The following is a 288,358-nucleotide window of genomic DNA, read 5'->3' as shown; positions in this document are numbered from 1 at the left end:
TCCGGCACCCCGACCGGGACTAGAACCCGGTGTGCCGGTGCCGCAAGGTGGAGGATTAGCCTAGTGAGCTGCGGCACCGGCAAGTATCAAGTTAATTTAAAATAGATCTTTGTAAAAGATAAGAGAATAGGAGAAGTAGTAGAAAGAAGGTTGGGAGTGAGGGCAGGAGAGAGGGTAGGGTGGGAAAAATCACAATATTCCTAAATTTGTATATATGAAACACATGGAGTTTATATACCTTAAATAAAATGTTTCCAGGTTAAAAAAATATAGTTTACAGAAACAATTCTTTTTTAAAGATTTATTTTATTATTTATTTGAAAGATAGAATTACAGAGAAAGATAGAGAAAGAGAGAGAGGTCTTCCATCTGCTGGTTCACTCCCTAGATGGCTGCAACGGCTGGAGCCATGCTGATCTGAAGCCAGGAGCCAGGAGCTTCTTCTGGGTCTCCCATGCTGGTGCAGGGGCCCAAGGACTTGGGCCATCTTCCACTGCTGTCCCAGGCCATAGCAGAGAGCTGGACTGGAAGAGGAGCAGCGGGGACTAGAACCATTGCCCATATGGGATACCAGCGCTTCAGGCCAGAGCTTTAACCCACTGCGCCACAGCGCCAGCCCCAAAACAATTTTAAGAATATGATATTTCATTCTTCCCTCCCTTCCATCCTCTCCCTTTTCTCTCTCTCTCTCTCTCTCTGAGTTTTTGATATGGCATATTTTTAATTTACATTATAGTCAAGGACTTAATGCTCCAGCAAATAAGGCTGGTCAGCAAATACAAAGAAAAAGACCCAAGGTCAGTGGAAACAAAGGGAAGGTGTACAAACAGTCATCAAGGGAAAGATGACCATTTCATCCATTACATAATAACTACTAAAGAAGTCACAGATCGGCAGAAGCTGCGCCGCAGAGTCTGCGCGCCAGCGCTGGAAGGGGAGGTGAGATAAAAACCTCGGTAACCCAAGACATTGGCGGCGAAAGGCAGAAAGAGCCTAGAGGGAACGAAAACCCCACTGGGGAAAGTTCACCAGGCGGACTGGAGGAGAGAAAAAACCAACAAATAAAGGGAACCAGCACGGACATTAGCCTCTCTCTCCACTCACCTTACAAAGCCAAGCAAGACAAAGAGCAGGCACCATTTTACGTATGTAAAGAGGCACCGGCCATTAGCCAAGCAGAAAAACCTGACTCTGGTGGGGAGAAATAACAGGAGGTTAAGACTTAGTTAGTGAAAGTGAGGAGCTAAGGAACTGAGACTGTGAAAATCTGAGGGGAGGGCGAGAGAACTCACCGAGTACACAAACTCGGTAACTTGGGCAAACTGGTGAGAGACTGTTGAGAAATTTGAGACCACACTGAGGGCTCCATAAACTCTTTGTGTAGTCCCAGGGGTAACCAGACAAATACCCACAGGGGCCATATTTCATACATCAGCTACCCTCAATTCCACTCAGCTGTGTGGTTACTGCCCAACTGAGTCAGAAAAAAAAAAAAAAAGAGAGAGAGAGAGAATCAATATCATCAAAATGTCCATTCTCCCAAAAGCAATTAATACATTCAATGCAATCCCAATCAAGATACCGAAGACCTTCTTCTCAGATCTGGAAAAAATGAAGCTGAAATTCATATGGAGACACAGGAGACCTCGAATAGCTAAAGCAATCTTGTACAACAAAAACAAAGCTGGAAGCATCACAATACCAGATTTCAGGACATACTACAGGGCAGTTGTTATCAAAACAGCATGGTACTGGTACAGAAACAGATGGATAGACCAATGGAACAGAATAGAAACACCAGAAATCAATCCAAACATCTACAGCCAACTCATATTTGATCACGGATCCAAAACCAATCCCTGGAGTAAGGACAGTCTATTCAATAAATGGTGCTGGGAAAATTGGATTTCCACATGCAGAATCATGAAGCAAGAGCCCTACCTTTCACCTTACACAAAAATCCACTCAACATGGATTAAAGACTTAAATCTACAACCTGATGCCATCAAATTATTAGAGAGCATTGGAGAAACCCTGCAAGACATAGGTACTGGCAAAGACTTCTTGGAAAATAACCCAGAAGCACAGGCAGTCAAAGCCAAAATTAACATTTGGGATTGCATCAAACTTAGAAGTTTCTGTACTTCAAAAGAAACAGTCAGGAAAGTGAAGAGGCAACCGACAGAATGGAAAAAAATATTTGCAAACTATGCAACAGATAATGGGTTGATAACCAGAATCTACAATGAGATCAAGAAACTCCACAACATCAAAACAAACAACCCACTTAAGAGATGGGCCAAGGACCTCAATAGACATTTTTCAAAAGAGGAAATCCAAATGGCCAACAGGCACATGAAAAAATGTTCAAGATCACTAGCAATCAGGGAAATGCAAATCAAAACCACAATGAGGTTTCACCTCACCCCGGTTAGAATGGCTCACATTCAGAAATCTACCAACAACAGATGCTGGACAAGATGTGGGGAAAAAGGGACACTAACCCACTGTTGGTGGGAATGCAAACTGGTTAAGCCACTATGGAAGTCAGTCTGGAGATTCCTCAGAAACCTGAAGATAACCCTACCATTCAACCCAGCCATCCCACTTCTTGGAATTTACCCAAAGGAAATGAAATTGGCAAACAAAAAAGCTGTCTGTACATTAATGTTTATTGCAGCTCAATTCACAATAGCTAAGACCTGGAACCAACCCAAATACCCATCAACAGTAGACTGGATAAAGAAATTATGGGACATGCACTCTATAATACTATATAGCAGTCAAAAACAACGAAATCCAGTCATTTTCAACAAGATGGAGGAGTCTGGAAAACATCATGCTGAGTGAACTAAGCCAGTCCCAAAGGGACAAATATCATATGTTCTCCCTGATTAGCGACAACTAACTGAGCACCAAAGGGGAAACCTGTTAAAGTGAAATGGACACTATGAGAAACAGTGACTTGATCAGCTCTTGTCCTGACTGTTGATGTACACTGTAATACTTTATCCATGTTAGTATTTTTTTTGTTCTAGTACTATTGGTTGAACTCTGTAATTAACACACAATTATTCTTAGGTGTTTAAATTTTAACTGAAAAGTGATCCCTGTTAGGAATTTGGAAAACATTATGCTGAGTGAAATAAGCCAGTCCCAAAGGGCAAATATCATATGTTCTCCCTGATCAGTGACAACTAACCAAGCACCAAAAAGGAAACCTGTTAAAGTGAAATGAATACTATGAGAAACGGTGACTTGACCAGCCCTTGCCCTGACTGTTGATGAACAACTTAATACGTTATCCCTCTTAGTATTTTTTATATTTGTTCTACTTAATACTTTTGGTTGAATATTGTAATCAATACACAGTTATTCTTAAGTGTTGAAAATTAACTGAAAAGTGATGCTGGTAAATATAAGAGTGGGAATAAGAGAGGGAAGAGATGTGCAATTCGGGACATGCTCAAGCTGACTTACCTCAAATGGTAGAGTTAGAAACACACCAGGGGATTCCAATTTAATCCCATCAAGGTGGCATGTACCATTGCCATCTCACTAGTCCCAGTGATGAATTTCAATTCACAATTGATCATAATGATAGGACTAAGAGCCAATGGGATCACATAAACAAGACTAGTGTCTGCAAATATTAACTGATAGAATAGAAAAGGTAGAGAATGATCCAACATGGGAAGCGAGATACTCAGCAGACTCATAGAATGGTGGATGTCCTAAACAGCACTCTGGCCTCAGAATCAGCCCTTAAGGCATGTGGATCTGGCTGAAAAGCCCATGAGAGTATTTCAGGCATGGAAAGCCGAGACACTCTGGCAAAAAAAAGAATGACCTAAATGAAAGATCTCTGTGAGTGAGATCCCAGTGGAAAGAACAGGTCATCAAACAAGGAGGTACCTTTCTCTGAAGGGAGGAGAGAACTTCCATTCTGACTATGACCTTGCCTAAATATGATCAGAGTTGGTGAACTTAAAAGGCTTCCATTGCCTTGGCAGCTCATGAGCCTAGGGTGATTACTGATGTCATAAACAAGAGTGTCAATTTGTTAAGTCAAAAACTGGAGTCACTGTGCTCTTACTCCTCATGTAGGATCCCTGTCCTTAATGTGCTGTACAGTGTGATTTAATGCTATAACTAGTACTCAAACAGTATTTTTTACTTTGTGTTTCTATGTTGTGGAAACTGTTGAAATCTTTACCTAATATATGCTAAACTGATCTTCTGTATATAAAGAGAATCGAAAATGAATCTTGATCTCAATGGAAGGGGAGAGGGAGCTGGAAAGGGGAGGGTTGCGGGTGGGAGGGAAGTTATGGTGGGAAAGCCATTGTACTCCATAAGCTGTACTTCGGAAATTTATATTCATTAAATAAAAGTTAAAAAAAGTCACAGATCATTAAAACTATAATAGTATAACACTCTTTTTTTTTTTTTTTTTTTTTGACAGGCAGAATGGACAGTGAGAGAGAGAGACAGAGAGAAGGGTCTTCCTTTGCCGTTGGTTTACCCCCCAATGGCCACTGCTGCTGGCTTGCTGTGGCCGGCACACTGTGCTGATCCGATGGCAGGACCCAGGTACTTATCCTGGTCTCCCACAGGGTGCAGGGCCCAAGGACTTGGGCCATCCTCCACTGCACTCCCTGCCCCCTGGAAGAGGGGCAACCGGGACAGAATCCAGCGCCCCAACCAGGACTAGAAACCCAGTGTGCCGGCACTGCAAGGCAGAGGATTAGCCTAGTGAGCCATGGCGCCTGCGCGTATAACACTCTTAACTGTTGGTTTGACAAAGATATAAAACAAAGTTTGACAAACCTACATTTGTAGCAAGGCTGATACACATGGGCATTCTTTCAAATTTTTTAAAAAAATTAATTTTACCCACCACTTACAAGGGATAAGATTCAGTATTTGTCTTGCTGTGTCCAGCTTATTTCAACCAACATAATGTCCTCCAGTTGCAAGATTTTGCTGCAACTGGGATAGTTTGATTCTTCTGTAATTGTGGACAGTGCTGCTATAAACATAGCAGGTATCTTTGGTACAATATGTTCATTTCTTTTGGTTGTATACCCAGTAGTGGGATTTCTGTATCATATGGCAGGTTTATTTCAATTTTTTAAAGATTTATTTATTTATTTGAAAGAGTTACAGGGAGAGTGGGACACACACACACACACAGAGTCTCTTCCATCTACTGGTTCACTCCTCAAATGGCTGTAACAGCCAGAGCTGGGTCAGGCCAAGGCAGGAGCCAGAGCTTCTTCTGGGTCTCCCATATGGAGGCAGGGGCCCAAACACTTGGGCCATCTTCAGCCGCTTTTCCTAGGCCATTGACAGGGAGCTAGATTGGAAGCAGAGCAGCCAGGAATCAAACTGGCACCCACATGGGATGCCAGCATCACAGGTGGTGGCTGTAGCTTCAGTTATAAGCTGACCTCTCTCTGTGGCTTACGTAAAAGGCCAAAAATAAAAAGCAAAGCAAAGCTGAGGAAAGACAACAATTTCAGTATATGAACAAATTTACTTCTTAAAAATTATACAGGAAGTTACTTTCTCAGTCATCATGTTCGAGGAACAATGTAGCTTGGCAATTCTGTTAGATTTTTAAAAAGGAACAAGTTATTTTTATTTGCATAGTTAGCATAGTGATAGAAATCAACTGTTATCATTCCACAGAAGGGAAACCAAAATACAAAAGTTTAAGTATTTGTTAAATGCTAGAGCAAGCCAGAGCAAGCCAGGACTGATGCCCGGTTTTGTGATCCTGGTCTGCTGGTCCTCTGACTACATATACTCAAAGCAGGAGAACGCCTGCTTCCTCCTGTCTTCTGGAAGAGGGAAAGTCGAAGCATTTTTTTCAGCCTCCTTAGAGCCAGGTTATGAATAGCCAGGCAGAAAACTAAGTATTTTTCTTTGAAACCTCACCTAAGGTTTGTGTAATTATTTCTTAGTGTAAACTAATTATCTGTTGGATTGAAGAGTCACTGTGTTGTCTCCAAGACAGCCCAGGGTAGAAATGCCTCATTTGATAAACATTTCGTTGCTCTACTGTGGGCAGCCTGCCAGAGTGGGGTTAGGTTGGGTGTGCAGACTTCATATCATCAAACAGACATTAGGAGCACGCTCACATCCAGCCCTCACAGTCGAGACAGACTGTGTATCATCCAGGGACATCAGTGCTTGCCAAAAACAGCCTCACTACAGAAAATGATCCGATTGGAATCAACTAGAAAAGCATAAAGAATTCTGGTGTTTCTTATCCAACATCCTCCAGAAGGGGAAACTTTAGTTCTGATTACAACTGCTTTGAGCCAGGGTATTTCTGTAAGTCATTAGTTATCTTTGAATGAAAAAGTAAAAAATAACTTTATGTCAAAAATGACATGTGTTTTGTCATGTCAAAGAATGTCTCACAGTTCAAAATTCTTACACAAATCAAATAGTAATCACTTCATTAAAAGTTACTTTACTGAGCAATGAGAGTTCACCTTTACTTCATTTCTATCATATAAATGTAATTCTATTCTATGTATGCTGTTTCCATTAATTTTGCATAAAACATCATTATCTTCCTCTTCAATTTGATCAGACTCACTGCAAATACACAGCTAGCTGAGCAGCACTACTTTAAATACTTTACAGGGATTAACTCATAAGATGCCATTTTTTGAAAAATGTTTGATCTTATTTTGGATTTTTGAATTTTAGTATAAAAACTCATTATGAGACAAAACTGATTATATTATTTGCACATTTTTCTGGTAAGAGTAATGGAAAACATAATCAGATGCTATTATTCTACCCATTTTGTAAATGAGAGAAAGTAAATATACTGTTCCCAAATTAACATGTTTCAATTTCAGGCAATCTAATTCCAGCTACATTTCCTTTAGCAATCCTGTGAATTCATGGCAGTGTATGCTACATCTCTATAAACACAGAGGGCAAGAGATTTTATGGCTTTCTGCAGACCTTCAAAACAGTTTAAAAAACTTTTCTTAGACTGATGATTTATCTAATAAATTCTGTATCTACAATGTTAGTAGATACAGGTGGCACAATGAAGGCAGGTTTATTTCAAATTTTAATTGAAATTTTAATTTTTTTAATTTTTAAAAAATTTCTTATAATTTTTATTCTTTAGTTTTTTCTAATGAAGATGCTATTTTTCCAGTTAACCTTAGACAAGAATTCTAAATATCTCTCCTTCTACCTCTCTCTCTCTCTCTTTCTCCCTCCCCCTCCCTCCTTCCCTGGCTCCCTCTCTCTCTCTCCATCCCCCACTCTCCAATAAAAATAAATAGAACTTAAATAAAAAGAGGCTCTTATAAACAACCTCCATCAAAACAGCTCATGAAGGTCCAGCGCTGTGGCTCACTAGGCTAACCCTCTGCCTGTGGCGCCAGCACACTGGGTTCTAGTACTGGTCGGGGTGCCGGATTCTATCCCGGTTGCCCCTCTTCCAGGCCAGCTCTCTGCTATGGCCTGGGAGTGCAGTGGAGGATGGCCCAGGTCCTCGGGCCCTGTACCTGCATGGGTGACCAGGAGGAAGCGCCTGGCTCCTGGTTTTGGATCGGTGCAGCGCGCCAGCTGTTGTAGCCACTTGGGGGGTGAACCAACGGAAAAAGGAAGACCTCTCTCTCTGTCTCTCTCTCTCCCTCTCACTGTCTAACTCTGCCTATACAAAAAAGAAGGCAAAACAGTTCATGAAAATACTGAAGCTATGCTTTGTGTCATGTTGATATGTGTGGTATCAATTAGGTTCGAGTACTCCTGCAGACACCTGTGTCATTCTTGTTCCAATGGATGAATTATGGGCTTATCTGGAACACACTTATTCCTGCAACTGTTTTAGTCAACTATTCATGAGTATAAAAACAAAGTAACCTAAGAGCACTGTTTTATGAAACAGCATTGAGATTGGCAAGGTTAAGAATACAATTAATGATTTTACCAAATATTAATTAGAAATGTACACTCAATTGGGCTCACTAATATTTTCTGTTCCACTTTAGACAATTTCAAAAAAGTCATCAGTAACATGGCTTTATACTAGGAGTATATTAGCTCTAACCTGAGAATTCATACTGTAATCATTTTAATTTTAAAAAGACTTTGGTTTTATCATGAAAAGATTGGTGAGGGGCTGGCCCTGTGACTTGGTGAGCTAAGCCTCCGCTTGCAGACCCAGAATCCCATGTGGGCATAGGTTTATATCATAGCTGCTCCTCTTCCTATCCATCTCTCTGCTGTGGCCTGGGAAAGCAGTAGAGGATGGCCCAAGTGCTTGGGCCCTGCACCCCATGGGAGACCCGGAAGAAGCTCCTGGCTCCTGGCTTCAGATCAGCTCAGCTCTGGCAATTGTGGCCATATGGGGAGTGAACAAGTGGATGGAAGACCTCTCTCTCTCTCTCTCTCTCTCTGTCTGCAACTTTAACTCTCAAATAAATAAGTAAAATCTTAAAAAAAAATGGTAAATGAATGCATATCTATTTTTACAGCTAAACATATACATCATTTCAAAGCAAACTTTCTGAACTTTCTTTTATTTGACAGAGTTAGACGGTGTGAGAGAGAGAGAGAAAGGTCTTCCCTTCTTGGTTCACCCCTCAAATGGCCGCCATGGCCGGTGCCACGCCAATGCGAAGCCAGGAGCCAGGAGCTTCTTCCTGGTCTCCCACGCTGGTGCAGGGGCCCAAGCACTTGGGCCATCCTCCACTGCCCTCCCGGGCCACAGCAGAGAGCTGGACTGGAAGAGGAGCAACCGGGACTAGAACCTGGCGCCCATATGGGATGCCAGCGCCGCAGACGGAGGATTAACCAAGTGAGCCATGGCGCCGGCCCCAACTTTCTGAACTGAACAAACACTGTGATACTGAGAAATATGAAAGTGTTTGAACTGTAAAAATTTATTGTTTTTTCAGTTCCTTTAATATCAATAAAAGAAAGGTCTGAAAACAGATGGTCCACTCATTCAAAATAAAAACCACATGAAAAGTTTGTTCACTAGAGGAGATGAGTGAAATCTGTGACTTGAAATTGGCAAGACCCTAGTAATGACTGTGTGAAAACAGTCAAGAGGATTCTAAACAAGCTAAACCTTAGAATAATAAGAGAAGCTACACATAGAAGGTCCACATTGTTACCACATGTTCACGCTGGCTAACTGGGACTCCCCAACAACTTGCGTGACATCTTTTAACCTTAGTTATTTCATCTCTAAAAGAAGAGAAGTGGAGATTACTTTTAAATCAGTGACCAAATCTAATTAGAAAATTATATTATTTTCTGGGTGGGAGATTGGTATCCTGGCTAAGCTGCAGCTTGGGATGCCGCAATCCACAATGAGTTCCAGTCCTGACACCTCAGTTCCTGACCCAGCTTCCTACTAATACACACCTTGGGAGGCCGAAGGTGATAGCTCAAGTACATGGGTCCCTGCTACCCATGCAGGAAACCCGAATTGAGATCTAGGCTCGTTTCCTGGCCTCAGGCTGGCCCCGCCCAGCTACTGCAGGCATTTGAGGAATGAACCAGCTGATGGAAGAGAGAGATTCATTCTCTCTCTCTCTCTCCCTCCTTCACTCATTCCTCCCTTCCCTCTTCCTCTCTCCCTTTCTGGCTTTCAAATAACAAAAGTTATAAATAATTACTTTTAAGTGTTACGGTTTTCACATAGATTAGAATGTTCAATTCATGAAAATTACTAGGTGAGTCCTTCAGAGTGTATTTTCATTTACCTAAGTTCTGTCTTCTTTATTGTATACTAAACTATGATTTCCATGCATGTAGAGAGACGGCCACTAAAACTCTGCAGAATATAGTCAGCAGCTTTTCATTGAGGCTTAAGAATTTCAAATATGAAATCAACAGTATAACATAATGCAAGTAAGAAATCCTACTCTAAAATATCCAGTATTAAAATATTCCCAGAAATATTATGAACTAAAAGAAGGGCAAACAACTAAATAAATAACTACATTAAAAAATCTATTCTCTTCTTAAAAGCAGTGGATCAGATTAACACTGTCAACTGCATGCAAAAGCCTCATTAACAAAGAAAGCACTTATATTTAGCAAAGAAATGTGTATACTCATGATCAATGAAATGGATACATTCAGGTTCCATTCAAAATATTTAAAGAGATATAACATTCTGCATAACTTAACATCTTAGGACATTGACAAAAAATGCTTTACCTTTACCATTTGTTCTTACTTTTAGATAGACAGATGGATAGGTAGATGAAAAGAATTTTGTCAATCACACATCTCTTTCTCTTTTTCTTTTGGTGGACTTCTTGGAAAACATCAGAACAGTGACAAAGGCAAGACTCAAATAGACTTAAGATCCTTTATCTCCTATAGTCTCCCTAACACGTTTCATTCTTATTCACCGAGGTTTATTTTACAGACTTCCGTTCTGGCCAGTTTGGTGACATTAATCACATCTACTAGTTATCTAGAAAAGAGATCACACCAGGAATGGTCCTTCTTAACAAGTTAACGAAAGGGTTCAAAATTTTTAGTACATTGCTCAGACTCTCTTCATAGAGAGACCCTATACATAGGGTTCAAAGGAGGTCACGGATCTTGTAGACTACAAGAGTCACCAATGAGATCTGCTGGGTTGTGACTCACAAACTGCTGTCCCAACCTTGTCACAACTTATTTCTAACTCAAAAATGTGGGAGCTGTAACTGCAGAATACAGATACTTATACAAATACAACTGAAGAAAAAAAATATTCCTCTTTTTTAGGGCCAAGCAATATTAAAATTTCCAAATTTTCCTCAGTGGGACTCCCTATGTGGACCCAATTTGATAAGGTGCATAACACTGGTATGCTGCAGGCTAAGAGAGGTGGAGACAACAATGAAAATGTGGGTCATTTCTGTCTACATTTACTCCAGCAAGCAGTATGGCACCTCCTATCCCCATAATCATGTTTCTTACATAGTCATCTAATAGAAATAAGGAAAGGAAAAACAAAAACTTGCTATAAATCACTTTGAAAGTATATAGCAGCTGGCGCCGCGGCTCACTAGGCTAATCCTCCACCTTGCAGCGCCGGCACACCGGGTTCTGGTCCCTGTCGGGGCGCCAGATTCTGTCCCGGTTGCCCCTCTTCCAGGCCAGCTCTCTGCTGTGGCCCGGGAGTGCAGTGGAGGATGGCCCAGGTACTTGGGCCCCGCACCCCATGGGAGACCAGAAGGAGCACCTGGCTCCTGCCATCGGATCAGCGCGGTGCACCGGCCGCAGCGCGCCGGCTGCGGCAGCCATTGGAGGGTGAATCAATAGCAAAGGAAGACCTTTCTTTCTGTCTCTCTCTCTCACTGTCCACTTTGCCTGTCAAAAAAAAAAAAAGTATATAGCTTATACAATATGCCAAAGCATTGGTTTTTAAGTGAGCTCCCATTAGTATGTTACATTTTAAATTAATTGTATGTTTTTCTGACTAGATTTTAAAATTATCATTGGTTGATATTGTATTTTATCTATTTTTGTTTCTCATAATGCCTGTCTCTATCTTACACAGAGAGAATGATAAATATATGAGTAAACTTCAAATGAGTTGTAGAAAAGTAGCATTAAAATATGTCTATTTCAGTGCAAAAAATGAAATTGATATTTTATTCATAAAACATATTTCCCATGAATTTTAATGTTTTAATTTATTTTTATTTATTTGAAAGGGAGAGGGAAACAGAGAGAAAGAGACAGAGAGATCTTCAGTCTGCTGGTTCTTATGGTTCACTCCCCAAATGACTGCAACAGCTGATGCTGGGCCAGAAAAAAATGGGAGTTGGAAACACAATTGATGTCACCTACACAGGTGGCAGGGACCCACGTCACTACTACCTCTCAGGATGTAGGAAGCTGGAAACCAGAGCAGAAATGGGACTCAAATCCAGGTACCCCATATGAGATGAATGTGTCTCAAGCAGTTTCTTTACTGCTAAGCCAAATAACCTTGACAAACCAAGAACTTTTTGAAAACTATTCATATGGATGGATTCCAACATTCCTTGAAACAAAATAAGCCTTTTTTAATGCTGTGTAGTATTCCACATATATATAATTCTTTCTTTAAACTTTTATTTAATAAATATAAATTTCCAAAGTACAACTTTTGGATTATAGCGTTTTTTCCCCCCATAACCTCCCTCCTACCCACAACCATCACATCTCCCACTCCCTCTCCCATCCCATTCTTCATCAAGATTCATTTTCTTTTCTTTGTTTTTTTTTTGTTGTTGTTGTTGTTGTTGTTTTTTCCACAGGCAGAGTTAGACAGTGAGTGAGAGAGAGAGAGAGAGAGAGAGAGTGAAAGGTCTTTCTTTTTTCCGTTGGTTCACCCCCCAAAGTGGCTGCCGCGGCCGGCACACCACGCTGATCCAAAGCCAGGAGCCAGGCGCCTCCTCCTGGTCTCCCATGGGGGTGCAGAGCCCAAGCACTTGGGCCATCCTCCACTGCACTCCTGGGCCACAGCAGAGAGCTGGACTGAAAGAGGAGCAACCGGGACTAGAACCCAGTGCCCCAAGCAGGACTACAACCCAGTGTGCTGGCGCCGCAGACAGAAGATTAGCCTAGTGAGCCACGGTGCCGGCCACTAGTGTCTTAATAAGCCTATCTTTTAACTCTATTTCTGAAACCTTCTTGTAATGTCCAGTTATGTGTTGAGTGACTGTTAGTGCTGAAAGAAGTCTCTTTGAACTCCAGGTGTAGTGTCACTGGGATAGGCCAGGGAGTCTGAGTGGAGCATAGGAAATCTCATGTGAGATTTAGAAGACTGTCCCTGCTATTTATAGCAGCGTTTGGGTTATTTATTTAAAACTTTGTGCTTCGATTGACACAAAATTAGTGGCTTTTCCTCTGCTTTCAAATAGATGCTACTTCACAGCAATTCCACCCTGAATTTCATGTTTCCATACCTCAGCAAAAACCAGAACATATGAAAATTTGTAAAACATTCATCTTTTTCTAAAATAAGTGAAAAATCATAAGAAAATTCTCAAAGTGTAGTATAAACTTTTCAGTTCTGGCTTCTGTGTCATTCATTTTCATCTAAGGACACTCAAATAATCTTTCATGAATGGTTGAAGATGAAACACCATGTCTGAGAGAAAAGAAGAAAAAGAAAAGACAAAAGCAGATACTTCTATTTTGTGTACTTTCACCTCAAATTTAATTATTTGTTTTTTTGGTGAGACGGACAGCTTCGTGTGAAAGGCAGAGTTCACAGAATTCAAAACTTCACAATTTCCCCTGAAATAGTCTATGGATAAGACAGAGCCTGTTACTAAAGTTAATAATTAGTTTTAAGTATAGCATTTATAAGGGCTGGCATTGTGGCACAGCAGGTTAAGCCATGGCCTATGATGCCAACGTCTCATATGAGTGCCAGTTTGAGTCCAGGCTATGCCCCTTCCAATCCACCTCCCTGATAATGCACCTGGGCAATTGGCAGAAGATGACCCAAAGTACTTGGGTTCCTGCTACCAACATGGGAGACCTGGGTGGAGTTCCTGGCTCCTGGCTCCTGGCTCCTGATTTCAACCTGGCCCACCATGGCCACTGGGACCACTTAGGGAGTGAACTAGAGGATGGATGACCTCTGTCTCCTTCTCTCAACCTCTCTCTGTAACTCTGCCTCAAATAAATAAATAGATGAGTACTGTAAATAGAAACACAAGTCTTCAGTATTCCAATATTCACCCTCTCCAATGGAAATTAGCCTGTGCTCAAATACTGCACACAAAATCAGTAGGCTTTAATTTGAAAAAAGAGAGAGAAATATTATATTCTTTCACATACAACTCATGCTATAAAAATCAAAGAGTTGTTTTATATAGATATAGGTAGAAACAGATATAGATATAGAGAATATGCATTTGTGTGTGTGAGAGAGAAATTAAAGCTATACAAATGTAATTTTGCAATAGACTGTAGTTACTGAGTCACTTTGAAGCCATGAGTCCCAAGTGAGTAATTCTATTCTAGCGAGAGCATGTATCCACATTTCTAATGTTTGTTTAATGACCCAATAGAACCCGGATAATGAGACAATTGAGGGTTGAGAAGGGCACACCATCCATCATGGTGAGCCTAATGCTAGTGACATGCTGTTTATTTACAGTGCAATATAGGAAGACATATGGCTTACACAGCCTGCACAAACACAACAATAAAAAGTACCTAAAGTCATTTATACTCATTTTAGAATAAAGCCTGTGGGGTGATGTCAAGATTTCTACTCTTTCTGACAAAGACACAGCATTCATCAACAGCTCAATGCCTTGTTCTTCAAACCATGCATAGAGGACACTGGGGTTTCTATGATTCTAGTTTCACTCACCCTGAATCAATGCAATTGGAAAAGGAAAAGTGTTAATAGGCCGCCTATTTTAGCTTCACAGTTATGTCTATTAGACACACTGCCTCATTTTTCCCAGGTGTATTTTTGATGATTTTCAACAACAATCTCACTATTTTTCTTCACAGTATAATGCAATTTAGTTGTCACTAGAGTCATTTTTAAGATTATCCCATTATTCTTAATGGATTAGGTAAAGCAAGATTCTGTAGAACGAAATATTTTGATTATCTTCTTTGGCATGAAATAGTTTCGTTATTTGTGAAAAGTGATGTTTATATTTAATCTTGATGGACTAAGCTTTCCACATAGTCCCATCATTTATCACCTCTTCATTCTTGCTATTTTCCCCCTGGCTTGAACTGCCACTTTGCCACTGACTTACACATTCAAAAAGAGAAGTTATAAAATCAGGAGGATAACTTTATGTGACCTATAAGATTTAAAAAAGAGGGACCGCATATGTTAGGAACATGTGTCCAGAAGCATAAAATTATACCCACCAATAAGGTGAGTCAGAGTGAGAAGGGATTGGAGTTTCTGATTTCAGTCCTCCAATGTGGGGAGAAGTTTAACCACACAGAGGAGAAGAAAATTTCATTGTATCTTTAGAACCAACAGATTGGCTCCTCATCCAGCTCATCCATTTATCCTAAGTACTAAGCATGGTCTGGCATGTGGTTAGCAATCCTTAGTAGAAAATCTTAGAAAAACTTTGTTAATATTGAATCACCAAGTGCTAGTGGTAATAGAAATATTTCTAATGATTTTGTTCCCTCACTATTAAGACTCAGCCTATCATAATCTATTTATATTATTCTTTAGTAGCATTTTGAATGATACTTCCAAAATAATGGAAAAGACTCAGAAAAAATGTAGTGTTTTTCTTTGACTAATATGTAAAATCTAACTTCATAGGTTCAGTCTTCCCTTACACTACATATCTAATAAGCCTGGTCTTTGATTTTTCTCTAATATTACTCATATGCAGACCAATTTGAAGAAAATTTAATAATGAAATAATAATAAAAATATTCATCAATCTTTGCCATAGACATATTTATAAGTTCTTGCTGTAAATTTTTGCTAGTGTAATATATATCCTGACTTTTTCAAATCATATCTCCAATATTTTATCAGTATATATACTTTCACCTCACAATACTTTTTTTACAAAGAGAAATTTAATATTTCTTCCTTCCTTTCTTCCTTTTAAAAATGAACTTATTAACACATTAGATTATTCAGGGAGACAGCAAATACATGATAATCACCACAACACAATTCTCATTGATTCTCATGTTAATGTGATATTAACACAAAGAGAACAGAAACAATGTTGTTCATAGATAAAATTCCAAGAATATAATGATACTTCCCCATCAGTCTCTCTTTATTTCCTTTTATTTATTTATATATTTTTTAGTTTTTGAGATGAACATCTTTTCAATTTATATTATAGTCAACATCTTAATGTATCACTAAAGCATTCAGCAAGTAAAAGGACCTCAGTTCAGCAGGAATATAGGAAAGATCTATAAATAGAAAAGATGACCATTTCACTCACATAAATAGATTTTAATTTAAATTTTTATTTATATAAGATGAACAAATTTCATGTATTTCATACATATTTAAGAGCATAAAGATACCTCTTCCTCTCTCCTGCCCATGTTCCCACCTTCCCTTCACCTTCCTTTTTTAATTTTTACAATGACATACTATCAGTTTATTTTACACTGACAAGCTTAACCCTCTATTAAATAAATAATTCAGTAAACAGTAAGTAGAAAAGCCACTATTTCCTCAACAGTACAGAAAAGGGGTGTAAACAATAATCAAATCTTAAAATGTCAACTCCACAGACATTTTTTGTTCTCTCTCTGTATATTACTACAAATCAGGGAAAATACATGGTATCTGTCTTTTGGAGACTAATTTATTTCACTAACCATAATGGTTTCCAGTTACATATATTTTGTTTCATCCTTTTTTATGGCTGAGTAGAATTCTATAGTGTATAAGGAATTTTCAGGTCATCATTGATGGACATCTGAGTTGATACTGCTTCTTAGCTATTCCAAGTTGAGCTACAATAAACATGGAGGTACAGATAACTCTTTCACATGCTGATTTCATTTTGTTTGGGTAAATTGCCAGTAGTGGGATGCTGTGTCATATGGCAGATTTACAGATTTCTGAGAAATCTCCATACGTGTTTGCATCTAGGTCCATCAGTGATATTGGTCTACAGTTCTCTGTGTTGTATCTTTTTCTGGTGCTATAATTAAGGTGATGCTGGCCTCATCCAAGAGTTTGGGAGGATTCCTTTTCTTTCAATTGTTTTTGAATAGTTTGTGAAGAATTGTAATTCGTACTTCTTTAAAAGTCTGGTAGAATTCAACAGTAAAGGTACCCAGTTCTGGGCTTTACTTTGTTGAGAAGGTCTTTATTCATTCCATCTCTGTCTCGGTTATTTGTCTGTTTAGGTTTTCTCTTTCTTAATGACTCAATTTTTTCCATAAATATTCCTCTTGTTTACTTTGGATTTCTTTTGTACTTTTACTAGGAGATTTTCTGCCTTTACATTCTTTTATGATGATGACTATCTGTCGCTCCCCCATTCGCGGAGGAACGACACAGGACCCTGCGCTGTTCTTTCGTCTGCTCGGCCCTTCCCGGGTTTGCTGCTGGTCCTTCCCGGGTTGGCTGCTGACCACTCCACCTCTGTCGAGGGGCAGTTCCCCCTGCCACTTTCCCCACTTCTGTGGGGGAGCGGCACACCACCGGCCGGCTCTCTCGGGGGCTGCTCAGATGTTCTTTCAGATGTTCCTGGTGCATGTTGTCTCTCTCCTCCTTTATAGTCCTCTTCCACCAATCCCAACTCTGCTACCCACACGCTGAGCATGCTGCTCTCCTCCAATCAGGAGCAAGATCAGCTCCTGCAGCTCATCAGTCAAATTGGCAAGAGGCAGCTGTGTAGAAGTTGTTTACTCCTCTCCCAGCGCCATATTGTGGGAGAGCAGATGGATAGAATAAGTCTTAATTCCAGTAACTTAGTCTAGTCCGAGTTGCTCCCCACAACTATCTTTCTGTGTTTTGGTGTGTAACACATGCTTAAGAACCATTTGTAGGCCGGTGCTGTGGCTCACTAGGCTAATCCTCCGCCTTGCGTTGCCGGCACACCGGGTTCTAGTCCCGGTTGGGGCGCAGGATTCTGTCCCGGTTGCCCCTCTTCCAGGCCAGCTCTCTGCTGTGGCCAGGGAGTGCAGTGGAGGACGGCCTAAGTGCTTGGGCCCTGCACCCCATGGGAGACCAGGAGAAGTACCTGGCTCCTGCCATCGGATCAGCGTGGTGCGCCAGCCGCAGCTCGCTGGCCGCGGTGGCCATTGGAGGGTGAACCAACGGCCAAGGAAGACCTTTCTCTCTGTCTCTCTCTCACTGTCCACGCTGCCTGTCACACACACACACACACACACACACACACACACAGAACCATTTGTAAGGCTGGACGAATGGTAACAAATTCAATCTGTTTGTTGTGGGGGTTTTATTTCACCTTCATTCATAAATGAGAACAATGAAGGGTACAGTATTCTGTGGTGATAGCTTTTTTTTTTTTTTTTTTAAGACTTGGGCTATGTCTCTCCATTCTCTCCTAGCCTGTAGGATTTCTGACAAGAAATCAGTTATAAGTCTAACAGGAGATCCTCCTAAAGTGAACCTGGCATTTATCCTGTGCACATTTTAGAAAAGTTGCTTTATGATTTCCTGTTGAAAGCTTGGCTATAAAGCGTCATGATAAAGATCTCTTCAGGTAATGTCTGTTAGGAGTCTTGAATGTCCTTTTCTTCCTTCAAATTAGCGAACATTTGTGCTATTCTTCCATTCTCTCCTTCCACACATTCAGGAACTGTTAAGACCCATATGTTAGGTCATTTGATAGTAACCCACAAATGTCAAATGCTGTTTTCAGTTTTTCTAATTGTTTCTTCTTTTATTTGGTCTATTTCCAAAGATTTGTGTTCTAGCTCAGATATTCTTCTGCCTCACCAAGTCTGTTGTTAAGCCTTTCAACTATTTTTTATTTGAAATATTGTCTTCATTTCTAATACGTCAGATTTATTTCTCTTCAATATCTCTATCTCAGCAAAATTTTTCATCCATGTCATGTTTGGATTTCTTTAACTCACAAATTTGCTTTTCATTATTTTTGAGTAATCTTATGATCAACCTGTCTTCTTTCCAGGAATTTCATCAATCTCTTCACATTTTTTTAAATTTTTTTATTTATTTATTGGAAAGGCAGAGTTACAGAGAGGCAGATGCAGAGAGAGAGAGAGAGAGAGAGAGAGAGAGAGAGGGAGAGTTCTATGTATTGGTTTACTCTCCAAATAGCTGCAATGGCTGGAGCTGGGGTGATCCAAAGCCAGGGGCCAGGAGCTTCTACAGGGTCTCCCATGTGGTGCAGGGCCCAAGCACTTGGGCCATTTTCTGCTGCTTCCCCAGGAACACTAGCAGGGAGCTGGATCAGAAGTGGAGCAGCTGAGACTCAAACTGGTGCCCACATGGGATGCTGGCACTGCAGGCAGTAGCTTTAACCCTCTATGCCACAGCACTGGCCCCTCATTCTAATATTGAAATGTTATTACCATGGCAGGCGCTGAGGCTCACTTGGTCAATCCTCTGCCTACAGCACCAGCATCCCATATCGGCGCTGGGTTCTAGTCTCGGTTGCTCCTCTTCAGTCCTGCTCTCTGCTGTGGCCCGGGAAGTCAGTGGAGGATGGCCCAAGTCCTTGGGCCCTGCACCTGCATGGAGACTGGGAGGAAGCACCTACCTCCTGGTTTCGGATTGGTGCAGCGCGCCAGCCGTGGCAGCCATTTGGGGGGTGAACCAACGGAAGAAAGACCTTTATCTCTGTCTCTCTCACTGTCTAACTCTGCCTGTCAAAATAAAAAAAAATTAAAAAAGAGAAATGTTAGTTACTGTGTTGCTGTGTTCCTTTGAGGGAGTCACTCTGTCTTCCTTGTTCATGTTTCTCATATTTCTGCATTCATTTTTAGGCATTTGTGGAACCACTTGTTGGTTTTCTTCTCTGATGGCATTTACTTTTTTTTTTTTTTTTTTTTTTTTTTTTGACAGGCAGAGTTAGACAGTGAAAGAGACAGAGAGAAAGGTTTTCCTTTTGCAGTTGGTTCAGCCCCCAAGTGGCCGCTGCAGCTGGCGCGTTGCGGCTGGCGAGCTGCGCTGATCCGAAGCCAGGAGCCAGGTCTTTCCTCCTGGTCTCCCATGTGGGTGCAGGGCCTAAGGACCTGGACCATCCTTCACTGCCTTCCCGGGCCACAGCAGAGAGCTGGACTGGAAAAGGAGCAACTTGGACAGAATCCGGCGCCCCGAAGGGGGCTAGAACCCGGGGTGCTGGCGCCGCAGGCGGAGGATTAGCCTAGTAAGCTGTGGCACCGGCCCTCTGATGGCATTTATCTTTGTGGTCATCTAACCCCGTGAACAGAGAGCACATTGCCTGCTTCCCATCTGCCCACAAGGGCTCCCAGTGACAATCAGGGAGCACGTGTCACCTTGGTAAGCGTATAGGCAGCTGCAGTTTGTGCATGTGCAAGTAGGGGATTTTTCTAAGGGATAAATCCACCATCCTTACAGACTTTGAGTCTGACCTGGAGGGCTGGCAGGGGGCAAGCATCCCATTTAAGTCTGTGAGGTGCTCCCTCTCCCAAGTCTATCACCATCCACCATAATCACAGTGCCAATGCGGAATGCTGAAGGACAGCAGACTCCGGGAAAGCCTCAGCTCGCTCTCTGCGGACAGAGCAGGCTCACAGGTTAAGAGTGGATACCCTGTTCCCTATGACTGTGCAACCCTGCACCCTATAATGGTGGGCATTCGGTGCCTGCACCACAGGGCATGAGAGTAGTTGGGTCTCTGGGCAATCGCTGTATCTGGCTTCAGAGGTTCCGAGTTCCTGGAGTACTTGGGGTGGGTCATTGCAGAGCGTCCTATGCCCATACTGAGGACTGCACAGATCTTTCATGTGGTTCATGTACCTGCATGGGTGGGGTATGTAGTCACTGTGGACTTGCCCTGTGAGTTGATTACCTTGGCAGAGAGGTGAGATAGTGAACACACCAGCTGATGTGAGCATACCCTCCCTTCTGCAGACATTAGAGGAGATCTACCACGCCCAACTTTGGTGTCACCCTGGACCTTGCACCACTCCAGAGCACTGAGTAGACCTTCCTGTCCCCACCCAGAACACACCTCTGAACATCTACTAAAGGAACAGATACTCCGCTAAGTCACAGACACATTTTACAAAGTAAATTTTAAAATAATCACATATCACTAAAACTATAGTAGTATATCTTTCTTAACCATTGGTAAGACAATATGCCAAATAAAGTTTAACAAAACTGTATTTGCAGCAATGTTGATACACATAAGCATTTCTTTTTCTTTGTTTATCTTTTCGTTTTTCTTTTATAATTTTAGCTCCCACATATCATAAGGGAGAACATGTTGTATATGTCTCTCTGTGTCTGACTTTTTTTTTTTTATTTATGTGAAAGTCAGAGTTACACAGAGAAAGGAGAGGCAGAGAGAGAAAGAGGTCTTCCATCTGCTGGTTCACTCCCCAAGTGGCCGCAAAGGTTGGAGCTGAGCCCATTCGAAGCCAGGAGCCATGAGCTTCTTTCTGGTCTCCCACGTGGGTGCAGGGGCCCAAGGCCTTGGGCCATCTTCTACTGCTTTCCCAGGCCATAGCAGAGACTGGATCGGAAGTGGAACAGCTGGGTCCAGAATGGGTGCACATATGGGATGCCAGCACTGCGGGCAGCAGCTTTACCCACTAAACCATAGCGCTGGCCCCTATCTGTGTCTGACTTATTCCACTAAACATGATGTCCTCAAGTTGCATTTATTTTGATTCAAATAGTACTTAATTTTTTCATAGTTGAATAATTTTCCATTGTGTGGAATATCATATATATATATATAATGGAATATTACTCAACTATATTACTCAACTAATATATGTATTACAATTTCTCTATTGATTCATATGATGATGGATACCTTGGTTGAATTCATATTTCAACTGTTTTGAAAAGTATTGCTATAAACATGATGGTTATGCACAACCTGCTCATGTTTTTTGTGTATAAACACAGTAGTGGGATTGCTGAATCATATGGAAGTCATTTCTAGTTTTTAAAGAAATTTTCATACTATTAAAAATTTTCTGCATTAATATCAAAATTTCACTTCCAATTTTTCCCAATTTTGCTTTACATTATCCAACTTTTCAAACATCTGTCAAATATTTTCTGTATAGGTGCAGTAATCAGCAAAACTCAAATACAAAAGTCAAGGGGCCAACTCTGTGGTGGAGTGGACTGGGCCTCCATCTGTGGTGCCAGCATCCCATATGTATGCCTGTCTGTTTCCCGGCTGCTCCTCTTCTGATCCACCTCTTGGCTTGTAGCCTGGGAAGGCAGTAGAAAAGGGTCCAATTGCTTAAGAACCTGCACTCATGTGGGAGACTCAGAAGAAGCTCCTGGCTCCTAGCTTTGGATCGGCCCAGCTCTGGCCTTTTGGCCATTTGGGGTGTCAACCAGCAGACGGAAGAGCTTTCTCTTTGTATCTCCCCCTCTGTAACTCTGCTTCTCAAATAAATAAATAACATGTATTAAAAAGTCAAATAATAATATGACTGGGTCTTATTGGTATGCATGCTCTGAAGCTTTACATTTATACTTAGGATTAGCTACGTAATTATAGAAATGACCCTCATTGTTTAGGAATATGTCCGTATGTTTGCAATAAATTTTAAAGACTTGTCTAACACAGTGATCTTCTTGAAAAAAGTAAGTCCTAGAGTCCTTTCTGGGAGCTCTTTTTCTAATTCATGCATCATTGTTTTACTCATCAGTCATCATGTATGTGCTGAGCTCCTACTATGCGCCTCAATATGGTCTAATACTGGATTCAAACTTAAAGAAAGAAACCATCTCTGAATTCTTGGAGTTAGAATCTACAGTGGTCTTACATGTCTTTGTATATTCATTATAGACTTATAATTAAATGCTTTGTATTACCTAATTTGCTAATAATGACTCATTTTTTTTCTACTGGAAAGCATGATAAAATGCTGTTGTAAATGTTTTCCAGACTTTTTAGCTTACATTGCATTATCTGAAAAATGTGAATTTGGTTTTCCATGTAAGTAACACCTACAAGTTGAGAAATACTTACACAACTAAAAATAGACAATTTTATGGGAAGATTTCAAACAGAACCTTCAGGAAAATCCAGGTCCAGCACAATAATGTGGAGAAAGAACAAATGTTCAAGCTAAATCCATGAGAAGCTGTGACAGAGACAACGGTACTATGCTCCCACCAAATCCATACCCTCTTCTTCCTTGGCACACAGAGTGCATTTTCCTTCCTCTGCTACAAACAGGTCAGACATATGCCTGCCAGTTTACAAAGGGATGTGAAGAACTGAAGTGAAATGTGCTGCTTCCAGCCCCACCGTCAAAGGTCTCCCAGGGTGTCCCAATGTTCTTCATCAGGACAGATGAGAATGGAGAAAGACATGTGCTCTTGAAATCCACTGTTTGAAAATGGCAGCAGTGAGCCACTAAGAAACATGTAGGATGCTAAAATGCAAAAAACAAAGAACAAACAAACAAACAAAAACCCTCTTATTACCGTTTTTGTCAAGTGTTTAAAGTGTTGCTTATGAAAATGTTGAAGAAGGACCAAGGGTCTACCCAACTGTGGCTCAGGGAAAGAGACTGGAAAAGAGCCAGAATTCACTTGTACTGGTTGCTAGTTTATGTATTTGACCAGCTACCATGAGAAATAAATGAGCTCAGGAACAACTGGCTGACTTCCAGTCAGACATTCAGGGCCTTGCAGTGTTAGAGAAGCCAGCTTCTTCAAAATCCCTAAAAAAGGGAGAAAGAACTGAAAAACGCTTTGAGCACAAAGTCACAATAATTTTTCTCAGTTACACAAGGAACACAGCCCTGCAGCTAAAAATTAAATTGAGGCTGCTGCCTTCCTACCAAAAGCTATTTTTCACAAGGCATGGAGTACTTTGTTGAAAGAAACAGCCATGGAAGTAAAGAAGCAAGACACATACAAAAAGCTTAGGAAGTTTGAATGAACTATACAAATAGTTGAATGACTATACAAATAGGCTATGAACACTTACTACCACTAAACTGGAAACAAATAGATTAGAATCATAACATGTTAGTCCTCCTCAGAAGTTAAAATTAAAAAGACTGAACATAAAACAACCCTTGGGCTCCTGACTGCAATTAATCAAGAATCGGGCTTTGGTTTTTTGAGGAATCTTCCCATACTGTTTTCCTTCTTACCTATATAATTTTATACTCCCATCAAAGAAATAATTGCCAGGACCAATATCCAGAAGGTTTTCCCCAAATTTTTTCCAAGAATTTTACACTCTTGGGTCTTACAGTTAAGTCAATAATCCTGAGTTGATTTTTTAGGTGGTGTTTAGAGATTCATTTTTTTACATGACATTGTCTAGTTTTCCCAACATCTTTGTTGAAGAACTTCTCCTTTCCTGACTTTATGGGCTTGGTAATTTTGTTAAAGATCAGTTTAGTGTATATGCACAGTTTTATTTCTGAATAAATATTTATATTCTGTTCCATTGATCTATATGTCTGGCATATAATCCAGCAATCCTACTGTAATTATATGTTCCAAAGGACTCAAATTAAGATCCCAAGGATATTTCTTTTATTTTTTTTTTTTTGACAGGCAGAGTGAGACAGTGAGAGAGAGAGAGGGAGAGAGAGAGAGAGAGAGAGAGAAAGGTCTTCCTTTTCCATTGGTTCACCCTCCAAATGGCCACCACGGCTGGTGCGCTGCGGCCGGCGCACTGCGCCAATCCGAAGCCAGGAGCCAGGTGCTCCCCCCTGGTCTCCAAGGATATTTCTGTACTCCTACTCTCATGGCTACATTATTCACAATAAATAAGATATGAAAACAACCCAACTATCCATCAAAACATGGAGATACACACACACACACACAAACATCTGACTGCTGTGATATTATGCATTTATGCATATATCCAAACTGACCAAATGATATATATTAAATATGTGCAGTTAGGGCGCTGGTTCATATCCCAGCTGTTCCACTTCTGATCCAGCACTCTGCTAATGGTCTGGGGAAAGCAGTAGAAGATGGCCCAAGTGCTTGGGCTCCTGCCACCTAAGTGGGAGACCTGGATGAACCTCCTGGTTTTGATTTGCCTCAGCCCTGGCCTTTGCAGCCACTTGGGAAGTGAACCAGCAGATAGCAGATCTCTCTCTCCCTGTCTCTCTGTAACTCTTTCACATAAATGAATGAATCTTTAAAAGTAATTTTTAAAAATATGTGCAGTTAACTAAATTTGTAATAATTAATTCAATGCAATCATTCTGCAATAAACACACATTTCAAAACATCATATACAGAAATATATATATAATTTTATTTTTAATATAATCTTTTAAAAAACTTATTTATTTATTTGAGAGGTAGAGTTACACAGAGAGAGGGAGATACATTGAAAGAGATCATCCATCATTAGTTCTCTTCCTAAATGGCTACAGTAGCCAGGAACGGGCCAGGCCAAAGGCAGGAGCCAGGAACTCAATGCCAGATGGTCGGCAGGGGCTCAAGTACTTGGGTCATCTTCTGCTGTTTTTCCAGGTGCATTAGCAGGGAGCTGGATTGGAAGCATAACTGTCAGGACTCAAATCAGCACTCGGATATGGGATACCAGTGTTGCAATCAGTGGCTTAACGTGGTAAAACACAATGCCAGCCCCCCCTTCACCCATTTTCGATTAGTGTATATTACGGTTAGCTTCACTAGGGAAGGCTGACTTTCAGCTCATCGAAACTAAGAGAGAAGAACACTTAACTGGTCCCGATTAACAGGACTGAGATAATTTTCTGGGACTTCGAAATGCAAGCAATAGTGGGAATCTCTTCAGAGCACCCATCAACCTGAGTCCCTGTGTGATGTCATGGAGGAGAGCTACTGCTGCCATCATATTGTTCATGGGGTTTTCATGGGAGCTAGCACCATCCTAAAGCAAAAGATCAATTTTCAGTACAAGTATGCATTTATTGATATTCAGTACTTTACAGTCCTTCTCTAACACTTATGACACATAAGACAACAAAACCTACTTACTTCTACTTTATGGAACTTTTAAAACTTTGCAGTTAGCTGTTTCATTTTCAGATCTTTTGTTCACAGATTATACAGAACCCATTAAATAGTACATGGGAGCTTTTAAATCGTGTATCAGGTACAATTTCCTTAGTGTGTGTGTGTGTGTGTGTGTGTATATATATATATATATTTGGAAATTGAGGCACAAATAGGGGAAATGAAAATCCTTCTATAAGTCATATTTTGGAAGGTTGTAGTCCAGATTTAGGCCACAGCAATCAGAAGACAGAAGTTAAACTCAGCCACTGCACTGGGCCGTGGGTACTGGAAATGTGAATCTGCTGTGTCAACCACAGGCTTCAACATGGCTGCCAAATAGCTTTGTTTGTTGTGCCTCCCAGCACTGATACCCAGAATTGTTGTAATTTGACAAATAAAGATAAGATTCAGGCAACTTTATATTATAGAAGTATTATTTAGTTTAGAAAAGAATCCAGAGAATCTCTATCAAAAACAGACCTCTCAGTGCTGTTAAACAGAGTTTAATTCATAGAAATATGAAGATTCACAATGTTACAGACATTCATTTAGTAGATAAAAGTTACGGGTAGTGTGCTCGCCTCAGCAGCAGCACATATACTAAAAAGTTAAGGGTAGTACTTAATCTTCTCTTTCCCAAATATATGATCTGCGGGGAGGCTTGCAAAATCTAAAAATGTTTCCATGGAATTAAAACAGTATTTCCTTTACCTAAAGAAAACTACTTCCACAGCTCATAAAATAAAGCACAATTCTGACCCTGAGCTTTCAAATAAAATATCTTATACTTGTGCCATATGTTGGTTTAAGTTTCGTTTTATCAGGATTCTATAATAACATGGTTTGTAGACTTTCTACTTGGTTTTAATGCAAAAACAATTTTCTATTCCCATATCACGGTGGGTTCCATTTTCATATATCTGCCCTTTTTCATTTAATTACTTATTAATTTTATCATTCATCTACTCAAGAAATGTTTATTATGTCTATGAATCAATGACTGTGGTAGCTATAAATGACTTAGATCTACCATCAGCACTCAGACCAATGCCTGGTACCTAATCAATGCCCAGAGCACTAAAGGATATTTATAATGAATAAGTGAATGGATCAACCAATGTTCTTAGCTCAGCATCTTCAATAAACTTAAGCTTAATCATAAAGGAAACACAGTAAATACTTCAATCCATCTACACTGATACTTGAGTGTAAGCTATATTGTTTGGAAAGGAGTCATATGTGAAGTAGTATGTTGAGACTGCAAGATTGGCAAGATGAGTTTTAGAAGATCCAAAACAAGAGATGAACAATGAGAAAACTATAAATGTATGAATATACATGGTGTGCCTAGGTTCAATAACAAAAAAAGCAGTCTGATTATACAGGTTGTTTTTCTTATCATAGCCACACACCTCTGTGCCCTAAAATGCTTCAACAATTAGGCCTCCCAATTCCTAAACTAATCTGGTGCTCTCTTACTGCCTATTAAAAGTTATGAGTCCAGGGGCTGGCGCCGTGGCGCAGTAGGTTAATACTCCACCGGCAGCGCTGGCATCCCATATGGACACCGGTTCTAGTCCCGCCTGCTTCTCTTCCAATCCAGCTCTCTGCAATGGCCTGGGAAAACAGTAGAAGATGGCCTAACTCCTGTGCCCCTGCGCCCACATGGGATTCTGGGAAGAAGTGCCTGGCTCCTGGCTTCAGATCTGTGTAGCTCCAGCCGTTGCAGCCACTGGGGAATGAACCAACGGAAAGAAGACCTTTCTCTCTGTCTCTCCCTCTTACTGTCTGTAACTCTACCTCTCAAATAAATAAATAAAACATTTTTAAAAAGTCATGAGTCCAGCCCTATGCACTGAATGGATTTCTTAAATCACCTCCTGGCAGGAAGCGAGTGATAGGATAACTAGCTTACCTGAGCTTGAGGGAAATCAACTGCCACTTAAATATGAATTACAAAAAACTGAAGGAGGAAACCACCAGTGTTAAATATAACATGGTCTGAGAGAACTATTTGTCCTTAGAGTCACATGTCATTTTTTTTTTTCAGAAAGTAATTGATTCCAGTCTTAGTTTATAAGTGGAAGGCATTTCTTGGCTCTTTTTCTGATAAACACAGAACTGCAGAGTGAAAGTATCCACTTATATAAATCACTTACATGATATTAAAGTAACAAATTATCTTTAAAGTACGTTTACAGTAAGTTTTTCTGGCATAAGACAGCCTTGAAATTTCTTTAATTCAACCTATAGAAATCTTTCCTCAGTTTTTTTGTACTGTCCACAAGGAATTCTACATTCTCTTCCTCTCTTTGCTGTATTTCTATCACAGCTCCTGTGGTCATGTTTTTGAAACTCCAGGTTATCACTAACATCACAGAAAGGTCAAGGTCTGGTGAGTAAAGAAAAGAAAACTGGCTTCTAGGTTCAAGTATCACTATCCATCACTCCTGTGATATCAACTGTACAGTAGGGTTGGGTACACTTCAGGACTCCCCTGTTTAAAGCTCTATAATTAAAATATTCAGAATTCCTTCATAGGCTTTCAAGAAAATCCAAAATAATTTAATTGAAAATGAGAGACCTTGTTTTAGGACATGATCTTTTTGGCTCCGTTGCACTTAACCACGTGATTGAAAAGCAATAGCTGCTGCTGCTTCCTCTTCTTTGCATATTATTATTGTTATTATTATTATTATTATTAATGTGAAATCTCTTCTCTGTACACAGCAATTGCTGCTGGCCCTATAAATGTCTACTAGACCACTGTCATTTCAAGGATGAGCAGTGAGTCAGATTGGCCACGGTTCTTCCCGGATACGCTGCCAATTTGCGCTGGAGTCCTGAAGCTGAAAAGAGCCGAGCTTATTGTTTCACTAGGGGGCCACACGACAAAGCTCCTCGAAGAACATAACACTAACACAGCAAGGGCTATGAGAACTAGGCTCTCTACTTAAGGCCCTGAGACTTCAAATTTGTGAGCCAAATTCCCATTTTCTCCAAGTTGAATTAGAGTTTTACCATGAACAGCTATGTGAATCCTAACTAATAAAAGTGCCATGGTGTTGTACAATTAAATTAGTTGGTTTGTACTTATTTTCTTGGTTGAATTTTTTCTTTTTTATTGAACATCAGTGTATTTATTCAAATATATTTCTTATTCTAATAAAACTCATTCTTTCAAAGAACTTGGCTTATTGTCTGCTTACTGGCTTATTTTTCATGTCAAGACATTCTTATAACACAATATATGCTAAGTGTTGCATATATTTTTGTTTGTGTTGTTTTTAGCCAACTGAAATCAATAGTGCTTTGAAAGCCATTTTCAGGTGTTTGTACACAAAAATTTGTGTCATAATTTTGTTTCTGCTTAAAATACTTGACTAATAGCTTATTTATCATCACAGCTATAATCATGGTTGAACATTGTAAAGCCCAAAAGTTTGAAAATAGTTCATAGCATATATTGTATGAAACAATATAATTGAAAAACTACTGAATTCTATATTTTTTCATTTAATTTTGTCTTCTCTACCATTAGAAAATGAATGTTTTATTTGATTAAAACATTTTGTAAGTTATTGAACACTATTGCTAAAGAAAGTGTAGCTATTCAGTACTGATAAGTTATATAATCAAAATCTACCCAAAATCTTAATTATGTCATATGTATAGTACAAGTATAATTCTACACTATGGTTTAAATTAGGGCATGTTCCCCAATCTAATGAAATGTATTACATAATGAGTGACAAGTAAAATTTCACAGACCATAATAAATAACAGAACTTACTTTACACAGAAGTTGTACACTTAGTTACAGGTTATTATGGGTCAGTTATTTTTATATTTTAGCTATTTATTTATTTGAAAATCATATTTCTACATTTAAACTTTTATTCATGCTTAACATCATCAAAACTGAGACCACATAGGGAAGTCTGATTGTTTTCTTTGGAATGCATTACTAATATTATTAATATTTATTAATTACTTATTAGCAACTAAAAGAGTTTCAAACACATTCTCAGGCTTTGTTATTCATTTTGCCCATCTCTCTTTTAAGATGAAACATGCATGTATAACTGACATTGACAGGATGAGTCAATATCATATAATCTTATTAGAACTAGTCAAAAAAGTAGACCCAGGTAGATGCCATCTTTTAAATAAACTCATATTGTAATCCTACAAAATATATATGTTGGATACAATTTGGTGTATTCCTGGTAGGAATTTATTAAAGCATGCCACATGGAAGCAGCCTTTGCAAGTGAGGGTCCCTGAAGTTAAAGCTTCAGTAACACAACATCACTGGTGTTTTTCTACAGTAGTCATGAACATTCATACAATTTTTCAAACATTCTTGATTCCCTAAAGTAGTATCTAGACAGTTCTCTGAGATGACCTTAAAGGGAGGTAGTCCTATAAGAATCCATAGAGGTTATTTAATATTCTTGGATATGGAGTGCAGAAATTTCATTTAGGAATGGATATTAAGATGCCCTAGCTGTTAAGATGCTACTTGGGAATCTGTATCCTTTGCCTGAGTTTGAGTCCTGTACACTTACATCTTGCTCTAGCACACACTCTCGGAGGCAGCAGGGATGGCTCAAGTAGCTGAGTGCCTACCACAGGTGGGAGACCTAGATTAAATGCCTGGCTCCCAGCTTCAACAGCCCTTATGGGCATTTGAGGAATGACAGCAGATGTGATTCTCTCTCTCTCTCTCTCTCTGGAAGGGAAGAGGGAAGAGAAGTCAAGGGGAGGGGAGGGAAGGGGAGGAGAGGGAGGGGAAGAACAAGGAAGGAAGGAAGCAAGCCAAGGCGGAAGACAGGGATCACATTTGCTCATGTTTTAAGAAAGTGCTACAATTTTGAATTATTGCCCCTTTACATTTTATTGCAATATTTTAAACAAAATAAAGTAGGAGGAGAAGACGACAATTTGGAAAAATAGTAGGCTTAGTCATGATTATTTTATAAAGGCAGATTTTTATAGAAAATGCTGTAATCAACCACAAATATACAGACTTCTGCAATACATGTAGTCTTAATCACAGTCATCGAAGTTTGGAATGACAGCTTTAGAAAGAACTCTAGAGTTCATTTTGTTTTCCAAATAGTTAATTCATGATACTTCATCTCAGCATGACTTAACATTTAATAATTTCTACGTGTGTTATCTTTTCCATCTCAGAGAATGCCATGGAATATTATACTTTCATTTTAAAATCTGTATTAATATTGAATGTTTTGGAAAAGTATGGGTAAACATGCATAAATTTGTTTCCCTCTTAATGACAGTAAAACTGAACAAAGCATTATGGAAAGGTTTTTAGAATGTACAATAGTTGAGTTTGATCTCAAGTTCTGCTATGACTTTCCATGTGTGAACCTCGTTTTCTCTCTGAACCTCTTTCTTTATCTCTAAAATTAAGATAAAATTAGCTATATTATAAAGAATGCATAAAGGAGCCAGAAAATAATAAAGTGATAAAGAGTTAAAAGGATTAAATAAATTCATAAAACAAGAAAAGAGTTTTAAAGACCAAGAAGAGTAACATGCACTGACTACGATGAATTCAAGTATCTACATCCAAGATGAAGTAAGTGAAAAATATAGACATAAAAATTCAAAATAAGATAATAACTTCCGGGAATATGTTTTTTTTTTAGTGAAAATACTAAATGTATCTCAGACTAGTATTTAAGCCACTATGTGGTTTAAAAAAACAGACATTTGGGGTTGGTGTTGTGCCACAGAGATAAAGCCATGACCTGCAATGCCAGCATCCCATAAGGGCACTGGTTTGTGTCCTGGTGCTTCCACTTCCAACCCAGATTCCTGCTAATGGCCTGGCAAAAGCCGTGGAAGATGGCCCAAGTGCTTGGGTCCTTGTCACCCACATGGGAGATCCAAATGAAGCTCCTGGCTCCTGGCTTTGGTCTTGCTCAGCTCTGGTTATTATAGCCACATAGGGAGTGAACCAGTGGATTAAAAACTTCATTCTGTCTCTCCCTCTCTCTCTCTCTCTCTGACTCTTTCTAATAAATAAATAAATCTTAAAAATAAAAAAGACCATGAATCCTATCATAAAGGTTTCATCCTCATGTGCTAATCTAAATCCAACTACCTCTAACCATTCCTACAAATATCATCACATAGGGGGTTAGAGCCTTAACAAATGAATTTGGGGAGAATATTATATTCACCTGTATTTTTATGATTCTGTTCTCTGGAAACCATCCAGCCTACTAATAGGCTATCCTGGGATCCTACCTGACTATCAGTCAGTCTTTGGAGCACAATAAGAAGGAAACCCTAATAAGGCAGAATACTACCCCTGAGGAGCAAGCAGAAGACTAGAGGGGTAAAAAGGAGCAGCATAGTATTTGACACACGTAGGAAGAATGTGAAGAAAATATCTCAGGTTCCATATTCTGTGATTGTGGGTTCATGAAAATCCATGCTTCGGTTTATTCCACAAGCCACAGTGAACCCTACTCTCCTGGAATTACTTCTGAAACCATTGACAAAGAGATAGAGATGCACACGGTCTAATTAATGAATCATTTTCTACCCCCATTATGGAACCAGTGTCACAGGTATCAGTTTCACTTGTTAATTCAAGAATCCAATTTTGTTTAATTTGTCACACTCCTTAATACCTTTTATATTATCTTCCTCATTTTTCATTTTCTGAGAATGCTAATTAGGCTTATTATCAATTAGAACCCCAGATGGAAATAATGACACACTAAAAGTAGTATAATTCAAAATAGATTTAATAAACTGACTAACTGCAAAGATGTACAAACTACAAAGGATAGCATAGTGCCCTGGGGCAGTCAGAGCAAACTGTTACAATCACTAGGCCCAAAGGGATGAAAAAGGGAATAAATTATAATAATGTAAAAGTGTTGAGTATATCGAGTCATCCTGAGAAGAACACATTGATCTGAGGAATGTAGTTATCCTTTCACACCTTGTTGGAAGGAGCCGGATGACCTCACTCTCCTCCCTCCCTTCAACATCATCACTGCCTACACTGGCCATTCAGATCAGCCTCTAGCAGAGAGCTACAAGAAAACATTCAGACAGAGATCTGGGTAGACAAGCAGAAGGTATCCAGATTAGCTGATAAAATTCGGTCTAAGAGATGCAGATTTTCTTAGAGTATGTCATGTGCCAAATCAATACAAGTACATGGCTGAACACTCAAATTTTGTAATATAATGGAGCTTATAATAAAAAGAAACAGTCCTTTTGTCCAGTCTTCCAACTTTAAGTCTGGTCACTGAAGACATCATTTTAAACCACTTTAGCCTTTGGGCTCTTCTAAATTTGGACAAGATAAATATTACATTTTTATAATTCTATTTCTTGATTTATCAAATATAAAAATTGTCTACTGGCTATAGAGGACAGAAATTAATCTCACTTAAGCCAAAAATCTTCCCTTTGCTCCTGCCTATTGTTATTTTTCGTTCTAAAAGTTAACAGTGTATATTTAAGCAGAAAACTGGTTTTGTTCAAGATGCCATTGTTTTTATTTAAAAGAAAGTTTATTTGATTTGGTGAGATACTTAATTAAGAAAATGAATTTTCTAGGGACAAAACTTATAAAACTCACAAATGATCAAATTTGGCTTATTACAAGTGGGTTCACTAAGCATATTTTATATACAATAAAATTAACACAGCTTTGGTTTGTAGGTCTGTGAGTTCTGAAAAATGCATTCAAGTGAAGATAGAAAATTTCTTCTACCTCAGAAAGTTTCCTTGTGCCTCATTATAGACAACTCCTTTCCCCAAACCTCAACCCATGGCAACCATTAAGCTTTTATCTTGCCCGATAGCTTTGCTTTTTCTAGAATAGCATATAAACAAAATCATATAATATGCAATTACTTTGGTGTCAAGCTTCTTCACGTAGCATAATGCTTTTAAGAGTCCTCATGATGCCAAATATATCACCAGTACTTTACCTTCGGTTACTATCGTGTTGCACCACAATTTACTTTCCCATTCCGCAGTTGAATATGCTAAGATTTTTACTCTTAAGAGACTAAGAAAGCTGTTCCTGGGTCTGGTGCTGTGGCGCAACGGACTTGATGCCCTGGCCTGAAAGCATCGGCATCCCTCGTGGCCGCAGGTTCAAGACCCGGCTGCTCCACCTGCAATCCAGCTCTGGGCTGTGGCCTGGGGAGGCAGTGGAGGATGGCCCGGGTCCTTGGGCCTCTGTGCTTGCATGGGGGTACCCAGGGGAGGCTCCTGGCTCCTGGCTTCGGACAGGTGCAGCTCTGGCCGTTGCGGCCCACTGGGGAGTGGGCCATCAGATGGAAGACCTCTCACTCTCTCTCTGTATAGCTCTGACTTTCAAGAAAATAAATAAGTCTAAAAAAAAAAAAAAAAAAAGAAAGTTGTTCCTGATGTAAAGGTATAATATAATATGTAGTTCTGATTAGTAGTTATTTTCCCTTCTGGACAATTTATCTTAATTTTCAAAAAATCTTCATATATATATGATTTTATGTACATATATGTATATATATATAAAATCAGGTCACTGTCATCATTTTTTTGAAGGAAGAGGTCACATTTTTAAAATTTCCATGAACAGAAAAATTCACAGAATCCCAACACAATTTTGCTCTGTCCCTCCTCTAAAATCCATAAAATGAAAACATTAATTCTAAAAGTTTTAAAAATGTAATAAAGAAAAATGTTGTAAGAATGTCACAAAAGTCACAGAATGAAAATGTATTCAACTACAGCTAAAATTACTGAAGAAACAGAACTGATGTCTAACTTCATATGTAGATTTATATACAATATACAAAGAATATTTCTTCACAAAACATTTCTTCTAGCCAGAATGACAGGCGTCAATATGTTGTTTTAGTTGTCAGAAAAGGTTTTCATTTTTATGTTTTAATTTATCAATCATGTAATGAAAACAGAGCTCTAATTTTCATCAGTACTCTCTAGAAAGCTAAACTTTAGCCTTCTCTGGCAGAAAGAAAAAGATAACATCTGAAAGCAATTTTAGGAAAATGACATGATGGGCTACAGAGAGAATGAATTTCTTAAATATCTCCTAAATATAAGAAGTGGAGAATCTTTTCATCAGATATTATCCAAAAATATGAGAATAAAGAGGAAAGGGGCCGGCACTGTGGCACAGTAGGTGAATCCTTTGTCTGCGGCGCCAGCATCCGATATGGGTGCAAGGTCCAGTCCCGGCTGCTCCTCTTCCAATCCAGCTCTCTGCTGTGGCCTGGGAAAGCAGTAGAAGATGGCCTAGGTCCTTGGGCCCCTGCACCTACAGGCGAGACCGGGAAGAAGCACCTGGCTCCTAGCTACTGATGGGTAAAGTTCCGGCTGTTGCGGCCATTTGGGAAGTGAACCAGTGGACAGAAGACCTTTCTCTCTGTCCCTCTCACTGTCTATAACTCCACTTCTCAAATAAATAAATAAAATATTTAAAAAAATAAAGAGGAAAAGCATCTTTACAAATAGGGAGACGAGATATCAAAATATAATCGCGAGCGCATTCAAAGCCCGATGAGTAAAAAGAGATTCTGGATATTTATAAATTACTGCGAGGAGGAGGATAAGAAAATATAAAGGGAAATGTCATTTCTGCTCCAAGTCTGTACGTGGAAACTGTGGAGTGGGATTGAAAGGGTGAAAAGTACTGTGGTTGTTTAATTCAGTAGTTTTCAGTATAATTGTAATGAAATCATACTGTCATCCCTCCTTTATTGGATCAGATTATGTTCCCAAGAGAAATTTTCTTTCTTGCCACAGTCTGTACCTTTTGACCATAATCTTCCAGAAAAAAAAAAAAAAAAAAAAACCACTCCTTTGTTGTTGTGCATGGGCTAATGGACAACAGTTCCAACAGGAGATTACACAATATCCAGGTCACAAAAGATTAAACATTGTTTCTTAAGCAATAACCTAAACAGGCAGACAGGATTTTGCTAAGAATCCATCTGGAGGGCACAGACACATCGCAGATTCATCACTGGGTCGGTCCCTATTGTTTCTGCAGAAAAACATTTTCAGAGCCACCAGCGAAGGCCCACGGATATGGTTTCTGTCACTCCCCAGAGAGCTTCTGACATCTTCCAAACTAGGATGGCCTGGGTGTATCCATTCACACAAAACTCTTCATATGATGCACAGAGCAAGAAGTTGGGGCTACAACAGTAAAGAGAACAAATTCCATTCCCTCTTGGATTTCACACACACACACACACACACACACACACACACACAAATGTCCAAAATGATAAACGCCAAGAAGGAAAGGACAGAATGTCACAACGAGTGTCCTATCCTCACAGAGGAAGCAGAACTACTAAGAGTAGCCAAAGAAGGTGCACTATTTGACTGGAACCTAAACAATGAATGAGAAAGTGTCAGCCCTGAGCACGGAGAGAGAGATTCCAAGCAGATGAAAGAGCAAGTGCATCCTCAGGGTATTCCTTAACCTCTTAGGACCTCATTTCTTAGTCTGTGGAAGAGAAAATGCCTGTCTTGCAGCTATGTTTATTATTATTTTTTAAATCAAGACAGAGACAATGAGGAAGCCATTGAGGATGTAAAGAGGTCTTTGTATCTCCTGGGTTGCCAGCTCATTCCTTCCACTGAGAAAAGTCCTCTCTGCCTAAAATTCACAGGCAGAGTCATTAACACATATTTTAACAGCAGCGTGTGGGTGTTACCAATCTTGTTTAAGGACAAGTAAAAATTTAAGGGAAAACAAATTAGGAAAATTATGTACACATTCCAGGTATTTTATGTAGGTGTTACGCATTTTAAAATAAAACAAAACAACGGTATTGCTCCTATAGAGGTAGGGCTTGCTGAAGGAGCTTCTCAGAGTTCCTGAGCACAGGCTCTCAGGAGAGGGGGGTATGGATTTTATTTATGTCTTTGCTTGCAGAACATCACCTTCCTGAAGACAAATCCCTATTCTCTTCTAGCTCAGGGAGCTCAAAAACGATCAACACACAACTTTATGAAGAAAAAAAGGATAGATTGTTCTTCCTATTTTTTTTCCTTCTCAATAACATGGGCATTTTTCCCCATATGGGAGCTCCCCATCTTCCTTTCAAAATGGCATGCCAAAAAGAGACAAGACAGGTCAGGAGAACGAAGAAGGAAAAAAGATCACACTAGGGAAGGAAAACAGTCATTTCCTCCCAATTTTTTTTTTTTTTTTTTACTTCCTATTTCTCTTTGCATCCTGCCACAAAGAGTCTGGAATACAGGGAACTGCTGAGATCCCAATAGTCACTGTCACTCATCAACACACAAGCAGAGGAGTTGACTGACTCGCCCAGGCGGCAAGCAAGTTAAAGAGGCACCACAGGGAGGAAAGAACAGGTAAGGAAGTGAACCGTTTGGATTCAGACTGTATGCAGCAAAGAACTTGCTATAGTAGGAAGCAAGGAAAACTTTTAACCAATTATCAAGAAAATTGCCAAAGATAGGTATCTTTTTTACATTTAAGAAGTAAGGGGCCGGCGCCGCAGCTCAACAGGCTAATCCTCCGCCTTGCGGCGCCGGCACACCGGGTTCTAGTCCCATTTGGGGCACCGGATTCTGTCCCGGTTGCCCCCCTTCCAGTCCAGCTCTCTGCTGTGGCCAGGGAGTGCAGTGGAGGATGGCCCAGGTGCTTGGGCCCTGCACCCCATGGGAGACCAGGAGAAGTGCCTGGCTCCTGCCTTCGGATCAGTGCAGTGCGCCAGCCGCGGCAGCCATTGGAGGGTGAACCAACGGCAAAAGGAAGACCTTTCTCTCTGTCTCTCTCTCTCTCTCACTGTCCACTCTGCCTGTCACCAAAACAAAAACAAAAACAAAAACAAAACAAAACAAAAAAAAACAAAAAAAACAGTAAGGTTGCTAAGGTGAATGAGGTGAATGGGTGAATGTTTGGGCTTTTTAATAGACTCTGGAACTAATTCCCTTAAAATAGCAATGAGCAAAATATGCATTACTTATATCCTCCTAACTGAACCTCTTCTTTGAAAGTGGTAGAAATATCAAGAAAGTCTGAGGAGATTTTTTTTTTCAGTAAGACTCATGTACACTCTTTCAAAAGAAAGACAAGTACATAATAATCCTATAAAGCATTAAGTAATTGCCCTTCGTTTGAAAGACATGTTTATTACATTCCAGTTGGCCTTCTTCTGGTTTACTCACTTGTTGATTTCCAAGAAAAGTCAACTTGTGACATTAACAAGAGACAGGCCTCTGTTGCCCAACAACTGTTGGGCAACATCACTGACTCGTTTTTTTGGAGTAAACAAAAGGATTAAAAAAGAAAAACCGTTTCACAACTACAAATGTGCACTAAAGTTACAGAGCTCTTTCCCATGGAAGCCAATAAAGAAAACTGTTTAAAAAAAAGGAAAAGAAAAAGAAAATGGCTTTGGCAGAAAACAGAGAAAAGCAGTCAAATATAATGGAGCAACTTTGAGATTGATAGAAGTTTCCTTTCAAACAAAGTCAGGAGTCTGCAGAAACTATTGTTTCTCTCTGTCTTTTTCCCTCTAGCAATGTGGCCTCTTGCTCTGAGTGTCACACATTCTCAAGTAGTTTCACCTGCTTTGATTTAGCCAAAGTACTGCAACTCAAAACACTCAAGTCTCCATGAAACATAAAATGCTCTTTTTCTATCTCTTAGGTTTACCTCTGCATCAAAAATTACTCCACAGACTTTGAGTACAATGCATTTGAACTGAGAGGCACAAAGTTAAGGTTTCACTCATCTGACAGAGTCATAAGTTTTAGACAAAAAAAATCTTATTTTAAAATATCTTTTTAATAATTTTAAACATTTATACAAAGGGAACAAACTGCATGTACATTATATATAATTTTAAGAGTATACTAATACTTCCCACCCTTTGCTCCCATCCTTCCTCTTCTTTCCTTATTTTTATTTGAATTTTTACAATGACATACTTTCAATTTATGTTTTAATCACAAGATTAACCCTACACTAAGTAAATAGCTCAACAAGTAGTTAGCAGGAAAACCACTGTTCCTTGAGAGCACAGACAAGTGCTATCTTTTAATGATATGTCTATAGCCTCTTGTTCTCTGTATACTTTCTCTCCCAGAGCACCCTATTCCATCTACACACTCCATTGTGTGCTACAAAACCAAGGTTTGTCTATGGCTTACCACCAAGCACCCTTGCCATTCAGTAAAGAAATACTAACACCACCACTCTCCAAATCAGAGATCACGTTTCTGAGCAATATCTCTTTATGCGTCCAGGATGCCACTCAAGCTGCCGTGTCTCATTAGACTCCTTCAAGTCATCAGTCCCTCCCGCTTCTTGTGTTCCTCACACCTCGAAGAGTGCAGGCCTGCATGCTGCAGAAACTGTTAACAGGCATCCGTCAGATGTATGCACTTGGCCAGGTTCTGCTATACATCTTTGGCACTATCTCAGGGGGCACCCTATGATACTATCCCACTAATGATGTGTTAAAACTGATCACTTGGTAAAGTTGGCATCTATCAGATTTCTCCATTGTAAACCGCTTGGGGACCAGTAGCTACAAAAGAAAGTACAAAGAGATGTTGTTGGGGTAATTGGTGAATTTAAGTGGAGTCGGAGAGTTGCCATCCTCTGCGAAGTTTCCTCCCCCTGATTTGGTTACTTTCTCATGGGGGAGGTCTTCCTCAAGGCTGCGGGTCTTAATAGAGACAACCTGAATCCAAGGGCTGGTCAATGAAGCATTGTAATGGTCCAGCCCCCTCTCTCAAAACTGAGGATGGACAACTCTAGAGGGACCTGTCTGTGCAACCAGCTGAGTCCTTACTGTGACTGTTTAGGTCCTTACTGTGACTGTTTAGGTTCTGCCTTTATCTGATCCCTCTGCCTTCATCTTACCACAGCTCCTAATGCTGACAGCACTCCCTAAGAAATGTCCTGATCTGCAGGACCCATTCCCAGAGGAATCCAACACGAAGCAGTTAGTTAATGAACAAGCTAGCAACTGGCAACCCTCCCCACTGCTTCCCAAGGATCTGGTCCTTTACCTTGTCCCATGAAGGGTTTTGTTGCTGGGATAGAAGCAGGAACCATGTAGTCACTTCCCTCCATGGCTTTAGCTTCCGATATTCTTATTTCCTGGAGTGGATTGCACTACTTGCAAAATGGATGGGCAGAAGCAAAGATGAAGAGAAACAAAATCCTGAGAGTAAGACTGTGAGAGATTTTTGTAGTTTTTCAACACAGTGGAGATCCTGTGTTCACCTCCATGTGCAATCTAAGGAGGGAGATGGCAAGGGCAGTGCTGGTGCATAAATGTCAAGTTACCAGATGAGATGGCCCTGACTTTTAGCAGGATATTTTTAGAAAAATGGACTGAGTTGTATGCTAAGCATATGAATTCCCAGTCACCAAATATTTCATGGAAAATGAAAATAATTGATAGGTTTGTTTTAGTGCAAAAAAAATTTTGAAATAATTTTTTCATAGTACATAAATCCCATAAACTTTTTGAAGACACCTCATATAGTTAATGCTGCAAATAAATGGAAAAAAGAAAAAGAAAGATGTATGAAATCACAGGTCTCTGAGTGTCCTGCTAGTCAGTGCCAAGGACAGGAGAGCAGATGAAGGAAGCTGCTTAGTTGATGCATTTGAGCTATGCAAGGAAGCCTCAATAATGAGTGATATGATTTTCTACTGGCCATGAGAAAGGATGTTTGGCTCATATTTAATGTGACTTTAAATAAATAAGTGACATTTCTCCCTATTTTCTTCACTCTCAGCCAGTCACATAAAGGTATCAAAGCGGGAAAGCTGCAATGATAGTCTAATAATTCTTGTTCACCAGTAGTGATATCATTAACATCAAATGTATAATTCTTTAAATTTTCTTGAGATTCATACGTAATACATTAATGTACACAATCACTATTTTGTAGAGAAAACAGCCATTGGTTTCATACCAGTGATTAATATTGCAGAATCTGCAAGGCATGCCAAAAGAATAAAAACAGGGGTCAGCATTGTAGTACAGTGGGTTAAGCTGCTGTAGGAGATGCCCACATCCCAGATCACAGTGTTGGTTCAAGTTCTGGGTGCTCTGTTTATGATCCAGTGCCCTAATAATGAGCCTGAGAAAGCAGAGGATGATAGTCCAAGTGTTTGAGTCTCTGCCACCCATGTGGAAATCCTGGATGAAAGTCCTGGTTCCTGGCTTTGGGCCCAGCCCAGCCCCAGCTGTTCCAGTCATTTGGAGAGTGAACCAGTGAATAGAAGGTGTCTCTCTCTTTCTCTCCCTCCCTCCGTGTGTGTGTGTGTGTGTGTGTGTGTGTGTTCCTCTTTGTTATTCTGCCTTTCAAATAACCATTCCTGTTTTAAGAACAGGAACAAAAAGTGTACAGGCAATTGACAACATAGAGTTTTCTTAGAAGATGCATAGACCACCCAGGTGACCAGGTAGATGGGACACACCTCAGCATTCTTGCTTAAGGAGTTAGAAATCTAGAGTACTCATCTATCAACTCTTACCCTTCATAGAAGTTGTTTGAGGCAGGAAGGGAACTCTATGAGTACAGTGGGCATCTAGCAGAGCTATAGTAGTGTCGAGGGCAAAGAGTGCTTGAGCTGAGAGCAGAATATCTGCTGAGGCCTATTACTTCCAATTGTAAATTTTAAGATGACTCACTCAAGAAGTTTTTTTTTTTTATCACAATTTATGTCTTCCCAAAACAACTGAGAAATTCACTGTGTCCTCTGGTGAAATCAGCAGCTGTTGTATAAATTGTTCAGTAATCTTGATTTGGTAACTGAAAGGTCCGTGCCAGTGATACCAGAGGAAAATGAGCACCTTACTGTGTACAACAGATTGGAATGCTTAGATATATAAATCAAGAATTGAAATATGGAAGTCTATTAATAAACTAACATGCTTTTGTTCTCATGATATTCAGTTCATTAAAGCTGGCACAGGTCTAAATGTGAGATCATTTCATGTTGAGGAAAACAATACTCAGTAAAGGAATACTTTCAAGTCTTTGTGCCCAGTGGCCTGTTCAAATGTGATTGATCTAGTAAACAGACTTTAATGGTTATAATAGAAATTTTATAGTTAAAAAGCTTATGGTTTTTTTTTTTTTTTTTTTTTTTTTTTTTCAGGCAGAGTGGATAGTGAGAGAGAGAGAGAGAGAGACAGAGAGAAAGGTCTTCCTTGGCCGTTGGTTCACCATCCAATGGCCGCCACGGCCAGAACGCTGCGGCCGGTGCACCGCGCTGATCCAATGGCAGGAGCCAGGTACTTAGCCTGGTCTCCCATGGGGTGCAGGACCCAAGGACTTGGGCCATCCTCCACTGAACTCCCTGGCCACAGCAGAGAGCTGGCCTGGAAGAGGGGCAACCGGGAAAGAATCCAGCGCCCCGACCAGGACTAGAACCCAGTGTGCCTGCGCTGCAAGGCGGAGGATTAGCCTAGTGAGCCGCGGCGCCGGCCAAAGCTTATGATTTAAAATGACATTTATTTATAGAATTAGGCATCTTCTTCTAGTTACAATTTAAAAGTATTATTATTTATATACATTAAAATTTACCATTTTTGGAATACAGTACCAAGAGCTTTGACAGATATGTAAACTCTTAGCATCAAGATAAAAATAATTTCAACTCATAAACATTTTTATAATTATTTAAAAATAAATTTGAACTGTACAAATTAACATATTAATAAATATTTGATAAATACAATTATAATTAAGAAAAAGAATTCTCTTGACAATTATACTAATCTTAGTCACTTTTGCTTTCTACAAGGAAATACCATACTCAGTTTCGGACAGATCCTTCAAGAAATCTTTTTATTCTTATGCAAATATTTTGGTCCTTATCAGTGAACCACTACATTTATGTACAAATAAAAAGACTAGCTCGGTAACCATGGAAATCTTGTATGTTGAATCTCTGTTTTCATGCTTTAATGCTACTTTGGATGCATTTTCCTACATTTTGATAGTATTTCCTTATTTTTCAAATATAAATGTTATGTTTGGGGCATTGTATTGAAGTTTATGCTTGGATATTTCATTTTTATTTCTTTTCTGCCTATTACTAATATACTAGGTAATTTTATGAAGTATTTTAAATAAAAACTCAGCAATATATCATATCTAACAGAATTGTCATTCTTGAAATTTATAATTTCAATTTAGAATAATTTCAAAATTTATGACACTTGAAATCATTAGATTTATTGTATCTGATTATAAAAGATATGCTTGTTACAAAAACTTCAAAAATAATGAAGAAACATCATAATACTCTTACAGAGAGATTTACAGAGATATGCAAGAAATTAAAAACTCAAATAGAAGTCCTTCAACTGAAAAGTACACTAACAGAATTTTTAAAAAGATTTATGTGTTTGAAAGGCAGAGTGAAAAAGTTAACAGGTGACTGAATGAGAGATTGAGAGAACCCGGAACCAGTGATTCACTCCCCAAATGACCACAACAGCTAGAGGTCGGCCAGGCTACCTGGATCTCCCAGGTAGGTGACAGAGTGGAAGTACTGTTATTATCTGCTTTTCCCAAGTGCTTTAGCAGGAAGCTAGACTAGAAATGGAAGAGCTAGGACTTGAACCAGTGACTCCAGTGTGGAATGAGGGCATATCAAGTAGCAGCTTAATCTGCTGTGCAACAAAGCTCACCCTTAAGCAAAATTTTTAAAGTGGCAGGAGGCATCAATAACAGAACAGATCAAACAGGAGAAAGAATTGGGGAGTTCAAACATAGGCTACTTGAAAATATACAGTCAGAAGGAAAAATCCAAACAGGAATCAACGACAAAGAAGACTGCTGATGGAAACTTTGAGAAATCATGAAAAGAGACAGTATCAGAGAGACTGACATGGAAGTGTTCCAGGAGCAGGAAACATAGGAAGAAGGTAACAGAAAACTTCCCAAATTAGAGAAAGACACAACTATCAAGGAACAGAAAGGTCAGAGGTCACCTGAGTCAACTAAGTCCATATCTCAAAACATGTTACATTACAGCTCCAGAGACTTCCAAAATTGCAAGAGAAAAACAAATAATGTACAAGGAGGTCCTGATTTCACCTGACTGCAGACTCTCAACAGAAACCTTACAAACCAAGAGGTTGCAGGATGACCCACTGACATTCCAGAGCACTGCACCCAGCAATGTACCTTTAATATATGGGGGAGAGATAAAGACATTTCCAAACAAAAGCTGAAAGAATTTATCTCCATCAGACTTATCTTTAAAGTAATACCAAAGAGAGATCTTCATATTGAAAGAAAGAGCTGCTAATGAATAAAAAGAAAACATCAGAAGGTAGAAAACTCAATGATATGAGTCACTATACAGAGAAATTAAGGTTTGATACTGTATATATGGTGTGTAATTCACTCATATATCTACTACAATAACTAGAAAACAGAACAATTAAAAATAATAACAAACACATTAAATGTTAAGCAACTAGCAATATAGAAAGAGGCAATTTAGGACATTAAAATTCAAACTATGGGGAGGCTAAGAATGCAAATGTAGAGCTTTTTACTTATCTATCACATTTTTGTTTCTGTTTCTACCTTTATAATTAATGTGCAATTGCATTCACTTTAAAATGGTTCTTTATAACCAAAAGATTTGAATCATAAGCTTCATGGTAACCTCAAAGCAAAAATCTATAACAGAGCCACCAAAAATAATAAGCAACGAGTTGAAACACACTAAGAGAAAAAAATTATGCACCCACAAATAAAGACCATAAGAGGAGAAAAAGTACAATAAAAATGTAAATAAAATATCAAAATGGCAGCAATAAGACCTTACCTATCCATACATATCTTAAATATGAATGGACTAAATTCTACAACTAAAAGACACAGGGTGATTTAATGGATTGAAAATTGTTGAAGGCTTAACTATATACTGCTTACAAGAATCTCATTTCCCCTCTAAGGAAACACAGACTGAAAGTGAAACAATGGAATAAATTCCATTTAAATGGAATCCAAAAGAAAGCAAGAGTAGACATACCTCTACCAAATATAATAATTTTAAACCAAAACCAGTGAAAAGAATCAAAGGTCATTATATAATGAAAAAGGGTTCAATCTAGAAAGAGAAAATAACAACTGCTAATATATATGCCCCCAATAATGGAAGACTCCAATGCATAAAGTATCAATAGGCCTAAATGGAGAGACTGAGATCAATACAATAATAGGAGTGCACTTTAACACTCCACTTTCAGAAGTGGATTCATCATTCAGACAGAAAAATTCAGAGAAATGGCAGTGCTAAGTTGCACCCTAGGCCTTGAGGACCTAACAGACATCGACAGAGCCTTCATCAGCTGCAGAACACACACTCCTCTCAACAGCACACAGAATCTTCTCCAGAATAGATGGTGCAGAAGATCACAAAGTGTGAATGATTTTTTAAAAATGCAAATCATATTTAGTATCTTTTCTGATCACAATGCAATAAGCTAGAAATAAATTATAAGAAAAACTCTGGAAATCACATAAATACATGGAAATGAAGCAACTTAACACCCAAACACCAGCAGACTGGAGGAAGAAACTAAGAAGCAACTTTTCAAAAATATCATTATGCTCTTGAAATGATATATATGAAATACATGAAATTTGCTCACTTTACATGAATAAAAATATTTTAAAATCATGAAATGAATTCAAGTAGAAAAACAACATGCAAAAACCTACAGGTTACAGCAAAAGCAGTATTAAGAAGGAAGTTTATGGCCAAAAAGTTTGTAGCATTTCAAAAAAGAAGAAATATCTCTGAAATTAGTGTTTTTATAGTTCATTAAGTTCTTCTTTCCTTTGGTTAAGATAATGTGCATTAAGGGTAAGCCTGTCATTCTTGCAAATGGATAGATAATTGTACCAATTCAGTTATCTGAAAATAATTATTTGTCCAAATTCTATAAAATATTTATATCTCATTTTGTTTCTACAAACAGTAAGATCATGACTCTGAGGTTAATAAGGATACAATGTAACAAGCAAACATTTTAAAGTTTTAACACCTTTAAAATATGTGTCCTTTAAGCAAGTAATTTGACCTAAATCAGTTTCTAGAGCCTTAAAACACAGACAATATGTTCTTCCTAAGATTGTCTTAAAAATTCAATGATGTAACAAAATTAAATTGCCTTACATACACTTAGAATTCAAATTAATGTGGATCCTTCCCCCATCTCCTTTTATCCAGTCTTACAAACACCTTTTATGAGATTTTCCCAACTAATATTCACTAAACTATTCTAGTAGAAAAATGAGCTGAAAGTAACAGATACAGAGTTTTAGCAATTAAAATGTTTAGGAATGAATGTAAAGGACTCACAAATTAATTTTTCTTTGTAGTTAGACCTCTGCACTGAGTCAATATTTGAGTGCCTTGCTTCTGGGTTCTCAGAGAAGCAAGCTGTGGCAGGGTGAGTGGTGACTTTCAGCCCACTGTGCCTGCCTGTCATTGCGTTTCACAGGAACACTTCTTTCCAAAACTAGAGATGAAAAAATACGTGATTTCTGCTAAAGAGGCAAGCTTCTGTCAGGCCATCCTGTACAAAGCAGAAAGAGACACAGAATCTCAACACTCAGGAAGATGGAACAGACGGGAAGGAAACTGTCAGAGAAGTCCACGATGACAGGGTACGGCACTGCACAACACTGACAGCGCTCAGAGCCGTGGGAAGTCCCTTCTGGCAGCAGCAGCAGCAAAGGGCCAATTTAATGTTATTGCCCACACTTTCAAAAGTGGATGAAGCGGCTTGAAGTATTAAGATACATATAAACCATGATTTTGCATATTAATCAGAGCTATTAAAACAGATGGAAAGGGCCGGCGCTGTGGTGCTGCAGGTTAAAGTCCTGGCCTGAAGTGCCAGCATCCCATACCGGCGGCGTTTCTAGTCCCGGCTGCTCCTCTTCCGATCCAGCTCTCTGCTAGGCCTGGGAAAGTGGTGGAAGATGGCCCAGGTCCTTGGGCCCCTGCACCTGTGTCGGAGACCTGGAAGAAGCTCCTGGCTCCTGGCTCCTGGCTCCTGGCTTTAGATCGGTGCAGCTCTGGCCGTTGCAGCCATCTAGGGAGTGAACCAGTGGATGGAAGACTTTTCTTTCTGTCTCTACCTCTCTGTAACTCTGTCTTTCAAATAAATAAAATAAATCTTTAAAAAAAAAACAGATGGAAAGCCAACAGTAGGCAACTTGGTTCCGCAGTTTAAAGGCAAGAAATTAAAGTCTACATATTTCATAAAGTATTGCCAAGACCCAGCCAGGTACTAGATGTTAGGGACTCCTATAACTATGCTTTTAACTGATTTTCCATAAACATCACAGCTATCATAAAATAATTTCATATTTCAAGGCTTGGCAAACATTCCCTGAAAATCAAAATATACATGATACAACTTACAGAATAATGATACTGAGAAAAGTTTAAGTGTGATTATGACATCGTAATTACACGCTTTTTAAAGATTTAATTATTTGAAAGACAGAGTTACAGAGAGGCAGAGGCAGAGAGAGAGAAAGAGAGAGAGGTCTTCCATCTGCTGGTTCACCTCCCAAATGACCACAATGGGTGGAGCTGGGCAGATCCGAAGCCAGGACCCAGAAGCCAGGAGCTTCTTCTGAGTCTCCCACGCAGGTGCAGGGGTCCAAGGACTTGGGCCATCCTCCACAGTTTTCCCAGGCCATAGCAGAGAGCTGGATGGTAAGTGGAGCAGCCGAATCCTGAACCGGATCCCGATGCCAGCTCTGCTGGTGGTATTTTTACCTGCTACACCACAGCACCAGCCCAGATTACACACTTTGAAGGAATATGGCTGAACAAAACTGAGCATAAGTGGATTATCACAAAAAATGGCATGATAGGTACACAGCATTTCCTTCTACTTTTATACATATTTGTAAATTCCTATAATAAAAATATTTAAATGACATGTGTTATCAAATAAATTCTCAAGTATTGATGGGCTGACCTTTTGTTATATACCACAAGCAGAAGTAATCTCCTTTATCTCATTGTATGAATCCACTCCAATACAACTTGCTTAAGTTCAAATTTCAAACATTCTCACTTAGTAGCTGTGTTTTAGAGTGAGGGCAATTAACCACTTTTTGCTTTGATTTTCTCATCTGTAAAAATCATCACAAAGCTGTTATGAAGATTAACTAGGTTCACCACATTTGAATGCACAGAATGGTACTTGTTACATTTTAAATACTCAATAATCATTTGCCCTTTTTGTTGTCTGGTCTCAGGCACATTGCTCAGACAAGAAATTTACCTATTACCTGTATTATTAGATTTCCAACACCAGCAACTAGTTTCCTTAGCAATCTCAACTTGTTTTCTCAGTGTCTTTTTCTAATTAACAGTAAAATGTTAAATATTCACAAATATTTATTTATTTAAAGATTGAGTTATTTACTAGAAAGGCAATGTTAGAGAGAGGGAGAGGCAGAGACAGAGAAAGAGGAATCTTCCATCTGCTGGTTTACTCCCCAAACGGCTACAATGGCCAGGACAGAGCCAGGTGCTTCATCCAGGTCTCTCACATCGGTGTAGGGGTTCAAATACTTGAACCATCCACTGCTGCTTTCCCAGGCATACTGGCAGGAGCTGGATTGGAAGTCAAACAGCTGTGACTCGAACCAGTGCCCATATAGGAGGCTGGCATTTCATGAGGCGACTTAACATTCTGAGCCACAATACCTGCCTCCACAAATATTTATTTTAAAATTATAAAGCTCAATACTTGAAATATTGACAAAAGGGTAAAAGTACTTTAGACAGCTTGAGAAAAGTGAATGCACTAATTCAAACATATATCAACTAATATATTTACTAAATAAATGTAGAAGGTAAATTAATAAATTATATATATGCGCATAAACAAACAAAATTTATTTATTTATTCATTTGAAAGGCAGAGTTAGAGAAAGAGAGAGGCAGAGGCAGAGAGAGAGAGAGGTCTTCCATCTGCTGGTTCACTCTTCAGATGGCCATAACAGCCGGAGCTGAGCGGATCTGAAGGCAGGAGCCAGGAGTTTCATCTAGGTCTCTGACACAAGTGGGCCACCTTCTACTGCTTTCCCAGGTCATAGCAGAGAGCTGGATCGGAGGTGGAGCAGCTGAGACTTTAACCGGTGCCCATATGGCATGCCGGCACTGCAGATGATGGCTTTATCCATTACGCCATAGTGCTGGCCCCAAGATCATCTTATTAACAGTTAAGGAACACTTTAGTTATAAATTCAAGTGCTTCAAATCAGTGTGGTCAGTATAGTAACATCAATACTTGAAATAGATAATATATCAGAAAGCGGTAAGGACTGTAGCACACTGGATCTAAACACACCTGCTGAATACAACACATTGAAATTCAGTTATTTTAATCACAAAATAAGAAACACACATTTAGACCCAACATGGCTTATAAGTCACCACCACATTGTAATGTCTGTTTTAAACCATCAGACTGATACAAAATCAGTCTGAGTTTCATTAGTCAGTGTCGCTCCCCCTCTTCGTGGAGGAACGACACTGAACCCTGCGCTGTTCTTTCGTCTGCTCGGCCCTCCCCGGGTTTGCTGTTGGTTCTTCCTGGGTTGGCTACTGTCCCTTCCACCTCCGTGGAAGGGCGGTTCCCCCTGGCCACATTCCCCACTTCCGCAGGGGAGCGGCACACCGCCGGCCGGCTCTCTCGGGGGCTGCACAGGTGTTCCTTCAGATAGATGTTCCCCTTAGATGTTCCTCGTAGATGTTCCTGGTGAATGCCGTCTCTCTCCTCCTTTATAGTCCTCCTCTGCCAATCCCAACTTGGCTGCCCACACGCCGAGTACGCTGCTCTCCTCCAATCAGGAGCAGGATCAGCTCCTGGAGGTCATCACTCAAGTTGGCAAGAGGCAGCTGCGTAGAAGCTGTTTTCTCCTCTCCCAGCGCCATATTGTGGGAGAGCAGATGCATAGAATAAGTCTTAATTCCAGTAACTTAGTCTAGTCCGAGTTGCTCCCAGTTGCTCCCCACAGTCAGTTCTATCAGCTTTTTGGTGGAGTGGTTAGGTTTTTCCATGCACAGCATCATGTCATCTACAAACATGGATTTTTTACTTCCTCCTTTTCAATTCTGATGCCCTTTATTCCCTTCTTTGTAACTTATCTTGCTAATACTGCTGGTACTAAAATGAATATGAGGTGAAAGTGGACATCCTGATGGGAAACACTCAGCTTTTCCCCATTCAAAATGATGTTGACTACTGGTTTGCCATACACAGCCTTTATAATTTTTAGATATATTTCTTCTATACCTAATTTTGTGGAGGTTTTCTTTTTTTTAACCATGAAGGGATGCTCTATTTTATCAAATGCTTTATCCACATCTATTGGGAAGACCATATGATTTTTGTTCATTCCTCTGGTGTGATTTCTGATGTTTACTGATTTGCAAATGTTGAATCACCTTGCATCTCTGGGATAAGTCCCATTTGATCATTAGGTATGATCTACCTGATGTGGTGCTGGATTTGGTTTGCTAGTACTTTGTTGAGAAATTCTGCATATATCTTCATCAAGGATGTACTTCTGAAGTTTTCTTTGTGTGCAGTGTCTTCATTTAGTTTTGGTATTAGATTGATGCTGGCCTTGCAAAAAAGTGTTTGGCAGAATTCTATCCTGTTCAATCTTTGGAATAGTTTGAAAAGTATTGTAGTTAGTGCCTCTTTAAATGTTTTGTAGAACTCGGTAATAAGGCCATCAGGTCCTGGACTTTTCTTTGACAGCAGATTTTTAACTACTGCTTCAATCTCAATGCTTGTCATGGGTCTGTTTATATATTCTGTATCTGCTTGATTTAATTGTTTTAGGTTTATACATATTTGTTTTTCAGGAATTTATCCATTTCTTCCAGGTTTTCAAATTTGTTGGCATGTAGGTCCATAGTAGTTTCTTTTTTAAAAAATATTTATTTGAAAGTCAGAGTTACACAGAGAGAGAAGGAGAGGCAGAGAGAGGTCTTCCATCCGCTGGTTCACTCCCCATGTGTCCACAACGTTTGGAGTTGCACCAATCCGCAGCCAGGAGCCAGAAGCTTCTTCTCTGACACAGGTGCAGGGACCCAAGGACTTGGGCCACCTTCTACTGCTTTCCCAGGCCATAGCAGAGAGCTGGATTGGAAGTGGAGCAGCCGGGTCTCAAGTGGGTGCACACAGGGGATGTCAGCACTGCATGCAGCAGCTTTACCTGCTACGCCACAGCGCTGGCTCCCATAGTAGTTTCTTACAATCCTTTGTATTTCAGTGGAGTCCGTTGGAACGTTTCGAGTTCAAAATTTTTTTCAAAGGATAAAATATCTGCATTTTCCCCCACAGATCCTGAATTCACTCCCATGAACTATTCCGTTGGTATTTCTTGTTTTGAATATTTTAGTGGCTTTCCAATTAGTTTCTCTTTTTACTGTTTCATATGCTTCCAATCTCCTCCAACACAGCCCCAACAGGCTTTTTTTGGAACCCTCATCTGCTCATATCAATTTGCTTTAAACCCTGAGCACAACTTAAACTCGTAGAATCCTTCAAAAGCACCCTTAAAACCCTAAACAGCATTCCAGTTACTGTTCTAGCATTTCCCACGCCTGTTCCTTTCCTGGCAGGACTGCTAAACGATGACTTTTGCAACTTCCTAAGGTGGCAGGCTAATTTATAACTTGGTGCTTTGTATACTACTTCCTGTCCCTCACTACTTGGTCATTTCTTCCATGATAAAATCTACTAATTAAGAGATTCTTTTAATTTCCAAAAATTAATGGCATTTTGCCATCTCATGGGTGTCTTAGTAACATTTGTCTTCCCAATAATCCTTGAACTTGAAGTTATTATATTTTCAAAGATTTTCCCCGTAGTACTTTATAATCACCTTTCCAATCTAATATGATGAACTCAAACTCAGATGTTTTAATTCCACAGAAGATAAGAAAAAAGCTGTTTAATTAAACTGTTCATTGCCACTCAGGTTGAATTAAGAAGCACCTCAAACATACTTAGGATCAAGAAGGGTACCAAATTGTCTGTGCTCATGAACGCCAGTGGCCTCGGGGCCACCTCTGTGGAGCTCACCTTCCTATCTCCATGGAAACATTTTTTTTCTCCATTCTAAAAAATGAATTATAAGAACATTTTTGCGTTCCCATGGAGATCTGGAAACCCATATTAAGCTTCTCCTTTGAGTAGTATTCAGATAGTGATGTGCCCTCCCTTTTTAAAAGGAAAGTGAGTATCCATATATATTACAGAAATATAAAATAATTTTGAACTGTGAAATTAAAAATAATTAACAAATGCAACATTTATAGATGGTGTATGCTAGACAAATTTCACCTATACTGCAAATTTTTTATTTAAATTTTTATTTTACTTATTTTTTCTATTTGAAGTGCAGAGCATGAGACAGAGAGAGAAAGGGAGAGATATTGTCGGATAGATGGATATACACATAAAGGTCTTTCATCAGCTGGTTCAGTCCTCTAAAGTCCTGCAACAAGCTAGGAATGGGAAAGGCTGAAGCCAGGAGCCCATATGTCCATGTGGGTGGCAGGGGATCAACTACTTGAGCCATCATCTGCTGCATTCCAGAATATACCATCAGGAAGCTGGATCAGAAACAGAGGAACCAGGATTTAAGTCTGCACTCCAATATGGGATGCAAGAAATCCAAGTGCCAGCTTAACCTGCTGTATTGCAGTGCCTGCCCTAGTGGGTTTCTTTTTGAATAAAAACAACGAATAGTCAGTTAAAGAGTCTATGAAAACAATCTGGTTTAAAAATCAGTACATAGATCATCAAGTTGATACTGACAGACCAATGATAGAGAAATTACCATGTAAACAGGAATGAATAAGTTTTAGTCAATATTCCCTTGAACAATCAGATGATACTTAGTGATTCTTCATGAGATTAGTTCCAGAAAACAAATATTCCTTTAGGGAATAAGGGAGAAAATAGTTCGTTTACTATGGTATACACTTACATACTTCATTTTTTACACTCTGAAAATATTATACTAAATATTACTCTACACGAGAGACATTGAGAAACTGGCAAGTTAGCAAGTTACTTGCTTCAAAGAGTCTCATATTATGCTGCTCCATTTCCAGTCCAGCTCCCTGGTAAAAGCAGCAGAATTTGGCCCAAGTGCTTGGGACCCTGCCTGCACGTGGGAGACCTGGAAAAAGCTCTTGGCTACTGGCTTCAGCCTAGCCCAGCCCCGGCCATTGCAGTCATCTGAAAAGTAAAGCAGTGGATGGAAGATCTCTTTGTTTCTCCATCTCTCCCTCTCTCTCCCCATATCTCTTCCAAATAAATAAATAAATCTTAAAAAAAAAACTTTTTGGACACTAACTGATAGGTAGTCAATTACACATCTTTACCATGTTGACTCATCTGAATTTTAACATATCAACAACTTGCTATTCTCTACTCAGTGGCTGTGAGTAAACTGTACAAATATTTCATCTAACACAATAGTTGAAAGTGTGATTAAATTCAATTAAAGATTATTTTTATAAAGTTCTGGCAGTGTATCCAAAAATAATAGAAATATTTTTGAGCCACTGGAAAATGTTCTTTCTTACAGAAATCTACATTAATTTCTGCCATGAAAACTAGAGACAGACAACAGACAGCAATCACAAATTATGAGTATTGAAGCTAGTCCTTGGTTTTGTGGGGCCCAGCCTGACTGTTGCAGCCATCTGGGGACTGAACCTGTGGACAGAACTTGCTCTCTCACTTCCGCTTCACTGCAACAGCCAGAGCTGGGTTGTTCCGAAGCCAGGAGCCAGGAGTTTATTCCAGGTTTCCCACATGGGTTCAAGGATCCAAGCACTTGGACCATCCTCCACTGCTTTCCCAGGCCATTAGCAGGGTGCCAGATCAAACTGAACCAGCCAGGACTCGAGCCAGTGCCCATATGGGATGCAGGCACCACAGACAATGGTTTTACTCGCTATGCCATGGTGCCTGACCTGTAAGTTGTGTTTAAATTGAAGTTCCTCTCATCCAAATAAATGAACTACAATTCTTTCATGATTCTTATCCTAAGCTGTCAATGGTTTACCAAAGTAAAAAGTCAAATACAACCTAAATACAGACTTTATTTTATCCATGAGCCTCCCTGGCCCCACCACCAGCTTCCTATGGCACCTGCTGTTCTCATTTGTGCTCCTCAAGCTCCTAACAGCCATTTCTTCCTCAAGGTTTAATTCTGAAGAGCAGCTTCACTTCCTAATACAGACTGGTTATCAATTTTTAAGAAAATAAACTCTTTAATAATACGGTACTTTTGTACAGGTAGCTTACCCTAATGTTGCCATAAATTCAAATGCCTTCAGAGGCCTGACAAGTGTCACAAACACAGGACATATGGTCCAGCACTTGCTGTAGAGATCAGTGTTATGCAGACATCCCACATCAGATGCCTGGGTTTCAGTCCTTGCTCTGCTGTTGATTTCACCTTCTGCTAATGCAGACCATAGGAGGCAGTGGTGATGGCTCAGGGAGTGGGGACAATGCCACCCACGTGGGAGACCCAGATGGAGTTCATGGTTCCTGGATTCAGCCTAGCCAAGCCACAGTTCTTAAGTCATTTGTGGAATGAACCAGTGAATAAAAGATTCTCTCTCTCTGTCTTAATCTCTTTCTCACACTTTTTGCCTATCAAAAAAAAATTTAAAAAAAAAATGTACAAAGTAGCATAGCTTAAGTTTGACATACAAGAGCCGAAATTCAAAATTATTTTTATGACATTAAAACATATTATTGTATCCAAGCAAAACTGCTGCAGTTTCCAGAGCCCACATTAATATATATTAATCATGAATTTTTCATATTTAGTAATTTTTCAGTAATTGTATAGACTGGTCAATGAGTCAAGGAATGCAGGGATGGCAGAACAAATGAATAGATAAGTCTTTTGATCATAAAACTTGTTTTTGACTGAGTGTAGCCCTGAAACCATAGGTAAATAATAATAATAATGATAATAATAATTGCTTTGCTTTTGAGTGAGAATAACTTGAGTCAAAACTTTTGTCATGCAAAGACTGTTAATGGCAAAATATGCATTTCACGGAAAGGCCAAGGAAAATTAAGAAGTGTTAATTCCCAGTACTACTGCCTGAGAAAAACTGTGACAGCATTTCAAGACACCTCAGGTATTTCCATTCAGACTGAGGAATACATGAAAATACAGAGCTGGAAGAACTCAATGAGATTGTCAGGTTCAATGTCTAACTATAGAAAAGAAAACCAAGGCTGAGAAGAGGAATGCTTTTCCATAAACCACATAAATTCACAAGAATTACTGCTAGAATTCTCTGGAATTCTTTCTAGGGCACCATTGTCTTTATGAAAGGGCAAAGGTAGTTTTTTTTTGTTTGTTTTTGTTTTTTTTTAATTGGGATTCAATATTTTATTTCCATGAGAAGTGTATGTCCTCAAATGTTGTAACACATAGTGTTCTAGTTAGTACAATGAATTAAAGTGCTGCCTTTGGACCCTTAGATATAACTGGAATTAAAATATCAGCAATTTGAGAGCTACTGAATTATATCACAGGTGGTATTTCCAATGGTGCATCAAAAAGTTTGTGGAAATGGAATTTTTTTAAAGATTTATTTATTTACTTTATAAGCAGAGTTACAGAAAGAGAGGGACACACACCAACACACACATACACACACACACAAAGAGAGAAAGGTTTTTCATCTGCTGGTTCACCCTCCAAATGGCTGCCATGGCTAGGCCTGTGCTGGGCCAATGCCAGGAGCCAGGAGCTTCTTCCAAGTCTCCCATGTGGATGCAGAGACCCAGACAGTTGGGTCATATTCTTTTGCTTTCCAGGCACGTTAGAAGGGAGCTGGACTGGAAATGGAGAAGCGGTGATTCAACCGGCGCCCATATGGGATGTCAGCACTGCAGGCCGCAGCTTTAACCCACTATGCCACAGCAACAACCCCGGAAATGGAATCAAAAGATATATTTTGGCGCAAAAGAAAAAAAAAAACTGAAATTGGTGCATTTCAGGGGTCATCAAAAAGTTCACAGAAAATACATATTATACAAAATCTATGTATGGATTTCAAAACAATTAAACATATCTTTAATTTCATCTTTCCATGAATATTTAGAACTATTCTTATATGAAAATCATTAAATTTCACACAATTTAATTGTCCTCTCAGCCACTGTGGCCCTTAATGAACATACTTCCTAGTATCCATGCCCTTGTAAGTCACTCTAGACAAGGCTCGACCAGGTAACTTGCACTGCCCACTGGTACAATAACAAGCAGGAGGCAGGCAGAGGGCTGGTAATCACTTACTCACTGAGGCATGTTCTCTTGGAATTCCCTCTATCTGAGCTCAGCCATACTTGAAGGAAGGCCAGGCTGGACTAGGGTAGACAGCAAGAGCCCATGAACACAGCACTAAAACACCAGGCAGGTGAATGACCCCAGCTCCCCCAATTCCCAGCTAAGCCCTGTTCAATTACATGATGTGCAACATGGGCGACTATGACTGTTGCAATTTTAACCCACTAAGTTCTTAAGTGATTTATTATACATCAATAGATCTAAAACTAGTAGGAGCTGTGTAAAGGTCCTAATGAGAGGAAATGCATGAGAGGAAAGAGTAGGTGAGGGGTTGCCACAAACATGTGCACGTTCAGAAGAATCCATACCACCCAGCTACCGAGAATACAGCAACAGGCACAGAGTATCACACAGAGCTCGGAAAGAACTGTAGCAGCCTTAAATTAGAGACTGTTAAGTGATTTCACATTATATGTAAGAAAGGTTAAACAGAACATCTTCCAATAGCCTTAAGCTATAATAGCTTCTTATTATCCTCTATTGTGTACGTGAGAAAAGGGAGAGAAGTAAAGGAATTAAACAATTAGCCTCTGGTCTCTCAGGTGTTAGCGCCAGAGACTTGGAGGTAACAGCTGATTGTACAAAGCCCAGAGAGACTTATTAACACCTACCAGATAGACACTGAGCCACATCCTCTAAATTAGTATTCCCTTTAGGAAGTGCTATTGTTCTTTTGTGAAAGGGTCAATAAGCCACCTGAAAGAAATATTAGGTTTGCAGGAACACATCACTTCTTGATGCTATTGTGTTACTTCACATTGGTAAGCATCATTCCTTTTCTCTTTTAGAAAAGTTAATTAACATTATCTTTCCTTTTATGTTTTAACCTCAGTTTCAATTTGTAGCTTCCTCCTTTTCACTCAAGTTCTGACTCTAATGATTTGAAAACTAATGGGAAAAAAACAAGGAACACAAAAAATTATTTCAGCCAAACATACTTTTTATTATGATAGTCAAAAAAGAAAAAAAAAACAACTTTGGAGAATCAAAAGCAAATAAAATGTAACAGATTCAAAATTTGTGTTCCATTTATTTACTTTTGATTGTAGGTTGGGCCTTTGCAAAACTCCCACAGATAAAACAAGTCAGAAGCACAGTATCACAATGGCAAGAGAAACAACCTGTGGTTTTCACTCGCATGACCTGACAGTGTTAGTATTCAAACCTCGCACAGAAGGGTGTGGCCACCCGACAGCTAACCGGAAACAGGGACGTAAGCAGCTCATAGCAGAAAATGAGAACTTTTATTCCACAAAAGAGATCATTTACCAGTCAGTAGAGTTATTTGGATGCCCTCAATGCTGTCATTCCATGTTTCAGATTTATGTACACACAATCAGTTGTAAACATAAAAAAGAAGATGAACTGGCCCAGGAGATATTAGAGCTAAACCTCAGGGCCTCCTAAACACTTAAACTCATCTGCCATTTTATTCAAAAAATTATTTTTGTTTATGAGGCAACAGCAATCTAGGAGCATGCAATCAAAATAAAACGGATAAGAAAAAAAGCATTTATAAGAAACACTAGTTATAAATACTTCTACTTCCTACCATGATGGGATACCTGGTAAAGAAGCAGGCTACCTACACTAAATTCATGTCAAACAGGGCAAACTATGTGCCAACAGGTAGTACAGAATGAGACCAATGAGAGAAGCATGAGCTCCATGATGTCCTTGGTTTTGCCTGCAGACACTCTCCAGCATGCTGGGAGCGACATGCTAGGCAGAACACATGCCATCACTGAACTGCACAGCCAGACTGGCTGGTGCCCTGGAGTGATGACCAGCAAAGGTGACGAGAAGAAGGGACTTAGGTAGCTCCAGGTTCCTTAAATCTGCATGAGTCTGCACATTAAGCTATACTTCTGCAGGACAAGACTTTCAAGTGGTCAAACATAGAACAAATACTGGAAAAAGAACAACTACTTGAGTACCCAAAGGACTTTGAGTAACTACTAGAACATGAAAGCAAAAGGTTAAGACACATACATTTGAATACCCAGGAGATTTAGGAACTATCCCATAAGGTTCACATGTTATGAAAATCTAACATACTCCAAAATTAACAGCTATTTTAAATCTCCCACTTAGAAGCTTTAAATCATCCTTAGAAGCAACAATTGGTATGCAAGTAAACTAACTGCTAGCATAAACAATACCCAAATATCACTAGTGAAACACAACAACAAAATTTATATGTTCAACAATATTCAAATTGTGGCATAATATAAAAATCACTGCAACATCAAAGAATCTGAAAAATGATGTCCTGAACCAGGAGGTAAATCCAACAATAGAAATAGACTTGGAAATCACAGACATGCTGAAATCTCCTGGTAGCCCCTCCCATGAGTTGTGCACATATATATATATATATATATACACACACACACATGTATATATATACATATATATACACATACACACACTTATATAGTTTTATTAAATATTTATTTACATATTTGAAAGTCAGAGCTACAGAGGAGAGGCAGAGAGAGAGAGAGAGAGGTCTTCCATCCACTGGTTCACTCCCCAATTGGCCTCAATGGCTGGAGCTACGTCAGTCCGGAACCAGGAGCCAGGAGCTTTTTCCAGGTCTCCCACATGGGTACAGGGGCTCAAGGACTTGGGACATCTTCTACTGTTTTCCCAGGCCATAGCAGAGAGCTGGATCAGAAGTAGAGCAGCCAGGATTCAAACCAGTGCCCATGTGGGATGCTGGCACTGCAGGTGGCAGCTTTACCTGCTTCACCACAGCATATATATATATATATATATATATGACTTCTTAGCTACATTTTAGTTGTAACATTTTCATTATATTATTTTTCAAAGTTTAACTGCCTGGCAAAATTGCCTAACCTGTCTTTAATTCCCTATTTTAATCATAATTATTTTGGCATTTCACTTGATAATTTATTTGGATTTCCTGTGGTTATATTTTATTGTCACTTTTTTCTTCTGGTTCTTGGTCATCTAATTTTCTAAGCTCCTTGTTATTTTTATAGTCCTAGTAGTGTATCTAAAAATAATACAGGTATTTTTGAGCCATTGAAAATGTTCTTTCTTACAGAAATCCACATTAATTTCTGCCATGAAGACTAGAGATAGACAACAGACAGCAATCGCAAATTATGAGTATTGAAGCTTGTCCTTGGTTTTGTGCTGGCCCAGCCCTGACTGTTGCAGCCATTTGGGGACTGAACCTGTGGACAGAACTTGCTCTCTTGTTCTCTTCACTTTCTCTCTCTCTCTCTCCCCTTCTTTCTCTGTAATTGTGACTTTCAAAAACAAATAACTAAATCTTTTAAAAAAGAAGAAAAAGAAGAGATATTTTCTAGATGAAGAGGGGAGAGTCCCGCTGGACCAGGTGGGTAGGATAAAGACATCCCAGGAAGTCTCCCTCTGTGTCGCTGAAATTCAGGTATCAGAGCCTGCCTGTCTTCTCAGACAGTCCAGCCATCTCCACTTGGTAACCCGGCTGGAGGGGAAGGGAATTCATTAAGTCATGGATTCCCAGACTGAGATTTTAGCTTCCTGGTACTAAGAACATAGTCCTCAATTTTAAGTGGCGACAACTATCGACTCTGGGCAGCAGTAACCCCTAGCTGTTGTCTAGGGAGCAGATCCTGGGAGTGGAGGGGTAGGGGGTGGCAGAAGATGCCCCAGACTGGTCTGCTTCAGGCCATATGTGGTCCAGATGAGACAGACAGGAAGCCAGGTATGTCCTGTAGGTATACTTTGTCAACCACTGCCCTGCCTCAAGTGAACAGGTGGTACTGATGTCAGACTCTCCATTTTGTTTCCATTTGTTAAGATATTGATCTAGAAAATTCTCCATGTCTAGATTATTTTCTGCCTTTTCAAATATATTTTCGAATGTTTGTGCAGCATTTCTAGTTTCTTTGGTGGATTTTTTAGCCTAGCACAGTGTTGCAACTTTGGCACCACTGACATTTTGGACCAGGTGATCTTTTGCCCTGGGGGCTGCTCTATGGGTGGCAGTGTGCCTGATGGCTACTTATTCCATGCCGGTGTCACTACCTCGCTGGGGACAACCACAGTTGTTTCTAGATATTGCCAAATGCCTCCCGAGGAGGGTGGGGAGAAACATTACCCCATTTGACAAGCACTGGCCTAAAACAATTATCTCATTATTACTGAAATAGAAAACAACATATTTTTAAATACCTTGACTTTGGGTTTTCAGCCAAAAGTAACGATATGTAAACATTTAACAATTTACATAACATAAAATCATTAGCATAGAGCCTATATATAAGAAGCTATGTTGGAAAGCTAGAAATATTCCTAAAACTATCCGAGAATATAAAAATATCTAATTATATATTTAGGCTATGTCAAAAGAATGAGTCATTAAAATTTGAATATAAATAAACTGTCCATGCTTGTTCATAATAATTTCAAATATTACATGTTTTTGAAGTTAAGGGCAGATTTCTAAACTTGTTTTAAATTTATTATCATATTTTATCTTCAGAAAAATCAAAGGAGATAAGGCACATTATTATTCCCATCTTAAGTACGCAGGAGATGAGGTGCAGAGAGTGTAAGTAACTGCCAAGGTCCCAGTGGCTAAGTCAGGAAGAATGGCTTCAAACTCAAATGGCCAGGCTTTGCAGTCAGAGCTTTCATCAGCTGCTATTTTTTAGGCATTAATTTAATAATAAAAATGGGCTTTGAATTTCTAACCAAGAGGATTTCTAAACAAGATAGATATTATTGAATCAGTCATTGTGTTTCCCTTCAGGGTTATTCTATTGCTTGTTAGTATCTGCTCTAAAAAGGATGAAAACAGAGTTCACCTTAAGGCTACTTCATTCAGTACTTAGATAAGATGAAAAATGCCCACAATAAGGAATCCTGGATTATATATTCATATATTTAATGTAGCCTAGCAGAAATTTAGGTTATAATTCATAATATACTTCCTGACAACAACAGTACTCAGTTATCATGTTGCCCAAAAGTAGAATTCTAAAAAATAGAAAACCAATAAAACAGACAATATGCTGGTTATAATTTACCATCATAATTTCCCAGGAGGATTTATGTGATAAAACATAATTCCTAAGTGAAAAGTCACTGTCCAAAGTTGTTGAAAGCAGAGGGGTAATTACTAGGTGATGCAGGGTAGACATAAACAACAGCTATTTCAAATTAATATTTTCTGCCTATATACCTACTTTGTTATGACTTATAAATTAACATATTTTGAAAATATTAGGCTACAAAATGTAGAGCTCATAAATTCAAATATGTGCTTATACACCTGAGTTGACATAAGTAAGGTATAATACAAAAAGGAGAGATACCTTACTGGGCAGTGGGGTGAGAGAGATCATGAATATAGTTAAATTTGCTAGGCAGAAACAGAAACAAAAATTTTTACTGGTATTTATACAAATAAATACATGTGTCCTGGTACACATGGGCATGCATTTACATATATGTTTCAGTGCATTTTTTGTCTGGCTAGCTTGACTACCACCTTGGGACTGGTCCAACCCCGAAAAAGTGATCTTCTTAAATAAAGCAGTATATTGGTCTCAACATAATCTGTTCTCAGAGATTAGTATTCATGGTCTCAGCATAATCTGTTCTCAGAGATTATACACTAACCCTTTTAGTTTCATAGCAGAAACAGTGATTATCAAGGTGCCAGATGTGAATTGTTCAGGCTTAATGTTGAAAAGTCTTATTTCTTATTCAAATAGCATGAGACACTCTTGGATCATTTTGTCTTTACCAGATTATCATTTACTTCATTTGCAAAACACATAGAGGAGAATAACTAAGGGGAAGAGTCTGGGTTCTGAAACACAGTTGAGTGTTCTCAAAGCTTTGTAGTTTCTGTGGGATTACTAAAATTAAAACTTGACAAGGTCCTAGCCATAGAGGTGCAACTGGCACTAGCTTAGGTCTCCAAGGTTTAAATAGAAAAACAAGCGAAGCAACTGTCTCACAGGGACAAAGGGACATAGGGATTAATATCTTTGGGAGGCTGAGAACACCTGGAGTGAGTCACACAGTAACCCTGACTTCTGACTGAGATGCTTTTCAGAACACAAGAAGAGAGGCCACAAAGAGTCCTAGTCTTGTCAAACCGAGGACACAGCACGGGGATGTGGGTCACTGAGTTCCATGAGGGCCGCAGAGTGGTACACCAATTGGAAGGGAGTTGAATAGACCAGGAGTTCCAGACGTCTGCACAGGGGTCCCCTTATTTCTCTGGCCAAATTCTAAGCTGTGTCCTGTTCTAAGACTGCCGGGTGTGAAGAGGGACTACTGCAGTGGAGCTGTGAGCTGCAAGGAGTCTGAGGGCCCATGCAGTGCTCAGACACACGAGAATGACCGGCAGAAATGCCCTTGCTGAGCGACCTCAGGACTCCGCTGATAGCTCCGTAACAAGTAAAGACTCATCCTCACAAAGCTTGGAGAAGTCTCAAACGTCAAGCTTTACATCAGTAATTAATGCCTAAAATTCAGTGCTGCAAAGAATGGCAACAGAAACTGACCACAAGCAAGTCCAGATTCTGGAATCTGTGGAGAAGGTGCAAAAATGAGTATATTTATACATATTTGGGCTTAAAATATATTATTTTAATAAATGAACAGATGGGCATGAAACAGAATATGTGAAAGAAAAAGAAAGTGACCGGGATTAAACACTGTTTGGAAACAACAGAAGAAAAAAGAATTAAAAAAAAAACATTTAAAGGAGAAAGATTAAAAAAAAACTTATCAGAGGCTCAGAGATCCACGAAATAACGGTAAAGTGTCTAACAAAAGTATACAGGATGTCCCAGATGTAGAAGGAAGGATGAGTATGGAACAGAAAATGTATCTGAACAACTGATTCCTCCAACTGACCAACATCTGGTGACAAACAGAAACTTCCAGACCCTAGCATACTGGCAAATCCCAAGAATAACTATAAAGTATGTCTAGATGAACCATATGCTCAACAGCTGAGACGCATGAATCAAGGCAAAATAGTGAAAGCAGCAAGAAAAGTAACACATTCCTAATAGCAATGAAATAAATGACCTCGGAATCAGAGGTAACAGGCAGACATTCGGCCTGCAGCTGAGATGTCTGCTGGGACGCCTGCATGCCACTGCTTGTTGGGTTCCAGTCCTGGCTGTGCTCCTGCCCTGGGAGGCAGCTGTGATGGCTCAAGTGGTTTTGTCCCTGACACCAACCTGGGGGCCTGAATTGGATTCCTGGTGCCCAGCGTTGGCCTGGTCCACCCTGGTCATTGCCAACATTTAGAGAGTGAGCCAGCGACAGAAGCTGTCTCTGTCTTTCTCTCCCTGCCCTCCACTGCCCCTGTCAGGCTTTGCCTCCCAAGTACATAAAAGATAAAGAAGGAAACAATGTAGACGAGAAGACAAAAGAACATAATTTTGGAAGTGCTGAGATTAAAAACTGTCAACCTACAATTATACTTTGAGTAAAAATATCTCAAATATATATGTGAAATAAAGATATTTTTAGGCTAAAGGGGAAAAAAAATCAGTCAATTCATGTTCTTCAGACTGAAGAAAACTGACTCCAGCTAGAATTTCAATCTTCAGGAAAGATAAAAGAGCACTAGAAATTATAAATACATAGATAATATAAACAATGATATTTCTTCTCTTCAATTCTTTAAAATATATGTGACTATATAAAGCAAAAATTATTACATTTCATTATGAAGCTTTTAATACAGGTATAGAATTCACATGACAATGAGAGCACAAACTCAGAGGGAAAGAAATGAAACTAAAATGTTGCAAGGGTCATATACTTTATGTGAAATGGCACAATAACTTTCCAAGAGGAATTACTGAACAATAACACACACACGAATATAGATTAAAGAGTCAAAAGAAGAATTAAGAAAGAATACTATAACATATTTCACTATAACTCAAAATAAGTCGTAACGATTGAATAATGGATTTCAAAAATATTGGCCAAATTAAACAAAACTAATAACTCAATAGTAGATAAATTATATCAATGATTCTGTTAAATATAATGGGCTGACTATGAAGACAGTATGGAGATAACTCAAAATCTGAACATAGACCTACCATATGACCCAGCCATCTCATCCCACTCCCAGGAATTTACCTAATGGAAATGCAATCATTAAACAAAAGAGCTATCTGCACCTGCATGGCTTAATGCAGCTCAATTCACAATAGCTAAGACATGGAATCAACCTAAATGCCCATCAACCAAAAACTGAAAAAAAAAACAACAAATTATGGGATACGTATACTATGGAATTCTACACAGCACTAAAACAAAATGAAATACAGTCATTTGCAACAAAATGGCTCAATCTGGAAAACTTCATACTTAGTGAAATAAGCCAGTCCCAAAGGGGCAAATACCATATGTTCTCCCTGATCTGTGAGAATTAATAGCACACCTAAAACAAAAGCTGTGGAAGTGAAATTGACACTTTGAGAATGACTTAAACAGCCCTCGTCTTGATTGTCAAGGAAGAGTTTTTTACTTTTATCTCTCCTCCCCTCCCCTCCCCTCCTCTCCTCTTCTCTTCTTCATACTATATGTTGAACTCTTTACTTAACATGGAGTTAATCATATGTATATAAAGTCAATTGAAAATAGATCCCAGTAAAAAATAAGAGGGGGAATAAGAGAGGGAAGAGGAAGTTTATAACTGTGAACCTGTATAGTTCTGCATACAGTCCTACAGACTTACTTCTAAGGGTACAGTTTAAAAACTTGTCCTGGGACTCCAATCCCATTAAATTTGGTGGTAGAAATGCCATATTAATTGTGAAAGGGATAATAATAAGTGTTAAAGTGAACATATAGATAGGATTAAGTATTAAAGAGATCATATAAATAACATCAAGTGCCTGGTAATAATAAGGAATTAAAAAGGAGAAAATGTCCAACATGGGAAGAAGTCCGCATAGCAGACTCCTAGAATGACAATCACTGTAAATAACACTCTGACCTCAGAATCAACCCTTGAGGTTTCCTGGTCTAGCTGAAAGGCCTGTGAGAGCATTTCAGATATGGAAAGCTAAGACAGTGGGACAAAAAATATCCTATATGAAGGACCTCTGTGAGTGAGACCCCAGTGGAAAGAAGGGACCATCAAAGAAGGATGTACTTTTCTCTGAAGGGAAGAGAGAACTTCTATTTTGCTTATGGCCTAGTCCAAATACTGATGGTGTCTGTGGTCACAAAAGGCTTCCATAGCCTTGGCAGCTCATGACAAGAGCTTTGGGTGATCACTGATGTCATAAATAAGAGTGTCAATTGTTAAATGAACAACAGAAGCCACTGTGCACCTACTCCCCATGTAGGACCTCTGTCCTTAGTGAGTCATACTATGAGAATTAACTGCTAAAGTTCTTCTCAAACTGTACTTTATACATTGTGGGGGGGGGTGCAACTGTTGAAATCTTAGCACAGAGTAGGTCCTCTGTTTATAAAGTTAAACTAAAAATGAAACTTAATGAAGAATGGGATGGGAGAGGGAGTAGGAGGACAAGAGTGATGGTGGGAAGGCAGGTATGGGGGAAAGAACCACTGTATTCCTAAAGTTGTACCTATGAAATTTGCATTCATTAAATAAAAGCTTTAATAGAAAAGAAAATGATTTGGAACTTATAAAATATATAATGGGCTGATCACTTCAAATAAAAAGCAGACTTGAAAATAGTTCAAAAAATGATAAACAAATGGCTAGTAAGCAAATGAAAAGTACCAAATTAATCATCAAAGAAAGTCCAACAAAAGCTATAATGAGACACCAATGCATACCCACCAAAATGCCTAAAGTTAAAAACGTTCAGTGACACAAAATGTTGGCAAAGATGTGGCTCAAGCAGAAATCACATACATGAATGATGGATATACAAAATTATACCACCACATGGGATAAGCAATTTCTTACGCCAACATATGTTTGTCATTTGACCCAAAAATTTCTCTACTAGTTATTTACCCAAAAGAAAGAAAATATATGCTCACAAAAATGTACACAGAAATTTACAAGCTATTTATTTATAATAGTCATACACAGTAATTGATACAAATGTTCAACAGGAAAAATAAACCAACTGTGGTATATTAATACAATAGAATTTTAATCAGCAATGAAAAGGAATGAATTTTTGATACATGCACTAACATAGATTAATCAGGAAGCTGGTCATAAAGTATTTTATTATACAATTTATATGAAATTCTGAAAGAGCCAAAATTACCCTATTGTGAAAAAAAGATCACAATTTACCCTCTGATAGGAGTAGAAGTGATGCTGTCTGGAAAACAAGAAAAATTCAGGAATGAAACATATCTTCAGAGAGGGGCTGATGTGGCACAGCAGGCTAAGCTTTCTTGCAGTGCCAGCATCCCATATCAGAGCACCAGTTCAGATTCAAGTCCCAGCTGCTGTGCTTCCAATTGGGCTTCGTGTTCATGTGCCTGGGAAGGTGGGAGTCATACATGTGGGAGGCCTGGATTGTGTTCCTGGCTCCTGGCTTCAGCTTAGTCGAGTCCAGGCAGTTGCACTCATTTTAGGTTGAGAATAGTAGACATCTCTGTCTCTGCCTTTCAAATAAATGAGTAAATATTTTAAATAGAGGTAACTTCTTGGGGCCAGTGCTGTGGCCTAGCGGGTAAAGCCACTGCCTGCAGTGCTGGTATCCCATATGAGTCCCGGCTGCTCCACTTCCAAACCAGCTCTCTGCTATGGCCTGAGAAGGCACTGGAAAATGACCCAAGTCCGTGGGCCCCTGCACCCACGTGGGAGACCTGGAAGAAGCTCTTGGCTCCTGGCTTCGGATCCACACAGCTCCAGCTGTTGTGGCCATTTGGGGAATGAACCAGTGAATGGAAGACATTTCTCTCTCTCTCTCTCTCTCTCTCTCTCTCTCACTGCCTCTCCTTCTCTCTCTGTGTAACTCTTTCAAATAAATAAATAAATCTTAAAAAAAAAAAAGATGTAACTTTAGACGGCTATAGTTACTTGGTGCAACATTTGTCAGAAGTCATGTTTCATTTGAAGTGTGTGCATTTCACTGTATATTAATTTGACCTTAAAAACCTGTGCAATACATTCCTATAACTAATCTCATACTCTACAGTGAAAGGTCAGGAACAAAGCAAGACCATCTGCTTTTTCTTCTTCTATTCAACAAAGAACTGAAAGGACTAGTCAGAAAAATTAACCAAGTAAAAAAGACGAAAACATTCAAATTGGCAACGTAGAAGTAAAAATATTTCTGTTCACGGAAAATATAAAGAAAACTCTAAAAATCCTCCACACAAACAGATCCAATAAACAATCTAATCTTTAGGAGAGTAAAACAACATGCTAAACCCAGTAGCATGTTCATACACTAACAATGAATAATCCTAAAAGAAAGTAACAGAACAATTCCACTTAAAAAGTACCTGGGTGGATGTGTGCAGTAGCTGCTAAAACACCATTCAGGATTCCCACATGCCTTAGTGGAGTATTTGGGTCTGAGACCTGAGTCTACTCCTGATTCCAGCTTCCTGCTAACGCTAACCCTGGGAGAAAGCAGGTGACAGCTCAAGTAACTGACCCCAGGCTGTCACACATGGGAGATCCTCACTGAGTTCCCAGCTCCTGGTTTCTCCTTGGCCCAGTCCTGGCTGCTGTGGGTATTTCAGGGGTAAATCTACAAATGAAAGAACCCTCTCCCTCTCAATACTTAGGAAAAAATTAACCAAGGAGACAAAAGAGTTGTACCCTGAAGCATTACTGAATGAAATTAAACATATAATAAATGGAAAAATGCACCATTACTTATATTGGGAAGTTAATATTATCAGGATATAAATATCATCAAGATGAACGTATTCGACAAATTCAACGCAATCCTTAACAAGATTCGAAAGATAGCTTTTCATAGACAGAAAATTCTATCTTCATTCATACGGAAGTTTAATAGACCTTTCATAACCAAAACAGTCTTGAAAAAGATGAACAACATTGGAGGTCTCACGTTACTTGACATCAAAACTTACTATAATGTTATAATAATCAAAAAAGTGGGCTACTGATATAAGGTCAGACACAAATCAATAATTCTACAAATAAGCCCTAATGATCTTGGCAAATTACTTTTAAACAAGGGTGCCAAAGTCAATCAATGGCAAAAGCTTAGTCTTTTTAACAAATGGTGCTTAGAAAATGGAGTATTCACATGCAAAAAAATTTAAAAACTGAGATTGAATTCTGCTATGGTCTGTCTGTTGGTATCCTACAGTAATTTTTTTCTTTTTTTGACAGGCAGAGTGGGCAGTGAGAGAGAGAGAGAGAGAGAGAGAGAGAGAGAAAGATCTTCCTTTTTCCATTGGTTCACCCTCCAATGGCTGCAGCGGCCGGCACACTGCGCTGATCCGAAGCCAGGAGCCAGGTGTTTCCCCTGGTCTCCCATGCGGGTACAGGGCCCAAGCACTTGGGCCATCCTCCACTGCACTCCCGGGCCACAGCAGAGAGCTGGCCTGGAAGAGGAGCAACCGGGACAGAATCCGGTGCCCCGACCGGGACTAGAACTCGGTGTGCTGGCTCCGCAGGCGGAGGATTAGCCTATTGAGCCGCGGTGCCGGCCAGTAATTTTTTTTTTTGGTTTTCCAAAAATATGTTGGAACTTATTCCCCAATCTGATAGTATGAAGAAACAGAGCCTTTAGAAGGAAAAGAGGTCATAGGGTTCTTCCCTCATGAGTGGGATGAGTGCTCCTATAAGTGACTGGGGGTACCTCTTGCCCGTTCTACCATGTGAGGGAACACAACCAGATGCCACCTCTGAAGCAGAGAGTAAGGTCCACAGGGTCACCAACCATGCTGGCATTTTGATCCTGATCTTCCCAGCATCCAGAACTGTGAGAAATAAACCTCTCCTCTTTATAAATTACCCAATCTAAGGTATTTCATTGGCAGAAGATGTGAACTAAGAAGGGTCCTTACTTTACACAATATACAAAAGTCCAATAAAAATGGATCAAAAATCTAAATATAAGAGCTTAAGCTATAATCTCTTTGAAAAAAATGAGTAGACATTTCATTATTATTTCTTGAATATGAGACCAAAAGCATAGAAAATTATAAAAGATAGGCTGGACTTTCTCAAAACCTAAAACATTTGCATAACAGAAGGTACTAACAACAGAAGGAAAAGGCAACCCACTGAAGGGTAAAAATGCTTATAAATGATTTATTTGATAATGGATCAATATACAAAATACTGTATATAAAGAATTCCTACAACTCAAGAACACTACCACCATCAACAAAAACATGTCAGTTTAAGACTGGGCAGGGGTGGGTATTTGGAATAGTGGTTAATATACTGCTTGGGATGCCCACATCCCATATCTGAGCTCCTGGTTCATGTTCCAGCTCCTGCACTTTGGATATAGTTTCCGGTTAGTACACACCCTGAGAGGCAGCAGATGATGGCTCATTTACTTGGGTCCCTGCTACTCACATGGGAGACCTGACTGATTTCCAAGCTCCTGGTATTGGCTTGATGCAAGCCAGGCTGTTACAGTCATCTGAGAAGTGAACCAGAAGATAGAAGGTACATATTTATCTTTCAAATAAAATGAAAATAAATAGAAAAATGATTTGAACAGACATTACTTCAAAAAAGACATACAAATAGTGTATATATACATGAAAGCATGATCAATATGATGCATCATCAGAGAAACACATATCAAACCAAAATAAGATTCCACTTCAGACCCATTAGGATGGCTAGTATTTTTATCAAAATAAAGGGGGAATACACAGAAAATAACAAATGTTGGAAAGGATGTGGAGAATTTAGAACACTTGTATACTGCTGTTGGGAATGCAAAACAATACAATCACTGTAGAAAATTATATGATGTATTCCCAAATTTAAACAAAATTACAACATGATCTAAAAATTCCGCTTCTGGCCATATAACTAGAAGAATTGAAAAAATGACTCAAACTAATATTCGTTCACTTGTGTTCATAGAAGCGTTATTTATTACAGCTAAAAGGGAGAAGCAACTGTGGCCAGAGATAGATGAGTAGATAAACAAAATGTAGTATATACATGCAACAGAATTTTAGTCAGCTTTAATGGGATGAATTTTTTAATTTGTTCTATAAGAATCTTGCAAATATTATACTAAATGAAGTCAGTCAGTCAAAAAAGGGCAGATATCCTATGATTCTATTTATATGAGGTACCCAGTGAAGTCAAACTCATAGAGACAGAAAGGAAAATGGTGGTTGTCAAGACTTGAGGGGCAGGGAAATAGAGTGTTAATGGTGAATGGTTATAAAGTTCTAGTTGAGGGAGGTGAAAAGGTTCTGTTGATAGATACTGCTGATGTTTGCACAACAAGGTAATGTATATAATACTAATGAACTATATTCCTGAAACAGTTAACTGTATGTATTTTTTGCACCACAATTTAAAAATAATTTTAAAGTAACAAATAAATGGATATATTTGCTGCTGTTGTACAAGTTTTTGTCAAGGGAATTTATATTGTAGAGATGGCTTTGCTAAGTTGGCAGAAATGATCATTCTTACATCGTAAGAACAAAGAAACAGACACAGTTCCTCAAGGAGAGGTGTCAAAATTTCACATTGTAAGTAAAAATGGTTACTTGTTTGAACTAAAAAAAGAAAAGAAATATATATATTTCTTTTTTTTTTTTTAGCAAGAAAAGCTATGAGGAATACCAACAGACTTTTAACACATGTAATACTCCACTTGGGATGATCACATCCCATAACAGGTCTGAGTCTTGACTTTGCTTCTGATTCGAGATTCTGCTTATCCAGTGTCCTCCCTGGCAGACAGGTTAAGGTAGTTGAGTCCCCTGCCACCTATCTGGGAGACCTGCATCGGTCTCCAGGTTCCTGGTTTCAGCTGGGACCAAACCCTGTGCTGTGGTCATCTGGGAAGAGACCTATGGTTAAAAATCTCTTTCTATCTCTGCCTTTCACAATGAATGAGTGAATGAATGAATGAATGAATAGCAAATAAAGTAAAACCTCTCTTCAGCATACCACACTGTAAAAGTGGAATTCTAGAAGTGATTTTAAGATAAAGTCTTTTTTTTTTTTTTTTTTTTTTTTTTTACAGACAGAGTAGACAGTGAGAGAGAGAGAGAGAGAGAGAGAGAGAGAGAGAAAGGTCTTCCTTTGCCGTTGGTTCACCCTCCAATGGCCACCGAGGCCGGCGTGCTGCGGCTGGCGCACCGCGCTGATCCAAAGGCAGAAGCCAGGTGCTTATCCTTATCCTGGTCTCCCATGGGGTGTAGTATCCAAGCACTTGGGCCCTCATCCACTGCACTCCTGGGCCACAGCAGAGAGCTGGCCTGGAAGAGGGGCAACCGGGACAGAATCCGGTGTGCCAGTGCTGCTAGGTGGAGGATTAGCCTATTGAGCCGTGGCGCCGGCCAAGATAAAGTCTTAAAGCTTAGATTTAAATCACTCTTTTTTGAACAAGTATGCCCATTTTGTGTCAGGCATCATTTTAGGGTTAGGAACACAGGAATGGTAATATAAACAAGGAGGTAGTATAGAGGAAGGGAAGGAGATGGGGGACAAGGACTACAATATCTGGTATAAGGTACTACAGAGACAGGTAGCAAACCACAGAGAATGCTCACAGTTGTATAGTTATCATTGTAGATGGACAGCCCTCTCTGGGATGGTGATACCTGAGTGAAGACCTGAATGTTGATGGAAGAAGTTGCGTGAATAACTGAGGGGGCCATATTTCAGGTAGAGGGGAAAACAATGTAAAATATTGTTAGATCGAAGTTTCTTTAATGTGTTCTGCAAACAGCAGACATGTCAGAACATTTCAAGAGAAACTGCAAGAGGCAAAAGCTTAGAGATGAAACTGGCTAGACAGCTGGGAAGTCAGGCATTGTGCCTATGGAAAGGCTTTGACTGCCCAACATTTGGGGTTGGATGAGTTTGGGATAAAGGTAAGAATTTAGGAGGTTGCATACAAAATTCCCAGAACAACTACTAGACATGTTCATTGTGGATTTTGGTCTAACATGAACTGATTCATGTTTTTTTGTTTGTTTGTTTTTAATTACACTTAACTATTACCTCAAGAAGAGAATATGAGAGAGAAAGCTCATAGTGGAGAGTACTTAAGAGACTATTACGCTAATCAAGGGGAATGACAGTGATGATCTGGATGATGTAGACAGAAGTAGACATAGTAAGTGGTGATTAAATTTAGGATGTATCTTACAAGCAGGGACAGTAGGATATACAAATGTTTTCCTGTGGGATATGTGGGGAAAAGAGTCACAGAAAATTAACGTTTTAATCTGTGCAACTGGGAGATACACTGAGAAATGAGCTGCAGAATATGTTAAAGAAGCAGGTTTGGAGAGATTATTTTGGGAACATTTAGGGCATATAAATGTTATATACAGAATAAATAGCTTAAACCATGCATCTTGAAGTCATGAGAGGGGCCTAAACTGAAGATATAATTGTGGGACTCAGCATATAAATGATGCTCTGAGCTGAAAGACTGTATGAGACTGTATTGTATGAGACTGCATTGTAGGGTCATTATAAGCAATCTCCATAGAAGGAAATAGAGAAAATGGGTAGGGGAGGGAGACAGAATGAAAAAGGAAACAAAACAAAATGTTAAAAACTGAGCAGTGAAGCAGTTTAAAGTTGCACAGCTTTCACAAGAAAGAGGAAATTATTAGTTTTTCATAGATCAAAAATATAATTCAGGGTAAATCATGGCTAAGGAGGGAGGGAGTTACACATTCAATTCCCTAAACAGCCATGAAGTGCAGCTATGTAACAACAAAGAATTGCACTTTGAGAATATAATGGTATGAGACAAATCAAAGTCTTAGAAAATTTCAAATTGGCTGTCATCCCAAGATACAGAGCATTTCAGAATTTCTATCAACCCAGCAGATATTTATGGAGCATCTACTAAATAAGGGGCAGAGACATTTCTTGAATTAAATGCCAGTTTTACAGACCCTATACATAGGAAGCTTACACACCGGCAAAGGAAGCAAGACACACACACTCAATTCAGTCTGCAAAACAACTAACAAATTCTGCATTAGAGGTAGGTGGAATCCCTTTTAATTCAATATGATTTAAGTCTAACTTGAAAAAACATATGGACTCAACTGTAAAAGATGGCATGGCAACCACTGACTTCAGACTCAAGCATTATTGTCAGAATCTGGTTTCTATCATACTGTTACTCTCTCTATTTAGGTTTTGCTAAATCAGGGTAGAATGTTTACTTGTGGTGGATCTCAGAAGGTAGGTGAGCATGAAGTGTGTACATTGGCTTAACTAAATGTCAGCAGGACATAAGCTAATAGTAATGGAGAAATGGCTTCAAAATAATGCCAATTACTGTACATAGAAAAAAGGAAAATAAATAATAAACATAGAATTATGCATGTATATGATAAAGAGAATATAGATGTATATATACAAAAATGTATGGGGTGGAGAAAAATTAAAGAATGCATCTGGGAAGGTATAGACAATGAGAATGGACTTTCAGAATTTAGTTAAATCAAGGCACCAAAAAGTAGGTCTTCTAGGTTGAACAAATTATAAATCACAAAGATAGAACAAAGATTGAATGGGAAGGTGTTCAAAAGGGAAGAAAGGAGGCAGGGAAGGAAGTATTAATTTTTAGAATTATACCTATGAAATACATAAAATCTGTTCTCCTTATGTTAATAAAAATATAAAAAGCAAAAAGAAATTAACATAAAACACCAAAAACATGATCAAGAGGCACATTTAATGATGGGATTAATACGTATATTGAGAATTCAAATGAAGCACACAAAAGTCTTGGCATCCAGGGTAGAAGTTAACACTTCACTTATTAATGAGAGTCCCTTGATATTTTAGGGAAAGTAAGATGATGTGTTATTTATTTATTTATTTATTTTTGACAGGCAGAGTGGACAGTGAGAGAGAGAGACAGAGAGAAAGGTCTTCCTTTTGCCGTTGGTTCACCCTCCAATGGCCGCTGTGGCCAGCGCGCTGTGGCCGGCGCACTGCACTGATCCGAAGGCAGGAGCCAGGTACTTATCCTGGTCTCCCATGGGGTGCAGGGCCCAAGTACTTGGGCCATCTTCCGCTGCACTCCCTGGCCACAGCAGAGAGCTGGCCTGGAAGAGGGGCAACCGGGACAGAATCCGGTGCCCTGACCGGGACTAGAACCCGGCGCCACAAGGCAGAGGATTAGCCTAGTGAGCCGCGGTGCCGGCCAATGATGTATTATTTAGAACACATTTGCAATCAATCACAAAATACCCAATTATAACATCTTATGTCATGGCGCATTTATTGTTTACTTAGGAAATCCAGAGCTGTGGCCAGCACTGTGTTGTAGTGGGTAAAGTCACTGCCTACATTACCAGCATTCTGTATGAGCTCCAGTTCCTAACCTGGCTGCTCTACTTCCGATATAGCTCTCTGCTGTGGCCAGGGAGTGCAGCGGAAGATAGCCCAAGTACTTGGGCCTCTGTACCCACATTTAAGACCCAGAAGAAGCTCCTGGCTCCCAGCATTGGATCAGCCTAGCTATAGCCACTGCAGTCAGTTGAGGAGTGAACCAGTAGATGGAAGACATCTCTCTCCCTCTCTCTTGATCTCGCTCTCTTTCTCTCTCCCTTTGCCTCTTTGTAACTCTACCTTTCAAATATATAAATAAATATATAAATAAATCTTAAAATAAATGCAGAGCTAGCATTTCCAAGTCTAAAGTTCTTTTGTTTTTTGGACAGGCAGAGTTAGACAGTGAGAGAGACAGAGAGAAACGTCTTCCTTCTATTGGTTCACCCTCCCAAATGTCTGTTACAGCTGGCGTGCTGCGCTAATCCGAAGCCAGGAGCCAGGTGCTTCCTCCTGGTCTCCCACACTGGTGCAGGGCCCAAGCACTTGGGCCATCCTCCACTGCTTTTCTGGGCCACAGCAGAGCTGGACTGGAAGGGGAGCAACTGGGACAGAATCCGGCACCCCAACCAGGACTAGAACCCGGGGTGCCGGCACCGCAGGTGGAGGATTAGCCTATTGAGCCAAGCCGTGGCGCCGGCCAAGTGTAAAGCTCTTAGCATCATTCCACTCCAGGATCCTTAATGTGCTGCCATTTGTCCTATGCCCTCATATCCTCGTGCATCAGCACAATAAATTCCTCTTTATGCAACTTTCTCAGGGAGAAAAAGCAGTCATGCAGCCATGATGGATTCATTTTAAGACATCCCCCATACCAAAATCCCAGGATGAACAAAGCCCTTATATAAAATGCCATGGTATTTGCATAAAACCAATGCAAAATTGCTCATATATTGTAGATCACTTATAATACTTAATACTACTTAATAAATATAATTACTGTATCAAAAGTTGTTATACTGTATTGTTTAGGGAATAATGACAAGGAAATAAAATGTATACATGCTCAATATAGATAAAATTAATTGTTTTTAAATAGTTTGCTCTTATGATTTGTTGGACACACAGGTGTGGAATACATAAATATGAAGGACTCACAGTTATTACAAAAATTCTCAGCATAAATTTTACTAACCTCACTGCTCATAACAGGGACTCACATGGCAAGGAAGGATAGTTTACCATGTGAGGCTCAGTTATGCACTGGGCATTTTGCAGCTCCATGTCAGTCAAGGTATGAGCAAATAAGAAGAAGTAATGACTACTGGATAGACAACCAGTAAAACTCATCACATGTTCAGAAAGGCAATATTGATCTGAGAGTTCTGTGCAGAATGCAGAATGAGATGCTTTACACAGAGAAGAGATGGAGAACATAAAGAATCAGTGCATCAACTACAACATTGACGGGGGAAGCTGCCTAGTATTTGTGTAAGTGTAATCTAGGAGGACATGAATCGCCATTCAACGTGAAGTTATAAAAAAGGGGAGAGAAAGGAAAAGAGAGCCTACTTAGTTTAGGTCTGCACCATCAGATTGTTTAAATGCTTTAATTTCCTCATATCCTCAGGAGACCACTTACAGTTATCTATGTGCTTTCCAATATCTAGTTTAGTTTTGAATACTTTGAAAGCTCCCTATTCTCTTCTTACACTCCTTTGTAAACTCTCTGGTTTGTCAAAGGCAGCAAACAAAAGCAGTCTTATTGCCATCTTTTACTTATTAAAATTTTTTCACTCCTACTAACTTAATCCAACATTCAGCATTTGGCATTTTACTCCTCTGCTTATTCATTTCTACTTGAGTTTTCAATTTTTATTTTAAAATAAATTAATACCAACTGGGTAACATGCAGATTCAAGGCAACTTGACAAGGGCAAAAGCACTGTTATATTAATATCTCTACGTGGGTACGAATAGCCAGTGAAGGAAGACACAAAGAGAACAAAGCCACTGGCCCATTCTGCTTCTTGTTGGCACATAAGAAAAGAAAAACAGAACTGTGATCCTGGCTGGGCCCAGATCCCACCTCTATAATCAATCCATAGAGGAGCAGAACATATGCACCCCTCAAATATTAGGATGAGATTTTCTAACCAAATGGGAATAAGGCCTCTGGAACCATTGCTTATTTCTTACCCCAATAATCTGGTTCACAAGTTTCCAATGCATCAAATAAACCTGTTTAATTTACAGACAGTTCTACATCTGCTCAAACACAGTTTCTAAAGACAAAACATCTTCAACCAAAAAGTTTTCAGAGAAATAATCAGATGTTACCATTTAGTTTATCAAACAAAGATTATGAATACAAACCAAAGTCAACAATTTAAGGTACAGCAAAATGGTTTTAAATGGTCAAAGACTAATGGTCAAAGGCTAAAACATGCAATGGTACCAGTGCTATAACTATAAATGATATATATTTTTCAGTTGAAAAAATTAAAAATATGTGTTCACATACTCCCTTAATATGATAGCTGCTATTCCTTTTATTTATTTGAAGAGTTTCTTCTTAATTTCTTGACAAATGAGGCCTATCAAAAGTCATCTAACTACTCTGGGATGTAAACTTCAAAGAAATACAATAAATTATCAGTAAGGAATTCTCAGCTCATCAGCTTCCTTATGTTTTATGCATAAAGAAGTAATGCATAAAAAAATCAACTTGGGTTCATGTTAAAGTATCTCTCTTTTATTGAAAAAATATTGGTCTCTTTTGTTTTCTTCTTTTCTGAAAAAGGAAAATAAGTGCTGAAAAATTTTATAATTTCTAACACATAATACAATCATTTTACTATATGACTATATATAAATATAAATCATCATAAACAACTTTAATATATTTTATTTAATATTTTCCTTATAAGAAATGAAAAGATACTATGTCCCATGTTTCTTTCCAAAAAAAAAAAAAAAAAACTGAAAAAGAAAATGCAAAGTAAATGGTCCTTAATGTGAGATACTTCCAGTTATATCTTGGGTTGAAACATTTGTCTTGTTTTTTGAAACCAATATGAATGCGTATTATACTATGTGGTTATAATTTAGTACACTGCTATTAACTGATTGGCAAACCAAATATTTAGACAAATTATTGCTTCCCAACTCTAATTAAAATATAAAAATTAAAATCTTTTGGGGGGCAAAAAGGAACAGCCTATGTGTAAGTCCAGGTTCTGAGACTAAATATCTGACATTTACTAAGTTTTCCCCATGTTGACAAAGTACTCAATATACTCTCTTATATCATGAAAACAGTCAAGCAGAAATTCATCAGAAAAACGAAATACTCACCAAGCCAAACTAATTACATAAACAATTATATTGATTCTTCCAGTACACTGTCCCTAAACAGCAAAACATTATTGAAGTTCTATATAGCGTTCATGTTCAAACAAAGTTACTCACTAGTCTCAACTATTTCCCCTCTGATTTCACAAACCATTTCACTGCAGCAATTACAAAGTAAAATGGAAGTGCAATTAAAGGCATTAGCCATATTAATCTTCCAAGAGTCACAGGAAAAGATGAACTCTGACTGCTGGGCATAAAAGTCAAAAAGAAAGTGAAATTTTATCAATACTACATGCAATGTGAAAAGAAAGCATGTTCATCCTATACAAAATTGTCTTTCTTAGTTTAAAACAACCAATTCCATCTGGCAAAAATGAATAAAATGAAAAATAAACAAAAAGGCAATCTTAATTGAAACAAAGTCCCATTGGCAGTAGGGTACTACCAGTGTCTAATTCACCAGTTAAAAAAAAAAAACGGATCTTTTTCATTTTCATAATGTTGGCTTTTTTCCTACCCTTTTGCTGTAGCACAATGTGATGGACATGGATGGCCAGATCATACCTATCATGATTTCTATTCAAAGGAAAAAAACTCAAATATAGCCAAAATACTGAAGTGGAAAATATATGAGGAATTCAACAGACTTGAGAAAAGAAGATAATTAGAAGATAAAAAAATAAAAATTAAACTTTATTTCTCAGCACAAGTTCCATTTAATCCATGCCTACCGACTGAGAACCTTGGGTGCTTAATGGTGTTGATTTAGCCTCTGTTCCATTATTAAATGAAGAAACATTGGTGCCATTTAAAGACTTTTTAAGACTATGAAACAAACACATGTCAGAAGGAGCCAAATCCAAACTGGAAGGTGGACGCCCAACGACTTCCCACTCAAAGTCCAACGGTGTTGCCCATTTCTTTTGATAAGAAGAATAAGCAGGAGCATTAGTGTGGTGGAGAAGGACTCTCTGGTGAATGATTTTCCTGGACATCGTTTCTGCAAAAGCTTTGGCTAACTTTCTTAAAACCCTCTGACAACAAACGATGTCACCTACTACTGCTTTGCCTGGACCCTTTTCAACTCCTGGTAGCCATTGCTGTAACTGTGCTTCTTCTTCAGGATCACACTTAGCAAAGGCACATTTCATATCTTGTTACAATTCTTCCAGGAAATCCTTCAGGATGCTGATCCTGCTTGCTTATGATTTCCTTTAGAAGCTCTGCTCTTAACTGTCATTGATCTAGGCGTTAATACTTTCAGCACCCTCTGAATAATAAGTTTGCCCTACTTTAATTTTTCAGTTAAATTAGGTAATATGCACCAAAAGAGATGTCTATGGTATTGGATATTATTTCTGTCAATTGTCAGTCTCCTTAAATTAGGGCATGAACAAGATGATTTTTTTTCCTTGCAAATTGATGTGGATGGTATGTTTCTGACACTTTATATTCCATAGTGTCTTGGCCCTTCTTAAATAAGTTATCAGATATTAAATTCTTAGAATTTATCTATGAACTATATTGACTCTGTTAAAACTAAGTGAAAATTTTTTAAAAAATGCGTTATCCATTTGTATACTGCTGATTCTATTGGAATTACTCCCCCTCACAAACACACACTTTTGACAAAGCATCAATTACTTCACCATTCGCCTTGCAAGCTTCACTATCATTTTGATTTTCTTTGCTTCAGTTTTAACAGACTACATGTTGCTGTGATAGGAGCTCTTTTCAACCTGACATCCTAATCTTAGTGCCTTAAACTAGATCCATGCTATTCCCAAGTTAGTATGATTTACTTCGGGGCAAACAATTTTTGAAATCTTTGTAGAATGTTTTCATAATGTGTATTTCCATGATTTTTTTAGAAAGTCAACCTATAAAGTATATTAAATCACCCCAAAAAGTCTCAGGACTTATAATAGGTAATGCATCAAGGAATACCCTTTTGTCTACATAGTTTATTTTATCAATAGATATTTATTGTACAATAAATATATAAAACTGTGGATATCTAAATTAACACATTGATGAATAAGCTTGATAACTGCTCTGAAAAAATTTATAATCTTATCCTCACTTATATATAGGCCCTTTTCACATATTTTAAAGTTCAGTGCAGTTCAACCTTGATGCAATAGTCAAAAACTATTTATTAGGATAAAAGCAATGGTTCTGGTAATTAAAAATAGCAATAATCATTTTCTGAAAGTCATCTGTGCCCCTTCAGATGGCCAAAGACTAAGAAATCAATGACGCTATGTCCAACAGGTTATGTCCACTTGTGCTTCCCTGAATCCCCCAGAATCATCCTCCCAGGTCCTATTTGATTTGTGCTACTTCTTTTTAATCCCCTACCTCAGCTTCTCTATGCCAAGTCTACACCTTAAATGTTGCTATCTCAATTATTCAAGATTGATTTTTATGTACTTTTTCTTTGAGTAAGTTCTTGCAATTCAAAGGACTGAAAATATTGAGACAAATTACTATCCTAGTACCTGTGTAATTAATTTCTAGGAACCTAGTAGTGCCTGTCACTTTCAAAATATTCTGACATTTATTTATCCGAAGACCTGCATTCCTCAATTTGAAATATGTTAATATGTTCACTAAATGGCATTCCTTAGACATCTAAATACCAGATAAGTGATCCTATTTATGTAGAAAAGAAAAGTATTGCAGTAGAATGCAAATCTGCCCAGAAAATAAGCAAACACAAAGCTCTTAAGTGAGTGAGGTTTCTCTGCTAAACAAACATTAAATTGTGCAGAATTATTCTGAGTTGGCTTTGGAACATATGAAAAATCATGAAATATGCAAGTCCTGAGCTAGTCCAGCTGCTTAATTTCCCAGGATTATTTATAAACCACTTTTGTTCAACACGAAAAATTACCTTCTCTGCTAAATTTGAATTACCAGACACTTTCAAAATATTTCTGTAACTAACAACTGTTTTCTCATTTGCTACTTGGCGTATCTTCAAAAACTTATTTAACACTTGTAGCAGTGTCTCAGAGATTTGATCAAGCGTGTTTTAGTGGTTTGTTTTCCCACTGTAGCAGCCAGCATTCTGCAAAGCGATTAAATCACTTCTTTACAGAGAAAGGTGCACAAACCCAAGGGGCATAAAACAGTTAAACAGCAAAGAACTAAACAGCAGCAACCAATACTAACACATGATATGGTAGGAGAAATAACCACAGAAACCTGTCTGTGATCAAAAGGCAGAGAGATACTGAAGTAGTCCTTTTTCTTCCAAAAGCCACTGTGGTCTAACACTGGTGGTCAAATCTAAATGATCCTCAGAATCATCTGGGCAGGTTTGTTAGTACAGCCACTCCTACGCTGTCTGCCCTGCAATCCTGCTCAGCAGCCCTGAGAACCAGAAATGTGTGCTTTTAATGAACTGCCCCACTTAGGAAAGTTTCTCCAATCTCCTGCTGAGGTAGAATTAGAATAACTGATAGAACCACTATAACAGTTCTATATAAATACTAATTATGGCTAGAATATTTACTTTAACATGCAAAATAGCCTCAAAAAGTTCATTGAAACACATATTATGAAAAAACTATGTTTAGGTTTTGACATTGCTGTACACAAAATTTACTTATCCTTTAATTCCATTTTATATGAACCTTTTGAAAAAGTTCTCCTATGTATCAGTTTGGCGAACTTCAATGGGGATTACTAAATTAGAAGTAATTTTTTAAACTCACACTTTGGTTGTCTTTACAATATCCATATAAAGACACAATTCTGATATTCTTACACAGAAATATCTACATCAAATGGACTCAATTGAACAAGAGTCTGGCTCCAGAGTAAGTGGATCATGCAGTCAAACTAAACTAGCCAACAGCCCTAACAGTAGAAACAAAGTCTATTTGGATTTTCATTTTTTAAGTTGAAATGTGATGCTATCATAATCTAAAATGAGACAATATGGAAGCCACTGATCTATAACTTGTCTCCTTCTTCTACCCCTTACCACTCCTGCTCAGAAAAACAACTGCATTCCTTGCAATTCAAGTCGTTTTGCACAGAAGACAGAGCCAGAGGTCTCATCTTCCACATCCATATAGGTAAGTGCCACAGAACCCAGGAGCAGGAAGAGTCAGTATCAGCGCACATTTAGGAGGTAAGAACGTAAGTCTCAGAGCAGTGTGGAGGGTGGGCAGGAACCCAGGTACCGAGATCCAATCTGACAATATCACTTGTTAAATGGAATTGTGCTTTTTTTTCTTATAATTCATTCACTTCTATTACATTTAAAGAGCAGAAAGAGAGGTAGACAGATATCTTCAATCCACTGCTTCGCTCCCCCAAAGCCTGCAGTAGCCAGGGCCAGTCAATAACCCAGAGCCCAACCCATACCTCCCACATCCTTGGCAAGAACTGAAGTGCTTTGAGCTGTCATCTGCTGTCTCCAGGGTGTGAATTACTAGGTAGCTGGAATTGGAATCGGAACTGGGACTTGAACCCAAGAACTCTGACTTGGGATACAGGCATTCCAAATAGTATCCCAACTACTATGTCAAAAGCCCATCCACTTTGGGCTATTTTTTCAATTCTCTTTGCTTCAGATTACATAGCTATGAAAATGGGGTTAATTTGTATTAATGCCTCACTCATTAGGTGAACATGAGCATTCTAGAATTCTCACTCATTACTAATGAGTGGTCAGTGGGCCAGCACCATTGGAACTACCTGCATAGCTTATTAGAAAGGGAAAATGTCAAACTCCATGTCAGGGTTTGCATTTCTAACAGAATTTTCACATGATCCATACTCTTGCGACAGTTTGAAAAGCACTGATTTAAGATGTAGGAAGGGCTTAGAGTGGTAAATATTTCACAAAGTTGCTACTGTTCCTATTATTTGCTTAAGTTGAAACACTGAGCAATTCCCACCAAAGGGTAGAAGTCCTGAGAGTAAATATAAAGTCCTGCCACAAGCTGCGTCCTGTGGAAACCAGGGAGAACAAGTCAGGATGAGACGGAAGCCACCTTAGACCAGATGAGAACGTGCCTGACTGATTGTAAAATGAGGAAATGAAGAAAATGTAGGAAGAAACACAACACTGGCAGTTTTCCTCACTGATTCGTACCACGAAAAGCCAATACACAATCAGACTGTGATTATCATGTGAGTATGATACTGTATCATAAATTTTTAGAATTTCCTATTTTCCTAAGGCCTCAACACTCCCAAAGACAGACTGTGTCCAGATGAATAGGTGCATCCATTTGATAGGCTGGCCCCGCCCCAAGTTCTCCCTTCTTACTGTCCCCTATGACCTAAAGACAGTCAAATACACCATGGGAAAATCCCCATGCCGTTTGCCTGATCTCCTCCCAGACACCCAACAAAGGCACTTGCTGGGGTTCCTGGACCTCTGTCCTCGCTGCCCACAGCTTGGATCAGTGAGCTTCCTCGAGTCTCCTGTGTGGCCCACTGCACGCGTGGCATGCCCCCCTGGATCTCCATTCACAATCAATCTCTTGACTTCATGTGCCTCTCCAGATGTAATGTTCACTGCCAAGTTGGAGTGATCCTTAAAGCCCTTCCAGTTTGGACTCATTCCCCATTACTGCTCACTTCAGTAAAGGTTTACTGACAGATGCACACAGAACATTAGGGCAGCAGTCAGGCAGGGGACTCTGCTGGCAGAGGTCAGGGAATGCTCCTCACAGAGCCTACACCTGAAGTGGGTATCTGAGATGACTCTGGGCAAAGCATAGGGCATTATGAGCCTAGTGCATAGCCTGATTATGTAAGGTTTTATATTCCTTTCTGAGAACTGCGAACTGTGTTGTGGAGCAAAGCGGCTGCCTCTGAAAGTGTTAACTTGGGGGTGGAATGATCAATGTTGTATTTTAAGCACGTAATGCAGCAGAAAACGTAGTAAATACATGTGATGAATTTAACTGTAGAGAGACAGTTGAGGTTATTGCCCTGGAACCTTGCTCCACATCTAACACACAACTCTATGCAAGTTTCTGTAATCGCCATATCTAAAATGGGACACTTGTAAAGATTGGAAAGCTTTTGGAAAATTGCTTACCATGCAGTAAGTATGTAGGAACAATAAATGCTTACCATCATCACCATCATAGTCAGTGTGCTACATCAGACTTCACCCAGTAAAGCTCCAGTAACAATACTTTAAATTTTACGAGTCATAAGAATATGTTTTAAAAATCTGTTAATAATCTATGCCTCATGCACATTCATGAGGTTCATATTTATGTCAAAATCTCTCATCACATTTTAATAAAGTGAAAATACTTCTATGAGGTCATAAAGCTTTGCATTGTGAATTAGCAACAGTATTTCAAAAGTCCTTGGAAAATGGCATTAACATTTAAGTTCATTTTTATCTAAAAAAATTGAAATTTACCAATAGTTTTTTTTCATAATACCTATTTTCCATGAAGTTTTTGAAGCCCTCTCATAATAGGGTAATGGTTCAAGGATGTAACATATAATCAGAGGATGATGCTTGGGTTCTATAAGGCAGCATATTTGTTAGATATTTTGGGGATAAATGTATTCTTATTCAAACCACAGTAATTCCAAAAGAGCACAAATTCCTTTCCTTAGACCAAGAAATGAGCAGAGAGAGTTTAAAGCATTTCAGTAGAATTACCTCTGCACACAGAATTCAACCTTTCTCCTTTCCAAAAGTAATCTAATACAAGGATATGTTAGACAAATTCTGGCTTATTGAAATAACAGATGTATTATTTAGGAATTCATGGTTTGTTTGTACATTCATTCTTTTTGGCATCTGGCACTTGACACAACACTGTGAAACAACATGTTGAGCCCAGCAGGTTTTAAGTATTTGACTGATAGGTACACTCACTCTTTGGATGTCAGCACCATGAAACATCTTGACCACTGATGACTGACACCCTATCAAGAATATACTGAACTAATCTATTTCCCAATCATTACATATCTCAAAGTAAAACACATTAAAGATTGATATACTTTTCTCTTGACAGCTCTCCAACTGGATCAAAAGATTCATCTAACAAAACAGGAATAGCTAGAACCATGAAAATACAAACATATCAACTGAAAATAGTTTTTGAAAAATTATTTATTTGAAATGCAGAGTTAGAGTTTTTTTTATCTGCTCTGATTTACTCTCCAAATGGGTGCAATGGCCAGGTCTGTGCCAGAGCCAGGAGCCTGGAACTCCATCTGGGTCTCCCACATGGGTGTCAGGGGTCCAAGCACTTTCCCAGGCAGTTAGCAGGGAGCTGGATCAGAAATGGTGCAGATGGTGCTCATATGCCAAGGCAGCATTACAAGGTGGTGACTTAACCTGCTGAACCAAGACATCTGCCCCAGGAGCTCACCTCACCCTAATGAAAGAAATAACATCCTAAATTTACTGCCTATTCTGAAGCTTTAACAAGCATTTAGTATATGTACCCCAATTGTAGCTGGTATTGCAGTAACCAGAAACATCAAAAACAACAAGCACACATTGGTGGCTGCTGCACACACTGAAGATTCATGTTTTTTAGGTTTTATTCGGTGTTGATGGTAACCATGGAGTTGCAATATATTCCTTTAAAGCTAGAATTTTACAACAGTACCTAAATCTATTTAATACAAAATTGCCTATTCTATTGTGCATTTTTAAAAAAAAATATGTATTTTATTTGAAAGGCAGAGTTACAGAGAGCTAGGAAGAGACAGAGAGAGCTTTTCCAACAGCTGGTTTACTCCCTAAATGGCCGCAGCAACTGGGGCTGACCAGGCCAAAGCTGAGAGCCAGGAGTTTCATTCAGGTCTTTTATTTGGCTGCAGGGGTCCAAGCACTCGGGCCAAGGTGCAGTAGTAAGGAGCTGGATCAGAAGTAAAGCAGCTGGGACTCAAACCGCTACCCATATTGGGGGCTGACATCGTGGCTTAACCTGTGATGCCAGCTTGTAGTATACCCCGCTCCCTTACTCTCTATGCCCTTTCACATGCTGTGACCCCTACAGCCTCTCCCCTCTCTGCAAAGCAGATCAATCACACCCTTCAGAGCTCAGCGCTAGGTGAGCCTTGTCTGATCTCCAAATCTGCCTTTATGTAGACTCTCCTCACATAAAGAACCTCTCCTTTGCAGCATTTGTCACACTTGTCATTGTAGTGTGCGGGTGTGTATGGTAGACTGAGAGAGAGGGAGGGATACAGAGAGTGTGCACTGTCTCTCTTAGTTCTATGAAGGTAGACACTGGAATAGCCAGCACCAATCTCAGGGCTTATCATATACAAGACTAGGAAATACTAGTTGATTTAAAAAATGCCTTTTTAATGTAATTATTGCCAAGACTCTAATTCACAGTGAAGTTCAAAATGCCAAGAAGTACAATGAAGCCAAATGTCTACAACCTTAGCAACCGTATCCTACCCACTTCAGGCCAGTATCACCCCAGCCTCCCACACTCTCTACTCACCTACTCATCCTCTTTATAATTTTTATCCTAACATTTATATGAGCATATCCTGTTGCAAGCATTGTGCAGATGTTTTATATTCACCATTTCATTTAATCCTGACTATAGCCCTTGAAGGTAATGGAAATAGTATCCCCATTTCACAGGTACGAAACTGAGGCTCCAGGAGGCTAAACAACTTGCTCTATAGAAGTTCTGTACTTTCTCACCTGTTGTTTCTATATTTGCACCATGCTACTAGGCTAGGAGATTTCAAACTATTTTTATGGTTTTTTTTAGGTTCTGTCAGAATTAGTCCTTGTCGCTCCCCGTCTTCGTGGAGGAACGACACAGGACCCTGCGTTGTTCTTTTGTCTGCTCGGCCCTCCCCGGGTTTGCTGCTGGTTCTTCCCCGATTGGCTACCGTCCCTTCCACCTCCGTGGAAGGGCGGTTCCCCCTGCCACTTTCCCCACTTCCGCGGGGGAGCGGCATACCGCCGGCCGGCTCTCTCGGGGGCTGCACAGGTGTTCCTTCAGATAGATGTTCCCCTTTAGATGTTCCTGGTGCATGTTGTCTCTCTCCTCCTTTATAGTCCTCCTCTGCCAATCCCAACTTGGCTGCCCACACGCCGAGTACGCTGCTCTCCTCCAATCAGGAGCAGGATCAGCTCCTGGAGGTCATCACTCAAGTTGGCAAGAGGCAGCTGCGTAGAAGCTGTTTTCTCCTCTCCCAGCGCCATATTGTGGGAGAGCAGATGCATAGAATAAGTCTTAATTCCAGTAACTCAGTCCAGTCCGAGTTGCTCCCAGTTGCTCCCCACAGTCCTAAAAATTAATTTTTTATAAACTCAATCATGGAAAAGAACATAACATCATGTGTTATGGTGGGGGATTGTCTTTGCTTTTATCAATAACATCATTTTGAAGTATCAAAACATAAATGCAGAAACATATCTACTTATGTGCATTCGTCTTTATTAAGATCTGTCTATGCAAATGTCCTATCAAGTTCCTAATTCAATGTAAAATTAAATAGGTGTGCACAGAGAATTCAAATTAACAACATCTACCCAGTGGTTGACTTGGATTAATTATGCCAAAGTCATTTGGAGCTTCTGACACTGTTCTGATTTCAGGAAGCAGAATTTGGCATATAATCTTGCCAAAAATGAGTTATTAACATAGAAGTCCAAAAAAAAAATGCACTGCTATATGGGACAGGCTTTTAGCCTAGTGGGTAAGTTGCTGGTTTAGATGCCTGCATTCCATGTTAGAGTGCCTGTGTTTAAAATCCAGCCCTGGCTCCTGACTCCAGCTTCCTGCTAAAGCAGAAACTGTAAGGCTGCAGCAGTGGCTCAAGTGAGTAGGTTCCAGGTTCCAGCCACCCACATCAAGATCAGATTACATTCCTGGCCCCTGCCTTTAGCCCAGCCCTGGCCATTGTGGGCATCTAAGAAGAATCCAGTATATGGAAGTGTGTCTGTCTCTGTCTCTGTCTCCCTCCTCTCCTTCCCTCCCTCAATATCTCAAATAATAAATAAAACACCCATGGAAAATGGGGAAAATGTATTTTATCTTTAAAGTAATTGTGTTGCCATGAATATAAACAGATATAGCAAAAGCTGCATTCCATGACATACATGTTGGCTTCATACAACTCAAATTCATTTATCTGAAAATAAGTAATGTAGCACTGAAATATCAAAATCCTGATTATATGAATTGTTTTTGAAAATAAGAGATTTAACATTTAGAGACTGATTATTGCAAAGAAAGTACCACGTAAGTAACCTAATCCTATTTCCAGAGAAATTAAATTATTACATGCTTACATTAAAATTAAATTGACCAGTCTTTATATATGATTAACCAAGCAACACTGAAGCACGGGTATCCTCTGGAGCCTGACATATGACTGATGCTCTCAAATAGATACTAGTTTATACTTTGAAAAGCAGTAGTAGTGAAGATATCCCTTAAACATTTCTACATTTGTTGAACAAAGTATGTAAGTGTACACTCTCTCCTGGATACTCAGCCTACTGGAAGAACAATCTCTTATATCACACCAAAACTTTCTTCCCCTCTTTAGATTTTTTTTCCAAAGCTAATATGACAATGGTAAATTGTGGGTGATTTATCCAGGTAGCATCTCATTTCCATTTCATTGTTGTATCATATGATAAATTGCACAAAGGAAGCCACCTATCATTTCAAACATTATTTATCTTTGGAAATAGAAGAAGTAATTTCATAGCATTCACAAGGACATTACTAACGTTGTTTGTTCTGGTTTGCCTTTTGTAAAAGTTAATTCAATTTGGTTTTCAGCTTAAGGTCTCACTTGTAATCATTCTTAATTTCTATTGTCCAATATTCTATAACTGAACCTTTGACCTCACCAAGCTCTTAGAAGAGGGATAGCAATATATTTCAATAGCATCTTCTCTATACAGCTCCTTAAAGGAAAAAGTAGCAAGAATCTTATCTTTATAAACCAGACAATAAACTGATTCAGTTGAATCCCTGTTATCACATAAATGTGCACATGCACACATACATAATCAAACATAATCACAAAATCACACAGGAAGTAGTTATCAACTTAATCAAAATCCTTCATTGTGTATCTCTGACTACAAATAGGGGAAAATAAATTTCAGCAGGGTGAAAACTCTCTGTTGTGTTTGGAACCATCCATATTCCAGGATACAAATGATCACATTTTTCACTTTTTTCAATCTGGAAATAATGCAATAAATCAAGATATGGACAAAATTCATTTGCAATATTAAAGCCACATGTGTGTTTTTAATCAAGTATCACATAAAAAATTGTGGGTTTTGTAGATCACTTTAGTTGCATAATTTAAATGAAATATTATCAAGTTCATTTCCAAGATGGCCAAGTTTGAACTGCAACACATGGCACACTTGAAGTGCAAAAATAACCTTCTGTTTTAAGTGAACAGAGTTAAGCTGCATCCATGGACAGGGATATAAATGCTGTGGTTCCTGCCACATGACAAAAAGTAACATTGTCTGTTTCAAGCACATGTCTAGGATTATTTGAATGGAACTAAACTTTTGAATTGCTGGAGTTCTTTTTTCTCTGACATTTCCTTATTTCTTTATATAAGCTGATTTTAGTCCTCAGAAACAGCAGAAACTAAGCATGACAAACTAAGCATTTCCACCATGTTGAGAGTACACTTCACTCCTCCCTCTTGCCTCGCTCTGTAAGCAAATTTTTCCAATTGCCTTTGGAGATGAGGTCCCTTATCCCAATATCTGAAAGAATGTTAAGAGCAAAATGTTACTTACCAGGGGATTCCAATTCAATCCCATCAAGGTGGCATGTGCCAATGCCATCTCACTAGTCCATTTGATCAATTTCTGTTCACAATTGATCATAATGATAGGTCTAAGAATCAAAGGGATCACATAAACAAGAATAGTGTCTGCAAATACTAACCGATAGAACAAAAAAGGGAGAAAACGATCCAACAAGGGAAGTGGGATACACAGCAGACTCATAGAATGGCGGATGTCCTAAACAGCACTCTGGCCTTAGAATCAGCCCTTAAGGCATTTGGATCCGGCTGAGAGTTTTTCAGGCATGGAAAGCCAAGACACTCTGTAATAAAACAAAAATGACCTAAATGAAAGATCTCTGTGAGTGAGATCCCAGTGGAAAGAACAGGTCATCAAAGAAGGAGGTACCTTTCTCTGAAGGGAGGGGAGAACTTCCACTCTGACTATGACCTTGTCTAAATATGATCAGAGTCAGTGAACTCAAAAGGCTTCCATAGCTATGGCAACTCATGACAAGAGCCTACGGTGATTACTGACACCATAAACAAGAGTGTCAATTTGTTAAGTCAACAACAGGAGTCACTGTGCACTTACTCCTCACGTAGGATCTCTGTCCTTAATGTGCTGTACATTGTGGTTTAATGCTATAACTAGTACTCACACAGTATTTTTCACTTTGTGTCGCTATATGGGTGTAAACTGTTGAAATCTTTACTTAATATATACTAAACTGATCTTCTGTATATAAAGAGAATTGAAAGGGGAGGGTTGCGGGTGGGAGGGAAGTTATGGGGGGGGGGGAGCCATTGTAATCCATAAGCTGTACTTTGGAAATTTCTATTCATTAAATAAAAGTTAAAAAAAAGAGTAAAATGTTCTCATGCATTTGAACTGTAAATGCAGTTTCTTAAGATATTCACTGTGAAAGAACTATATGCAGTCATAGTACCACCTCTAATATTTTTATATTTCTCTGTCATCTAAATATGTAATGAATTTAGAATAAACTCTTCCTCCCTTCCACAACCACCCCACTGAGCTTTATTGTCACAGATGGGATGTCAACGTATCCCAAAGGTTTAGACTCTGCTGCATTAGTTTCACATCATTTGTTTTTTGAAAGGCAGAGCGGCCGGTGCCGCAGCTCACTAGGCTAATCCTCCGCCTTGCGGCGCCGGCACACTGGGTTCTAGTCCCGGTCGGGGCGCTGGATTCTGTCCCGGTTGCCCCTCTTCCAGGCCAGCTCTCTGCTGTGGCCCGGGAGTGCAGTGGAGGATGGCCCAAGTCCTTGGGCCCTGTACCCCATGGGAGACCAGAATAAGTACCTGGCTCCTGCCATCGGATCAGCGTGGTGCGCCGGCTGCAGCGCGCCAGCCGCAGCAGCCATTGGAGGGTGAACCAACAGCAAAGGAAGACCTTTCTCTCTGTCTCTCTCTCTCACTGTCCACTCTGCCTGTCAAAAAAAATTTTAATTAAAAAAAAAAAAGAGAGAGAGAGAGAGAGGCAGAGAGACAGTTCCCATCCACTGGTTCACTCTCCAAATTCCTGCAGTAGCCAGAGCTGTGCCAGACTACAGCCAGGTGCCAAAACACAACTCAAGGTTCCTATGTGGGTGTCAGGAACTCAACTGCTGGAGTCATTAGCACTGACATAGCAGGAAGCTGGTGCCAAGAACTGGACCCAGAAATCAAACCCATGTACTCTGATGTGAGACACTGATATCTTAACTACTATGTCAAATACCTGCTCCACAAGCCTTTTTTTTTTTTTTCTTAAAGTTAGCTTCTTGAATAGGAGCTTCCCAAATAAGGCCACAAATGGCTGAGCTCATTTCTGAATCCAATATTTAGCTCAGTTAAGTTTTGTTTGCTTGTATTTCATGAGCATAGAAATCACACTTCCAAAAGGAAGATTGTTTTCATAATATAACAATCTTTGTACACGAGTGGCTATAATTTCCCTTTCATGGTTTTCTTCTTTATATCCTCCTATAGATTATTAAATCAATTTTTTAAAAAAGTTAATTCTAATCCTCGCCTTAGAGAACAGAGCCATAATGTTCTTTTCTAAACAGTGACAGAGAAGGGTACTGCTCTAGTTCAAGCAGCTGAAGCCCACACAAACACCTGGTGCCATGGACCTGCACTAGCTATGGACCAGCTCAGACTCTGAGTCAGCATGGAATGATCCACTGTGGAGCCAAGATCCCAGGCCAGATACAAACTCATCCCAGGGTTAACCTAGGCTTTATTGTAGAAAGACACAGACATGAAGCATCTTCATTAAACCTGAGTTGTACTTGTCTGTGGTTCACACCCTCACCAAAAATGAGCATTTCAGAGAAAATATTCCTTAATAGTTCCACATCCTTAAAGTGATGCTGGATGATTTGAAAACACACACTCTGTCAAAGAACATGGTTCACTTTTAGCTTACAGGACTCAGGTGAGCGGGTAGAGAATGAGAGTAAAGTCCCAAGAGTGTGGTTCCACCTTAGGCAGAGGGCTCCAGGAGTGACAAGTACTCAGAGATCTCAGTAGATTTTTATTTCTCTATTTAAATAGAAACATGGTTGTCTTTAGCTTCAATTATGAAAAAGAAACAGGAACCCATATACAGTCTGATCACAACACCAACAGTGTACTTCCTGAGTTACCTGCTTTATAGATATATTAAGAGTTTTTAAAGCACAGCTCCATTAGAAAATGAAAGCACTCTTTGAATTTGTCTGAATTCTTCAGAAACAGAGCTGATAGAGAGTGTGATTGATTGATTTACTATCAGGCATTGGCTCAAACAATTATGGAGACCAAAAAGTATAAGATCTAAAGTTGGCAAGTGGAAGGCCCAGGAGAGGCAATTCCAATCTGAATCCAATGACCTAACAATCAAGAAAGCCACTGCTGTTAGCTTCTATCCAAGACCACGTAAAAAGGACCAATACTCTGGCCCAAAGACAGGTAAACAGAATTGTTCTTTACCTAGTCTTTTATTCCATTCATATCTTCAAAGAATTAAATAAGGTTCATCTTCATTTCAGATGGAAAGATGTTTTATTCAATCTACAATTCAAATGTTAATCTCATCCAGAGAAAGCTTTCACATGCACACCCATAAATAATGTTTAACCAAATATTTGGGTACTCTACGGCACAGTCAGGTTGGCACATAAAATTAACTATCATACTCTTCAAATGAATACTTTCAGATTAATATTCCAAAATTAAATTTGGAAAAATAACCATGTAATATTAAAATGTATGGATAATAGCATTTTTTATTTATATAAAGCCCCTTTTCATATATACAGTTTGTTTTTTTAACTTTTATTTAATAAATATAAATTTCCAAAGTACAGCTTTTGGAGTACAGTGGCTTCCCCCCCCCATAACTTCACTCCCACCCGCAACTCTCACATCTTCCACTCCCTCTCCCATCCCATTCTTCATCAAGATTCATTTTCAATTATCTTTATATACAGAAGATCAATTTAGTATATATTAAGTAAAGATGTCAACAGTTTGCACCCACAGAAACACAAAGTGTAACGTACTGTTTGATTATTAGTTATACCATTGATTCACATAGTACAACACATTAAGGACAGAGATCCTACATGGGGAGTAAGTGCACTGTGACTCCTGTTGTTGATTTAACAACTGACACTCTTGTTTATGGCGTCAGTAATCACCCTAGGCTCTTGTCATGAGTTGCCAAGGCTATGGAAGCCTTTTGAGTTTGCCAACTCTGATCTTATTTATATAGTTTGAAGAACACAATGATACTACCCACCCATCCCTCATTTGCTCTCATCCATCCTCCTCCTTTGTTTCTTATTTTTATTTTTTTGCATTGAGATAATTTTACTTTATATTGCAAGCTAAACCCTCCACTAAACAAAGAATTCAACAAGTAGTAAGAAGAAAAACTACTGTTCCTCAGGAGTTTAGACAAGGACAATAAACAATAATCAAATTTCAAAATGTCAATTTCACTCATAAACATTACATTTTTTGTACTCTGCATATTAGTGACTCAAATCAGGGAAATATATGACAAAGCTTTTTAAAAATTATAATGCTTACACAAAATGTGGCTTGCTGGCTTAAAAATGTATTGGATTCCACTTTCTTTTAATATTTATTTTATTTAATTGAAAGACGCAGTGAAAAGGGGGAGAGATCTTCCACCTGCTGGTTCACTCCATTAGCCTCCTTAATATGAAGATGAGTCCAGAGGAAAAAAATGCCCTGGGATTCTGAGGTTCATAGAAGGCCTAATCTAAGAAAAATGAATTTCCATCATTCTAAAAATAATTAATTTTGTTCTTCAATGTTTCAACTACTATCCAAATTACACACTACATGGAACTCAGATGGATGTGCTAAGAGGCCAATATTTTGGGGCAGATCCAGGACACTGGAGTCCTACTTTACGTCATCAATAAATAATGACTATATGGGCAAAGGCCTTCATATGTGTTAGGACCACAGGTCAACATGGAAAGTTGAGGAGGTTTTGGAGAAGGAGACCAAAAGGTCAGAGTTGACAGTCCCCAGCAAATTTCCTACAACCTGGTCTTCTGCAAGATTCCATGGAAATGAGTCACTATCAAATGTTTGAGGAAATCAATTCCAATATATGTAGAAATAGGAACTCAGACCACCAATCTGATAAAGCTACAACCACAAGTCTTTTTTTTTTTTTTTTTTTTGACAGGCAGAGTGGAGAGTGAGAGAGAGAGACAGAGAGAAAGGTCTTCCTTTGCCGTTGGTTCACCCTCCAGTGGCCAGTGTGCTGCGGCCGGCGCACCGCGCTGATCTGATGGCAGGAGCCAGGTGCTTCTCCTGCTCTCCCATGGGGTGCAGGGCCCAAGCACCTGGGCCATCCTCCACTGCACTCCCTGGCCACAGCAGAGAGCTGGCCTGGAAGAGGGGCAACCGGGACAGAATCCGGTGCCCCGACCAGGACTAGAACCCGGTGTGCCAGCGCCACTAGGTGGAGGATTAGCCTAGTGAGCCGCGGCGCCGGCAACCACAAGTCTCAAACTCCATTCCCTTAATCATGCAAGTGGATAGTCCCCAATCAATAAATGCTGAGGTATCAGAAAAAGAATAGAGACCAACCTGTGGCATATCACATTGCTGTTATGACACATAGCTTAGATCCAATGTCTTCAATTAGGCTAGGGAAGGGCTTAAATTTTGTTGCTTTAAGATCCCATGGTTTAAAGCCCAACAATCCTATAATCTGACGGTCAGTCTTGCTAGGTCTTTGTCCCAGATTTTGATAGGCAATCATACCTAAAGCCCCAGTGACTTTGAGAAGATCTTGTCTTGCCATGTAGCCATTTTCTCCTTTGTGTTAACATAGATGCATTTTATAATTTATAGAAACAAGTTGATATAAATTAAACAATCTTTATTTAATTTGTCTTTGTTCATCACTTATATTATTGACTCAGAATTTCAACTTACAGAAATTTACCATATATACATATATGCACACATATGTAAAGATTCTACATAAATATGTGTATACATATATATATATATATATAAAGACTCTAAAGAATCTAAATGATATGCATCAAAAGCGACTGGTTAAATATTTTGTATCCATTCAATGGAATTCTTTGCAGCTATAAAAAGAATAAGAAAGCTCTTTAGATAATGGTATAAAAATATCTCAAGACACATTTTAAGGGCTATATTTGGTAGAAGATAGACTGCTATTTTGTTTTTAATATCTGAATCATATTCTAAGTGAATTCAGGGGTATAACAACTGAAGTGATCTTGGGTAAAACACTAAGGCCAAACAGTCATTATGTAATTAACCACTAATTGGGCAATAAAACTCAGTTTTATGTGGTACTTTCCAAAATGAGGATAAAGTTGTGCCTTATGTCACTTATGAGGAGAGTTTAAATTAGCCCCACTATGGAAGTACTCAGTTTATGAAAGAGGGAAATGACATACGGAAGATGAATCCACAGAATGCTTCCCATAAACTTTTCAGATTGTACCACAGGGTGATTCATGGTTAGTTTACTTGCTAAACTTTTAACGTCATAAAACATTATCTAAAGTCATAAAATGGAAACTAATGCTCAGAAACATTTCTCTTGTGATGCTGAAGCAAAACCAACACTCTTCAACTAGAAAGTATTTAGTTTAAATCAATGTTCTGATTTTTTACTAATATTTTGATTCTTGTTTCCTAGTAAGCCATGAAATAAAATTTGGCATTATCACCAACATGACATCTAGCTTTAATATTTTCTAATTCTATTCTCTATTAACACAATATGGTGAAAACTCTACAAGGTTTCAAAAATGTGTTAATGAATCATAATATAAATTTTTTAGTGAAATAAAAAGTAAAGAAGAAGATACAGACAAATAGTTTGTGAAGGTTTCAATTGTGCCGTCTTAATGACAACTTGACTAGTCAGAGGTCTACACACGAAGAACCTACTAGGAAACCAAGCTTGCTATTTTCCCAAAGCTGAGAAAGCTGTACACTATTACACTTGTGCAGCCAGACCTATTGTCTCAGTACATGTCATTACACTGACAATTTGGGATGAAGTATAGAAGTCCCAAAGTGTTTCGGTTTACAAGATAAAACATCAGTCAGGTAGATACCCAGCTGCCTGATATTTATCTATGACACATGAGAAATCAAATCTTTGAGGGTGAAAAAATAAAGAGGAAACTCAACATCATTTTCTTAGGTGGCCCAAAATTTTACAAGTCTATCTTTGTCAAATAAGAATGCAATAAAGTCCCTTCAAACTAAACAATAACAACAAAAACAAAGAAACAAACAAAACTCACAAAGGAAAAGTAAACTCACACTTGAATGGAAAACAAATGGGTGGCTTTAAGGACATCTGTCAATATCAGAACATGGAAGACTGGGGCCCTGTGAAGCCAAGGAGCGGAGTTCTTGTCTATCCTTAAGCCACAAACACTTGAGGGGGATAACCTGAAAACTTACATTAGATGAACATAACTCTGAAAAGACCTATGTAACCAAGAATGGTTCAAAGTGGGGAAAAAATCTTAACTAATTTTAAAATATTTCCATAAAAATATCAGTTTGGGATGGTTTACTATTAAATGATACTATTTAGTCAGTGAATAAATGATCTCAATCTTTAATAAACTCTTCCAAATAAATCTGTAACAGAAAGACAGACAACAATGGGTTCATTTGACCCACATTTTCTCTAGTGTATGAGAAATGTTTTGGGTCTTAGGGTGTATAAATACCTTATGATGTAAAATAATGCTAAACCATTTTTGAAAATCCTTATATTTATTTATGTCCCACCTACTAATATAATAAGTCTCAGATGTGTTATATTCTTGGAAACACTTGATGTCATCAGATATCTTAATTTTGCCATTCTAGTGCATATACTTTGTTGTCAACTTTCTTGTCTTTGGTTTCCCAAGCCCAACTTTAGTGTTTTGGGAAATCTTTTTTTGTTTAACCCACTACTGCCTTCACTCCCATCAGCTCCTCCTCGACTGTTTCCTTATTTCTCCTTTTTTACAACAACTTACTACTCTTACAGATAATATCTGGAAAATTTATTATCATCAGAACCTGGAAGTTTAATGTTACTGGTAATTAAGAAATGTGTTTGCATCATATAGATGAGGTAGTTCACCAATATATCCATTAAAGACAACACACAAGCAATGAAATGATATAATTGCACAATTCTACCATGATGCTTTTTATAAAAATGTAAGTATCTCCCAACATGATTAATGTGTTAAAGTCTGATCATAATACAAATTTTGGTTTTGTTTTTGTGCAAATTCATCTGTGAAAAACACTACATGAACTGAAAAAGTACACTGAGATGAACATAGCCAGGTAGGAATATTTACACATCCATTTTAAGCCCCAAATTTCAAGTCAGTGTTACCTCCTGCACAGCCCCTTTAACATTCAAATCACACTGCTATACTAGTGATCACTAGCCCTGTGTGGTCATAAAACTCACAATCTGATGCAAAAACTCTATTAAAGAGTAATACTTATTGAATTATAATCTATTAGGTACTATAAAAATACATGATGAGGAGGCAACAGAATGGTTTAAGGGTAATCAGACAAAGTTATCTTGAGGAATCGGTTCTTCATGTTAAAACGGCAGGGATGAGAGGAATGGTGTATGCAAAACTTCCAAGAAGAAAGATAGGTCCTTCTGCAGAGCAGTGGGAGGCTAACCTGGCAGAAGTTCTGCATTAAATCACTATGCTCTAAGAAACTATAGAGGGTCGAATGGTAGCTCCCCCAAAAGATGTGTCCACTTAGAACTCAGAATATGATCGTATTTGAGAAAAGAATCTTAACAGATAAAATGGAAGTAAAGATCTTGAAATGAGATCAGCCTGCGTTAACCAAGTTAGCCTAAATCCCAACAACACATGACAGAAAGACCAAGGGACATGCAGAAGAGAAGGTGATATGAAGATGAAGGGGGGACTGAGAGACACACCTACAAGTCAGAGCATGCCCAGGGTTTCTGGCAGCCAACAGAAGGTGCCACGAAATATGGAACACATTTTCCCTCAGAAGCTTCAAAACAGTCAGCATTGTAGACACTTCAATTTCAGAGTTCCGGCCTTCAGTGCCGTGAGAGAATCAATGTCTGTTGTTTGGGATACTAAAAATAATCTATTACTGCAGCCCTAGGTAACTAAACTATTTCCAGTGAACATAAGCCCCCAGTTACCCTTGGCTCTACCTATCCACCCACGTATAATATGCTGCCCCTAAGTATACACTGAAATTGGGTATATATGTGAATATATTTGATCTTTTATCTTAAGTTTTACATTATTTTATTCCCTGGATTTGTAAGTGTTTAGCACGTAATAAATCCCAATAAGTGTTTAGGGATTTACTAATTAAATCATGTTGGTCCAAAGGCCCAGTGTGTTATAGATTTGAGCTAGAGAAAGGGCCACTAAAGTTGCAGCATTTAAGGGAAAGGAAAAGAAAACATACAAAAAAGAAGAAAAAGCTGCTCCAATTCCCAGTGCTGTGATCTAGTTGTCAACCCTGAACAACAGAAACAAGCACAGGTGGTTGTGTACTGCCCTGGCAAGAAAGGTCCACAGGACATCATGAGGACCCACCAAATACTGGCGAGGGTGTGGAGAAAAGGGAATTGTTAGACACTATTGGTGGGAATGTAAATTATTGTAGCCACTGTGAAAGACAGTATGGAAATTTTTTAAATAATTAGAAATAGCTTGCCATATGATCCAGTAATCCCACAACTGGATATACACAGCCAAAAGCCATGAACACATTATATCAAAGAGATGCCTATACCACCATGTTTATAGCAGCACTACTCACAGCAGCAAAAGTAAGGAATCAATCAGGTTGTCCATCATCAAAAGAATGGATAAAGTTAAGTTCATATGTATATATATGTATACACACATACAATAAAACATCAATCAGCTATAAAGAAGAATGAGCCGGCGCCGTGGCTCACTAGGCTAATCCTCCGCCTTGCAGCGCCGGCACACCGGGTTCTAGTCCCGGTCGGGGTGCCGGATTCTGTCCTGGTTGCCCCTCTTCCAGGCCAGCTCTCTGCTGTGGCCCGGGAGTGCAGTGGAAGATGGCCCAAGTGCTTGGCCCTGCACCCCATGGGAGACCAGGAGAAGTACCTGGCTCCTGCCATCGGATCAGCGTGGTGCGCCAGCTGCAGTGCTCCGGCCACGGCGGCCATTGGAGGGTGAACCAACGGCAAAGGAAGACCTTTCTCTCTGTCTCTCTCTCTCTCTCTCTCTCTCACTGTCCACTCTGCCTGTCAAAAAATAAAAAATAAAGAAAGAAAGAATGAAATTCTATCACTTACATCAAAATCAGTGCAACCAGAGGACACCAAGTTGAGTGAAATAAGCAGAAAACAGAAAGACAAATACCTCATTTTCTTCCTTATATGTGAAAGCTAAAACTTAAGAAAAAAAGTAAAGAACAAAAAAAGAAAGAAATGCCTGTCTGCATCAGTATCACTGTGAATAATTTAGTCGCATTTTGTTTTACATCTTTGTCAAACCAATGGCTAGGAATGATATACTATTGATTTAATAATCTGTGGTTATTTTAATGGGTATCTTTTCATTTGAATATTGTTTGAAGTCCTTGCCTACAATCCCACTGAATTATGGTCATTTTACTTTTAGTTTTTGAATTTTTTTATAGTTCAAACCTTTGACTATATATTAAAAATATGTAGTCTCAAAATTAAAAACAAAAGAGAGGAGAGAAAGACAGGAAAGAAGGAAGGAAGGAAGGAGGGGAAGAGAGAGAGAGAGAGAGAAAGGTAGGTAGGAAGGTAAGTAGATATGTAGGTAGATAGGTAGATGAGGGGACACTGTGGCATGGTAGGCTAAGCTGGCATCCCATCCAGCTCTCTGTTTATGTCCTGGGAAAGCAGTAGAAGGTGGTCCAAGTGCTTGGGTCACTGCACCCACGTGGGAGACCCAGAAGCTCCTGGCTCCAGGCCCCAGCTCTGGCTACTGCAGCTATCAAGGGAGTAAACCAGCATTTCAAATACCTTTCCCTCTCTATCTTTCCCTCTCTCTCTCTGTAATACTGCCTCTCAAATAAATAAAATCTTTAATAAAAATAGAGTGAAGGAAGTTCAGTATACTCTAAGTTTGTATCTATGAACTACATTAAATCTGTTCTCTTTAATATCATATTAACATGAGAGTTGATGAGAATCTTATTGTGGTAATTATGCATTTGCTTCAACCTTGAGAATCTAATGTATTAATGAATCCCTTAAAAAATAAAACATTTCCAGGGCTCGTGCTGTGGCGTAGTGCGTAAAGTCACCGCCTACAGTGCTGGCATCCCATTTGGGCGCCAGTTCGATTCCTGGCTGCTCCACTTCCAATCCAGCTTTCTGCTATGGCCTGGGAAATCAGTAGAGGAAATCAGTCCTTAGGCCCCTGCACCAATGTGGAAGACCTCAAAGAAGCTCCTGGCTCCTGGCTTTGGATTGGTGCAGCTCTGCCTGTTACGCCAACTGAGGAGTGAACCAGCGGATGGAATACCTCTCGCTCTCTCTGCCTCTCCTTCTCTCTGTGTAATCTCACGTTCAAATAAATAAATAAATCTTAAAAAATAAATAAATAAATGAAACATTTCCAGAAAAAAAGACTACCAAATCTACCAGCCTACCTGAGTCAGCACTCAACTCCTCGCTTTCCATTTCCAGTGCAGGCCAGTTTCTCCACACACGTTCAGCTATCATACGCGACTTCTCAGAAACCCCAGATTATGGTTTATTCCCCTTCTGTCCTGAATCCTGAACCTTTGCATCTGCATTGGCTCCTTCCTATCAGCATTTTAAAGTACTTGGCTCTTTGTCATGAACACAACCACAGCAGAACAGTAACAAAGGTGAACTCTGAAATTCCATTCTGACTATTCAAAGGATCAGCCCTTCCTAGGACCACCAAATTCTCCTGAGTTTTCTGAACTCAGTGTTTCTGATTACTCAATTCTCATTCCCTCCTTCTTTTAACCCCAGTAGTGGACTTACCATTATTCTTTGGTCTCCCATGTGACCTAAAGTAATAAATCCCATGCAGTCCGCATCTCACTTAACCTTCCAAAAGCCTCTGACACACAAACATGCACTTTTCTACTTATTTCTACTGTCTGCCTTTACATAGTGAGAAGGAATACCAGCTCTCCTCAATCAAAACACAAAATAACAACACTGTACACTGCCATGCAAAAAGACGGCAGAGAAAACCAAAGTTTGTGCTTCTATTTTTACACACAAAAAAACTGAATTTTAGATAGTTTAAATCACTTTCCCATTATTGCAAAATGTGTGAATAGGTGAGATTCAAGCTCTTTGGACATTTAAGTCCAACTTGGACAACATTTATAAATTCTTCAGCATGATGTGATTTTGTCAGGAGTGTAGTGTACTTTTACTCAGCATCGACAGAATCAGATCTCCTACCCTAATCAGCAGGCTGACCACCACCTTGTGTAAGTTACTAAACGAGTAAGTGAGTAAATAACTGAACTTTCAACATCCTGTTCTCACAGTTAGCCTCAGCAGCACCAACACTAAGAATGGCAAGCCCTTCTTGTAAAAGAAGGTTAAACCATTTATAGATGTGCCTGGAATAAAAGCTAATAATTCAGATAAACACATATTGTTACTATGTTACACACCACCCGCTATGAAATGGGAAGCTAACTGTTGCACGGCATTGAGCTACTTTACCAAATAGCAAGGTAAGGCTCCAGATACAACTCTCCACTAGAAATATAATGTCTGTGTTAGATCGCGGACGTTTTTGACAGATTGATAATATGCGATCCTGGCTTAGGTTTTTGATGCCCAGCCATTAAATATGCTTATAGGGATTACACAGAGGCCTCAAGGGCCTGTAACATCTGTCACAGCCATCAGTAGCAAAAGGGAATTCCCTGCGGCTCATAACACTGTACAGAACATACCAGCTGCATGTGATCTCAGTGGGCAAGAGGGAAGTGCCCACAGCTGGTGCTGCGTGGCAGTGAGCTCCAGTCTAGGGTGGTCATGCAGCTGGAAACCTACTAGAGCCTGGAGCAGCTGCTGGGCTTCCCCACTAGAAAACACTGCTTACAATTCTACCTTTCCTTTAACATGGGGCGTTATCTGGATGCATTTTCCTTGAAACAGTTATTAAAGAGAAGTTAAGCATACAGAAAGTTAAGGAATATATATTTTCAGAACTAAATCAGGTCCAAACTAACTGAGAAAGGCATATTAAATGGAGTCAAGGGGCCACTGTGATACAGAAGGCTAAGGCGCCACCTTCAATGCCAGCATCCTATATGGGCACCAGTTTAAATGCCCACTGCTCCACTTCTGATCCAACTTGCCACTAATGTGCCTGGGACTTGGGCTTCTGCTACCCACATGGGATACCTGGATGGAGTTCCACCCTCCTGGCTTCAGCCTTGCCTAGCCCTCCCTGGCCCTTGCTCTTTAGGGAGTGAACCAGCAGATGGATGATGGACCTCCCCCTCCCCCTGTCCCTCTTACCCTCTGTAACTCTGCCTTTCAAATAAATAAATCAGGAGATTCCAAGATGGTGGACTAGGTAATGACATACTGCGCTAAGGCTTGGGATAAATATTATAAAAAAAGTATAGTATGTGCACTCTCAGGGGAGAACTGGAGAGCAAACTACATGGTAAATCCTACAAGAGGAAGAGGAATGTGGTGGATCAGTGTGAAGGATGTGGACATGCAGCAGGAACATGAACAAAACACACAGGACTGCAGCAGCAGAGAGCTGGAGAGTGAGGAGGCCTGGTGGTGGCTTGGAGACAGAGGTGAGACTAGACTGCAGCAAACAGTGGTGATACAACCAGAGAGAGAATGTGGCATGAATCCAGAATGGAGCCCTGGGGGCCCACGGTTGCTAGCAATTGCCCGCAGACCCACTGGAAGTAGAGGGGGCACATTTATCTCTCCCCAACTTCCCCACAGCAGTGCCCACTGACCTGTATGAGAAAGGGCAGGGGCTATTTTGGGTTTAGGCGGCAGCTTTGGAAGCCTTTGTGTGTGCATACAAGAACTGGCTGAGACAGGAAGCCTTCTCAGCAGTACCTGCAGTAGTGGCTGGGGGAGAATAACAATCGTCCAGTGTATGCATCTGATCCAGAGATTTTAGTGGAGAAAAAAATAGTCCCCATTGACTTTGAGCCTGCTTGGGAGGTGGCTGGGCGCCCACATAGGACTGTAAGGTATGCCCAGCCTCCCAGGATCAAGACACTTAGGCTAAGCCGGCGCCGTGGCTCAATAGGCTAATCCTCCACCTTGCGGCGCCGGCACACCGGGTTCTAGTCCCGGTTGGGGCGCCGGACTCTGTCCCGGTTGCCCCTCTTCCAGGCCAGCTCTCTGCTATGGCCAGGGAGTGCAGTGGAGGACGGCCCAGGTGCTTGGGCCCTGCACCCCATGGGAGACCAGGAAAAAGCACCTGGATCCTGGCTCCTGCCATCAGATCAGCGCGGTGCGCCGGCTGCAGCGGCGGCCATTGGAGGGTGAACCAACGGCAAGGGAAGACCTTTCTCTCTCTGTCTCTCTCTCTCACTGTCCATTCTGCCTATCAAAAAAAAAAAAAAAAAAAAGACACTTAGGCAAAGCTGGCTCAGGGAACATCTGCCTCTCCGTTGACTTGAAAGACTGGCAGAGCAGAGCCAAAGCTCTACACTCAGAAACTGTGGGGGTCTCGTGTGCTGAGACCAAGGGGACTCCGGTTATATGAGAAGGTGTGGGGTGTAGCCGGGTCGCTGAGCAATCACACTTGGAGCTCACTGAGTGCCTCAGGCAGCTCATTGCTGCAGAAACTGTGCTCACAGTGAGGACTGTGCAGATCATTTGTGTAGTTCATATGGTAGTGCAGATGGCTGTTGAACACACTGAGGGCTAACACCCGGGCACTGCTCAACTTTGAGAACAAGAAGTGAGGGCGGATCACACCAACAGAGGTGACCTACCATACTCAACGTGGGTGTTACCCTAGATACCTGCCCCACCCTGGAGCACTGACCAGAGCTCCCTGGCTACACCCACCACATACCTCTTAGTATTCATTAAAAGTATACACTGAAAGTGTAAGTCACAGAAGTAAAGCTCAAAGACAAAAGCCATCACAGGAAAAAAAATCAACTCCACAAATGCCTAAAAATAAACTCAGGAATTCAGGAAACAGGAATAAGGAAGACACTATGACCCCCTCAAAGGAACACAACAACATTTCAATATTAGAATGTGAAGATGAAGAGATGAAGGAAATGCCAGAAATGGAATTGAAAAAAAAGTTATAGGATTACTCCAAAGGAATCAGAAGCAAATCCACAAATTAAAGAAACTCATATATGACATGAATGAAAATTTTCCCATGAAATTAAGATTTTCAAGAGAAACCAAAATGAAATATTAGAAATGAAGAATTAAATAGGCCAAGTAAAGCATGCAGTGGAAAGCCTTAACAGCAGACTTGGCAAGGCAGAAGAAAGAATATCTGAGCTAGAAGACAAATCTTTGGAAATCTTTAAGTCAGACAAAAAAAAATGTGTACTTAAAGTGTAATGTTTAGGAATGAAATGGACATTTTTAGAATCAATGATTTTTTCAGAAAACTTTTATTTAATCAATATAAATTTCAAAAGTACAACTTCCCCCCATAACTACCCTCCCACCTGCAAACCATTCCATCTCCTACTCCTTCTCCCATCCCATTCTTCATTAACATTCATATTTAATTATCTTTATATACAGAAGATCAACTTTATACTAAGTAAAGATTTCAACACAGACACACAAAGTATAAAGTACTGCTTGAAGACTAGTTTTACCGTTAATTCTCATAGTACAACACATTAAGGACAGAAACCCTACATGGGGAGCAAGTGCATAGTGACTCCTGCTGTTGATTTAACAACTGACACTCTTATTTATGACATCACCTGAGGCTCTTGTCATCAGCTGCCAAGGCTATGGAAGCCTCTTGAGTTCACAAACTCTGAGCTTATTTAGACAAGGCTATAATCAAAGTGGAAGTTCTCTCTTCCCTTCAGAGAAAGGTACCTCCTTTGATGGCCTGTTCTTTCCACTGGGATCTCGCTCACAGAGATCTTTCATTTAGGTCATTTTTTGCCAAAGTGTCTTGGCTTTCCATGCCTGAGATACACTCATGAGCTTTTTAGCCAGATCCGAATGCCTTAAGGGTTCAGAGAATCAATGATTGTTTACCGCCCTTGTCTCTTCTGTTTAGGAACAGGGTTTTTTTGTTTTTGTTTTTGTTTTTTTTTCCCTTCATACTATTTGTTGAACTCTTTTACTTAGTGCAGGATGAACTATATAATCATTAAGTAAACTGAAAACAGTTCTTAAGTAAAAATTAAGAGTGGGAATGTGAGAAGGGCTGGAGCTTGGGTCAGGGGGAGGGTATGTGGGGAAGTATCACCATGTTCCTAAATCTGAAACATGAAACATGAAACGTGTATAACTTAGATAAAACTAAAAATACAAAAGTCAAAAAATTTAAAAAATATTTTTTAAGTAAAGGAAGTTAAAATATTTTCTTCTAATGAAGACCAGTTTGGAGAGGAGACAGTGACGTAGTATTTGGAGAAAGGGGTGTTCCGAGGCTGAGCTTCTGAAGTGAACATTCACTGGCCAAACCCTGGAAAGGGAAAAACCAACCTAGAATGCAGTTTGTCAACTACATGCCATGAACAGAGTGCTGCTTTACAAATCTAGTGAGATCTCTGCTTATTTTCCTAACAACATGTACCAGAGAGAGAAAAGGAGTGACTAGGATCAGAGGCAGAGCAGTGCCTTCCTAATACAACTGTCACAATCCTAGGCAGCCCTGCAGGACCCTGACTGACATGGCTTCCACTCACTTGATTTACAGTGGGGCCTATGGCCGTTAACTCAGACAGGTGCCCATCCCTCACACGAGTGTTAGCTCTTCCTGCAATCTGACATATTTTAATGAGGCACAGAATTTTGTTTTGGAAATAAATGAGAGAGAGAAGCAGTGACTTCAAGCTTTTTTAACCAGAAAAAACTGTCTGACTCTCTCTCTCTCATTTAACTTCCCATCACCCAAGGAGACTGAAGGTCAAACTTTGATCTGGATTAGGGATTTCCCATATGGCAAGGCAATGTTTCTTTCTAAAGCAAGCCAAGTGTAAATAAAGCTTCTAACAGATTTTCTGAATGCCATAAACATCCCAACATTTTTTTTTAAATATAAGCAGATTATTTTTAAATCTATGTTATCTCACTTCTGGAACATTTTTATGATTTGTGGCAAGAAACTTTGATACACACTGTGAATAATTTATATAACCTTGGTTCCACACATCTGTAAATAACAATGGCCACAGATGTACTCTGCCTGGCACAGAGTCAGAGACCCCAGCATCTGGTGACAGAGGTCACAGTGTGCAGTTACTGCTTCTACATCTCATCCCCTAGCTTCTAGAATCCTAAAGACCCTTTTCTGGGGCTGGCACCGTGACTCACTTGGTAAATCCTCTGCCTTTGGCACCAGCACCCCATATGGGCGCTGGTTCTAGTCCCAGTTGCTCCTCTTCCAGTCCAGCTCTCTGCTGTGGCCCGGGAGGGCAGTGGAGGATGGCTCAAGTGCTTGGGCCCCCACACCCCATACCCACACTGGAGACCAGGAAGAAGCACATGGCTCCTGGCTTTGGATTGGCACAGCACCAGCCGTAGCGGCCATTTGGGGAGTGAACCAATGGAAGGAAGACCTTTCTCTCTGTCTTTCTCTCTGTCTATAACTACCTGTCAAATAAAAGAAAAAGAAGACTCCTTTCTAAGGGAACCTCTTTTTGCACATCTATATCCTTGTCTTTCCTTCTACAATTAACTTTTTTTAAATTTTAAAGGAACTGAAGAATGTTTTATTCCTAGATGAATTACCAAATATTATTTCTTTATGCCCTGCCTCATCCCAAAATGGCTCTTAGGGAAATGATTACAAACAGCATAGCTACCTTAAGTATAATAAGACAAATCTTAAAAATAGGACCAGGGACTGAAAGCAAAATGAAACCACCTGGGCCAAACCATTTATCTATCACTACTGTACTGACATTACATTTGGCTCTACAACTCCTAGCCAGATGGGACAAAAATGGGGACATGGTGAATGGGCTTCTGTTGTTAGAATGGAGGATACAACTTGGTTCTATGCAGTTGTTCTGCTGTCTTCTATTGAATTAACTTAGATGATCAAAACTCTAGCTTTATTTTATCCCATGACAGAATCGCCCTCATTAAAATGTTCTTTAAGGCTAAGCACTTATTTTTCACCAAATGCAATAACAAAAAATACAACTATCAAAAATTATTTTTTGTTTAAGAGATTATTCTATTTTAATATTTACTAGGTCAATAAATGTCTTATATTCAATGGTAAATATAAAAATTTCTTACAGATTTAGGTAACAAGAAAGGCTTCTTCTTATTTGAGAATGGAATTGGAAAATTAACATGGGTCCCAGAGTTTGGATATGAGATGACAGGATGAGCTAGTATCCCGCTATCTATGCTGCATAACATTTCACACTCATATGCACATCTCATTTATATTTCACAGCTGTATTGAAATGCAACTAGATTATTTTGGAATTGGTCAAAGGAAGTAAAGAGACTTCACTTCCAACAATTAGTTAGCAACACTGTGTTAGAGTTTCATAATAGAGAAAAAAATTCAATGCACTGAAGTAAACATTGTATAGAGGAAAAGGAGAAATAATTTCCAAAGGAATATTTTCTAATAAGTGACAGTATAGAATGTTGCTATCTATCTTGAAATTTCCAGCCTGAGAGAATACACTTGGAGAAAGTTCTTTCTACATTCCACCATTCTCCTGTTTCACACTCAGCACCAGCCACACATACAAACAAGCATGAAAACTCTTATTAATCATTTACCTTTTCATAGAAATAGAAAGTATTCTATTTTTAATGTTAAAGTTTTAAATTTTGCTTTAAAAATAAATCTTTGGAACTCATAGAAGAGTTTGGTAAAATAGCAGGATATAAAAATAAATGCACAAAAATCAACAGCCTTTTTATACATAGACAATGCCATGGCTGAAAAAGAACTTCTAAGATCAATCCCATTCACAATAGCTACAAAAAAAAACCAAATACCTTGGAATAAAATTAACCAAGAATGTCAAAGATCTCTATGATGAGAATTACAAAACATTAAAGAAAAAACTGAAGAAGATATAAAAAAAGGAAAAATCTTCCCTGTTCATTGATTGGAAGAATCAATGTCATCAAAATGTCTATTCTTCTGAAATCAGTTTATAGATTGAATGTGATACCAATCAAAATACCAAAGACATTCTTGTCAGAACTAGAAAAAATAATGCTGAAATTCATATGGAAACACAGGAGACCTCAGATAGCTAAAGCAATCTTATACAACAAAAACAAAGCCAGAGTCATCACAATACCAGATTTCAAGGCATACAACAATGCAGTTATAATCAAAATAGCCTGGTACTGGTACAAAAACAGATAGATAGACCAATGGAACAGAATAGAAACATCAGAAACCAATCCAAGCATCTACAACCAACTTCTATTTGACCAACGAGCTAAAACCATTCCCTAGAGCAAGGACAGTCTCTTCAACAAAAGGTGCTGGGACAACTGGATTTCCATATGCAGGAGTATGAAGTAGGATTCCTATCTTACACCTTACAGGAAAATCCATTCAAAATGGATTAAAGACTTAAACCTATGATGTGATACCATCAAATTATTAAAGAACATTAGGGAAACCCTGCAAAACATTGGCACAGGCAAGGACTTCTTGGAAAAGACCCAGAGCCACAGGCAATCAAAGACAAAATCAATAAATGGGATTGCATCAAATTGAGAAGCTTCTGTACTGCAATGAAACACTCAGGAAAGTGAAGAGGCAACTGACAGAATGGGAGAAATTATTTGCAAACTATGCAACTGATAAAGGTTTAATAACCAGAATATATAAAGAGATCAAGAAACTCCACAACAACGAAACAAACAACCCACTTAAGAGATGGGCAAAGGACTCAGACATTTTTCAAAAGACGAAATCCAAATAGCCAAAGGACACATGAAAAAATGCTCAGGATCACTAGCCTTCAGGGAAATGCAAATCAAAACCAAAATGAGGTTTCACCTCACCCCAGTTAGAATGGCTTTCATACAGAAATCAACAAACAACTAGTGTTGGCAAGGATGTGGGGAAATAAGTACACTAATTCACTGTTGATGGGAATGTAAACCGGTAAAATCACTATGGAAGTCAGTTTGGAGGTACCTCAGAAATCTGAATATAGATCTATCATATGACCCAGATATCACACTCCTGGGAATTTACCCAAGAGAAATGGAATCAACAAATAAAAGAGCTGTCTGCACCTCAATGTTTAATGCAGCTCAATTCACAATAGGTAAGACATGGAATTAACTTAAAGGCCCATCAACTGAAAACTGAATAAAGAAATTATGCAATATGTACTCTATGGAATTTTACTACACAGTAGTAAAAAAAATGAAATCCAGTCTTTTGCAACAAAATGGATGAATCTGGAAAACATCATACTTGGTGAAATAAACCAGTCCCAAAGGGACAAACACAGTATGTTCTCCCTAGAGCACCTAAAAGGAAATCTGTAGAAGTGAAATTGACACTTTGAGAAGCACTGGCTTAAATAGTGCTTGTCTTAACTGTGGAGGAAGTTGTGTGTGTGTGTGTGTGTGTGTGTGTTTTCCTTAATGGAGAATGGGACTGGGAATGGGAAAAGGAGAAGGAGGTGGAATAGGAGTGTGGGTGGGACGGCCGATACGGTGAAAAGAATCACTATATTCTTAAAGTAGTACTTATGAAATTTGTACTCATTAAGTAAAAGGTTTCTTTGGGAAAAATAAAATGATAAATAGTAAATAAATAAATACATACATCCTAGCATAGATTTTAATTTTTTAAGTCCCACAGCTGGAAATTTTACTAGTAAAAAAATTTGGTTTTCGGTTTAGGTTTTCTTTGGTTGGTTGTTTGGTTGGTTGGTTTTCTACATTTTAAATAGTTTAAAGGATTTTTTTTAGTGACAGTAGCTTTGATAGATTTTGTAATGATTTTGTTTACATTTCATAACACATGCACTTCTCAGGTCAATGAAAGTTAAGAATTCATTATCGATTGCAATCTCTTGGGCCAGAAAGGACTAGTGTATTAATTTATAGCTATCCCTTCTATACCATTCAAAAGTCACTTTTTATTTTAGATTGCCTATAACACAGATGTGCTTAATTGAATGAAATGGCAAATATTCGTCATAATTTCATAAAAAGTCTTTTTTTTAATTTACAATTTTTAAGCAAGCTATCTGCATATTTAATTTTCCATAATCTACTGGGAGAACCACAAGTTCACATCTGTCAGTATTTTAATTTCTCAGACGTGTGTGTGTCTGTTTTCTAATCTCCATGTTTTCAATAAGCCACATATAAAGATGTAAACGGGAGTTTTCAGTGTTAACAGAACCTTACGCATGAAAACCCTTCTTGCTCAGGAGCATACTTTTCTCTGTTTTTCCATTTCCTTCCTTTTTTCCTTGACTGAGTCTGTGTCTCCAGATGAATGTCCTGGCAGCTCTCTAATTATAAGGAACACTACAGTTGTTTCTTTGCTTCATATTTAGAAACTATTTTTAGACACTGGCTTTCACATACATGTCTTTCTTTTTCTGAGTGGTTTGTTCATCCAAAAACAGAGCTAAAATTTCAAGTTAATGTCACCTAGCTAAAAATAAATGGGAACGAAGCACTTCATATTTGCACCTTATGAAGCAGCAGGAAACAACTTACTGGTTAGAAAATGGCCAGGAACCAACTTAGAAAGTCAAAACAGAAAATATTTCAGATTTTCCATGTGCATATTATGTTTGGGTACACTGACTTTTTTTCCTAGAGGAAGGGAGGTTAAATTCTAGATATAAAAAAAGCATATTTTGAAATTTAAAGTGCCTCTAAACAAAGATAAATTTCACATTTTTGTATTCAGAAATTCATTTCTGGATTCTGAATATTCACTTCTCTGATTTGCAAAGAGTTCACCTAAATCATTGTCTAGCAAGGCTGAGGAGAACTGACAGTGTGGCGGATTCAGCAATCGGTCAGAGCAGAAGTTCTGTGCATGGATGTTCAAGTAAGGGAAAGAAGATGAGCACTGTCTGCTTGCAGTTAAAAATAATTTCAATCTAACTAAAGTCCTTTTTCATGCAAAAGTTAGACTGCTTTCTAGTTCACAGCTGCATTGTAGCTGCTTGACATCTTTCCATGCAATGTATAGCTTACCTGAGTTGCTCAACAGCTTCAACAAAGAAATGAAAGCAGGGCATGAACATTGTCTACATGTAGTCCTTCCAGTTCAGTTTACTGGATGAAATTTGCAATAGCAATTGAGTTCAATTGCACCACAATCTAAGAATGTTTAACAAGTTCTCCAAGTTCAATATGCAATCTAAGCTTCAAACCAAAACATAAATTAAATTAATAGTATTCTTTTCTCATTGCATTAGTTTGATTTAAGCAGGAACTAGAATATAGTTTCTTATAGCAGATAATTCTAGTTCATCCTCTAACGGAGCACACAGAATCAAGTTATTTTGTCAACCCATACCAGGTGACACATTTATGGTCATCGTACACTATCCATCTCATATTTCTTTGTTCACATATTAAATCATTCCTTATTATCTAATCTAAATTAGATACTGAGTCTACTTTGATTGTATAATGGCAAATAATAATAAAAGCAAGTTGAGATATCAACTCTGCTGACAGATATCAATTCCAAACAAAAGCAGAATTTCTGTCAAAACATATTTCAAATTTGTTTTTATCAGTATTTGAAAGCACGATCTCTTTGAATGAAGGCAATTATTTCAATGATAATTTGTCAGCTTTCTTCTCCTATGGAAAGTCCAGTGACATTTGCTGGGCCTGAACACTGTCCTGTTTCTTCCAAAATATGTATCTCTGACCTCATTCTGTCCTGCCAAGGGCCTTCATTGGCTGCACAGCAGGGCATGAGAAACGAAGAGAAATGAAAATGTAGAGTTGACAGACGCATACATGAACTCTAAAGAACAAAATTCAACAATTTTTTCCTAAAAAGTTATCCTACCATTTTGTCTCTCACTAATTTTAGGCTTATTAGAAAAGGCTAACCACAGTCTACCCAATGACATTACTTAATGTTGAAATGAAAAGTCATAGAATGTACTCCTTCCTATAAAGAAAAAGAGTATCATGATAAAACCAGATACATAATTGGTATAATACAACAAAGACATATATACAAACCAGGCTCCTCAGTGTTCAAGACATTCTTTAGTCCAAAATGTAATGGATTGTGGAACAATGTCTAAGTGTCTAATGACATCAGCTTTATCCTAATAGGAGTGCACACACACACACATAAAAACACACATGGCATATTCCAAAATCATGATAGATTTCCTTCAGCTTTTGACTCTTGTTACTTTCATCATAGTTCTATAAATACAAAAAGTATAGTTTTAAACTAAATATATCTTTTCTAAGTATGCAGTTTACATGAATAAGCTCGGAGGAAAAAATACCGGGGCCAGTGCTGTGTTGTAACAGGTAAAGTCACCGTCTACAGTGCTGGCATCCCATATGGGAGCTGATTTGAGTCCCGGCTGCTCCTCTTCCCATCCAGTTCTCTGCTGTAGCCTGGGAAAGAAGTAGAAGATGGCCCAAGTCCTTAGGCCCCTGCACCAATGTGGGAGATCCAGAAGAAGCTCCTGGCTCCTGGCTTCAGATCAGCCCAGCTGCAGCAGTTGCAGCCATCTGGGGAGTGAACCATCTGAGGAGTGTTGTATGCAGGACTTTTTTAAATACTTTTTAAACGTCTATAAGGATGAACAAATTTCATGCATTCCATATTAACAGATTTAGGAGCACAGTGATACTTCCCACCCTACCCTCCTTCCAGCCTGTGCTCCCACCCTTCCTCTTCATTCCTTTTTCTTTCTATTAGTTTTTACAATGACATACTTCCGGTTTCTTTTATATTCATAAGCTTAACCCTTAAAAAGTGAAGAATTCAACAAATAGTAAGAAGAACAAAAAACACTATTCCTCAAAAGTAGAGCAAGGGCTATAAAAATACATCTCAAAATTTCAATTTTTCTCACATATATTACACTGTTTGTACCCTGTTAGTTACCAAAGATCAGGGAAAACATGTTATTTGTCTTTTGGGAACTCACTTATTTCACTAAGCATAATGGTTTTCAGTTGCATCTATTTGGTTGCAAAAGACAGGATTTGATGCTTCTTCACAGCTGTGTAGTGTTCCTTAGTGTACATATACAACATTTTCTTTTTCCAGTGATGAGCTGATGAACATATCAGTTGATTTCATATCTTAGCTATCATTAATTGAGCTGCAATATACAATGGGATACAGATAACACTTTCATACACTGATTTAATTTCTTTTGGATAAATACTCAGGACTGGAATGGCAGGGTCATATAGTAGACCTATTTTCCGATTTCTGAAGAATCTCCATACTGTTTTCCATAACGATTGTAATGGTTTATATTTCCATCAATAGTGATTTAAGGTACCTTTTCTACAACATCCTCACCAGTATTTTTTTAGATGTCTGCATGAGAGCCATTCTAACAAGGGTGAGATGACACCTCACTGTGGTGTTTACATTTCCCTAATGGCTAGAGATCCTGAGCATCTTTTCATGTGTCTGCTTGTCTTCTGAATTTCATCATTTGAAAAGTGCTTGTTCATGTCCTTCACCCATTTCTTACCTGGATTTTTCGTTTTGTTTTTGTTGAGTTTCTTGAGCTCTTGATAGACCCTGGATATTAATCCTTTATCAGCTAGATAGTTTGCAAACATTTTCTCCCATTCTGTGGACTGCAGCATAACTTTCTTGATGGTTTCCTTTGAAATGCAGAAGCTTCTCAGCTTGATATAATCCCATTGGTCAACTGTGGCTATGATTGCCTGTGCTCCTGAAGCCTTTTACAGGAAGTCTTTGCGTATGTCAGTGTTTTGTAGTTTCCTCAGTCTTCTCCTCTAGTAATTTGATGGTATCAGGTCGTAGATGAAGATACTTGATCCATTTGGAGTTTATTTTTGTATAAGGTATAAGGTAAGGGACTTGTTTCATACAGAGATCCAATTTTTCCAGCACCATTTGTTGAAGAGTGTGTCCTTTCTCCAGGGATTGATTTCAGGTCCTTTGTCAAAGATTAGTTCTGTACAGATGCATGGATTGACTTCTGGAGTTTCTTATCTGTTCCATTGGTTTGCATTTCTAATTTTGTGCCAGGACCAGGCTGTTTTTATTAAAACTGCCCTATAGTATGTCTTGAAGTCTGACATTGTGATGCCTCTGGCTTCATTTTTGTTGTTTAAAATTGCTTTAGATATTCAGGTTTTCTTGTTTCCATATGAAATTTAGCATCCTTCCTTCTAGATTTGAGGTATTTTAACTGAAATCACATAGAATCTAAGTTCTTTTGAGTGTTATGGACATTTTTATAATATTAATTCTTTCAAACTACAAACATGGGAGCATCTTCCATTTTTTGTGTATCTTCTTCTATTTCTTTTTTTTTAACTTTTATTTAATGAATATAAATTTCCAAAGTACAGCTTACTCTTTCACCTGTTTGGTCAAATTTATTCCAAGGTATTTAATTTTTTTGTGCTTATTGTGGATGGTACTGATCTTACAAGTTCTTTCTCAGCCATGGCATTACCTTTATATACAAAGGATATTGATTTTTTTTTCTGTGTTGATTTTATAACCTGAAACTTTACCAAAATCCCTTAGGAGCTTCTATAATATCTGAGTGCAATCTGTTGATTCCCCTCCCTATATATAGTATCATGCCATCTGCAAATAGAGATAATTTGACTTCCTCCTTTTCAATTTATATGTCTTTTTCTTCCCTAATGGCTCTGGCTAAAACTTCCAGAACTATACTGAATTGCAATGTTGAAAGTGGGCATCCTTGTGTGGTTCTGGGTGTTTGTGGAAATGCTTCCAATTTTCCCTCCATTCAATATTATGCTGGCAGTGGGTTTGTCATATATATTTCTTTCATTTTGTTAAATGTTCCTTCTGTACCCAATCTGGTTAAGGTTTTTACCATAAAAGGATGTTGTATTTTACCAAAACCTTTCTCTGCACCTATTGAAATAATCACATGACTTCTATTCTTCAGCTTGTTAATGTGATGTAGCATATTTATGGATTTTTCAAATATTGAACCATCCCTGCATACCAGGGGTAAATGCTAGTTGGTCCAGGTGATTGATCTTTCTGATGTGTTGCTGAATTCGATTAGCTATTATTTTGTTGAGGATGTCTGCATCCATTCATCAGGGATATTGGTCTATAGTTCTATTTCTATATTATATATTTTTCTGGTTTTGAAATTTAAGTGACATTGGCCTTACAGAAAGAGTTGAGAGGATCCCCACCCTTTCAATTCTTTTGAATAGTTTGAGAAGAATTAGAAGCAGTTGTTCTTTAAAAGTTTGGAAGAATTCAGCATTAAAGCCATCTGGTCCTGGGATTTTCTTTGTTGGGACGGTCTTTATTACTGATTCAATCTCTATCTTGGCTATTGGCCTATTTAGGTTTTCTATATCTTCAATGCTCAATTTTTGTAGATTGTATGTCTCTAGAAATCTGTCCATTTGTTCTTGATTTTCCAATATGTTGGCATATAGCTGCTTGTAATAATTTGTGATGATTCTTTATATTTCATGGTATCTATTTTAAGTTCCCATTTTTCATCTCCGATTTTATGCATTTAGATCTTCTCTCTCTCCCTCTCCTTCTCTCTCTCTCTTGTTAGTTGGGCCAATGGTGTATCAATTTTGCTTATTTTTTTAAAAAACAAGGTTCTTCATTACACTAATCTTTTGTATTATTTTTGGTCTCAATTTTGCTTATTTCTTCTCTAATATTAATAATTTCCTTCCTCCTACTAATTTGGATTTAATTCATATTTTTCTAGGGAATTGAGATGCATTGTTGGATCATTTATTTGATGTGTTTACAGTTTCTAGATATAGGCAATGATTACTATAAACTGCCCTCTTAACACTGCTTTTGCTGTATCCAATAGGTTTTGGTATGTTGTATTATCATCTTCATTTGTTTACAGGGATTTTTTTATTTCCCTTTTGATTTCTTCTATGACACTCCATTCACTCAGGAGTGTGTTGTATAGTCTCCATATGTTTGCATATTTTCTGGAGTTTCTTTAAGTAGTTAATTTCCAGTTTCATTCCATAGTCAGAACAGATACCTGGTATGATTTCAATTTTTTTGAATTTGTTAAGAGTTGCTTTATTGCCTTGTGTATGGTCTATCCTAGAGAATGTTCCATGCACTGATGAAAAGAATATGTATTCTGCAGCTGTGGGATAAAATGTTCTGTAGATATCAATTAGGTCCAATTGGCTTATAATGTAGATTAGCTCTGCTGTTTGTTGATTTTTTTTTGTCTAGTTGATCTGTCACTTGATGAAAGCAGAGTGTTGAAATCCCCATTTTTTAAAAAAGATTTATTTATTTTACTTGAAAGTCAGAGTGCCAGAGATACACAGAGAGAGAAGGAGATGCAGAGAGAGAGAGAGGTCTTCCATTCACTGGTCCACTCCCCAATTGGCCCCAATGGCTGGAGCTTCACTGATCCAAACCTAGGAGCCAGGAACTTCTTCTGGGTCTCCCAGGCAGATGCAGGGGCCCAAGGACTTGGGCCATCTTCTACTGTTTTTCCAGGCCATAGCAGAGAGCTGGATAGGAGGTGGAGCAGCTGGGATCCGAACCGGCTCCCATATGGGATGCCGGCACTGCAGGCGGCGGCTTTATCTGCTATGCCACAGCGCCAGGCCCTGAAATCCCCATTATTACTGTATTGAAGTCTATGTGTCCCTTTAGATCAGTTAACATTGCTTTTAAACAGCCAGATACCCTGATATTGGTTGCATATACATTTGCTGTAGTCATTTCTTACCATTGAATTGATCCATTAATCATTACCTAAAGCTCTTCTTTGTCTCTTTTAACAGTTTTTGTGTTAAAAATCTATTTTGTCTGATATCAGAGTAGCTACTCCTGCTCTTTTATGTTTTACAGTAGCATAGAATATCTGTTTACATCCTTTCATTTTCTGTCTTTGTGTATCTTTGTTGCTGAGGTACATTTCTAGCAAGTAGCAATCAGATGGATCTTATTTTTTAATCCATCCAGTCAGTTTCTCTCTTTTAATTAGAGAATTTAGGCCATTCACATCCAAGGTTATTATTGATAAGTAATGACTTAGCCCTGCCATTTTTCATAAAAATTCCAATTGTTTGCTTTAGATTTCCTTTGCACTTTTACTAGATTTTCTATGTTCACATTTTTTCATAATGATGACTTTCTGTGTTTTTATCTATATTACATCCTTAAGCATCTTGTTATGGAAGGTCTTTATTATACCTTCAGTCATAAATAAGAATTTTGCAGGGTACAGTATTCTAGGTTGACAGGTTTGTTTGTTTTAAGACTTGGACTATTTCTTTCCATTCTCTCCTAGCCTATAGAGTTTCTGATGAGAAGTCAGCTGTCAGTCTAATTGGAGAATCATTTTTTTCAAATAGGCAATTTCCTTACTGCTAGATTTCTTTTGCTGTATTCTGCATTTTTAAGACTCCCAACAGACCACAGAATCAGGAGTACTAAAACATGTACAGGTGTGACTTAGGTAGAATATGTATGTTCATTATTGGCTTGCATCTTACTTATTAAGAAACTTCATTAGACTTCTTATATTAAATTTTTCCTTTCCCATATCCATTATGTTACTTTAGGACAACTACAGATGCAGAGTTTTTATATTGATAGTGTCTCCTCTCTTCTTTTCAGTTCATTAACTTTTTTCTCTGAGAGCATCTACTCCTAAGATAGCCTGCCTTCTCCAGATCCTACCTGAACTCCATTATATCTTATCCTACTAAATATTACAAAAAAAACATGAAGATATATATTTGATTGATTTCAAGTTGTTCTCTCTTCCCTTTCTCCATCACTTAGAGGCTTACCTAGGACCTCCTTCTCCACTTGGCAAGCCCCAGGTTATCCCTATCAAGACTCAGGAAAACTGTTCCTAACTGTACTCAGGGCTACCCAACAGATTTCTGCAGCAGCTAAAAATATCGCCTGTAATTCTGAAAAGAAGTTCTGATAACCTGGGTCCCTGCTTTAATACAATTGAATCTAGACATAAAATAAAGCCAGGGATGCCAAGGGGGTAGGTGGTGGATCCTTTCAGGGTTGGGACCTAGAGAAAGTTCATTAAGCCATTGGGGGGCTGCTGGCATTCTAGTTCTCATGGGACTAGAGACAACAGTTTATTATAGCAAGCTTAACAACTCTCCAGAATCTGTCCTCCACATGCACTTCTACACTCTCATGTTTTCTGCTATGTGATGCCAGCTAGTGTGTTGAGCCAGATGGCCCTCACCAGGGAAGAGAAAGATGTGTTCATGAAATCTTGGTCTTTCAGGATCCAAAACTGTGAGCTGAATAAACATCTTTTCTTCATAAAGTATCCAGTCTCAAGACATTCTGTTGACACACAATGTTCTAAAACATGATGAAACTTGAGAAGGTTTCAGAAGACATCTTCAACCAAGATAGCTCTATTCAGTCTGAGGACAGCTAGCCAGTTAACTCTCTTGAAGGCAGGAGGAAACTGCACATGGAGAAAGCTTGGCACTGAAGTTGGCTCTGATTGGGTCTGAACACTAGCTGCGTTGCTTCATAGTTTTACACAATTTTGGACATATTACTAAGCTTTTGTGCCTAATTTCTTTTTAAAAAACTGGAGGTTGCAATTCTTAACTTGAAAATGTTGAGCTAATATATGAAATGTATAAAACTGTAAGAAATACATGAGTATAGTTCTCGTTGAATTGAACTTATTTTTAAATTATTTACTTTACTTATTTGAAAAGTAGAGAGAGAGACAAAGATATCCACTCCCACTGCTGATTCACTCCACAAATGCACAAATGCTTGCAACACCCAGGACTGGGTAAGACAGAAGCCAGGAGCCTGGAGCTCCTTCTAGGTCTCCCACCCAAGCGGCAGAGACTCAAATTCTTGACCTGCTGCCTTCCAGGGTTCATGTTAGCAGGAAGCTGGAATCCAGGCAAACCTGATAGAGAATCCAGGCACTCTGATATGGGATATAGTGTCCCAAGCTGCATTTTAACCACTATGCCAAATTGCTGACCCTCTCATTAATCTAAGTTATTAATCTAGCCCCTTAACAAGAATCATGCATGATACCACTATACCAGCAACACTGTTAGCACCTTAATGAAAATTACTTGGAAAGATTTCTATTTTTGCATCCTCATTGGATTTGGAGCAACAAATGACTGCTTCACATACAGCAGTGGAAGCAAAGTGAGTGGAAGTAAAAAAGGGGAAACACAATAGCTCAAGAAGAATCTGGAGAGAAATACCAAAGACTATAGATGATGCCATAGTGGTCTTACAACCAGAATCAGAAAGAAAATACTTTTTACATTCCCAATACAAGCTAAATTTGTTTCTAGGAATTTTTCTTATATCAAAATAATTGAATATATTGATTAATAGAATATCTTCCTAATTACATAAGGTTTATGATATTCATTGTAGAAATTAAAAAATTGGATCTCTGAAAATTTACAAAGATTTACAAGTGTATACCACTGCCAAAAGTTAAGGCCAGTCTAGTATGACTCTAAGTCTCATTTTTTTCCTACTCTTTTAGGAACCTTCTGTCAGTTACCTTCCTAAGTCCTGCTTGAACTTAGATATGACATTTATAATGAGCTTTTCTCTTCTTCAAAATGCCTAAAATATCTGTTTACTTCAGAGAGTAAGAATAAAATTAAATATAGTACAAGAAAGTACAAGTTATTATTATAAACAATATTAATATCATTATCACAAAAACTAAGTTGTCATATACATCAGACCCACGGGTTTCCCTCACGTTCTCTTTCATATGATGAGTTCCTCTCTCATATCATTTTAATAAGTTAACTTATTCCTTTACAAAATTCACTTTAACCACTTACTACTCTCTGGGGAATCCTTTCAATGCCAAAGATTGATCTTCAGGAATTCAAACGCATGAATAGAAAGACAGAATTAAGAACTACAGCTTAAAATATCAAGAGATGTGAAGAGGCCAGAGTCAGGCTATGTGGGAAACAACAGAGATACAATGAGGAAAATGGAGGAGCTCCACGGAGCAGAGACATGGAAACTGCCATGAGGGAACCTGTAAATATCTGCAACATGAACAAGAAATGGATATTTCTGAGTTAAAGCTGAAAAATCCCTCCTTGCCCTGGCAAGGAACTCTGTGGCACATATCACAATTAGTAGGAGAAAATGATTAATTTTATAAAGGCCTAAAAACTGGAATTTAAGTACGTGGATTCTAAATGAGTGGTTTTAGGTGTGTATCACCAGAAGCTATATATTTGAGTGTAAAGAGTGGACTAAGAGAGGTATCTTTGAGATGTGTTAGTGAAGCCTGAGTTGGCTTCTTGGCAGAGGCAGAATTTCTGAAGAGATCCCACAAAAATGTCCCACCTTAACCCTTGAATCCGGGCAAAAGTGGACTTTAAGACAGGGGTTTTCTGTGTGGGTTCAATGTATATCACAGAAGCCTTGAAGCTCATGGGATCCTTGGTGGGTGGCAGAGAAAATCTGGGGGTTCATTTCATAGGCAGGACATGGTGTCCTGGTGCTGCTAACTGAAAGATGGCAGGTGCGGGAGACGATGCATGGCTTCTAAGAGCAGAAAACACCCACCAGCAAGCACCCAGACTCTAGGCACACTCAAGGACCCAGATTCTCCCAATATATTTTTTAGAGATTTATTTATTTATTTGAAAGACATAAGTTATTATATCTAGACAGAGAAAGAGAAAAATGTTCCACCTGCCAGTTCACTCCCCTAATGGAGTGAGCTGGGCTGGTCAGAAGTCAGGAGCCAGGAGCTTATTCTGGGTCTCCCAGGTGGATGCTGGGGCCCAAGTACTTAGGCTACCTTCTGTTTATTTCTCAGGCCATCAGCAGGGAGCTGGATCAAAAGTGGAACCACTAGGACTCAAACCAGCACCCATATGGGTTGCTGGCATTGGAGGTGGTAGCTTAATCTGCTATGCCACAGCACAGGCCCACCTACCAACATCTTGTATGATCTTGGAGTCAGGCTCTGTACCTAGGCCTGGAGAGAAAAGCAGAGCCAACTAACACCTTGATTTTAGTCTCATGAGACTCTGAGCAGAGAATCCAGCCAGTCCTATTCAAATGCCCAACTGTGAGATAATAATGGCTGTTGTTCTAAATCATCAAGTCTGTGATAACTTTATACACAGAAAAAGGAAGGAAGGAAGGAAGGAAGGAAGGAAGGAAGGAAGGAAGGAAGGAAGGAAGGAAGGAAGGAAGGAAAGAAGGAAAACTGGATATACTTAACATTTCCAAAACCCTATGGAAAGGAAGGATTTAACATTTCAAGTGTTTTGAGTGATAGATTTAAAAAAATCAGAAAGTGGGAAAATAAATAGATGGGAAGTGGTCAGGCAAGGGTTCACAATGTGTACCTGACAATCAGGAAGGGTCTATACACACCCCATAGAAGTCACTGTGCTGAGCCAAGGCAAGTCTTTGATGCAAATCTGGACTTTAATCTTGAGTCTCTCAAGTTCAGCCAGTGGCGCCTGTACTCTTCCAAGCCAAAAGCCCAAGATTTAGAGTCCAACATCACCAGAATATCTGGTGTTATCACCACTTGCTGCCTTGAAAACAGGAGGTTAAAGTAGATTGAAAATAATGGTAGCAGTGTGTGTGGCAATGTTTTCTTCCTGTAGAAACCATGAGGCCACAATGACTTGGCATGAAGGAAAAGAATCCAAAATTTCAACATGGGGTAAATTGTGTCCAGATTCATCCTTGGAAGAAGGAAGAGGATTTCAAGTAAAGACAAAATAAGCAAAGCATGGGGATGACTAAAGAACCATATTCTTCATTGAATTATAAGAGACTGGAATGGAAGTTTGGTCAGAGAAATAGCCAGAGAATCACATCACATAGGACCTAAAAAGTAAGCAGAGTAGAAGCACCTGATTTTGTTTAAAGGTGACATTCCGGGCTAAAGTACAACAAAAAAAGATGGTTGAGGGACAAGAATGGAAGCTAGATAAACAGGAGTGCAATCACAGCAGTCCAGATGGAAGAGGATGCCAGCTTAGCCTAGGGGTTTGCTGTGGTCAAAGAGGTCAAATCCATTATCCGTCCTGAAAGGAAATCTAAAAGTGTTTTGTCATCATCAGTTCTATTCTTTCTTCCTCTCCAGCATTCTCGTTGAGGGCATAATGCAAAGGAGAGAGACTGGGGACAGCGACGCCAGCCTCACGGGGCACTGCTGCTTTCTAAACTAGAGATAATGAGAACTAGAACTAACATGATTTAAGGTCCCTCTTTTCAAACCTTCCTGACTCTTTCCCTACCTTGACTAAGTAAACAGCTAATATGTGTTGTCACCTCCATCTCTTCTATGAGTTAATTAATGAAGCCTTGCCCATATACGTCATTGGTAATTTGTTTTTCAGTGACAAGGTGACAGTTTTGGTTCATTTAACAAGCAACCAAGTTCTAACCATTGAAAAACTATCTGGGAATGTGGTTCTCCTGAGATAAGAATGTTGTTACATAATTGGTCTCTTTTACAGAAAATATGTTGCTTCTTTGGACACACTGCTCATGTCTGTCTTGTGGCTGGAAGAATTCGGCATGTTGGCCTCCCCAGTGCTCAGAATGGCCACCTATGGCATAAGTGACACTGAACAGAAGGCTGTTGTCAGACATTCAAAATGGTCACTGAATTCATTAGCTTTTAGCATGTTTCACAAGGAAGCGCTTAAACACACATAATTGCAACTGTGCAAAAAGTTTTGATAACTAAATCCTTTGTGTCATGAAGCATTATTCTTTATTTTGATTGTGTTTAGATGTGATATTTATTCAAAGTAATTTCAAGACTATTTAAGGCTCAATACTTACATTTAAATTTCACGTGGACTTTTAGTATTTTAACTGCATTAATAAGATAAAGACCCTACTCTAATTAGAATATATTGCCAAAAGAGGTTTGTATTTGGAATTAGAATGTCTGCCTTATGTTGACATTACTGCTCTCTATGTCATAAGACTTGGAGCTATTTCAAACCTCAACGGTGGATGGAAAAGGGAAAGAGAGAGCCAGGAACAGAGATTACAATCACGAATGCTGTTCAAGTATAGTCCCTGATGTGAGCCTTCATCCCTCCAGCTGACTCTCAAAAAACTCTTCCATTTGCTGCTCCTACTTGTATAGCCCCAATGTCTCCCATTTCTGGGATTCTCTCATTACCACCTCAAGCATTTTTGGGGAGATATATGTTGAGACACTTGAAGCAAGTTAGCTTCTAGCATTTTCTTCTGCTTGTAGGAAACTCACATCTTCCCACACTGAGTGGTAGCCTGGGCGGCTAGGGCTGTTCTACTACCACCCTCTCTGCCCTGTGCTTTCAGGACGCTCCAGACAAGAAGCAGTCTTTTGTGTCTGTGCATGTTCCGCATCCTTCAGCGACACATGGAGACTGGTTTCCTGAACTTTCTCACCAAACTTAATTTCAGCCTAACTGTAGAACCAGGTCCACCCAGCAAACACCCAGCAAAGGAATCAAATGATAATTTGCCCTCTTACAGATCCTGCCCAACAGCAAACACAAGGCTTAACCTGAGCAGAGTGGTGTCCTTCCCTACTCCAAAAAGGGGACACAGCAGAGACATGTCACTCTCACTAGACCCAGCTCTCTCAGCTGGCTGTCCTGAAGACTTTCTTTTGTGCATTTATGTATGTGTGTAAAGGCAAAAATAAAATATTTTGGAGAGAGGAACATGAGTCTAGGGTGAAGATGAATCAGAATATTTTTCATTGTAAGTACTTTTATCCTGTTCTGTTCTGTAATGAAATGTAGGTATTAATTTCTTAATTTAAAAACCCAGGGGTTTTTTTTAATGAAGAAAATAAAAGGAACTAGAATTTCACTGGAACTACTTTCCACTGTGTTGTGAGGAATATTCTTGGCTGTTTATATCCAAAGTTAAGCATTTAAAAACCACTGCTGCCTCCAAGGATTTACTTAATGACAAATTTTTCACCTTAGCTGAGTCTGAAACTGTGGTGGTCTCTGCAGAATTCCAGACCTATCTTATAAAACTGTGGAAAACAAGAGAAGTCCCGGGGACTGTGTCCTCCAGAACCTGCTGAGTGCATTCTCCTCCCTCACCACAGCAGCACAGTTTCTGAAGACACTGGCACTGCCACGCCCTCTAGCAGTGGGTGCAGGCGGAACAACCGCCGAGGAAGTGGTGCTAACAAGGCTCAGGAAACTCCCTGCAGTTCTTTATCTGGTCCTGACCGGAGAGAGCTGAGGCTGCACTGTAAGCTGTCAACAACTTTGAGCCATCCATTTGCTTAACTTCCCCAGCTTGACATTATCCTATCATTTACTCTGGAATTTGGAACATATTAGTTTTCATTACAGAATAAGATTTTTTCATCAACTCTATGAAGACAATCAAATATTTCCTGCTCTCTTATAATGCTACACTATTATACTCTAACCTAAACCAAATTATTATCAATCTAAACCATACCGTTTTACAAATTATTACATAATATGTTAATACTTACTAGTTAGTATCTAATATTAAACCATAATATTGGATAAGAATATGGAGCTATACATATAGTAATGAATAAATACACACATCTATCATAGCAATTGAGCTCTGTGGTAGAACTTTCACTTCCTAATATTGGGAAATATGAGTAGTCCCCAAAATAACAAGTCTGACTTAAAGTTTTGCAACTTCACAGCAATAGGAAAAGCATCCACCAGAAGCCACAGCTCACATTCTGAGTTCTGACCCTTTCCCAGGTGAGCAGCATGTGGGACTATCACCTCATGATACTGAGCAGCAGCAGTGAGCCGCAACTCCCAGACAGCCACGCAGCCGTGAGGGCAAATAACATCACCAGTGTACTGGGCTGCCCGAGTATCTTGGATACAAGTGTATCCTCTTCCATCAGAAGCTTTAGGCTTTAATTTACAACATGTATTGTCTTCTGGCTACTTTAGAGTAACCCATGCTCATTACTTCTACTTTCACTGGATTTTAGTTTTCCACTTTCATTCTGTGCTGTGGCTATGAGATGTTAATTACTGTGGAAAAGAAGAAATGAGAGAATTAAAGAAGAGAAATGAAAGAAGGGAAGATGAGAAGAATGAAATCCAGAGTAATAATGCAGTCATGGGGTATAAGCTACATTTTGTGTTACTAATATTTAGTAATTGTGCCATACTCCAACAGAATTAGTTAGAAAACACAACTCAGCTCACTGCCCTCAGCTCCTGGGCCTTCTTCCTCACTGGGTAATAAGAGGAGCAGACAATCAGGGATCAGGGAGAAATATTAGGTCATCATGAAGGTAAACAGTCCGTAAAAGATGCAGAGAACAATATATGCTAAAAGTTACATTTAATAAAAATCTTACACGAAAAACAAAATAGGACAACAAGGAGAAAATTAAATTCCATCAGGTAAACACTAAATAAAATGTTTAAGTAAGCTAGTGATAATTTTTATTATGAGAACTAGCAAAATCCAAAATGTATTTATACTTTTGATAGTGTTGATTAGGAAATAATTTAGATATGCATTTACTCCAAAAAAGTTCTGGTCCTTGAAAATCTAGAACTCCTACCTTTCATAAATTTTTGTACACTTGTTCAATTGTAATAATTGATTTGCACCTAGTTTAAAAATTATAATGGTATTTTTTTCTAAGTACATTTTATAGTACTTTTTCTTCTTTTTTTTCCTTAAGAAAGTGTACCAAGCTGACCCAGTGGCCAACAAACCATGAGGTAGGTAGTTAGTTCATGTGACTTGCACAAAAACTGTATGAAGCACATTTCTTCTGGATGAAGCACATTTCTGCTGTCTTGGTGCTGAAATTTAAATTACTATATTTAAGTAATATGTCAATAATTTAGATAAATGCTATGGACTGAAAGTATGTGTTCCTTGAAATTCATATGTTGAATTCCTAATCCCAAATGAGATGGTACTATGAAGGCAGCTGTCTATGGAAGGTAACTAAGTCTTGAGAATGTAGCACTCAAGAACAGAATTAGGTTTATAACCAGGAACCCCAGAAAACTCCTTTGCTTTCTTTCATCCACCAGAGGGACCAGTAAGAAGGTGGTCACCTGCAACTTGGAAAGGGGTCTCAGCAGAACCTGAATGGATCTGTTGTATCAGCGTCCTAGTCTCAGACTTCCAGTCTTCAGAACCATCAAAAGTAGATTTCTGTTGTTTTATAAGCCACCCAGTCTATGGTACATCATTGCTGCAGCTTGAGCTAAGGTAACAATGTTCATGGGTAATGAGTCTTAGAGAAGGTCAATGAACCATTCAAAATATTATGCAAATTGGTTTGGTGTAGTGAGAGGCTTCAAATTACTACATGTAAAATGCAACAAATGATAATAAACCACCTTAATTCTAAAAGAATTTATTTCAAATCTGTCATTTGTTGAAAGAATTGTATTTGTCTTTAAAGAGAAAATAAATGAGAAAAAGTTAATAAGCGTAAATGAAAGTATGGGGTGAGCATTTTACAAATTATTCTGATTAAAATGTTTTTGTATTTATTAAGAAAAAAGGTCAGTTTTATCCTTTATAAATTATTTTTTTAAATTTTTTTTTGACAGGCAGAGTGGACAGTGAGAGAGAGACAGAGAGAAAGGTCTTCCTTTGCCGTTGGTTCACCCTCCAATGGCTGCCGCGGCCAGCGTGCTGCGGCCGGCGCACCGCGCTGATGTGATGGCAGGAGCCAGGTGCTTCTCCTGGTCTCCAATAGGGTGCAGGGCCCAAGCACCTGGGCCATCCTCCACTGCACTCCCTGGCCACAGCAGAGAGCTGGCCTGGAAGAGGGGCAACCGGGACAGAATCCGGTGCCCCAACCGGGACTAGAACCTGCTGTGCCGGCGCCGCAAGGCGGAGGATTAGCCTAGTGAGCCGCGGCGCCGGCCCTATAAATTACTCTTACATAACTTTTCCTATGTAGCTCTCATGACATTTTTAACTATGTCATTTTTCCTACTTTATAAATGAGGAGAGTCAGTGACAATCTGCACAGATCACCATCCTGCAAAAGACTAATGATATTTCCCAGGCTATATAACATTATTCACACTCATTGCCCTGGTCTCCAAAGTGCTACTGTTTTTGAGACAGTACAATAGATATTCTTACGAAGGTATGTGTTACCAAGCATTCTGCTGTATTTATGGCATGTTAGCTTTATCAGTATGTAAGCCCTGGAAAACAAACTCTTCTATTTTCTCTTCACCGTCCCAGATCTTCTATAGTTAAGAGGCAGAACCCAGGCCCATTCATGGACTTGTGACCTGTGCAGACAGGCCCTGTGCTTGCTTTAATGCTCTGCTTATGCCAACATGAAATGCTTAAACTAAATAACCTACATTTTCATTTTTCACTGGCCCCACAAAATATGGAGCCAGTCCTGGGCACAATGACAATATTTGTGTGTAAACATTTGTACTTGTACCAGGGATGGGGAACATCTAGCCTGCAGGTTGTATAAAGCACAAAAATGACTGAGTCTGGCCGTGCCAAGGCAACTTCAGGTGGTGCTCAAAATCCAATAAACCTATGGGAGGATAATTTCTAAGTTGATAGTTTTGTATGACCCATGAATGATGCTTTATATACATATATATGTATGCAAATGTATGTTTAATCACTCTACATGTATATTTAATCACTGACTTTAATCTTTGTGTACTGTGGGTGATCCCGTGCCTGGCTGGGAAACTGCATATATATATATATATATATATATATATATATATATATATAGAAATGAGACTATTATCTTCCTTCCTAAAAATGGTCACATTATTCTTGTACCAAAATATGTATTGATCTGTTAACAGAATGTAATACAACTTAAGGCAATATGATCAGTATGATTTTTCAATATACCATAGTAAATATCCATGCAATTTTATAGAATATTAGGTTCACTACATATGAAAGACTTTACAGATTTACACGGCAATTAAAAACTTGATATTTAACAGAGCTTTCTTGTTTCAAACCTTTTTGCTTATTGAAAAAAATTATCCTTATTAGGAACATTGGGCTCAGAAACTCCTTACGAATATTATAAAATTCATAGATGAAATACGAGGCCAAAACAGATTTAAAATAGTATCACAATAGTATCACAGATTTAACTACAACTAACACACAGCAGTTTACAGCAAGATATATTTTACTAATTTTTTAGACAATAAGCCAATATAAGTAGAAGAAGGAGTGATAACAAATATTTATGCAGATAAGTATCGGGGTACCTTAATCAAAATTTTCTAGTCACTACAATAAGATTCAATTCAACAATTCTGAAATTTAGATTAAGTTGATAAAAGGCATTATCCTATTGTGTGAGTACTACTCATCAAATTCTGATTTTATTGGTCTGGAATGCAGCTTGGGGTTAATATATTTAAAACCTCCTCTAAATAACTAGACCTGAGGAAGTTTACTTTAAGTGCAAGGGTGAATAAAAGAGTTATAGATGCCACTGTGGTTTTCATAAAACTACAGTTAACAGTGGAACTGCTAAAATGAGAACTGTTAACACTTTGTGGTTGAGTCCAGAATTGACAAATTTTCAACAACAGCAGTCACACATATTTCTGGAATATACTCAACTATACATCAAATCAATGACAAGTCTTTAAATGCATTCTAATACCTCTAAATGTGTATTTAATCACTGACTTTAATCTTGGTGTACTGTGGGTGATTCTGTGCCTGGCTGGGAGCCTGCCTGCCTAGCCCATGCAGGAAGTTAAGAGCGCATGGCACACCGTGCCCCCTGGGGAAAACCCTGGTCCAGGGCTCAGCACACTGAGACCTCCACATACAGCCTGACTGCTGGCAGGTGGCAGGGGACCCAGGAACATTGACCTCACCCCACTTCCTGTTGAGGGGCTTTGTAATTGTCAACTAGGTAAACAACTCCCAATATGGCCCAGACCCATAAGACCACCTGGAAGGCTATTAGGCTACGTGACCTTCAAGCTGAGTGGAAAAGCACAGAGGTGCCAGTATCTGCTTGATCCTATATAATTAGTGTTGCCACCCTGAGCTAGCCACACCCCTTCACCAGTCCTATAAAAGCTTGTGCCCCACTGTTAATAAAGGGACATGTTCGCCCAAACTGTCTCAGGTACTTCTTGTCGAAGAACACAGTCACCCTACCGTCGTGACAGTGTGGGCCTCTCAGGACGAGCACACAGTGTACATTTTGTAAATTCTTTCAACTTTGCTTTTCAATATATGGTTGATCGATTGCCCATAAGAATGTAAACCAAATTTACTTGACTATTAATTTTGAGCAGCTAAAGCAAATTGGGAAACACAACTAAAAACTACCTTTTCATTCTCCTTCACCAACAGGTTATTTTGCATCATTTTAAAGTAAGGATAACAGTAAAGATATGCTTATTGCCATATTCAGGGCAACTCCTTTGACTACATGCTAGGAACAGAAGCTCATATTTCATTGTCCCAAATGACCTTCTGGGTGGCTCAAAATATTTTTACTACTGCTCTTGGGCCTGCTATAAGAACATTTCCTTTGTTCTTGTATTACTCTGAGATTAATTTTGGTAGTGCAAAGACCTACTCATTGAAATCTATTAAAAATACCATTAATAGAAAACATATGACTCTTAATTTGATAATGTTGCTTTAACATAAGTAACTTGAAGTTGTAATTCACTTCTACAGAATTTGAAGTATGAGCTTTTACAAATGTTATCAAATAAGTTGCATCGGAAAAAAGTCTCAAAAAATGTGTATCTTATATAACTATTTTTACTAACCTTGAATATCTTTCAGGAATTGAATGGTTTCATACTTCTGTGCTCCTATCTTGATTTAAATTAGCTCTGACAAGTGTTCACTACATTGAAGACATAACACAGTGTGAAAACAGGGAGCCTCTTCTGCTCGTTCAGAAAGGATTTTCTGATAAGGATTATAACTTATGCAGCATCCCAAATTTTAACAGCTTTTTTTTTTTTATAATGGAGAGGTAAAAAACATTCACTGTCAATTAAAGAGACTATGCCTGGCATATTTCCATTGCTTGCTAGCTATGGAGACATGTAAACATCACCTGTGCTCTAGAATAAGATTCCCCGCTGTTGAGTGCCACCAACCTAAATTACAAGCTTCAATCTACGCCTCCAGAAATTTAAGAGTAGTAGAAGCAATCAGTGTGGCCCTGAAAACGCTGATATTTCTGCCATGTGGAGATGGGTGCCTACCATAAAATTATGATTTGGATACCAGGGGAAAATCCCTCAAACTCAGTTTTCCTGGTGGAAAACAAGTCGCAGTTCCCATAAATGACATTTTTAAGCATCACGAAGAAGTGTTTGTTCCTGAATGAAGTCAGGTGATACTTAACAAAAGATGTGCAGTGCTGCCTCTCATAAATCAGAAAATCATCAGAGCAAAAAAAAAGCTCAAAGATCCAAAAGCTTGTGATAGAGAAGAGGAAGTTTTTACAGAATGACAGCTTGTGATGGTGCACTATGGAGAACTGCCACACACAACTATCAAATGACAATTTCTCATCAGAAGGTTCTGCTTAAAGAAATAGCAAGAATGAGCTGGCACACAGCAAGAAAAGGAATGACATGTAACAGGCCTGTCAACATAACCCCGGAGTCAGAGTAAGACATAATACCACACACATAAAAAAAATCCGTTTCAAAGTGGTTTTACAAACAAGTTTAATGCCTGGGGGGATCTCTGTAAGGAAAGGGAAACTGATGACATATTTCTCTGCAATTATAAAAGTTTTCATTGACTGACTCCCAAGCAAAAATCACTATTATTTCAAGCGCTCCCACCTGGGAAAGCAAAATTTCATTAATATTATAGTATGAATTTCAAATAATTTTCTAAAGTGACATTGATATTACAGTTTAAAAATACACTTCATTTTAACAGTGTATCAGATATATTAAATTAGTGCTAGGCCGGCGCCGCGGCTCACTAGGCTAATCCTCCACCTTGCGGCGCCAGCACACCGGGTTCTAGTCCCGGTCGGGGCGCCGGATTCTGTCCTGGTTGCCCCTCTTCCAGGCCAGCTCTCTGCTGTGGCCAGGGAGTGCAGTGGAGGATGGCCCAAGTGCTTGGGCCCTGCACCCCATGGGAAACCAGGAGAAGTACCTGGCTCCCACCATCGGATCAGCGCGGTGCACTGGCCGCGGCGGCCATTGGAGAGTGAACCAACGGCAAAAGGAAGACCTTTCTCTCTGTCTCTCTCACTGTCCACTTTGCCTGTCAAAAAATTAAAGAAAACAAATTAGTGCTTAAAATCAACTTCATATAATAACACTAACTATTAAGTTAAAATATAAGCATTGTGTTTTTAATTGTCTATATTAGCAGAAATGATATGAGCTGTATTATGGCAGTAACTATAGTAAGCAACAACAAAAACTATTTTTCTTTTCATCATAAAGAATACCATTGTTGCATCACTTGTGCCTCTGGGCTTTTAGTCCAGAAGATAAATTTAGCTTTTTCTAGGACTGTTTACTGAACCATGCACACAGTTTATAAAGATGATTTATGCATTGCAACTGTAATTTAAATTTTTCATAATTTTGTCTATTTAGGCATATTGTTTAGGTTGGGGAGAGTTCTCAATTTCTCTGTGTGCATGTTTCCTTTTGAGCCAAGTATTTTTTAAAGATTTATTTCTTTATTTATTTGAAAGTCAAAGTTACAGAGAGAAAGAGAGAGAGAGAGAGAGGTATCTTACATCCACTGGATGGCCACAACAGCCAGGGCTGGGCCACGTCAAAGTCAGGAGCTTCATGTGGGTCTCCCACAGGGGTGGTAGGGTCTCAAACATCTGGGCCATCTTTCGCTGCTTTACCCAGGCCATTAGCAGGGAGCTGGATTGGAAGTAGAGCAGCCAGGACTAGAACTGTAACCATATGGGATGCTGGCATCGCAGGCAGAAACTCAACCCACTATACCACAACGTGGGCCCCTTGAGCTGAGATTTTACTTTATACTGCTGATTCCTCATATGCCTTCTTATTTATATTCCCCATTCTTGAAATATGTTCTGTCCCAGAGCACCACGAATCACTCACTCACTCACAGAATATGAACTGAGACCCTCCTCTTCCCCACATTGTTTTATCATAGCTCTCTGTGTGCAGTGATAAAAATGCTTTGGATTACTACAATTTTGTCAACTGAAAATTCGTATCATGTTAACTATGTCAAGAAAAGTAAAGAAGGCCGGCACCCCAGCTCATTAGCCTAATCCTCCGTCTGTGGCGCCGGCACCCCAGGTTCTAGTCCCGGTTGGGGCGCCGGTTCTGTCCCGGTTGCTCCTCTTCCAGTCCAGCTTTCTGCTGTGGCCTGGGAGTTCAGTGGAGGATGGCCCAGGTCTTTGGGCCCTTCACCCGCATGGGAGACCTGGAGGAAGCACCTGGCTCCTGGCTTTGGATCTGTGCAGTGTGCCGGCCGCAACACACCTGCCATAGCGGCCACTTCGGGGGTGAACCAATGGAAAAAGGAAGACCTTTCTCTCTGTCTCTCTCTCTCACTAACTGCCTGTCAAAAAAAAAAAAAAAAAAAGTAAAGGAAACATCACTGAAACTGTGCAGAATTGGGGTATATAGCTAGAAGTGACTATACAATTTCAAAGAATGCTTTCTTTCCCTTTCAAATTTTTTTTTAATTTTTTATTATTTGACAGGTAGAGTTATAGACAGTGAGAGAGAGACAGAGAGAAAGGCCTTCCTTCCATTGGTTCACACCCCAAATGGCCACTATGGCCGGTGCTGTGCCAATCTGAAGCTAGGAGCCAGGTGTTTCTTCCTGGTCTCCCATGCAGGTGCAGGGGCCCAAGCACTTGGGCCATCCTCTACCACCCTCCTAGGTCACAGCAGAGAGCTGGACTGGAAGAGGAGCAACCAGGACAAGAACCCGGCACCCATATGGGAGGCTGGTGCCGCAGGCGGAGGATTAACCAAGTGAGCCACGGCGCCAGCCTTCCCTTTCAAATTTTTAATTGCACAAGTAATCTATCAATGTAGATTTTATATTAAAAGTAGTAGCATTATTAATAGCCTTCAAGTTTCCTACCTGCAAGGAAACAGAGATACTAGTATATTGCACATTTTCTAACTCTTATTCTTCATGGAATTTTAAGAAACTTGAATGGAAGTTTGGTAAGAAGTTAGGAAAATAAGAGATAACCAGAGAGTCACATCATCTAAGAACTTAAAAAAAAAGGCAAGAGTAGAAGCACCTGATTTTGTTTAAGGGGGCATTCTGGCTAAAGGACAACAAAAAGATGGTAGAGGGACAAAATGGAAGCAAGGTAACAGGAGTGTAATCACAGCACTCCAGACGGGAGAAGATGCTGGCTTAGCTGAGGTGTTTGCTCTGATCAAACAGGTCACATCCCCAGGCTTTTCTGAAGGGAAATCTAAAAGCATTTGCTCCTGACCAGTTCTGTTCTTCCCTCCTCTCCAGCATTCTTGGGGTGAGCATTTTGCACGGGAGACAGACTGGGGAAAGTGAAGCCAGCCTCAGGAGGCAATGCTAGTTTTTGGACTAGAGATAAAGAAGAATTCTATTTTCTAAAGGTTATTTTTTTTTAACTTTAATGAATATAAATTTCCAAAGTACGACTTATGGATTACAATGGCTTCCCCCCCATACCGTCCCTCCCACCCACAACCCTCCCCTTTCCCACTCCCTCTCCCCTTCCATTCACATCAAGATTCATTTTCGATTCTCTTAATATACAGAAGATCAGCTTAGTATACATTAAGTAAGGATTTCAACAGTTTGCTCCCACACAGAAACATAAAGTGAAAAATAATAGATGATTTTTTTAAATGATGATGAAATCAGATCAGACCTATTGTCATGTTTAATCCCAGTGAGAGTCAAGTTGGGAGTTGATAATTTCTTTTTTTTTTTTTTTTTTTTTTTTTACAGAGGATCAGTTTAGTATGCATTAAGTAAAGATTTCAACAGTTTGCAGCCCCATAGAAACACAAAGTGAAATATATTGTTTGAGTACTCGTTATAGCATTAAATCTCAATGCACAGCACATTAAGGACAGAGATCCTACATGAGGAGTAAGTGCACAGTGACTCCTGTTGTTGACTTTACCAATTGACAGTCCTGTCGATGGCATCAGTAATCTCCCTATGCTCCAGTCATGAGTTTCCAAGGCTATGGAAGCCCTCTGAGTTCTCCGATTCTTATCTTGTTTAGACAAGGTCATAGTCAAAGTGGAGGTTCTCTCCTCCCTTCAGAGAAAGGTACCTCCTTCTTTGAAGACCTGTTCTTTCCACTGGGATCTCACTCACAGAGATCTTTTGCCAGAGTGTCTTGGCTTTCCATGCCTGAAATACTCTCATGGGCTTTTCAGCCAGATCCGAATGCCTTTAGGGCTGATTCTGAGGCCAGAGTGCTATTTAGGATATCTGCCATTCTATGAGTCTGCTGAGTATCTCACTTCCCATGTTGGATCACTCTCCCCTTTATTTATTCTATCGGTTAGTATTAGCAGGTACTAGACTTGTTTATGTGCTCCCTTTGACTCTTAGTCCTTTCATTATGATCAATTGTGAACTGAAATTGATCACTTGGACTAGTGAGATGGCATTGGTACATGCCACCTTGATGGGATTGAATTCGAATCCCCTGGTATGTTTCTAACTCTACCATTTGGGGCAAGTCAGCTTGAGCATGTCCCAAATTATACATCTCTTCCCTCTGTTATTCCCACTCTTATGTTTAACAGGGATCACATTTCAGTTAATTTTCAACACTTAAGAATAACTGTGTTTTAATTATAGAATTAAAGGTTATTTTAATTATTATATATATATGCATCCAAATACCTTTAAAAATATGCAGCATTATATTTTAAATCATTACTAAACACTTTAGATTTTTAAGTTGCTTTTTTCACTTAGGAACTACATGCTAACACAAACAGATCCATCTCATCTTTTCATCTATTTTACTCTTACAGAACATGGATTTAGTCATTCCATTTCTAATAATTATCTATGCAGTTTTCCAAATTACTGCTATTTTAAAGAGAACTAGTAAATATTCTTTACATTTTTGTGCACATATACAAATACAAATATTTTATTCTAAGCTTCAGAATAAAATTTCCAGATGCTAATTTATGTGGAAATTTTTTTAAATTTTAGCAGTAGATAACAAATTTGAATGCACCGGGGCTGCATACATCGTCATTCCCATCATAGTATGAGAGCATTGATTTTAAAAAATTATTTACTTGAGAAGAAGAGGTGGGGGGAAGAGAGGGAGAGGAAAAGGGAAGAGAAAGGAAAAGAGAGGGAGAGAGAGAGAGAGAAAGAGACAGAGAGAGGCAGGAGTTCTGATCCAAATGCCTGAAACAGCTGGGTCTGGGCAAGGCCAAAGCCAGCAGCCAAGAATGGAATCCAGGTCTCCCAGGTGGGTAGTGGGAACTCAATTACTTCTACATCACCTTCTTCTCAGGGTTTGCACTCTGGAGCTGGAGTCAGGTGCTGGGGGTCAGAATTAATCCCAGGTCCTCTCAAGCAGCACCCTAGATTCTGTGCCAAATGCCTGCTCTTAAGAACACTGATTTTAAAACACCAGAAGTATGAAATTGGCAACTGGAGATCTAAATCTGCTCCACATAATTTGGAGTAGCCCAGATATATATTTTATTAGAATGTACAATCGTTCTGACTAGCCATAATAGTCTTCAATTTACCACAAGCACCAGTGGCTGCTCCTGTTTCACCTATTCCTGATATCTGTGGGCATGTGAATATGTTGCCTATGCCTAGAGAGATGCCATTTCTTATCTTTCAATCCACTACTCACTGGAGCAACAGATGCAAACCTAGACTGCCCTACACAGATGGGGATGTATGATCACCCTACAGAGCTCAAGCAGCTACCTAATGCTTAATCCCACCTGATTACCTCTATACTGCATTGCCATTTATGTTTATGTTTCCGTCTAATAAACTGCTTATAATCTTTGCTCAATTTCTTATTGGTTTAACTTTCTCACTGAATTTGTGTTTGCTGGGAACACATTTTATACAATGTTACATGTTGCTAATTTGGTTAAATTCTCTGATAATTTTCTTTTCATCTAGGTTAATGATGTCATATGCCAAATGAAAGTCTTAAATTCTTTTTTTTTTTTTTTGACAGGCAGAGTGGACAGTGAGAGAGAGAGAGACAGAGAGAAAGGTCTTCCTTTGCCATTGGTTCACCCTCCAATGGCCATCACGGCCAGTGCGCTGGGGCTGGCGCACCACGCTGATCCGATGGCAGGAGCCAGGTGCTTTTCCTGGTCTCCAATAGGGTGCAGGCCCAAGCACTTGGGCCATCCTCCACTGCACTCCCTGGCCACAGCAGAGAGCTGGCCTGGAAGAGAGGCAACCGGGACAGAATCCGGCGCCCCGACCGGGACTAGAACCCGGTGTGCTGGCGCCGCAAGGCGGAGGATTAGCCTCGTGAGCCACGGTGCTGGCCCGAAAGTCTTAAATTCTAATCTTACATCTTTTCCATTTTCATTTTCAATACTGAACAATATTTTTCAAATTCTTTGCTCTTCACCAAGTTATGAATCTATCACATTCCTACTTTGTTTCTTACATATAGGTCTTAGATCCATCTGATGGTATGGGAGCACAATCTGAGTCCAGATTTACCTGTTCACTGTGTTTCCTATGTTCCAATCCTTATGCTATTCCTGTGTCCCCTGTAATATTCCTTTAGCCGAAATTTGAGATCAAAGAGGAGGAAGCAAGATGAAAGAGGAAAGACCAGCTTCAGAATAAAATCTTCTGTAGGAACTACTTTCACTCCTTGAACTTCGATCTCATACACCAATACCCTTCTCTAATCGCTGAAATGGGATTGTACATGGTAGATGTAGTACTTACATGAAAACCATCTATGCATGCTCCCTGAAGTCCTATTATTTCCTGAATTTAGAATATAATGAGTGGAGTAGAAAATTTGAAGGGAACCTAGCAAATAACTGGAAAATATTTTCATAAGAATAAAGGTTCCTTAATAATGTCACTGGAAGTAATCTATGTAGTGGGTATAGTGACTGGCTAATATGCAGGAAAAGTTCCTAATTATGATAAGGAAGACATTTTAAAAGTAGTAAAGATGGAGTTTTTTTGGTCCACCTTGGATGTGACAGCTGGTGGCAGTCCTGTGCCCCTTACACAGAGCACAGAGAGAAACCAGAAGGAAAGTAGAATTTGTATTTGAAGCCTGTAGACTGTTGCTGAGGCAACAGAAACCACAAAGCTAATGCTCCACATAGAAAAGATGTTGAATCATCGAACTGGGTTTTATAGCAGTTTCACTCTGAGGACATTTTCTAGTTCTGAACATAAGCAAGAGGTTGAGAATCCAGTACCAAACCAAAGTAGATTAGGGTTCAGAGACGGAGAAACTGGCAGCCTTTGACAGAGACTTGGAAGACATGGCCAGCTTCACACCAAGCCAAATACTGATGACAAAGATTCACAGGTGGGAAGGTAGAAATGCAAGCAGTGAGCCTCGGGAAGCAAAGCATGAGTTCTCCGCAGTCTCTTGAGCTAAACTCCCGTGGATGGCTGCACAAGCCAAGGAGGAACGAATCTTAAGTGAATGAGCCTTCTCAGGCTGCAACAAGCCTGCGCCCTCGGCAAAGTCTCAACCTTGACTAAAACGACAGCGGCCACACTATCTTACTGATAGGGTAGGAGTAACCTTCTGTACAAGGAGATATCATCATTAGGAAACTGTAAAAGGTTTCTCTGGACATTCTACTCAGATTACCAGAATGACATGAAACACAAACACATGATTGGAAATTAAGACCAAAAAAAAAGACTATAGAAAAAGTGCTTCAAATGATCAAGATACTGGCATTAGCTGTACCTTAAAATTACTATGATCTGTATGCTCAGGAATATCAAGGAAAATAGAAAACATACTAAAAGATAAAACGTTTCCCAGAGACTATAAACTTAAAAAGAAAAAACACTAGAAACTAAAATAGTGTAGGCCTGCTCTGCTCACATCTGACATCACAGACCTATAGGTCTGCATCCCAGGCTTGCTCTCCATTCTAGCTCTGTTCATGTACATCCTGGGAAGCAGGGGAAACGGCTCAAGTACCTGTGTCCCTACTACCCACATGATAGACACAGACTGGGTCCCTGGCTCCCAGCTTTGACCTTTACTATCAGAAGAATTTTGCTAATGGCCTGGGTAAGCAGTGGAAGGGCTCAAGTCCTTGGGTATCTGCCACACACAAGGGAGACCTGGAAGAATCTCCTGGCTTTGGTACGGCTCAGCTCTCGCTGTTGTGACCACTTAGGGAGTGAAGCAGTACATGGAAGATCTCTGTCTCTCTGTATCTCCTTCTTTCTATCTCTGTCAAATAAATAAATAAATAAATCATTAAAAATTAAAGACATTAGGGGCCAGTGCCGTGGCGCACTAGGTTAATCCTCCACCTGCGGTGCTGGCATCCCATATGGGTGCCGGTTTTAGTCCTGGTTGCTCGTCTTTCAGTCCAGCTCTCTGCTGTGGCCCGGGAGTGCAGTAGAGGATGGCCCAAGTCCCTGGGCCCTGCACCTGCATGGGAGACCAGGAGGAAGCACCTGGCTCCTGCCATCGGATCAGCACAGCGCCGGCAGCTCCCACCGTGTGGTCATTTGGGGAGTGAACCAACAAGGAAGACCTTTGTCTCTGTCTCTCTCTCTCACTGTCTGTAACTCTACCTGTCAAATAAATAAATAATCTTAAAAAATAAAGAGATGATCAGGTCATGGGGATAAGGTCAGGAGAAGCAGGTTGTGATGTAAGAGTGAGCTTGGTCCCTCTGCAGTCTGCTGCCTCCTCTCTCACACACATATCCCGCTGTACAATACCAGCTCCTTTTTCTGCTTCTCCGCTGTGTTGTGATGCAGCCAGTGGGGATTCTGTCAGCCACCAGTGCCTTGCTGTTTGGAATTTCCAGCCACAAGAATCATGAGCTGAATAAACCTCTTTTCTTCATAAGCTATCCAGCATCTGATATTTTGTTATAGCAACACAAAGCAAGAATGCTGCTTAGAACCAAGAAACATTTCTGAGAGAAATACAAGACAACAGATAGATGGACCAAATGCATGGTTCAAAGCACTCAAAATCATTTATTATTATGTTGCAATCTCAACCAAATCTTAAAGTGTTTACTTATGAAGTTAAAAAAGTTTGTGCAACAGTTTATATAGAAATTCTTACTTTTTCTTTAATTTTTACAAAGCCATAATTTCAATCCCCTCTATAACCAGAGGCTTAATTCACCACTAAGCATAATATTCAACAAGTAAATGTAGGAAGATCATATTTTCACACAACATTCTGAAGTACCCTTGTGTGAAAGGCAATTCAACCTAAGTAATAAGGAAGTGTAAATTAAAATCACATTGAGGGATCCTACACACCCACCAGGATATCTGAAACTAGGTTAAATAACACCAAGTGTTGGCAAAGATTTAGGGAAGTAAAGTTTTCCCATTTGCTACCTGAATAGTAAAGTGGTAGATATCATTTGGAAAGCTTCCTGAATACCTCTACTGAAACCAAAGGTATACACACTCTGTCATCCAGACATTCTAATTCTAAATGGATTCTGTCAAAGTGATCTTCATTTTCGTCTGTAAAAGAAATATGCAATAAAGATAAATCTCACAAATGTAATACTAAGGTAAAAAAAAGTTACTGGAGAACACATTTTATAGGATTCCACTCTATAAATTTCAAAAATATGGAAAACGACCCTGTGGTGTTAGAATGTGGGATAAAGGTTACTTCTGGAGTCCTGGTAAAGCTCTATTTCTTAATATTGGTGTTGGTGTTTACATGGCTATGATCATTTTATAAAATTCACTAATGTAGAAGCATACGATTTATGTATTTTTCAATATATATGTGATTTTTCAATATAATTAACAAAGCAGAATAGACAGATCCTTCCAAGTAATTTCAAGTGGACTTGCCTTACAGTCATTACACACTAGCTCCACTGTTGGGAAAAGTTCTTTGATGGATGTCTACAAAACAGATACTGTTTCTCCACGCTGAGATTAGGCTGTGACAAATGAGGCAATCCTCACATCTGTATCTGTGTGCTCCGATGTTGTCCAGCCTGCCATTTTTCAGTTTCCAGCAGACAGAAGGTACTCAAAAATACTGGCTACTTAACATTTTCTTTTGCTTTCTTTTTGTTTTGTTTTGTTTGTTTTGAAATCAGTGTACTTGTATACAAAATGCTCAACAACTGTGTTTATAAAACACACATGATTGGTGACAGGTACATATTCAAACAAATTGTTTTTGCGTGCTAATGACGGGACTTCTAAAGTCAAAAGCCAGTGGGCTGCAAAATTGTGCTGTACATACTTTGAACAATAATTATTTTTATTTTACAAGAAATAATGAAATTGTCATTCCTCTGATAGATGTAACATAAGGTTCTATAGAAAGAAATTTAAATTATCTACTTTCATTTTCTTTCTGCTGTGTGACATATTTTTCATTACAGAAAAATAAGAACAAAACACAGAGCCTTATTTAATGTCCTCCCACTTCCTTTGGTGATAATCTATGTTGTCTGCCCTATGCCTTTCACCAAATAAAATAAAGGACCACTGATTTTACTGAGAAGTAATCAGTAACTGGATAACTAAAAAAGATATAAGGATATTACCAAAGTATTCCTTTCACTAATAAAAATGGGTACAATTTAAATACGTCTCCTTACTGCAGAATTCCTTCTAAATCCATTTCTACTCTTCTCCAGGGAAAAAAAAAAAAAAACACTTTTCCTCATCATACTGTGTCCAAGCAGTAGCTGTGGGGACACAGCTTCATTCTGTCACTGAAGGACCTGCACAGCAGTGCAGTGCCATGTTAAGGAGGCAAAGCAACATGCTATACTTACTCACACTCTGTCCTGAGATAAGGACCAAAGGAAGTGTACTTGTGCATCCAGAAAACGAGTATACTTGGAATTAGAAAAAAAGAATAACAGCACAAAGGAAGGTGAACAGATTTACGAATCAGAACAAACTATACTGTAAATATAGAATTATAAACATCGGTGACCATTTCCAAAATAATTCTCTGCTATTAAGACTTAGCTAGGCCGGCGCCGTGGCTCACCAGGCTAATCCTCCGCCTTGCAGCACCGGCACACCTGGTTCTAGTCCCGGTTGGGGAACCGGATTCTGTCCCGGTTGCCCCCCTTCCAGGCCAGCTCTCTGCTGTGGCCAGGGAGTGCAGTGGAGGATGGCCCAAGTGCTTGGGCCCTGCACCCCATGGGAGACCAGGAGGAAGCACCTGGCTCCTGCCATCGGATCAGTGCGGTGCGCCGGCCGCAGCAGCCATTGGAGGGTGAACCAATGGCAAAGGAAGACCTTTCTCTCTGTCTCTCTCTCTCACTGTCCACTCTGCCTGTCCAAAAAAAAAAAAAAAAAAAAAAAAGACTTAGCTACATTCATTTTTGAAAAATTCTGAAAGTCTAATTTTAAAGATAAAGTAGGGATGGATAAGAGTCTGAAGTCTTTGGGAAGACAGTAATGCTTATAGACAGCAAAGTGATCAGATTCTAGACTGAAAAAGACAGACTCCAGTGTAGTGTTTGCATTCCAAAAATTATTTCGACAATTTCTACTCTACTGTCTGTTTCCCCTGAAAGCAGCATGCTGGTGTTACTCTCACCAGACTGCTTAGGATGGAGTCTTTTATAGTCGGGTTGGCCTTTTCACTCATCAGCTTTACCATATCAGACCCAAATCCCAATGTACTTTTTTGAACCCCACAAGAAAAAAGACACCAGAAACACATGATATTAAGGTTTCTGTGAAGGAGTTAAGTATCAACTGAGATAACTGAGGAATAGTTCTTGGCCTTATTTGCAGATGTATATAAAAGGAAATAATACATTACACTGTCTAGATGAGATATTTCATAAAAAGTTGATGGTGGAATTAGAAAATGCAACAAGCTTCCTGGTAGAAAATATGTTAATATATCTATACCAAAGAACTTAAAATTCTGCTTTTAGAAAATGATAAAGGGGCCAGAATTGTGGTGCAGTGTTAAGCTGCTACCTGTAACAGAAGATTCTCATAAAACAACCACCTTGAGTCTCAGCTGCTCTGCTTCAGATCCAGCTCCCTGCTAAAGTGTCTGCAAAGCAAAGGAATATGACCCAAGTGCAACCATATGGGAGACCCAAGACGGAGTTGCAGGCTCCTAGCTTCGATCTGTCCAGCTCTAGCCACAGCAGCCATTTGGGGAGAGAACAATCATGAATGGAAGCTCTCTCTCTGCCTAGCCCTCTCTCTCTGTAATTCTGACTTTAAAATAAATAAGTAAATCTTAAAAAAAAGAAAACGATACTAAAAATATTACACATTAAATAAAGTATTTTACATTAAACTATGTTTCCATATGCTAGAATATTTTAGTAATTAGAAGTTTGTTTTAATTAATACTTAATTGTTTGCTCAATGTTCATGAGAAGGAGATACAAATTTCATAAACAGAATATTTTAAATTTTGTCAAAAGTGTTCATTTATGTATTATATGAAAATAATAAAATTTCTGCGAGGTTATATGTCAAAATATCAATAATAACTAACTCAGGCTAGTGAAAAAATAATTTTTAGATTATTTTTAATATCTTTTTCTAAGTTTTCTAAAAATAAGGATATTTTTATTAAATAACACAAACAATAAAACAATAACCTATCTTCAGGCCCTAGTGCTTAATACTGTGTCTCCTCACATACTAATATCACCCTTATTACCTGGGTCCATTCTTGTTCCATTTACCCCAAAATGTGTACCTATCAAGACACTGGTGCAAATGAGGAAACACAACCCAATACTTGTTATTAATCTGATGCCTTCAGCAATCCCACCTCTGTCATTCCCCCCTATATTTCTTCCCAGTTGATGCTTCTTACCCTCAAGTTGGCTCTATGTAATTTATTATCAGATCTTGGCATCTTAGGACTTTAGTCAATACACCTATCTCTAACTTCATTCTCCTTTAACATAAATAACACACTGAGTGTATCTAGTTTACTTTGTTTTAATTCTAATTTTTTAGATGAATTACTCTAGTAGGACATTTTATATCTAATCTATAGGTGGTCAGATTGGGAAACAGCATTTCTAATCTCTAACATTTTTGCCTATTTATATCTGTGAATGAACGCCAAATTAACTACTGAAAATGAATGGCCTCAAGTCCATAGGTTGAGCTCCATTTTAAATATAGTTACATGGCCACATAACCAGGGAAGGTCAAGAGTAGGCTAGGGACTTTAGTTATGGTAAGCAAGAAAGAACAAATCAAAGAATACCATAAAAGCAAAGAATATATTTAATTCTAAATCCTGATCAGTCTTGAATCTCTTGTTAAATTGACAAATTTTCCTTCAGATGTAAAAGATTAGCTCAATAGATTTTTAAATATCATTTGCCCTTCAAAACTATTTGTCATTCTGGAAAGATGTAAACAGAAAAATTAGCAAACCTTCCTTAACTTCATTTATATAGAATCTGATTTACAAAAAGAACTCCTGTCTTTTTCCACCTTTTAGTAACAAATTTCTAGTGAAATAAACATCTGGTAAAGTCCATTTATCACCAGAGCCTTATGAAAAACGTCAACCCCAGAAAACAGCATCCTAGGAACGTGTTTTCTATAATGACAGAGCTACTTCTATGGCATCTAACAGTGTCACCCTGCTTCAGTTTTCTGCACTCAGGTTCTCTGACCTGAGAGGAACATAGTCATATACTTCATGACAATTTCCTAAAACTACAGTAGCACTGGCTCTGGTCAAACAACTAAAATCCTGAGACTATATCGATAAGGACATCAACATGAAATAAGTAATTTATTTTTAGCTCCATGACTTGCCTCCAGATGTCTGAGAACTGATAATAGGCACTCAAACTAAATTCTGGAACACATATTTCCCTTTTTCCAAATACCAGAAGAAAGTAATTAAGCCTCACCTGGACATTACCCTCCATAGCCACAGAAAAATAAAGGAGAAAAAGATTGTTATAGAGTGAGAGAGGTGTGATCTGGCTCGTCAGTGTCTGTATATAACCAAATTCATGGAGATGGCAACACAGGTTACTACTAGCTGCAGCAGTCTGATAAAACTATTTTGTCCACAAAGTTTAAGTAGGTTAAAAACCATCCCAAATTTCTAAACAGTCAATATAGAGATATATCACAAGTGTCTCACTTGCGAAGGTATTTTTCCATCAAACAAACATTACAAACAACGATTAGGTCCCCACTCCAGTCAATACAAACCTATATGAATCAGAGTGTACAGAAATCTGTTAGCAATAACACTGCACAAGCTATTTATCATGTGTAAGCATGTTTCCCTTTAAAAAGAATCTAACAATGCTTATTTTGGACAAATATATTCTTTTTTTTCCAACTCCTGGTTTACTGAAAAATAAAAACAAATCAAGATGGTCAAGATAATTTGCTCAGCAACCCGGCTCTCATTTTTTAGGGTAATTTAGACATGGCATCCAACTGGACAGAGTCCCGAGGTAAGCAGTAGAATGAATCCTTGGGCTGATGGAGGAGAGGAGAAGCTAACAAAAGCCTTATGAAGAGTTAGAGGAGTGAGACCACTGCCACAGAGGCCAAGTGTTTAAACAGCATATAGACAAGGAATATACCTTCCAATCCCTTCTCCCTCTGTCTTCGTCATGAACTGAGCAGGTCCATACAACAGATCTCAAAGGAAGATTTTAGATTCACTCCTGTTCACTACATACCATTAATAGCACAATAACATTTACCACAGGTGAATGATATTAAATATTTCATACATGTCTTTCAGTAATTTTTCCAGTAATGAATAGGCCATCTCAAACGCAATGATTCCCACAGTAAGACAGCCCTGTGAGCAGGACTGTGGACCAGTGCTCACGGCTCTCTTTTTGGTGTCAGCATTGGAATACGTTCTGTGGCGGCATATTTGCTGACTAACATCTCAGAGGTGCAGATATTAGTCAAAGAAGAGACCATACGACTGATGTTTTAGAGGCCTATGCTATAAAGTAAATTCAATGAGGCCCTTTGGGTCCACCTAGGCTGCACTCAATTTCAAATATTTTTAATAGGTTCAGTTTTCAAGAACAAAAACTCTGCCCTCTGAAGACAAACAAATGTTGTAAATGGGAAAAGCAAACTAGAAGAATGCTCTCAAAATTACCTTTGCTGTCAGCAGGGCCTTAGATGCACTCTGTATAGTCAGACTACTGCAGACTCATCAAATTTTGAGGGACATTTCTTCTCTGAATCATCTTCATCCTTAGAAGGTCTAGATGTAAAGAAGCCAGAATATAGTGGAAAATTATTTAGTTGTACTTTGTAATAAATAATAAAGATCATGTTTATATAAGACATTATGTTTTAAAACCATTTTTGAATATATTATTGGCTCAGTTAAGTATTACAATAATGCTGTGAAGTACTTTAAACCTCTTTAGAGATAAGAAATGAGCTCAGATTAGGCCAGCAATTCAATTTGTCCAATACTATATGGCAAACAAGTAGATGAGACAGCATTTAAACTTACGTCTTATTTGAAACTAAAAGTCTAAAAAATCATTATAACTCAAGATAATTATTCATATTATTCATTTATATAAGGCATAGACCATTAAATTTACTTCTTTATAGGAAGTAAAGATTTAATTAGTTCATCAAAATTTGCAATTAAGGAAAACTGCTTCATGGAAGAAGGGCCTGAGAAAAGGGACAGTGACAAAGTAAAAAAGCTCCCGAAGTTATCCAAGCTCCAATGCCTGGAACCTGACACTGAAAATTGAGGTGGCCATGGAGACAGTGCAGATGTGAATACATTACGGATCTTAAAATGAGGAGACTGCCCTGCCTCATCTGAACAGGTCATCAACGCAAACACAAGAGGCTTTCTGAAAGAGGGGCAGAGAGATACTTGACTACAGAGGAGAAGGCGCTTTCTCGAGAGCAGAGAGAGAGAGAGACCCAAAGATGCGAGGCTGCTGGCCTGGAAGGTTAAGACAGGTGCAACGAGCCACGGAATGTATCCCCAGAATCTGAGAAAGGCAAAATAAATTCCCACAGGAGCAGAGTTAAGTGAATTGCTGGGCAAAGAATCCATGTCAGCAAATTTCAGTCACTTAACCTCTCAGAATACCACATAAACCCATTAGTTTGTTTTTAATTGTGTCTATAATAAGTTATAAAAGACAAAAGCATATTAATATAATCGTGGATATTACGTAATTCCTGAAAGGAAAATTGTGTTCTAAAATAATTAAGTGAAATGATAATGAGGTATAGGAAGCAAATCCTGCAAATAAAGACCATGAGTGTCCTTTATAAAACAGAAAATAACCGCAGGGTCCTTAATCACTCACTGCAAGAGAAGTAACTATCCAAACCTTGTGTGTTGCTTCTCTTTTGACAGAGTAGAATCGTTACCGGAAGCAGCTACACAGAAAGGGACTATGGCTCCCAATTTCCCCAGCAGTCAGACGTGTCCTGAGCTCTAGCTAGTAGAATATAAGAAGTTGAGTGTCACTTCCAAGACTGGGTCATAAGAAAACAGTAGCTCCTTCATGCTCTCTTTCCAGCCAGTAGATAGAAATGATCAGGTAGCCTTGAAGACTGGGCAGCAATGTACATGAGATGCGCAAATCCATGAGTTACCACTAACAGGAGAACCACTTACTGATAGTTATCCTAGCTCTCAAAATCAATGAATGGAAGAAAAATATTTTATGCCATTATGTACATATTAATTTGTCAAATGATGATATCATTTTAGTTATAATAAATGCATTATTCAAGAACTACTAAATAACTACTCCAGGCCATATATAGCTTGAGGTCTTAGGGTCAAATTGGTAAACAAAACGAAAGCTTTTCACCTATGGAGCTTAGATCTGGTGTCAAAATATCCAAATCAATCAGCCAATAATTTCATATGCTGAAAATAAATGAAAGTGGGATCAAGGTACATAATAATGAGGTGACATTCTGATCAGGACAGGTTCTCTGGAGATGACAATGAGCAATCTGAAACATGAGGGTCAATCCCAAATGAACACTCCTTGCAAGGATGTATCAGTGAGCAGGACTCAAACAGGCAAAGGCCCTAAGACAGGAATGGAACTGGTTTGTTTCTACAACACCAAGAAGCCAATATCGCTGGAACTCAGTCAACAATAGGGAAGGTAGACAAAAAGGAAATCACAGAGATTGCCATATAGGAAATCAGCTGGGACCCCATGGGATTTCTATGTGTATCTGAAAGGAAGAAAGCGGGGCCAGCACTGTGGCACAGTAGGTTAAAGCCCTGGCCTGAGGCGCCAGCATCCCATATGGGTGCTGGTCATAGTCCCGACTGCTCCTATTCTGATCCAGCTCTCCGCTATGGCCTGGGGGAGCAGTAGAAGATGACCCAAGTCCTTGGACCCCTGCACCTACGTGGGAGACCAGGAAGAAGCTCTTGGCTTCGGATCGGCACAGCTCTGGCCATTGCAGCCATCTAGGGAGTGAATCAGCCGATGGAAGACCTTTCTCTCCGTCTCTACCTTTCTCTGTAACTCTGTCTTTCAAATAAATAAAATAGGCCAGGGCTGCGGCTCAATAGGCTAATCCTCTGCCTGCGGCACCGGCACACTGGGTTCTAGTCTCAGTTGGAGCGCTGGATTCTGTCCCGGTTGCCCCTCTTCCTGTCCAGCTCTCTGCTGTGGCCCGGGAAGGCAGTGGAGGATGGCCCAAGTGCTTGGGCCCTGCACCCCATGGGAGACCAGGAGAAGCACAGGGCTCCTGCCTTTGGATCAGCGCACTGTGCTGGCCGCAGCGAGCTGGCCGTGGAGGCCATTGGAGGGTGAACCAATGGCAAAGGAAGACCTTTCTCTCTGTCTCTCTCACTGTCCACTCTGCCTGTCAAAAAAAAAAAAAATCTTAAAAAAAAGAAAGTGACATAAAACACTATACCTTTGAAAGAACTTCACCCAACAACATCATGATGCTGTAGTGGCGTAATAATAGAATTAGAGTGCAAGTAGCAGGAAAATGCAATCGTACACACAAAAAACTTAATAATGCACTAATATGTAATAGAGAAAATTCCTATTTTCAGTGTAGAAAAATTGGATGTTAATGAAGGAAAATGTGAGAAAGATGAGTATCACCATATTTGAAATATTTTAAGGGCAGAGCTGTGGCACAGAGGGTTACACCACAGCCTGCAGTGTTTGATTCCAGTCCTGGCTGCTCCACTTCTGATCCAGCTCCCTGCTAATGCACCTGGGAAAGCAGTAAAGATGGCCCCAAGTGCTTGGGCCCCTGCAACCCTTAGAAGATTCTCGTGGTTTCTGGCTTCAGAAGAAGCTCATAGCTTCTGGATTCGTCCTGGCTGGATCCTGGTTGTTGCAGCTATTTGAGGATGAACCAGTAAATGGAAGATTCTCTCTCTCTTTCTCTCTCTCTCTCTCTCTCTAACTCTGCCTTTCAAATAAATAAATAAATCTTTTTAAAAGAGGGAATATTTTAAAGTAAGAAGACAAAAAATAGGCATAAAGGGCCTGAGTAGACTTACTTCTGAAGAAGACATACACCGAGCACTCTGATATGGGATGTGGGTGTCCCCATTGGCAGATAAGGCTGCCACACCACGAGGCCCTCCCTGGATAGCCAATTGTTAATGTTTTCTAATAGAAGAAAAGCAAAAAACTGCATGGGCAAAAACAACAACACAGAAATATTTTTATTCTCTTTCTGCCACATAGCTGAGAAAAAATGTGGGATTTGATTTCTCCTAGCTCTGATTGCTTAGTTTGGTGTTCCTATCTTTAAACTTTGAAAGGGAATATCTATGTTTTATTTTGGAATAAATTTACTGTGACATGAAAAAAAAAAGACAACATAAAAATGGCCAATAGGAATATGAAAAGGTGCCAAAAATGACTAATGAATAAAGGAATATAAATTAAAAATGCAGTGGTACATTATCACATATCTATGAAAATGGTTATTACTGGGGTTGGTGTTGTGGCATACCAAATTAAGCCTCCATCAGCAGTGGTGGCATACCATATGTGTACCGGTTCAAATCCTGGCTGCTCCACTTCCAATCCAGCTCTCTGCTAACGAGCCTGGGAAAGAGGCAGAAGATGGCCCGCATGCTCGGGCCCTTGCACTCATGTGGGAGTCGGAGGAAGCTCCTGGCTCCTGGTATTAGATCGGCCGAGCTCTGGTCATTTTGGCCATTTGAAATTTAAAAAACAAAAAAACTTAAAAAAAAGAAAATGGTTATTATCAAGCAGATGAAAGCTAACACATGTTGTGAAGATGTGGAGGACTACCCTTTCACACTTTTAGTGGGAATAAAAATTAGTCATTTTCAAAAATAATATGAAAGTTCTTTAAAAAACTAAAAATAAAATTACTGTATGATGTAGCAACCCTAATTCTTGGTTTATATCTAAAAGAAATGCAATCAGTATGTAGAAGAGATAGCTGTATCCTCATGTTCATTGCAGCTTTATTCACAACAGCTAATGTGTAGAACAACCTGAGTGTCTGTCAAGAGACGAATGGATAAAGAAACATGAGATGACAGATAGGTGGATCGATAGATAATTCATCCTTTTGAAAATGAAGGGGGGTAGCACTGTGGTGCAAGAGGCTAAGCCTCTGCCTGTGGTGCCAGCATCCCATATGGGTGCCATTCCTGGCTGCTCCACTTCTGATCCAGCTCTCTGCTATGGCCTGGAAAGCAGTGGATGATGGCCAAAGTGTTTGGGACCCTGCACCCACGTGGGAGACCAGGAAGAAGATTCTGGCTTCTGGCTTCAGATATGCTCAGCTCTGGCAGTTGCAGCTCTCTGGGAAGTGGGCCAGAGGATGGAAGACCTCTCTCTCTCTCTGTGGCTCTGCTTCTCAATTAAATAAATAAAATCTTTTTAAAAAAATGAAAGATGGGTTCAGTGCTGTGTTACAGCAGTTATAGCTACCCACTACAGTCTGGCATCCTACATAGGTGCTGGTTCGAGTCTTGGCTACCCAACTCCTGATTCAGATCCCTGCAAATATGACTGGGAAAGCAGAGGAGGATGGCCCAAAACCTTGTGTCCCTGCACCCATGTGGGAGATTGGATGAAGCCCTGGTCCCTGGCCCCTGGCTTTGGCCTGGCTCAGCTTTGGGATTGCAGCTATTAGGGGAGTGAATCAGAGGATGGAAGATCTGTCTCTTCATCTCTCCCTCTCTCTTTGTGATTCTGACTTTAACAAATAAATAACTTTTATAAAAATGAAGGAAGCCCTACATGGCTGACACTGAAGGACAACATGCTAAGTGAAACAAGTATAAGACAGACAAATACTGCAGGATCTCATTTACATGTGAAATCTTAAAAATTACTCATAAAAGCAGAGCGATTAGTAGAATATTTGGAAAAGGGGAAAAGGGTAGATATTGGTGAACATTAAAATTTATCAACCATGCAGAATGAACAAGCTCTGGAGAGCTGAGGCATGGCATGGTGACTGCAGTAATTAATGCTTTCTTATATATGTGAAATTTGCTGAGAGTAGATCTTCAGCTTCTTTACACAAAAAATAAAAGTTGCAACTATGGAGAGATGATGGATATGTTCTCGAACTTGACTGCGGTGATCATTCCACAACGGACGACAAAGCATCACATGGCAACCCTAGCTACGCACAGTTCTTATCTGTCAAGTACACTGCAGTAAAGCTGGAGGGGAAAGGAAATAACTTCTTTTTTTATTTTTTTTTTGACAGGCAGAGTTAGACAGTGAGAGAGACACAGAGAGAGTTATAGACAGTGAGAGAGAGAGAGAGAGAGAAAGTCTTCTTTCCGTTCATTCCCCAAATGGCCACCACAGCCAGCACTGTGCCGATCAGAAGCCAGGAGCCGGGTGTTTCCTCCTGGTCTCCCATGCGGGTGTAGGAAACCAAGGACTTGGGCCATCCTCCACTGCCCTCCCGGGCCACAGCAGAGAGTTGGACTGGAAGAGGAGCAACCGGGACTAGTACCCAGTGCCCCAACCGGGACTAGAACCTGGGGAGCCAGCACCGCAGGTGGAGGATTAGCCAAGTGAGCCACGGCGCCAGCAGGAAATAACTTCTTTATATGCCAGCCTCCAAGAAGCAGCCATTTGCTTTCCAGATTTACTCAGCAATCTACTACTTTTCCAGTCTCCAGTCCCACCCTGTTATAATACATTCCCTGCACTTCAGACTGTGAACTTTCTAAAGTATGAAACAGATAACATCTTCTGCCTGCTTTAAAATTCATAATTGGCTCTCTGCCACCTAAAGGATCCAGTCCCAATTTTCTATAGTATCTTAGTTTGAAATGAGGATCCTGGTAAATTTGATTCTTGGAAAATGATCTCAGGAAAATAATGGAGTGGAAAAAGTTGGCTGGGAAAGGGAAAGAAGTCTGTAAAGACTGTCCTATTAAGTTCATGACTAGTGTGGGCAACTGGGGCTCAAAACCACTGCAGATTTTCTGTGTTTTTAGAATTGCATTGGGGGTTTTTTCAGTCATTGCTTCCAAACCCCCTTTGTTGAGAGTACTCAGGCATAAGTAACCTTACTTTCAATTTGTGCTGCTTGAAAGTGAGCCCTGTCCTGTAGCCCTATCCTGTATCAAGACCTCAGGCAGAGAACAGAAAAATCACCTGCCTCTTCTTCTAACATTTATCTATTTATTTGAAAGGCTAAGAAAGAGAGGGAGGAAGGCAGGGAGGCAGACAGGAAAGGTGGCTCACTTTGCAAATGGCTATAAAACCCCAGGCTGGATGAGGCTGACGCCAGGAACCAAAAATTCCATCCAGGTCTCTTACATGGGTGGAAGGTCCTCAAGTACGTGAGTCATGTTCTTCTGCTCTCCCAGGTGCAACAGCGGGCAGCTGGATCAGAAGCGGAGTAGCCAGGACTTGGACCAGCACTTTGATAAGGAATGCCAGCCTTATAAAGGGTGATGTAACCTGCTGTGCCACAATACGGGCTCTCCAAATCAAGTATTTCTGAAGTAACATGGGGTCTTGTCTGCACTGTAGAAATCTTCTTACCATCTAACTGCAGGTGATTTCAAGGATGCTAAGGGGATATGTGATATGGCATTGCTAAGTTTGCTTCACATGGTACATAAGACTCTTATATTCAGATTTGAAATCAGAAAATTCATCTCTGGTTCTCCAGTCCTTACAACTTATCTGTATTGAACTCCTCAAAATTTCTTGACCAGACCACACTTTTTCTTAATTACAAATTCACAGTTGCATAATATGAATCCCTTCTCTCTGCTCCCATGGTAGATGACTCATATTTTATTAGAGCACTTAGCTAGCATTGCAAGACCTATTATAATCTACGGATTCAGTCTAACACAGAAATTACATAGAGGGAACATTCATGAGCTTGCTGAGTGAATAGGAACAGGACAATCCCTTGAATGTTGGTGAGACTGCAGACAAAACCAAACCAATGAGCAGGCTTGTCTGATGGGACCAAGTAGAAGAAATGCAGGCAGAAAGGGTAGCAGTGTTTTACCAACATAAAGAAATGCATGCTGCTAGATGATACTTCATGACAGATTGGTAAACCAGTTCCTTAAATACAGCAAACAAAATCAAAGTATGGGGTTTATCCTCAGACTGAGGTTACCAGAAGAATCAAAATGATAAGCTTTTTAATGTCTAAGTTTTAAACAACCCCCTGATTGGGTGTTGTCTCTCTGTAGATTTCAAGAGTTTCAGGTAACAGCTGCTGTTATCTGAAAAAATTACTCTTCATTAATGTCCTCTCTGCCTTCATAAACATATAGTAACTCAAAATGCTTGCGTTGATTAAAGAGCCACAGAGGCAGAATGTGGCATGAGATCTGTATGCAACTCATGAACCCATGGACCCTGTTTCCCAGTCTAGGACATGGGTATCTATGGATTTGTCTTACCAAGGGTACCTTACAGGCCGCCCTTCCTCTTCAAGCCATAAAAGAATATTCACCTGAATGCCAGTCCCAGTCATGGGCTCTTTTAGTTCCCTCCTTTTCCAGAGGAATACTGCACTATTTTAGTAATAAGATACATGGATACTCAGGTTTGGGATGCATAAATCAGATTTGGATTTAGGATTTACAGCTGATATGTCTTCAATCAGTCTTTAACACAAATGAGTGTCAACTGTCAAAGATGAATTATTAGCCAATAAACTAGAAATCCTTTCTTTCCTTTTTTTTTTTTTTTGCTTTTTGGAAGTAAAAAATCTATTTCCTATGGAGGCACAAGTGTGTACACATTCAGCTGTCTTGGGGGTCAGGTTCGTAAGCTGTTAGAGAGGTGTAACCAAGGCTTTTTTCAAAATAACAGAAATGTGGGGCCAGCACTATGGCGTAGTAGTTTAAGCCTCTGCCTTAAGTGCTGGCACCCTACCTGGGTGCAGGCTCAAGTTCCAGCTGCTCTACTTCTGATCCAGCCCCCTTCTAATGGTCTGGGAAAGCAGTAGCAGATGGCTTAAGTTCTTAGGCCCCTGTGCCCACATGAGAAACCCGGAAGAAGCTCCAGGCTATGGGGCCGTTTGGGAATGAATCAGTGAATAGAAGATCTCTCTCTTTCCTCCTCTAACTATAGCTCTGCCTTTCAAATAAATAAAAAATAAATCTTTAAAAAATAACAGAAAAGCAGCATCTGTATTCTTTTTTCCACACTTTTGTGCAACATGTGTTAGAAAATGACGTTATGGGGGGGCCGGTACCATGGTTCACTTGGTTAATCCTCTGCCTACGGCGTTGGCAACCCATATGGGCGCCGGTTCTAGTCCCAGCTCCTCTTCTTCCAGTCCAGCCCTCTGCTGTGGCCCGGGAAGGCAGTGGAGGGTGGCCCAAGTGCTTGGGTCTTGCGTCCACATGGGAGACCAGGAGGAAGCACCTGGCTCCTGGCTTCGGATCGGCGTAGCTCTGGCCGTAGCAGCCATTCGAGGGGTGAACCAACGAAAGGAAGACCTTTCTCTCTGTCTCTCTCTCACTGTCTAACTCTGTCAAATAAATTTTTAAAAAGAAAATAAACCTAAAAAATAAAATAAAATAAAATGATGTTATCATGTTATAAAGTACTCCACTAAAAAAATAAACTCCCTAACTGAGGTGCTCACAAGCAAACCATAGCTGAGAATGACGAGAGGATCCATGGATCACACTGAAGAGCAAGGTGAAAGCCTTCACACAGAATTAAGTATTTTATTCAGACACTGCATGTATCATATGGTAAAAGGAGGACAAACTATCTGATAACAAAGAACATTTAACAGTCAGCTTAGGTGACTGCTTTTCCAGCAATGGAATGTTGGGGATTTAGAGTACAAAAGGCAAACACAGAAAATTGTTTTATCAATATGCCTCTTATTGTTCAAATGAATGTTAATAATATTCACTTATGGAGTTTCCTAAATGCACATGGCCAGAAGAGAACAGAATGTGTTAATGACTAAACTCTGACTCATCTCCTTCACTCTGCACATGGAGTCTGCCATAAAATTTAACAATTCTTTCTCCAAAAGTCTCTTCTGTAATTTAACCTCTTCTAACTACTATGTACTTTGATTTATAACCCGCATGTATCATCTCATTGGAGTCCCAAAACAATACAGGAACATATTTTACAAATTAATAAAAACTGGGTTTCAGGATATTAGCAAAGTTGCTCATTGTAACTCCAAGTGTAATCAGTAGAATCTTAATTTGTGTCCTGCGAGATGATCACCAAGGCACCAGGCAGCTCTGAAATGCTTTGGTTTGACAACTGGACACTCTCCTTTGCTTCCTTTGTCCTGAGAGTTGACCATATCTTACCCAGGTAACTATGGTTTCCAAATCTTTACCTGGTAGCGATAATCTCAGGGGGCATGTCTCTCTTCCTCAATCACCGCTCTCACCACCTCACATTCGTCTCTAAGGGGCCACAGTAGTTGGATTTGTTGTTGTGATCACTGCCAAGATGTTCAGCCGCTTCCCAGATCTGCCATTAAGGACTCTGAATTGTGAGTCTGGTGCCAGCCACTTGGGACAGGCCGCTCCTCCCTAGTCCATTAGCTCCTCCACAAACTCCTCCCTTCCCGGGGCTACCCTGCCTCACTGAGGGCTCACAAAACTATCTGATATGGAAACACATGCATTTTATTTCATCCACCTGGCTGCCTTCCTGCTTTGTCTGTTGCTTTCTTCACTTACACAATTCAAGTTCCCCTCAAGAAAGCAGTTACCCTAACTCCTGACATTGTATGGTCTGGTCCTATATGAAAAAGGAGATGGCATATTAATGCTCTCTGTCCCAGGGCACAATTACAGCTACTGTGTAGAACACCAAAAGTTTACACTCAAATGTGCTAAAGAAAACAAATATTTTTGGTTTTATAGCTATTGGAAATGTATGTGTTTTATGATTTGAAATCAGTGTACCCTAAATATAAACAGTAACAAATCTCAAAAGGCTGTCAGAAAAGTTACCCTAAAACCATTCCTCTTTTCAAAAAAAAAAAAAAAATTCTGCATAATTAACTTTGTTGGCTTCACATTTCAGGTAAATTCATGGAAATTTTATATACTGATTTTATATCTTCCATATTCACTTTTACTCTTTGAAATTCATGAAGAGTAAGATAGAAGTGAGGTTATTTTTAACATGATCATCTTCTAATGTTCCTTGTATGTTGCACCGTAGGTCAATGCATCACAAATATAAATACCCAGAATTGTTCACCATCAAAGTAAAGCTACAGGACAGCAATTATCAAATGTTGCTGTAGGTACTTTGTTAACTTTTATTAGTCCAAAAACAACTTTCATTAAATTTAACATTGCTAGGAAACACATATTTATATTTTATTTACAAGACACAAGAAATGGAATTTTAAGTACACACGTTAAATACTGCACATGGAACACTCTGAAAGATGTGGGTGTTAATTGAAAAATGGATGTTCAAACCACCAAGCTCAGCCCTACCTAAGAACTTAGGCAACTCCTGTCAACACAAAAGCAGATGGCAATTAAAACCTACATCCAGGTCACTATGAAAGATTCCAGCCTTCCTGGGATTCACAGCTCTCATAGGTATACACATCTGACCCAATTCTCTCCTTTTATCATTTCTGGTAAACTACCAAAAACTATAGATTTTTTAAATCAATAAAAAAGGAGAAGAGGCACCAAGATGGCAGAATAGCGACAGGATGGTCTGAGTTAAGCCAGGCAAAACTAACATTCTTAAAAAAGGAGAGAATTCACACTCTCAGGGTAAAGCTGCAGGGAACCTACAGTGGGAGATCCTGCGAAAGCAGTAGAAATGGTACCGACCCTTTCTGGAAGAGCAGACATGCAACCAAAGACCACCCAGCTTGGATCTGGGGAGGAAAGCATTCGCCCTAGCAAAGTAGATGAGAGCAGACTCCACGGGCCCATGGCACTGCTGATACAGTGGGCGGGAGAGTTTAGTGAATGGCACATTTTAGAGCCCCACATAGATCGCCCAGAGAGGGGTGAGGGTGAAGCTGCATCTCTCTCCCTTCCCCGCTACCTGCCATGACACAGACCTGCAGCCAGTGGTGGGAGGGCTGGCACCACTGTTGGACACAGGCAGGTAGCAGCCACCCCCGCTCCTGTGCATGTACCCAGAAATTACTGGGGTCACCTTCCACTGAGTCAGCAATGGCAATCACAGCAATTCAGGAGAAACCGAGGGAGAAGGCCTCCACCACACCAGCTGCACCCACCCAGCATTGGGAGGGAAGGGAGAACCTCCTCCACACAAAGGACGTGCTGCCTGTGGGGCTCTTCTACACCCCAGCACAACTGTGAAGTGAGCAGGGCTACGGTGGGTTGGTACTTTGTGCGCCCACGATCCACAGATCCAACCAGAGAGAAAAACCCACGTTCCCCACGGACATCGTATCTGGTTAGGAGGACCAGACTTGACCCAGCAGACCAGAACACACACAGGCAGCAGCTCTGGAAACACCTCAGTTACCTTGCACAGGACTGTCCAGCAGGGCAGAGTGGCCCCACTGGCACTCCAGAACCCTGAGAGCCCTGGGAGCTGAGACTGAGAAAGCACTGTGACTACCTAAGAGGAAGCAGAGTATGGCTAGATTCTAGGCAACCACAGAGTGCTTCTCTACATTCTCAAAGCACCTCTACTGCCTAGAGCGGCTCATTACAGAGGGAAACCTGCTCACAAGAAAAACTCCACAGATCATATGTGCAGTTCATACAGTGGGTGCAGATGCACACTCAGCACACTGGGGACCTGTGGGGAGCAACCCAGACTAGACTAAGTTACTGGAATTAAGACTTATTCTATGCATCTGCTCTCCCACAATATGGCGCTGGGAGAGAAGAAAACAGCTTCTACACAGCTGCCTCCAGTTCAGCCAATAAACTGTAGGACTTGCTCCTGATTGGAGGAGAGCAGCGTACTCGGTGTGTGGGCAGCCGAGTTGGGATTGGCAGAGGAGGACTATAAAGGAGGAGAGAGACGGCATGCACCAGGAACATCTAAGGGGAACACCTGTGCAGCCCCCGAGAGAGCCGGCCGGCGGTGTGCCGCTCCCCTGCGGAAGTGGGGAATGTGGCCAGGGGGAACTGCCCTTCCACGGAGGTGGAGGGGACAGTAGCCAACCCGGGAAGAACCAGCAGCAAACCCGGGGAGGGCCGAGCAGACGAAAGAACAGCGCAGGGTCCTGTGTCGTTCCTCCACGAAGAGGGGGAGCGACAGGGACCAACAGCTGGGCATTCCTCAGCCGAGAGGAGAAGGGCTGGTTACACCAACAGAGGTGACCATTCCTCTCCATCCAGTTAACTAGAGGAGAGCTACTCTGCCTAACTTGGCTGTTACCCTGGATATTTACCCTATCCTGGAGCATGAAACACAGCTCCCTGGCCAAACCCAGCACACACCTCTTAGTATTCACTGAACGTGTAGATGTCCCACTAAGCCACAGAGGCACAGATCAAAGACAAAAGTCAACAGACAAAAAAAATTCTACAAGTGTCTAAAAATAAAGACAAAAATTCAAGAAACAAGAATAAGGAAGACATTATGAACCTCCCAAAGGAACACTATAACATTTCAATATTAGAAAGTGAAGATGAAGAGATTAAGGAAATGCCAGAAATGGAATTCAAGAAATTAATCATCATTAATCAGAAGCAAATTCACAAACTAAAGAAAACTATATATGATGTGAAATAAAATTTTCTGATGAAATTGAGATATTAAAGAGAAGGCAAAATGAAATACTAGAAATTAAAAATTCAATAGATCAAATAAAAAGTGGAAAGTCTTAACAACAGAGTAGGTGAGGCAGAACAAAGAATATATGAGCTAGAAGACAAATCTCTGTAAATTTTACAGTCAGACTGAAAAAAGAAGAAGAAATTAAAAAACATAAAAACAATGTTTGAGATTTATGGGATACTATCAAAAGACCCAACATATGAGTCTTAGGATTGCCTGAAGGTGTGGAAGGAAAGAAGGGACTAGAAAGCCTACATAGTGAAATAATTACAAAAAAAACTTCCCTAACTTGGAAAAAGAAAGGAATGACCAAGCACAGGAAGTGCTTAGAACTCCTAACAGATATAACCAGAAAAGATCTTTACCACAACACACATTAATCAAACATTCCACAGTAAAGAATAAGTAAAAAATTCTAGAATGTGCACAAGAGATATGCCAGATAACTTTCAGAGGATCTCTAATTAGACTCACAGCTGACTTCCCATCAGAAACCCTATAGGCCAGAAGACAATGGCAACATACAGTCAAAATCTTCATAGAAAAAAACAGTCAACCCAGAATACTGTACCACACAAAGCTTTCAATTATAAATGAAGGTTAAATAAAGACCTTCCATAACAAACAAAAATTGAAAGAATTTGTCATCAATTGTCCAGCCTTATAAAAGATGCTTAAGGGCATGCTACACAAGAAAGAAAGCCATCATCATGAAAGAAGGCAAAGACAGAAATAGCACCAAATAAATCCACAGCAAATGATAGGAACATTCACAGAAAAATGTTAAGGCCAAGTAGCTACTTATAAATAGTTACCCTGAATATAACTGGCCTCAACTTTTAGTTAAAAGATACAGACTGGCCCAGTGGATTAAAAAACAATGAGACTAGCACTGTGGTGTAGCAAGTAAAGCTGCCACCATATGGGTGCTGGTTCGAGTCCCTGCTACTTCACTTCCAATCCAGCTCTCTGCTATGGGATGGGAAAGCAGTGAGAATGGCCCAAGTTTTTGGGCCCCTGCATCCAAATGGGAGACCCAGAAGAAGTTCCTCTCACCTGGCTTCAGACTAGCACAGCTCCGGTCATGGAGGCCATCTGGGGAGTGAACCAGCGGATGGAAGATTTCTCTCTCTCTCTGTCTCTCTCTCTCTCTGCCTATGCCTCTCTGTAACTCTGCCTTTCAAATAAATAAATAAAATTTTAAAAAAGATCCATCTATTCACTGCCTACAAGAAACATACCTCACCAAAAAGATACACATAGACTGAAAGTGAAAGGATGGAAAAAGATAGTCCAAACTAATGGCAAAAAAAGGCAGGTGCAGCTATCCTAATCTCAGACAAAATAGACCTTAACACAAAAATTGTTAAAAGAGACAAAGAAGGACATAACATAATGATTAAGAGATCAATACTACAAGAAGACTTGAAAATAAAAATGTATATGTACCCAACTACCAGGTGCCTGGTGACCTAAAAGAATGATTAACTTATTTAACGGGAGGCATAGACTGAAATACAATAGAAATGGGAGATTTCAACACCTGGCTTTCATCACTGGATAGATCAACCTGACAGAAAATCAACAAAGAAACAACAGAGATAGTTTATGCTATGGACCAATTGGACCTAACTTATATCTACAGAACTTTTCACCCCACAGTGGCAGAATACATATTCTTCTCACCAGCACACAGAACTTTCTATAAGATAAACCATATAATAGGCCATAAAGCAAGTCTCAGCAAATTCAGAAAGATTGAAATCATACCATGCACCTTCTCTGATCACAATGTATTGAAGCTCAAAACCATCAACTCAAAAAACTCAAGAACATATGCAAATACATGGAGAATGAACAATATGCTCCTAAACAAACACTGGGTCATAAAAGAAATTAAAAGTGAAATTAAACAAATTCTGGAAGCAAATGAAGGTAATACTTTATATCAAACTTATGGGATACAGCAAAAGCAGTGTTAAAAGGCAGGGTTATAGCAATTAGTGCCTACAGCAAGAAGCTGGTAAGTCACCAAATAAATGAGTTGCCAATGCATATTAAGGACCTAGAAAAAAAAAAAAAACTAAACCCCTAACTAGTGGGAGGAAAGAAATAATTAAGAAAGAAATAAACAAAATTGAAACAAAAAAATACAAAAGATCAATGAAATGAAGAGCTGATTTGTTGAAAAAATAAACAAAATAGACACACCATTGGCCCAACCTACCAAAAAATAAAAAGGGAGAAGACCCAAATCAACCAAATCAGAGATAAAAAAGGAAACATAACAACAGATAGCATAGAAATAAAAAAGAAACATCAGGAATTACTACAAAACACTGTATACCTACAAATTGGGAAGCCTAGAAGAAACGGATAGATTCCTGGAAACAATCTACCTAAATTGAACCATGAAGACACAGAACATCTAAACAGACCAATAACTAAGACAGACATTGAATCAATAAAAAAGACCATTCCAACAAAGAAAAGACCAGGTCCTGATAGCTTCACTATTGAATTATGCCAGACATCTAAAAAAGAACTAATTCCAACTTTTATCAAGCTATTCAAAACAATGACAAGGAGGGAATCCTCCCAAACTCCTTCTGTAAAGTCTGTATAACCTTAATACCTAACCCAGAAAAAGACATGACAGAGAAAGAGAACTATGGACCAATATCCCTGATGAACACAGATGCAAAAATCTTCAACAAAATACTAGTCAATCGATTTCAACAACACATCAGAAAGATCATTCAACTGGAACAAGTGGGATTTAACCCTGGTATGCAGGGATGGTTCAACATCTAAAAATCAATAAATGTGATAAATCACATTAGCAAACTTAAGACCAAAAACCACATGATTACCTCAATAGATGCAGAGAAAGCTTTTGACAAAACTCAACACCCTTTTATGATGAAAACCTTAAGCAAACCTGGTACAGAAGGAACATTCCTCAACATAACCAAAGCAATTTATAACAAACCCACAGCCAGCATCCTAATGAATGGGGAAAATTTGGAGGTATTCCCATTATGATCTGGAACCAGGTAAGAATTCCCATGCTCACCACTGTTATTTAATATAGTCTTGGAAGTTATAGCCAGAGCCATCAGGAAAGAAAAAGAAATCAAAGGGATACAAACAGGGAAGGAAGATGTCAAACTATCCCACTTTGCTGATGACATGATTCTATATACATGGGGAACACAAAAGACTCTACGAAGAGACAACTGGAACTAACAGAAGAGTCTGGTAAAATAGCAGGATACAAAATCAACACACAAAAATCAATAGCCTTGTATACACAGACAATGCCATAGCTGAGAAAGACCTTCTAAGGTCAATCCCATTCACAATTGCTACAAAAAATTTAAACACTTTGGAATAAACTTAACCAAGGACATCAAAGATCTCTACGATGAAAATGACAAAATATTAAAGAAAGAAATAGAAGACATAAAAAAGTGGAAAAATTTTCCATGTTCATGGATTACAAGAATAAACATCTTCAAAATGTCCGTACTACCAAATGCAATTTATAGATTTAATGTGATCCCCAAAGAATATCAACATTATTCTCAGATATAGAAAAAATGTTGCTAAAATACATATGGAAACACAAGAGATCCCAAACAGCTAAAGCAATCTTAAACAATAAAATCAAAGCTGGAGGCATCAGAATACCAGACCTCAAGACATACTACATGGCAGTTATAATCAAAACAGCATGGTACTGGCACAAAAACAGACATGTAGACCAACAGAACAGAACAGAAACCCAAGAAATTAATCCATACATCTACAACCAACTTATCTTCGACAAAGGAGCAAATATCAACTCCTGTAGCTAAGACAGTCTCTTCAACAAATGGGGCTGGGAAAACTGGATTTCTGCATTCAGAAGCATGAAACAAGACCCCTACCTTACACCTAACACAAAATCCACTCAAAATGGATTGGATACCTATGATGTGATGCCATCAAATTACTGGAGAACATTGGGGGAAACCCTACAAGACATTAGCATAGGGAAAGACTTCTCTGAAAAGACCCCAGAAGCATAGGCAATCAAAGCCAAAATTAACAAATGAGATTACATCAAACTGAGAAGCTTCTGCAGCAAAATGAAGAGGCAACTGGCAGAATGGGAGAAAATATTTGCAAACTGAAACTGACAAAGGATTAAATTACAGAATCTAAAAAAATCTCAAAGAAGTAAACAACCACAAAAAAACCTAGTCAAGAAATGGGCAAAGGACCTGAACAGACATTTTTCAAGAGAGGAAATTCAAATGGACAACAGACACATGAAAAAATGCTCAGGATCAGCAGCTATCAGGGAAATGTAAATCAAAACCACAATGAGGTTTCACCTCACCTCTGTTAGAATGGCCCTCATACAGAAATCAACAAACAAATATTGGTGACTATGTGGAGAGAATGGTAGCTTCATCCACTTAGGTGGGAATGTAAACTGGTACAACTAATGTGTAAGACAATATGGAAATATCTTAGAAAGCTGAATATAGATCTACTGTATGATCCAGCCATCCCACTCCTGGGAATTTATCCAAAGGAAATGAAATCAGCATATAAAAGAGTGATCTGTACCCCCATGTTCATCTCAGCTCAATTTACAATAGCTGAGATATGAAATCAGCCCAGATGTCCATCAACTGAAGATGAGATAAAGAAATTATGGAATATGTGCACTATGGAATACTACATAGCAGTAAAAAAAAATGAAATCCTTTCATTTTCAAGTAAATGGATGCAATCAGAACCCATTTAACTTAGTGAAATAAGCTAATAACAACAACAAAAAAATACCATATGGCCTCTCTGATCTTTGGTAACTAATACAGTACCTAAAATTTAATCCATAGGAGCAAAACTGACACTTTGATATACATTGATTTTGAACATAGCCCTTGCCTTGACTATCAAAGAACAATATTTTTGTTGTTGTTGTTGGTTTGTCTGTTTGCTTTTGTTCCTTTTTTCTGCATAATAATTGGTGAACTCTCTACTTGGTGTAAGGTTAATTTTATGAGGATAAAAATTAACCAAAAAATTGATCTCTGTAAAAAATATGAAAAGGAAAGGAAAAGGGGGGATTGTACTGGTTTACATTCTCACTAACAGTGGATTGGGGCATCTTTTCCCCCCACATCTTCAGCAGCATTTTCTTTTTGATTTGGGGATGATAGCCATTTTAACTTGGGTGAGGCAAAACCTCATTGTGGTTTCTATTTGCATTTCCCTAATGGCTAGAGTACCTCTTCATGTACCTGTTGGCCATTTGAATTCCATCCTTTGAAAAATACCTGTTAATCGCGTTTGCCTATTTCTTAACTCCATTGTTTGTTTTGTTATTGTTGAGTATCTTGAGCTCTTTAAAGATTTTGGATATTAACTTTTCATCAGCTTAATATCTTGCAAGTATTTTCCCCCATTCTGTCAGCTGCCTCTCCACTTTATTGAATGTTTTCTTTCCAGTATAGAAGGGTTCTTTGTTTGATGCAATTTCATTCTGTCTTTTTTTGCTTTGATTGCATGTGCTTCTGGGGTCTTTTGCAAGATGTTGATGTCTATGCCAATGTCTTGTAGAGTTTCCCCCAATGTTTTCCTCTAGTAATTTCATAGTATCAAGTCACAGATATAGATCATTAATCCATCTCTGAAGTTGATTTTTCAAAAAAATTTACTTATTTATTTGAGAGGCAGAGTTACAGACAGAGAGGGAAAGTCAGAGAGAGAGAGAGAGGTCTTCCATCTACTGGTTCACTCCCCAAATGGCTACAAAGACTGGACCTTCCAGTTTGTTAGCAAACAGTAATTCCTGTTGAGTCTTCATATTTCTGTGGTATCCACTGTCACATATCCTTTTTCATCTCTGATTTTATTAATTTAGGTATGTTTCCTTTTTTGTTAGTTAGGCCAATGGTGTATCAACTTTATTTTTTTCAAATAACTTCACTTTACTGATCTTCTGTGTCATTTTTTTGTTAGTTATGTTTACTCTCTAAGTTTAAACATTTTTCCTCCTACTAATTATGGGTTTGGTTTGTTCTTGTTTTCCTAGATCCTGCAGATGCACTGTTAGATCATTTATGTGATGCCTTTCCAATTTATTGATGTAGGCAATGATTGCTATAAACTTCCATCTTAACACTGGTTTTGCTGCATCCCATAAGTTTTGACATGCTGTATTGTTACGTTCCTTCATTTCTAGGAATCTTTATTTTCCTTTTGATTTTTTCTAGACCTGCTATTCATTCTGGAATATGTTGTTCAGTATCCATGTGTTTGCATATTTTCCAGAATTTTTTAAGTTGTTAATTTCCAGCTTCATTCTATTGTAGTCAAAAAAGATACATTTCATTCATTTTTGAATTTGTTGAGACTTGCTTTATGGCATAACATGTGTTCTATGGAAAGCTCCATGCACTGATGAAAATAATGTGTATTCTGCAGTTGTGGGATTTGCTGCCTACAAGCAGCATACCTCACCAACAAAGATATATGCAGACTGAAAGTAAAGGGATGGAAAAATACATTCCATGCTAATGAAAAGCAAAAAAGAGCAGGTGTAGCCATCCTAATATCAGATGAAATAAATTTTAACACAAAAACTCATAAAGGAAACAAAGAAGGGCATTATATAATGATAAAAGGGATGAATTCAAAAGATAGATGTGACCACAGTTAACATAATGTATATGCAATATACATTAAGTATTTGTTATGTGTGTACATATGATATGTACACATATTACTTAAATGTTCTAATTAATGTATATCCAACCAATGCTAGGACATCAGGCTATTTAAAACAAATGATAATGGATCTAAAGAGAGACACAGACATCAATACAATAATAATGGAGGATTTCAACACCTCACTTTTTTTAGATTTTTATTTAACAAATATAAATTTCCAAAGTACAGCTTATGGATTACAGTGGCATTTCCCCCCCATAATTTCCCTCCCACCCACAATCCTCCCATCTCCCACTCCCTCTCCCATGCCATTCATATCAAGATTCATTTTCAATTATTCTTATATACAGAAGATCAATTTAGTATATATTAAGTAAAGATTTCAACAGTTTGCACACACACAGAAACACAAAGTGTAAAGTACTGATTGAGTACTAGTTATAGCATTAAACCAAAATGTACAGCACATTAAGGACAGAGATCCTACATGAGGAGTAAGTGCACAATGACTCCTGTTGTTGACTTGACAAATTTCAACACCTCACTTTCATCAATGGACAGATGAACTAGAGAAAAAAAATCAACAAAGAAAAAAAAGCTAGTGTACACTATGGACCAAAGGACCTGATTGATATCTACATATCATCCCACAGCTGCAGAATACACATTTTTTTCATTAGTGCATAGAGATTTTTCTTTCAAACTGTGCCTCATGGCCATGCTACTCTTTCCAAGATGTAAGCCCCTCAAATTTTCACCAGGAATCATCAAAGCTGACGCCTAAAAGACATTTGACTCTCGGATCTGCCAAAGGAGAAAAGAATGTGTTAATGACTAATCTAATCTTTGACTCATCTCCTTCCTTCTGAATGTGGAGTTTCATGCCAAAGATACCATTTCGTTCTCCAAAATTTCCCCTGTAATTATACCTTCCCTACCTACTATCTATTGTGGTTTACAATACACATATTTCATCTCACTGGATCTCACAACAGTACCAGGGCACTATTATTCAAATTAGTAATTCTGATTATTATTCATCTTAATTAATCAATTCTGAGTCATTGTTTCTAGAACATTCAATTTCATTCTTCTTAAACAAGCATATTCTATCATTATTCAAAATATTGTGTTTTATGACATTCATGATTCAAAGCTCCTTTTTCTCTTTTGGAGGATTTTTTTCTGGCTTAAGAAATTTAGGCACCATTCTTGATTTCACTCTACCTATTGCCATACCACTCCACTTAAAAATGTAACTCTAATCTACTACCAAGTGCTACGTACTCTCAAGTCAAAGATATTAGCACATATGTTTTGGAGACTACAATAAGCCTCTGTTATTTCCTGAGTTTTGCTTACAGGATAGCACAGTGATGATCACAGAATGCTTTGGTACAACATTTACCTCTGTCATTTATTAACTGTGTAAACTTGGCAAAGTACTTGACCTCCTAGGACCTGACTACTTTCATCTTTAAATTGATAGATAATAATAGTACCTACCTCATTTGTAAAGAGTATAAACTACTGCATAACAAACAGTAAGTACTGTACAGATGGTAGTTTGAAGAGGACGGTGGTAATGACAAAGATTACCCCCCAATTTAATTTTTTTAAAACCAGAGTCATTTTTTAAAAAACATGAGTTACATTTGGTTATATTCTTAAAATTAAAATTCTCAAGAGAATTTCCCTTAATTGAATTTCAAACAAAATCCAAATTCTGATCATCAATGTCCAACATAACTTGAACCCTGCCTACCTGTCTGACTCATCTTTTCCATGACTTCCTTGCTTTATTCCAGCCTCTCACCTTCTGATAGCTTTCAGGACCCCATCACACTCTTTTTGTGTTACCAGTTCTTTCCCTTCTGCTTACCTATCTGGCTCCTTTTCATCCTTTAGGTCTTGGATTCAAAGACAACTCTGACAGATGTTCTCTCTAAATGCCCCTACCTGTTGCAGGTGGAATCTACTTCCGCCTCAAATATTCACTGCTGCATCAACTAGTTGTTGTACCTATTACTCACCATAAATTTTCTTCAATTATTATTTGCTTACTTTTTTCGGTAGTGCACCCAACTTGAATGGAAGTTGCATGAGAAAAGAAATAGCATCCCTCTAGTCCACCACACAATCACCAGCACTGGAGATCCTGGTACATGGTATGTATTTTAATTCTGCAACATTCCACCAATGGTTTTGGTTTTATCGTAGGTAAGTATTTGTCTCTGTTCTCCTATTCTTGCCTTCCATAATGTTTTAACCACTGCCATCATGTAAACCATTGTCTCTGATACTTCATTCGAATCCCTTGACAAGAATTTTCAATCATTTTACTAGATTCTATCAAAATTCTGATGAAGTTTAGTCTGGCTATGTCCTAGCCATTGTGGCCATTTGGAAAGTGAGCCAGCATACAGAAGTTCTCTCTCCCTCTCTCTTTGCCTTTCAAATAAATAAATATTAATTTTAAAACTTTCTGATAAAGATCTACCTCCTTTAAGAACACTTCTGTGAAAATTCTTACCTTCACTGACCTTTTGAATTTTAGTATGTCTAAATTAATTCCAATTTCAGAAAATTTTAAGCTTTACATAAACTATAATTTTCTAATTCCTTCAAAAGCATCACTATCATTTCTTCAATTAAAGTATGCGGAATGTCAAAGAACAAAATGTTAATAAATATTTAAAATTAGATAATCTTATATGGGAGAAAGCAAACACCTATAACTGTAAGTAAGAACTTCAAAAAGTTCATGGAAAATTGAATTAAAAGGTAAGGATAGTTACATACCAAAGTTTTTGAAATCCACATAAAGTTTTTTCATAATATATATTCTATGAACTTGTTAATGAAAAACTTATGCATAGATTTAAAATTTCTGGTACCAAAACAAACTTACCATTTTAAAATTGGTATTTATTTTTAACTTTTTAATTTAGAAAGACACAGAGATACAGAAATAGACAGATATACAAAGATCTCCCATCTGCTGGTTCACTTACCAAATGACACAGACAGAGTTGGGCCAGGCTAAAACTAGGAGCCTAGAAATTCATCCAGTAATCCCACATGGGCAGCAGGAATCCACACACATGAACCCATCATCCACTGCCTCCCAGGGTATACATATTAGCAGGAAGCTGGATTCTAATACATGGAGCAGAGACTCAAACCCACCTACTCTGACATGGGATGCGTGTGTTCCAAACAGCAACTTATCTGGTATGCCAAACACTCACCATGAAATTTACCTTTTGGTGCCGGTGCTGTGGCACAGCGGGTTAACGCCCTAGCCTGAAGCACCGGCATTCCCTATGGGCGCCGGTTCTAGACCCAGCTGCTCCACTTCTGATCCAGCTTCCTGGATGGCCTGGGAAAGCAGTAGAAGATGGCCCAAATCCTTGGGACCCTGCACCTACATGAGAGACCCATAAGAAGCTCCTGGCTCCCAGCTTCAGATTGGCACAGCTCTGGCCGTTGCAGCCATTTGGGGAGTGAACCAGCAGATTGAAGACCACCCCTCGCCCAATCCCGTTTCTCCTCTATCTGTGTAACTCTGACTTTCAAATAAATAAATAAACCTTAAAAAAAAAGAAATTTACCTTTCAATTCCATTTTCCCAGAAACTTTTTGAAGTACCCTCATATGCTAAAATTCTGAACACCCCAACAAAAACTTTCACTTAACACCTTAACATCCACTTAAAAAAAAGAATTAATTTCTATAGCCAAAGGATTCTTTTGTGAATTTATAAGAATTTTTTTTTTGCTTGGGTGGAGATGACACCTAAGTTTCCTGAGTATTCCTGATCTAAAAATTATAGGAACAAAACATCCTGGATACCATCTGGAAACAAGCTCTACAAGAAATCTGTGTGGTTAGCATCTGCTTCTACCAAAATAGGTACAGAAACTGATATTCTTGGGCTTTTTGTTTCTTTTCTCAACACAATGCTTAAAGAATTGTTTCATCATAGAGTACTATTAGAAAGTCTTTTGCCAACATCTCGATTGATGAACTGTTTAACAGAAGTTCAGTGGTACCTCATGCATGGTTCTCAACTAATTCAAGCTGGTTAATTTCTTTTGTCAAGGCCATAGCTTCACGACAAACATATGCAATTCTGAATATAGTGTTATTGACTCATGCTTCTCTGTTCAATGTGAACTGAGAAATCAAGTGTTAAGAATAACTTTTATAGCCCCTCAGAACCAAAGGAGGGCTTGCATTTCTCACCAGGGCTGTTTTCCCCAGTTTTCTTTGTTAACATGAAGAGTTGTATAGCCTTGGCTTTCTATGTATAAGTTTCACCCAGGGGCTCCCTTTCCCCATTCACATGCAACATAGTGATGGAGAGCCAGTGCTAAGATCACTGACACAAAAGTCAAGGTAAAGGCAGGGTTCCTCAGGGGGCTTTGATGCATAACTCTGATAATCTTAGTCTATCTGTCTCTGGTTTTAGGTAGAATAAATCAAGACATCAACTTACTTTTTCTCAACTATAACCTCTCTCAATCCCTTCTTCCTGCCACAAATGGTAAGCTTGTATCTAGAAGCAATTCTAGCATGTACAGAAGAGAAGTACCCTGTTCTCCCAGTGTGACACTATCTGGCATTCAAAGAAATTTTACAGTAATATGGTTCTTTTGGGCTGGGCATAAATTGAAAAGGTCTGGACAACGTCTTTAAAAACATTCTTAAAGCAGAATTTTAAATGATTTAAGTACCCCTAAGAAAAAAAATGTCTTATATATGAGTAGGAATCCTGAATCAGAAAACTTGTAGAGTTGACACTATGGTTCATGGGCAAAATTCCACATGTTCATTTTTCTGTAGAGAAAGAAGTCTTCAAAATTATCATTGAAAAAATGCATGTTATGAAAAAACTATGCACATACTTCAAAACACCTTTGTATCAAAGTAAACATCATTTAATTCTACTTGTGCGTGAACTTACTCAAGTCCGCATGTGCTGTCTGTGACTGCTTTTGTGCTGTGATAACAGACTTGAGTAGCTGCACAAAGCCTGAAATATTTACTATCTTGTCTTTACAGAAGAAGCTGGCCAACTCTTCACCAAGACAACAGGTTTTGAGGACTGAAGCAGGAACAAAAGGGATTTGAGATTTCATCATTGCTATAGACCTTACAGGGTTGCGGCACAAAAGTCTGTCCTTTAATGTAACAACAGCACTATTTATAAACATCGGATGTTTATTATAATTCATCACTTTGTAGGCCATAACTATATACATACACATACTCATATGCACACTTTTAGCAAAAAAAAGGGGGGTGATTTTTATTCTGCTATTATAGTTAACCTAATAACACTCTCAATAAATGGTACATTTACTTCTTTAGCTATAAAGAATTCTTCAACTAGCCTCTTAATTTATCAATATCTTTCCTAACTCTTGTCCAATAGGTTTGAGCTCTGATTTCAAACTTTCAATGCATTCACCATTCGCTCCTGGGTCACCCACAACAGTAATCTGTCCCTCTGCAATAGTTCTATGGCAACATTCTTATGCTTCCTGAATACATCCAGTAGAGAGTAACTCTTTGTAAACACAAGTAGGCCACAGAAATTCTATTAATAAAAAATTATAACTCAAAAATGCTGTTATTTTTATTCACAAATTTGATGATTATGCATGATTCCTCTTTCAGAATATAATCCTATGGCTATCAGGAGCCAAAACTTTTAGAATAACTATGTTTCTCCCTTAGCGCAAAAATATCCTGTTATGCTAAGCAAATCAAGGAACTGCCTTGCTGGTGAAAACTCAGCAGGATTCTTTAAAGAATCATCAACAAAAATAAATCAAGAATTTAACCCACAAAAGGAGAATCATTGTATTTATTTGTAAGTTGATTTAAATAGGGATCCTAGAGTTTTAAAAAGTAAAGATTATTCTTTAGAAAATAATGTGGAATTTATGAAATTAGGACTTGAGGTGTGTTACAACCTCCAAACTCACATGGTATATGCTAAATGGAAAATATACGCCTACACAAATGCCTATTTAGGTGCACAATTTCCCATGTCCTTAACATGCCACTAATAATATTTATAGGCAGCCCCTAAAGGAATAAAAATATCCTGAAACTCAATTCATTAAATGAATCCCTTAACCATGCTTTTAAAAAACTATTCTGAACTCTAATTGATTTTGTAAGTGTTCCAACAGAGAGCTTTATGTATGCTAATAGGACGTTGGCCAGCAAGTATTCCCAACAATTTTGCCTGGGTAAGTAAACCTAAAAGAAAGGTTGGCAGCTATCCCTACGGAGGTTTTCCTAAGCTTACAAGAATGTCTTTAAATCCTGCAATTGGTGAAAATAGCCCTTCAGATATTCACACTTTCCAATACCTCATTTTCCTCCCAGCTTAATTTATAACATTTTGTTCATTTGCTTTCAACCTGAAATAAACTTACTGTGGACTCAGGAGAAAATATAAAAGATATGAGACTAAACATAAGGGAAACAAATGTGGAACTGAGACGTTAAAAATAAAAATAAAACCTTCAATAGAGATGTAACAGAAAGAAAACAGATTAATTTAAATAAAGAATATAGGACCCAAAAACTAGCAATCTGGATGGATTGGGAGAGGAGAAGGTGCAGCACAGAGGAAACAGGGTGAATACAATGTGTGTCTGGAAGAGAACTCCTAGCTGTTAGGGCCTGTAAACCTTGGAATGATTTAACAGTCTCCTTGGGGGTTTGTAAAATGTTTTGTTCCTGGAAATGTTTACACAAAAGGTAGGTGAGGTGATGCAGAGAAGTGATTTAGTTGACGTCTCTAGACTTCTTTCCAACTCTGATTCTATGGTTTTGTAATTTAAGAACAAGCAAGATGATGCCAAAAAAACAAATAAAAAAGCCCCCTGCTTATGTTACGCAGACACACAAGATTTATGGTCTGCCTCAGAACTTCATTCCAGAGTTCACATGGAGTGAATTTCAAATGATTATTCTCTGCTGGTAATCATTTGCTTAAGTGCTAAGGAGTTATTCAGTACAGTTCTGTGACTATATTCAATCTATACACGTAACTGACTTTCTGGCCCCTTTTACAGTCTAGACCCAATTTTCTAACACTCCAATTCAAATAGGTGTCTAATCAGCTTTCCAACAGTGTCCTTTAAAATACCCCAGTTTTTACAGATGCTACCAGATTATTTCCATATATATATATATATACTTTTTTTTTTTTTGACAGGCAGAGTGGACAGTGAGAGAGAGAGTCAGAGAGAAAGGTCTTCCTTTGCCGTTGGTTCACCCTCCAATGGCCGCCGCGGCCGTCGCACTGCGGCCGGCGCATCGTGCTGATCCGAAGCCAGGAGCCAGGTGTTTCTCCTGGTCTCCCGTGGGGTGCAGGGCCCAAGCACCTGGGCCATCCTCCACTGCATTCCCGGGCCACAGCATAGAGCTGGCCTGGAAGAGGGGCAACCGGGACAGAATCCGGCGCCCCGACCGGGACTAGAACCTGGTGTGCCGGCGCCGCAAGGCGGAGGATTAGCCTATTGAGCCACGGCACCAGCCTCCATATTCTTAATGACAGGCCAACCATAAGCTAAATGAGCTAAACAATTTACTTTTTCAAGTTTCACAAAATACTAACTCCACTACAGTACAGTTTTATTCTACATCATGAAGCATGCTTTCCCCAGAATCTTATTCTTTATTACTCATAGTTCATAGGAAGCTTTTATCTCAGATAACATTGGGTTTTGAAGCTCATTATTCAATTATATATACCATGAAAAAAGCTTTGCAGTTGTTTTGTGTTGCTACAGCATAATACTTGAAGTTGTTTACTATATTTATAAAGAAGAGAGGTTTATTTATCCCCCAGGTTTGGAGGTTGAAAATACAGTATCAGGTGGCATCCTTTGGTTAGGTTTAAGTAAGGGCCTTTTGCAGGGTCATCATATGGGTGAGAGAGGAAGCAAGGGACTGGCAGAGGCCAGATGGTTCTTTTTCATTCACTTATTCTCCTAGAAACCAACTCAGTCCTTTGAGCCCTCAGCAGTCCTGCCAGACCAAAAGAAACCCCTTCAAGAGGCCTCCAGGGCTCTTATAGGTGTTCCTCCTCTTCCAGACCGTAACACTGGGGATCAAACCTCCACACATAGCCTTGGAGGGACAAACCCTACACAAACCACAGCAGCAGGATTTAAGCCCAGCAGAAATTTCCACCACAATCATTTTATGGGAGCAATTTTAAAAGCTTCTCTGAAAGAACTATCATTATTTCCTTGAACAACCTCTGCTATTTTTTGTTCTCCTCTTCTTTTACACCAGTAATTGCTTGCTTTCAGTTATTTTTATATGCCAATTCATCACACATATTCGGTATTTTCTCATAATTTTCACTCTAAATATTATCGCTGACATCTTGCCAACATCCTATTGGATCTCACTATTTCTGCTTTTACTTGAATGCTAACTAATTTAGTCTTGGACATTTTGGAAGGATTAATGAGTACATGGGCAAATTGATGGTTCTAAATCTTCAAGGTCATCAACTCAGCTGGTCATTAATTCTTTAAAAAGTCCTTATATGAAGGAAGGAGACGATTGTTCCTGTAGCATCATTTAAAAAAAGAGTCTATTTTCCCTGGTGTAACTATTTTTCAGACATAATAGCACTTCAAGAATAATAGCATACTGAGGAAATATCAAAGAATAGTCTTAAGAACCATGTTAACCGGTAGCATGCTGTATACCAGTGAAACCAATGTATGGAATAATTTCATTCATTAAATCAAACAACAGAGGCAAGTCAAAAACTCATGAGGTTTGAAAACAATAAACTTCTTGTCCTTAGGTAAGCAGCAGAGAGCCAAGAGCCTGAGGATTGCTACAGGTTGAACATGATTTGCAACCCTAACTTATGCTGGACATTAAACCCTGAAGTCCTAAGTTAATGGTTCTAAGAGGTGGATCAATGATGTTGTTTGGGAGATCGGCTTAGTGTGAGTTCTGCAGATCATTAGGGGCATGGCTTTTGGAGAGCACTGGTTAAAAGCTGGAGTCAGGCCCAGCCATTCTGCTTCCTGATACAATGTAATCCTTCCCCCACAAATGTTCAGTCAGCTGCAGTCCTCATCAGAGGCCAAACCAATAGGGCTGGCTGATCTTTGACTTGAATGTCTAAAACCATGAGCTAAATGAAAGAAACAATATCATCAATTTATGACTTCTGTCAAAAACAGGACAAGTTAAACAACACACATTCTGAGATGCCTCTGCTCAGTACCTCTTCTGTCCCAGGTTTCTTTTGAAAATCTCAGCTGCTCTAAGTTGGAACAAGCCAAGTCAACAATAAGTGCCGCAGTTCCCCTGGACACACTGGTATGAGCTTAATCTTAGCTAGGGACAATGGCTCTGAAGTAGCATTTAAGAATGTGAATAATGATTGTGAAGTTGGACAGACAGTTTAAAAATCTAAACCTCTGTGAGTAACCCAGAAAGGACTCATGTGTATTAAAAGACTGAACTGTAACACATGTAGTTGTAGATTTAACCAGCTTTTTATTCAGGATTCATGAATCAAGACAGCCTCCACTCTATCAAATCATAATGAGAGCACATACTGGTGAACAGTAGACAAATGGGTTCTGTGAGTTGGGGGGTAGCGAAACTGAACAAAAGTTCAAGGATTAGCATCAGGTTACATTTTCTGTGAGGGTCTTTCTCTCTCCTATTGAATCATTTTTTTTACATTTATTTTCATTTACTTTGAGATAATAAATTTTTAATTTACAATATAGCCAAAAGCTAAATGCTCCACTAAAAAGTGAGTTAAGTAAAAAGACCAAGTTCAGCAAGAATACAGACAAGGGCAGTAAACAATTATAAATACAAAGATGTCAATTTCATACATAATAAAAGTTTTAAATAGTCACAGATCATCATAAATATAGCAGCATGTCATTCTTAATTTGTTGAACAATTTTTAAAACAATGTTTGGCAAAATACTCTATTTGAAGTAAAACTGATATATACAGGCATTTCTATTTTCTGGTTTTATGTTTTTAATTTAGATTCCCACAAATATTGGAAAACATGTAATACTGGTCTGTGTCCAGCTAATTTGATCCAACATGATTTCTCCCAACTGTAACTACTTTGATTTAAATGAGATCACTTCATTTTTTATAGCAGAATAATATTCCATTGTATGTATGTACCACATTTCATTTATCCATTCATCTGATGATGGACACCTTGGTTGATTCCATATCCTGGATATGTGAACAGTACTGATGTAAACATGGATCTTTTGAAACAATGTGTTCAAGTCTTTCCGGTACTACACATGGGATCACATGGCAGATCTACTTCTAGTTTCTAAAAAAAATCTCCATATTGTTTTCCACCATGGATTCACTAATCTATATTCCCACCAATATTGTGTTAAGAGTTCCCCTTTCTCCACATAATTTCCAGCATCTGCTCCTTTGTCTTTTGGATAACAGCAATTCTGACAGGGGTGAGGTGGTATCTCATTGCGAGTTTATTATTATTATTTATATAAAGGTAATGAATTTCATGTATTTCATATATACAGCTTTAACAGAATAATGCTACTTCCTATCCCACCCTCTCTCCTCCTTCCTTCGTTTTAATTTTTACAATAACATACTTTTAATTTACTGTTTTTGGAATTTTTTATTGTGGTTTTGAGTTGAACTTCCCTGATGGCTAGCAATGTTGAACATTTTTTCAATTTTGTTGATCATTTGTATTTCTTCTTGTGAGAACTGTCTGTTGAGGCCCTTTGTCCATTTCTTAACTGGATTTGTTTTTTGTTGTTAAGGTTTCTGAACTGCTAATACATTCCAAACATACATACTTTGTTGGAGAGATAAGTTGCAAGTATTTTCCCAACTGTTTTCATCTTTTCGATGTATCGATTGCTTCATTTGGTGTACAGAAGCTTCTGAGTTTAATATAATCCCATTTACCTAGTTTCGCTTTGGTTGCCTGTGCTTTGGTGTTCTTTTTTTTATTATTTTTTTAACTTTTATTTAATGAATATAAATTTCCAAAGTACGGCTTATGGATTACAATGGCTTCCCCCCCATACCGTCCCTCCCACCCACAACCCTCTCCTTTCCCACTCCCTCTCCCCTTCCATTCACATCAAGATTCATTTTCGATTCTCTTTATATACAGAAGATCAGTTTAGCATACATTAAGTAAAGATTTCAACAGTTTGCTCCCACACAGAAACATAAAGTGAAAAATAATAGATGATTTTTTAAATGATGGTGAAATCAGATCAGACCTATTGTCATGTTTAATCCCAGTGAGAGTCAAGTTGGGAATTGATAATTTCTTATTTCTTCTTCTTTTTTTCTTTTTCTTTCTTTTTTTTTTTTTACAGAAGATCAGTTTAGTATACATTAAGTAAAGATTTCAACAGTTTGCACCCCCATAGAAACACAAAGTGAAATATACTGTTTGAGTACTCGTTATAGCATTAAGTCTCAATGTACAGCACATTAAGGACAGAGATCCTATATGAGGAGTAAGTGCACAGTGACTCCTGTTATTGACTTTACAAATTGACACTCCTGTTTATGGCATCAGTAATCTCCCTATGCACCAGTCATGAGTTTCCAAGGCTATGGAAGCCCCTTGAGTTCTCCAACTCTTATCTTGTTCAGACAAGGTCATAGTCAAAGTGGAGGTTCTCTCCTCCCTTCAGAGAAAAGAAAGGTACCTCCTTCTTTGAAGACCTGTTCTTTCCACTGGGATCTCACTCACAGAGATCTTTCATTTAGTTTTTTTTTTTTTTTTTTTTTTTTTGCCAGAGTGTCTTGGCTTTCCATGCCTGAAATACTCTCATGGGCTTTTCAGCCAGATTGGAATGCTTTTAGGGCTGATTCTGAGGCCAGAGTGCTGTTTAGGACATCTGCCATTCTATGAGTCTGCTGAGTATCTCACTTCCCATGTTGGATCACTCTCCCATTTATTTATTCTATCGGTTAGTATTAGCAGGTACTAGACTTGTTTATGTGCTCCCTTTGACTCTTAGAACTTTCATTATGATCAATTGTGAACTGAAATTGATCACTTGGACTAGTGAGATGGCATTGGTACATGCCACCTTGATGGGATTGAATTGGAGTCCCCTGGTATGTTTCTAACTCTACCATTTGGGGCAAGTCAGCTTGAGCATGTCCCAAATTATACATCTCTTCCCTCTGTTATTCCCACTCTTATGTTTAACAGGGATCACATTTCAGTTAAATTTCAACACTTAAGATTAACTGTGTATTAATTACAGAATTAAACCAGTCATATTAAGTAGAACAGACAAAAAAAAAAACTATTAAGAGGGATAATGTATTAAGTTGTTCATTAACAGTCAGGGCTATGCTGATCAAGTCACCATTTCTCATAGGAAACCTGTTGAAGTGAAATGCTTTGGTGTTCTTATCCAAGAACTCATCACCTGCACCAACATCTTGAAATGTTTCCCCTAAAATTTTATTCATAGTTTCAGGTCTCTCTTTTTTTTAAATTTATTTATTTATTTGAAAGAGTTACACACAGAAAAAGGGAGAGGGGGAAAGAAAGGGAGAGGGAGACAGAGGAAGAGAGGAAGAGAGAATGAGCCTTCCATCTGCTGGTTCACTCCCCAGATGACTGCAATGGCCGGAGCTGTGCCTATCCGAACCCAGGAGTCAGGAGCTTCTTCAGTCTCCCATGCGGGTGCAGGGGTCCAAGGACTTGGGCCATCTTCTGCTTTCCTATGCTACAGCAGAGAGCTAAATGGGAAGTGTGGAGCAGCGGGGACTTGAATCAACACACATATAGGATGCCGGCACTGCAGGCGGCAACCTGTTACACCCCAGATCTGGCTCCATTTTAGGTCTTAAATTTAGGTCTTTGATCCATCTTGAGCTGATTTTTGTGTATGGTGAGATTAGGGCTCTAACTTAATTTTTGGCAGCACCATTTATTAAAGAGATTATTTTTTCTCCAAGGTATCATCTGCGCATTTTTGTCAAAAGCCTGCTAGCTGTAGGTATGTGGTTTAATTTCTGGGCTCTCTGTTCTATTCTACTGATCCATGTATCAGTTTTTATGCCAGTACCACAGAGTTTTAATTATTATATCTTTGTAGTATGCTTTGACGTGAGGTATTGTGATGCCTCTAGAATAATGTCTTTGTTTTTATTGATTTATTTTTCATTAGGATTGTTCTGGCTATTCTGGGTCTTCTGTTGACCTCCACACTGCACATTACACTGAATCAGGTCGACTGTAATCTCCAGTTTCCAAAAAAAAAAACTGGTCTGTTTGGGGCTCCATCTGTTTATTTAAACTTTCAGTTTGATTAGCATGAGTGACTCCATCTCAGTTTAGGTTGGTTCATTGTGGTTTACAGCTCAGTTCAAAATGATAACCATCATGCACAATTTTTTTAACATAGGACTTGATTTCTTCTTTCAAGTTTACTTCCGTACTTGTTACATCAAAGCCAGAGTTTCAGTGTTTGCAGCAGGAAAGGTTTTTATGTGTATTGCTTACTCTATTATTTTGCTAGATGTCATCCTATTTAATTTATATTTTTAAAGTTGCTCCCATGGGAATTTAATGATAGTCACCTAATACACTGTCCCCTTACTATCATTTGTACCCATTATCTCCCAAACCAATACGTGTGCCTCTACCCAACTGCACCAATTAGCACTATCAAAAATCAGTCCCTGCACACTTCCAACTGTTTCTAGCATTGTCTTGAGATCCTTTACTTCATTCCTTACCAAAGCACATTATCTACTATTAGCTTGCTTAAAATCCTCAGTATACCATCAAATAACAACAAAAAAAAAACCTCCCTACATCTTGATCTCCATATTCACATCCCACCTACACTTCCTCCCACTTCACCCGTCCTGAATGAAGTACTTACAGTTCCCTAACCACTACCACTCATTTCCTTGCCTTCATTTGTGTTATTTTTCATTCCTCAAGTGATATTTCATTAACTTATTGACTTGGTTAATCCCTCATTGTTGACAAATAAAAAAGATAATTTCTGATTATTCAGTACATAAAAAGAATGTGTGAATCATTTTGAGCACTCAAATATGAAAACAAATTGGTGCTTTTCAAAGTGCTTGAGAAGAAAATTAAAAGTCAATTTGAATTCACAGAATAGAGCTGTTTTCCCAACATGTAGAATGTTTTCTGAAACAAATGTAGCAGCTACTAAAGACATACAGACCCAACTGGGATTTGAAAAGGTGCTCAACATCACTAATAATCAGGAAAATCAGGAGATGAACAACTAAAACCACAGTGAGCGATCACCTACGCCAGTAACCATGACTCTTCTCAAAAGGGCAAAATAACGGCAGCACCGTTGAAGATGTGGAGTAAGGGGATCCTTACATACTGTTGCTCAGAATGCACATTAGTACACTCATTGTGGAAAACAGTATGGCAGTTCCTCCAAAATTACAAACAGACCACCACAGGATCCCACCACGGGGCATATATTCGAGGGAAATGAGAGAAGTCTGTCAAAGAGACATCTGCATTCCCATGTTTACTGCAGCACTATCCACAACAGCCAAGAAAAGGAATCGAATTTTCCATCAACTGATGAATGCATCAAGAAAATATGGAATATATATACAGAATCAAATACTGTTTAACCACAAAAAGGATGACATATTTCATTTATGACAATATGGAATGAACCAGCGTTCATTATGTTAAGTGAAATATACAGGAACGTGAAGACAAATACTAAAAGGTGGAATCTAGAAAAGAGATCTCATAGAAGCTGAGAGTGGAACAGTGCATACCAGAAGCTGGGGAGTCCAGAGTGTAGGGAAGGACAGAGAAAAAGCTGGCTCTATGTTACAGTTCTGGCCTACTGCACAGTAAGTGACTATTGATCATGACAATGCACTATGTACTTCAAAAAAATCTAGAGGAAAACCTTAAATGCTTCACTACAAATGATAAAAGTTTGAATAGATACACGTGTGTATGCTGATTTGAATGCTATACAATGTATATATGTATTAGACCCATAAACATATGTAATCTTTTTAAAACAACTTTATAAATGAGCGGGGAATATATGGGAAATGATTTCCAGAAGGTATCTAGGGAAAAATCAGTTTTGGAATAACCTATAAAGGGTGGTTCCCATTGTTATAACTAAAAATGTTATTCATGCAACTAATACAAGTGTATTATGTTCCTACACAGAAAGGACTAGCAGAAATGCCTGAGAAATAGCAAATTAAACAGAGTATCCTCATGGAACTTGCATTCTAGTTGAAGCGACAGTTAATGAAACACACACAACTGCCATGTAGTGGTAGGCAGTGTTAAGGACAAAAAAGGACATTATATAAGATGAAGAAAAGCAGGAGTACAGCTGCTCTTCCCTACAGGAGCAGTGTACTCAGGTGATAGGGCGTTCACACAGAGGCATGAAGACAGGTGGGGACAGACAGGGGCAGTAGTGAGGATACTTCTGAGATGTTTCTATTTCTATAATTTTGAGTTTTCAGTCATGTAAGTATTTTATATAAGTAAATCAGGAAAATGAAAAATACCCTAAAATTCAATATAAACACATACAAGTAGAAATGAATTTCATGTCACCAAATTGGTAATAGAACTATGCAAAGTAAAACTAAATATATCTTTTGTAGAGAGCATTCTAAGAGCAGAGTGACAAAAAATCACTTGGCAGGTTTGTTATAGGTATTAATATTAGTATTACAATTTTAAAACTATTTTATGTGTAAGATAAGGAAAATAAGTTAATATCTTGATCTTTCAAAAACCCAAGTTTTCCCTGTGGAAAAAAGCAGGATTACAAGTATGGAATTACAGAATCTGAGGAAGAGTCCATGTTGAAATTTGCAAGTACCATCATATACGCTATATACTTTTCATGGAATCTGCAGCCTATCCACCTTCTGGAATACCATAGAAGGAGCTCATTAGCACCACAGTCCATCTCTCTGGCTAGATGGTGTTGGCCTCAACTGGGGAGCATAGGTATATTTTCCTGCTTGATACACAGCAGAGGCCTAGAAACAATTACATCTTCATACTACTGAGCACACCTAGCACCCAGAATTTGTTTTCCAAATATATTCCCCAACAGAAAGAAATGAAAATTCTTGAGGAAAACCTGACTCGGGTCTGACAAGGCAAAGTATACAGGAGACTGTGAAGAACTGTGTGTCCGACTCCAGCAGGCACTCAAAGATTGACGGGGTCACATGACTGCAACACAAGAGTCAGCATAGCAAGGACCCACAGAGCCAATTCTGGAACTTTTTGGAGCACCCAAAATAACAATGATAAAAATGGACAAAACAATTTTTAAAAAAAAAAAACCTTAAATCTTTAATGTTAACAAAATCTAGAAACAGAGAGCAATGAAAAAAACAGGGAAAGTTTTGTTTAGAGAGGAATTTCAGTAACTGGAAAGTACAAGAGAAATCATCTTGAAACTCTTAGTGCCAAAAGATACCTGCAGAAGGATCATTAATGGATGCTGAGCATGTTGCAAGAAATTGTTGAGAGGGACAGAAATCTCAAGAGTGACAAAGTGTTAGCCAGAGACCATTTGTTAACTTCAAATTGACAAACACAGTGGTCCCCATCTTAACTAAGCAACAGACTCAGCACCCCTTACTGGTTTGGGATCCGGTGCTTCTGGCATGAGGTACTGAAAATACACAACCAGTGTGATGTAGCATCTTTGACAAAGAATGCTTAAAGTTCATCATAAGGAAACAACTAGACAAATCCAGAACATGAGACCTTCTGTGTGGCAGCTTGCCCAGCTTCTTAAAAAAAGAAAAGAAAACGTCAAAGGGATTGGCTAAAGATCAAGTTTAAGAGACCCAATATAAAAATGCTGTTTGTGTTAATTTAACTATGTATTGTGCACTAAATAGTATTTGCTTAAGGTTAATTTTCATAGCTGGTATCACAGTTGTATTAGGAAAACAACCTTATTTTTAGTGGTTCATGCTGAAGTGGAGTAAAGTATCACAACGGATGGCAGCTTCCAAATGATGCAGAAAACAGGATGGGTGTGTGGATGTATTTGCATGTATGAGGGTATGTGCATACTGTCTGTAACTCTCTAAAGCACAAAAAATAACTGACAGTAATGTCACATTTAATCTCTAAAAAGATCAGTGAGCCCTTAAGGACAGAAAAAACTGGAGGGAGGGCAGGAGAACAAAGGGAGTGAGGGCAGGGGCAGAGATGGAGGGGGAGAGGGGAGAAGGAGAAAGGTATGGAGGAGGGGGAAGAGGGAGAGACAACAGAGCTGCATGCATACATTAAAGTGATTATCTGAAACTTTAACAACTTGGAAGTCTAGGAAAAGGTGTTCCAGTGTTCTTTAGAATTTTTCAAAAATACATATTAATTGAGGAAAGGCAAAGAATTAAGGCAAGTGTGAAAGCTGGGAGCAGGCACAAGGTGAAAGAGCAGTTATCTCTCCTGCCTCTCTCTCCCCTCTCCCTTTTCCTTGCTCCCCTTCTCTCCAGAAGAGTAAATCATCTCTCTGACAAAGGCAAACGTAACTCAACACAGTTTACTTTGTGATGAGATAAAAATACTATATTATTTAAAAATACAAAATGTCACCTTTTGTGAATACTTATAGAGTTAACATTTGATACTAACCCAAACACACATGTAAATAGTATAATAGCAGAATATTTTCAATGTTCATTTGATGGGCAAACTGAAACACCATCTTTATTAAAAGCAGTCTGTAGAAATGTTTATTTAATACACAATAGTCATCATTATTTTTATAAGACATTAACATTCTTTCCAAGATCCAAAGGTGATTTAGATAATGTTACATAACATATGTTTCAGGAAAGTGTCAAATTAAGCTAAAAGGGTCCCCAGCAAAGCAGTAACATGGGCAAGTGGTTCCTTCATCCCAGACGTCTCACCCCACGCTGACCATTCCCACAGCTCCCGTGGCTTGCCATCTAAAACAGATGGTCTTATTTATTCACTCGACTTCTTTGTCCTCACCACCAAAAGCTTATCTCAACCCTCTGCTCCCTGAATCCCACAGCACGGCACAGCAGTTCACCTTCCATATCTCTTTCTACTTCACAGGCTGCAGTATTTGCTGGCCAGCATTATCATCACTCCTGCTCAGGTGCTGATGAGAATGAGAGGGCCTCCTAACTCCTGAGAACTGCAGCCTTCTGGAAACATCACCATAGCCTTTGCCCAACGCCTCAGTGACTGCAAAATTATTCCTCGGCTTCCCTGTGAGTCAGCAGCCCCTGTACATACCCTTGTAACACCTACCACTTAACAGTGTAAGTATTTCTCTAGATCTTTACTTTTTCTGATCAGACCAAGATCCTGTGGAGAAGGTAAGATCTTGAATATTTTCATATCCTTGCATAGAGCGTGATCCCTAGTACACTATGGATACACAGTAAAGAGTGACTGGACCTTGCCACCAAATTGAAAACAATCTGTTTCTGGAATAAATTTCATCCCTAATTAGAAATTACCTTTCAGAGGGAATGCTTTCTTTCTAAAAAGAAGAAACGAGTAGGAGAATAACAGACAATGAGACCAAAGACCTGAAGCCTTTTACAACATGTGAGGAGAACCTCTCTGCTGTGAGCAAATAGTTTCAAAGTAGCCATAGAGGGACCAGTGCTATGATGCAGCGGGTTGGACTGCTGCCTGCAGTGCCAGCATCCCATGTCGTTGCTAGTTGGAGTCCCAACTCTCTGCTATGATCTGGGAAAAGCAGCAGAAGATGGCCCAAGTTCTGAAACCCCTGTACCCATGTGTGATACCTGGATGAAGCTCCTAGCTTCAGCCTGGACCAGCCCTGGCCAATGTGGCCATTCGGGGAGTGAACCAAAAGATGAAAGATCTCTCTATATCTCTCTGTCTCTTCCTCCCTCTATCTCTCACAGCAACTCTGCTTTTCAAATAAAATAAATAAATATTTTTAAAAAAACTGCCATAGAGTGAAAACATGTATAGTCCCATGGGAAGCGCAATCCTTAACTGGAGTTTGATAAATGCCCAACTTTGAGAAAGTTCAAGAAATAATCAGTTTCCCCAGAACATAACCGGGGCCATTTGCTGTTGATTTGTGACTACTGTAGTTGAACCACGACAACCAAATGTGTTACAAATACACTGTCATCCTCCACTGTCCTTGTGGCTGGTTCCAGGATCCTACTCTCAGATAACAAAACGTGCACATGCTCCGATCCTTTATATAAAAAGGCATAGTATTTGCCTAGAACCCATGCACATCCTCCTGTACTCTTTAAGCCCCTCTAGATTATTTATGACACCTAATACAATGTAACTGTTGCATAAACAGTTGTTAGTTGCTTTGTTTTGGCAGTAAGGACAGGAAAAATTTAAGCCTACCTACCTTCTATACAGATGCAAATTTTTGTTCTGAGTACTTTAGATCTATGGTGGGCTGAATCCTCAGATGCAGAACACATGGATGTAGAAGACTTTAACTACCCATCTCCTGCTGGAGCTTAAAACCTTAATCTATTTAATATTCTGTCCTACAGAAAGCAACCATGCCTCTAGAAGATGAGGAAGAACAAAGTGTCTTTGTAAGAAAACCATGAAGATGGAGTTGAGACCTACAGCATGTTGCACTGGGGACTAGAGTCTAAAACTTGCAAATGTGAGAGGCAATTTATAATATTATAGCTCCAAGCCAGCACTTGACAGATTCTAAAAAATGAAAGAACACTGATGCCAGCAGAGGACCTGCATGCCAGACTCAGCATCAGTAGCTACTGCACCCCTGAGAAAGCTCTTGACTCACCTGCACCTCTGATTCTCCATCTCAAAGCCAGTAGAGTTGAACATCATGTGATTTTTAAGGTTCTTTTGAGGCATATTACTCAAAGAGCTCATGCTTCATTTGTTCTTTGTGAGGAATAAAAAATATATCTGGTCAAATTGGCCATAAACTCTATTAATATGTACACGTTAGTAGGGTCCCTGTGCTGCCCTGAGCAGACTCCAAATTCAAGCCCAAAACTCTCATTTCTGCAGCTACTTGCTAAGTGGCTCTGCTGAGTGGCTGCCAGCTGAGTCCCTCTCAAGGCATTATCCTCAAGTCTAAGAAGCTGAGTTGCAACAACACATTCCCAAGGAACAGCTTGCCTCCAGCTACTGATCAACAAAGGAACTCAAAGGCTGGATTCTCATACCTCAGGGTGGGACAATGATGAACGATGGCAGCAGGTGCAGAGCATCTGAGATTCCGCTGAAGTCTGTTGCATCTGAGCTAGAGCTCAACTCCTCCCTCAGTCCAACCATGATCCCCTTACTCCCTTGCAGGTGTAATACTTGAGAGTGTTCCCTAATATCCGCCTAACATCCATCTCCATCTCAGGTTGTTTCCCAGCGTGTCCAACCACAGAGGGGTGGACCCAGCAACAAATTGTAAAATGGAATTTTGGAAAGTTGATTAAGATTCCTTTGCTGATGGTAGCTGATGACCATTCCTGGCATGATACATTTAGTGAAATGAATAACTTCAACCTACAGTAAACTGACACAAAAATCAGAGTATGAGAAAACACCATCAGGTGAAGTGCTTTAGGTATTTGAAAGCCTTAGAAAATTACAGTAACTGCATAGTAAGACAACCACTGCTGGCTACTACTGATGCACTGTTGAAATTCAAACAATTTCTGAAGGAGATTAAACTCAAATCTAAGGCCAAGTATAAAAGTCAGAGGACTTCCTTGGAAGCATATCAAGAGATTTACATCTACTGAAGCCAGAAGGCAGAAATTGCTTCAGGTCAGGCCCAACATGGAATTTATAAGGAAAGCAGAAGACTCGAGAAAACCTGGCTCTCAGCAACAGCACAGCTGGTTTGCCACCCAAGGTGGGACCAGCAGGCTTGGAAATGAAGACATCCGTGTTGAAATACTCCAGAACATTGACCCCTCGGATCCAACTTTCTTTCTCCACACAGCTCCTTCTTGCCTCCCTTGGAGTTAAGCTGTCATCTGCCTTGCATATAGACAGGGCAGAGTATTTAAAGAGCATGTATCCATCTCGGAGTCTACCCAGTCTTCACTGCTGTGGGTTATTGGGGTCAAATCGCAACATAACCTAGCCAAGGACATGCTGGGCCTGCTCTGTGGATGGAGCTCATGAACGTGCTCCAGCAGGGGCAGGGAAGTGGGCACAGGGTCAAACTGTAAGGGAGCTGAAGCCAGCAAAGTGCAGCATCAAACTGCATGAGGGGAAGTTTTGCACTGTCCTGTGACACAGAATTTAATGATCTCACAAGAACCCTGGGAGATGGTGCTAACCCACTGCAAGGAAAAAGCAATGGCCCACACTAAGACAGCTATAAACATCAGAAAAACTGAGATGACAGTGGAAAGGGTATGTAGAAGGTCAGAGAAGTTTAAATGCTAGGGATTTCCAATAAGAAGGGGGAAAGAACCAACTGCCATTCACTGACTAACCATTTTTAAGATGGAATCTAACAGCAACACTTTACTGAGGCCATGAGGGATGCCACAGTGGAAGAAGCACCCGAAACAAGGATAAAGTTTTGGTGGCTGTTCTTTTGAAAAAAAGGGCAATTGCAGGAGATGCTCTCTGTTTGAGTTTACTCATAGAGATTTTCTAACCCTGAAATAACAGAAGTCAGGAGGTAGCAAGGTTGTGAATTTTCTCTTCTTTGGAGTAGATAATCTTTTATTTCAGGAATGATCCATAATTTCTATTCTAAGAACCAAGTACAATCAAAATAATTGACCTTTGTAAGGATTTCTTCTAAGTTTTATTAGGAGAGACCAAGGCTGCCTTAGTTAAGAGTTAGTTTTGTTTTCCAGTGAAACAGTGAATCCCCTCTGAATGCTGAACCCCATTGCCCATCAGGCTGGGAGATCAGCAGTGCCTGGTCATGTTTGTACTCGGGTTAATGTTCTGTCTGCTTCTGTGTTATAAGATATTTTCCTAAGTAGTCAGCTGAAGACCTGGGAGGACTCTCACTAATGTCTTGACCTGTCTCTCTCCTTTTGAAGCTCTCTCCGTTCCAATTCTCTTCCATGAGAATCCTAGACATGCTGGCACTGCCAAACTCCCAAGACAACCTCTTCTCAATTCAAAACACTCAAAATTAGGAGAACAGTATATTCATGAGATGTGGCAAGGTGGTAAAATTAACATGACTATGCAACAACCCATGTAAATTTTTATGAATTTTCTCAAATAATTGCTGGTCAGTATGTTTTCCTTTTTCAGAAATTCCAGACATTATCTGAAATATAAAACAAGCACATTTCCCAGGAAATCTTATTTAGAGGTTTAATTAGCAGAGAATACTATGCAAAACTAAGTATTTACATATGTATATATATACATCTACATATACACATACACAAAACCACTGATTTTTTTTTAACATTTGAATCCACAAGACCCAACACATCTTACACCCCAGGCAAAGTGCTAATACCTGAGCCCCCATAATTCTTCCTGCAGACTCCTGAACATATATCTTTACAGTAAGCAAACATGGAATTTCTGGCCATCAAATGACCCTAATTTTAGAGAATCTCGCTCACCCACAATGGTTGGTCATGTTGAAATTGCATAAGGTTGAACCAACAAGTGGCCAGGCTCAGGTCCAGATAAGCCCCAAAGATTCTCTACATCTCAGAAATATGGTATGGGTCCTAGAACCACCAGCTAATTTCTTCAGTGCCCAAACAGAAACAACTCATAGATCTTCCATCAGCTGCCATGTGTAAAATCAGAGAAAGCCAATCTGCAGAGAATGGAGTATGAAGCAGACTCAAACGGGCAATTTGAGAGCTTTCCAAGCCTTGGTAATCTACCTCTGTGACACACATCTACATCTCCTGACACTGACTTCTAGTAAAAATCCATTTCCATAAATTCTCCTCTCTCATTTAAACTAGTATAACAGAAAAATCGACCTAGCATGGTTTTGTGTTTGTAGTTAAAATACAACTTCTTTTGTCTCAATTGTCCATCTCAAATTTATTCAGTAAAGAAAAAAATTATCTCTTTTATCATGAGGAAATTATTTCTTTATTAAGACCCATAATTTTTCTGTTCTCATTTAAACTAGGAAATATCCCACAGTCACTTTAAAAATCCAAAAACTGTCCTGTTTCCACAATTAAAATTATCCAGCCCTAGGTAAGCAATGGAGGAGAAATGAACAGGGAAGGACATCTTGCTTCTCTCCTTAGCATGCCTCTCCCTCTGTCAACTGCAGCTTCAGACTTCTCCAGGAGTGAATCCAGGAAGGAAACACGGGATGGGACCCAGAGAAGTCATAAATGGTGGGTGTAGGAATCATCTGGCAGGGAGTCCCTGTAAATAACAGGTGTGCAGTTGTTGACTATCTCATCAGAGCTTTTGTGAACTTTCCACAGAAAAAAATCTTCATCCCAGGGCTGCGATCCTACACATTTACAAATGCATATTCTTCAGTAGCCCTTTTACCATCAGTGTCTAGATTTTCCAGTAACCCATATCACATAAAGCTTTCTCCAGGAATGTCCAAATTCTCTGGGGGTGTTCTCTTGGGCAGAATTACAAATGGCTCCACTAGTTCTGTCTGTTGTGTGGGGCTTATCTTTGCTGCATAAGACAGTAGCATTCTTTGCCCCTGGGAGTGTGATTGTATTTGAAACAGTCCTCAGTTTTTTCTCTGCCTTGCTGGTACCCTAGTCCAGCAGGTACATCTTAGATTTCTCAATTTTCCTATTGATGCAGCACTACCATCATCTCCTTTTTCTAAAGGAATAGAACAAAAACAATAATTCACAAATCTTCTGTTTTATTCCCTTTATGCTTTAATTCAGCTGATATGGATCTTGGTCCCTGGGTGGGCCAAAGGTCGAAGAACTAATCTGCTCACTTACATGGGAAGTTTTCACTTCAATATACTGTGTGTGTGTGTGTGTGTGTGTATACAAGCACATGAAGTATCTACTGCATCTTGGAGCCATAGCCGAAAGTTAAATTTTATTATGTTAACAAGAACATCAGTTAATTTGTTCCTCTCCCACTCCTGCCAAAGAACAATTAATTATGCACTGTGCCAGTACGCATAGTAAATACTTGCGTCACAAGCTTCTCGAACTTGAATGTAAATCTCTCTATTGAATGACGGTCAAGGTTCATGGAATGTTAACAATTAGTTGAATAAAGAATTTGAACCACATTTGCTAACAACTGAACTCACAACCATTCAATACACTCATCCACATGTGATCTTGATCTTCATTTCCCATAGTGTGACAGAAAGCAACTTTTGTGAGATGATTTAAGGAATTACTATTCTTATTTAGAAAACAGTAGTTTTTTTAAGAATAAAAAAATAATTCTCAAGGGATATACCTGTGACTTAGATTTTTAGAACACCAGATACTTCATTCATCGAATAAATTTTAATGGAGTACCAATCATGGAAAAGGCCCTGCAATGGACATGAAGCATCAATGCTGAATAAAAGGGGCATGATTTCTGTTCCTTTGAAGCTTACTTCCTATATTTGTTCCAGCTAAAAACAAGAAAAAGAGACTCATGAAATTATTTCTGCCAGTGCCCTACTTACAACAATGGAGAAAGAAAATTTTGATGAAAGATAAAATCTGCTTAATTTATGGTGTGAAAATATGCACAGGCAACATGTGCCTTTAGTAAAACATGTGAATCTTTAGAAAGCCAGGTACCTACACAGGTTCTTTTCCTGAGGCAGGCACAAGTGAACTAACATTTAACATAGGTAATGGGAAAGAATGACAAAGGAACATTTTTGTTGTATGTAGTAAAAAATTAACAGGGGAAATAAAATAAGCTAACCACATTTCTGCAGAATTGGCTTCTAACACATGATGAGGACTGTGGCTGAGAACACGTGGTCAGTGTCTGCTGGAGGAAACTGCCTCCCCAGTAACACACATGCTACATACCCTCCTCACTCCTCAGCCCTGCTTTTGGTCTTATACAGCCAGGGAGGTTAACAACTAATGTCGTATGATGAAACACAAGGCACTGTAGGGTTTGCTCTGCTTGCAGAAATGCAAATTGAAACTTCATAAACTACTTCAACATTTCCTTTACATTTCATCAGAGAGATGTTTCTTGTCATGATTACATTCACAAATTCAGAGTTCCTAAAGAACCATCCCTAAGACTGTCAGGAGACTTCGAGGCCTACATTATGTTTGTCCCAGTATGTTCCCAGTAAGTCCTGGCTTCTGCCAATTCTGGTACCTGGGGGTAGTCAGAGGAAACTTGTAATTCATGAGTATCTAGAAACTTGCTTTTAAAAGTTTTGAAAAATAACTGTTGATGACTTGTACTGACATTTCTGGGTCCTATGTGTATACATTCTGAGGACTGCTTAAGATTATATACAAATTGATTTTTTTACAGATTTCTTGAACTGGAGAAGTCTTTTGAGGGAAAACTCCCTGTTAGGACTAAGGAGTAACCTCCTCCCAGACACTCTTGAGATGTAAAGGGAAGCCATTAGTAAATAAAGCCAACACAACATCGTACACTAGTGAGCAGGAACCTAGATTTAACCCACATGAGTTTTCAAACTACCTGAACGCCAGTCTATGATATTTGCTTCTCTTGAACCACAGAGAAGAAATGCAACTCCAAAGTGGAGGGGTAGAGGTGCTGTCGCAATGGGAGAAGACACTATGTAGAGGCTCATGTCTGAGCCACGTGCATTCTTGACTTCTTAGAGTGCTACAGATGCTAGCCACAGAAGAAAGGAAGAAGACTTCATTGGACGGCTCACTGCAAAGACACTTCTCACTTCCCCCGATACAGACAGGGAAATTCACAGGCTCTCTCAGTGAGTAACTACAGTGCTCAGGGTGGGCGGGACACCTGAACATGTCCCCTGCCATGTGCAGCCCCACACCCAGAACGACCAGAACATGTGGGAACAATAACAGCTTCCACAGGAGCAATTTTTGCCAACTCATTTATCCAGAAATTTAGGGGAGTGTTTGGGAATTTGACTTGTATAATAATTTACCAATTATTAATTTTAAATGCAATTTCTTCCTACATTAATATCTATACTACAAAATCCTTTGTGTCACCAGGACTCTAACATCAGGGTTATTCACCTGAGCCACGTTATTTCTCTGTGTGACTATCTGCCATACTCAGAGTGCTACAAATAAGTATGGTTTCTTCACTAACATGCATCAGAAATGCTCAGGTTATGCCAAAATTGTTGGTGATTATTCCTGAGACAGTGAGGCTTAACAGCATCCTAACAAATTACCTTTGGGGACTACCTTTGCTATAGATCTGCTATCAATATGGAGGACCATTATTTTATGAAACATATTCTTCCCACCCTTCCTTCCATGTAGAATTCAATTATTCGACTGATACTTGTGACTACTGTGCAGCAGCAAGCATTCTGTTTGGTTGCCAGGACACAATGATGAGTAAAATGCATCTATCCTTATAAAGCTTTGCATTTAGTGAAAGAGACAGAAATACCAACAATTAAACACACATCAGGCGCCAGACTACAGCCACTAGAAAATAAGATGGAGACCTGCTGAGACAGGCCAAAGGAGACCTTCAGAGAACGTGAAATCCAAGTCCGGATCTGAAAAGAACAAGCCTCCTCCTGCTCAGTCTTTCTGACTTCCTCAGATTGGCCCTCTTTATTAATTATCATTCTGTCAAATTTAGAAACTTAAGTGTCATTTCCATATGCGTTTTTCTTCATCATCCATATTTATTTGGTTGCCTTATTGATATATTCTGCTCCCTGTATTCCCTCTTATTTTGATCACTGTATATATAGCCAAGAATTTTTAAAGGACCCCATAAGTTTTCAGTGATGTGTGGAAATTTAAGTAAAAATCTTTCATTCGTTATTAACCTCCTGTTCATAACTTTGTCACATTATACTGGAATATGCTATTTAAGATGTACAAAGGTCAGGGCATATTCTGTTACCATTTATTTGAAATTTTTTATAAAACCAGAATTTTTAAAAAATCCTTTTCTGATTAAAAAATAGTTAAATCTGTTTGAAAGACTACTTATCTTATGAAAATAACTTGGTTTTCTATCCATCTTCCCCTCTGACTCAAAATTGTTAAGAGAGTTTTCCAAACACTGACAAAGAAAGCACCTGCAATCTCAGATCTCAGCCTAAGAAGGCATTTCCAACCGCCTTATGTATCCAGTTCAGCAAACGTGTTAGACCATGTGTCATGATAGCAGAGACTTTTTCCTCCTATTCCACAGTCCAGCAAGGCAGAGAACACCATGGCTTTGCTATCATGTAACACAAACATATCCAGGCCTCATTAATCTGCAGAGGTATCAAAACGAGTTCACATGAACAGTGGTAAATCTATGCAATAATCCTCACCCCATTTGTGAAGCACAGCCTTTCACCCCATCCTGAGTCCCCACAAATATTTCTGCAGTGGTATTTCCCTGGTGCCCTATTTTGTCCGTCTCAGTTGCTGATGAGCACTGCGATCTCATACAGGAAACACAGTCCTTTCAGTTTTTATTTATAACCCACTCTTCCTAGTATCCAGCGCTGTTACTGTGCCCTGCACAGTTTTCCTCATTCCTGCTTTCCTCAGCACGAGCCCCTCCAAAGAGAGACTGCAAACAGATATAGACTGTCACAGAATCTAATCAGTCAGCTACACTTGGCTGATCCCAGCATAGATCGTCATGACTTATTCTAACCCTGAACCCCTAGGACTTTCAAAACTCTCATCAGGAACTAAGGTGTACAGCGCAGAGCAAACCCAGAGTTACCAGCATAATCAAAGGAGTTAGGATGAAGCTTCCTTTGAATCCTTCCTGTCATTCACACCCCACATCCAAAATACCAACACTGTCTGCTGCTTGTTACATCACAACAGAACCAGAATCTGCTTGCCTCGGACATATCTACTGCTGTCACCCAACCTCCATTCTGCATTGTTTCCAGCATGGATTGATGCTCTGCTCTTTGTTGCCCGGCCGTCTGTTCTCCACTGAGCAGCCAGAAGGTGCTTTGCAAAACTTAAGTCAGGCGCTATCTGTTACCCCTCTGCTCAAATCCCTCAAGCATCTCTCCATCTAACCCAAGGCAATAACTACAGTCCCCAGCAACCTGTAAGCCCTGAAATGGCGTGAGCTCTGCTCCCCTTCCGGCTTCCTCTCCTTTCTCCCATTTGTGGAGCAAGGGTCTTCCACTGTCTTTTTTATTTAAAAGCTCAACTTTCAGGTCACCACATGGAAATCCCCTTACCTCCCTCATGCCTTTGCTCAGATTTTCTCCAGGTACAGTCTGCCCTATCCATTTCATTTCAACTCTAATCTTGCCCCTTAATACCACCCCAGAACTCAGGGTTGCCTTTGACTTGCTTTGACTTTTGACTTTTCCTTATTCCCAGGATATTCATTGTGGTCTATCATACTATATCATTAACTTATTTATAACCGGAATTACTTGTTGTATGCCTTTTTTTCTGGGCAGGGATTCTTATTTTGTTCATAGGTCTTTTCCAGTCATCAATAGAATGCCTGGCACACAGTACATGCTCTGTTCATGCTCGGTAAACATTTAGGGTGCTGGGTGGAATCTGACATTCTCCAAAAAATGTACAGTAAGAAGTACAAAAAAATACAGGAAGAGTAAAGGAGCAAAAGTGAAGGAAAAAATATTTATTTTTTTTAAAATGGGGCAAAAAGAATATTCCAAGGACATGGACAAAAGAGATTTTATTTCTGCCTAGAAGCACTGAGTAAAGCTTTTTGAAAAGGCAGAATATGAGTAGGATTTGACAAGCAGGTAACATTTTTTTTTTTTTTGCAAGGAGTGATGATGAAGGAGGGACATTTCAGAAAAAGGAAAAAAATTCACTAAACACTGCCTAACAAAAAGTATGTAATTTATGTAAGGGATGGAAGGTATTTTGAGATGACTGGAATGCAGACTTTAGGAGTTGGAAAACTGAGATGGAAAGAGGGAAAAGTACACTCAAATTTATAGTCAGTGGACTTTAATGTCACAAGCACAGTTTTGCTCAGACTCTGAGCAGCACAGAGCACAGCAAAGATAAGCACAAAAAGAACCAAGCCAGGCGGGTGGCAGGGAGGAGGAGGAGGCACTGTGGCACAGCAGGGTAAGCCGCCTGTGGTGCCAGCATACCATAAGGATGCTGATTCAAGACCTGGCTGCTCCACTTCCCATACAGCTCCTTGCTGATATGCCTGAGAAGGCAGTGGAAGATGGCCCAATACTTGGGCCCCTGATTCCTCAAGGGAGACCAAGGAAGAGGCTCCTGGCTCCTGGCTCCTGGCTCCTGGCTTCAGAATGGGCTAGCTCCAGCCATTATGGTCATTTGGAAAGGGAACCAGTGGATGAAAGATCTCTCTCCATGTGTGTCTCTCTTTCCCTCTCTCTTTCTCCTCTCTCTCTATTTTTTTTTTCCTCTTTGTAACTCTGCCTTTCAAATAAATAAGTAAATCTTAAAACAAACAAACAAAAAACTAGACTGGGAAGATGACTCACAAAATGAAAGGGTAAACAGGAGACTTCTCTGGAAACCTGTTCCAGTTTTCCAGATGAGAGACTGTGAGTCCTTAATCAGGCAATGCTGTAGGGTATTAAAAAAAGAAAAGGGAAATAAACTTGATCTATTCAGAAAAAGAATGAACAAATTTTGGTGACTGAATAAAATTATGAGAGAGGAGAGGAAAAATGGAGACCTCAGTGTTTCTATTCTGACTGACTTTAAGTGGGATAAAGATTATGAAATTGAGAAGACATACAATGAAGGACCTTTAAATCGCAAATATACTTAGAAGTCCAGAAAACATGTTGGAATATACATTAGTGGCTCAGGAGAGGCTAAGCTGGAAGTAGGCATTTGTGATTTTCATGCTTAATACACACAACTCTAAGATATCGGCCACTTAGAATGCAAGGAGAGAAGCAAAGGCAGGGCTAGCATTTTGGAAATGCCCGGTGGAATGGAGGGAATGAGGTCATAAAGAACTCAGCAGAGAGTGGAAGTGGGAGAAAGGTAGGATGAAACTCTGACGTTCCAGATATAATTTGGAGATCAACTGAAAGTGACAACGAGCTCCACTCCTTGAACGAAGAGCAGCCCAAGGTCCTTGTACTGGAAGGTGTGAAGGACTGGGGAGGTTACAGGGGTCAAGAGCCACTGACATAAATGCTAAGTCTGAAAGGCCACTGCAGTGAGAGAACTATGTGTGGGAACTTCAAATTTTCAAGGAAAATGCAATTAAAAGATAAGGTTAAAAAACTGAAATCCATTTTTTCATAATACTCAGTATTCATAAACTATTTGAAGATCCTGCAGTATACATAGATAACAAAAAATTGTTACACTAAAATAAACTTACATTTCTTATTCCATTTCAATGTTTAAAGTACCTTCCTATATCCACAGTACATTAAGGTTACAAATTCAGAAAGCACTAAGCAAAGTGATACAAAATGTGGCTTATTTCTCTGTAATTACTTAAGCAGATTAAACAAAAGTATCAGTTTTTTACTTTTTAGATTAACAGTACAAGAAACTTATTAAATGGTAATGGTCAAAAGAGGCTGTAAGCCAAATTACAAGGAGAAATTAATCAGCTACCTGCAGAATCATAGGAGAAATTACCATCCACCAGCCTTGAATGATCACATATTCAAAAATCTAAATTTTGTTTCAAATGATTTTAAGTTTGTATTATGTGGTGTTTCATTTAATGAACCAGTTATAATTTTAGTAGAAAATTAATAACTGATATGAATGTTATTTGCCATGAAAATAAAGTGATGAACTTCATAGTGACTAATGACTTTCATTACATTGAGAATTCAGGTTCAATTGCTGGCTCCAGGCACAGTCCTGCAGAAGATGAATCTGTATTTTAGCATGAATGTGTCTTAGAATTCCAAAACTGAGACAATACAAGTTATATATTTCAGTATATATGAAAGGTCCTTAAAAAGTCCATGGAAAATTGGTACTATAAAAAAAAAGCTATGCATGATTTTCCATATTTTCATAGCAAAATAAACATCTTTTAATTCCATTTTCCCATGAACTTTCTGAAATACCCTTTTATTTCTCTAAATCTATCTTAAATAATTAGGTTCATAAATATATCTATCATAAATGGAGATTTATCTATGCCTATTTTAGGTTCTTTTTAGGAAAGAAAAAAATATTTCATCTTCCTTCTCAATAAAATTCCCTGGTCAGGTTTTTTTATAATATATATGAGCCTGCTATTTAATGTCTTGGGGTTTGGTCAAATGATTCACTAAATTACAAATGATAATTTCATAGCTTAAGCTTGGATCCATTCTTCTCAAAGCATATCTCAACATTAAATATTAAGATACCACATTATAAAGAGACGAGACATGGACAGCAGAAAAGACAATTAATGTTCCAAGGGAAGAGCTAGACAGAAAAATAAATGATCAAAGGGTAATTCTGGGTTGTTGAGAATGTTTAAAATGTCAAAAAACAGAAAAGCACTGGTCCCTCTGTATGCAATTCCTTCTCCCCTCACTCTGCTAGTTTGATCTTCCATCCATTTCTAGCACAGAAAGCAGTGCTCAGATCCCAAGAGACTGTGCAGGAACTTTGTTTACAATTTTGGGTTGTAATGATGACTTTCCCCCCAGAAAAAAGGAAATGGGAGCTGCCAATTGTCAAGTGTGTTTATGTAGCAAATGTCTGACTATCTTGCCTAAAGAAAAGATACAGAAGATTTGAGTTGTCAAATCCATCCTAGTACTGAATGTATTGCTTTTAATAAGAAGCACAAACTTGTATTTGTCAACAATCACTTATCTGGCCCCTGCCTGTAAAGAGACTAGTCCCTGCAGGGGAAGCAGCAAACTGGATGATTTCACTATGTGTTCTACCTGTTAAGATCACTGTTAATCTTCAAACACTAAGAAAGCAAACATTTGAATTCGCCTAAGCAGTTGGTTTAGGGAAGCTTCTATGACTGGGACATTTGAAAATCCTGGTAAACTTACCACCTCTATGATTTAATTTTTAGTAGCACCATTTAGAGAGCCAGCAGCATGGTTGGTACCCCGAGTCCAACTAAGTGCACATGACCACACAAGAGCCTTGTGCTCCCAAAGGGTTCTATTAGTACATGGAGCCCATAAGCAATGGAGATGGACTTGAAAGACTACGACCACTGTTCCTGTACTCAGACATGGTGAGGTTTGTAGGACACTCCCTTGGATCAACTCCTAACTCCCAATTATGGGTCAATTTTGCATTATGAGAGTGAAGTAGTTCATTTTCACAATTCATTCATAAAACATAACCAAGCAAAGAGGCAACTCCAAAAACAAACTGCTCTTAGCAATAAAGTTAATCAATCCATTCTCTCTCCTTTTATGAAAGTTACACAAATAAGAATTTAATATTTTACTTAATACAAAATTCAAATGAAATGTTTGTAAATCCACAGGATTGAAGAGCTCTTTCAAGAGTAGAGGACACATTGTTTCAGGTTTTAAAATTATTTCACTACACAGCAGTGTTATTCATCTTGCTTGTTTCTTCATCAGACTTGAGTGATCAGGCATCCTGTATGCTGCTTTCATTATGTGTTCCTCAACAGTAAGTCAAAGATAGACGTCAAGCTTGAAGGAGAGGTTCATTTACCTCCATGTACTCTGCAGGGAAAGCCTCTAATGATTATGTAAGATGCCATCAGGATTAATTATCAAATGGATGAATGAATTTTAAAATGAGGTTATAATTCATTGACCAGAATCTTGTTCACCATTTTTCAATTAGGCTGGGCCTTCTCCATCTTGGATTAACAATCTTCTTTATACTTAATTGATCTCTTGTCATCCTTGAACAAAAAGTCATTTGTTAGTAGACGAAGCAGTCAAAGTTAAACAAGGAGTCTACTGATTTTGAAGGGCTCTCCCTCATAGAAAATGTAGTATGCAGAAATGGAATACATACAGACACACACATGTACACACATTCACCTGTGAATGCGACATTATATTTGGGATTATGTTAATCAAAGATGATATTCAAAATATGTAGCAACTAGCACAAAGCACGGGCACAAAACATTGGACTGAATACAATGCCTAACCAGAATGAACACAGAATCACCAACTGGCATAGCCATATTGATACATCTTATTAAGTTAGCTTTGAAGAACAGGACTTATTCTCATCATTAATTTACTTTACAATTATAATGCCAATGACAGCGCTCATGCCATAAATTTTAAAGTTATATAATTTTTATTGACATTTTCTGCATACCTGAGAATAGCAACCTGAAATGCTACAGAACAAGGCAGGAATTAAATACTGGGAAGTAAACAAGAGAACTAAGAGTGGTAAAGGGTGAAAAACAGGAATGTGTCTTCCCAACTAAAGAAATTCAAATTGAAATCCTTTTAGAACCACTGGCCAAAAATTGCAACACACTCAGATTCTATCTCAGGTTCAAACTGATGGCCTGGCTCTTTGTAGAGTTCAGAGATCTCTCCCTGCCCTTTTATTGTCATCATTTATTCTATCATTTACCTTTCTGAGTCCCTTTTCTACTTCCATTTATTTATATATGTTCCTGGACCAATACTATATAGCTTCTCCTTTATGATTTTTTATAGCTTAAATATGTACAGTAAAATCATAAAATTCCTAAAAAAACCAACTTGGATTTTCATGGGAATTTTGCTGAATTGACACATTAATTTGGAGTGAATTGAAGTTTTAACAAACAGTGGAATGTCTTTTCCTTTATTCCAGTCATTTTCTTTTTTATTCCAAAATTTTTAATTTATGTAGGGTGAATAAATTTCATGTATTTTATATTTACAGATTTAGGAGCATAGTGATACTTCTGTAGACTTCTATTTGAATACTTTCAAAGAATTAATATTCCTACATGTTAAGGTTTGCTAAGGAAGGTGAAACCTATCTTAAAAATTAGTAGAAAAGTTTTATCTTTATAGGAGCCAGTGAACATTCTTCAGCTGCTATTAACTTCTCCAGTATAACCAACTAATTCTGAAATATGCTGAACTCCCCATGATGAAATGTGTCTTATATCAAGAAAGTGTAATCATTTATAATAAAAAGTAAATAAAAATAGAGGACAAAATGTCCTAATGTTTCTCTTGGACAGTAAAGTGTGAGGGACAATGTTTCTTCACATCATGTGCATGTCTAGCGCAGTGTTTCCCATTCAGTATGTCACCTAGTACAGAATGAAAACGGGGTTTATTCTGTTTGCTTATTTGTTCATTATTTTAATAGGAAGTTTTAATTTTTCTTACTGAATGATGATGAAGTAGAGACAAAAAAAAACTTATTTCCATAAACACCATGATAGATTCTGGAGGGTAACAAAAATCCAGCATTATTACAAAATTATAGATCAATTTATCCTATATTTATAAAGTCCATCTGGAGAAATATTACAAACCATTTATTTACCCACTCAGAAGACATCAAACTCCGTAAGAGCAAAAATTTCCTTGAATGCCTTGAAACCCACGATGCCATGTGGAACTGGCAAACAGTGTTCTCCAGAATTGATAGGTGCCATTCATTCAATATCAAATATGAGGTCCAAAGGGCACCTCAAGAAAGTCCTTTCAACTATGAAATGATTAATTAGCTCAAGAATTTGCAAAAAGTAGGAGAATGAATAAAGACAAAAAGGAGGAAGATGAAGTTAATATAGTGACATCCATGTCTAATCATCTGTTGAGTGATTAGACATGTAGTATAGTCCAGTGAGGACTACAATCCCAAGGTCATTAGACAAATGACAGAAATGAATTGCAGACACCAAGGGGAGATTTCTCTAATGCAATGTCAATTCAGGTCACTAATTTTGTAACAAGAAAATTCACACAACACAGTTTGTGAGGCTTGGCTATTTAATTACAAGCTACATCATAGAGTACTCTACTTATAATTCACATTTTTAAATGCATTTTGGGATAATACCGGTCTCTCACACTATCTGATGACAGTTCATTTCTTGCTGCTGTTGCCACGGATATGTGTGATAGATGATTAAAGACCAGTCTCTCCTTATTTTGACATTTGATGAAGTCTGAAAATATTTCTTAAGAGTGTGCAACATTAATCAGCTTTTTAAATCAGTTGGTTCTCAAGATGATATTACAGTTTTTCTTAGCCTTCCCTTGACTATTAATTTCAAAAGAAAAAAATGCCTTGTAATGAGTAAAGTACATGCTTATTAGTTTCTACCCTTTAATAACCAACCTTTAAATGCCTTGATATAACAGAAACTTTGCATAAATAAAAATCTGTATTAAACACAAAGTTTTAGTTATAAAAATTCAGCATAAACCAGAGAATAAATATATCCATTCCAAAAGTATCCTAAAAATAGATTTAGAAGTTCCATCATGTACCAAATATACAATCATCTTCACAGAAATAAGTATTCAGATTCATTTTACTCATGTACATGAACTCTAGATTTAAAAAGTAAAATATTCACATATATTCTTAATTCTATTACAAGATATCAAGAATATGATTCAGGGACTGGAGCTATGGTGTTTTGGGTAAAGCTGCCGCCTGCAGTGCTAGCATTCCATATGGGTGCTGGTTCAAGTCCCAGCTGCTCCACTTCTGATCCAGCTCTCTGCTATGGCCTGGAAAAGTAGTGGAAGATGGCCCAAGTCCTTGGGTCCCTACACCCACGTGGGAAGACCCAGAGGAAGCTTCTAGTTCTGGCTTCAGATTGGAGCAGCTCTGGCCATTGCAGCCAACTGGGGAGTGAACCAGCAGATGTTTGAGGACCTCCCTCTCTGCCTCTCCTTCTCTTCTCTGTGGTAGCTCTGACTTTTGAATAAATAAGTAAATCTTTAAAAAAAGAAAAAGAATATGATTCTGCCTCTGCCATTAAACTAAAAAAATGATAATTCTTGTAACACCAGTGATTTCACAGACAACTCAATTTCATTTAATCTCTTAAATTTCTGTGGATTAAGTAAAGGATTTCTACAATCTAGAAAAATTCAGATGTTGAAAGCAATTTAACATTCAGGCTCCTATAAAGATAAAACTTTTCTACTAATTTTTAAGATAGATTTCACCTTCCTTAGCAAATCTTAACATGTAGGAATATTAGTTCTTTGAAAGTATTCAAATAGAAGTCTACAGAAGTATCACTATGCTCCTAAATCTGTAAATATAAAATACATGAAATTTATTCACCCTACATAAATTAAAAATTTTGGAATAAAAAAGAAAATGACTGGAATAAAGGAAAAGACATTCCACTGTTTGTTAAAACTTCAATTCACTCCAAATTAATGTGTCAATTCAGCAAAATTCCCATGAAAATCCAAGTTGGTTTTTTTAGGAATTTTATGATTTTACTGTACATATTTAAGCTATAAAAAATCATAAAGGAGAAGCTATATAGTATTGGTCCAGGAACATATATAAATAAATGGAAGTAGAAAAGGGACTCAGAAAGGTAAATGATAGAATAAATGATGACAATAAAAGGGCAGGGAGAGATCTCTGAACTCTACAAAGAATCACAGCCCAGTCTCACAAGAGGCCACTGTACCAGAATAAGCAGAGGTAAATCAGCCATGGAACCCCCATCAGAGTATGAGTCAGTGAAGAGAGAGAGAGAGAGAGAGAGAGAGAGAGAGAGAAAAGAAAATAGACCAGACATATACAATTCACAGTATTTCTGGAAGCGAGGCTAGCAGAGATCCCAGCAATCAACATCCAAGTGCAGAACTGTTTGCCAATCATTTGGAAGATCCCATGCAAAAAGAAAATGTATCAAAATGTGTTTAATAGTGTTAAAATGTAAAGCTTATTCCTTCCTTTCACAATCTCTCTTCTCTCTCTCTCTCCCTCTCTCTCTCTCTCAACTTGTTATGGTGTTCTTTGCTATGTAATGGTACTGTAAATAAAGTAAAATTTAAATTTATATGTAAATCACTAGTGTAAGCTTCATCACTCATCTTTAGATCATCGAGCCAATACTACATACAAATATAACAGCATTTAATTCATATGGGAAAGTACCAAAACTACATGATTCTTTGTTTATATTTCTATGTGAATATGTATTACATTGTTGCCACAAGAGTGGAAAAGACCACATAAAACTACACAACCATTCCCTATTTCACTTCTTGATGAAGCACATTTATTGATACTCTTTTATTTAAAAGATTTATTTATTTATTTATTTGAAAGTCAGAGTTACACAGAGAGAGAAGGAGAGGCAGGGAGAGAGGTCTTCCATCCACTGCTTCACTCCCCAGTTGGCTGCAACAGTTAGAGCTGCACTGATCAGAAGCCAGGAGCCAGGAGCTTATTCCAGGTCTCCCACACGAGTGCAGAGGCCCAAGGACCCTGGGCCATCTTCTGTTGCTTTCCCAGGCCATGGCAGAGCTGAGTCAGAAGTGGATCAGGTGGGACCCACACAGCATGTCTGCACTGCAGGCGGCGGCTTTGCCTGCTACACCACAGCATCAGCCTCTGCTGAAATCTTCAGCATTGGCTTATTGATGAGGGAGTGAGAAAGGGCTTGGCAGAATAGGAGCGAAGAATTGCACCTTTCCCCTTTTCTTCTCTGTTCTCATTTTCAGACTAAGTGGTTGGCTAAAGTAAGAAAGGACCTGAAAGAGCCTTTTGGTCATTTGTTTTACTGAGCAAAATTCCACTGACATCTCTTCAAAGCAAGTTCTGGTTTAAACAGAAATCATGGCCTTTGGGAACTATCAACTTCCCCACTTTCTCATTTGTAGTTGTAATGTGCTTTCCTTGTCTGCAGAGTCTTACTAAACTTCCATATATCATGAATGTAGAGGTAAAAAGCTGAGATGGCCTCAAGTTTTCTGCACCCTGGTACACATCCCCTGCATAATTCCCTCACTTGAATGTGATAGGCTGTGTGGATGGGATGTGGTATCAGTCCCACAACTACGTTACTATATGTGGCAAAGATATACAGATACCGGGGCCAGTGATATGGTGGGTTCAGCAGCTGCCTGCAGCACCAACATCTCATATGGGTGCTGGTTCAAGCCCTAGCTTCTCCATTTTCAACTCCATGCTAATGTGCCTGGGAAAGCAGCAGAAGATGGCCCAAGTATTTGGGTTCCTGCACCCGCACTGGAGACCCATAAGAGGCTCCTGGTTTCAGATCAACCTAGCTCCAACCACTACAGCCATCTGGGGAGTGAATCAGCAAAAAGAACCCTTCTGTATCTCTCCCTTTCTCTCTCTGTAACTGTCTGCCTTTCAAATAAATAAATAAATCTTTAAAAATAAAAGTATTACAGATATTGCAGATGTAATTACAGTTTGGAATCACTTGACTTGTATCAGTCAAAAGGTTGAATTATCTTACGCAAGCTAGAATAATCAGATGAGCTCTTTAAAAGACGGATTAGAGGTCAGAAACTCTGAGCAAGAGCAGAGACCCTCTCCCTATCTATCTATCTCCCTCCTCCCTCCAGCCCCACTGCTTTAATGCTTTGAAGAAAACTACTTCAAAATCTTCTGCCTGAAGGAAGTGAATTTTGCTGGCAACCTGAGGTAGCTGGAAGCAGTTCCTTCACTCACGAAGCATCAAAATAAAAAGGCAGCCAGCCAACCTGGTGAGTCCTTAAGCAGAGGTTCCATTTAAGCAATACTCAAGTCTCCTGAGTATTGATAGAATAATAAATAGAATAAAAAATGTGACAGAATAAATACATTTTTGTTGTTTTAAACTAAGTGTAATAAATTATTAATATAATACATAAAACTGTGCTATGGGACATAGTGCAGATACATATATTGTGTATATCTCCTTTATTCATAAATATGCCCCATTATCCCAACTGAATTCACTTACAAAATACAGCTACATGGGGCCAGCGCTGTGGCGTGGTAAGCTAAGCTTCCGCCTGAGGCACCAGCATGCCATATGGGTGTTGGTTTGTGTCCCAGCTGCTCTTTTTCTGATCGAGCTCTCTGCTTACAACCCGGGAAAGCACCAGAAGATGGTCCAAGTGCTTGGGCCCCAGCACCTGCATGGTAGATCCACAAGAAGATCCAGGCTCCTGGCTCTGGTTCAGCTCAGCTCCAGCTGTTACAGCCATCTGGGGAGGGAACCAGCAGATGGAAGACTTTTCTGTCTCTCCCTCTCTGTCTATAACTCTACTTCTCAAATAAATAAATAAATAAAATCTTTAAAAAATACAGCTATAAGGGTAAAATTATTAAGAAGCTCAAATTAGCAACAGTAGAGCATTAAACCAAGCATGGCCTTTCTGTTCATGAGGCCACATGATCTGCCCAATCATATATCTAGCTTTGCCCAGTGGACAATGAACACAGACCCAAAAAGATAACTTAAAAAATAGTATCTGCATGACAGAATATTTTGTGCTACATACTGTCCCCTCTCCTCTCCTGATAAAAGCAACAGTGTCTTAGAATAGTAAACAATCAACGTGCAAAATCAGATATAAGACAGTACCCAGCTACAGAGGGGTTTTTGTTTGTTTTAATATTTTTTTTCTTGAGAGGAAGAGAAACAGGCCAAAAGCCCACATCTACTGATTCACTCCCAAAATGAGAGCTGGGAACTCAATCTAGGTCTCCCACATGAATGGCATAATTACTTGAGACATCACTGTATTAGCACGAAGACTGTATTAGATGGACCCAGGAATTGAACCTGCATACCTTTGATATGAACCACAGTATCCTAACCAGTAGCTTAACTATGCATAGGACCATACTGTCCATTCCTTATTAGGGCTATTTAAGTGGCCATATCATATTTGCTTTATACTACACTTTATTCTTAATTACTTACTGATTTCTCTTCCTCAATCCCATTAAAAGAGCCTCAAAAAGAAAAGCAGATCTGTTATGAACGAAACTGCCAAACTGCATTTTCTCTGAAATCCAAGTTGTAGTGTTAATAATGCATTCTGACCCCGTTTCACACATGTCACAGGACTTAAACTGTGTTTTACAAATCCTTTAAAGTTACACTACGCCTTGAAGAGCAAATCCCTTCAACTCACACTCCAGACTTTCATTCAATCATCCTTTTAAGATGTTTTCACCCCTAGAGACTCTGTGTGGATAAAGATCATTAGAAAATATTTCTTGAAAAATTTTAAGTAAGATCATCAATCTAACTTTGTATAATCAACAATTGTTCAATGCCTGAAATAATCAGAAAATCCTATCTTCTTGCTGCTCTGAGGATAGAATTCACACAGAAGTTTTTCTCTCAAAAAACCCTGGCATTTGGAAAAAACATGTGCTAAAATGTAAGCTATTTTATTGTCCTGAGAGAGAGAAAACCACACAGGAAAAGAAATTCTTATGAAAAGGGTGCTTGGGTAGTTTCAGTCCCCAAGTACCTCAAGAATCGTAACTCATGTAAATAAAGTCCCAAATGCTCACCCTCTGCAGCCAGACCAAAGGGGCTCTGTATCCACCCCCAAAGAGAACTCTAATTTCCTGTCTGATATCTCTTGCCTCAAATCTTAGAGTGAAAGTTTATTTTCCTATTTTTCACATTCTTTTCTTCCCTTGGCTCAACTTCCCTTTATGAATACATCTTGATTTCCTGTTCCATTACCAAACTCACAATTCTAATAACTTTACACTAAATTATTTTTTTTCATCCTAGGGCTCTGCCTAATTAATCTCTTTAAAATATCAAAGCTAAATTATTCATCCTAGCAACAAAGTCTCTCTTCAACCTGAGCTCTACCAACTTTTCACTGTGTTTTGCTTTGTGTTGCATGTGCACGTACACACACACACCCCAAAACAAACAAAAAAAATAGCCCAGATGGGATAAACATATTTTTGGAGAGTGATATTTCTGAAGGGAGAATTCAGTCCAATTTCATTTTGTGGATTCAATTAAGCAAGCATGTTTTACTGTCACCTGTTTGATAGGCATATGCTTGACCCTGGAGAGTCAACAGAGGAAGGCATGGCTCTGCCAAGAGGAGTGTTTAAAGGTCTCTTTTGCCTAATCCCGCCTGTATGACTGCAAAGCATGCAGCAATTGCTCAACTGAATTACACACAAATTTCTATGAGAACACAAATGAGAGAAATAGTGGGAGTTAAGATTAGAGTGACTGGGCCGGCATTGTGGCACAGCGGGTTAACGCCCTGGCCGGAAGCACCTGCATCCTATATGGGTGCCGGTTCTAGTCTCGGCTGTTCCTCTTCCAATCAGCTCTCTGCTATGGCCTTGGAAATCAGTAGAAGATGGAACAAGTCCTTGGGACCCTGTACCCACGTGGGAGACCTGGAAGAAGCTCCTAGCTCCTGGCTTTGGATCGGGGCAGCTCCAGCCATTGAGGCCATCTGGGGAGTGAACCAGGAAGACCTCTCTCTCTCTCTGTCTCTACCTCTCTCTGTAACTCTGTCTTTCAAATTAAATAAATCTTAAAAAAAAAAAAAAAAAGATTAGCGTGACTGGACCTAGGAATGCTTTGCAGGAGACACAACAGACAGATCATTTATTAAGCATCTGGATCAGGAAATTAGGACTTCTATTCCTAAATAACATTCAAAGTAAGAAAAAGCGCCTTTCTTCTAGTATAAGCAAGGTGTAGTTTCAATTTAATATTATGGTTACTAAGTTAGAGCAGGCTCAGTGAAGAGGGAAAGTCAGGGACAAGTCTGTATAATGAAGGATTTACAGGACTTTGGGAATGACCAAATGGGAGAGAGGATGAGTGAAGAGGATTAGCTGGATTCAAAGCTCTCCAGGCTGAGTGCTCACAGGAGAGTACAGCATCAGTGGCAAAACAGAGCAAGAGAGGAAGGTGGGGGGGCGCGTGTGGTATCACAATGCCTCTTCTAGAAGCCCGCATTTCAGGTTGGGGTCTCAAACATACTTCTGAGGAGGACATATGAGAACATTAAGGAAGAGGTACAAAAGAAGAGCAGAAAGCCATGAGCATAATTTGGGAATTAAGCCACTTGAAGTCAGCAGAGTGTGGTGAAATCCAGTTTAGAAAATGAAGGGGAACAACCCGAACATTCAGAGGAAGAGCATGTAATCCAAGCCTGTCCATCTTACCAGGTGTTGCTTTAAATAAAGATGAAGAGTTGCCCTCTGTGCCAGAAAATTTCCTCCCACAGCATTTCTTTGACCACTGTTAGTGGTCTGTGGAAATGGGGGTGAGTTTTTTAATTTTCTTCTCAAAATATGAAGCAGGGAATCTTTACAGTATGCACAGGTTATATTTTAATTGTGAAATAAGAACAGGAAAGAAAATTGGTACAATAGACCATAATTATGTTACATTTTACAGAGGAAAATACAAACACATGGCTTCCCTCCAGCTGAGTTCACTGCTTTGCTCTCAATGGCCACACCTGGGTAAGCTGCCACCAACAAGCCTTCTACTTCAAAACTACCAAACTAAAAGAGCAGATGAGGCTCCACATAAACAAACACTGGCCTGCATTTAAAGGCAATGGGTTTTAGATTTTGAGTCCTGAAAAAGGTCTCTTTCTTATATTAGTATTGAAAGTGCCCAGCAAGAGTTCTTAAATCTAAACCCTAAACTGCACACTCCTACTGATCCTCATTATTTCCCATTTTGTAAGTCATCTCTGAGGCAGGGTCTTCAACTCCAAAGGCCACAAAGGATGTTGACCACCACCAGCCTACACATATATAGTTCAAATAAAATTACGTCAAACAACTGAATTAGACCAACCTACAAATAAAAACTTCATGAGGACTTTTCTTCTTAAAGGGGAAGCCATAGGATTTAGTGTCACACCATTATGCAAATTCTAATTCTGCATCTTAATTGCTCTGTGACCTTAACAATGATTGATTTCAATTTCCACAAACAAGAAATGGATGGTATAGCACTTATATTCTTACTGGGAAGGTTTCATAAGATGGAATAGAAAAACAGCCTAGAACAGAGCTTGGTACTTGTTTGCAACGTGTAACCGATGAGATTAGTTTTAAAGCATAACATTAATTTTGTTTGACCTCCTTTCTCTGCCACAATTTTATCGACTTGTATTAACAAGAAAACAGCATTTTTAAAACCTGGCATTTTCAAGATTCCACATGATTAACACAATTTCCAGCGAACTCTATTGCTAATTTCTCTAGCCTTAATGACCATCTATGATTAATGCTCTCCTAGCTAGTAATAAATGTGATAATGTTATGAGTTTTGCAATGAAGCATTATAAGTAGAACCAAAGGAGATGATTTATGCAAAGATAGGTAGGACAGTACACACTTGACCCTCACTTAAGGGATTTAAAATAATTTATGATAGGACTATTTAGGAGACAAAAATGCACCATGAATAGAAAAAGGGACTATACTTTTAAAAGGTATGCAGAATCTCGGGGCCGGCGCCATGGTCACTTGGTTAATCCTCCACCTGCAGTACCAGCATCCCATATGGGCGCCAGTTCTAGTCCTAGTTGCTCCTCTTCCAGTCCAGATCTCTGCTGTGGCTTGCGAAGGCAGTAGAGGATGGCCCAAGTGCTTGGGCCCCTGCATCCACATGGGAGACCAGGAGGAAGCACCTGGCTCCTGGCTTTGGATCGGCATAGCTCCAGCCGTCGCGGCCATTTGGGGGGTGAACCAACGGAAGGAAGACCTTTCTCTTTCTCTCTCTCTCACTGTCTGTAACTCTATCTGTCAAATAATTTTTTTTTAAAAAGGTATGCAGAATCTTAATTAGGAAATACAGTATATTCATTAACAATGTGTTTTTTGTTTTTTGTTTTTTTTTACCCAGATGAACTTCCAGGGTGTCACTGAAGTTCTATATGCCTCAAGTTTTTGTCTGTTTTTTTAAATGTATTTCTTTATTTTTTTTTTAATTTATTTGAAAGACAAAGAGAAACAGCCAAAGACAGAAAGAGATCTTGCATTTGCTGATTCACTCCCCAATTTCCTGCAACTGTCAGGGCTAGGATAAGCTGAAGCCAGGAGTCAGGAACTCAATCCAGGTCCCTCATAAGGACCCAGATACTTGAACATATTGCATATTAGCAGGAACCTGGAATTAGACGTGTAACAGCCAAGACTCAAACCAAGGCGTGTGGCATCCCAAGCAGTGTCTTAACCTGGGTCAAAAGCTTGCCTCTGTTAAATGTTAATTGCAATATTACCTCGTAGAGTTTTATAGATTAAGTTATTAATATATCAGCTATATAACTGTCAAATGCAGTTATTTCAGAAAGTGGTTATTGTCACTATTCTTTCTTCAATTTATAGGGGCCTAGGAATAAACAGAAAATGAATTCAGCTGAGGGTATGAAAGAACTTAATGTTGGGACTATTTTCAGAGGCGTTCGGAATACTAAGCAATATTGAGGAACCAGAGAGTGCCAACATTATCACAGCTGGGTCTTGTAGAGGAAAGCAAGAGTGCACAGTGTTACCATAACTGGATGCCATAAAGGAACACAGAAGTACAGTACAGGGAGGAAAGGGGAGAAACAGCTCTATTTCCAGCTCACCAAACCCAACAGGAAGCCAGAGGGCCAGGCGCTGTGCAGCCAAGGTGCTGCAGTCGGTGAGACTCAACCCCTCAGGGCTCCAACTAGGCAGAGAAGATCAGAAAATATTTCTAGGGGACAGAGGATTAAACATGGGCGATCCAGAGCAGGCCATCATTGAATGATTGAATCAAACCCCTTCTTCCTCATAGTCTTAGCCCAGAGCCCTCATTTGCTCACTGCATACCTTCCTCAGTCCCACATACATGCCAAATATGTTTTTTTATTTTTATTTTTAGGAAACATACCCTGCATGATAACTGAGCCACATCTTATATATTCTGGCTTTTTAATCAGTGAGGTGTAATAAGCCTTTATTTTGAGATACTTCTATTTTTATTTTACTATTTCAATCATAGACAAAAGGAAAAAAAAATCTTAATTAAAAAAATGCCATAAGCAGGGCTGGCACTGTGGCATAGTGGGTAAAGCCGTTGCCTGCAGTGCTGGCATCCCATATGGGTGCCGGTTCCAGACCCGGCTGTTCCACTTCTGATCCAGCTCTCTATATGGCCTGAGAAAGCAGAATATGGCCCAAGCCCCTGGGCCCCTGCACCCACGTGGGAGACCTGGAAGAAGCTCCTGGCTCCTGGCTCCTGGCTCCAGCACATCTCCAACCATTGCAGCCATCTGGAGAGTGAACTAGCAGATGGAAGACTCTCTCTGCCTCTCCTTCTCTCTCTGTGTAACTCTGACTTTCAAATAAATAAATAAATAAATCTTTTTTAAAAAATGCCATAAGCCTGGTAAATATAAGCTGTCAAATTGTTCATGCTAAGGACAGAGGTGTCAAAACTTAATGAGCATTTTAACACTAGCAAACAGAACAAAGGCTCCCCTTGGTTTTGCTCACTTGCTGTCCTCTCCTGTAGAGGGCGATTCGCACAGCAGGTTCAGCTGCTGCTTCCAACACTGGCATCCCATATCAGAGTTCCAGCTTGAATCCCATTACTCTCTTCTGATACAGCTTCCTCCTAATGCACCTGGGAAGCCACAGGATGATAGCCCAAGGGCTTGGGCCCCTGCCACCCATGTGGGAGACCCAGCTGCAGTTCAGGCTTCTGGTTTCAGCATGGTCCACAGCCCCAGCTGCTGTGCCCACTTGGAGTGATGCAGCAAATGCAAAGTATCTCTGCCTTCCCTCTTTCTCTGTTGTTCTACCTTTCATAAATAAATGAATCTTTAAATTCAAAAAAATAAGATGCACTATTAGCCAAAGTGCTTACATTCTATGTACCAAAAGCCTGAATTGGTGTCAGTGATCTGAATGAACTGGCACCAATTTTTGTTTCATGTGTCCATATTTATTATAATTACAAAAAGTCACTTTAAAAGATACCAAATCCATAAAGGTGCTTCAAAAATTGAATGAAGAAAAAATTTTTGGTACAAAAAACATTTGAAACCTATGCATAGTTTTCTTCATAATACACATTTTCCATGAACAAATATAATTAGAAAGAAAAATATTGTGTGATTTTTTTCTATATGCTTATCAATAACCTCTCAGATTAGGTATAGAGGGGGAAACTGTGAAAGATTCTGAAATAAACCTAAAAGATGTTTGGGATTCCTCAGTGGAAAACTAGACATTTTCCTAGTTATCACATTCTGCACCTTGGCGATCTGTACCTTTCAGTGACTTTGAATACTATGCAACTTTGTAACTTTTACACAACTGACTGCAATGGAAATGAGTCATGATTTAAGACAGGTAAATAGATTGTTCCTGTACAGGCACAACTGACCTGCCTTCCATCTGTAGGAAAAAAGCCAATATTGTATATTTATAAATTCATTTCTGTATTGTTGGTTACCTGTACCTATGTAGTATTCTGAATTTTCCTTTGAACTTGCTGTATCACTTTTTCTGCTTTCCTTAATGACTAACAGGCAAATATAATTGTTGACACATGTGCATTTTATATTTGTGCAACATTCAGGATTTGGCACAGTGAGTTAAGCTACCTCCTGCAATGCTGGCATCCCATTTGAACTCTGGTTTGAGTCCTTGCTGCTCAACTTCTGATTCAGCTCCCTACTAACATGTGTGGGAAAGCAGTGGAAGATGGCCCAAGAGCTTGGATCCCTGCTACCCATGCGGGAGACGTGGATGGAGTGCTTGGCTATTGGTTTCAGCCTGGCCCAGCCATGGCCTTTATGGCTAGTAAGAGAATGAACCAGTAGTTTTAAGGACCTTGCTCTTTCTCTGTAGCTCTACCTTTCAAATAAATAAGGAATTTTTTATAAAAAATAAAAGTCATGATTTCACCTTTCTAAAAAAAATGAACTATTCTTTTATGAGTACTATTATTGGCTCCAATTTTACAGATGAAGAAAGTAAGGCTCAAAAAATTAGATAAATAGTCTACTGTGGCTAAAAATGTGAACTTATGACTGTTGAACTCAAAGTACACACATTTCCAATACACTAGAATTTTATTAATTAACAAAATAACATGGAATTTGTATGCTGGAGCATTTCAGAACATTGGATCATATGTAGCATGAAAACTCAACCAAGTAAGAGCTACTACTGATTAGAAAATTAGCGACTAGAATTGCTAATTACATTTCAATATAGCTGTTTTGTGGTAATAAAAATAATAATCACCCAATGAAGCATGAACAAGGTAGCATTATGCAAATCCAGTCATCAAACATATGGTGATTCATTTCCATTACAATTTTAATAAGTCTCAGTTCTTTCTATCCTCTCTCCACTGGTTCCCTGAATTATCAGAAATACTGGCTGATTAAATGCATAAAAAATCAGAGCAGAAAGAGGAAGAGTAGTGGCCTTCAGCATATAATAAACTAGAAGAACCTATGTAAGGACTCGGGAATTCTGTTTTGCAATTCTGTGGCACTGGGAAAATTATTGAGTCAGGTTCTTTATATACAACATGGAGATAAGAGCACCTAAAACTAAGCTATCAGGATAAAATAAGGTAGCTACTATAAACCCCTGCCCCAGGAGGAAGTTTTCAATCCAGTTTTAATCCCCTTGCTCAAACCCAGCCTACCCAGATCATTCCATAATTCACAAAACAAAATGAAGTGATACATGAGAACTGAGAATACACTTAACTAGTAAGTAGTATCAGAGATCAAATAATGCACTTAGATGTCCAACTTATTTTTTCATCTGTAAGATATGAATTATCATTGACACATTTACCAAACAGTGATTTCCAGAACACATTACGCATGTAATGAAAGTTATGTTTACCTTTTTAAAAAGTAAGACAAGCAAATGACACATGACTCAAAATTTTGATCTTCCTTATCCAATAGTAACTGAGAGAAAGATTCATGACAATTACACTGTTACATCCTGGAGGGACAAAGTCTGTTAGGGTTGTATCCCTGCCCACTGCTAAAGTGACAAGCTAATATATAGCCTTAAAAACACTTAACACCATGCAATACTCTATACTTCTTCATTCAGTAACAGAGTTTTGTGGAGGATAGGAGGATTTTTTTTTAAGATTTTTATTTACTTACTTGACAGGTAGAGTCACAGACAAGGAGAGGGAAAGACAGAGATAGACAAAGAGAGGTCTTCCTTACACTGGCTCACTCCCCAAATGGCTGCAATGGCCGGAGCTGGCCTGATCCAAAGCTAGCAGCCAGGAGCTTCTTGTGGGTCTCTCCTGTGGGTACAGGGGCCCAAGCATCTTCTATTGGGCCATCTTCTATTGCTTTCCCAGGCCATAATAAAGAGCGGGATCGGAAGAGGAGCACCCAGGACAAGAACCAGCGCCACAGGGGATGCAGGCACCACAGTTGGAGGCTTAGCCCGCTAGGCCTCAGCACTGACACTGGATGTTTCCTTTACACCAGATTCCTAATTTAATTCATGAGCTTAAATGGTATAACATTACAAAGATCAATTCTTATTTTCCTAGCTTGTTATATTTTTTCCTCAGTGACTTCTCTAATTTTTCTTTTCCTTGGCTCATCCAGAACTCTTAACTTATGAATCCTCTGAATTAAATACATATGGAAACAAACATTCATAAAAGAAACTTAAACCTTTTGCAAAGAAACCAAAATTATATTTATATTCTATATAATATACAAGGGATCTTCAAACAGCTCATGAAACAAAACCTCTTAAGAAAAATTTTGTATGGATGCAAATTTTTTTGCACCAAAACAAATATTTCTAATTCTATTTTCAGTCCTCTGGTACAAGATAAATATAAAATAGGAAATAAAAAAGTATGTTTGAATGGCCAACTGATAAATTGCTGACAATATGTATAACTGTAAGTAACTACCATAGAGTTTTCCATCCTGTAGAGTGTAAAAGAATCTCCTTAAGGAGAACACATAAGGAAAGTGTAGATAATCCATTCTCTGGATTTATCCCAAATGATAATAGGTTGAAAAATCATTTTAGACACAGGTTCTACTTCAGGTTTCCTGCAGTTCAACCAAATTTGAACACTAAGCCATGTGAGTCACACCTGTATGTGCAGACTGCACAGCCCTTGTCCATCTGTGTCAATCTTGTCAGGCATTCCTGATCACCTAGACCGGCAACAGTCCCATCACCACTAAATGACAGGGACCAACCCTCTTTGGCACCTTTTTCTCAATCACTGAAATATCAGAGTAAGTTCACACGGGCACTTAATCTGACAGCAGTTAAGGCCACAGTGGTTACGAGGGAATCAGTCAGTTCACATCAAAATATTACTATCATCAAACTCTGTTATGCCTAGGCTTATTTAGACATAGAGTCAAAACTTTATTCAGAAATAATTGAGACTGGAGTTAAATAAGAGAATTCCTGTTTGGTTTAAACCTTTCAAAAATACCTTTAAACTACTGTGTATTGTTACTTTTGATCAAAAGGTGTGTCAATGAGTAACTTAATAATATATGTTTTTTCCCTTTTGGAGTCCTTCTTCAACCTCTACGGGGTTAACACTATTATACTGAAGCCCAGTTCTGGTACTAGCTACCCAAACTAGCGTTGACCCCACAAGTTAAGCACTCAGTCTTTCCAAAAAATTCTCCCATGTTAGATGCTAGCAACAATTTTTAACTGATATCCAAGCCATTCATACTACTGGCTGGCTGTAATTTAAGGTTTTCAAGAGTACCCGCACATTCAACTTTTTGCCACAATGGCTCATAGTACTCAGAAAACCACTACATGTTCTTTTAGTGACAGTTTTGTTAAAACAGAAACACCCCAGGAGCAGCCAGAGGAGGAGAGACATAGAACAAAGTCTGGGAGCATCCTAAACACAGAACTTCCATGCCTCAACCCAAGATACCAGGGCATTTCCTTCTGGCACATCAATGGGTTCACCAATCAGGAAACTCCACTGGGTTTTTATTGGGGTTTCATTCCATCTTTGTCCACATGATTAAAATCAATATCCAATACCCCCACACACACCATACCCAGAGGCTGGGCTGGCTTAAAGTCCTAACCATCTAACCACACTATTGCCTTATGGCCAGCTTCCATCCTGAAGTTATCTAGGGACCCAATATGAGTAACCTTACTAGCATAAACACATATGATAAAGGAGCTCATAAATAACAAACTCTCATGGCTCAAAGAAATCCAAAGGATTTAAAATCTCTCACTCTGATTTAGTGACAACATACAATTCTTTATAATACAACGGGGACAATACTACATATACTGTAATACCAAATGAGACGAGGTAAGGTCTGACCGTAAAGTCAATGATGAAATGCTGTATTATGAATTATAAGAGATTTATCTCTTCTACACCAAAACCACAGATGGGCTTCAGTACTTCATAAAACCATCAGCTCTCTCTGTTTTGCTGGTTTGGGAAAATCATGGAATTTCATTCTGAAAACTGAACCACTCCAGGCTCACTGACATCATGCACATAGAATCACATAACCTACAATGTTCTGCACTTTTGTTCTGTTCTTAGGATATTTCATAGGGTAAAAGATTACCAATCATTAGCAAAAAGGGCTTTCTCCCTACTCATTGATAGGCTTAGATGGCACCATTCTCTTAGTACATCCAATTTCAAACAACTAACACTCTGCAGTAAATTCCTCTAAGAGATCAATGTATCTGTGAAATCTATAAAAGAAAGTTGTCAAGTCATCTGATATCTAACTCAACCTCTGGATGGACAGGCTACTGACTCTAATTAGCTTCGAATTCTTTCAATACCTGTTATGGAGCTATGTTCCAAGAAAGGTTTACCCAGTACAGCCCCTCCAATTTAAAATACTGGAGTTGGAATCAACAGACCTAAAAGCTAAACCTCAGCTACATCACTCACTTTCCTTTTTTTTCTTTTTTCTTTTTTACAGGCAGAGTGGACAGTGAGAGAGAGACAGAGAGAAAGGTCTTCCTTTTCCGTTGGTTCACCCCACAATGGCCGCTGCAGCCAGTGCACTGTGCTGATTCGAAGCCAGGAGCCAGGTGCCTCTTCCATGCTGGTGCGGGGCCCAGGGACTTCAGCAATCCTTCACTGCACTCCTGGGCCACAGCAGAGAGCTGAACTGGAAGAGGAGCAACCGGGATAGAATCCGGCACCCCGACCGGGACTAGAACCTGGTGCACCAGTGCTGCAGGAGGAGGATTAGCTTATTGAGCCGTGCAGCACTGGCCCATCACTTACTTTCAAATTAGCATCTCTATACCCAAGATTTGTTACACAAGAACAATGCAAACCTTATAACCATACAGTGATGATAAAACATAGTAACACATGCATCATTTTAATGCATGATAGAACATGAAGTTATTAATATAGACATAATCCTGAATTATGCTCTGAAGTCATCATACACAATAAAACAGGATTCACTCCTCTCTCGCTCTCTGTGGGGAGCAACCCGGACTGGACTGAGTTACTGGAATTAAGACTTATTCTATGCATCTGCTCTCCCACAATATGGTGCTGGGAGAGGAGAAAACAGCTTCTACGCAGCTGCCTCTTGCCAACTTGAGTGATGACCTCCAGGAGCTGATCCTGCTCCTGATTGGAGGAGAGCAGCGTACTCGGCATGTGGGCAGCCGAGTTGGGATTGGCGGAGGAGGACTATAAAGGAGGAGAGAGACGGCATGCACCAGGAACATCTAAGGGGAACATCTAGCTGAAGGAACACCTGTGCAGCCCCCGAGAGAGCCGGCCGGCGGTGTGCCGCTCCCCTGCGGAAGTGGGGAAAGTGGCCAGGGGGAACCGCCCTTCCACGGAGGTGGAAGGGACAGTAGCCAACCCGGGAAGAACCAGCAGCAAACCCGGGGAGGGCCGAGCAGACGAAAGAACAGCGCAGGGTCCTGTGTCGTTCCTCCACGAAGAGGGGGAGCGACAGCTCTCATTCACACACACACACACACACACACACACACACACATAGTAATCTTCTCTCTTTGGTTCTAATAAAAGGCCAATTAAAAATGTATTGTAGTGGGGCTGGTGCCATGGCACAGTCGGTTAATCCTCCGCCTGTGGCACCGGCATCCCATATGGGTGCTGGTTCTAATCCCAGCTGCTCCTCTTCCAATTCAGCTCTTTGCTATGGCCTGGGAAAGCAGTAGAAGATGGCCCAAATGTTTTGGCCCCTGTACCCACATGGAATACAGGAAAGAAGCAGCTGGCTCCTGGCTTTGGATCAGTGCAGCTCCAGCCATTGCGACCATTTGGGGAGTGAGCCAATGGAAGGAAGATCTTTCTGTCTCTCCCTTTCTCTGTCTATAACTCTACGTCTCAAAAAATTAAAATTAAAAAAAAATCTATTGTAGTTACACTCTTGACAAGGTAGGTAGGGATATATAATACATCTGAAAATATGTCAAAAGTCTTGCAAAATTAATTCAAATGCTATATTTCAACCCTACCCATAACCTCTTCAGGTTATCTTCCTATAAAGAGGGACAGAACTCCATGATAAGGCACATACTTCCATTTATATCCTAAAAATGTCAAATTTGTCCCTCTATACTTTTTTTAAAGATTTATTTTTATTTATTTAAAAGAAAGACCAGGATAAGTACCTGGCTCCTGCCATCGGATCAGAGCGGTGCACCGGCCGCAGCGCACTGGCCGCGGCGGCCATTGGAGGGTGAACCAACGGCAAAGGAAGACCTTTCTCTCTGTCTCTCTCTCTCTCTCACTGTCCACTCTGCCTGTCAAAAAAAAAAGAAAGAAAAAAAGAAAGAGCTACAGAGAGAGGTCAAGACAGGGAGAGAAAGGTCCTCCATCCACAGGTTCACTCCCCAGATGGCTGCAATGGCTGGAGCTGCACCAATTCAAAGCCAGGAGCCAGGAGCTTCTTCCAGGTCTCCCATAAGGGTGCAGGGGCCCAAGCACCTGGGCCATCTTCCACTATTTTCCCAGGCCATGCCAGAGAGCTGGATAGGAAGAGGAGCAGCCGAGACTAGAACTGGCGCTCATAAGGGATGCTGGCACTTCAGGCCAGGGCTTTAACTTTCTATGCTACAGCATCAGCCCTCCTCCTATACTTTTGATAGATAAAGATACTCAAATTACCAAATACCTGTAGTTAAGAGCATCCTATAAAAATGCCCTGAAATGATAGCCATGTGGGTTCAATCCAAGCCCATATAAAACAATTAACATGAATGCTGGAGAGTCAGTCGGTATGCTTTTCCTCTTCTTTACCTCGTGCCGCCCCCCTCAAGATCTCTCCTGAGTGTCTTGAATGTTTACACTAACCAAAGATACTTCATACTGAATACACTGTTAAAATTAAACACACAGCATTTGAAGAGCAGTGTGGCCCGAGGACTGGCACTAAGGAGCAGAGGAATGGATCACAATTTCAATGTGGCAGTAAGTAGTAAGGGGAACGACAGAACTATGTTTAAGCTCCAAGATGTGGGAATGTGAGACAGGAAACTGGCCTTCTCCTCACAGAGTGGCAAGAAAACCAGTATCCTCTGCAGTCAAGTTCTCGTCCAAGCAAGGCCAAGGAAATGCTTTGGACAAGATGAGGAAGAGTATCCTGCTTCCCAGAGGGCATCATGGAATGGTGTGGCTTCTGCAGGGCAGCACAGGGAAATATTCTAGGTGGTAGACAGCTATGGACACATTCGCTTCCGGTGAACACTCCAATAGAGAGAAGAGGCCTAAAGGATCTGTCTTTGTGGTCTTAGAATTGAGAAAGAACAACCAATACCACCATTTACCTCCATAAGAAGCCGCTAGGAAAAGCTGCCCCTGAAAATGAGGACTATTGCAGTGTGATAGACTTAAGGGCCATAATTAATTTCTGGATTCTAAACCAGGTATTATAAGAACCCACTCTGTTGGGAGCTCCTAAGAAGTGCACTGGTCCTAAAGATTGGTGAGATGAAGAAGGCAGACCTGTGGAGACTTGGTCAGTGTGATGGTGTTCAGACCAAAGGCTCATATTTATGCATCTTCCCTTTATTGCAGGCTACCTTTTAATATGACTCCTGTGATTTAAGGGAAATAAGAATACATGAGATTAAAAAACAAAGGCTTTGAAGTACTACGCATGCCTTCCAAATGTGGGTGAACAAAGCAGTTTATAAATTCAGTGGCTTGGGAGGGTTTATCTTTTTCAAAGACCAATTAAAAAGTAAAGAAATGTACATATTCATAATTTCAAGTTTACCATAGAAATGAAAAAACATTCTGAAAATAACAAGAAAACATAGTTTTATACAGTCAGGGGAAATAATGAAGTAACAGTTCTGGAAAATTAAGCACTCCATACACTACTCAAAAGTAAAACTGTATAGGTCTCCTAAATGAAATTTTCCATTCATTTCTCCAGTATTTGGGTCTTTTAAAGTGATTTTATTTATTTTATTTGAGAGGTAGAGTTACAGACAGAGGGAGAGACAGAGAAAGGTTCACTCCTCAAATGGCTGCAATGGTCGGATCTGGGTTGATCCAAAGCCAGGAGCTTCTTCTGGGTCTCCTACGTGGGTGCAGGAGCCCAAGCACTTGGGCCATCTTCTACTGCTTTCTCAGGCCATGGCAGAGAGCTGGGGCAGAAGAAGAGCAGCTGGGACTAGGACGAGCATCCATATGAAATACCAGTGCTGCAGGCAGAAGCTTACCCTACTACACCACCGTGCTGGCCCCAGTATTTGTTTTGACATGTATTTCGCTCCATGATCAAATCCCACCATCAGTTTTCAAAAACTGAAAATAAGTTTTTACGCTTTAATTTTATATATTAATTTTGGGAAACTACTATACCTTATGTGTAGGTAAGATGAGGGTCTTCCTTGACTGCTAGCTCAAAAAAAGTGGTTTATAGCATTATTATTATATGAGAACCAGATTCTCATTGGCATGATGTTTGGAGTTAAATTCATGGAAAAATGGAATTAAGAGTTTATTTTGGTGCAAAAAAATTTGAAATCCATGACTATTTCTTTCATACTATTCATTTTCCATGGATTTTTGAAGATCCTTCATATACAAAGATTTCAAAAATTTGGCAATAAAATAAATTTATTTTAATTCCATATTCCATAAACTTTTTGAAGTGCTCTCCTAGATTACCTAAAAGTGAGAGAGACAGAGAGATCACCACAAGTGATTCAAGTCAAGAGGTCTTTGCTTTCTCCTGGAGTCGTGGTGGGTTGAATTGCCCTTACTCAGTCTCCTGTCTCACCTAACATCTGAGGTCAAGTGGGGCTAAGTATACACTGTGTAACTGAGGAAACAGCTCACTGCTTGCCTTCCTCAGCAACACACATTGCTCTGCCTTATACTCCTAACAGAAATGTTATATGAACTCTACAGCAATTACATGACTTGTCACTAGCGGGTAGTGTTCCTCCCCTGCCCTGAACTTACTGTTAAGCATATCTCCACGACCAAGCACTACTGGCCAGATGGTGTGTGAATCATCAGAGAGGGAGAGAATTAAAACTAGAAGGCTGTCAACTCTGTAAAATAGACTGATAGATATAATCTGGTTCCAATGTGGCCAGAGGCATCATAACACCAAAGTACCAGCCTATAGTGTTACTTCCTAATTCTCTCTACTTTGGTGAGATACTGACTAGCTGCTTCTACAGAGAAGTCCTCAAACATCAAAGAGAGAAAGACTTTTTCCCCATATCAGTTTAGCCAGGTACTAAGTGACCTAGGTAGCTGCCCAAGGGGTAAAGATAGAAAATAAGAGGCCCCTATCCAAAGTGGTTGATAGAAAGGCTTGCCAGACCCTTCTACCCTGCTCAGCAACCCAGATGGGGATTCCACCTTTGAGCCAAGGATCCTAGACTCAGGTTACATGAGATAACCAACTCTTCAGGAAGTCAGGCACTTTAAACATAAAATGAAATTCAAGTGCACAGAAGAAGAAAAAAAAATGAAACTAACTACTCTTTCTATAACATATTATATTGTCTTCATTTGCAAGTGAATGAAAACAAAAGAATGAAAAAATTCTTTTGTGATTGCCCCTCTACTCCTCTACAGTCCCCTGGTGTCTTTTAAGGTCCTCCTCAAACTTCAGTTTTCTACAACTTTCTCTGATTCATTCACTTCTAAGAAGACTCTATTTTTCCCTATTTGTTATTAATTTACTATAACTGCTTTACTCCCCTACCTTTTGAGTCTATGAACTCTTTGAAGAGAAGTATATTTACTTTACCCTTAGATCTACCAATGACTGACCAAAGTACAGACTAAGGATTCAATACATATTTTTTAAAGATTTATTGATTGATTGATTTTTATTTGGAAAAAAGATGAAAGAGAGAGACACACACACACACACACATACACACACACACACACACACACAGAGATATCTCCTAACTGCTGGTTCACTCTCCAAATGACCTTAACAGCCAGGTGTGGGCCAGGCCAAAGCAGGAACCAGGAACTCCATCCCAGCCTCCCAGATGGGTAACAAGGGCCCAACCAAGTACTTAGGGCTTCTTCCACTGCCTTCCTAGGCCCATTAGCTGGATCAGGAGCAGAGTGCTGGGTCTCAAACTGTCACTGGGATATGGGATGCTAATATTGCATGCAATAGTTTACTTAACCTGATGCATCACAATACCAGCCTCCTCAATAAATATTTTTGATAAATATATTACCAAATAAATTGAAAGTGAAATATATTTTTGAAAGAATAAGTGATAATTTCTATTAATAGAAATAAATTCATGTGAATTATAAAGTTGATTTTAAAGTGATATTCTGCATGTGATATTGCAGAATCCTCAAACAGTATTTAGGATTTTGAAATATATTTCAGAAACACATAATAGGCAGGCGCCGTGGCTCAATAGGCTAATCCTTTGCCTTGTGGCACCGGCACACCAGGTTCTAGTCCCGGTCGGGGCACCGGATTCTGTCCTGGTTGCCCCTCTTCCAGGCCAGCTCTCTGCTATGGCCCGGGAGTGCAGTGGAGGATGGCCCAGGTCCTTGGGCCCTGCACCCGCATGGGAGACCAGGAGAAGCACCTGGCTCCTGGCTTCGGATCAGTGCGGTGCGCTGGCCGCAGCACGCTGGCCACGGCGGCCATTGGAGGGTGAACCAACGGCAAAAGGAAGACTTTTCTCTCTGTCTCTCTCTCTCTCACTATCCACTCTGCCTGTCAAAAAAATAAAATAAAATAAAATAACACATAATACAAAGCTATTAATAAAGTTTGTGGGAAGTTAAATTAAATTACATTAATTTTGGTACAAAAATTTGGTAATCTATGCATTGAAAACGATAATGGAAAATGTACATTACTAAAAAAGACTAAGCATGGATTTCAAAATGTTTTTAAACTAAAATAAATTTCTTTTAATTCCATTTTCCATGAATACTTTGAAGTACCCTTGTATTTGTTTCCCAAGATTGAAATACCTGTTTTTTGTGAGGGTTATCAGCTAAATCTATAGAGTCAAAAACTACAGAAAGCCAGTTTAACAGGTTTAAGACTTTCCTTTAAACAAAGAGTGCCAAAGAGTACTAGAAAACTGTTTATCCTTTTTCAACTGTCAAGCGTCCATGTCAATAAATTCTAGGCCCTGTTTAAGGGGACAGCATATAGAACAGAGAGCAGCAGTGTAAATGTCTTCTCCACAACTATCAGAGGGAGGTGGTAACCTGTGATCATGCAGCATTTCCTCATTAGCACTTGGAGTGTCTTGATCCCAATTGAAAAGCTTTCTAATCCAGGGGCAGGTATCTGCTTCAAGAATTAATGGGAAAGATTTCAATTTCTTGAGTCATTATTTCTTACTTTTTTGTATCTTTTCTATTTATTTCAAATTAGTAGATACAAAAATATTTAAGATAAACTGCCATATATTATAAAGGCAAATTTTATGAATAATATCAGGATTTGGGGTAAATGAATAAAAAATATACTCAATATGTATGACATACTGTGTAGGAATACATGATTTTCCTTAAGACATCAATCCAATTTAAACTTCACCAAATAAATTCAGTTTTAATTTTACTCAATATTGATCCCAAGTGAGGTTAGTTCAGCCTCTTTGGAGGAGAGTTATCTATTAAAGCAATCACTGCTTGGAGAGCCAGAGAAGCAATGGAATGCAAATGGCCGAATAAATTGGTAATTATAAACGAAATAGACTCTAACAAAAGGGGAAGTATAAGCCCTATTCCTTTTTCCCTGTAATGACAGTGGTTTCTCTTCAGCCAGACAATGTGTGGCTGATTGTGTTGTTATGGCTGGGGAAATGTCTTTCTGGAAATGCCCTGTGTCCTCTGGCTTTGGCACAGCACTGAAGCCCTGAATGGCCCGGTGTTAACAAAATTTTTTCACAAGACCTACTCTCCATAGCTACTTCCTGCTGGGGTGACTGTGAAGATTCCCAACCCAAGCAGACTACTGTTCTCAGGGCTCAATAAGGACTGTTCTCCCAAGGCGTACTGAATGCCCGGGGGAAGTCAGGAGGTATTTAGGAAGGGCCATTGGAAACCAGGGCACTACTTGCTGATTATAGAGCCCTGAGCAACCATCCCAAGGCTGGCCTAGATTATAGATCCAGTGTGGGGAGCAACCCGGACTAGACTGAGTTACTGGAATTAAGACTTATTCTATGCATCTGCTCTCCCACAATATGGCGCTGGGAGAAGAGAAAACAGCTTCTACGCAGCTGCCTCCAGTTCAACCAATAAACTGTAGGACCTACTCCTGATTGGAGGAGAGCAGCGTACTCGGCGTGTGGGCAGCCGAGTTAGGATTGGCGGAGGAGGACTATAAAGGAGGAGAGAGACGGCATTCACCAGGAACATCTAAGGGGAACATCAAAGGGAACACCTGTGCAGCCCCCGAGAGAGCCGGCCGGCGGTGTGCCACTCCCCTGCGGAAGTGGGGAATGTGGCAGGGGGAACCGCCCTTCCACGGAGGTGGAAGGGACAGTAGCCAACCCGGGAAGAACCAGCAGCAAACCCGGGGAGGGCCGAGCAGACGAAAGAACAGCGCAGGGTCTTGTGTCGTTCCTCCACGAAGAGGGGGAGCGACATAAAGGTGCCGTGACTCGGATATGAAGCCTAGGCAGGGTTTTGTGTCGTTCCTCCACGAAGAGGGGGAGCGACATAATGGTGCCGTGACCCGGATATGAAGCCTAGGCAGGGTTTTGTGTCATTCCTCCACGAAGACGGGGAGCGACATAATGGTGCCGTGACTCGGATAGGAAACCTAGGAGGGAAGAAGCAGGAAAATACCGGAGAAAGAGACTAGAGGAGCCTAGGGGAAAGCCGGACGGAAAAGGTGCCGGAAGAAGCTATTGAAAGCCTAGGCATAGACTCGGATACGGATTGTGGGAAAGAAGTTAGGATTTAAAGTGAAAGCAAGAAGAAACTTAGACTCAGATACGGACTGCAGGTTGAAAGTGAAAGTGAAACCTATAAGAAACTTAGACTTGGATACGGACTGTGGGGAGAGGCCAGGAGAAATGAGGGAGGAATATTGTTGGAAGAAAACTTAGGGAAACATACCGGGTAGAGAAAAATGTTAGGGAGGATGAAGCCGCGAGTGCAGGCAGAGGCGAAGACTTAAGCCAGCTTGGAATTCTTCAAGTCAGCCCGGGGAGCAAAAGGCGAAAATCTGGAACCAGAGGCAGAGACGTGGGCCGCCAGGTTGGAATTTGCCAGGTTAGTCTGGGGAACTTGGACTGAATGCCGGTGGTGGCGGAAACATTCGCGGAAGCCGCCGCGTGCAGAGAGAGCACGGGGCGTGAATAGATAGGGAACGTGGGGCTGGCGCAAGGCCGGTGCGGGCGCGAAGTGCGTGGAGACTGCGGAGCGTGCGCGCGAAGCCGAGCCGCGCAGAGCCGGGAGCCCGCCGGCGGGGCGAGGCGCCGGGAAGCCGCGCAGAGCCGTGAAGCTGCCGCGGGGCGGGCGCCAGGAAGCCGCGGGGATAAGAGAAACAGAAGTTTAGAAGTAAAATGAGAGAAATAGGAATGCTGGTAGATAGAAGTAAAATAGGAGAAATAGGAATGCCCGGAGATAGAGAAAGAGAGAAATAGAAAGGCCTCCCCACAATACTGCAATGAGAAGGCTTGGATTCGGTCTGCCTGATTAGGAAGGCGGTGAGCACCTGCGGGCGGCTAGCAGCTTATGTGCCGCAGGTCACCGAAGACAGGCACGAATTAACATCAATAAGGCCTCCCCACAACACAGCAATGAGAAGGCTTAGATTCGGTCTGCCTGATTAGTGAGGCGGTAAGCACCAGCAGGCAGCTCGACCAGAGTATGAGCTGCAGGTCACCGGAGATAGGCATGAACCAACACTAATAAGTCTCCCCCACGATATGGCAATGAGAAGGCTTGGATTCGGTTTGCCTGATTGTTAGGGCTTGTAAGCCCCTGCAGGCAGAGCAGAGCATGCGCTGCGGGGCACCGAACACAGGCACGCATCAGCGCCTATAAACCTCCTCACAACATGGCGAAGAGAGGACCCGGATTCGGTTTGCCTGATTGATAGGACTTGTAAGAACCTGTGGCAACTCTAGCAAGCAGAGCAGAGTGTGTGCCGCGGGACACCGAAGACAGGCGCGTATCAACGCCAAAAAATAAAAAGAAAGGGGGATCTGTGGGGAGCAACCCGGACTAGACTGAGTTACTGGAATTAAGACTTATTCTATGCATCTGCTCTCCCACAATATGGCGCTGGGAGAAGAGAAAACAGCTGCTATGCAGCTGCCTCCAGTTCAACCAATAAACTGTAGGACCTACTCCTGATTGGAGGAGAGCAGCGTACTCGGCGTGTGGGCAGCCGAGTTAGGATTGGCGGAGGAGGACTATAAAGGAGGAGAGAGACGACATTCACCAGGAACATCTAAGGGGAACATCAAAGGGAACACCTGTGCAGCCCCCGAGAGAGCCAGCCGGCGGTGTGCCACTCCCCTGCGGAAGTGGGGAATGTGGCAGGGGGAACCTGCCAGGGTCTTGAAAGAACAGCGCAGGGTCTTGTGTCGTTCCTCCACGAAGAGGGGGAGCGACATAATGGTGCCGTGACTCGGATATGAAGCCTAGGCAGGGTTTTGTGTCGTTCCTCCACGAAGAGGGGGAGTGACATCCAGTATATGACATTCTAAATTGCAGGAAGCATAAACCAATAGTAACTATATCTTGCTTTATTACTGCAGCCATTCTCCTTGTCCACTATGAGCCTAAACTAAATATAGATAAAGATTTATTTATTATATATTTAAAATACATTTATTATATATTACATGTAGTGATAAGTATTCAGAGTTATGTATCATTTTCATAATTTTTGAAAATTAAAAATATTTTCTTGGCACTAGTTGGAGCCTTTTTCAAAAGATTTATTTTATTTATTTGAAAGGCAGAGTTAGAGAGAGAAGGAGAGACAGAAAGAGAGATCATCCATCCACTGGTTCACTTCCCAAAATGGCCAAGGCTCACCCAGGTCTCCCACTCGGGTGCAGGAGCCCAAGGACCTGGGCCGTTCTCCACTGTTTTCCCAGGTGCATTAGCAGGGAGCTGGGTCAGAAATGGAGCAGCCGGGACTCAAATCTGTGCCTGTATGCGATGCTGGCACTACAGGCAGTGGCTTAATCCACTACAACATAGCCCTTAATGTAGCCTTTAACAGAAGATTGATTTTTTACCTCCAAAAATAACTAAGAATTTCCAGTAATGCCTCTTTTTTAAACTCTGTAAACCTATTTTCAACAATTTCCAACTTTCTCAGCCTTCAAAAAAATATCATTTTTTTGTGTGTTTTTGCTTAGAAAGGGGTGTTTTACTAAATATTTACAATATCTGTAAGTATATATTTAAAAAGTAACAATGAAAGTGAATATTATACATCCTTCTCCCAGCTTAAAATATAAAACTCTATAAATATCTTGAATTCCTTTGTGTACAGATTCCAAATCCCAACCTCGACAACCACCAAACTGAACTTATTGACTATTCCCTTAATATTTTCTTTATAGGCTTACCACATCATTATTGAATTCCAAATAATGTATTATTTTGTTTTACACTTTACATGACAGAGCAGAGTGAATGTATTCTTCTGTGGCTTTTTAAGGTTGACATTATGATTAAAACATTTTTCCATGCTGATACAGCTGTGACTAACTCATTTTAACTGTCATTTATTTTCCCACTGAATATTATATCAATAAATTTTATCTATATTGTTACAGTTGGCCCTCCATATCCATGTGTTTCACATCCCTGGAGTCAACTGACTGCAGATCAAAAATTTATTTTAAAAGAAAATTCAATCTGTTCTGAAAAGTAGACTTTTTTATCCTTGCCATTATCCCCTAAACAATACAGTATGACAACTATTTACATAGCATTATTGTGTACTAAGTATTCTAGGTAATCTATGGAAGCTTTTAAGTATGTTGCAGGATTGTGTAGCAGGTAATATGCAAACTTTACATAAAGGACTTGAGCATCCACAGCTTTTGGCATCTATGGAGGCCCTTGGAACAAACGTCCTGTGGATACTGAGAGATGACTCTTTTGAAAGCATCTGAGATATTTCCAGCCTTTTGCCACCTAAGCAATGTCACAGTGAACTTTCTCTGATGGACACCAGCAGCAAATTCAAGAATACACAACTAGAAGTGGAACCTCTAAGTCATGTAGTGTGTATCCTAATTTACTGAATAATATATTTTTTCAAAGTGGTAGAAATAATTTATATTTCCCACATTGATATACATAAAGTTTTAATTTTTTCACACTTTATAATAATAAAACATGTCAGGTTTGCTGGTCTGATAGATTTGGACTATTATTTCACAGTGTTTGTAATTTGTATTTGAGGTTGATCAATTTTTTGTGCATTTATTTCTTTGGTCATACACGTTTCATTTTCTCTAAAATGTGCATTAATATTTTCCTACTTTCTCTTGTGTTGTTTGCTTACTAATTTGTACTTATTTCATAATTAATATCAAATAAACTTACATGTACCAGAAAGCTAAATTTTTGCCAGTTTTATGTGTCAGAAATATCTCCTCCCAGTTTGTAGCATTTTCCCCTTTTCTATATTCTTTCCTTTGATAAAGCTCTTAGTTTTTAAGTGAATAAACTTGTCATGAACAGTCTGTGCTGTTTTGTCTCTTTCAAATAATTTCTTCTGAATCCTGCCATCACAAGCCCATCCTTTCACGTATTCTGTAGATACTCTGCCTTTCATTTGTTACTGGAACACTTTTCCTTATGGAAATAACCCTCAGGAGTTTATACTAGAGGTTTACCTTTATATATTTACAGATGGTTCTGGGCCAGCGCCGCGGCTCACTTGGTTAATCCTCCACTTATGGTGCCGGCATCCCATATGGGCAATGGGTTCTAGTCCCAGCTGCTCCTCTTCCAGTCCAGCTCTCTGCTGTGGCCTGGGAAGGCAGTGGAGGATGGCCAAATTGCTTGGGCCCTGCACCTGCATAGGAGACCAGGAGGAGGCACCTGGCTCCTGGCTTCCGATCGGCGTGATGCACTAGCCGTGGCAGCCATTTGGGAGGTGAGCCAGTGGAGGGAAGACCTTTCTCTCTGTCTCTCTCTCTCTCACTGTTTAACTCTGCCTATTAAATATATATATATATATATATATATATATATATATATATTTACAGATGGTCAATCTAGTACCATTTTCTAGAGCCATCCTTTACCAACTAAACTGCAATACTACTCCCACTATGAACCAAGGTTTCATTATTACTACACCCTACTGTGAACTCTCTATTCTGATTTACTCTTCAATGTGTCTGTGTGTGAGTGAATGAAATAATATGTAATGACAACAGAACTTAGTAATTCTAAGTTTACGTAGCAAAAGGCCCTCATGTTATTCATCAGCTACTTCAGTGTTGTAGCCTATCATTGCCCCTTAGTATATGTTTGCTGTGGATTGAAGTTTTTCAACTTTTATGAAACCTTTGTTATTTTCATTCAATCTACAACTCAATTTATGAATAAATAACTGTGTTCCCTTCATAAACAGGATATATAGCACCATTTATTTTAATATTTATTACTATATTGAAGAGCTTTTTATGTTCTTCTACATAAAGGCTTTGCACTTCTACATTTAGATTTCTTCTTAGGTACATTTGTTTTCCCATTTTAATAATGAGAATTACTTTTCTGTTTCTTTCTCATATATGCAATTAATGGTAAAATGGTAAAATTAATCTTATAATTTTCTAAGCATAATTTGTTTTTAAGTACATAGTCATAACACCATAACATAACATACTTTCTATTTTAACAATTAGAGCCTTATTTTCTTCTCTTGACTTTGATGTTTTATTTAGGATTACTTGTACAATGTTGAGTAGAGATGACAAGAAGATTCCTTGCCTTGACCCTGTTTATAAAGGAAACAACTTGAGTATTTCATTACTATATGCAATATTTTAAGAATTCCTATGTTGTTTCCCCTCAGAAGTTCCCTTTATTTCTAGTTTCCTAACAGCTGTTAGAATGCAGTTATCATAAAACTAACTGCTAGCTTTTCCTTCATTTATTGGTACTGTGTTTCCTCCTTAACTCTATTTCTGGAATAGAAATAGAGTTTTCTAAAGCTAAATCAACCTTGTACTCCTAAGCTAAAAACAACTTGAACATAATGAATTATCTTTTTATTCATTGCTGGATATTATTTGCTAATTAGTTAGCTTGGAGTTTCCCATGTAGTCTTGCATGAGACCAATCTACAATTTTTTTTTTCTGCTATACTCCTTTTGTGTTGCTTCAAGGCTGCGTTAGTCTTTGAGATGGAGAAAGTTGCATCACTTATTATTCCCTGGAAGACTAACTGAGAATTATTTGTTCCTTGAATCTTTGATGAAAATTAGCTATAAAATCTTTATGGAGAAAGGTTCTAAATTACAGATTATCTCACAGATAAAAGAACACACAGTTTTATAATATGAGTTAGGTAAATTTTGGTAAATTGTTTTTGTGGGGAGCAACTCGGACTAGACTAAGTTACTGGAATTAAGACTTATTCTATGCATCTGCTCTCCCACAATATGGCGCTGGGAGAGGAGTAAACAGCTTCTACGCAGCTGCCTCTCGCCAATCTGATTGAGCTGCAGGAGCTGATCTTGCTCCTGATTGGAGGAGAGCAGCGTACTCGGTGTGTGGGTAGCAGAGTTGGGATTGGTGGAAGAGGACTATAAAGGAGGAGAGAGACAACATGCACCAGGAACATCTAAGGGGAACATCTATCTGAAGGAACATCTGAGCAGCCCCCGAGAGAGCCGGCCGGCGGTGTGCCGCTCCCCCGCGGAAGTGGGGAAAGTGGCAGGGGGAGCCGCCCTTCCACGGAGGTGGAGGGACAGTAGCCAACCCGGGAAGAATCAGCAGCAAACCCGGGGAGGGCCGAGCAGACAAAAGAACAGCGCAGGGTCCTGTGTCATTCCTCCACGAGGAGGGGGAGCGACAGTTTTAAGTTTCACCTCTTCAGAATTGTTTCATTTATGTTATAAAGTTCTCCACAGCATTGCCTTTTTTTTCCTTTTTTTTTTAATTTCAGTTAACTTCATACTCTTTTTTTTTTATCATTCCTGGAATTATTATTTGTGTTGTCTTCATTTTGCTTAATGACATTTGCCAAATGTTCATCACATTCCTTAGGCTTTTCAAACTACCAACAGTGGATGGCTTTTTTTTTTATTTTTTTAATTCAGTTTGACTTCTATGTTTATGACTTACTTATTACTTACTTATGTTTGTTGTATTATTTCTATAACTTCGTAGAATAAAATGCACCTATCAGCCTTCATCTTGATGAGTTTAGGCAACTGTGTATGTCCAGGTATCCCCATCCATATCCAGAACATGTTGGTCATATGAGAATCTTTTTTTTTTATTTGACAGGTAGAGTTATAGACAGTGAGAGAGAGAGAGACAGAGATAAAGGTCTTCCTTCTGTTGGTTCACCCCCCAAATGGCTGCCACGGCCAGAACTACGCCAATCGGAAGCCAGGAGCCTGGTGCTTCTTCCTGGTCTCCCATGCAGGTGCAGGGGCCCTAGCTCTTGGGCCATCTGCCTTCCTGGGCCACAACAGAGAGCTAGACTAGAAGAGGAGCAACCAGGTGTAGAACCTAGAGTCCATATAGGATGCCAGCGCCGCAGGCAGAGGATTAACCAAGTGAGCCACGGTGCCAGCCCACGAGAATCTTCTATTACATCCTTTATCAGTCACACTCCTTCAAAAGACATCCTAGTTTTGATTTTAAATTCCTTAGGATTTAATAAAAATACATGCTGGAATTTGTTTATCATATTAATGTACCAATGTCAGATTCTTGATTTTGACAATGAAACCACGGAAATTTAAGTTGTGAAAAGTAGAGGAAACTAAAGGAGTGCTTCCCAGAAACTATATTATCTTTGCTAGATTTTCCAATATAAAATAATACAAAATAAGAAATTTGTTTTTAAAAATTAAAAAGATGACCAAGAACGAAAAGCAACATAAACACAAAAATAAGATTTTTGCCCTGAAAATAAATTCTCTAATATCTAATATTAATGAGAGTGGTGAAATTCTGGAATGTCCAAAGGCATGCTGCAGTTTTCTGAGCCTCTACACAAGATGAATGTGATTATCCTAATGGGCAGCAAGGTCCAAACAGCAATCAGAGACTCTGACGAACAGGTATCTGTGATGACATCTAACAGATTATGGTGCTCCTGAGGGAAAGAGTATGGAGTGTTGGGGAAAAGGGATTGAGGGAGAGGTGTACCTTAATTTGTATAAATTAAAAAAAAAAAAATAGAATCCTGCTGGACAACAGACTGATGTCAAGCTTACAGGAGGGAAAAAAAGTTCTTTACTCAGTTTTCAGAATAATGTCAGTTCATATACCTAGAATGCTATTATTGGAAGGGACACTATAACCCCTTAAGGTAGGGCCCTACAAACTCACCAGAAAAATATACAGCAAATAATAATCAAGCTCATTGCTTTTGTAAGAAACTTGTAGTCTTTTACTAGAGTAACTGCACTGAGGAAAGGGGTAAACTGACGCTCTCTAGTTTTTAAATACTGGGTTAAGCTAGCACTGGTAGATACCACGGCATTCAAAAATACCACCATTTCTTTATTTTCATGTGTTAGAATTATACAGGACAGGTAGAAAACAAAAAGTTTTTTTAGTTTTGTCTCACAGTAATTTGACTGCTATCAGGACTCAACTTGTAACCATAAAACAGTCTCTGCAAGTCTAAATGAAATAAACATATAGCTGGCAGGAAGAATTCTTGCTTTGGCTCACAAACCTTCAGAAATGCCCATTGTGTTGGTGGAGCTATATGGAAGCCCCTGAAACTAATTTCTGCACCAAAAGAATTAAAACAAAATTTCATCTTGAGAGTTCTTAGGGCTATAGGAGTCACCATCAACACTTTAGAGGATACAAGTGTACTGGTCTCAATCAAATCACTATTTTAAAAATGTTGCACTTGGTCTCAGTTTAAAAAAAAATGCATCACAAGTACAGAATGGTGGAGTAGCATAAATATAATCAATCAACCCTAAATCAATCAAGCAAAGTATTAATCCTGGATGTAGAATTTTTACTGTAACAGTTTTGTGCATTATTGGGGTGGTTCTATTGAATGGAGCCAGGCTCACTTGATTATTGTCTGAGCTTATTCATGCATCTACAGGAAGCTAATGGGTTGGCTGGTAGTTGATATAAAGCTATTAATTGAGAAAATGCTTATTTCCAAACCAATAAGTGGAGATAATCAAAACCAATTTACTTTTCAAGGCAATGAAAATAGTACTCATTAACTTCTAACTTTTTATTCACAAAGCTATATTAACTCATATTTTGTACTACAATAAAGTCTGCAGGGAAGTCGCTTGGCTTGATATTCCCTGTAATACTGGGTTGACTTATCAACAATGTCTTATCAACTGGATGTGGTGACCAATAAATGTCAAATGTGTGCCCCAGTGCTTACATATTAGAGAATTTGGTATTAAACACTATGAGGATTCATGAGTATGACAAAATATTGAAGATATTAAAGTTTGTATTCATGCAGTAGACTAGAGAATGTCAAAATATTCACAATAAAGGAAAACACTGTTTCAACATATGCTTCCTGTCACAACAAATGTAACAAAGCATTTGGTGGTCTTGAATCAATTTTTGAGATGGAATATACAGCACATGAAAATATTACTGTAGCCCACTGATTAGACAATGCCTAACTATTTTGAGTGTAGCAGAGAGAAAGGCTTTGTAAGAAGTATAGTCTATGGTAAAAGCTGCCCTTATCCTTGTCCAATTATCCTGAAAATATAATAGTACTGGGTGTATCTTAACAAAAGATATTATGTTGATTCTCTATCAATATCCCATAAAAGGATTCAACTGTAAACTCAAGGGCATCTACTTCTGTCCAAGATTGAATAGCAAGTGCTAGAGTTACCTTGTTTGGAGAAGTCAATAAGTCAATTAAAATGCTGTATTTTTTAAAATGCCATTTAACTTAAGCAATGGTTCTCAAGACTTAGGCAATGAAGCGAAGAATATCAGTGGTCCTAACAGATGTGAAACACATACAATAACACCATAATTACCTAGTTCACTACCTATAGAGATTTATAGTTCACAGTATAGCAATAATGAACCCAGGCAGAGGTTATCACAGATTCCTAGATCTCCTTGAATTATTAAAATAAATGTGGAAGTTATGAGAGGTAAAATATGATAGAAATCAGAATATGAAAGAATAAAGAACTTCAAAAATAGAGTTTGGTAGATTTTTAGAAGGTTATTATCACCTTCAGAAACACAGCTGATCAGTACATGCACGTGATGGATTTACTTAAAGAACTAACATAAAAGCATTAGAGAATACAAATAAGGCTTTCAAAATTTCCTATCCTTAGCAATCAGAATGGTAATTCTCATAAATCATTAGACATTGTAAATTTACAGAATGAAACTGCCTCAGTAGAGAAGCAAAATTAACCCCAAATGAGTATTGCCATGATGAAACTAACAACTTAAAAGCAGGACTCAAAATACTCAACCTATATTCAAGTAACTTAACAACAATAACATTTAACAGAATCAATTAATAAAAGTCAATAATATAAACAGGAATACAAAAATATCCATCTGTACAGGGTATGATTCATAGTGTTTTGCATCCAATAAAAATTTCAATGCATTCATAGAAGTGGGAAAATGAGTCTAATCATCAGAAGAAAACAATTGAGGTCAGTGGTGTGGCACAGTAGGTAAAAGCCACCACTTGCAATGCCAACATATCACACAGCTGCTGGTTCAACTCCCAATTGCTCCACTTCTGATCCAGATCCTTGTTAATGCACTTTGAAAAGCCACAAAAGATGGCTCAAGTAGTTGGGCCCCTGCACCCAGGTGGGAGACCCAGAAGAAACTCTTGGCTCCTGGCTTCAGTTGGCCCAGCCCTGGTTACTGCAGTCATTTGGGGGAATGAACCAGTGAATGGAAGAACTCTCTGTCTCTCCCCTTCTCTGTAATTCTGCCTTTCAAATAAATAAATCTTTAAGAAAAAGAAAAAAACTCTCAAACAATAAAAACTGACCATAAAATAATACAGATGATGAAATTACCTGTATATGAAAAGCTAAAAGAAAATTATTAAGTAGAGACATGGAGGATCTAAAAAGATCTAAAGTTAATTTCTTTTTTTTTTTAAAGATTTATTTATTTTTCACTTGAGTCAGAGTTACACAGAGAGGAGAGGCAGAGAGAGAGAGAGAGAGAGAGAGAGAGGTCTTTCATATGATGGTTCACTCCCCAGTTGGCCGGAATGCCCGGAACTGCGCCGATCTGAAGCCAGGAGCCAGGAGCTTCCTCAAGGTCTCCCACATGGGTGCAGGGGCCCAAGAACTCGGGCCATCTTCTACTGCTAGCCCAGGCCATAGCAGAGAGCTGTATTGGAAGTGGAGCAAATGGGACTAGAACTGGTGCCCCATGGGATGCTGGTACATCAGGCCAAGGCATTAACCCACTGCACCACAGTACCAGCCCCTAAAGTTAATTTCTATAGATGAAAACTACAATAAATATATATGATGAATCTCACATGAAACAATGTAGAAGAAATTTGATAAACTTGAAGATAGCAGTAGAAATTATCCAATGTGAAGGACGGAAGAAAAAATACTTTATAAAATAACCTGATGAATACTGCTTTAGGAAAATGCTGAGCAAATTAAAAAATATATATGTAACTGGAATCCATAAAGAAGAAAAGCAGACAAAAAACGAGTAATTATTACCAAAACATTATAATATGATAAAAACTCTTAAGTGTTGGATCTTGGAAACTCAACAAATCTCCAATTTAAAAAATGAATAAAACTATATCATAGAACAATTTTATCAAATTGAGACCAAAAAATCTTTAAAAAAAATAAAAACAATAACAAAGATAAGAATGACAGAAGACTTTTGATGAATAATAATAGAAACCAAGAGATAGTGGGAAAACATTTAAAAGGACTGAAAGGAAAAGGAAAATCAGCAACTAAGAATTGTATATACAATTACATTATTTGAATAACAAAAATGAAACAAGAATATTAGGACATCAAAAACTCTGAAAAAAAATCACCTGCAGATCTATACTACAAGAAATGTTACATAAATGGAAAGATTTCCTGTCAAAAGGGTCAAGAAGAAGAAATATAGAAGATCAGATATGTAACTCTCTAGATAAACATAATAATTTTCCTAAAGATAAATTTGTTTAAAATATACAACTAAGTTTTAAAAAAATAACAGAGATATGGTGTTTTTGTAGTTTATATCACGTAAAAGAAAGAGGCATGACAATATCACAAAGTCCAGCAAATGAGAAATGAAAGCATATTGTTTTAAGGTCCTTCCACTATATGCAAAATTGTATAATACCTAAATAATGGAGATATATGGTGTGTTTGTGGATCAAAATACTAAACATTAGTAAGTCATCTCTTTTCATCACATTATTTAAAGATGTAAATTTGGCCGGCGCCGTGGCTAATCCTCCGCCTGCGGCGCTGGCACACCAGGTTCTAGTCCTGGTCGGGTCACCTGATTCTGTCCTGGTTGCCCCTCTTCCAGGCCAGCTCTCTGCTGTGGCCCAGGAGTGCAGTGGATGATGGCCCAAGTGCTTGGGCCCTGCACCCACATGGGAGACCAGGAGAAGCACCTGGCTCCTGCCATCGGATCAGCGCGGTGCGCCGGCCGCAGCATGCTGGCCACGGGGGCCATTGGAGGGTGAACCAACGGCAAAGAAAGACCTTTCTCTCTGTCTCTCTCTCTCTCACTGTCCACTCTGCCTGTCAAAAAAAAAAAAAAAAAGATTAAAAAATGTAAATTTAATACCACTCCAATTTTAAAAATTCAAATTTATTTTTAGCAAACTGACTCTAAGGCTCATACAGAAATTAAAAATGCATGAAATTATCCAAATAAGCTTGATGGAGGAACAAAACTGGATTTTGTGAAATTATTCTTAGTTTACTATTTATTATACAGTAATAGGGACAGTGTGGTTTTGGCATAAAGATACTTAGAATTCACAAACAGCTCTAGACACAAATATGGTGAGTTAATTTTTGGCAAAGAAACAAAGGAAATTCATTAAGGATAGTCTTAAATCATGCTAGAGTAACTGACGAACCTCATGTAAAATGCAAATTTTACTCAGTTCTTAAAGCACAGTGCTGCCATAATGTATTAGATAACCATAGCTACTGGTAGAGACTGAACCCTTGGCCATAATGCACAAAGTGACTTTATTACCTGAAGTGTGAATCATGACAGTACTGTTGAATTACAAGGTCAAGGACTGAACAATCTATTTGCTTATGGAGAGAATATACTCATATCCAGCACTGATGGGACTCCTAAGGAAGCTAGACTTTTTAGAATGGGCATGAAGCATGCTTGTCCTCTGCTCTAGAAGAAGATACTATACCATTCCTATCTCCCCAGGTTGTTTATTACAAAAACATGATTTCCAGAAGAAAACGATGCCCAGAATGAAATCACTCAGTACCTTGGTCACAAGATGGGCAGATATGTAAGAGGTCCATGGAGAACTACCTCTCAACAGCCATCTCTGGGTATGGAGAGATTGTGAAGACTTAACAATGTCCCTCATGATGGGAAAACATTTATTTATCTGAATGAAGATAGCTTACAACTGGGCCTGTAAAATAGAATTGTTTCTATTTTCCTTAGCTCCCCTACTTCCTCTACCAAAGCAGTAATCAGGTATAGAAGTGAGAGGACATGTAATGGAGAATTCTCAAGAGGAAGATAATAAGCTGACAGATATTCCAGATATTCCCAGGAATAGGCCACAGCAGCCCTAGTTGCAAGCAGGCACTCTGACACCCAATCTCTGAATGAAAGTATATAGGGAATTGGGTATTCTGGATCCAAACTCTCCTTTAAATCTTTAAATAACACCAAAATACACAGAATGCCCTGTTTCCATCCAAGGAAAACAACTAATCACACTGAGCAAATTAAAAGGCTGAAACTGAAAAATACAGTTGGCTTTATGCTTTGATACTTCTGCCAGGCTTAATAAAAAGATCCTGCTTAATATAACGTGTGCATAAAAAATTCTATTAAATGATGTCCCTAGGGAATTGAAACTTTACTGTTTTGCCTCTAAGTTTTTTGCAAAGTTTGACTTCTTCAGAAATTATTTATATTACCTTGTTAATTTGGAAAATAAATCATTACAAATTGAATATAATGAAATAAAACCAAAAATGGAGAAATTTGGGAATCCAGGTGGATTCAGGAGTTAAACACGACCATTGAAAAAATTTTTTTCTTTGGAGTTTGGCAAAGCAGTAAAATCACCACTCAGGACACCCACATTCCATATCCAAGTTCCCAGGTTTTTTGAATCCTAGTTTCACTTCTGATTCCAGCTTCTAATGCATATGCCGAGAGACAACAAATTATGGCTCAAGTACTTAGATCCCTGCAACCCACGTGGAAGACATAGATTGAGTTCTGGGTTGGCTTTGGCCTGGTCCAGCTCTTACATTTTACAAGCATTTGGGGAATGAAGGAGAAAATGGGAGGTATCTCCTTCTTTGTCTCTCACTCTTTTTCCCTCCTTATCTTCCTCTCTCCCATTGAAACAATAAAATTTAAATTTAAAAATTAAAAAAAAAGATTTTCTTTAAGTACCATAATCTCATATTAAAAGATACTTAAAAAGAGGCAGGGACACACGGCTGGCACCTTAGTGCAGTAGATTAATCCTCTGCCTGCAGCACCAGCATCCCATATGGATACTGGTTCTAGTCCTGGCTGCTCCTCTTCCAGTCCAGCTCCCTGCTGTGGCCTGGGAAAGCAGTGGAAGATGGCCCAACTCCTTGGGCCCCTGCACCCGCAGGGGAGATTGGGAAGAAGCATCTGGATCCTGGCTTCCGATTGGCTCAGCTCCGGCCGTTGAGACCATTTGGGGAGTGAACCAACGGACAGAAGAACTCTCTCTCTGTTTCTTCCTCTCACTGTCTGTAACTCTACCACTCAAATAAATAAATAAAATCTGTAAAAAAAAAAAAAAAAAAAAAAAAGCCAGGAACACACTTGCTCAGCCTGACTGAAGAAGCTAAAATGTATGCACCACACACATTAGCTTCTGAAAGAACAGAGCCTGGAACTGTGGGAGCAAAACCCAGCTCACCACTTCTGGACAAAAGACAACTGTGCACCAGGACTCTTTTATTAGTTGGAAAATAATGAACCAGGATGCAGAAAATGGAGAACTACAGCATGAGAAATAGAAAAAGCAAGTGAATGTCATTGGAATGAGACTATATTCTGAATATAGCAATAAGAAGAAACTTCTCTGAGAAAAAGTTTCAGTTCTTAGATAAATATCTCTGGGTATTCAGCGGGCTACTTCATTATACTAGTCATTAATACCATATATTATTCAATGTGATATCCTGATTAAACTGAAAATTAATACAGCAATACATAATTTTGATCCCCAGACTGATTCAGAGGCATCACATTCGAAAGGTCATTAGATTCTAACAACCAGATTCAGAATGATTTTTGCAGGGCATTCATTTTCATCCAGCTTCTAAGTAACCAGTAAGAATTATCTTCTCCAGTTGTACTAAATATCACCTCTGGATCATTTGTGTGCAACTTGTTATTATTTTTGTGGGATACAGTGAAAATCTGGCGAAATATTTTTCTTACAAATGAGTCACTTCTTTTAAAAGTCTGACCTAGTATTAATGTTTCATAAATCTAGAACTTCTGAAATCTTGAGTCAAATCAATGCCAAATGTGCTTACCAAACCAGGTTTTAACTAATGATACTTTGAGTTGATATACTCTGCTTATGCCCTTACACCACCAGGAAGGAGCCTGAAAACACTAAGATTTACAACCTTCTACTACTACGTCTCCATATCAACACAGGTTAAAAAAAAAAAAAAAGAGTTTCTGCTTCTGCGTATCAAAATTCAGTTGGATATTTAAGCACATAAAAGAATAATTAATGACCTTAAAACCCCAATAAATAGGAGTATATGTTAAAAGAAAAAATACTGCATCGGTATTTTGATTAGAATAGTGAGTATATTTTGTGCAAATGATAAGTTGATGAGAGTTATTTCTTAGAAAAAGTTGAAATTCAAATCCTCATAACTGAGAAATTTCCAGTATCTACTGTCATGGGAAGACTGGAGGCTGGACTCCTCAGAAGCATTCTGTTTCTTGGATGTAGAGATGTAAGTACAGAAATTTGGTTTACTAGAATTAAAGTGCAGGGGCCGGCGCCATGGCGCACTATGTTAATCCTCCGCCTGCAGCGCTGGCATCTCATATGGGTGCTGGATTCTGTCCCGGTTGCTCCTCTTCCAGTCCAGCTCTCTGCTGTGGCCTGGGAGGGCAGTGGAGGATGGCCCAAGTGCTTGGGTCCCTGCACCCACGTGGGAGACCAGGAGGAAGCACCAGGCTCCTGGCTTCGGATTGGCGCAGTGCACCGGCCATGGCAGCCATTTGGGGGGTGAACCAACAGAAGGAAGACCTTTCTCTCTGTCTCTGTATCTCACTGTCTGTAACTCTCTCAAATTAAAAAACAAACAAACAAACAAAAATAAACAAAGTGCAGATGAAAATCCATGATCCAAAAAAGGTAGGAATGGAACCCAGAAGGCTTTCCAAACCAGAGGAAGCCAAAGGCAGATCTAAAAGCTTAGGCACAATGAAAAACATCTGAGACCAAGCATCTGCAATCACTGGAATGAATGATGAGTGTTGAGAGTTCTGAGCAATCACTGGACTTGTTATAAAGGGTTGTTCTGGAAATCTGGGTTGTGATGAAGTATCCTTCTCTTGACAATAGGCATGGGTGTGGCAGGCGACTTCAAGAAAAATTGCACTTATTTACCAAATGCTTGATAAGGACTATCTGTTTTTCCGGGAATCAGGGGAAAGGAGTTCTCCCATTGCTTTCAAAATGTAGCATAAGTGACATTTAAAATTGCACAAAAACTAAACATTAACAGAGCTCTCTGCAGAGCCAAAAATCAAAATTTCTTATAGGATATAGGTAGGTTCTCATAAGCTGTTTTAATTACCAAACTTACTTAGGCAAAATTTCTATTCTTTGTATTTTTAAGATAAATGGACATTTAGTTCTAACAGGCAGTAGTTATACACAAAGGCAAGTGAGTCATGGCCCAAGGCTGAAAAGCATAATTTCTGGAAGCAACACATGCTAATTACAGTACTTACTGAAAATCACCACTTGACAACTATAATTTTGCCACCACCTTTCCAAAACCTAAACTGGAAACTATCTTGTAGCAAACGTATCTTAACTAAAGTATACTCTATTATAGCTGTTTAAAAGCTCTGAGGCTGAGTTCTCATTTATAACTACTGGTGATTGTTCAGGAAATTAAAATAAATCAGAATAAAGGATACCATATGATATTTTTAAGATATTTTGCTTAATAGTAAAACTACCTAACAACGTTTTTAAGATTAACCACAAATGTCTGTAAGTTTAGTACCCAATTAATTACTGGGGGGAAACAACACAGCAGACATTGTACTAAGCAATGTACACATTTTCTAGCCACTCTCCCATCTGGCTAGCTATCGCACCAAACAGTACAATTCTTCCCTAAAGTCTACTTTTTTCTATCAGTTTACAAGCAATTTTAAAATACAAATGACAAAAAATAAAGTAATATATGAATTATCAAACATACTATAAGAACTCACCGATAAAGACAAAGCTAAAATAATTAAAAATGTCAAATATGCAGTTTGGTGATTATATAATAATAAATTATACCTCAAAATCAGTTTCAAAGAGACATTTGACAAACACTTGCAAGTAGTTTTACAATTTTTATGAAATACTAGTAACCATTTGCAATGTTTATAACCAAACATAATATACAATAATCTTGGGACTATGGGGGTAATTTTGCAGTATTAAAATTAACTGAGGAATCACTGTTACAGCAAATGGAATATAACTACTACTAATGACACAGGAAAATCAAAACACGGTGAGGAAATAATTCTGTTTTGAATGGGATGTGCTCACTAGCTACCACTCCAGAAGAAGCAACCATGGAATTCAATGACTGGAATGAAAAGCACTTCTTACTGCTCCTAAGACTGTGCATCATTGCAGTGTTTCTAGGAAACCAAAGCTGACTCCGCTGGTCATGGCTAAGCTTGTCACACACCTCTAGGTAGCTATGGGTTGACCTGAAATTGGTCCAGAAAAACTTCACTTACATCGTGGTTATTGACTCCAGGCTGAATAACAATATTGTTGGAACAATGTGTCGTTCAGCATTCAGAAGGATGCCTTAGCCTTATTCACATGGCCTGGACATAGATCAAAGCAAAGAATGGATGTGGTAGGTCCACTGAGGCCAGGCCTTAGAACTGACACTGCAATCACTTCTAAAGTCTTTTGGCCAGAAAAAAGTCACATGCCTACCTAGATTCAAAGACTCCATCTCTGGATCTTACAGCTCCTATTGTAAAGCAAGATTCAGAGAAGGGTCAAGTATTGCTGCTGTCTTTGTAGTCCATTTATCACAAGTGAGGGGAGGAGGGAACAGAACTTTATTTTGATTGTTTCCCATGTGTACTGTTTACACAAACAAACAGAGCATGTATCTAAGCACTGATCTTTGAGCACTGCCCACCCCAATCATGAAAGTCTGCATTAATAACAAGAGTTATAAGTTGCAAGTTTTTTTTGTAGTAGGGGAACAATGCCTTCTAGCCAGAAATAATAGAAAAGGCTGCACACATAATCCAAGATGGGCCAATGAAACTGTCACTGAATAACTTGAATTGAGTCCCTTATAACAAACATTTGAGATCAATGGTTAAATACTTGAATAACAGAACATTAAATGCTATGCTAAGTTTCACAAAGCTGACCTGGACTTTGTCTTCTGTAACATCTAATTGTTAATATTTCCTTAAACTGTGTGACATATCCTGGACTATTCCTATTAATTCAATTTATTTCCACAGAGGCTTGCTCATATTGGTTTCTATTCCCTAGACCCAAAGCATTCTTTAAAAAATACACTGTGTTAAATTAGCTCTTAAATCTTTTCTTCGTTTTCAAGTTTCACCAATACAAAGCGTTTCCACAGACATTAACAAAGATGAAGAAATATTTAGCTTTTAAATGTATTTTTTAAATTATTTATTTCTGAGGCAGAGACACAGAGAATGGGAGAGAACAACTTCCCATCCACTAGGAAATGTCCCATTTGGATCCTAGTTGAGGCTGAACCCAGAAGCTGGGAACTCAATCCAGATTTCCCATGTAGGTAGCAGAAGCCCAATTTGTTTAGCCATCACTACTCCCCGCCAAGATCTATATTAATGGAAAGCTGCAGCCAGGATCTAGAGCTGGGCACTGAAGTCGTACACTTTAACGTAGGATGCAAGCATCCTAACCAGCTTCTTAGCCACTAAACCAAATGTCCATACCTAAATCTATTTTTAATATTTGTTAGAAATAATATTTTCCTAAGTTTGGTTACCATAATGAAATTCATTTATATCACTTAATTAAATAATTATAAATATCACCAGTTAGAATTCACATTTTACAGAACTTAATGATTTATAGACATGAAAATCTAAGTGATTTATCTGAGGTCACTTAACACATTAGTGGAAAAAGTGCCTTATAGCTTACTGACACTTCTACTGCCCTCATAGAAGGAAATGGCTTTTATAAGAAGCCATTGTAGGATTTAGAAATTAAAAATAACATGCGTAGTGAGAACAGTTATATTACATATAACACAAAAATAATAACATCTAAATTATAGAGTTGCTTTAAAAATTAAAAATGAGGTAATGCAATTAAAGCTACTAGAAGAGTACTATTTATATAACAAGTGCTCAGTAAATATGAATAGACATTTTCACCTGCAGCTTAATGTTATTTTTAAAATATTTTTGAATAACTTACATACAATAAAATGTACCTTATTAAGTTTAAATTTCAATGAGTTTAGACAAATTTTTACACTTGCAGAATCACCACCATAATCAAGATAAACTACATTTCCATCAATTCAGACTTTTATCCTGTTACTTCCTACCCAAACAATACACTGAGAAACCAATAGTCTATTTTTAAAATTTATAAGAGAGATTATTTTCTAGAGTTTCAGAAAATGAAATCATACAGTTACTCATTTGTGTCAGAGTCCTTTGACTTAGTCCATTGTTTGTGAAACATTCTCTCTTTGTATGCTGAGTAAACTTTTAAATTGCTGATTTGTATTTCATTATATTATTATGTGACAATGTGTTTAATTTGTAATGATGAACACTTTGGCTTGTTCTAATTTGGAGCTATTTCAAATAGAGTTGCTATAAACATTGGTAGACAAAATTTTATGAACATACATTTTCATTTGTTAGTGTAAAAACCAGGGAGTAGAATGGCTAGGTCAAAGGAAAATGTGTTAACATTATAAGCAATTTCCAATCAGTTGTTCAGAGTGGGTGTATACCATTTCACATTCTCAACAATAATTTGAGACTCCATTTGGCCACTTACTAATTCCAGTAGCTTCTTGTGAAAACAGACAATTTTATTTCATTCTTTCTAATCCGTATACCTTTTTAAATGTTCTTGCCTTATTAATGCTGGCCATGATCCAGCATAACAATAAATCAGAATGTCACTATCCGTGTTGAAGCACTCATTTTTCATTATTTCATCTTTAAGTATGATGGTGGTTGTGGAGTTTCCATAGTGATGCTTATAAGATTAATAAATTTCTCTTTTGTTCATAGTTCCTTATGAAGAAAACTTATTTTTTCATAAAGAGGTACTCAATTTTGCAAATTCCAACAATTTGTTGAGATAATCATGTTTTTATCTGTTATGTATTTAATAAAGAATTAATATTTATTAATTTTTATATATTAAAATAATTTCTATTATAATGATCTCCACTTGATCATAGTACACTCTTTTCTGCAGTCTGCACTTGATTTGCTAACACTCTACTGACAACCGCTCTGACTGTCTGGGAGCAACTTAGTCCCTATCCTTTCTTGCAATGTTTTTTCTGGAACCGGTATCAGGACAATTCAACCTTTATAAAACGAGTGATATGTTTTCCCTCCTCTGGTTTTTGAAAGAGTTTGTGAAAAGTTTGATACCTCCTCTAAATATTTGATAGAATTCAGCATTAAAGCCATCTCGGCCTGAAGTTTTCAAATAGAAGTTTTTCTAAAAAGAACAATTCAAAGTTTACTTCATTTTCAGACAGCCTGATAAGTTTGTATCTTTTGTAGGATTTGCTCATTATAACTAAAATATTATATATAGATATACAAGGTAATTTTAAAAGTTCACCAAAAACGAATTAAAAGACAAGTTGGCCGGCGCCGCGGCTCACTAGGCTAATCCTCCGCCTAGCGGTGCTGGCACACCGGGTTCTAGTCCCGGTTGGGGCGCTGGATTCTGTCCCGGTTGCCCCTCTTCCAGGCCAGCTCTCTGCTGTGGCCCGGGAGGGCAGTGGAGGATGGCCCAAGTCCTTGGGCCCTGCACCCCATGGGAGACCAGGATAAGTGCCTGGCTCCTGCCTTCAGGTCAGTGCAGTGCGCCGGCTGTGGTGGCCATTGGAGGGTGAACCAACGGCAAAGGAAGACCTTTCTCTCTCTCTCTCTCACTGTCCACTCTGCCTGTCAAAAAAAAAAAAAAAAAGACAAGTTTATTTTGGTGCAAAAGTGTATTTAATCCATGGACAGCTTTGCATAAGATACATGTCCATGAACTTTTTGAAGGTGTCTTATATGTTATTTATTTATTTATTTTTTGGGGGGCAGGTAGAGTTATAGACAGTGAGAGACAGAGAGAAAGGTCTTCCTAACATTGGTTCACTCCCCAAATAGCCACTACGGCCAGCGCTGCGCTGATCCAAAGCCAGGAGCCAGGTGCTTCTTCCTTGTCTCCCATGCAGGTGTAGGGGCCCAAGCACTTGGGCCATCCTCCACTGTGGGGAGCAACTCGGACTAGACTGTTACTGGAATTAAGACTTATTCTATGCATCTGCTCTCCCACAATATGGCGCTGGGAGAGGAGGAAACAGCTTCTACACAGCTGCCTCCAGTTCAACCAATAAACAGCAGGACCTGCTCCTGATTGGAGGAGAGCAGCGTACTCGGCGTGTGGGTAGCAGAGTTGGGATTGGTGGAAGAGGACTATAAAGGAGGAGAGAGACAACATGCACCAGGAACATCTATCTGAAGGAACACCTGTGCAGCCCCCGAGAGAGCCAGCCGGTGGTGTGCCGCTCCCCCTCGGAAGTGGGGAAAGTGGCAGGGGGAACCGCCCTTCCACGGAGGTGGAAGGGACGGTAGCCAACCCAGGAAGAACCAGCAGCAAACCCGGGGAGGGCCGAGCAGACAAAAGAACAGCGCAGGGTCCTGTGTCGTTCCTCCACGAAGACGGGGAGCGACATAATGGGGCCGTGACTCGGATATGAAGCCTAGGAGGGAAGAAGCGGGAAGAAGTGGGAAAATACCGGAGAGAGAGACAAGCAAAGAGCCTAGGGAAAAGCCAGACGGAAAAGGTGCCAGAAGAAGCTATCGAAAGCCTAGGCATAGACTTGGATACGGACTACGGGGGGAAGCTGGGAGAAATCTCTAAGGTCGAAAGCGAAATTAAAACCTAGAAGAAACTTAGACTCGGATATGGACTGTGGGGAGAAGCCAGGAGAAATGAGGGAGGAATATTGTTGGAAGAAAAGTTAGGAAACATACCGGGTAGAGAAAAATATGTTAGGGAGGATGAAGCCGCGGGGGCAGGCTGAGGCGGAGACGTAAGCTATGTTGGGATTTGTCGAGTCAGCCCAGGGAACAAGGGGCGAAAATCTGGAACCAGAGGCGGAGACATGGGCCAGGTTGGAATCCGTCAGATCAGCCCGGGGAGCAAAAGACGGGAAGCCAAACCGAAAGGCACAGACGTGAGCTAGGTTGAATTCGCCAGGTTAGCCCAGGGAACTTAGATTGAATACCGGTGGCAGAAACGTGAGCTAGGCTGTGTGACTCGTGGAAGCCGCCGCCGCGCGCAGAGAGAGCGCGCGGGGCACAAACGGGGAGAGTACCCGGGGCGCGAATAGGAAACGTGGGGCTAGCGTGAGGCCGTGGTGTGGGTGCGAAGGGCACAGAGACCGCGGAGCGAGCGAAGCCGAGAAGCAGCCTCGGGGCGGGCGCCGGGAAGCCGCGGGGATAAGAGAAATAGAAGTTTAGAAGTAAAATGAGAGAAATAGGAATGCTGGTAGATAGAAGTAAAATAGGAGAAATAGGAATGCCCGGAGGTGGAGAAATAGGAATGCCCGGAGGTAGAGAAATAGAGAAAAATAAGGCCTCCCCACAACATGGCAATGAGAGAGCTTGGATTCGGTCTGCCTGATTAGTAAGATGATAAGCACCTGTGGGCGGCTGCAGGTCACCGAAGACAGGCACGAATCAACATCAATAAGTCTCCCCACAATACGGCAATGAGAAGGCTCGGATTCGGTTTGCCTGATTGGTAGGGCTTATAAGCACCTGCAGGCAGTTCTAGCAGAGCAGAGCATGCGCTGCAGGGCACCAAACACAGGCATGCATCAGCGCCTAAAAACCTCGTCACAACATGGCGAAGAGAAGACCCGGATTCGGTTTGCCTGACTGATAGGGCTTGTAAGCACCTGTGGGCAACTCTAGCAAGCAGAGCAGAGTGTGTGCCGCGGGCCACCGAAGACAGGCGCGTTATCAACGCCAAAAATAAAAAGAAAGGGGGATCTGTGGGGAGCAACTTGGACTAGACTGTTACTGGAATTAAGACTTATTCTATGCATCTGCTCTCCCACAATATGGCGCTGGGAGAGGAGGAAACAGCTTCTACACAGCTGCCTCCAGTTCAACCAATAAACAGCAGGACCTGCTCCTGATTGGAGGAGAGCAGCGTACTCGGCGTGTGGGTAGCAGAGTTGGGATTGGTGGAAGAGGACTATAAAGGAGGAGAGAGACAACATGCACCAGGAACATCTATCTGAAGGAACACCTGTGCAGCCCCCGAGAGAGCCAGCCGGTGGTGTGCCACTCCCCCGCGGAAGTGGGGAAAGTGGCAGGGGGAACCACCCTTCCACGGAGGTGGAAGGGACGGTAGCCAACCCGGGAAGAACCAGCAGCAAACCCAGGGAGGGCCGAGCAGACAAAAGAACAGCGCAGGGTCCTGTGTCGTTCCTCCACGAAGACGGGGAGCAACATAATGGGGCCGTGACTCGGATATGAACCCTAGGCAGGGTTTAGTGTTGTTCCTCCATGAAGAGGGGGAGCGACACTCCACTGCCCTCCTGGGCCACAGCAGAGAGCTGGACTGGAAGAGGAGCAACCGGGACTAGAACCAGGCACCCATACAGGATGTGATCTATAGTGTTGTCCTTATTTTCCTCTGTGATATTGGTATTTTATGTTTTCTCTCCCTTTTCAATACTAAAACATGTAAATTTTTATGAATTAGATTGGTCTTTTAGAAAATTCAGGTTTTTTTCATTGAAATTCTCTCTTAATTTGTTTTTGAGTTCTACTTCCACACAAATTTGTTATTCCATTCTATCTACTTTATTTGATTTTAATTTGTCTTTCTATTTCTAGCCTGTTTGAGTGGAAACCTAGGTCACTATTTTTGATCATTTATTGTTAAAATATAAGTATTCTGTACCTCATACTTGTGTTACTTTCTTAGTACTGCCCTTTGCTAAATCCCACCAAATCTGTCATTTTGTAGTTTCATTTTCATTCAGTTCAAAATATTTTCTAGTTTTTCCTGTATTTTTTGACATATGGATTATTGAAAATTGGGTTTTGAAATTTTGAGATACAAGGGTTCTTACAGCACATGCTATGTTGTTTTGTAAATATGTTAAAACATTAATAAATATTGTTGCAAGATCTACTAATTTTAAAAACTTTGTATTCTGATGTTGTTGAGTCTAGGTTCTTTAAAATTTGAATACATTTGTATAGTAGATAGCATTGTCCACGTCATATACTTATTTTCTACCTGTTCTGTCAGTCTCTAAGAGGAGTTTTCAACTACAGTTGTACATTTTCCTCCTTTCACCTTCATTCTAACAATTTTAGAGTATTCAGTGTATTATTTTCTTTTTATCAATTTTCAGAAAATTGAGTATGATATGCCTGGCTGTGATTTTTAAAATTTTTTCCTGGTTAAGATTCACCTTCTTTCTTGGTTCTCTGGGTTAATAGCTTTCATCAAATGAAAAACTGCCTTCCATTATTTCTCAAATATTTTTATCTCCCCATTCTCTATTTCTAAGTAACTCACATGTGAGATTTCTTCAGATTACCCTATTAATCACAGAGGCTAAATCAGGTCCATGTGCACTTCAGTTTTTATCATTTCTGTTATTTTATCTTCAAAGTCAGTGTTTTTCAATCTGCAGTATCTAATCTGCCATTAATTATATGCAGGTATATTTATATTTAAAATGTATCAGTTCTCTATACATTTCATTTGCTCCATTTTAAAATTTTACTTCTTCTTCTCTACATGTTTCTTTTTAAAAGGTTGCATATGTTTTATGACATTCAACATCTTTGATAATTGCAGAAACATTTCTATTGCATTTATGAATTTATTCCTCTTAGCTTATTTTCTTCTTCATGGAACTATACATTTTCATCTGATGAGATACACTTTATGTGTAGTAGAAAAACAGAGGAAAATTCCTGGTAAATGTCTGATTTGAAATGTCTAAGTAAGTCATCTGAATGAATTTTTAAAATTATAGATATTGTGTAACATTTTTAAGTGCCTAAGTTTTGTTTTCCTCTTTAAATAGATTTGGGCTCCTTTTTTGGCAAACTTACGTGTGGATCTTTCTCATGCTTATTCATAACAGCTTCCACTCCAGATAGATTAGTCCATTGCTGAAGTGTGACCTTCCTAAGTTCCTTATGGATAATTCTCCAGAACTGGGTTCTACTACCTGGTAATCACAGAGATCCCTCCACCATGGCTTGTCACAACCCAAACTTCTCAGAGGATATGAATTCTCATAATTATTCTGGCTGTAATTTATCATTCTTTGATTTATTCGATTGAGACTCATTCAGTTCATGCTCATTTTAACACTTCATAAAGACACTAGGAGATTTTAAAGTTATTATTCTATGTACCTTCCTTCTTTTTGGAACTACACCTCATGGTTTCAAAACTCTTTAGCCACCTTGCACTCTAATTTCAATCTTACCAACTAAATGATACTGCAAGTCTCTCTGAGTTTCCCTGGCCATGGCCAATGGTGTCAAAATTGTCTCCTGGTAGAAGGCCAAGATCAGTGGCACTTTTGGTTTTATTCAGTGGGTCACATTTTCTTCACTGCTTGATCTCCATATTTAAACTATGTTTTGTATATTCTGTCTAATCTTCTAATATTCCACACTTCAAGTTTAGTCTGGTTCTGTTCCTCCAGCCTGGACAGAAGTCTAAATACATCATTTAAAAAAATTATTTTATTTATTTGAAAGACACAGTTACAGAGAGAAGTAGAGCCAGAGAGAAAGGTTTTCCATTCCTCTGGTTCACTCTCCAAATGACGATAACGGCTAGAGCTAAGCTGATCTGAAGCCAGGAGCGTCTTCTGGGTCTCCCACACAAGTGCAGTGGCCCAAGGAGTTGGACCATCTTTACTGCTTTCCCAGGCCATAGCAGAGAGCTGGATCAGATGTGGAGCAGCCAGGACTCAAACTGGTACCCATATGGGATGCCGGCGCTTCAGGCTGGGGCTTTAACCACTGTGCCACAGCGTCTGCCCCTAAATGCCTCATTTTTAGTACAATGCATTCATTATCAACTAAATCACAATAATAATGTGTATATATTCTAATTCTTGACTTTTACAATGTTCTTATAACAGTTACTTTCATATAGTAATTATTCAATTAACTGTCCATTGTATTTTTATACGAATCATAATGATGCATTTAGCAAATATATGAGAAGGAAATATTTCCTGGGAAGTAACAAAAGTAGGCATTTTCAAAGACCATGGAGGAATTAGTCTTTTTGTTGGGGACTTATTCAAAGAAAAGGATATTTTCTACTGTCAAGGAGGGAAAACTATCTCAGAAATTATCATCAATCCTTCAAGAAAACTACCAGGAATTTATCACATGCATTTCTGCAGTTCAATTAATTCTTCAGTAAATGTACTATAGCAATGTTTCCCTCCAATTAAGAAAGTCATAAAGCCATTCACTATCTAGTATCTCCCTACATAGACACAAAAATATCTACTATATATTTTTAAATTAAAGAAAATATTTAATATGTGAAAAAAGAATAGCCGCAGCATGAAAATAAGTTAAACACAGTCTTTGTGGTTTAAATCAGTAATTGATTATCACATTTAACTACACAGAGTAATTTTTTCTTTCTCCTTAAATTTAGAAATGGGATGGTACAATATGGAGTATTCTTGTGCAGAACTGTGTCCTTTTAAGTCTAATCTCCATTGTTTTCCGTCTTATTAACTTGTAACATGGGCTGGATGGATTCTGTGAAATTTTAAACTAGAAAATATCGAGAAATCTATTCTCAATAGAGAAACAAAGTCTCTATGTGCTTGTAGACAATGCTCTGAACAAGAATATATGAAGCTTCTTTTATAAAAACAATATGTATGTGTGTGTGTATGCTTTTTTATAAACCATATATGTTTGGAGGTGGTGATTCTCTGGTAAAGGCCACCAGGAAAGTCAATCATAATGTTTATATAACTGATTCCTTTCAAGTCTGACATTCCCAAGTTTCTGACTTATCACCTATCAAAAACAAGAAGAGGGGCCAGTGCTGTGGCATAGTGGGTAAAGCCTGCAGTGCAAGCATCCCATATCAGCACCAGTTCAAGCCTTGGCTGCTCCACTTCTGATCAAGCTCTCTGCTATGGCCTAGGAAAGCAGTAGAAGTAGGCCCAAGTCCTGGGGCACCTATACCCATGTGGGAGATCCAGAAGAATCTCCTGGCTCCTGGCTTCAGACTGGCGCAGCTCCAACCGTTGCAGCTATCTGGGGAATAAACCAGTGGATGGAAGACCTCTGTCTCTCTGCCTCTGCCTCTCTGTAACTCTGCCTTTCATATCAATTAATAAATCTTTTTAAAAAGTACAAATTTATTTTAAAAAAAGAAGAAATCCTGAATGACAACAAAACTACACAGGATTATGCCAAATGTCTCACTAGTATAACCAATGTGTTTAATAGGTAAGTTAATTTAAGGAGACATTATACCACTATTACTAACTTGAAACACACATTTAGTTAAGAAATAAATATTGTGGTTTTCTTGAAATTTACCTGATTTATGGGATCACTTCTTATGTACCAACATTTCACAAAATTTACTCTTTCATCTAAAAGTGACACATGGAGGAAATTTCTATCAAATATGTAGAACTCTTCACTGTTCAACACCAAAATTTTTATTGCTGATTATTTCATAATAGATTATATGCAAACATAAATAACTTACAGATATAATATTTAAAAATTTAAATTTTATATTAATCTGTGAAATCAAGAAAACAGTATTATGCAGAATAATAGAGAAACTAAACTTTAATACTGATAAATTATTTGCATATTCTTATCTCTCTTTTTAATGAATAAAATTAAACTAAGAAAAAATGTATCAAAGGAAAGTCAAATAGAGAACTTTTATTTTAAATATGCCACACATGTTAATTGTGCTTAGCAATATAAGCTCAATTAGGGCAAGATAAAAATTAGAATTTTGTAAATAAGATTTACAAAATTGTGTGAATACCGAATAGTAACAGCACACATAAAAGTTTTATTTAACTTTTAAGGTGACGGCTGTCTCAATTAAGAAATAAGACCTAGCACTTTAAAATAACATTCACCATTCACAAATTGGATTTATCCTACAGAAGCAAAATGATTCAATAAATAAATCAATTATGATAAATTACATTAACAGAATCAAGCAAGAAAAATCATATGATCGTTTCAAAAGACACAGAAAAAGCATTTGATAAAATTCAACAATCTTTTCTGATGGAAATTCTCAACAAATTAAGTATAGAAGGAACACACCACATTTCAACACTCTGAAAGTCATACATGTTAACCTTACAGCTGACATCATACTGAACAGGGAAAAGTTAAACCTTTCCCTGTAAGATCTGGACTAAGACAAATATTCCTACTTCCTCCACTCTTATTTAACATAGTACTGGAAATAAGGCCAGAGCAATTAGATAAGAGAAAGGAAAAAAAAAGGAAATTTACATCAGAAGGGAGGAGATAACAACATTAAATGACTAAAGGTTTTAAGAGAGAGTATAAAAAACTCTGCCATAAAGCTGTTAAAACCAAATAGCAAATTCAATACAGTCACAGAACACAATAATCAACAAAGATTAGTAGTGCCCCCATATACCAATAGCAGACCACCTGAAAATTACAACAGTTACCAAAAAAAAGTATATGTATGGACTACTTTAGCCAAGGAGGTAAAACTACTGTACTATGAAAACTATAAAAATAACAATATGAAATCTGAAAAGGATACAAAGAAATGGAAAGACAGCCCATTTTCATGGATTAGAAGAATTAGTATCATTAAACTGTCAGTACTACACAAAGTAATCTTCATATTTAGTATAATCTACATCAAAATACCAATGATTCTCCATGGAAATTTAATAATGGTAATATTGAATGAAATCACAAAAGACCTCAAATGCTAAAGCGATCAAGCAAAAAGAACAAAGCCAGAAGTATAACTAATTTCAAAATATTTTAAGAAGCTACTGATGGGGCCTGCACAGTGGCACAGTGGCACAGCGGGTTAAAGCCCTGGCCTGCAGCTCTGGCATCCCATATGGGCATTGGTTCTAGTCCCAGCTGCTCCTCTTCCAATCCAGCTCTCTGCTACAACCTGGAAAAGCATTAGAAGATGCCCCAAGTTCTTGGGCCCCTGCACCCACGTGCGAGACCTGGAAAAACTACTGTTTCCTGGCTTTGGATCAGCACAGCTCTGGCTGTCTTGGCCATCTGGGGAATGAACCAGTGGATGGAAGACCTCTCTGTCTCTACCTCTCTCTGTAACTCTGTCTTTCAAGTAAATAAAATAAATCTTTTTTTTTTTTTTAAGAAAGAAGCTATTGTTAAGGTAGCTAGAGAGATACTAGCGTATGTGTATAAAAGCAACAAAAAAATTGGAAGAAAATGAGAATTTTTGAAGAAAATAAATTTATATGCAATGGAACAAAGAAATAAGCCCTGAAAGCAGACTAGCAATTGTAACTAAAGTGACTCCTCTTGTTTTATAATGCTGTTGGATGAGTTTCAGCACTCTTCCTGGGGGCAGGTCAGGGAAATTCTCCCTGCCCTGAACCAAGAAGGTTAGTAGGTCTGATAAAACTGTGCTGATATGGTCCTGGGTGGATTTTCAGGAACTCCACATTTCCCAGAGGAGGGAGGAGGGGAGAAAAAATGGGGGACCCAGACTCATGACCATAAAAACTCCAGTCTGGACATAAATTGGGCTCTCAGTCCTTTATGAGATGCCCACCTGGTCTACAAGATGTAGGGGTTTCTGTCTCTTTACTTTATCAATAAAACTTTGCTAGAATCACCATCTAGGCTGCTCATTCATCAGGCTTAAACTTCATCATCAATAAGACAAGACCCCAGGGTGCAAATCAGCAGTAACAATATAATAAACAAAATATCACTGTTTAAACATAAAAACAAATATGTAGATCAACAGAACAAAATACAGAGTCCAGAAATAAATAGGTATTGTTAATAAATGGTGTTGGAAAACCTGACACCCTCATGGAAAAGAATGAAACTAGGGAGATCCAACATGGCTGAACAGGGAAAAGACAAGCTGATTTTGACAACAGGAAGATAACAGAAGGAAAGGGGAGAAACTGCATTCACAGGGGACAGTCAGAGAAAAGTTTGCTGTGGAAATGCTACACAAAGAGGGATGCCATGGAGCAGAGGGGACAGTACAATCATACAGAAGAAGAGTGGGACACCACCACTGACTCCTGCAGTGAGAAACTGCAGAGGACACAATTTTATCAGAGCAAGATGAGAGGAACCTGTGGAAGCCCATGCCACTCATGATATTGCCTGAGGAAGAACTTCATGGTCTCCACGATTTTGAGTCCTGCCTGAAGCTCTAACAGGGGGCAGGATGCCCACCTAACTCTGTGAATGGAGAACACTGCTTTCCCCCTCCTCCCACCAAGGTATCTGACATCCTGCATGAATAAGGCAAGAGAAGGGTGCTGTAGCCCTTGAGCAACAGGATTTTGTCACAGGATGTATCTAGAGTCTCCACAGACTTTGATTCTGGTCTGAGTGGTTGGTGGAGAGTGGGAGCCAGCTTAGGCACATAAAGTGCTCCCCTCCCCTCACTCCATCAAGCACCAGCAGTCAAATGCTAAGGAGAGCACCAAGCAACCTCTATCTGGCAGGCAGCTGGCTTTGGGAATGCTGTGGCTACCGCTGTAGAGAGGGGAGGCTCACGGGGTTGAGAGTAGATCCCCTACTCCCTGTGACTAGAGGAACCCTGAGCCCTGTGACTGTAGGGATTCTTCAACAGTACAATAGGGTGAGAAGTGTGGCTGGGTCTTTGGAAAATCACTGGGTTTAGCTTAATGGGTTTAGCTTAAGAGGCTCAGTGTTCTAAGTGCCAGTGGGTCATCACAGAGGGTTATGCACTCACACTGAGGAGCACATGGATCGCATGTGTGATTCTTACAACTAGATGAGTACTTAGGTACTTTGGGCTGAGCCTGGGCAGTTGGTTCACCTTGGCAGAGAGGTGCTAAGGCTGTACTCACAACAGTTGACATGATAATACCCTCCCAACCTCTGCTGACAATAAAGGAGATCTATCATGCCCAACTATGGTGTCACTCTGGACTCTTGCCCCACCCTCAAGCGCTGGCCCCTTCCTGGTCCCACCTAGCACATACCACTGGATATTTGCTTAAGAAGCAGACATTCCACTGAGACATACAAGCATATTTACTTATTCACTTATTTTTAAAGATTTATTTATTTATTTGAAAGCCAGAGTTCAAGAGAGGCCAGGCAGAGACAGAGGGGGGGGGGTCTTACATCCACTGGTTCACTCTCAAAGATGGCTGCAATGGCCAGAGCTGTACTGATCCAAATCCAGGAGTCAGGTGCTTCTTCCAGATCTCCCATGTGGGTGCAGGGGCCCAAGGACTTGGACCATCTTCTACTGCTTCCCCAGCCCATTCCAGAGAGCTGGATCAGAAGTGAAGCAATAGGGACTCGAACAAGTGCCCATTTGGGATGCCAACACTACAAGCAGAAGCTTTACCCACTATGCCAGAGCATCAGTCCACATATAAGTATATTTAAACAAAAAAGCCCTCTGAGGAGAAATATGATATGTGTTCCCACAAATGCATAAAAATTAATGTAGAAATACATGAAAAATTAAAAGGGAAGACAGTATGATTTGCCAAAAAGAGCAAAACAGCACTTCAACATTAGAATGCGAAAATGAAGAAACTGATGAAATGCCTAAAAAGAAATTCAAAATAATGATCATTTTTGGATACTTACAAGAAACACACCTCTCCAACAAAGATATATGCTGACTTAAAGTAAAAGAATGAAAAAAGATATCCTATGCTAAGGGAAAGCAAAAACCAGCAGGAGTAGCCATCCTAATATCAGACAAAATAGATTTTAGGGGGCAATTCCAAAATGGTGGACTAGGGAGGGAGCTTACTTCTCTAGACCAGAAGATAGTTTTAAAAAAGTGGAGATAGTGTAGTCACAGGGAAGAGTTAGAGAATAAAACAGCAGAGGAAACTCTACCAAAATTAGAGGGACATGGTGGACCTGCGTGGAGGGCATGGGTGCCCACGGCTCAGGACTCCAATAGCCAAGAGCCTATGCACCAGCGCTGGAATGTGAGGTGAAACCAGAGCACAGTAGCCCAAGCCACTGGAGAAAAAGCGGCAGGAAGAGCCTAGAGAGAATGAGGCTTGAAGCCCCATGGGGGAAAGCGTACCAGCCAAACTAGAGGAGAGAAAGAAAGAAAAAAAAAAAAGGAAGGTATAGACACGTTTTTCTCTCTCTCCAATCATCTTACAAAGGTGCACAAGCAGATAGAGCAGGTGCCATTTTGGACATACCTAACATCTACGCCAGCTCTTCTTATCTATGCCCAGCAATCAGCCAAGTAGAGATTCCTGACTCTGGTGGGGAGAAATAACAGAGGGCTAAGAGCTTGTGACTGTGTGACACTTCTCAGGCACTGATCACATTGAGAAGAGCTCAGCTGAGCAGAATATAGATTCCTTCTGATAAAAAAAAAAGAGAGAGAGAGAGAGAGATTTACCATGCCAAAACCTGGGTGTGTCACCTTATAGGCACACCTTTAACCCTAGAGAACTGAGCAGAGCTCTCTGGCCACATCTATTTTTTTTTTATTTGTTTTTTTTTTTTTTTATTTTTTGACAGGCAGAGTGGACAGTGAGAGAGAGAGACAGAGAGAAAGGTCTTCCTTTGCCGTTGGTTCACCCTCCAATGGCCGCCGCTGCAGCCGGCGCACCGCGCTGATCCGATGGCAGGAGCCAGGATCCAGGTGCTTTTCCTGGTCTCCCATGGGGTGCAGGGCCCAAGCACCTGGGCCATCCTCCACTGCACTCCCTGGCCATAGCAGAGAGCTGGCCTGGAAGAGGGGCAACCAGGACAGAATCCGGCGCCCCGACCGGGACTAGAACCCGGTGTGCCGGCGCCGCAAGGTGGAGGATTAGCCTATTGAGCCACGGCGCCGGCTCTCTGGCCACATCTATTACAAACCTCTAGAGATTCAGTGAAAGCAGATAATCCACTTATCTACAGAGTCATAGTACAGTGATAAAAAGTGCCAAAGCAGAAAGAAGAAGGAGGAAGGAGGAAGGAGGAGGAGGAGGAGGAGGAGAAAAGAGAAGAAAGAGGAGGAAGACAAGGAGGAGGAGGAGGTGGAGAAAGAGGAGAAGAAAGAGGAGGAAAAGGAAGAAGGAGGAGGAGGACCAGGAGGGGAGGGGGAGGAGGAGGAGGAGGAGAAGGAGGAGGAGAAGGAGGAAAAGGAGGAGGAGGAGAAGGAGGAGAAATCAGCGAGTATCTCCACAAATGCCAAACAACAAATTCAGCAATCCAAGAAAAAAGAATAAGGAAGACAACATAACACTTCCAATAGAACACGACACAAAATACACGATTATGAAAGATGATGAGATAGAAGAAATGCAAGAAATGGAACTCAAAAAATTGATAAGATTATATGGACTTAATAAAAACCAAATTCAAAAACTACAGAAATCCATGTAGGATATGAAAGTAAAAATCTCCCATGAAATTGAAATCTTAAGGAGGAATCAAAATGAAATAAAGAATTCAATGGAACATAAAACTGAGATATTAAAGAGAAATCAAAATGAAATTAAGAATTCAATTAAAAAAATGCAGTGGAGAGCCTTAAAAACAGAATCAGTAAGGCAGAAGAGAGAATATCAGACTTAGAAGACAGAGCACAGGAAAAAATACAGTCAAACCAAAGAAAAGAAGAGGAAATTAGAAATGTAAAAAACACTGTAGGGAATCTACAGGATACTATTTAAAAAAACCACAACATTCAGTTCTAGGAGTTTCTGAAAGCAAAGGAGAAATAGAAAGGATTAAAAGGCCCTTTTAGTGAGACTAGCAAAAAACTCCTGAGTTTGGAGAAAGAAAGAGATATCCAAGTACAGGAAGCACACAGATCTCCCAATAAACGTGAACAGAAAAGATCCTCGCCATGACACATTGTAATCAAACACACCACAGTGAAACATAAAGAAAAGATTGTAAAATGTGCAAGAGAGAAACACCACATTACTCTCAGAGGATCTCCAGTTAGACTCACAGCAGACTTCTCATCAGAAACCCTACAGACTAGGAGAGAATGGCAAGATATAGCCCAAGTACTAATAGAAAAAAACTGTCAACCCAGAATATTATACCTTGCAAAGCTCTCATTTGTGAATGAAGGTGAAATAAAGACCTTTCATAGCAAACAGAAATTGAAAGAATTTGTCACCACTTGTCCAGCCCTGCAAAAGATGCTTAAAGATGTGTTACACACAGAAACAGAAACACGGCCATCAATACGAAAGAAAGTAAAGGAAGAAAATCTCTCAGCAAAATATCACAGGAATCTCAAAGTATAAATTAGGAATATCTCTGGAAAAACGTCAAGGTAGAGTCACTATTTATCAATAGTTGCATTGAATGTAAATGGCCTCAACTCTCCAGTTAAAATACACAGACTGGCTGAATGGAATAAAAAAAATTATCTATTTACTGCTTACAGGAAACACATCTTTCCAACGAAGTTGCATGCAGACTGAAAGTGAAAGGTTGGGAAAAGGTATTTCATGCCAACAGAAACCAAAAAAGAGCAGATGTAGCCATCTTAATATCAGACAAAATCAACTTTAACACAAAAACTGTTCAGAGTGACAAAGAAGGAGACTATATAATGATTAAGGGATCAATTCAACAGGAAGATGTAACTATTATAAACATACATGCACCTAATTACAGGGCACCTGGCTATTTAGAAGAAATATTAAAGGATTTAAAGGGAGACTTAGATTCCAATACAATAGTATTGGGTGATTTCAATACTCCACTTTCAGCAATGGACAGATACACCAGACAGAAAATCAACAAGGAAACAGCAGATTTAATTGACACTATAGATGAAATGGACCTGGTAGATATCTATAGATCTTCTCACCCTGTACTTTCAGAATATACGTTCTTCTCAGCAGTGCATGTAACCTTCTGTAAGATTGACCACATCCTACACCATAAAGCAAGTCTGAGCAAATAAAAAAAATCGAAACCATACCATTCATCTTCTCGGACCACAATGGAATGAAGCTGGAAGTCAGCAACTCAGGAATCTCTAGAACATATGCAAACACATGGAAAAAGAATAAAATACTCCTGAATGAATAGTGGGTCATACAGGAAATCAAAAGAGAAATAAAAAAAAAATTCTGGAAGCAAATGAAGATGAGAACACAACATATCAAAAAATGTGGGACACACATCACAGAAATAAAAAGTCATTAGAAATTACTACAGAGAGTTGTAAGCCAGAAATGGGAAATCTATTAGAAATGGATAGATTCCTGTACACATACAGCCTACCTAAATTGAACCATGAAGACATAGAAAACCTAAACAGACGCATAACAGTGTCAGAAATTGAATCAGTAATAAAGGTCCTCCCAACCAAGAAAAGCCCAGGACCAGATGGATTCGCTGCTGAATTCTACCAGACATTTAAAGAAGGACTAACTCCAATTCTTCTCAAACTATTCAGAACTATCGAAAAAGAGGGAATCCTCCCAAATTCTTTCTATGAACCACCATCACCTTAATTCCTAAACCTGAAAAAGATGCAGCATTGAAAGAGCATTACAGACCAATTTCCCTGATGTACAAAGAAGCAAAAATCCTCAGTAAAATTCTGGCCAACAAAATACAACAGCATATCGGAAAGATCATTCACCCAGACCAAGTGAGATTTATCCTTGGTATGCAGGGATGGTTCAGTGTTCACAAATCAATCAATGTGATACACCACATTAACAAACTGCTGAAGAAAAACCATATGATTATCTCAACAGATGCAGAGAAAGCATTTGATAAAATACAGCACCCTTTCATGATGGAAACTCTTAACAAATTGGGTATAGAAGGCAATTCCTCCAAACAATCAAGGCAATTTATGAAAAACCCACAGCTAGCATCCTATTGAATGGGGAGAAGGTGGAAGCATTTCCACTGAGATCCAGTACCAGACAGGCATGCCCAGTCTCACCACTGTTATTCAATATAGTTTTGGAAGTTTTAGCCAGAGGCATTAGGCAAGTAAAGGAAGTCAAAGGAATACAAATTGCGAAGGAAGAAGTCAAACTATCCCTATTTGCAGACAACATGATTCTTTATTAGGGGATCCAGAGAACTCCACTAAGAGACTATTGGATCTCATAGAAGAGTTTGGTCAAGTAGCAGGATATCAATTCAATACACATAAATCAACAGCTTCTGTGTACACTGAAAATGCCACAGCGTAGAAAGATCTTTGAAGATCAATCCCTTTCACAATAGCTACAAAAACAATCAAATACCTTACAATAAACTTAACCAAGGATGTCAAAGATCTCTATGATGAGAATTACAAAACCTTAAAGAAAGAAATAGAGATACATAAAATGGAAAGATTTTGCATGTTCATGTATTGGAAGAATCAATATCATCAAAATGACCATTCTTCCAAAAGCTATTTACAGTTTTAATGCAACGCCAATCGAAACACGAAACATATTCTTCTCAGATCTGGAGAAAATGATGCTGTAATTCATATGGAGGCATAGAAGACCTTGAATAGCTAAAGCAATCTTATACAACAAAAAACAAAGCCAGAGGCATCACAATACCAGATTTGAAGATATACTACAGGGCAATTATATTCAAAACAGCCTGGTATAGGTACAGAAACAGATAGACAGACCAATAGAACAGAACAGAAACACTAGATACCAATGTAAACATCTCCAATAATCTTTTATTGATTAAGGAGCTAAAACCAATTCCTGCAGTAAGGACAGTCTATTCAACAAATGGTGTTGGGAAAACTGGATTTCCACATGCAGAAGTATGAAGCAAGACTTCTACCTTACACCTTACACAAAAATCCACTCAACATAGATTAAAGATCTAAATCTATAACCTGACACAGTATTAGAGGATATCGGAGAAACCACTCAATGTACTGGCACAGACACAGACTTCTTGGGAAAGACTCCAGAGTCACAGAAAGTCAAAGCCCAAATTAACAACTCGGAATATAACAAACTGAGAAGCTTCTGTACTGCAAAGAAGCAGTCAGGAAAGTGAAGTAGCAACTGACAGAATGCAAGAAAATATTTGCAAATTATGCAACTGATAAAGGATTAATATCCAGAATCTACAAAGAGATCAAGAAACTCCACAACAAAACAAATAATCCACTTAAGAGATGGGCCAAGGACTTAAACATATTTTTCAAAAGAGGAAATCCAAATGGGCAACAGATACATGAAAAAATGTTCAGGATCCCTAGCCATCAGAGAAACATGAATCAAAACCACAATGAGGTTTCACCACATCCAGTTAGAATGGCTTTCATACAGAAATCAACTAACAACAGATGCTGGCTAGGATGTGGGGAAAAAGGCACACTAATCCACTGTCAGTGGGAATGAAAACTGGTAAAGCCACTATGGGAGATAGTTTGGAGTTACCTCAGAAATCTGTATCGCCCTACCATACGAACTGGCCATCCCACTCCTCAGAATTTACCCAAGGGATATTAAATTGGCAAATAAAAGAACTATCTGTACCTCAATGCTTATTGCAGCTCTATTCACAATAGCTAAGACATGGAATTAACCTAAATGCCAATCAACAGAAGACTGGATAAAGAAATTAAGGGATATGTACTCTATGGAATACCACACAGTAGTTAAAAAGAAATTAAATCCCATCATTTGCAACAAAATGGAGGAATCTAGAAAACACAATGCTGAATGAAATAAGCCAGTCCCAAAGGGATAAATATCATATGTTCTCCTTGATCTGTGACAACTAATTGAACACCTAAAAGGAAACCTGTAGAAGTGAAACTGGATACTATGAGAAGCAATGAATTGATCATCCCATGTCCTCACTAAATTAAGGAATTAACAAATGCACCCCTATTTCATGGAATATATATTTAATGCTATGAATAAATAGTATAACAAGAAATTGTATATGTCTATTGCAGATATCCATTTTCCCCCCAGGCAATTTGTATGCCAGGGAAATGGATTAGTTTCCAAATGCTTTATAATACTACATTCCTAGTTCCCCTTCACATTAAAATTCCATGAGTTTATTAAGAAAATCAAATGTCCAGTAGCTATGACATTGTACATTTATGTCACACCAAATTTTACAATGAAATTGTTAACTTTTGTTCCATTTGGGTAAACAGGCAACTAACATCATTGTTAAAACACAGATTCCACGTCTCTGTGTTTACCATATGTCACATATAAAGAAGGTTTGTGGGTAAAAGAAGCAAAAGAATATTGGCACTAACACATGAAGAACAATAGCAATCAGTTCAAGAGCTATGAGAGAGATTACAAGAACCTTATCTTCAATCACATTTATTACTTCCATGAAACATAAAGTCAACCAAATTTGCCCTTAAGACAGTCTGTACTATTTCTCAAAGACAGTAAATAAACCTTTCATGGTAGAAGTTATTTTTATTTTGAAACACTTGCAATTCCCTGCTTGTTATACTATTTCATAAGCAAGAAATAGGATACACATTATTAACTTTAATAATAAAAGGAAAACTATAATATTTTACTAACAATAAATTTTGGTATGAAATTGCCCATTTAAAAGTTATGTACTTCTTCATTTTTATTATTTAAGTCACTGAATTATTTTTCCCCTAAACTGCAGAAAAATTTGAAAGGTTACAGTTAAGTATTTTGGGAAAATAACCTTTTCTATATTATTGCCCCAGAATCAAATGACTCAAATGGACTTGTTTTTCCAGGAAAACTGAAGACTAGTTATCATACCTAACTTCCCCACTTGTTTCAGGCAGCAACTAAGGAATAGTTAATTATCAGAACGGACTCTCCCATTGAAATTTTATTAATAAAGGACAAAGCACTGAAAACATTGTTTAAAATATATTTTAAGAAGCATCTCAAGAATAGGGAATGGGTACACAGCCTAGTGTCTAAGATACCCACATCTCACATGGAGGTGCCTGGGTTTGGTTTCGCTGGATCCAGCTGCTGACTCCAGTTCCCTGCTATTGCAGTCCTTAGGAGGTAGTAGTTATGGTTCAAGTAGTTGGGTTCCTGCCACCCACTTCAAAAATCTAGATTGAGTTACTGGCTTCTGGCTCCAGCCCCAACCCATATCCTGCCATTGCTGGTATTTGGGGAATGAGGAAGTGGATGGGAGCTCTCTGTCTCTTTGTCTGCCTGTCTCTCTTAGTCTCTCTCTCTCTCTCTCTCTCTCTCTCTCTTTCACATAATTTTTTTTAAAAAGCATGGCGGCCGGCACCGCAGCTCAATAGGCTAATCCTCCGCCTGCGGCACTGGCACACCAGGTTCTAGTCCTGATCAGGGCGCCGGATTCTGTCCTGGTCGCTCTCTTCCTGTCCAGCTCTCTGCTGTGGCCAGGGAGTGCAGTGGAGGATGGCCCAAGTGCTTGGGCCCTGCACCCCATGGGAGACCAGGAGAAGCACCCGGCTCTTGGCTTCGGATCAGTGCGGTGTGTCGACCACAGTGTGCTGGCCATGGCGGCCATTGGGGTGTGAACCAACAGTAAAAGGAAGACCTTTCTCTGTCTCTCTCTCTCTCTCTCACTGTCCATTCTGCCTGTCAAAAAAAAAAAAAAGCATGGCAAAAATAAAGTGTTAATTTTTAAAAAAAGACAAACAAGGAACATGAATTGAAAAGAGGAACACTAAATGCATATAGTCCACAAAGGCACTTACCAACACAACTGAACTTAAATTTTGTTGTCAGTGCTTGTAAAGTAATCATGGTACACAACAAAAACAACAACAAAAATAGCCAGCTTGCCTACAATGTGGATGTCTAATCCAGGAAGCCAACATCTCCCTACCCCCGCCCACACCAGGACCCAGGAGGTTCTGTACAATTTAGGGTATTGAGTACTTGAAATTCATCTAGTGAGAATGAAAAAATAAACTTTAATTGTATTCTCTTTTAATTAATTCTAATTAAAAACTGATGAGTCTGGGGCCGGTGCTGTGGTGCATTGTGTTAAGCCACAATCTGAAGTGTGAGCAACCCATATGGGCACTGGTTCGAGTCCCAGTTGCTCCAATTTCAATCCAGCTTCCTGCTAATGCACCTGGGAAAGCAGCAGAAGATGGCCCAATTGGGCCCCTGCACCCAGTGGGAGATCAGGAAGAAGCTTGTGACTCCTGGCTTCAGCCTCACCCAGCCTTGGTCCTTGTGGCCATTTGGGGACCAAACCAGCAGATGAAAGACCTCTCTTTCTTCTCCTCTCTCTCTCTGTAACTCTACCTCTCAAACAAAGAAACAAACTGTCTGGCGCTGTGGTAAAGCAGGTTAAGCCACCGCCTGCAGCACCAGCAACCCATGTGGGCTCCACTTGGACTCCTGGCTGTGCCACTTCTTTTTTTATTTTTCTTAAAGATTTATTTATTTATTTGAAAGTCAGAGTTACACAGAGAGAGGAGAGGCAGAGAGAGAGAGAGAGAGAGAGAGAGAGAGAGAGAGAGAGAGATCCTCCATCCAATGGTTCACTCTCCAATTGGCCGCAACAGCCAGAGCTGTGCTGATCTGAAGCCAGGAGCTTCCTCCAGGTCCTCCACGGCTGTCCCACTTCTAATCCAGCTACCAGCTAATGTGCCTTGGAAAGCAGTAAAAGATGGACCAAATCCTTGGGTCCCTGCACCCATCTAGGAGACCAGGAAAAAGCTTCTGGCTCCTGGCTTTGGACTTGCCCAGCCTCAGCAGTCACTGCCATTTGGGGAGTAAACCAGCTGCTTGAAGTTCTCTCTCTCTGTGTCTGCCTCTTCTTCTCTGTACCTCCACCTTTCAAGTAAAATAAATCAACCTTAAAAAAAAAACTGAAGAGTCAGTTATAAAATTTTAGCTATATTTAAAACAACCTAGACATTCAAATCTTTTTCATTTGCAAATGTTTAAGTTTTAAAATTTTTATTCTTTTATTTTCATTTTGTATGAAAGGCAGACAGGCAAAAAGAAAAAGGCAGACTGAGAGAGAGAAGGACTGATGGTGGGGGATATCAGGGACAGGGAAGGGGAAGGAAGAGTGAGAGGGAGGGAGGAGGAGAGGAAGATCGAGAGAGAGGGAGAGAGGAAGAGAAAGACAGATCTTCCATCCTCCCCATCCCCTGGTTCACTCCCCAAATAACTGCAACAGCCAAGACTGGGCCAGGCCAAGGCCTTGAGCCCAGAACTCAATCCAAGTCTCCCACATGGTAGGAATAGACCTAAGTACTTCAGTTATCTTCTATTTCCTCCCAGTGTACGTGTGAACAGGAAGCTGGATCAGAAACAGATACAGACCAGGTACTAACAAATGCAGATGAAAGTTTCTTTGAATGAAAATATAATATCTGAGCTTATACATGCTCCATCTGAAGAGAACTATATTGCAAGGATTTATTATTTTATATAACATTTTATTATATAAAATTTATTATTTATAATAATTTCTATATTGATCACTTACTAAGATGATAAATATATACTTAAACTAATAAAATTAATTTTAGCTATTTCCTTTTTCTTTTTAAAATAACTGCCAAGATATTTTACATTTTATAAACATACACACACAAACACACACACACACATACACACACACAGAGTTCATGTTATATTTTATAGAACATGGCTGACCTACCAAACCAACACTCAATGTATCAGTGTACTACAAATGTACAAGTCCAAAACCACTAGCAAGGAAAAGTGTCTCTGTTTTAAACTCTCACGATGGGGAGAAGAGGAAGAAAAAAGGAACCAAAAACTTTTCACTGCTAGAATTTGTGACCCAATTTCACTAATTACATAGTCTGAAAAACATAAAGCTAACAATTTAACTTAAAATCGTCACAACTTGGTAATGAATACAAGAAGCCAACAGAAATAAACACAAGTCCTCTCTAGAGAAGCACATCTTTCATAAACTAAGTTCCAAGGAATATGAACTTAAATCAAAACTTGCAAAACATTATTTGAAACCAAAGAACTATGCACTAGAACTGAGAGAAAAGCAGGCAAGAAATCAAATACTTTAGAAATGGAAATATCAGACAGAGAATATTTTATCATTAATTTATCCAAAAAGGAACTGCAATGTTTTCTATTTAATAGATAGAGTTTCATGCTCTGAATATACAGCAATGAGGAAAACAAAGAGAGATCTTTCATCCACAGATTCACTGCCCAAACGGCCACAATATTACCAGAGTTGGACCAATCAGATTCAGCAGTTCTCCCAAGTGGTTGCAGAGGCCCAAGTACTTGGACCATCTTCCACTGCTTTCCCACAGCTGGACTGGAAGTGGAGCAGCCCAGGGGACTCCATGGCTCCCCTAAGTGATACAAGTCCCCTCCTCACAGTGTACCTGCCCCAAATTCAGCATTCTTAAACCTATATGCAAGCAAGTTAGCTCAAAAATTAATGAAGCAAACTGACAGAAATTTTTTGATGAAATTAAAAAACTACGCATTATGCTTAGATTTTCATAGTACTATCTTTATATACACCAAAGAGAAAAAATAAAAACCAGTATATTGAAAATATAATTTAGAAAACAAATGATAAGTTTTAAAAATCTGAACTAATGGCATACAGCAACAGAAAAATTCACGTTTTTTTCAAGGATACATAAAATATTATGATAATTGATCAATGGACCATGTAGCAAGTCTGAAACAACCGGAAATATTTGTTTCATAAAGACAAATTAAGAATTTTTCCCTATCATCAGAAAATTCATTCAGGAGACAAATGCAAATAAAACACAAAATTTATGAATTATGGAAAAATAATAAATACTGAAAGTATTTCAGAAATGAACTATAATGAAAACACTGTAAAATGAACAGGATGCAGCTATCCTGGAAATTTACATAGTTTGAAATGATTCTAATATAAAGTAAGAGAAGAGAGATTGAAAATTATACCTTAGGCATCAAAGGTAAGAGATTAAAATTAGAAAATTAGCAAAGCATAGCTTAAAGAAAGTAAGAAGGAATTAAATCATAAGCAAGACAAAACAAGAAAAATTAGGAAACTGATATGTAACAGAAAAGATAAACAAAATGTGGAATTCTTTGAAATGACTAATAATTATGCCAAAACTTATGCAAAAATTTACCATAACTAAAGCATATAAAGCTTAAATGAATAACAGTAAGAGTGAAACAGGAAAACTCACATAATTGAGTAGATAAGAGGATTTTGTATCTATAAATATAAAACTTACATGAAAATTGATAAAGTGCTGGGAAATTTTAACTTTCCAACATTTGTTTAAAAAATAAGTAGAAATTGCCAAACTCTTATAAATGTTGAGAAAATGATATTTTCTCAGTTTTACTGGTGAATGAATAGCAAAACCAATTAATTTCACTTTTATATATATTGTAAAGATATTTAAAAACAAACCAGACAGCTTCCAAATCATTGCAAAGACCTAGTATAATCTTGTCAACAAAACCTACCACAGATAGCATAAAAGAAAATTACAGGAAAACACTCGTGAACATTGGTGTAAAAATCCTAAAAATGCAATAATGAACTTTAGCAATGAGTGAAAAAGATACTATATTATGACCGAATTGAGATTTTCACAGCAATGCAAAATGGTCTTACCATTAGACATGCAATTAATGTAATATGCCACTTAAAAGACTAAAGGAAAAAATAATAAATAGTATGTTAAAAAATGAATATTCATTCATTATAACAAAAAAGAAGGCTTGCTTAGAGTATCTAAAAAAGCCTAGAACAAATAATATGTTGCAAAAATGTTGAAAAAGCTGCTTTTAACATGAAAAACAATATTTATGCACTATGATTATTGCTTTTTAAAGTTTATTTATTTTATCTGAAAGCCAGGCTGATAGATGAAGAGAGAAAGAGATACAGAAAGAGATCTCTCATCTGCTGGTTTCCTCTCCAGACATCCACAATAACTGGGATGCTTCCAGGCCAAAGCCAGTAACCAATAATTCCATCTGGGTCTCCAGTATGAATGACAGCCACTCAAGTACTTCAGTCATTACCCCCGCCTCACAGGTAACTTAGCAGGAAGCTGAATGTGAAGCAGAGGCAGAGTGCAATCCCAGGCACTTTGATATGGGACACTCGCTTTGCAAGCAACAGCTTAACCTGCTCTGCCACAATGTCTGCCCCTCTATTACTGCTTTTACTCTATCATTCTTCTTCTTCTTCTTCTTCTTCTTTTTTTTTTTTTTTTTTGACAGGCAGAGTGGACAGTGAGAGAGAGACAGAGAGAAAGGTCTTCCTTTGCCGTTGGTTCACCCTCCAATGGCCGCCGCGGCCGGCGCGCTGCAGCCTGCGCACCGCGCTGATCCGATGGCAGGAGCCAGGTGCTTCTCCTGGTCTCCCATGGGGTGCAGGGCCCAAGCACTTGGGCCATCCTCCACTGCCCTCCCTGGCCACAGCAGAGAGCTGGCCTGGAAGAGGGGCAACCGGGACAGAATCCGGCGCCCCAACTGGGACTAGAACCCAGTGTGCCGGCGCCGCAAGGTGGGGGATTAGCCTAGTGAGCCACGGTGCCGGCCACTCTATCATTCTTAGCCATATATTTAGATCAAACATTTCAAACTCACTAGTGTCATTAAAATATATGAAAACAGAAAGACTGGGCTGGCACTATTGTGTAGTGGGCAAAGCTGCTGCCTGCAGTGCCAGCATCCCATATGGGCACTGCTTCAAGTCCTGGCTGCTCCACTTCTGATCCAGCTCTCTGCTATGGCCTTGGATAGCAGTAGAGGATGGCCCAAGTCCCTGGGTCCCTGCACATCTATGAGAAATCCAAAAGAAGCTCCAGGCTTCTGGCTTCTGACCTGCCCGTCTCAAGCCATTGCAGTCATTTTGGGAAAATCAATCTCTCTCTCTCTCTCTCTCTCTCTCTCTCTCTCTCTCTGCCTTTCAAATAATAAATTTTAAAAAAGACATAAAATAGATTTAATCACATGAGATGGTATTTTTTATGCAAAAACCTGTTAACAGAGAACTGCAGGGTCCTTGTCTTCGTGCATGAAAAAATTCAGGCGTAAGACAGAGAGTTAAGTGGAAAGCAAACAGCAAGGTTTATTAGGGCAGGGACATCAATAAGAATGGATGGGCACCTCTCCAGACAGAACCTGAGAGAGAGTGCCCAGTCGCTCAGACTGGGGAAGAGTGGGGTTACATGATTGAGTGGAGAGAATACACCTGGGCAGGCCAGGCAGGTGGCTCAGCAGAGAGGCAGAGAATAGAGAGGCAGAGGGCTGAGCGTGCAGTCTGGTTGAGGCTGGGGGTTTTTAAGGGGATGGGCCTTGCCTTCCCAACTCTTCTCCTCCTGGAACAAAGGACTTTTTGGATTTAAATACTAAAAATTCCTTTCTGAGTTTTCCCCTTGAAGTTATCAGACAGGAGGAAGCCTGGCTGGCATCGTCCTGGTTAGAGGAAGGATGGGCAGGACCCCCTGGAAGATCAGTAGGATGTTTGAAGTGCAGATACTGGGCTGCACCTGGAAGGTTATAGGGATGACTTTGAGATGCATATGCTGGACCTGGATGTCAACTCTTTAGGTCTTTGTCACACACATAAGTTTATATATGACTTCTTACCTAACAAACCCAAGGAATTTATGATGAATTTATAAAAGTTACAATAAAAACAACATTGTTGGAATTAAAATTCATACACAAAAGACTTTTTCCTACATTAATGAAAATTAAAAGAATGTAATTAAAAACAAATAGTATTGTGATAGTCAGCATTTAGTACTCCACTAACCATGTCACACATAACAATTTACAAAAGGAAAGAAAAAAAGAAAAAAATGAAAACAAAAAAAGTTTGAATGTCCTGGAGTAGCCAAGAGTTGAGAGATAAGAGAGAGGTCTGACCTGCGAAAGACATAAAGCACCCAGAGGGAGATGAGTTATTACAAGGCTGCACTACTAAAGATATTCAGAAATCCTCTAGCTGTAGGAGTTAGAACTCAAGTTTCAGTTGCCAGAATATGGATCCTAAGCTAGAAACTAAACAAGAAAACATCAGGAAGGAGATAAACACAGCAGGGAACTCAAAAACTTGCAATTCAATTCAAACGTTGACAGGCCCCGGTACCTCATGTGTATGTGTGGGGTTGGGCTAAGCTGGGAGAGGGAGAGGAGTTCAAAAAGGACCAGGTAGAAAACATCAATTGTCAGTCTAAAAGGCTTGGGTAGAAATTCCAATTGCTACTCATCATTGTGTGGACAGTTTAGAGTATGAGTTTCCCAATTTAGATGGCTTTGGCTTTAGGCTTCCTGAATCAATACATCTTTGACTGTTAAGAAACAAAAAAAGGAAGAAAATTTGAGATGATCCAGATGATGAAATTATCAGGAGGGGCCGGTGCTGTGGCCTGAAGTGCCAGCATCCCATATGGGCGCCAGTTCTAATCCTGGCTGCTCCTCTTATGATCCAGCTCTCTGCTATGGCCTGGGAAAGCAGTAGAAGATGGAAAAAGCTGGGCCCTTGCACCCACGTGGGAGATCAGGAAGAAGTTCCTGGCTCCTGGCTTCAGATCGGTACAGCTCTGGCCATTGAGGCCAACTGGGAAATGAACCAGCGGATGGGAGACTTCTATCTCTCTCTCTGCCTCTGTAACACTGTCTTTCAAATAAATAAAATAAATCTTTAAAAAAGAAATTATCAGGAAAAGAAATTCTAAAACTTCAAAACAGTAATGCATACAAGAGCTTAGAGGAAAAATATGTTCCTAAAGATTAAGCATAACCAATTTCAGCAAAGAAATGGAAATTATAAAAATTAACCTAATGAGGGCAGATATTTGGAGCAGCAGTTAAGTCAATGCCTGGGATATCTGCATCCTGTTTCAAGTGCCTGTGTTCCAGTCCCACCTCTACTTCCCATTCTGCTTTCTACTAGTGCATACCCTGGATGCAGCTAGTAATGGCTCAAATACTTGGCTCCCTGCCACCCACAAAGGAAACCTATAGAGTTCAGGATTCCTGGCTTTGGCCTACCCAGCCCAATGTTGCAAACATTTGGGGAGTAAACCAGTGAATGGAAAATCCCTTTCTCTTTCTCTTGCTCTCTCTCTCTCTCTCTCTCCTTTTCAAATAAAATGAAATATAAAAAAATTTAAAAACACAAGCAGAAATTGAGGAAATAAAAAGTACAATAACTAAAGGAGAATGTTTAACTGGCGAGGTTTAATAGAATATTTTACATGGTAGTGGAAAAGATCAGTAAACTTAAAATTCAATCAACAGAAATCATGCAGTTCCAAGGAAAGATAAAAACAGATGGAAGTAAGTTAATAAAATCTCAGAGAATTCTGGAACAATCTTACAAAATCTATCATACCTGTTACTGAAGTGTGATGAGATGAGAGACGAAGTGGAACACAAAAAACATTTGAAGAGACCAGGGTGATTAGTTCCAGTTTGGCAAAAATATACACATAAATGTAAGCTTAGCAAGAAGGAAAAAATACACATTATAGTCAAATGCTGAAAACTAAAGAGTAAGAGAAGGTTTGAAAATCACCAGAGATATGGGGAGAAGAAAAAAACTACCAATAAAAACAGAATCAATGATATTAATGACTGGCCTCTTGAGAGATATAAAAAGGGAGGATGGGCATATAGCCTAGGAGGAAAGGAATCCATGTCAGACATCACAGTATCTAGGTTGAGTATTCACCTCTAGACCCCAACTCTAGCTTACTGCTAATTCACACCCTGGGAGGCAACAATAATGGCTCAAGCTACTGGGTTTCTGCCATTCATGTAGCAAATCTGTATTGAATTTCGAACTTTATCTCCTATTGGGGGAAATGGGGAGTGAACCAGCAGATAGAAGCTGTCTCTGTCTGTCTCTGCCTGTTAAATAAATAAATATCTTTTTTTTAAAGGAAGAGAAATAAAACTGAATAATAATAATAAAAGTTCTGAAAGAAATGAAAGCTGCAACCCAGAACTATATCCTTTAAGACAAAAAAAAAAAAAACACTCATACAGCCTTACAAATAATACATAAGGGAGTGCTACACACATAAACAGAGAATGATAGCTCTTATGAAAGAATGTGAAGGTAGAAAATCTCCTAGTAAAAGTACAAAGGAAACCCAAAGCAAAAATTGGGAATATTTACAGGAAAAAAGCAGGAGCAAGATGCTACCTATCAATAAAAACCATGAATGTAAACAGCCTAAATTATCCAATTAAAAGATACATACTGGCTGAATGGATTAAAAAACAAGACTTATGATTCACTGTCTTCAGGAAACACACCTCACCAACAAAGATTAACACAGACTGAAAGTGAAAGGATGGAAAAAGTTATTCCAAGCCAATGCAAAGCAAAACTGAACAGGAGTAGCCATCCTAATATCAGACAACATAGAGTTTAACACAAAATCAATACAAGAAACTAAGAAGAGAATTATGTAATGATTAAGGGATCAATTCAACAGGAAGATGTGACTTTCATAAATGTATATGCACACAACATGTGACCTGGCTATTTAAAATAAATGTTAATGGATCTAAAGGATCCATACAATGCTATCCATACATAAAATACAAGACTGCAATATAATAAAAATGGGGGACTTCAATATCCCACTTTTAGAAATGGACAGATTGACAAGACAAATAAATCAAGAAACAACCAAGCTAATCAACACTATAGACCAAATGGACCCAACTGATACCAACAGAACACTGCATCACACAGCTGCAGAATACATATTCTTTTCATCAGTGCATGGAACATTCTCTAGGATAGACATAAAGTCTCAACAAATTAAAAAAAAATTGAAATCCATCCATGTATCTTTTTTTGAAGACAATGGAATGAAGCTAGAAAAAAAAGCTCTTGAAAATACACCAACATATGGAGAATGAACAACATGATCCTGAATGAATAGTGGGTAATAGGAGAAATAAAAAAATCCTAGAAATGAAAGAAGATGAAAACACAACATATCAAAGCATATGGCATATAGCAAAAGCAGCATTAAGAGGAAAGTTTACAGGGGTTAGCACTTACATCAAAAAATTAGAAAGGCACCAAATAAATGATCTAATAATGTATCTCCAGGATCTAGAAATATAAGAACACAATACAATCTACCAATACAATACATGAAGACATAGAAAACCTAAACACACCACTAACTGAGATGGAGACTGAGGGGCCAGTGCTGTGGCTTTGTAGGTAAAGCCACCGCTTGCAGTGCTGGCATCCCATATGAGAGCTGGTTCAAGTCTTGGCTGCTCCACTTCTGATCCATATCTCTGCTAATAGCCTGAGAAAGCAGTGGAAGATGGCCCAATTCCTTGGGCACCTTCACTCATGTGGAAGACTCAAAAAATACTCCTGGCTCCTGGCTTCAGACTGGCCCAGCTCCAGCCATCATGACCATTTGGGGAGTGAATTCAGTGGATGGAAGACCTTTCTCTCTCTCCCTCTCTCTCTCTCTCTCACTTTCTCTCTCTGCCTCTGGCTCTCTGTAACTCAACATTTGAATAAATAAATAATTTTTAAACAAATACATTAAATAATATAAAGAATCATTAAGATGAATGAATGCATTATAAAAAATAAAAATGAAAAAAAATGGAGAGTTAATCAGTATGAAGACCCTCCTATCGATGGCGGAATAGTGAGGGCGCGCACCGATAGTCCGGGAAAATTTAGTTTAATAAAAGGGGAGTTACGGTAGCCGCAGAAAAAAGAACCAGGAAAAAATTGCACGGGAATCGTGAATCGGAGGACCTACTGGGAGAACAAGGTCGCCCACCGCGCGGAAGCCAAGTCGCGGGACGGAGCCGCAGAAGCCCCAGTGCTCCAAGGGGAGTGCATGCCACACAGACAACAGCGGGGAGACTTGGGACACTCCACACATCGGCGCTGGAAGGGGAGGTGAGCTCAATAACCCGAGACATTGGTGGGGAAACGGGGGTCAGAATCTAGAGGGGGGCCGGAAAGTGCAGCAAACTCACTACCGGAAAGAAGGGAAAAAAAAAGCTTCGGGGTTTCTCTTCCCCCTAACCTTGCAAAGGTTACAAGGCTGCAAGGCTAGAATTCCCAAGAGACAAAGAGCAGGCCTGCGCTCTGGATTTACATATCAATGGGGGAGAGCTAAGGAACTGAGTCACTACAATTCAGTAGCCTAGGCAACCCAGTGGGAGTCCAGAGGAGCCAAAGACTGGAAGCTAAATACCATCAATTCTGCACAGCCGTGCCCTGCAGTGTTACTTACCCCCTGAATAAATAAAATAAATAAATAAATAAAAAGAGAGAGATTTACCACGCATAACCTGAGGGTGTCACCTTTGCACACCCTTAACCTGGAAGAACCAGGCAGAGCTCTCAGGCCGCACCCATCTCAAGCCTCCAAGGCTCCTCCAACAGCAGGCAGTCCACTTAACACGGACACAGTATAAATAAAAAAAAAAAAAGAAAGAAAGAAAAAAAAAACGCACAGTGACGCAAGAAGAATTAACTATGCCGAGTAACAAACACAGAAATAGAGGGAACAAGATCAACGATGACACTATGATGCCTCCAAATAAGCAAAACACCCCAAGCCAAGAGTATGAAGATGATGAGATAGAAGAAATGCAAGATACGGATTTCAAAAAATTTATGATAAGAACATTTAGAAGTTTTCAAAAGCAAATCCTTGAACTACAGAAATCCTTAATGGACAAGATTGAAAATCTCTCTCGTGAAAACGAAATTTTAAGGAAGAGTCAAAATGAAACTCAGAAACTAGTAGAACAGGAAAGTGTTATAGTGAAGAGAAATCAAAATGAAATGAAGAGCTCAATAGATCAAATGACAAACACATTAGAAAGCCTTAAAAACAGAATGGGTGAAGCAGAAGAGAGAATATCGGACTTAGAAGATAGAGCACAGGAAAACATACAGTCAAACCAAAGAAAAGAAGAGGAAATTAGAAATCTGAAACATATTGTTGGGAATCTACAGGATACTATCAAAAAAACCAACATTCGAGTTCTAGGAGTTCCTGAAGGCATGGAGAGAGAGAAAGGATTGGAAGGCCTTTTTAGTGAGATACTAGCAGAGAACTTTCCAGGTTTGGAGAAGGACAGAGATATCCTAGTACAGGAAGCTCATAGAACCCCCAATAAACATGACCAAAAGAGATCCTCACCACGACACGTGGTAATTAAACTTACCACAGTGAAACATAAAGAAAAGATCCTAAAATGTGCAAGAGAGAAACGTCAGATTACTCTCAGAGGATCTCCAATCAGACTCACAGCTGACTTCTCATCAGAAACCCTACAAGCTAGGAGGGAATGGCGAGACATAGCACAGGTGCTAAGAGAGAAAAATTGCCAGCCCAGAATATTATATCCTGCCAAGCTCTCATTTGTGAATGAAGGTGAAATAAAGACCTTTCATAGCAAACAGAAATTGAAAGACTTTGTGGCCACTCGTCCGGCCCTGCAAAAGATACTTAAAGATGTGCTACACTCAGAAACACAGAAACACGGCCATCAATATGAAAGAAGGGAAAGGAAGAACACCTACCAGTAAAAGAGCATGGGAAGCTCAAAGCATATACTAGAAAATATTTCCGGGAAAATGGCAGGGCAAAGTCACTACGTATCAATAGTCACATTGAACATTAATGGTCTGAATTCTTCAGTTAAAAGACACCGTTTAGCTGACTGGCTCACAGAACACAACCCAACTATTTGTTGCCTACAAGAAACACATCTCTCTAACAAAGAGGCATGCAGACTGAAAGTGAAAGGTTGGAAAAAGATATTCCATGCCAACAGAAACCAAAAAAAAGCAGGTGTAGCCATATTAATATCAGACAAAATAAACTTTAATACAAAAACTGTTAAGAGAGACAAAGAGGGACACTATATAATGATTAAGGGTTCAATTCAACAGGAAGATGTAACTATTATAAATGTATATGCACCTAATTACAGGGCACCGGTCTATTTAAAAGATATGTTAAGGGACTTAAAGGGAGATTTAGATTCCAATACAATAGTACTGGGGGACTTCAATACTCCACTCTCAGAAATAGACAGATCATCCGGACAGAAGATCAACAAGGAAACAGCAGATTTAAATGACACTATAGCCCAAATGGATCTAACAGATATCTACAGAACTTTCAACCCTACATCTACAGACTTCACATTCTTCTCAGCAGCGCATGGAACCTTCTCTAGGATTGACCACATACTAGGCCATAAAGCAAGTCTCAGCAAATTTAAAAGAATTAGAATCATACCATGCAGCTTCTCAGACCACAGCGGGATGAAGCTGGAAATTAGCAACTCAGGAAACCCCAGAAAGTATGCAAACACATGGAGACTGAACAACATGCTCCTGAATGAACACTGGGTCATTCAAGAAATCAAAAGAGAAATCAAAAACTTTCTGGAAGTAAATGAAGACAACAACACAACATATCAAAACTTATGGGATACAGCAAAAGCAGTATTGAGAGGCAAATTTATAGCAATAGGTGCCTATATCAAGAAATTGGAAAGGTACCAAATAAATGAGCTTTCAGCGCACCTCAAGGACCTAGAAAAACTGCAGCAAACCAAACCCAAATCGAGTAGGAGAAGAGAAATAATTAAAACCAGAGAAGAAATTAATAGGATTGAATCCAAAAAAACATTACAAAAAATCAGCCAAGCGAGAAGCTGGTTTTTTGAAAAAATAAACAAAATTGACACCCCATTGGCCCAACTAACTAAAAAAAGAAGAGAAAAGACCCAAATCAATAAAATCAGAGATGAAAAAGGAAACGTAACAACAGACACCACAGAAATAAAAAGAATCATCAGAAATTACTACAAGGACCTGTACGCCAGCAAACAGGAAAACCTATCAGAAATGGATAGATTCCTGGACACATGCAACCTACCTAAATTGAACCAGGAAGACATCGAAAACCTAAATAGACCCATAACTGAAACAGAAATTGAAACAGTAATAAAGGCCCTCCCAACAAAGAAAAGCCCAGGACCAGATGGATTCACCGCTGAATTCTACCAGACATTTAAAGAAGAACTAATCCCATTTCTTCTCAAACTATTCAGAACAATCGAAAAAGAGGGAATCCTCCCAAATTCTTTCTATGAAGCCAGCATCACCTTAATCCCTAAGCCAGAGAAAGATGCAGCACTGAAAGAAAATTACAGACCAATATCCCTGATGAACATAGACGCAAAAATCCTCAATAAAATTCTGGCCAATAGAATACAACAACACATCAGGAAAATCATCCACCCAGACCAAGTGGGATTCATCCCTGGTATGCAGGGATGGTTCAACATTCGCAAATCAATCAATGTGATTCACCACATTAACAGACTGCAGAAGAAAAACCATATGATTATCTCAATTGATGCAGAGAAAGCATTTGATAAAATTCAACACCCTTTCATGATGAAAACTCTAAGCAAATTGGGTATAGAAGGAACATTCCTCAATATAATCAAAGCAATTTATAAAAAACCCACAGCCAGCATCCTATTGAATGGGGAAAAGTTGGAAGCATTTCCACTGAAATCTGGCACCAGGCAGGGATGCCCACTCTCACCACTGCTATTTAACATAGTTCTGGAAGTTTTAGCCAGAGCCATCAGACAAGAAAAAGAAATCAAAGGAATACAAATCAAGAAGGAAGAAGTCAAACTATCCCTCTTTGCAGATGATATGATTCTGTACTTAGAGGATCCAAAGAACTCTACTAAGAGACTATTGGAACTCATAGAGGAGTTTGGCAAAGTGGCAGGATATAAAATCAATGCACAAAAATCAACAGCCTTTGTATACACAAGCAATGCCATGACTGAGAAAGAGCTGCTAAGGTCAATCCCATTCACAATAGCTACAAAAACAATCAAATACCTTGGAATAAACTTAACCAAGGACGTTAAAGATCTCTACGATGAAAATTACAAAACCATAAAGAAAGAAATAGAAGAGGATACCAAAAAATGGAAAAATCTTCCATGCTCATGGATTGGAAGAATCAACATCATCAAAATGTCCATTCTCCCAAAAGCAATTTATAGATTCAATGCAATCCCAATCAAGATACCAAAGACATTCTTCGCAGATCTAGAAAAAATGATGCTGAAATTCATATGGAGGCACAAGAGACCTCGAATAGCTAAAGCAATCTTGTACAACAAAAACAAAGCCGGAGGCATCACAATACCAGACTTCAGGACATACTACAGGGCAGTTGTAATCAAAACAGCATGGTACTGGTACAGAAACAGATGGATAGACCAATGGAACAGAATTGAAACACCAGAAATCAACCCAAACATCTACAGCCAACTTATATTTGATCAAGGATCTAAAACTAATTCCTGGAGCAAGGACAGTCTATTCAATAAATGGTGCTGGGAACTGGATTTCCACGTGCAGAATCATGAAGCAAGACCCCTACCTTACACCTTACACAAAAATCCACTCAACGTGGATTAAAGACCTAAATCTTCGTCCTGACACCATTAAGTTATTAGAGAACATTGGAGAAACCCTTCAAGATATTGGCACAGGCAAAGAATTTCTGGAAAAGACCTGGGAGGCACAGACAGTCAAAGCCAAAATCAACTATTGGGATTGCATCAAATTGAGAAGTTTCTGTACTGCAAAAGAAACAGTCAGGAGAGTGAAGAGACAACCGACAGAATGGGAAAAAATATTTGCAAACTATGCAACAGATAAAGGGTTAATAACCAGAATCTACAAAGAGATCAAGAAACTCCACAAAAACAAAACCAACAACCCACTTAAGAGATGGGCCAAGGACTTCAATAGACATTTTTCAAAAGAGGAAATCCAAATGGCCAACAGGCACATGAAAAAATGTTCAAGGTCACTAGCAATCAGGGAAATGGAAATCAAAACCACAATGAGGTTTCACCTCACACCGGTTAGAATGGCTCACATACAGAAATCTACCAACAACAGATGCTGGCGAGGATGTGGGGAAAAAGGGACACTAACCCACTGTTGGTGGGAATGCAAACTGGTCAAGCCACTATGGAAATCAGTCTGGAGATTCCTCAGAAACCTGAATATAACCCTACCATTCGACCCAGCCATCCCACTCCTTGGAATTTACCCAAAGGAGTTTAAATTGATAAACAAAAAAGCGGTCTGCACCCTAATGTTTATTGCAGCACAATTCACAATAGCCAAGACCTGGAACCAACCTAAATGCCCATCAACGGTAGACTGGATAAAGAAATTATGGGATATGTATTCTTTAGAGTACTATACCGCAGTAAGAAACAATGAAATCCAGTCATTTGCAACAAAATGGAGGAATCTGGAACACATCATGCTGAGTGAAGTAAGCCAGTCCCAAAGGGACAAATACCATATGTTCTCCCTGATCGGTGACAACTGACTCAACACCAAAAAGGAAACCTCCTGAAGTGAAATGGACACTATGAGAAATGGTGACTTGATCAGCATAGCTCTGACTGCTAATGGACAACTTAATACATTATCCCTCATAGTATTTTTTTTTTGTCTGTTCTACTTAATATGACTGGTTTAATTCTGTAATTATCACACAGTTATTCTTAAGTGTTGAAAATTAACTGAAATGTGATCCCTGTTAAACATAAGAGTGGGAATAAGAGAGGGAAGAGATGTATAATTTGGGACATGCTCGGGCTGACTTGCCCCAATTGGTAGAGTTGGAAACATACCAGGGGATTCCAATTCAATCCCATCAAGGTGGCATGTGCCAATGCCATCTCACTACTCCAAGTGATCAATTTCAGTTCACAATTGATCATAATGAAAGGACTAAGAGTCAAAGGGAGCACATAAACAAGTCTAGTATCTGCTAACACCAACCGATAGAATAAATAAAGGGGAGAGTGATCCAACATGGGAAGTGAGATACTCAGCAGACTCATAGAATTGCGGATGTCCTAAATAGCACTCTGGCCTCAGAATCAGCCCTAAAGGCACTCGGATCTGGCTGAAAAGCCCATGAGAGTATTTCAGGCATGGAAAGCCAAGACACTCTGGCAAAAAGATCTCTGTGAGTGAGATCCCAGTGGAAAGAACAGGTCTTCAAAGAGGGAGGTGCCTTTCTCTGAAGGGAGGAGAGAACCTCCACTTTGACTATGACCGTGTCTAAACAAGATAAGAGTCGGAGAACTCAAGGGGCTTCCATAGCCTTGGAAACTCATAACTGGTGCATAGGGAGATTACTGATGCCATAAACAGGAGTGTCAATTGGTAAAGTCAACAACAGGAGTCACTGTGCACTTACTCCTCATGTAGGATCTCGGTCCTTAACGTGCTGTACACTGAGGCTTAATGCTATAACGAGTACTCAAACAGTATATTTCACTTTGTGTTTCTATGGGGGTGCAAACGACTGAAATCTTTACTTAATGTACACTAAACTGATCTTCTGTAAAAAAAAAAAAAAAAAAAAAAAAAAGAAAGAAAGAAATTTTCAATTCCCAACTTGACTCTCACTGGGATTAAACATGACAATAGGTCTGATCTGATTTCATCATCATTTAAAAAAAATCATCTATTATTTTTCACTTTATGTTTCTGTGTGGGAGCAAACTGTTGAAATACTTACTTAAGGTATACTAAGCTGATCTTCTGTATATTAAGATAATCGAAAATGAATCTTGATGTGAATGGAAGGGGAGAGGGAGTGGGAAAGGGGAGGGTTGTTGGTGGGAGGGACGGTATGGGGGGGGAAGCCATTGTAACCCATGAGTCGTACTTTGGAAATTTATATTCATTAAATAAAAGATAAAAAAAAAAAAAAGAAGTTAATAAAGAAAAAAAAAAAAAAAAGACCCTCCTATCAAAAAAAAGCCCAAAAGCAAATGGCTGCAGTGCTGAATTCTACCAAAATTTGGTTTAAAAAAAAACTAATTTTGGCCACTGTCGTGGCTCACTAGGCTAATCCTCTGCCTGCAGCGCCGGCACACTGGGTTCTAGTATCAGTCAGGGCGCCGGATTCTGTCCCAGTTGCTCCTCTTCCAGACCAGCTCTCTGTTGTGGCCCAGGAGTGCAGTGGAGGATGGCCCAGGTCCTTGGGCCCTGCACCCACATGAGAGACCAGGAGGAAGCACCTAGCTCCTGGTTTCTGATTGGCGCAGCACATCAGCTGCAACACGCCGGCCATAGCAGCCACTTGGGGGGTGAACCAATGGAAAAACGAAGACCTTTCTCTCTGTCTCTCTCTCTCTCTAACTTTCTAATTCTACCTGTCAAAAAAAAAAAAAGAACTAATTCCAATTCTTCTCAACATATTCAAAAAACAATTGAAAGTGATAGAGTCTTCCCAAATTACTTTTTTGAGGCCACACACTAATTCCAAAACCAGGAAATCATACAAGAAAGAGAACTATAGACCAATATTACTGATGAACATAAATGCAAAAATTCTGAACAAATTACTAGCTAATCAACTCCAACAACACATTAGAAAGATCACTCACCTGGAATACATGGGATTTATCTCTGCTATGCAGGGATGGTTCAACATACACAAATCAATAAATGTGATACATCACATTAACAAAGTGAAGAATAAAAACCATATGATCATCTTACAGATGCAGAGAAAGCATCCAATAAAATGCAACTTCCTTTCATGATAAGCAAACTGGGTATACAAGGAAGATTCTGCATAACAACCAAGGCAATATACGACAAACCCATAATCAACATCATATTGAATTGGGAAAAGTTAGAAGCATCCAGAATCAGAAGATACCCACTTTTTAACTACTTCTATTCAATATAGTTCTGGAAGTTTTAACCAAACCATTAAGCAAGCAAAAAAATCAAGGGATAAAAATTGTACAGGAGAAAGTCAAATTATTGTTGTTTGTGAATGACATGACCCCTATATATTATGAAAACAAAAGACTCCACTAGGAGACTATTGGAAGTCAGAGTTTGGTAAAGCTGAAGGATATAAAAATCAACAAAAAAATCAGTAGCCTTTGTATGCACAAACAATGTCATGGCTGAGAAGAAAGGTAAGATCAGTACTACTCATAATAACTAAAAAAATTAAATATGTTGGAATAAATTTAACCACAGATATGAAAGATCTCTATAATGAAAATTTAAAAACACTAAAGAAAGAAATAGAAGATGACACAAAAATAATGAAAACATTTCCATGTTTGTGGAATGGAAGAATTAATATCATCAAAATGTCCATCCTACCAAAGCAATTTACAGATTCAATGTAATGCTAATCAAAATACCAATGGCATTCCTCTCAGATCTACAAAAGAAATGCAAAAATTTGTAAGAAACATGAGACCCCAAATTGCAATCTTAAAAAAAAAACAAAGCCAAAATGAAGGCATCATAATATCAGTTTTCAGCACACACTACAGGGCAGTTATAGTCCAAATAGCTTGCTACTGGCAAAGAAATAGATATGTAGACCAACAGAGAAGAACAGAAACCCCAGAAAATAATCCATGCATCTACAGCCAAATAATCTAGAAAAATGAACTAAAAGACATCACTTCAACAATGGTGCTGGGGAAATTGGATCTATACAAGCAAAATTATGAAACAAGACCCCTACCTCATGCCTTATACACAAATTAACTTTAAATGGCCGGCACCACAGCTCACTAGGCTAATCCTCCACCTTCGGTGCCAGCACCCCAGTCGGGGTGCCAGATTCTGCCCTGATTGCTCCTCTTTATGTACAGCTCTCTGCTATGGCCCGGGAGTTCAGTGGAGGATGGCACAGGTCCTTGGGCCCTACCCCCGCATGGGAGACCAGGAGGAAGCACCTGGCTCCTGGCACATCAGCTCCAACATGCTGGCCATAGCGGCCACTTGGGGGGTGAACCAACGTAAAAAGGAAGACCTTTCTCACCATCTTTCTCTCTCTCACTGTCTAACTCTGCCTGTCAAAAAAAATAATAAATTAACTTTAAATGGATCAAGGATCTAAATGTAAGACCTATACTATCCAATTATTAGAAGAAAACATTGGGGAAACTCAGCCTTATATTGGCATTGGCAAAGACTTCTTGGAAAAGACCCCAGAAGCATAAGTAATAAAGGCAAAAATAGACAACTGGGATTAAATCATTTTAAGAAGCTTCTGCATTGCAAAGGAAATGCTCAACAAAGTGAAGAGACAACTGACAGATGAGAGAAACTATCTGCAATGAATTAATAGTCAGGATCTATAAAGAGCTCAAGAAACTCAACAACAACAAAACAAATAATGGAGTCAAGAAACAGGCCAAGGACATGAGCACACATTCTTCAAAGGCTGAAATTCAAATGACCAACAAACACATGAAAAGATGCTCAGAATCACTAGCCATCAGGGAAATGTAAATAAAAACCACAATGAAGTTTCACCTCACTCAAGTTAAAATGGCTCTCATCCAAAAATCAAAAAACAAAAAAGTTGGAGAGGATGTAGAGGAAAAGGTGCCCTAATGCACTGTTGGGGGAATAAAAAATAGTACAACCATTATGGAAGATAGTATGGAGATTCTTCAGAAAACTGAAGAATGATGATCCTATGATACCACTCCTGGAATTTACCCAAATGAAATGAAATAAGCATTTGAAAGAGTTAGCTGTACCCCCATGTTTATTCCAATTCAATTCACAATAGCTAAGATATGGAATTAACCCAGATGTCCATCAATTGATGACTAGATAAATAAAAAGTGGTATATATATGCTATAAATACTACTCAGTCATAAAGAAGAATGAAATCCTGTCTTTTTCAACCAAATGGATATAACTGGAAACTGCTATGCTTAGTGAAATAAGACAGTCCTAAAAAGATAAATATCATGTTTTTTCTGATACATGACAGTTAATAAAGAATTAAATGGACATCTTGTGACGTGCTTGCTGTCTTTGGCCCTTGTTTATATTACTATGAAACTATGGTGTTACTACTTTTACTTGTTGAACATTATGGTTAGCGGTGAATTAAGTTTGTTATTGTAAAGTGAATTAAAAGCATATCTTTGTAAAAAGTAAAGGAAAATAAAAGAAGAAGGAAAGAGACAAAGGTAAGAATGGACAGGGAGTGAAATATTGTTATCTTCTTAGAACTGCACCTATTAAATATATATAATCTGTTCTCTTTATATTAATGAAAATTAAAGAAAAAATGTTACTTCTCTATAAAGAAACCCCAGTATTATCTTAAAGCAAGAAGAGGAAGAAAAGTATGACAAAGACATTTGTAAGTGTAAATAAATAAAGTTAAGAGAATTCATCTCCAGCAGACTAGCACTATGAAAATCAATAAATAAGTTCAGCAAAAGCTGATGGGGACCCAGGCTGTGTGTAATTTTTAGTTCTGAGCTCCACACTACCACTAGCAACTAAGAAGACATCCTACGTATCATTTTCCTGGCCTCTACCCTCTACTGTGGAAACCATGCCCAACCCATTCTTGTATTATAGCCAGTGTTTGCATCACAAGTGTTTCAACAACTACTACAGGACTTGGGACAAGGAGCAGGACCTAGATAAACAATGAAATGAAAATTTTCAGTAAGTAATATGAATTTTAATAGCAACATTCCAAAATGTATACGCACCTAAAAATGAGCTTCAAAATACTCAAATAACTATCTGCCAGAATGAAGGAAGAAACAGATAAATCTACAACCATACTGGAATATTTCAACACCTAACTCTTTGCAGCTGAACTAGCAAAAAATCAATAAGGACATTGAACATTTGAGTACCAGTAGCCAACTGCAACATCCTCTTGAAAAATTTATGGTAAAATACAGAGAAAATGCAATTGTCAAAGAAATCATTTCAATAAATTACCAAGAACAGTGCCTACCATTTGTCCACTACAGTGAGTAAAAACTCGTAGTAAGTCTTTTCATCATAAAATTTCAAAATGCTGATAACAAAGACATGTATCCAAAAGCTCTGAGAGAGAAAACAAACAAAACAAAAACAATAATACCACATCATGAGTAAGAAATCTATTCGAATTCATAGCTCTAGAAATGACAGAATAAATATTAAGCTTACCATCCGCTATAAACAACTACAAAATTGAACAGCATATATGAAGTCACTCTTTTCAGGCATGAGAAATAGCAATATGAAATCATGATTCTTAAGAAAAGAGAAAAACATAAAATGAGATCCACATTCCTTCCCAGGGGTGCTTCCCAAACCACGGCACAGGGAAATGGAGCCCAGGGCAGTAGTCTCTCTGGGGAAGACACTGGAATCTATTGCTGCTGCAACAAATGTCCACACACTTAGTGGCTTACACAATACATCTTTATTAAATCACAGATTCCACTATCAGAAATCTGGTCACCATTTAGTCAGCCTACCCTCCCCTTAGGGTCTCACAAGGCTGCAACCAAAATATAGACAAGTCAACATTATTTCTGCAGGCCCAGGGAAGAATCCACTTCCAAGCTGATTCCAGTTGTCAGCAATAGTCCCTTGAGAATAAAACACCAACGCTCCTTCTTCCTTAGAAGCTATCAGCCAGGAGCATCTCCCATCCATTGCCTTCTTGTACTCCTTGTCATACTGCCCCCTCCATTCTCAAAGCCCCCATATGCATGTGGAATTCTTCTCACAGTCAAATCTCCAACTTTCCCTTCTGTTACACTGGTCTGCCTATTAAATAACTCTCTGTTTTTAGGCGTTTGCATGATGAGGTTGGGCATACCTCTATAACCCAGGATACTCTAAAGTCTGTCATTTTAATGACATCCACAAAATATCCTTTGCAATGTAATGTCATATAATCATAATTTTCAGATTATAGGGCATGGGCATCTTTAGGAGCTTATTCTGATTACTACTGCCACTAAGGTGATTAAAATTCAAATAACTAAATACCAAAAAGGAAGGTAAAATTCAGAGAAGGGTCTCAAAAAAAAACTGCAAAGGTTTCCCCTCAAATTGAGGGCCATGTTTAGGAAAAGATTTGTGAGATATGACAGAGAAAACCTAGTAAGGAACTGTGCGTTGGATGGAGGTGACAGAGGTTGCAAGGTATCAGCAGGACTCACCAAAATCTCACCTCCCTGTTCATCAGACACTGTACACAAGAGTTCTCTTTCTCCTCTTCCACATAACTGATAGTCACTCTTCAAGGTTTTCACAAAAGGAATGAAGAATATCCATGTTCTAAAGTGTGCCACCTGTGGATGTGCTGCATTTCACAGGAAGGGAAAGCAGGAGGAACTGAGGTTGCTAATGTTAAGATAAGGAGTTTATTCTGGATTAGCAGGTGAGCCTACATCACAAGTTTCTTTTAAACATGAAGAAATGAAAAAGAAGAGTCACAGCAATGTGTTTTGAGACAGACTCAACCCATCACTGCCATCTGAAGATGGAAGAGGACAAGAAGTTAAGCCACAGGAGGTCTTTAGAGAGAGCCTTCCCTGGAGTCTTAGAAAACAAATTAGTACTGCTCACCCTTTGATGTTAGACCAGTATGACCTATTTTGGACATATCTGACTTCCGTAACTGTAAGGCAACAAGTTAATTTTCCTTAAAACACTGAGTTTGTAAGAAATTGTTCCAGCAGTAATAGGAAAATAATACAAGTATCATGAATACTACTTCTCCAAACAACTTTCACTGACAACCCATAACTAACCAGAGTCACCTCCTCTAG

Source organism: Oryctolagus cuniculus, chromosome 6 (assembly GCF_964237555.1).
Source record: "Oryctolagus cuniculus chromosome 6, mOryCun1.1, whole genome shotgun sequence".
NCBI lineage: Eukaryota > Metazoa > Chordata > Mammalia > Lagomorpha > Leporidae > Oryctolagus > Oryctolagus cuniculus.
Note: the sequence above shows the minus strand (reverse complement) of the source record.